Raw genomic sequence first — 212,500 nt, forward strand, 5'->3', positions numbered from 1 at the left:
CATACATCCCAGGGTCCCAGAATGGTAAGGCAGACGCCCTGTCCCGGCGGTATGACACAGAGGAGAGGTCCAATGAGCCTACTTCCATACTGCCGGAGTCTTGTTTGGTGGCTCCGGTGGTATGGGAGGTCGATGCGGAAATCGAGCGGGCACTGCGTACCGACCCTACTCCCCCCGAGTGTCCTGTGGGGCGGACGTACGTTCCGCTCGAGGTTCGTGATCGTCTTATTTATTGGGCTCATACATCACCCTCCTCTGGACATCCAGGTATTGGCCGGACAGTGCACTGCCTTAGCGTGAAATACTGGTGGCCAACGTTAGCTAGGGATGTGAGGGTTTATGTCTCCTCCTGCTCGGTGTGTGCCCAGTGTAAGGCGCCTAGACATTTGCCCAGGGGTAAGTTACATCCCCTGCCCGTTCCACAACGACCATGGTCCCACCTATCGGTGGATTTTGTAACCGATCTACCCCCCTCCCAGGGGAATACCACCATTTTGGTCGTTGTGGATCGGTTTTCCAAGGCCTGTCGTCTCCTCCCAATGCCGGGTCTCCCTACTGCCCTACAGACCGCTGAGGCCCTATTTACCCATGTGTTCCGGCACTATGGGGTCCCCGAGGATATTGTGTCTGACCGAGGTCCCCAGTTCACCTCTAGAGTTTGGGGGGCGTTCATGGAACGCTTGGGGGTCTCGGTAAGCCTTACCTCAGGGTACCACCCAGAGAGCAATGGGCAGGTGGAACGTGTCAACCAGGATGTGGGTAGGTTTTTGAGGTCCTATTGCCGGGACCGGCCTGAGGAGTGGTCTAGGTTCATCCCCTGGGCAGAGATGGCCCAGAACTCTCTCCGCCACTCCTCCACCAATTTAACACCTTTCCAGTGTGTTTTAGGTTATCAGCCGGTCCTGGCACCATGGCACGAGAGCCAGATCGAGGCCCCTGCGGTGGACGAGTGGATTCGGCGCTCGGAGGAGACGTGGGACGCTGCCCATGTCCATCTGCAGCGTGCCATCCGTCAACAAAAGGCGAGCGCCGATCGCCACCGCAGTGAGGGACCGGTGTACGCACCGGGAGATCGAGTCTGGCTCTCGACTCGAAACCTGCCCCTCCGCCTGCCCTGCCGGAAGCTGGGTCGGCGGTTTGTGGGGCCCTTCAAAGTCCTGAGAAGATTGAACGAGGTGTGTTACAGGTTACAACTGCCTATAGAGTACAAAAATATTAACCCCTCGTTCCATGTGTCTCTTCTCAGGCCGGTGGTAGCTGGCCCACTCCAAGAAGATGAGATAGGAGAGACCCCTCCGCCCCCTTTGGACATCGAGGGGCCCCGGCGTACAGGGTCCGGACCATCTTGGACTCGAGGCGCCGGATGAGTGGTCTCCAGTATCTCGTGGAGTGGGAGGGGTACGGTCCGGAGGAACGGTGCTGGGTGCCCAGGAGGGACATCCTCGATCCATCCCTCCTGACTGAGTTCCACCGTGGGCATCCCACGCGCCCGGGTCCGCGTCCTCCTGGCCGTCCCCGAGGCCGGGGTCGGCGCACGGCTGGGGCCGCGCGTCAAGGGGGGGGTACTGTCACGGATTCTGCCGAGACTGCTCCTCCTCCTGGTTCGGGCAGGCTTCGGCGTTCGCCGTCCCCGGAGTACTAGCTACCACCGCTCTATGTTTCGTGGTGTGATTACTTTCGTCTGTCTTTTACACCTGTGTCCATTTGTGTGTTGATTACTTGTCTTATAAGTTCCTTGTTTTGCATTAGTCTGATTGTGTGTTGTTATTTTCTGCCTGTCGTGCAGAGCTGCGTGTTTGCACTCTGTCTATGTTTGGGATTATTGTTTACGCGTGTTTGCGTAATTGCCTCGCCTCCGTCTGTTTTCGAGGTCGTGTATTGTTTGTTGCACTTTGGACTATTAAAGTATTTTGGACGTATCCTCTGTGTCCTGCGCCTGACTCCTCCACCACATCCACATCGGAACTACTGACACTCTTTAAGAAAACTGCGTAGGAAAATAATAAATGAATCATCCTCTAGCGACAGATTATTAATCTCAATACTGAATGAAGATATTTATTTTAAGGAAATTTTAGACTTCTTCTATTCATATACACTATGTATAGATGGTCACTCCATCACATACAGCTACATTCTAAACCCCATACCCATTAACATCCCTGTTACCTGATACGTTAGCATGTCCTCCACATTGAACAACATGAAATAATAGGTTGATTGTTTGTGTCATAATCCCAGATCGCACGCTATGTGGTGAATGAAGCATGTTGTGTTTACATGTCAAGTCCGCCCCGCGGGCATTTCTGACAACCTATTCTGGTCTCGTTGTCATTCTGAACATTTGTATAACTCATTTCATGCAATTCTATTCATTTTTCCATGGGACAGAAAGAAAAATTAGCAGTTTCACAGCTAATTTCCTGCAATTCTACATATTTTCCCATAGAGTGGAAGCAAATGTTTGCAGTTTTTAATGTAATAACTGATGATCAAAGGCCCCACCCCGGTCGGTAGTTCGACCATGCTTACTACAAGTTTAAATAGCTGGCCGCTAGACTAATTTACCAATCTATGCTGACATGGGCAAACTGAGTGACTGCTAATGCACAACCAAATTTCAAAATTGCACCTTGTGTATTCTGTTATTCTAACTCTCAACAGTAAGTTGAGACACCAACTGAAAATTATTATACATTTTTTTTGGGTGAAATTGGCCATCTATATGATCTGTGGGGAGTGACTGATTACAGTAATCTGATTACAAAAAAAACTGTAATCAGTTATGTTACCAGCAAAAATATTGCAATTAGATTATAGATACTTTTGAATAACTAGATAATTACTTCTTAGATGAATTTTTTAATTCAGAAATCATGTTTGTGAAAAATACATTATGACACCTTTCTGTTTTCTAAATGACATTTAATTCAGCAGGGCGTTTTTGTCTTCTAATGCCTCTTAAGGGGAAAGTAATCCAAAAGTATCTGAAAGTAATCAGATTACATTATTGAGTTTGGGTAATCCAATAGTTACGTTACTGATTACAATTTTGGACAGGTAACTATTACATTTAGAAAGTAATCTACCTGATCCTGTCTGGGAGTAGTGTATTTAAAGGGCAGTGGCTGTGCAGTTAGTGTAACACTGGGATATAAGCATTGTCCTTTTGGATATTATGTGTGTTTTATCCTCATCTAAGTCATTATCTGTCTATATTTTGATTGTATCATTAATATTTCCTCTGGGGGTACTATACAGATGTAGGATCTTAATTTGATCATACTTTTGTTACAGAGAATTATCCTGCACAGCAGGAAATGCAAACTTGTAGTGTATTCGAGGTTTAAAAAGGCTTCTAACGTTTGTAATTTCTACAAAAAAATGTCAGACTTGATTTGCCCTGACAAAAAATGTATCAACTCCTACAAAAAGTTTGATTGTTTATAATCCACATAATAATTCACATTTCCTGTTGTTGCAGGATTATATTCCTGCTATAGCAAACTGGCTCAAATTAAGATCCTACATATGTAGCTAAAAGAGTGGGCAGTGGCAGTGTCGTTGGTGTAACACAGGGATATGCGTGTTGCCATCTTGCGGTTGGCTGGGTTGGCGTGGTGATGACCCTATGGGCTACTAGTGAACTCTTGACACTGCATCGCTCCCTGGGTAATTTCTTCCCTGTAGGCAGACAACATTAGGGTGAATTATGCATAGCAACAATTGATTGAATGATCGAACCCATGGGAGTTTTACATTAGTAACGGTTCAATTTCTTGTTTCTGTAGAATGGTGTGATCACAGTTGGGGCCAAATGGTGACCCTGTTTTCTCGATAACGACAAACACAATATAGCCTTGGATAAAGTTTTTGAGTTTATATGTTTTGGTTGACATCTCTTCTTCCATCATTCATTCTTTCCTTATTTTCTGGCATAATATTTGTGTTACATCATGTTTCATGTTTGACTGAATACTCATTTCGTGCATTTAGGTACATCTGCAGATTTCAGAAGGGTTAGTCTTTGTGCAGCTACAGATGTTGGATATTAATTTGATCACCCTGTTGCAGGATAACTTTCTTGCCATGCAGGAAATGTAAAACGTGTCGTATATTTGAGGTTTAAAAAGGCTTCTGAAGTTTGTAATTTCCACTTTGAAATTTCAGACTTTATTTTTCCAAACAAAAATGTATCAACCCCTACAAAAATGTCCATTAATTATAATCCATATAATAATTCACATTTCCTGTTGCTCCAGTATTATTTCTCTGCTTTAGCAAACTGGCTCAAATTAAGATCCTACATCTGTATGAGAACAGTAAGACAGCTGTGGTCATTTTGAATACAGGCAGCCACTTGAAAATAAGATATTTTACTTCACTGACTCGCCCGGTTAAATAAAGATTAGATAAAAATCAAGTAAATATTTGATAGTCCTTTCAAGATTGTTTGAGTAGGCTAGTACACTGACTATAGAGGTCTTAGGTCCTGAGAGTATGTGGGCGAATTAAGAAGAATACAATTAACATCAAAGAGGAGATCGCTACGGACGGCTGAATAAAATATGTCGTCTAATGCGACTTCTCACAACGCATTATATTTGAATCCCCCCCTCTCGCCACACACACACGCACGCACACACACACACACACACACACACACACACTTAACATGTTCTCTGAAGAAGTACTTGGCTAAAGATGAGTCATGTCCTTAGTTCTTGATGTATGTTTTTCTGGAATAATGCTGGACCTTCCAGTCCTATGGTATGTTCTGTGGTATGTTCTGATGAGTGAATCATGAGGGGAAAAGTTTGTCAATTGTAAACCAGAGTGTTTAATGTTCTAGTCTGGGTCAAGTCACGTCGTCATATCCAATGCACTGCACAGAACAGCACAGAACGGAATGTCAAAGTTTGTCTATATCTGTAGATGTCATTATTGAAAATGTTTATTTCCTGGTACGCGTAGATACATATTTCTTTTTTTTATCATCATCATGACTGGCCACCACAGCCAAAAAGCATGGTGGAATCAAAACTCCTACCACTTCGTATAAGTCAGTTGTTTACCTTAATCCTTAATGTACTTACTCTGACTCGCAATACACTCCATTCTTCCAACCAGACTCTCTCTCCAATATCTCTCCCAAACTAGCCACCCTGTGGCTCTTAATAGCAGACAATCAAACCACCTTCCAGACAGACAACAACTCGGCACAGGGCTGAATATTGGGTTTTTAGTGTGGAGGAAAATATTTTCCTGGTCTTTCCTCCTCTGCACACACACACACATACACACACTCACACCATGCTCACCTCCCTAACATCCAGCCAGACCATTCCAGTCAAGATGGCTAGGCTCAGCATTGATGACTCGATGGAGGGATAGCGCTCCCTCTCTCCCCTCCAAATTGCCTGTTCTGTTTGGATCCATACATGGGGCTAACTGTGTCTGCCTACAGTCCTCCTATGGGAGGTCCGCATGGGCGCTGGCTAGAGGGCTATTCGGCGCTGGTGTGAACCATTTGGTTTGTGCTACTACAGTACGAGCCTCCCTTTGGCAGCTTGTGAGTAAATCATTAATGACTGCAAAGTTCCTGGAATTAGCATACCCCAAGAGTGCTAAAGATGTCATAAAACTGTGCATGAAAGGGATGTGTGAGGGTGTGTGTGTGTGTGTGTGTGTGTGTATGTGTGTGTGTGTGTGTGTTACCCACAACCACAGTCTTTTGTCCTTGTTGCAGGGTACGCTACATGATAATTACAGTGAGTTCTGTTGTGATTACGGCTGTGCCGGACAGAGAGATCGGTGTTGTTTTCAACAGACATATCTGTTGTGTTATGGCTTTATCTATACATTTGTTTATTTTGTAATTATACCATTCTCTTGCTGACAGTATTTTGAAAGCATATACAAAATATTATTGTATTGCCTTATGTCAAATACAATACAATGTACACTGATTGACAAAGGTATGTGGACAACCCTTCAAATTAGTGGATTCAGCTTTTTCAGCCACACCCGTTGCTGACAGGTGTATAAAATTGAGCACACAGCCATGCAATCTCCATAGACAAACATTGGCAGTACAATGGCCCATACTGAAGAGCTCAGTGACTTTCAACATGGCATCGTCATAGGATGCCACCTTTCCAACAAGTCAGTTTGTCAAATTTCTGCCCTGTTAGGGATGCCCCGGAAACGTCTAGGAGCAACAACGGCTCAGACGCGAAGTGGTAGGCCACACAAGCTCACAGAACGGGACCGCCGAGTGCTGAAGCAACGTCCGCACAAGAACTGTTCGTCGGGAACTTCATGAAATGGGTTTCCATGGCCGAGCAGCCGCACACAAGCCTAAGACCACCATGCGCAATACCAAGCATCAACTGGAGTGGTGTAAAGCTCGCCGCCATTGGACTCTGGAGCAGTTGAAACGTGTTCTCTGGAGTGATGAATCACGCTTCACCATCTGGCAGTCCGATGGACTAATCTGGGTTTGGCAGATGCCAGGAGAACGCTACCTGCCCAAATTCATGGTGCCAAATGTAAAGATTGGGGGAGGAGGAATAATGGTCTGGGGCTGTTTTTCATGGTTTGGGCTAGGCCCCTTAGTTCCAGTGAAGGGAAATCTTAACACTACAGCATACAATTACATTCTAGACGATTCTGCACTTCCAACTTTGTGGCAACAGTTTGGGGAAGGCCCTTTCCTGTTTCAGCATGGCAATGTCCCCGTGCACAAAACGAGGTCCATACAGAAATGGTTTGTCCAGATCGCTGTGGAAGAACTTGACTGGCCTGCACAGAGCCCTGACCTCAAGTCCATCGAACCCCTTTGGGATGAATTGGAACGCCGACTGTGAGCCAGGCCTAATCACCCAACATCAGTGCCCGACCTCACTAATGCTCTTGTGGCTGAATGGAAGCAAGTCAGTGGACCAACATCTAGAGGAAAGGCTTCCCAGAAGAGTGGAGGCTTTTTTATAGAAGCAAAGGGGGACCAACTCCATATTAATGCCCATCAATTTGGAATGAGATGTTCAATGAGCAGGTGTCCATATACTTTTGCCCATGTAGTGCATATCTGTGCTATAGACAACATATGCAAATGTAGGATCTTAATTTAAGTCAGTTAGCTACAGCAGGAAAATAATCCTGCAGCAACAGGAAATGTGAATTATTATGTGGATTATAATTAATTGACATTTTTTGTAGGGGTTGATACATTTTTCAATAGGGCAAATCAAGGCTGATATTTTAAAGTGGAAATTACAAACTTTCAAAGCCTTTTGAAATACATTACAAGTTTGTATTTCCTGCTGTGCTGTAAAATTCACAGCAACAAAAGAGTGATCAAATTAAGATCATATATCTGTATGTACAATGACATCATCATGTTATTCATATTCCATTGTCTATCATGTCAATAAACACAGAAGACATTGTAGCATTGACTTGAATGGCTCTATAGGAATAAAGACAACACTAATAATAATAATAATTCATCATTTATTAGTCACTCCACATGCTTTGGATTCCAGACCCGCTGAACTACAAGCATGCACCACCGACACCTCCAATATAAACCCCTCCGTAATACTCTGCCACAGCACACTTAGAGGAGATTTATAACGGCTCGCCACAAAACCATAATTGAGCAATTTATATTTCCCACCGCTAAAATGCAGCAGCCATGATCTCTGTCATATGGAGCCACTCCAGTATGTCATGCTTGGTTTTCATCCTGTAGATTAAGAAATATGTATAATAATACGATCAGCTGCTTGCCTGTTAACTCTGAGGCTGAGATATACAGTGTATTCTGTTTAATGATGGATGTGAATGGGGGAAGTTGTTTGGCTGCCTGTGTTGTAGAATATCGTTCATCACCTGCGTAACAACCTCTAGTCATGTTGATGGGAGTGTTTGTTTATCCATGCACATGCATATCGTCTTAGCAACGTGGCCGGACTCAACATAATGAGGTATAATCCACTGGATTAATCCTATTGGTTAAACAAATGGATGCCTGAGAGATGACAGTAGGTTAATATGCACGATCAAAGATATGGACGCTGCTCCGTAAAAAGGATTTCTGTTGATAAACTTGACCGGATAGTTTCACAGTAACATTCTATTCAAAATGATGTGTTCATCTGCACTTAAAAAGGTAGATTTAAAGACTTCCTGTGATTTCCCTATTTCCAGTCTTGTGGGTCTCCAGCAATGAAAGCTGTGCTGTGATGGTTCGAGTCCACACTCCACTCTGACCACACTCTTCAATCATCATCCAGGGCTGACAGACTATCACTCTCACCTCTCTAGTCCCTCTAGTGTCCCTGATGTACTGGCCACTTAGGTCTGATAGGTCCTCCATATCCTGGCTCTCCTAAATAACATTTTACCAGCAAGGCAATAACATTTGTCCAAACTGATACGACACTTTGTATAAAGATTTATGAGTCCCAGGCTCTATTCCTAAATCCACACCAAATTTAAAAAATGCACTCTTTATGTCATGCATTATAGTGTGAATATGGGAACATAGTCCCTGATATCAAATGAGTATGGATAATACAAGCCATTAGATACCAGACCACCCCCTCCCTGTCTCTCATCCTCTCAACCTATCCACAGTATCCACAACATCCCATCCATCTCACCCCCTCTCTCTCACCTTCTTCATCTGTCATGCCCTCCCACCCATCCACCCACGCAAACTTTCAAACTTCTCACCCCCTCACCCTCTCTCTCTCTCTCACCCCAAGTTCTGAGCCTGACTGAGAACGTTGACAGTGGCAGACATGGCCTGGCGATGAACTTGGCATCCATAAGAGCTCGCTCTTTCTCTTTCTCTCTGTGCGTCAGAAGAACATTTGCAGACACCGGCGCCGACTATGCACTCAATAGGGTATTTTGTAATTAGACTGTAAACTTCCAACCAGGGGGCGTTTTGAGTTCTGAAACTGTGTGACATATGCCAGTTTGAGTCACCAGGCACTCTAGGGAGACAAGTGGTTAAAGGGAACGTCGCAAACTGTGAAACTGAGTTTATTGGGGAAAAACAAATCAGCTCTCTCCACAGAGGAGCTTATCGTTTTCTCTTAAAGATGCACTCCGGGATCTTAAGAATAACAAATCCGTAACAGATTGCGAGAATTGGATTTGTAACATATCACACGAATTGCATAATTCTGACGATATCATACGAATTGTAAAATTCGGAACATATCACACGAAATGGATGACGTAGTACACAAATAAAGGGGACCCGTTTTGGCTCGTGAGCACCACTTTCAAAACTACTGGCTGAAATTGTACAAAAGTTTGAGAATGCATCCTTCACAGGATAGAAAGAACTGTCAGGAGAGCAATGCCAGTGTTTTAGCGCTAGCTGGCATACAGAAATCAATTCGGGAGCCAGCTAGGAGAAGTTGCATGTCATGTGTCACTTTTTTATACATGTTTATAAGAAATGAGCTGCCTGACAGTCGACATCCTTTTTTCAAGTATGCCTTTGTTATTTTACTACACTGTTAAAATGAAGTGCTTTGTAACACCAAAACTAGTGGCAACTGAGCTGCCACCAACGTGAAGGAGATGAAACCTTAACTTTGCTGGAGTATTGAAACATCATCCTGAGATGTTTTGCAACATGACATGGTGTGTTGTAACACCACTTAATCAAGTATTGTGCAACATCTTACCAGGGACTGAGAGCACTACCGGAAAAGGTAGAAAACACTATTATGGTGTTTGTAGATCTGTTTAGTGCAGAACCTTAGTACCTTCTCTGCCATTTCCTCTCTATAGCTTCTAAACACTATTATGGTGTTTTGAAACCTGTCTATTGCAGAATTAGATACCTTCTGGAGTATTTTAATGTTAACATTGGTTTATGTACAGTTGAAGTCGGAAGTTTACATACACCTTAGCCAATACATGTAAACTCTGTTTTTCACAATTCCTGACATTTAATCCTAGTAAAAATTCCCTGTCTTAGGTCAGTTAGGATCACCACTTTATTTTAAGAATGTGAAATGTCAGAATAATAGTAGAGAGAATTATTTATTTCAGCTTTTATTTCTTTCATCACATTCCCAGTGGGTCAGAAGTTTACATACACTCAATTAGTATTTGGTAGTTTTGCCTTCAAATTGTTTAACTTGGGTCAAATGTTTCAGGTAGCCTTCCACAAGCTTCCCACAATAAGTTGGGTGAATTTTGGCCCATTCCGCCTGACAGAGCTGGTGTAACTGAGTTAGATTTGTAGGTCTCCTTGCTCGAACACACATTTTTTCAGTTCTGCCCACACATTTTCTATAGGATTGAGGTCAGGGCTTTGTGATGGCCACTCCAATACCTTAACTTTGTTGTCCTTAAGCCATTTTGCTACAACTTTGGAAGTATGCTTGGGGTCATTGTTCATTTAATTTGGAAGACCCATTTGCGACCAAGCTTTAACTTCCTGACTGATGTCTTGAGATGTTGCTTCAATATATCCACATAATTTTCCTTCCTCATGATACCATCTATTTTGTGAAGTGCACCAGTCCCTCCTGCAGCAAAGCACCCCCACAGCATGATGCTGCCACCCCCGTTCTTCACGGTTGGGATGGTGTTCTTCGGCTTACAAGCAACCCCCTTTTTCCTCCAAATATAACGATGGTCATTATGGCCAAACAGTTCTATTTTTGGACATTTCTCCAAAAAGTACTATCTTTATCCCCATGTGCAGTTGCAAACCGTAGTCTGGCTTTTTTATGGTGTTTTGGAGAAGTGGCTTCTTCCTTGCTGAGCGGCCTTTCAGGTCATGTCGATATAGGACTCGTTTTACTATGGCTATAGATACTTTTGTACCGGTTTCCTCCAGCATCTTCACAAGGTCCTTTGCTGTTGTCCTTTGCTGTTGATTTGCACTTTTCGCACCAAAGTACGTTCATCTCTAGGAGACAGAACGCATCTCCTTCCTGAGTGGTATGATGGCTGTGTGGTCCCATTGTGTTTATACTTGCGTACTATTGTTTGTACAGATGAACGTGGTACCTTCAGGCGTTTGGAAATTACTCCCAAGGATGAACCAGACTTGTGGAGGTCTACAATTTTTTTCTGAGGTCTTGGCTGATTTCTTTTCATTTTCCCATGATGTCAAGCAAAGAGGCACTGAGTTTAAAGTTAGGCCTTGAAATACATCCACAGGTACACCTCCAATAGACTCAAATGATGTCAATTAGCCTATCAGAACCTTCTAAAGCAATGACATCATTTTCTGGAATTTTCCAAGCTGTTTAAAGGCACAGTCAACTTAGTGTATGTAAACTTGTGATACAGTGAATTATATATGAAATTATCTGTCTGTAAACAATTGTTGGAAGAATTACTTGTGTCATGCAGAAAGTAGATGTCCTAACTGACTTGCCAAAACTATAGTTTGTTAACAAGAAATTTGTGGAGTGGTTGAAAAACTAGTTTTAATGACTCAAACCTAAGTGTATGTAAACTTCAGACTTCAACTGTATCTGATCATTTGCCAGTTTAACCCATTTTGGCAGGCATTGTTGAGCACAGTGCTCAAACCACCTGCAGTGACTAGAGGTTTTACAGTAAGCGTTGCACAATACTGTATTTTCCTCTGCTATTAAAAGTTGGAAATGTGGGAATGGGTCATCTCATCATTGAACGTCATTTTGCCTGACGTTTTGATGTCCGTTCATCATGATGCATCAGGCTACACCTCATGGCAGAACAAGCTGCCTAATAGTAATATAATATAATTTAATATAATAAGTCATTTAGCAGATGCTTTTATCCAAAGCGACTTACAGTAATTCGTGCATACATAATTTTTTTTTGTGTATGGGTGGTCCCGGGGATCGAACCCACTACCCTGGCGTTACAAGCGACTTGCTCCACCAGCTGAGCTACAGAGGACCAAAAATATTGATTATACTTTTCTTTCTTCAAACATGCATACAATATTGTGTAAAATAATAATTAAGTCTAAAATGTTTGAATTACCCACAGTCCTCTGAAAACAGAGCCACGTGTCTAGATAAGAAGTGCAAGGAGATTAAAACCAGACTTCCAATGAGTTCAATCACTCAATTTTTTCCATCTTTTGTTATCCTCATAAAATATACTTACATTTTGAGCAACATATTAAGTTTATTTTTACATTTGTGGGTAAAATTAAATTTACAAATCATTGAAACAACTTGCATTCATTTGTTATTAAGTGTATGTTCTTGTTTTTTTTTAATCCATTTCAATTCACCACATTTTTTTTTTTTTTACAGCGTGGCTTTGTGGTTGAGTGTGTACAATTCCAATTAAATTCCAATTAAATATACCATCTTACTGCCACAGAAGTCGGGGGTTCAATTCCCGCTTCCGCCTGTCCCACTTTCACTCCTGTTTCTAATCTGTCTAAATAAAGCATTGAAAAAATGAAGGTGGAATTTGCCATTTTTTAAAATCCATATGCCCTTATCATCAATCAATATTTAGGCAATAAACCATTTGCTTTTCTTAACCATTTGATTGTATGAGTCTGAAAAAAAATTGTTGCGTTTTGATGCTGCCTTTTACATGCACTGAAACCCTAAAAAGTGTTTTCACAACACTCAAAAACACCAATATTCAGATTGAAGAACCACTTTGGGTGTTTCAGAGTACTTCTATTCTGTTTTAAAACACTTTCTATGTATCAGAACACTTACATAGAGATCTACATTCAAACCCCCTCCAAACACAGTATCTCAGTCTAGGTGCACTACCCTTCATGGTTTCATTACACAATCATAGTGTTTTGAGTATATTTATTACAGTGTATGATTTAACAGGACAATCCTCCTTTCTCTTTCTCTCTTAAAGACACACACACACACACCTCTCACACCATCATCCACGGTGCCACTGGAGAGGGCTGTGCTCCTCACACCTTCAGCAAGCTATCACTAGTAGCCCAAAGGCATTACAGACTTCTCCTGACCTGTGGTGTAGTCGTCACAGCTGTTGAGGAACCAGCACCAGACCACACTACACTTCAACACCGTCACCCCCATCACCTTGGTTACGTCAATAAATCATGACAGACCATTCTATGGACATCAGGGTTCAACCAACATGCACTATACATTTAAACCTTAAATACATTTTCTCTCTCTCTCTCACACACAAAACAGCAATTTTCACATGTGCAGTGACTGGATTTTTGATAGCATCAGTAGTGCATATCAAACTGACAGGGACAAATATTCTGACTGCATGAGCGCTCTTTTTGGCAGGCTAAACTTGGAGTGCATGCCTCCTGCCTCATGCATGCTTATCATCTGATTCCAGATCCGTTTGACAAAAACATGACACTAGATTTGAGTGTGTGTGTGTGTGTATCTACAGCACAGTACACACAGATGCAACCACCTCCACCCAGCTGTGCTGAACACACTGCCCATGGCACCACACTGCCATTCTCCATCAGCCTGGCATCATACACCCCCTTTTTACCCACAGTGGGACTCCTCATCCCGTGTGTGTGCGACCTGACCTTATACATAATATCATATGCATACTGATCTTCTCAACATTTTATACATGAAGGGAAATATTACTCATATGAAGATAAGCTTTGGTTGAAACGTCATATTCCCTAGCTGTAATCCTAAACTAAATGTCAATGTTCTAAGATCCATGAATGGACTTATTCGTGGAGGCTATTTATTTATTTATTAAGCTTTTCTGACTGCTTGGCTCATGGTCATGGCGGTAGAAAACTATCGTAGAGTTACTTGAAAGCAATCATGAATAACATTCAATGTTGTTGTTTTGTAATATTCTGTGTAAAACAGTAAATAGTCCGTTGTTTTATGGCTGCTATAACTTACCAATGAGGCTGATCTGGATAGCAACTCGACAAGTACCATCTAATAAACGACAACAAATTGCATAAATATTACAGGATTATGCTAACAATCAGAGCGAGATATGTCAATGAAACAGAGCGAGAGAGAGAGAGATGGGGAGATGCTCATGCAGAAATGATGTTCCACATCAGTGCTTGTCTAATTTAAGCTATAGAGTCGCTCTGCTAGAACATATATAGGAGCGAGTGGAATAATGCGCTGTCAGTCACCGGTCCGCGCGCGTCTGGGGCGGGCTCTCTCTCTGCCCGCGCTCTCCAAGACCGCTGAGATGTCTGTGAATATATCAAGAATCTCTCCAGCTGCCGCCCGCTATCCCAAATTACCGGTATTCCTACTTTAGAGTCGTATTTCAGAATTTACATTGCTCTCTTGTTGGTGTCGTTGCTAGGTGGGTTAAACCTGTCCAGTTATGAGTAGCGAAGTCGATTAGTATTATGTGGGATTCCGAAACTGTTATGCATTTGCATTTACCTTGCGCCACGAGCCTGCCGCGTATTGGATTGTGGCGACATCAGTTGGAGCACTGTCCAGGGTGCTGAAAGTCAAGACTCTTTCCCTAAAGCGCCCAACAGAGGCAGCTGAGGCGTTCCCGGGTATATGTCTATGCAACTCAAGTCTTGAGATGACGCGGAAAAGGCTGCATTCTGTAGCTGTATGGGGATTCTTCGTGTGGGAAATAGCGGTGTTGCTAAGGTAAGGAAGATGGGCAGCAGCCAAAATTACGCGGCTTGCTTTACTCACACTGATTATTGAAGTTCCCGAACTGTTTGATTAATGTAAAGTGCTTTGAAGGCTCTAAGGATTTGAGTGGTTCGCAAATAGGCTATATGACCCTAAAACTCTATAAGCGTTCAATAATGAGTGGATTTGCCTCTCAAATTTGGGGATTAGGCTACAGGCACAAAGATATAAGAATCATATCAAGTACAAAAGCCTCTAAGAGAGTCATCTATGCATGATGTGTTATCTCGACAAATGTATATGTGGTGATATATTTGATCCTTCCGCGAGGGTTTTTGGCTGTTGCCCAACAAATCAGTCAGAAACGGTATGATCATGATGCACGCGCCCTTTAGATTCGTGATAACTGATCTGTCTGTATTAAATTTAGACCCCGGAAGCTGCCTGCGTATTTCTCAAATCCCCGTCTCCCTGGAATTCGATCTGCATGCTCTCTGTGCTGATCTGATCCTGACTAGGATTTCTCTTTTCAGTCTTTCAAGTAACAGGTGCCATTATCGAGAAATCTCATGGAATAGAATTCTGGGCTGAGATCAAAGAAAAAGCCGTTTGAAATACCCAAATAAATTGAACATTTGCATGCAATCCGAATGAGCAGAAATATACATATATATCACCTTATAGGATTGATGGTCATTAACGATAATGGCTATTGGATGTGAAAGTGAACGTTTTTGCAGACCAAGTTGTAATGTAAGCTTTCTCACATAGAAGCAATCTGTAAAGTGCAATTATGGTCCCAGCCAGCCATTCTCATCTGTTATGTAATATAACATGCTGGAGTGGCAGTGTGTTGGATTTGGTAAAATAGTAAGGCTTTAATATTAAATCTCTCTCTCTCTCTCTCGCTCTCTCTCTGGCTCTCTCTCTCTCTCTCTCTCTCAGATACATACACACTTGTCCAATAAACATGATATGAAACATTGATAGATACAACAAAAGCCTTTTTCCTGTTGGTACAACTCAAGCACATACCCAAGTATACTTACTGTCTAGATAACAGGTTACACATGATCACCTGCACATGTCTGCTCCACATGTGTTTGCTCAAGCCAAGTGCACTGTTCACATGTGAGTTTGGTTCAGGTGTAACAAGTTTGACAGTCTACCCACATCATAGGGCCATGTCAATTGACATTATGTCAGGCTTGACAAACAGGTATGCTACAGAGTAAACAGTCGGGGCCACTCATCTCTACAAAACACACGGCATGTTGCAATATCTTATTCATTGTAAGCGGGCTGGACTCCCCTTTCAATAGCTACTGTCTCTCTCTAAGGCTATCTCTCACCAACTTCAATACTCTCTTCCCACTTTAATACTCTCTTCGGCTGTCATTCCTTCCCTGAGTCCCTCTCAGCTAAGCACAATACAACTCCACAGAGGTAATGCAATTGCTGCAAAGTCTAATCCCACTCAAGCTGTGCATCACCGCCACCAACACAAGTTATCTCATTCAAAGGCCCCATACATACACCATCGATCATCCTCCATTATTTAAACGACGAGATGCATTATTCATATCTGATGTGTCTGTGGTAGTAATGGTCGTCCACTGACATCCCCCTGTACTGAATTATTGATATCATGGCTGCGTCCCGAATGGCTCCCTAATCGGTCAAAAGTGGTGCACTATTTAGGCTATCGGGTACCATTTGGGACGCAGGCCATGTCTGTTGCCGTGTCCCTGGCTGTCACACACTGCAATGTGCATTGGTTTAGTGTCAGTTCAGAGTCCAATGAGACCGGAGAGTGTTTTATAGGGTTTATCAATGGTCTGAGTCCCAAATGGCACCCTATTCCCTATACTGTGCACTACTTTTGACCAAGGCCCATAGTGCTCCGGTCAAAAGTAGCATACTATGTAGGGAATAGGGTGCCATTTGGGACTCAGATTATATGTGTAATTAGAATTCCGAGGGTATATTGGTCAGATGCTTATTCTTGGTTGAGGGGTCTTGGCTTTAATCACTGTTCTTCCTCATCCTTATTACTCTGGGCAGCAGCATGGCAGCCAGTCCATGTTGGAGCACTTTACTTTCCCTTGTGGGTTTGGCACTTCACTTGAATGGTGAAGTGCACACTGTGTAGGGCAAGCTATGTACCTGCAAATGAAACATTTATGGGAAAGTCTGTCTATGTTTCGCTGGTCAGATAGATCTTCATCAAGGGAGACATTTCACTTGGGTACCTAGCCTACTGTTTTGCAAAGCTTGCACTGTGACGGGCATTGTGGTCCACAAGGGGTGCTAGCTACAGCATACTCTAGAGCCGTCCCTTATCCTGTACTATGGCATTGTGGAGCAATATGAGCAAACGGTCAGAAACCATTGAAGCGACATCAAACAGGGTTGTAGAGTTGGTGGAAGGGGAAAGGTGAAGAGGGCAGCGGTAAGCCCTGGTAGGCACCCTTTAGTGGTAGTATTCCACTATAAAGCTGTCTGTCATACCAGGGCTGGGAGAGGAGAGAGAGGTGGCCTGGCGGGCAGCACTGGCAGGAGAAGTAGTGGTTTACATTTTTAGCACTCAAATCAAATCAAATCAAATTGTATTTGTCACACGCGCCGAATACAACAGGTGTAGACCTTACCGTGAAATGCTTTCTTATAAGCCCTTAACCAACAATGCAGTTTTAAGAAAATAGAGTTAAGAAAATATCTCCCGAGTGGCGCAGTGGTCTAAGGCACTGTATTGCAGTGCTAGCTGTGCCACTAAGGATCCTGGTTCAAATCCAGGCTCTGTCGTAGCCGGCCGCGACCGGGAGACCCATGGGGTGGCGCACAATTGGCCCAGCGTCGTCCAGGATAGGGGAGGGAATGGCCATCAGGGATGTAGCTCAGTTGGTTGAGCATGGCATTTGCAATGCCAGTGTTGTGGGTTCAATTCCCATGGGGGGCCAGTAAAAAATATATATATATATAAAAAAGAATAATGTATGCACTCACTAACTGTAAGTCGCTCTGGATAAGAGCGTCTGCTAAATGACGTAAATGTAAAATATTTACTAAGTAAACTACAGTACAAAATGTAAAAATAAAGATAACAACAAGGCTATATACACTCTTGTACTTTTGCGGGTTTCCTGACAACTCGACAAGACTTGACAAGAAAGGGATGTTTGAATAGCATGTCTCACATATCTCTCTGCTCTGCTGGAAGTTCGCCATGTCTGGTAAGACTTGTCTATTTTTTCCTGCTTCTCAAAGTTTAATGACCTCCATTTGGGCTCTTTAGGATCTGTTTTTTTTTATCCATGTCATTGCTGGACTGCTTACAAAATGGCAGTCTGAGGGAGATGATGTTACACAGCAGACTGGAGTTTTGGAAGGGGGATTTTTAGAAAGTAGAGCTTTTAATATTTCACTGTAGATTTCATGCTTGGACTCATTCGTGTCCCCCTGTGGACGTTTAGGTGTGCAGTCACTATATTTTGGGGATTAACTCCATTCATGTACACCAGTGTTTCCCAAACCTCTCCTGGAGTCAGCTTTCTCTCAGCCACTTCCACTTATTTAATTTATTCCACAACTGGAACCTGATTCAACTAATCAAAGGCTACTAGTACTGAAACACATCAAATACGTATAGCTACATGGCTCTGTGTACCCGAGGAGAGGTTTGGGAAACTGATAAACACAAACATAGGCTTCTTCAGCCCAGCCTAGTGAGTCATTAACTTAGAACAAAGAGTTCAAATCTCCAAATCCTGTGTCGGACAATCTGACATGAATGTCACCAGAACCCATGTGGTGTATGCATCTATTGTGTGTCTATCCGCCCTCACTGGGACACACACACACACACACACACACACACACACACACACACACACACACACACACACACACACACACACACACACACACACACACACACACACACACACACACACACACACACACATATACGTTGTTTTACATGCACTGCTGTTCTGTACGTGCCTGCCCTGTGGGGATTACTAAATGATCTTCGAGGTAAACAGCGAGCGTTCCCACGCCCCACCGGGCATTACCGTGCCAACCAGCGGGCGGCACACGCAGGCGGGCTACAGCACGCAGAGAGAGCACACTGGAGGAAACCTATTTAAACTGTAATATATGGTAATGATAATATGCTTATTCATCCAAAGCGATTTATAGTTCAACACGTAGTTATATTTATACATGTGTCCAATGCAGGAATCAAACCTCATAGGGAGAGCACACTGGTGGGAGCCTGTTAAAACTATAATATGATAATATCATATAATCTGGTCGTTTAGCAGACGTTTTTACGCAAATGTGATTAGCAGTTTAACATGTAATTATGTTTAGTGTCCCATGCAGGAAATCAAACCAAATCACAACTTTGGTTTTGCAAACGAACACCATGCTCAGCCAAATATACTGAGGTCATTAAGAAACACCTTCTTGACTGCTGTCACTCAACTTAATCTCTCTCCTTTTACTAGTTAGCACAGACAGTTAAGGCCCTGTGTTGGGAGTGAGATGTGCTGTTGTTAGTGGTGGGGGTGTTTTGAGAGGTCAGGTATCTATTGTGCTGTAGTGCGCAACTCTCTCTCTCTCTCTCTCTCTCTCTCTCTCTCTCTCTCTCTCTCTCTCTCTCTCTCTCTCTCTCTCTCTCTCTCTCTCTCTCTCTCTCTCTCTCTCTCTCTCTCTCTCTCTCTCTCTCTCTCTCTCTCTCTCTCTCTCTCTCTCTCTCTCTCTCTCTCTCTCTCTCTCTCTCTCTCTCTCTCTCTCTCTCTCTCTCTCTCTCTCTCTCTCTCTCTCTCTCTCTCTCTCTCGCTCTTTCTCTCTCTCCCCCCCTCTCTCTCTCTCTCTCTCCCTCCCCCTCTCTCTCTCTCTCTTGCTCTCTTGCTGTCTCTAGCTCTTCAGTGAATCTCAGCATTCAGGGCATTATAGTGATCTTCCTTCCGATGAATTTAGAGTTTTTTAATTAATCAGATCTGCTAGGTTGATGCTATTGAACGTGTAGATGGATGGATGGTTGGACGGATGAACTGACTGACTGTGGTGTTATTTATTTTATAGGATGGTTATTGTTTATATGACGTCTTCATGGATTGAGGACTCAAGACAAACACGGACTATTGATTCAAGCAACAAAAACAGTATAATCATAATAATATATCAATCCCTCCCACTCCTCTGTGTCTCATTGTTTGTTTGAGAGTACATTTCCCATGCTCTAGCTGATAAGAACATCATGTATTGGAGGATCTCTTCTAACAAAGCTTTGACCAATGGTATTATTGTACAGTAATGTGTTGTTGGCTGGAGGATACCTTTAACCATTTAACCCCTATTTGGTGTAAAATTCTAAGAGTGTAAATGTCAGAGCAACCCTTGGGAACTCTGGAATTGGAGTCAATTATCTGGAATCTCTTTGGCTACGTTTACAAAGGCAGCCCAATTCCGGTCTGTAATACCGACATGTTTCAAGCAAAATACTATAGTCATTGTGCCCAAGAACACCAAGGTAACCTATCTAAATAACAATCGCCCCATAGCACTCACATCTGTAGCCATGAAATGCTTTAATCGGCTGGTCATGGCTCACATTAACACCATCATCCCAGACACCCTGGATCCACTCCAATTTGCATACCGCCCCAACAGAACCACAGATGACGCAATCTCTATTGCACTCCACACTGCCCTCTCCCATCTGGACAAAAGGACCCTATGTGAGAATGCTGTTCATTGACTACAGCTCACCATTCAATCACTAACACCTCCCTCTGCAACTGGATCCTGGACTTCCTGACGGGCCTCAACAACACATCCGCCAAGCTGACCCTCAACACGGGGGCCCCTCAGGGGTGCATGCTTAGTCCCCTCCTGTACTCCCTGTTCACCCACGATTGCGTGGCCGCACACGACTCCAACACCATCATTGTGTTTGCTGACGAAACGACAGTGGTAGGCCTGATCACCAACAATGATAAAACAGCCTATAGGGAGGAGGTCAGTGACCTGGCAGTGTGGTGTCGGGTCAACAACGTCTCCCTCAATGTCAGCAAGACAAAGGAGCTGATCGTGGACTACAGAAAACGGAGGGCCGAGCACGCCACCATCCACATCGACGGGGCTTTATTGGAGCGGGTTAAGAGCTTCAAGTTCCTCGTTGTCCACATAACTAAGGAATTAACATGGTCTACACACACCAACACAGTCGTGAAGAAGGCACGACAACACCTTTTCCCCCTCAGGAAGATGAAAAGATTTTGGTGTGGGCCCTCAGATCCTCAAAAAGTTCTAAAGAGCATCTTGACTGGCTGCATCACCACTTGGTATGGTAACCGCTTGGCATCCGACCGCAAGGCGCTACAGAAGGTAGTGCATACAACCCAGTACATCACTGGGGCCGAGCTCCCTGCCATCGAGGAGCTCTATACCAGGCGGTGTCAGAAGGCCCTAAAAATTGTCAAAGACTCCAGGCAAGTCATAGACTGTTCTCTCTGCTACCACACGGCAAGCGGTAGTGTTGTACCAAGTCTGGAACCAACAGGACCCTGAACAGCTCCTACCCCCGTGCCATAAGACTGCTAAATTGTTAACCAAATAGCTACCCGGACAAACTTTTTTGACTCATCACATACGCTGCAGCTACTGCTACGCTGATGCTATTATCTATCCTGTTGCCTAGTCACTTTACCACTACCTACAGTATACAGTACCTTCAGAAAGTATTCAGACCCCTTGACTTTTTCCACATTTTGTTACCTTACAGCCTTATTCTAAAATGTATTCAATTGTTTTTTTCCCTCATTAATCTACGTCTTTAGAAATGCTAACTAATTTATTAAGTATTCAGACCCTTTACTCAATAATTTGTTGAAGCACCTTTGGCAGTGATTACAGCCTTGAGTCTTCTTGGGTATAACGCTACATACCTGTATTGGCATACCTGTATTTGGGGAGTTTCTCCCATTCTTCTCTGCAGATCCTCTCAAGCTCTGTCAGGTTAGATGGGGAACATTGCTGCACAGCTATTTTCAGGTCTCTCCAGAGATGTTCGATCGGGTTCAAGTCCGGGCTCTGGCTGGGCCACTCAAGGACATTCAGAGACTTGTCCCGAAGCCACTCCTGCGTTGTCTTGGCTGTGTGCTTAGGGTCGTTGTCCTGTTGGAAGGTGAACCTTCATCCCAGTCTGAGGTCCTGAGTGCTCTGGAGCAGGTTTTCATCAAGGATCTCCCTGTACTTTGCTCCATTCATCTTTCCCTCGATCCTGACTAGTCTCCCAGTCCCTGCCGCTGAAAAACATCCACACAACATGATGCTGCCAACACCATGCTTCACCGTAGGGATGGTGCCAAGTTTCCTCCAGACATGACCCTTGGCATTCATGCCAAAGGGTTCAATCTTGGTTTCATCAGACCAGAGAATCTTGTTTCTCATGGTCTGAGAGTCTTTAGGTGCCTTTTGGCAAACTCCAAGCAGGCTGTCATGTGCCTTTTACTGAGGAGTGGCTTCCGTCTGGCCACTCTACCCTAAAGGCCTGATTGATGGAGTGCTGCAGAGGAAGTTATCCTTCTGGAAGGTTCTCCCATCTCCACAGAGGAACTCTAGAGCTCTGTCAGAATTACCATCAGGTTCTTGGTCACCTCCCTGAGTTTGGCCAGGCGGCCAGCTAGGATGAGTCTTGGTTGTTTCAAACTTCTTCCATTTAAGAATGATGGAGGCCACTGTGTTCTTGGGGACCTTCAATGGAAACAGGATGCACCTAAACTCAATTTCGAGTCTCATAGCAAAGGGTCTGAATACTTATGTAAATAAGGTATTTCCGTTTTTTTGTTTTAATACATTTGCAAAAAAAATAACTGTTTTCACTTTGTCATTAAGGGGTATTGTGTGTAGATTGCTGGTTAAAAAAAAAATCAAATTAAGAATAAGGCTGTAATTTAACAAAATGTGGAAAAAGTCAAGGGGTCTGAATACTTTCCGAAGGCGCTGTATGTACATATATACCTCAATTACCTCGTACCCCTGCACATTGACTCAGTACTGATACCTCGTGTATATAGCCAAGTTATCGTTACTCATTGTGTATTTATTTGTTCTTTTATTTTTAAATGTTTCTCTCTGCGTTGTTAGGATGGGCCTGTTAGTAAGCATTTTACTGTTAGTCCACACCTGTTGTTTGCAAAGCATGTGACAAAGAAAATGTGATTTGATTTAATTTTGTATTTTTGACCAATCTGATCTGCTGTGTAAAAGATCTGAAGTGAAAAGATCAAAAGACCAATTAGTGGAAAAAATATCAGAATTGGGCTGCCTGTCTAAACGCAGCCTTAGTGTAGGCTACATCCCAAATGGCACCCTGTTCACCATATTGCACTACTTTTGACCAGAGCCTTATGGTCAAAAGTTGTGCACTATATAGCAAATAGGGTGCCATTTGGGACGCAGACTTTTCCTCTAGTGTATTTACAGGCGTATATCAATCCAATGTGGAAGAATACAAGATGTGACAGCAAAAGCTGGATATTGTGATAGGCAATCTGTGTTTTGGGGAAAAGTGGTAAGCACTAGGGATTGAAATAGGTTTTGAATGGCAATGGTGTGTGTGCGCTCATGTGCATTTGTGTGTGTCTGTGTTGGTCATGTGGGTGCCTGCGGTCTCTCTGGCCCCTGCACTTTATTGGTTGTCTTGAATGTGGCCACACTGGCTTGCTGACTCATATGACCCTGGCTGTGTCTTACACACACAAACACATACACACATACACTGACTCAGCCCTCCGTATCAGGGCGATTGAGTGAGTGGCCTGTGACGAGGGGCTGGATAGGCCTGACAGGGTCTCCAGTAAGCAATAAGGCATGAGAACTCAGGGATTATCGTGTGATAACTCCCGAGGCGAAGCCCTTAGGAGGAAGTTACAGCCCTTAGGAGGGAGTTTTCACACGATGATTCCCGGGTTCGAGGGCCTTATTGCTTTTATAAACCGGTTGCCAACATATGAAAAAAAGATGAACGACATGTTTTCATAAATGTTTTTATTATATTGAGTAAATTAGTTTTATTGAATCCTTCCACCATGAAAAATAGTCGTGGCAAAAGCCAGTCGTTAGTTCTGAGATTCTGAAGTTGCTAGCCAAATGGGCTGGTCGTTCATTCTATCCATTCTATTTGCAGTGGTTGCTATGCTAAACAAATCATTGGCATGCAGCTATAGATGGGTTAGCTGACAATGTCACAAAAATGATGCGTGCTTCAATGGGGCAGAAGGCCGTGTGTTGTTGTGATTCTGGCCAGATAGCTAGCAACAATGACTAGAAGCTGCGATGTGGGGAATCGTAGGTGGCTCGTTTCAGCTAGTTTTATATTTTTCTTGTTACCATGACTTGTTTTGAGGTGTTTTGACTGATGTCACATCTATGCTAATATGCCAAAAAATTGCTGGCTAGCTAACCAACAACTGTAATGATGTATTTGAGAGACAACAAGTTCTCATTGTGCAAATGTATTGTGTAAGGGTTGGTGTGAGGTGTGACCCAGGTGTGGTGCAGGATTTACAGAAACACACAAAATACGAAATACTACCTACGACTGAAACAAATAACGAAACAGGAAGAACACTTCTCAAGTACCTGTACATAGGTCTCCGATCAGACACTGAGTAGTCCTGCTGAAACTAACAGAGAAAACTGAGCAAGGGAGCACAGGGAATTGAGGGCATAAATACACAGGTGAACAGGTAGACACAGGTGACACCAATAGGATACTGATTAGTCTAGACTGTGAGGGAGGAGGTGCCTAAGGTTGTCGGAGGATGACACCAAGTGGGTCGCTCCGGAACTGCGACCCCCTCCTGTAACAGTATTTATGTTTTCAATAAACATTGGAGACAAAATATAGTTGACATGTTTCAAGTTTTAATGTCACGTGCACAAGTACAGTGAAATGCCTTTCTTGCAAGCTCCAAACCCAACAATGCAGTAATCAATATCAATGTACCACTACAAATAACATGAGGACAAAAACACAATAAATTCAAATATGAAATAAGAACAAGAGAAAGTAAGAAGCTATATACAGGGTCAGTTCCAATACCATATTTACAATGTGCAGGGATACTGGAGTGATAGAGGTAGATATGTATAGCGGTAAGGTAACTAGACATCCGGATATGTGATAAATAGAGTAGCAGCAGCATAAATGATGATTGTATGTGAGTGTGTGTGCATGTGTGTAGAGTCAGTATAAATGTGTGTGCATGTTATGTGTGTGTTGGAGTGTCAGTGTGCATGAGTGTGTAGAGTCCTGTGAGTGTGCATAGAGACAGTGCAAAAAATAAATAAATAAAATAAAATGTTGTCAACAATCTAAGCCAACCCTGTCTGTTTTGCCCCATAGTTGTGCACGCGTCAGTTTTGTTGCTAAACAACCAACTTGTCTATGCAGGCTAGCTACTTCTCCTTTACTAGCTAGCTAGTCAACTAAAGCTAACACACAATCACATCAAGCAGCTGAAATGACAGCAAACTGTGCACTTTCGTTTGTTTGACCTTTTTTCTATTGCCATTTCTTTAGATATATACATTAATGATCCTGATAAATGAATTGGCCTGGATCAAATAAGCTGTCAGTCTCGTCATGTACAGTGGGGGAAAAAAGTATTTAGTCAGCCACCAATTGTGCAAGTTCTCCCACTTAAAAAGATGAGAGAGGCCTGTAATTTTCATCATAGGTACACGTCAACTATGACAGACAAAATTAGAAGAAAAAAATCCAGAAAATCACATTGTAGGATTTTTTATGAATTTATTTGCAAATTATGGTGGAAAATAAGTATTTGGTCAATAAGAAAAGTTTCTCAATACTTTGTTATATACCCTTTGTTGGCAATGACACAGGTCAAACGTTTTCTGTAAGTCTTCACAAGGTTTTCACACACTGTTGCTGGTATTTTGGCCCATTCCTCCATGCAGATCTCCTCTAGAGCAGTGATGTTTTGGGGCTGTCGCTGGGCAACACAGACTTTCAACTCCCTCCAAAGATTTTCTATGGGGTTGAGATCTGGAAACTGGCTAGGCCACTCCAGGACCTTGAAATGCTTCTTACGAAGCCAGTCCTTCGTTGCCCGGGCGGTGTGTTTGGGATCATTGTCATGCTGAAAGACCCAGCCACGTTTCATCTTCAATGCCTTTGCTGATGGAAGGAGGTTTTCACTCAAAATCTCACGATACATGGCCCCATTCATTCTTTCCTTTACACGGATCAGTCGTCCTGGTCCCTTTGCAGAAAAACAGCCCCAAAGCATGATGTTTCCACCCCCATGCTTCACAGTAGGTATGGTGTTCTTTGGATGCAACTCAGCATTCTTTGTCCTCCAAACACGACGAGTTGAGTTTTTACCAAAAAGTTCCATTTTGGTTTCATCTGATCATATGACATTCTCCCAATCCTCTTCTGGATCATCCAAATTCACTCTAGCAAACTTCAGACGGGCCTGGACATGTACTGGCTTAAGCAGGGGGACACGTCTAGCACTGCAGGATTTGAGTCCCTGGCGGCGTTGTGTGTTACTGATGGTAGGCTTTGTTACTTTGGTCCCAGCTCTCTGCAGGTCATTCACTAGGTCCCCCTGTGTGGTTCTGGGATTTTTGCTCACCGTTCTTGTGATCATTTTGACCCCACGGGGTGAGATCTTGCATGGAGCCCCAGATCGAGGGAGATTATCAGTGGTCTTGTATGTCTTCCATTTCCTAATAATTGCTCCCACAGTTGATTTCTTCAAACCAAGCTGCTTACCTATTGCAGATTCAGTCTTCCCAGCCTGGTGCAGGTCTACAATTTTGTTTCTGGTGTCCTTTAACAGCTCTTTGGTCTTGGCCATAGTGGAGTTTGGAGTGTGACTGTTTGAGGTTGTGGACAGGTGTCTTTTACACTGATAACAAGTTCAAACAAGTGCCATTAATATAGGTAACGAGTGGAGGACATAGGAGCCTCTTAAAGAAGAAGTTACAGGTCTGTGAGAGACAGAAATCCTGCTTGTTTGTAGGTGACCAAATACTTATTTTCCACCATAATTTGCAAATAAATTCATTAAAAATCCTACAATGTGATGTTCTGGATTTTTTTTCCTCAATTTGTCTGTCATGGTTGACGTGTACCTATTATGAAAATTACAGGCCTCTCATCTTTTTAAGTGGGAGAACTTGCACAATTGGTGGCTGACTAAATACTTTTTTTCCCCACTGTACATATGCATGGCACGGTGGAGATCACAAAAAACGGCAACATTGTTCCAGAGGTTAGAGAGACAGACAGTAAGGTTTAGACAAACCCCAATGGTTGCACACCAAATGCTAGCCTATGTCGTGACATGACTTATTTATTGAATCAACTAACTATGTTTAAATGTCACTCGATTAATTTAATCATGTAACAATTAACTCATTAGGAATTTGGGGCATCACGGGAGAAGTTGTTTAACGAGTTACCATCTCCTGAATTAAACTCTTAGAAGATATATATGTTATATATCAATAACAGTCACTTATTAATCATTACCTCAACAGTCTCATTCTGAACGTTGCATATTCCTTGATATCTGCAAGAACCCTAACCTTACTTATGAGTCAGCAATACACAAATTGGCTTAATTAATTATTTACTAGCTAACTAAATAATAACACAGAATACATACATACTCAATACATGAGAAAAGTCCCTAGCGGACTAACAACAGCATGACAGCTTGGTTATCAAAAAGAGAGGGGTCAATAGAAGGAGTGTGAAAGGGAGAGACAAAGAGATTCAACTTATCGTTGTTACATTTGGAAACCACCGCTCTTTCGGATAAGAAATGCAATGCATATTTACGCGTAGCTGTCCTTGATTGTCATCTCTCTGTTGAACCACTTTCTCAAAAAGGGTTTGAGTGTCCTGGTTCCACTTTGGTGAGACTTGTCTTGTCTTCGAGTGGAGTGTTCGTTAGATAGATACTTCAGATGTACCAATGGTTGTCTGAGATGGGATTGTCCTTTCCAACTCGTGTCTTTAGTGAAAGTTCTAGACTACTTTACATGCCAGCTGCAGACTGGTAATGTACGGTCTAGTGAGTTTCTTCTTCTTGTGTAGAGATTGAGAGTTTCAGAGTTTCTCTCCATTACAAACGTGTGGACTAACGTCTCACGTTTCCTGGTCTTAAAGTGTCAACCATTTGTAACGTGAGTTCGCGCTTCACGTCGGCTGGTCTTTCTGGTCTAAACATTTTAAGCCATGTAGCCAAAGCTCCACACTTCTTGGTCTTTCTCATTCAAAGTTCAAACCATTCTGAACGTGCAGTCGCCACTCTCACGTTATCTGGTCTAAATGTACATTTCGTTACTAAGGCTTTTATCAGGTAAAAAGGGGGCGTTCCATCACGCCGACCCAATGTCTGTGCTCACTGGGGCTTGGTTACTGACTGGGCGGCAAAAGTTTATATAGAACAATTGTCTCATTAGAATATTAAAATCACATTGCTATCTTCACAAAAGTACTCTCATACTTCATCATATATTTTATACAACATTTAGATGTAAACTTGATAAATAGAACGTGTACACTTTCAGAGTTACAGTTATTCCGTTAAACCATCCTTAATGACATCACAAACTAATAAACAATATGACATTATTATTCTTTAGGTCCCTACTGACCATTTCAAACATTTGGAGGTCAGGAATAATGTTCCAATTTCCACTTTTATTGACATAAGAGATTTTAGTCAGCAAAGAGTCTCTGGAACAAAGAAAATCTCAGTCTTCCCATACTAGACACCAAAAGGAGTTATTTTCTGCAAACTATTTATGTTAAGTCATAAAACCGGCCCAACTCCCCCTTCTCCTCTCCTGTGGGAGAAAGGGGGGGTCTGGCTATCTGTCAGCCATTTGCCAAGCTGGTCTGGCACCTTTGATCCTCACCAAGAAGAGAGTCATGACAGCTAGTAGCATGGTGAAATATTGTCTACATGCTTTTTTTCCAGGGGAAATTAAGCTTATAAATTGACTGGCGGGGCTGTGGGACAATGGATGCACATTGATCAATCTAATGGAACTGTTAACAGGCATTACCCGGATAATGTGGGGATTGTGGTGCTATAACTACCTGCTATCAACCAATCAGCATCTAGGATCCAAAAAACCTGTTTTATAATGTGTCATGCAGCTCACATGGTCACTGTGCTCTGACATGGAGGTCCCAGGAGATAAGCTCTGGAAGATAGATATCTGCCTGCTAGAACTACCAACCATGTCCCAGGAGATAAGCTCTGGAAGATAGATATCTGCCTGCTAGAACTACCAACCATGTCCCAGGAGATAAGCTCTGGAAGATAGATATCTGCCTGCTAGAACTACCAACCATGTCCCAGGAGAAAAGCTCTGGAAGATAGATATCTGCCTGCTAGAACTACCAACCATGTCCCAGGAGATAAGCTCTGGAAGATAGATATCTGCCTGCTAGAACTACCAACCATGTCCCAGGAGATAAGCTCTGGAAGATAGATATCTGCCTGCTAGAACTACCAACACTCACAAAGTAGCCTAATAGTGGCTCTTCTAAAGCACTGTTATAAAGCTTTAAGGAGGTTTGAAGATGTGGCTGTGATCTAAGCTCTGGTAGATATATGCCTGCTGCCATAGCACAAACAACACTTTTAACACAGTCTAGCTTGTGTCCCAGTGAATGTTGTAATCTAAAGCACTGGTATGAAGCTGGATGGTTTTCTTTAAGATACATGTGACTGTGATGTACTGTATGGTTCTTTAATAATGGAACACTAGTCACTATAATAACGTTTACATATTTTGCAATACTCATCTCATATGTATATACTGTATTCTATTCTATTCTACTGTATTTAAGTCTATGCTGCTCCGACATTGCTCATCCAAATATTTATATATTCTTAATTCCATTCCTTTACTTTAGATTTGTGTGTATTGTGTGTATTGTTGTGAAATTGTTAGATATTACTTGTTAGATATTACTGCACTGTTGGAGCTAGAAACACAAGCATTTTGCTACACCCGCAATAACATCTGCTAAACACGTGTATGTGACCAATACAATTTGATTTGATTTGATTTGATTTGGAAATGAGAGAAAAGGAGCAACTGTCTGCTTGATGGCTCGTTTCACTGACTTGGCCTGTATTAACATGTGATCATTTACAAGAGGCACTATGCCTTACAGATCTACACCAGCTAGCTACTGTACATTCCCTTGAGCGTGTCTGTCTGAGTCTGAGTCAACTGGACATTTCCTTCTTGAATCCTCATTCAAGACTCCTACTTGAGCTTTAACTCTGTAGCTCAATTGGTAGAGCATGGCGCTTGTAACACCAGGGTAGTGGGTTCGATCCCCGGGACCACCCATACGTAAAAATGTATGCACACATGACTGTAAGTCGCTTTGGATAAAAGCGTCTGCTAAATGGCATATTATTATTATTATTATTATAGATACACAGATAGCTAAGTAACTATACATTTGCATGGTACTTGATGTATGAGTGGATATGACAATATAAACATCTTGTCATCCCCCCTACATAATGCCAGGGCAAATGTGAAACCACATCTGTGCCCTCTCTCTCCAGATAGGGCCACTCACTGGCCGCTCACTGGAGTGGAATGTTCTGAGCGCAGGGCAAGGGGCATGAGGTGGGCATCTACCCTACCCGCCGGGGCACTGCTAACAGCTAACTTATAGTCTTGGGCTATTCCCTATATGGTGCACTTATTTTGACCAGGGCCCAGACATAGTTCCTCTGCTCCATTATACTGTAACTCCAGGTGTGCTTTGGGACAATTCCATAACACATTTTTATGTCTCCGCTAACTCATAGTTTCTTTGCTCCAGCAGCAGCTCTGCCATTCTAACTCTACTTGAATGTGTGCTTTGGGACAATTCCATTATATGTTTTTCAGTGTCTGATTTGCCCTGCTTAGGGACATATCCATTATGTTTTACCATTGACTACATTAGCACATAAAAGCCTTACGCTTGACGCCGCTGGCTCTCAGTAATAACTCGCTCTGCGAAGAGAGAGAGGAGAATCTGGGGGTCTTTAGCTTGATCCACTCCTTTCTTCCCCCCTCCGTTGGCCCTGTGTCACTGGCTTGTACAGTAACAGATAGATTGAGGAGGGGAAGTGTTGAGTTATTGATGACGTTTGTTGGATGCGTCGCTAGTCGCCCCAACACTCTTTTCTTTCTTGAAGTTATTCTACCCCAGTTTTTTTCTCTCTCTTTCTCTCCCCTCTCTCTGTGTGGGCAGTCTGTCCCTCTCTCTCTCCTTCTCTCTCTCTCTAACAGTTTCTCTCTTCCCTCTCTCTCCCTGTCTCTCCCTCTACCTCTCTCTGTCTTTTCGCTGGGTGAATATCTTCAGAGCTGCCTTCGGAATTCAAAGGCAAAGCAGAAGCAGCTAGCTGGCCTAGTAAGCTGCTTAAAACATGTTTATTTAAATTGATCTCAGAGCTATAGAGGATCTGGAGCAGAAACATTCAGGCATGATTTCACTGCATGAGAGCGCTAGCTTAATGCTAATGCTATGCACATACAGTGCATTCGGAAAGTATTCAGACCCCTTGACACATTTCCACATTTTGTTAGGTTACAGCCTTATTCTAAAATGGATAAAAAAATCATTAAAACATCTCATCAATCTACACACAATACCCCATAATGACAAAGCAAAAACAGCTTTTTAGACATTTTTGCTAATTTATTAAAAATAAAAAACTGTAATATTACATTTACATAAGTATTCAGACCCTTTACTCAGTACTTTGTTGAAGCACCTTTGGCAGCGATTACAGCATTGAGTTTTATTGGGTATGACGCTACAAGCTTGGCACACCTGTATTTGGGGAGTTTCTCCTATTCTTCTCTGCAGATCCTCTCAAGCTCTGTCAGGTTGAATGGGGAGCGTTGCTGCACATCATTTTCAGGTCTCTCCAGAGATGTTTGATTGGGTTCAAGTCTGGGCTCTGGCTGGGCCACTCAAGGACATTCAGAGACTTGTCCTGAAGCCACTCCTGCGTTGTCTTGGCTGTGTGCTTAGGGTCGTTGTCCTATTGGAAGGTGAACCTTCGCCCCAGTCTGAGGTCCTTAGCGCTCTGGAGCGGGTTTTCATCAAGGAGCTCTCAGTACTTTGCTCCGTTCATATTTGCCTCGATCCTGACTAGTCTCCCAGTCCCTGCCGCTGAAAAACATCCCCACAGCATGATGCTGCCAACACCATGCTTCACTGTAGGGATGGTGCCAGGTTTCCTCCAGACTTGACGATTGGCATTCAGGCCAACAAGTTCAATCTTGGTTTCATCAGACCAGAGAATCTTGTTTCTCATGGTCTGAGAGTCTTTAGGTGCCTTTTGGCAAGCTCCAAGCAGGCTGTCATGTGCCTTTTACTGAGGAGTGGCTTCCATCTGGCCACTCTACCATAAAGGCCTGATTGGTGGAGTGCTGCAGAGATGGTTGTCCTTTTGGAAGGTTCTCCCATCTCCACAGAGGAACTCTGGAGCTCTGTCAGAGTGGCCATCGGGTTCTTGGTCACCTCCCTGATCAAGGCCCTTCTCCCCCAATTGCTTAATTTGGCTGGGCGGCCAACTCTAGGAAGAGTCTTGGTGGTTCCAAACTTCTTCCATTTAAGAATGATGGAGGCCACTGTGTTCTTGGGGACCTTCAGTGCTGCATAAATGTTTTAGTACCCTTTCCCAGATCTGTGCCTCGACACTATCCTGTCTCGGAGCTCTACGGACAATTCCTTCGACCTCATGGCTTGGTTTTTGCTCTGACATGCACTGTCAACTGTGTGACCTTTATATAGACAGGTGTGTGCATTTCCAAATCATGTCCCATCAATTGAATTTACCACAGGTGGACTCCAATCACGTTGTAGACACATCTCAAGGATGATCAATGGAAACAGGATGCACCTGACCTCAATTTCGAGTCTCATAGCAAAGGGTCTGAATACTTATGTGAATAAGGTATTTAAGTAAATTTTTTTATATACATTTGCAAATGTTTCTAAAAACCTGTTTTCGCTTTGTCATTATGGGGTACTGTGTGTAGAATGCTGAGTTTTCTTTTTTTTGTATCCATTTTAGAATAAGGCTGTAACGTAACAAAATGTGGAAAAAGTAAAGGGGTCTGAATACTTTCCAAAGGCACTGTATATATATATATATATATATATATATATATATATATATATATATATATATATATATATATATATATATATATATATATATATATATATATATATATATATATATATATATATATATATATATATATATATAACAATTGACCGTAACTTATGTGTTATGGCTTTACATTCCCTGCTATATTGTGGATAAAAAGTTACCTGTCTAACAGAACACAGAGGGTGTTCTTTAATGGAAGCCTCTCCAACATAATCCAGGTAGAATCAGGAATTCCCCAGTGCAGCTGTCTAGGTCCCTTACTTTTTTCAATCTTTATTAACGATATGCCACTGGCTTTGAGTAAAGCGACTGAAATGACTGCAACACTTAACAAAGAGCTGCAGTTAGTTTCAGAATGGGTGGCAAGGAATAAGTTAGTCCTAAATATTTAAAAAACTAAAAGCATTGTATAACTGCCTTAATTTTGCCGGACCCCAGGAAGAGTAACTGCTGCCTTGGTAGAATTTGGAGACAAATACAGGAGCAATATTAATATTTAGTCAATGAAAGCCTGTCTTTTGACAGAGGATATGTTTAAGTGTTGACAGTGATTAAAACCCTCTGTGTTCTGTAGAGAACCAAGTGGTAGAGTGTATTGGCCCAGTGTTCAGTGGCCTACTGATTGAGTTGACTGAGTGAGCACATCCAGGGTGAGTCAGGGTCAGGCATGGCTGCACTGAACACATACACACCCACACACACACACACACATACACACCCACACACACCCACCCACACACACACACACACACCCAACCACCCACCCACCCACCCACCCACACACACCCACCCGTGCACGCATGCCCGCACGCACGCACACACACACACACACACACACACACACACACACACACACACACACACACACACACACACACACACACACACACACTTACTGGGCTTTGTCATATGGCACACTGCCAAAACATTCCCATGCAGGCTTTCATCTCACCCTTTAGCCTTTAGAAATAGCATGAACTGGACAGATACACCGAAGCAGTTATCCTGACACCTTGTTATGTGAATCCCACAAAGATGCTAGAAAACAATGGAAACTAACCTGGGTAGTTTTTCTTCTCCACTTTCTTCCATACAACTGCATGACCTGAGGAGGTAGGGTCAGTGAGCGAATGAGCGAGCAAGCGAAAGGGCCAGACGGTTAGCCCAAAACAATAATGTCGTGCCACTCCACAGCCATCTCTTTACCCGTGACTGTGCCCGTGACTCTGCCATTTGAGCGAATCCCAAACAGCTGGGCTGCAGCCTGTCACGGTCCCTTGTGAGGCAGGCCAGTCCGGTGTCACCCCCGTCACCCCCGTCACCCCCCTTGAGTTGACACAGGGGGCAAGGGAGAATGATGCAAGGTCAAGACGTCATCAGGCACCGCTGGCCATGCTGCCACACCAAGATGAAGAGACCGCTGTTGCAAATCAAATACAATTCTATTGGTCACATACACATATTTAGCAGATGTTATTACTTACGGGTGTAGCGAAATGCTAAGATGCTAGCAGTACCAGTGGGCAAGATTGGCATCCGTTATGTGGGAGAGATTCTGGGAAGTGTTAACTTTAAAGTTCAAAGATTATCAAGGGGGATACCTTCTCCCATTTTTGTTATCAAAGGCTATGGCGTTCCCCTTATCCTCCGTTGATTTGAGGCCTGCTTGAGGGGTTGGCGGGTCGACCCAGTGTCAGCCTAGTGTCGACTCAGCGTGTGTATCTTATTGTATGAGTGTCTGTGTGTGACAGGTACGACCCTCATGGTAATGTCCTTGTGGGAACAAGAGTAACAAGCTGACACTCTGGAGAGGAGAACATGTCACAGAAGATGAGAAATGCCAGAGAAGGCTGTTTTGTCACTAGTCATTGTAATCAGACAAGGGAGAGGCATGGCTTGAGCTAAGGGAAAGAGAAGGCAGTATTTTAAGACCACAATACGACATCAAATACTATTTATCTCAGACTGGATATCTCTTTGGCTTGCTGAATGATATAAACAACCAGCTTTTTTCTGCACATAAGAAGTCTTAGATATATAGAAACAATTATCACATAATTCCGATCTTTTTCCCACCATAATATGTATTATTCCCCACTGGAGCATATCTGAAGGGCTTCTTCTTCGGTGGTTGAGGCAGCAGTCAAACTGCCGTTATATCGTAATGGTGAATCACGCTGTGCATTTGACAGGCACTGAAAACAAAAGGCGGGTAAAGCCCATGAGGAGTTTAGCATGAGCCTGCTTCATATGCAGGCGGGTGAGAAGAAAGCAAGGATCGCGAGGGAGGCTTTAAATATACCTGGTAACAATTAGACTTCTCAAGGAATATTTTTTCACTTGTATCACTAGGCTAGAGAGACTAGAGCATCGCTATGGCAATAAGACCAGGGGGTGGTTTGTATTATTGTGGCTTTAAGTTTATTAAAGGCATGAATCAATAGCTGTGAGTCATTTCTGAGACAAGGTACTCATCATGTGGGTTGACTCTGAAAATAAATAAACTCACAGAGAGAATTATTGACACGAAAGTCTTCCATGCACAAAATGAAGTTGACTCTAGTCATTAGTGTGAGTTTTTGTCAACATAAATGTAATATCCTCTGCAGTTGTTGTGCTTTGGGGTCCTCGGGCTACGCAGTGATGTTTTTCATTTTTCATTATGAACTTAATGTTACTGTAGAGAATGGTAGGAATGAAAAATAACAACTTCTTCTGGTTTGTGATACATATATTTTCGTAAATATTTTTGCAGCTCATTTGGCATAGGCTACACAAAAAGTAATGCTAGCCCTAATATATCTATTGTAACTACACTATTATAAGTAATAATAGTCTAGCACTTGTTGTAATACACTCAGATCCCCTCAAAAGCACATAGCTGAAGTAATTTCTCCCCTATATGGTGTGAACAAAGACAGAGATGAAAGACCCTAAATCGCTACAAGCCCACATGGAAAAAATACTATACTATACTATGGTATAAATACTATAGTATTCACTTTAGTGTTTTTGCCGACTTTACAGTAGTATTCACGGTAGTGTTTTTGTAGACTTTACTGTAGTATACTGTATTATTTACAGTTTACTGTAGTTTAAATAGTGTAGGAAAGAAACTGTAGTATATACCATAGTAATTACTGTAGTGTTTTTGCTGACTGTAGTATACTGGAGTATTTACTGTAGTGTTTTTGCTGACTGTAGTATTTACTATAGTGTTTTTGTTTTATTATCTTTGACATAGAAGTGGGGGCTTTTTCCTTGAGGAAACCTACTGGACAAATACTAAAAGAGCACATTTTCCATAATATGGAGGTAGGTAGGACTGGGGTCTGAACCATAGACATTAAATCCAGTAGATAGTAACAGCACTGATGTCATCCACGTATTCCTAAGAAGATATCCCAATGGCTCATGAAGTATTTACATTTGAAGCGTGCCATGTTGTTGAATGGGGCTGAATGTCACCAAAGTGTCTGTAACTAGCAAAGGATCATGGTCGATGTAGTCGTTTTCATCCTGCCTGAGAGACACGTGCAAAGAGCGTGCATGAGTAGCCTGCAGGCCCGTGATTGGTCTGTGTCAGCACGTGGTCCTGTTTGACAACAAATGTAGTAGTTAGAATGGATCACTATTTAATTAAATATCTCGATTTGTAGCGAACTTAAAAATAATTCGCAAACTTCAAAAGAATCGAACTTGATCAAAATAAGCAGATTTTAGAGCACAAAACAGCCGTCTAAAAAAGATTGTTTGGCCGTTCTGACGATCGTAATTTACACAGGCTTTCTAGGACAGACCCGGGCTTTTGGCCCTGCTAGGTTGCTACGCAGTAGCCGACCAGCAGAGCTCGTGACTTCACACTCCAGACCGGACACTGGGGGCCTGGTCTGAATGGATAGTTCAGAGCTTCTGCTCTTTTCTATAACCTGTAGGGAACATAATATATGTAAGTTTCTCACTCATGTGTGGCACACATTGGGATATGGGGGGAGGGGATGGGTAGGGTATATGCAAGTTTAATACTGTAGTATTTACTATAGTTAAAAAAGAAACTGTCATGTTTTTGCAGACATAACTGTAGTATTTACTACAGTGTTTTTTGTGTGGATAATACTAGAACATTCTATAGTAAGTACTACACATGATCGAGGGATACTACAGTGTGCAGTATAGTATTCTACAGTGTACTAGAAGTACTGTAGTATTCTATAGTAAACTGTAGTATTTTTTCATGTTGGAGGTTAGACATACTCTGCCTTTTATTACCTGCCATCTTTTATTACCTGCTGTGTTCTGAAGAGGACAGATCAGAGACAACCCATCTACTAAGAGAGGTATTACAGAAGAGACATCATGTAACAAATGTCCCCCTCACTCTTTCTCTCTCACTATGAAAGATCTTTCTGGCATCAGACATCATGGACATTTCATTCGAATTCACTCAAAGAGCCTCTCTGTCTCTCTCTCTCTCACCACCAAACAGCCTAACAGAAGACTTGTCACAGTACCAAGGCATTGGACTCTAGTCTATATTTGTCTTCAGCCCTGGTACGATTAGATCTGTGTTTTCTGCCTCAGATGGTTGATGTGAGGCTAACATGCTGTAAAAGAGGATATTAAATTGTCATAGATATGATGGCAGTGAGTCGTGCTGTATATCGATGTCCCAGGGAGCCCATCACTCCTGGCTGGTGGATTGATCGCTAGACTGGCTGATGTTGGTATTGATGTTGTGGAGCCCCAGTCAGACACACACACACACACACACACACACACACACTCTCACACACACACACACACACACACACACACACACACACACACACACACACACACACACACACACAATCAGTCTATTGTGCAGACAGATATATTTCAGACAGCTATGGAAGCATTAAGTAAATTGATGAAATGGAGTGTGTGTGAGTGTTTGTGATAGGTTGGGAGGGCTTGCGTGGCTGTGTGTGAGTGATTTGTGATAGGTTGGGAGGGCTTGCGTGGCTGTGTGTGATTGTTTGTGATAGGTTGGGAGGGCTTGCGTGGCTGTGTGTGATTGTTTGTGATAGGTTGGGAGGGCTTGCGTGGCTGTGTGTGAGTGTGTGCCCGACTGGTTTTGAAGCCGGGTTGTCTGTGAGCCACACTGTGTGATCCTGTTGAGCTAAAGTCAGGGAATTCAATAGGGAAGCTAACACACGTTTTCAGGTCTCAGGCAAGGCTGCATGACTCAAGGGAATCACTTCTGTTACGTGTGCATTTTTGAAGGAATATTGCAGAGTTGGAGACTCTCAGGGTGTGTGAAGATGTATTGCAGAGTTGGAGGATCTCAGGGTGTGTGAAGATGTATTGCAGAGTTGGAGGATCTCAGGGTGTGATGATGTATTGCAGAGTTGGAGGATCTCAGGGTGTGTGAAGATGTATTGCAGAGTTGGAGACTCTCGGGTGTGTGAAGATGTATTGCAGAGTTGGAGACTCTCAGGGTGTGTGAAGATGTATTGCAGAGTTGGAGGATCTCAGGGTGTGTGAAGATGTATTGCAGAGTTGGAGACTCTCAGGGTGTGTGAAGATGTATTGCAGAGTTGGAGGCTCTCAGGGTGTGTGAAGATGTATTGCAGAGTTGGAGACTCTCAGGGTGTGTGAAGATGTATTGCAGAGTTGGAGGCTCTCAGGGTGTGTGAAGATGCATTGCAGAGTTGGAGACTCTCCAGGTGTGATGATGTATTGCAGAGTTGGAGGCTCTCAGGGTGTGATGATGTATTACAGAGTTGGAGGCTCTCAGGGTGTGTGAAGATGTATTGCAGAGTTGGAGGCTCTCAGGGTGTGTGAAGATGTATTGCAGAGTTGGAGGCTCTCAGGGTGTGATGATGTATTGCAGAGTTGGAGGCTCTCAGGGTGTGTGAAGATGTATTGCTGAGTTGGAGGCTGTCAGGGTGTGTGTGTATTACGTGTGTGCGTGTGTGACCCTTCACAAAAAAAACAAATATTGATTTCCTTAAAACAATTTAAGCTTGGCCCTGCCCTCCCAATGTACAGTACTACCATCCAATAACTCCCCTAAGCAACCTGATCAGTGACTAATGCTGTCAGGGGTCAAAATGAGATGGGTCAAAACGACAGGGGTCAAAACGGCATGGGTCAAAACGACATGGGCAGTTTGGATTCAAGAAGTAACCAAGCCTCAAGGGGATCAAAAAAAGGGTTTACACAAAGGTCTCGTTAGGTCCATCAATCCCAAGTCATCGCCATATGCATGTCAGCTTTACAGCAATACATCAAACATCTGGCCAGGAAGTAAGTGTGTGTGTGTGTGTGTGTGTGTGTGTGTGTGTGTGTGTGTGTGTAATTCACGCAGACAGAACATGCAATTGTCCAGTAGTGGGGGGTTTAATCATCATATTTAACCTGTACTTAAGGTGACTAACAGCCCTTTGTTTTGGAATCAACACTGAATTAAAGACGTTGAGCTGAGAGATTTAAAAGCAAGAGCAGTCTTGTGTGTGAAAGAAAGCAACCAAGAGAAGTAGGGGGATGGATTGCATCAGGATTTGACCTATAGGCAATGTCAATATCAGGATCAGAAGTCAATTCAAATTTAATTTAAAATTCAAATTAAATTAATGAATTCACTCATGAAGTCGAGAATTTATGTTGAATTCAATTTGAATTTAAACTCTTTAAATTATGATATTGGAATTGAATTGTTACTACACAGTTTGGACTGTTTGAATTGGAATTGAAAAAACTGTCACGGTTTACTAAGCCAGAACCCAGAAGCAGACCAGGACAAGGTGAGTTGAAACGAAGGTGAGTATTTATTTAACAGATACAAAAAAACGATGTAGAATAATCCAGGGGACAGAGCGGACGGCGGAGATGAGTTGGTGGAGGTGTAGTGGTAGATCCGAGAATGGCTCGGCAGCCGCCGACAACCAGGCAGGGGTTGGGTGAAGGTTCCGGGAGATTGACTGCAGATAGAAACAAAACGGAGGTAAGTACACGGCAAGCCAACAAGATGCAAAACAACAAAACTAACGCTAGAAACTCCAAGGCTGATACACTGACAAACATACTGTTCATGGCTAACGATCCGGCAGGGAATGGATGTCAGGTCAGGGCTTAAGAAGGGTGATGATCAGGACCAGGTGTGCAGACCGCTGATGAGATGCAGGTGCGGTTAATCGGGAGATCTCCCGCCTAGCAACGTCGCCCGGCAACCAGGCCGGGAGCGTTCACGAACCCTCAGGAAACTGGAGATTCCGGGCAGAAAAATGGCAACACAGGCAGGAACCGACTCAGGATGCAGGGTTCATGACAAAAACATTAACGTTACATCTTTGGAATTTAATCGAATTGGAATTTAATATTTGTACATTTCCCAGTTAGTGGAATTAATTCATTGGAATTGGAATTTGTGGAATTGTTGGGGAAAATATATTAAATTGGGAATTTAATTCTTGGAATTTAGCTAACATTGGAATTGAGAGGAATTTAATTATCTGAATTCAAAGACTGGCCTGGAATATGAATTAAATTAAACGGAATTTACAGGGAGAGGGAATTTAATTAGAATTGAATTTGTGGTATTAACCCTTGCCAATATACCCTTGGTATGAGAAATACAACCTATTTAGTGCCTTCCAGACGATATAAGATATTGAACATTGTTAGTGCTTCTCTCGTGTGTGAATGTAATATACAGCTATTGACACATTCCATCAGACACAGACAAAGACCCAGACAATGAACAGGAAATGGGAGAACGTCTTGCTGTATTAAGCCCATATAGCACATTACTTTTGCACGCTATACAACCTCACAGTTATAACCTATTTGTGTAGAGTGAATGGCTTTTCTATTTGGTGTTAACAATGTGTGTGTTTGTGTGTGTGTGTGTGTGTGTGTGTGTGTGTGTGTGTGTGTGTGTGTGTGTGTGTGCCTGACGCTGACAGCCCACTTACCTTCAACAGTGACAGGTGATTTAAAAGGTCTTGAGTTAGCTAGCCCAGCAGGCTATCACTACGTGTATTTTGTTGTTGTGAGCAATTTATTGTCCCCCATTAGCAAGCTGTCAGCTTAGTGAATTCTGCTCCGTTCTCTAGGTGAAATAAGATCTGTCACTGAAGACATGATGTCAGTGGTCGAAGTAGACGCTGAGGAGAGAACAGAGAGTTGTTGCTGAGGGTTGATGCTTTGCTTTTCGCAGGTCCATATTTCTGAAACTCTCTACCATTGTTTTTTGGTTACACAATGGTTTCACTCATAGCCATGGCATCCTGTACTTTTCTTGTAGCATGTGTACTTGAGAGTGATATGTCTTTCTAAATGACATCCTGCAGTGTGTGGATACTGTATATTAAGTCACTAATGGTAGGTACACAGCCAAAGACCAACAATGTCATTAGATAGACAGATCAGATGTTGACTGAGAAATGACTCGTAACGGGGACTGTCTCTCACCTTTGACCTGGAAGCTGCTTTATGGACACTGGACAGTAGACATGGGTGGTGTATTTGGGCATACTCAATGTACTTGGCATTACACACCACCTACAGTGCCTTCAGAAAGAATTCAACACCCTTTTACTTTTTCCACATTTTGTTGTGTTACAGCCTGAATTTAAAATTGATTAAATTGAGATGTTTTGTCACTGGCCTACACACGATACCCCATAATGTCAAAGTGAAATGATACTTTTAATTTTTTTACAAATTAATTAGGAATGAAAAGCTGAAATGTCTTGAGTCAATAAGTAATCAACCCCATTATGGCAAGCCTAAATACGTTTAGGAGTCAAAATTAGCTTAACAAGTCAAATAATAAGTTGCATCGACTCACTCTGTGTGCAATAGTAGTGTTTAACATAATTTTTTGAATGACGACCTCATCTCTGTACCCCACACATACAATTATCTGTAAGATCCCTCAATCGAGAAGTGCATTTCAAACACAGATTCAACCACAAAGACCAGGGCAGTTTTCCAATGCCTCGCAAAGAAGGGCACATATTGGTAGATGGGTAAAAATTAGTTATTCATAACTTTTCAGATGGTGTATCAATACACCCAGTCACTACAAAGATACAGTCCTTCCTAACTCATTTGCCGGAGAGGAAGGAAACCGCTCAGGGATTTCACCATGAGGCCAATTGTGACTTTAAAACAGTTACAGAGTTTAATGGTTGTGATAGGAGAAAACTGAAGATGGATCAACAACATTGTATTTACTCCACAGTACTAACCTAATTGACAGAGTGAAAATAAGGAAGCCTGTACAGAATAAAAAATATTCCAAAACATGCATCTTGTTTGCAACAAGGCACTAAAGTAATACTGCAAAGAAATGTGGCAAAGCAATTAACTTTTTGTCCTAAATACAAAGTGTTATGTTTGGGGCAAATCCAATACAACACATTACTGAGTACCATTCTCCATATTGTCAAGCATAGTGGTGGCTGCATCATGTTATGGGTATGCTTGTAAACATTAAGGACTGGGGAGTTTTTCAGGATAAAATATAAACGGAATGGAGCTAAGCACAAGCAAAATCCTAGAGGAAAACCTGGTTCAGTCTGCTTTCCACCAGACACTGGGAAATGAATTCAACTTTCAGCAGGACTATAACCTAAAACACAATGCCAAATCTACGCTTGAGTTGCTTACCAAGAAGACAGTGAATGTTCCTGAGTGGCCTAGTTACAGTTTTGTCTTAAATCTGCTTGAAAATCTATTGGAAGACCTGAAATGGTTGTCTAGCAATGATCAACAACCAATTTGAGAGAGCTTGAAGAATTTTGAAAATAATAATGGGCAAATGTTGTACAATCCAGGAGTGGAAATCTCTTAGAGACTCACCCAGAAAGACTCACAACTGTAATTGCTGCCAAAGGTGCTTCTACAAAGTATTGACTCAGGGTTGTGAATACTTATGTAAAAACATTTCTGTATTTCATTTTTAATCAATTAGCAAAAACATCTAAAAACATGTTTTCACTTTGTCATTATGGGGTATTGTGTGTAGATGGGTGAGAAAAAAAACACAATTTAATTCATTTTGAATTCAGACTGTAACACAACAAAATGTGGATTAAGTCAAGGGGTATGAATACTCTCTGAAGGCACTGTAAATCTAGACCAAGCATCTACATTTGGAGAATTTATGATTTTGACGCATTCTCCTGTGACAAACTGACCCAGACCCCCTGCTTGGTGCTCAGACGGAGAGAGCGGTTTGGTTTGAGCTTCATTTGACAGTTCACATTAAACGACACAGCATGGGCTTCGAAAGTCCTACTGTAAACCAAAACAGAGCTCATCCAATGGGAGGTGATTATTTATTCATTGTTATGTATTTTTCATGTCTGTCCTCTATTATTTTGCCTTCAAATGTTCCATATAGTGCTGAGCTGTGCTGCTCCTTCCTATTTACTAGTGTCATAGGGAATCATACTGCATACTATATGAGAGAAGAGAAGAGAAAGTTGTGATCAAATCAAATCAAATTGTATTTGAATACAAAGTGAAATGCTTACATACAAACCCTTAACCAACAATGCAGTTTTAAGAAAAATAGAGTTATGAAAATATTTACTAAATAAACGAAAGGTATTCAAACGCCTTGAGTTTTTCCACATTACAGCCTTAATCTAAAATTGATTTAATTTTTTTTATGTAATCATCAATCTACACACAATACCCCATAATGACAAAGCGAAAAACTGGTTTTTCTAAGTTTTTGCAAATGTATTACAAATTGAAAAACAGAAATATCTTATTTACATAAGTATTCAAACCCTTTGCTATGAGACTCGAAATTGAGCTCAGGTCCATTGATCATCCTTGATATGTTTTTACAACTTGATTGGAGTCCACCTATGGTAAATTCAATTGATTGGACATGATTTGGAAAGGCACACACCTGTCTATATAAGGTTCCACAGTTGACAGTGCATGTCAGAGCAAAAACCAAGCCATGAGGTCGAAATAATTGTCCGTAGAGCTCCGAGACATGATTGTGTCGAGGCACAGATCTGGGGAAGGGTACCAAAAAATATCTGCAGCATTGAAGGTCCACAAGAACACAGTGGCCTCCATAATTCTTAAATGGAAGAAGTTTGGAACCAACAAGACTCTTCCTAGAGCTGGCCACCCTGCCAAACTGAGCAAACGGGGGAGAAGGGCCTTGGTCAGGGAGGTGACCAAGAACCCGATGGCCACTCTGACAGAGCTCCAGAGTTGCTCTGTGGAGATGGGAGAACCTTCCAAAAGGACAACCATCTCTGCAGCACTCCACCAATCAGGCCTTTATGGTAGAGTGGCCAGACGGAAGCCACTCCTCAGTAAAAGGCACATGACAGCCCACTTGGAGTTTGCCAAAAGGCACCAAAAGGACTCTCAGATCATGAGAAACAAGATTCTCTGGTCTGATGAAACCGAGACTGAACTCTTTGGCCTGAATGCCAAGCTTCACATCTGGAGGAAGCCTGGCACCATCCCTACGGTGAAGCATGGTGGTGGCAGCATCATGCTGTGGGGATGTTTTTCAGCGGCAGGGACTGGAAGACTAGTCAGGATTGAGGGAAAGATGAACGGAGCAAAGTACAGAGAGATCATTGATGAAAACCTGCTCCAGAGCGCTCAGGACCTCAGACTAGGGCGAAGGTTCACCTTCCAACAGGACAATGACCCTAAGCACACAGCCAAGACAACGCAGGAGTGGCTTTGGGAAAAGTCTCTGAATGTCCTTGAGTGGCCCAGCCAGAGTCAGGACTTGAACCCGAAATAACATCTCTGGAGAGACCTGAAAATAGCTGTGCAGTGACGCTCCCCATCCAACCTGACAGAGCTTGAGAGGATCTGCAGAGAAGAATGGGAGAAACTCCCCAAACACAGGTTTGCCATGCTTGCAGCGTCATACCCAAGAAAACTCAATGCTGTAATCGCTGCCACAGGCGCTTCAACAAAGTACTGAGTAAAGGGTCTGAATACTTATGTCAATGTGATATTTCCGTTTTGTATTTTTTTTATAAATTAGCAAAACATTCTAAAACCTATTTTTGCTTTGTCATTATAGGGTATTGTGGGTAGATTGATGATGGGGAAAAAACAATTGAATCCATTTTAGAATAAGGCTGTAACATAACAAATGTGGAAAAGGTCAAGGGGTCTGAATACTTTCCGAATGCACTGTGTTTACGTTTGTATGCATTTTGCCTGATTCTACGGTGCTAGCAAAGAAAACAAATCAAGTTACACAACCGTGTGTGATGCGACTTCTGTTTTTCCCACATCTTACGGGCAATAATATGAACAGTAGATTCATGAAAACAGAGCAACAAAAAGGAGCTATTGTTCATGTTAATTGCAGAAGAAGCAGGCTGGGCTGTTGGATATTCAGTCAGACTTTTGCATCTGCTCTAATTACTCCAGGGACCCCTGAGGGCACACACACACACACACACACTGTACACACACCCATGGCTGGATGTCGGATTCCTTGTGTTTTAATCTCCCAGCTTGGCTCTGTCTTTATTTATCTGTTCACTATACTGTAGCCAAGACTGCTGCTATGCTGCTACTGCTCCAGCCCTATCTTCATCATGTAGCCAAGACTGCTGCTACTGCTCCAGCCCTATCTTCATCATGTAGCCAAGACTGCTGCTACTGCTCCAGCCCTATCTTCATTATGTAGCCAAGACTGCTGATACTGCTCCAGCCCTATCTTCATTATGTAGCCAAGACTGCTGCTACTGCTCCAGCCCTATCTTCATTATGTAGCCAAGACTGCTGATACTGCTCCAGCCCTATCTTCATCATGTAGCCAAGACTGCTGCTACTGCTCCAGCCCTATCTTCATTATGTAGCCAAGACTGCTGCTACTGCTCCAGCTCTATCTTCATTATGTAGTCAAGACTGCTGCTGCTGCTCCAGCCCTATCTTCATTATGTAGCCAAGACTGCTGCTACTGCTCCAGCCCTATCTTCATTATGTAGCCAAGACTGCTGCTACTGCTCCATCTTCATTATGTAGCCAAGACTGCTGCTACTGCTCCAGCCCTAACTTCATTATGTAGCCAAGACTGCTGCTACTGCTCCAGCTCTATCTTCATTATGTAGCCAAGACTGCTGCTGCTGCTCCAGCCCTATCTTCATTATGTAGCCAAGACTGCTGCTACTGCTCCAGCTCTATCTTCATTATGTAGTCAAGACTGCTGCTACTGCTCCAGCTCTATCTTCATTATGTAGTCAAGACTGCTGCTACTGCTCCAGCTCTATCTTCATTATGTAGCCAAGACTGCTGCTACTGCTCCAGCTCTATCTTCATTATGTAGCCAAGACTGCTGCTACTGCTCCAGCTCTATCTTCATTATGTAGTCAAGACTGCTGCTACTGCTCCAGCTCTATCTTCATTATGTAGTCAAGACTGCTGCTACTGCTCCAGCTCTATCTTCATTATGTAGTCAAGACTGCTGCTACTGCTGCTACTGCTCCAGGTCTATCTTCATTATGTAGCCAAGACTGCTGCTACTGCTCCAGCTCTATCTCCATTATGTAGTCAAGACTGCTGCTACTGCTGCTACTGCTTCAGGTCTATCTTCATTATGTAGCCAAGACTGCTGCTACTGCTCCAGGTCTATCTTCATTATGTAGCCAAGACTGCTGCTACTGCTCCAGGTCTATCTTCATTATGTAGCCAAGACTGCTGCTACTGCTCCAGGTCTATCTTCATTATGTAGTCAAGACTGCTGCTACTGCTCCAGGTCTATCTTCATTATGTAGTCAAGACTGCTGCTACTGCTCCAGCTCTATCTTCATTATGTAGTCAAGACTGCTGCTACTGCTGCTACTGCTCCAGGTCTATCTTCATTATGTAGTCAAGACTGCTGCTACTGCTCCTATCATTACTAAGCTTAGCACTCAAGCGTACAATGTAATATTGTATGAGAATCTGCGAGTAAGGGTTATAGATGGAGCACATTTCCTCTGGGCATAGTTTCCCCAAACCATATCTACATTTAAAACTGATCCTTTAACAAACATACATATGAATAAGGTTGTCCATAATGTGAATTTGATGGAATGTAAATTGCTCTGGACTTCACGTTCCCTCAATCCAAAATGGCCGCCGCTGTTACTTCCAGTATTGTCACGTCCTGCAAAGAGAAGCTTGGAGAATGATAGCTCTTGTTATTGTCTTCCACCTACGCTTGCATATGGCACATGTTTTATCTAACCAACCTGCCTGGTGAATGCCTTGCTCCTGATTCAAGGTGATTGTGTTTCTACCCTCCTTCATCCCTCCTTTCTCCCCTATGCATGCGCAGTTAGCCCTTTAAATGACTTGGCTAATGACAACTGACTGGACATGTGTCTGACTGCAACCAAGTGACCTGTAATGTAAAGATAGGATACACACCCCCTCTCTCTCTCTCTCTCTCTCTCTCTCTCTCTCTCTCTCTCTCTCTCTCTCTCTCTCTCTCTCTCTCTCTCTCTCTCTCTCTCTCTCTCTCTCTCTCTCTCTCTCTCTCTCTCTCTCTCTCTCTCTCTCTCTCTCTCTCTCTCTCTCTCTCTCTCTCTCTCTCTCTCTCTCTCTCTCTCTCTCTATATATATATATATATATATTATATATATCTCTATCTCTCTCTCTCTCTCTCTCTCTATCTCTCTCTCTCTCTCTCTCTCTCTCTCTCTCTCTCTCTCTCTCTCTCTCTCTCTCTCTCTCTCTCTCTCTCTCTCTCTCTCTCTCTCTCTCTCTCTCTCTCTCTCTCTCTCTTATATATATATATATATATATATCTCTATCTCTCTCTCCTCTCTCTCTCTCTCTCTCTCTCTCTCTCTCTCTCTCTCTCTCTCTCTCTCTCTGGCTGCGTAGGAGTGAAGCCGGGGAACTGAATGTGACTGTTTGGTTCTGGGTTCCCAGCCTGGGACATTGACAAAGTGGAGGCTCCTGGCTTCCCATTATGGGTCACCAGGCGGTCACACAGTCGCATGGCATTTTGGCAGAGAGGTGTCATTAAGGGAAAACGTCCCCATTGGGACAGAGAGACCCCATCCTGAAGCCTTATTCTTTCAGTTTTTCCCCCTATTTTTTTTCAACCCATCAGACATTCTTGTGTTATAGTGCCTTAGTGATGAAATGTAATTTCAGCTGTTCTGTGCAAGGCATTTCTGACATGGCTCACATTTACAACTTGCGCCGTGCGGAGAGATGAAATGCTGAGTGTGTGTGTGTTAGGGCTGGGTGATATGTCCTAAAAATGATATCTAAATTTGTTCAAACTTGTGGACGATTCCCGATATATATCTCAATTTGTTTAGTTCTGTAAATAAGCTTTGATGTACAATAAAAGGTCAATGAACACACCCTTCTGTCCGTCTCCAACTGTTTGAACAACATGCTAGCCTGCCCACTTTGTTCAGGTGTTGAAATCAAGTGTCCTACCTTATTTCTCAGAATAAAAATGAGTTGCCAATTCCTTATATAATTGGGTTTTATGCTTACTGCACATTTATCAAACACAGACTAGACAGCTAGTATAACAGTCTTTGGCTAAAATGCTGCGACAAACTGAGCATTAATTTTCCAGAATCAATGTTCATTGATATTCCTGTTTTAAAAGTATTTGCTCTGCATGCAATTTGAGTAGTTGAGACATAAAAAGGGTATCGTTGTAAAATAATGTCTCAATGTGTTTTGGTGTCCATATGACCAATTCTGTTGGACCAAATGCAAATAATGAGTTGAAACCACTTGTCAGAGAGGAAGAAGTGATCTCTCATCCTTGTTGTTGTGAGTGGCAGGTGGAGGGGCTTGGTGAGTGTGTGTGTAAACAGAGAAGAAGAGGCGAAACGAGAGGTTTCACTCTCGCCAAAATTTGTCCAAAAATAAGCCCAATGTGTTTCTATGGGCTTAGTTTGGACCTAAGCTTGTCACCTGCCTTCCCACCTGACTCCCATTGTTACAGTGGTGACATGAGCATCTCGTCATTATATACAGATCTCTGGTGTAAATGGGAAAGTGCACAGCACAGAAGGAGCGAACGAGACCAAAAAGACAACATGAGAACAAGCGGACATAAACGCTCATAAAAACAAAAAATAAATAAATAACATTTGAATTAATCAAATTAATTATATATATCGCCCAGCCCTAGTGTGCACGTGTGTGTGTGTGTGTGTGTTTTAACACTGCTTAGGAGTACTATCACATACATGGTGGTGACGCAACCTTTTCAGTCAAGCAGACAATATGACAGTTCCATACAGTGACTCCAAAACACATATGGATGGATTGATTATACTGTATACAGTATACTATATGTATGTGCAGGGTTCCGTGATTGCAATCCATTTTATGGTACTTTAGACACGTCTTAAAAGAAAGATATGGCTTATAGGCCAATATGTACTTGTGAAATGATGTTTTTTTCAACACATAACCAATCAACATCATCATCATCACCATCTCCGTTATGAGTACAGTAAGTATAATGGTACTGACACTGACAGCATGTTTCGGGAATGACATTCTCGCCACGCATACAAAGGAATGGAATGCAAGTTCAGTTGAGCGCATGGGCATGGAATATAAAGGCAAAAAATAAAAGGATTGTCTTTTTCTTACGCTTGTCTCAACCAAAAAAAGAGAAGGTTACAAAGAAATGCTACATTGCATTCTGGCTGCATCGTCTCTCGCTTTGGGCTAAGACAAAAAAAAGAATGGGTAAAAATAAAGAGGCAGGGCGCCAGAGCATGGCTTTGACAAGTTATTTTGCCAATATTATCTACCGTGCTTTCAATAGCTTGGCTTCTCATCTAGCTGTGTCCTTTTCCTTCATGCTCCATGCTTCATGTATTGGAATGGGCGATCTAGAGCACATTGTTCTATATGGTAGGTCTTACCCCTTCTTTTCTACAACAATCCTTTGTTCACATCGTGAACATTTACATACAAAAATAAGAAAAAAAATTGTAGAGAGACATGGGTGGCTCAGGATTTAAAAACACTTCCTCTCTCCACTGTCCTCCAGTCATTTCTCAGCTGTTGTTTAATTGAAGACATATCTTGTTTTTGGAGCTGATTCATTAAAAACACCCCTATCGTTTCATTCAGAAGGCTTGGCAAACATCAGTGGATGGATGGTGGTTACCGTGGTATCACTCTACAGGTGAAGGGGACAGGGTTTGGTTACTAAGCAACTGTCACTGATTGCAAAGATGCTGCTGGTGTTTCTGAAGCCTCACGAGTCACGACACAGATAGGATGGATATGTATCGGATTGTGTAGTGTTCAAACAAACTGGTTTGTTCTCTCTCTCTCTCTCTCTCTCTCTCTCTCTCTCTCTCTCTCTCTCTCTCTTCTCTCTCTCTCTCTCTCTCTCTCTCTCTCTCGCTCTCTATCTCTCGGTCAGAGTGAGCTGTGACTCTTTAACACCCCCTCTCACAGGTGGGAATTTATACATCACAGCTGTGCTTAAAAGACACACGCGTACACACCCAGTCTGTTACCAACTGTCACCCTGTGTTTGCATTTACACCTTCAAACAAGTTTCCCTCTCACAGATCACAACGGAAACATATAGCAACTATGAAGCCGTAGTTCCATAAATGTCAGTTACTGTACATGTTAGGCCTAAAGTCTAATGGTAAAGCACAGCCCATATAATTCATGATACGGTACATCCTGTTTTCAGTATGTGAGCTATAGCTTGTAATCATCCCCTTTAATGGAACAGGACATCATATCAGCCTATGGGTGATGTGAAACCAGCTATAGTGCCCCTGTAGTCCCCTTGGGAGGCTGTCAGAGAGGGTGGAAGGAGGCACTCACCAGAGTATATATACTCTGACAGGCTATACAATATTGCCTTCTCTTAAGCACGCATACAGGCCCCAATGAACAAGACAGAGAATGGAACCCGGATTGTATGCTAGCAATACTCACCACGGGGGAGACAGGAATGAGTTTGTACAGAGCAATTGACTGTGGGTGGTGGTGGTCGTAGGCTACTTCCCTTGGCAATGACAACACAATGAGACTACGGCCTGGAAGGGTTCCCGGCTCTCTCTGTCTTGTCTATTGTCATGCCACTGGCTTATGGGGATATTTCACTACTATAGTGTTCTAGGCTTTTGTATAGTGGCTTGATGGTTCATTGTACTCAAGTATGACACTGGCGCCTCCTGCTGAGAGGTACTTCTGTTTTCCTAGAATATAGTATTGTCCATAGGGTCACATAAAGTTTAAGTGCTGCTTATTCTCCACTGAATTTGATGCTGTGCGTTTGTTTGAGATGGAGGAACGTTGCGTTTGAATGATAGAAACAACAGACAATGGGTGTATTGTCTGGGTAAACACAACTGAAATGAATACAAGGGTTTGTGGTTTTAAAGTTTTAGAGGGGATGCTTTGATGTCTGGGACAACAAGAGGCGCCACTGGTACATACATACAGTGGGGGAAAAAAGTATTTAGTCAGCCACCAATTGTGCAAGTTCTCCCACTTAAAAAGATGAGAGAGGCCTGTAATTTTCATCATAGGTACACATCAACTATGACAGACAAATTGAGAAAAAAAAATCTAGAAAATCACATTGTAGGATTTTTAATTTATTAGCAAATTATGGTGGAAAATAAGTATTTGGTCAATAACAAACAAGCAAGATTTCTGGCTCTCACAGACCTGTAACTTCTCCTTTAAGAGGCTCCTCTGTCCTCCACTCGTTACCTGTATTAATGGCACCTGTTTGAACTTGTTATCAGTATAAAAGACACCTGTCCACAACCTCAAACAGTCACACTCCAAACTCCACTATGGCCAAGACCAAAGAGCTGTCAAAGGACACCAGAAACAAAATTGTAGACCTGCACCAGGCTGGGAAGACTGAATCTGTAATAGGTAAGCAGCTTGGTTTGAAGAAATCAACTGTGGGAGCAATTATTAGGAAAAGACATACAAGACCACTGATAATCTCCCTCGATCTGGGGCTCCACGCAAGATCTCACCCCGTGGGGTCAAAATGATCACAAGAACGGTGAGTAAACATCCCAGAACCACACGGGGGGACCTAGTGAATGACCTGCAGAGAGCTGGGACCAAAGTAACAAAGCCTACCATCAGTAACACACTACGCCGCCAGGGACTCAAATCCTACAGTGCCAGACGTGTCCCCCTGCTTTAGCCAGTACATGTCCAGGCCCATCTGAAGTTTGCTAGAGTGCATTTGGATGATCCAGAAGAGGATTGGGAGAATGTCATATGGTCAGATGAAACCAAAATAGAACTTTTTGGTAAAAACTCAACTCGTCGTGTTTGGAGGACAAAGAATGCTGAGTTGCATCCAAAGAACACCATACCTACTGTGAAGCATGGGGGTGGAAACATCATGCTTTGGGGCTGTTTTTCTGCAAAGGGACCAGGACGACTGATCCGTGTAAAGGAAAGAATGAATGGGGCCCATGTATCGTGAGATTTTGAGTGAAAACCTCCTTCCATCAGCAAGGGCATTGAAGATGAAACGTGGCTAGGTCTTTCAGCATGACAATGATCCCAAACACACCGCCCGGGCAACGAAGGAGTGGCTTCGTAAGAAGCATTTCAAGGTCCTGGAATGGCCTAGCCAGTCTCCAGATCTGAACCCCATAGAAAATCTTTGGAGGGAGTTGAAAGTCTGTGTTGCCCAGCGACAGCCCCAAAACATCACTGCTCTAGAGGAGATCTGCATGGAGGAATGGGCCAAAATACCAGCAACAGTGTGTGAAAACCTTGTGAAGACTTACAGAAAACGTTTGACCTGTGTCATTGCCAACAAAGTGTCACGATCATTGAAAGGAGTGGACCAATGCGCAGCGTGGAATGCGAACATACTTTTATTAAATATTCACCACACGAACAAAAACAACAAAACGATACGCGAAGTCCTTGGGTACATACACAAACCATACACGGAACAAGATCCTACAAAACACAAGTGCCAAACGGCTGCCTAAGTATGGTTCCCAATCAGAGACAACAAGCAACAGCTGATTCACGTTGCCTCTGATTGAGAACCACCCCAGCCAACATAGAAACACATGAACTAGATACTGAACAAAGAAACACAAAACATAGACTTTACACACCCTGGCTCAACATAACAGAGTCCCCAGAGCCAGGGCGTGACAGCCAAACATAAACCGAACAGGGGAGGGCCGGGTGGGCATTCCTCCTCGGAGGCGGATCCGGCTCCGGGCGTGACCACCACCCTCTAATAACCCCCCCGTAGTGCCCCTGGTCTGGTCTGGCCCCGCTGGCTGGAGCTGGACTGGACATCGGTGGAGCGGATTGCTTAGGCTCCGGTGTGGAGCAGCTGACCGGTACCTGACCAGGCACCGGTGAACCGGGCACGGGCTGACGATGCGCACCACAGGCTTGGTGCGGGGAGCAGGAACGGGCCGGACCGGGCTGACGACGCGCACCACAGGCTTGGTGCGGGGAGCAGGCATGGGCCGGACCGGGCTGACGACGCGCACCCCTGGCTTGGTGCGGGGAACAGGAACGGGCCGGACCAGGCTGACGATGCGCACCACAGGCTTGGTGCGGGGAGCAGGAATGGGCCGGACCGGGCTGACGACACGCACCCCTGGCTTGGTGCGGGGAGCAGGAACGGGCCGGACCGGGCTGACGATGCGCACCACAGGCTTGGTGCGGGGAGCAGGAATGGGCCGGACCGGGCTGACGACGCGCACCCCTGGCTTGGTGCGGGGAGCAGGAACGGGCCGGACCGGGCTGACGACGCGCACCATTGGCTTGGTGCGGGGAGCAGGGACAGGCCGGACCGGGCTGGCGACGCGCACCCCTGGCTTGGTGCGGGGAGCAGGAACGGGCCGGACCGGGCTGACGACGCGCACCACAGGCTTGGTGCGGGGAGCAGGCATGGGCCGGACCGGGCTGACGACGCGCACCCCTGGCTTGGTGCGGGAAACAGGAACGGGCCGGACCAGGCTGACGATGCGCACCACAGGCTTGGTGCGGGGAGCAGGAATGGGCCGGACCGGGCTGACGACACGCACCCCTGGCTTGGTGCGGGGAGCAGGGACGGGCCGGACCGGGCTGACGATGCGCACCACAGGCTTGGTGCGGAGAGCAAGAATGGGCCGGACCGGGCTGACGACGCGCACCCCTGGCTTGGTGCGGGGAGCAGGAACGGGCCGGACCGGGCTGACGACGCGCACCCCTGGCTTGGTGCGGGGAGCAGGAACGGGCCGGACCGGGCTGACGATGCGCACCACAGGCTTAGTGCGGGGAGCAGGAATGGGCCGGACCGGGCTGACGACGCGCACCCCTGGCTTGGTGCGGGGAGCAGGAACGGGCCGGACCGGGCTGGCGACGCGCACCCCTGGCTTGGTGCGGGGAGCAGGAACGGGCCGGACCGGGCTGACGATGCGCACCACAGGCTTAGTGCGGGGAGCAGGAATGGGCCGGACCGGGCTGACGACGCGCACCATTGGCTTGGTGCGGGGAGCAGGGACAAGCTGGACCGGGCTGGCGACGTGCACCACTGGCTTGGTGCGGAGAGCAGGAACTGGCCGGACCGGGCTGACGATGCGCACCACAGGCTTGGTGCGGGGAGCAGGAATGGGCCGGACCGGGCTGACGATGCGCACCACTGGCTTGGTGCGGGGAGCAGGAACGGGCCGGGCCGGGCTGGCGACGCGCACCCCAGGCTTGGTGCGGGGAGCAGGAAAAGGCCAGGCCGGGCTGGCGACGCGCACCATTGTCTTGGTGCGGGGAGCAGGAACAGGCCGGGCCGGGCTGGCGACGCGCACCATTGGCTTGGTGCGGGGAGCAGGAACAGGCCTGACCGGGCTGGCGACGCGCATCACAGGCTTGGTGCGAGGGACAGGAACAGGCCGGACCGCACTGGGAACACACACCACTGGCCTTACACGGGGATCAGGAACGGGCCGGACCGGACTGACAACACACCTCAGTACCTCTCACCGTGCCTCTACACTTTCCTTCCCTCTACTCACCAATGGCTCCCGTAACCCGGTGGCCTTCTCTCCTTGTCCACTAACTCGCCCTTTTTCTGCCTCCAGCAGCCCCGTCGCCCATGCCATGTGCCCCCCCTAAAAATGTATTGGGGGTGCCTCTCGTCTGTCTGACGATGACACTGTTGGCGCCGTACCTCCTCTCTCGCCAGGGCTTTAACCCTTGCCCATGGTCCTCTGCCCTCGAACATGTCCTCCCATGACCACCATTGGCCCACCTGGGCCATCGCCAACTTCTCCAGCTCCCTACCCGGCGTTTGCTCCGACAAACGCTGCTTGGTCCAGTTTAGGTGGGATCTTCTGTCACGATCGTTGAAAGGAGTGGACCAATGCGCAGCGTGGAATGCGAACATACTTTTATTAAATATTCACCACACGAACAAAAACAACAAAACGATACGCGAAGTCCTTGGGTACATACACAAACCATACACGGAACAAGATCCCACAAAACACAAGTGCCAAACGGCTGCCTAAGTATGGTTCCCAATCAGAGACAACAAGCAACAGCTGATTCCCGTTGCCTCTGATTGAGAACCACCCCGGCCAACATAGAAACACATGAACTAGATACTGAACAAAGAAACACAAAACATAGACTCTACACACCCTGGCTCAACATAACAGAGTCCCCAGAGCCAGGGCGTGACACAAAGGGTATATAACAAAGTATTGAGAAACCTTTATTATTGACCAAATACTTATTTTCCACCATAATTTGCAAATAAATTTATAAAAAATCCTACAATGTGATTTTCTGGATTTTCTTCTTCTCATTTTGTCTGTCATAGTTGATGAAAATTACAGGCCTCTCTCATCTTTTTTAAGTGGGAGAACTTGCACAATTGGTGGCTGACTAAATACTTTTTTCCCCCACTGTATGTACACACACACGCAAACACACACTCAGAGCGCATACACACACATGAATGATGATAAAATTATCAAGAGCTGAGAAAATTGACGACAACGTTCGTCAGACGTTTCATCAATGTTTACAACCTTCAGAACAACAGCAGCAATCAATGTCAATTGTTTACCGTCGCCGTGGCAAAGCTGAAGGGGAGTGTCATGATGAATAATTGAACAGAAATGAAACATCAAATGTGGCATTTGTATTTCAAGCGGTAGACATCAGCCTTTTGTAGATTTATAAGGTGTGTGTGTGTGTGTGTGTGTGTGGTCTTGGTTCAAATACATGTTATATGGATAGACGTGTTTTCTGTGTATTTGAGTATTTTCAAATAATGTGGTCCGAATCAACTACTTCTAAATACTTATTTCCAAAAACATTATTTTAAATACCAAACAGACCTGGTTCAACTGCATGGGAGTATTTAAATATTTGTATAAATACTCTGTATTTGAACGTTTTCAAATGCATGCCATTACTTGATGTGTGTGTGTGGGAGAGGGGGGACATGATAGGATTGCAATATGTATCGTGCATGCCTCTGTCATTGGGTGAGGTTGTTTGTGTGACTGTTGCCATGTGTGTCACGTGTGACTTGGCATAAGTGTGTGTGTGTGTGTGGTGTGTGTCTGTGTCGCCTCTGTCTCTATGTGTGTGTTTGTTTGTGCGTGTGTGCATGCGTTTGTGGTGCAAGATGCTACATTATTCAATATCTGATTGTAAGTGCGCATCTGTCTTGCTTATTTGTCTCTGTGGGGATGCAGGGTGTATAGCTATATGTCAGTTAAACCCTCATCCTCTCACTTTCTTCCCTCTCCCATCCTCTCTTCCCTCTCCCATCCTCTCTTCCCTCTCCCATCCTCTCCCATCCTCTCTTCCCTCTCACATCCTCTCCCATCCTCTCCCATGCTCTCCCATCCTCTCTTCCCTCTCCCATCCTCTCTTCCCTCTCCCATCCTCTCCCATCCACTCTTCCCTCTCCCATCCTCTCCCATGCTCTCCCATCCTCTCTTCCCTCTCCCATCCTCTCTTCCCTCTCCCATCCTCTCTTTCTCTCCCATCCTCTCTTCCCTTTCCCATCCTCTCCCATCCTCTCCCATCCTCTCCCATCCTCTCCCATCCTCTCTTCCCTCTCCCATCCTCTCCCATCCTCTCTTCCCTCTCCCATCCTCTCCCATCATCTCTTCCCTCTCCCATCCTCTCCCATCATCTCTTCCCTCTCCCATCCTCTCCCATGCTCTCCCATGCTGTCCCATCCTCTCCCATCCTCTCCCATCCTCTCCCATCCTCTCTTCCCTCTCCCATCCTCTCTTCCCTCTCCCATCCTCTATTCCCTCTCCCATCCTCTCCCATGCTCTCCCATCCTCTCTTCCCTCTCCCATCCTCTCTTCCCTCTCCCATCCTCTCCCATCCTCTCTTCCCTTTCCCATCCTCTCCCATCCTCTCCCATCCTCTCTTCCCTCTCCCATCCTCTCTTCCCACTCCCACCCTCTCGCATCCTCTCCCTCTCTCTCTCTCTCTCTCTCTCTCTCTCTCTCTCTCTCTCTCTCTCTCTCTCTCTCTCTCTCTCTCTCTCTCTCTCTCTCATAGTTGGGCTGCACACTGTTGCTATCGGTTAATCTCACTTAGCTGTCCGCTCGCCCATTCCTCCACGTCCCTCCCCCATCTCCCCCATCTCCCCCATCTCCCCACTCCTGAACGCTTCAGCTCGTCTGACTCACATCCCCATCAGCCAGCCTCTCTGCCATGCCTCCAAGCAGCTGGGGAGGAGAGAGGGAGGGAGGAACTGGAAGGGGAGAACAAAGAGATGAAGAGGGAGAGAAAGAGGAGAGGGAGGGAGGAAGGAGGGAGGGGGGCAGTGAAGGAAAGAGGGATGTGGAAAGAGGGATGGAGGGAGGGAGGGAGAGAGGTAGAGAGAGGGAGGGAGGAAGCGAAATAATGTGAAAAGAGGGGAGGAAAGAGATAGGGAGTGAGAAAGGCAGGGAAGCATTCTCAATCCCCCATCCTGCACCTCCTCTCTTTCCCTCCCTCTCTCTCTGTCAGTGTGAGACACTCTGGATGTAACCTTGACTCCCGGGGAGAGGAGCTGACATAGCAGGGGGTAGAGAGAGAGAGAGGGGGAGAGGGGTGGAGACAACGACATGGAGAGAGAGAAGGGTGTGTTCATAACAATTCAACTGTTTTGCCTTGTTAACTAGGTGTTATGGTTGTGGAAGGCTTATATTTAGCCTTGGTATAATTTTGCAGGCCATGAATGTATTAGCTTATTGTTGACTGTTTGAAATACAGTGTATTTGACCTTTCATTGTACAAGTTCTCATTTACAACTGCGACCTGGCCAAGATAAAGCAAAGAAGTGCGATAAAAACAACAACACAGAGTTACATATGGGGTAAACAAAACAAAGTCAAAAATACAAACAGAAAATATATATACAGTATATATACCGTGTGTGCGAATGTAGTAAGTTATGGAGGTAAGGCGATAAATAGGCCATAGTGCAAAATAGTTACAATTTCGTATTAACACTGGAATGATAGATGTGCAAAAGATGATGTGCAAATAGAGATACTGGGGTGCAAATTAGCAAAATAAATAACAATATGGGGATTAGGTAGTTGGGTGGGCTAATTTCAGAATGGCTGTGTACAGGTGCAGTGATCGGTAAGCTGCTCTGACAACTGATGCTTAAAGTTAGTGAGGAGATAAGAGTCTCCAGCTTCAGAGATTCTTGCAGTTCGTTCCAGTCATTGGCAGCAGAGAACTGGAAGGACTGGCGGCCAAAGGAGGTGTTGGTTTTGGGGATGACCAGTGAGATATATCTGCTGGAGCGCAGACTACGGTGGGTGTTGCTATGGTGACCAGTGAGCTAAGGTAAGACGGGGATTTGCCTAGTTGTGATTTATAGATGACCTGGAGCAGTGGGTTTGGCGACTAATATGTAGTGAGGGCCAGCCAACAAGAGCGTACAGGTCACAATGGTGGGTAGTATATGGGGCTTTGGTGACAAAACGGATGGCACTGTGATAGACTACATCCAATTTGCTGAGTAGAGTGTTGGAGGCTATTTTGTAAATTACATCGCCGAAGTCAAGGATCGGTAGGATAGTCAATTTTATGAGGGCATGTTTGGCAGCATGAGTGAAGGAGGCTTTGTTGCGAAATAGGAAGCCGATTCTAGATCTAACTTTTGATTGGAGATGCTTAATGTGAGACTGGAAGGAGAGTTTACAGTCTAACCAGACACCTAGGTATTTGTAGTTGTCCACATACTCTAGGTCAGACCCGCCGAGAGTAGTTATTCTAGTCGGGTGGGCGGGTGCAAGCAGCGTTCGGTTGAAGAGCATGCATTTAGTTTTACTAGTGTTTAAGAGCAGTTGGAGGCTACAGAAGGAGTGTTGTATGGCGTTGAAGCTCGTTTGGAGGTTTGTTAACACAGTGTCCAATGAAGGGCCAGATGTATACAAAATGGTGTCGTCCGCATAGAGGTGGATCCGAGCTTCACCAGCAGCAAGAGCAACATCATTGATATACACAGAGAATAGAATTTACAGAACTAAACAATTCGAGATACAGTGGGGAGAACAAGTATTTGATACACTGCCGATTTTGCAGGTTTTCCTACTTACAAAGCATGTAGAGGTCTGTAAGTTTTATCATAGGTACACTTCAACTGTGAGAGATGGAATCTAAAACAAAAATCCAGAAAATCACATTGTATGATTTTTAAGTAATAAATTTGCATTTTATTGCATGACATAAGTATTTGATACATCAGAAAAGCAGAACTTAATATTTGGTACAGAAACCTTTGTTTGCAATTACAGAGATCATACGTTTCCTGTAGGTCTTGACCAGGTTTGCACACACTGCAGCAGGGATTTTGGCCCACTCCTCCATACAGACCTTCTCCAGATCCTTCAGGTTTCGGGGCTGTCGCTGGGCAATACTGACTTTCAGCTCCCTCCAAAGATTTTCTATTGGGTTCAGGTCTGGAGACTGGCTAGGCCACTCCAGGACCTTGAGATGCTTCTTACGGAGCCACTCCTTAGTTGCCCTGGCTGTGTGTTTCGGGTCGTTATCATGCTGGAAGACCCAGCCACGACCCATCGTCAATGCTCTTACTGAGGGAAGGAGGTTGTTGGCCAAGATCTCACGATAGATGGCCCCATCCATCCTCCCCTCAATACGGTGCAGTCGTCCTGTCCCCTTTGCAGAAAGGCATCCCCAAAGAATTATGTTTCCACCTCCATGCTTCATGGTTGGGATGGTGTTCTTGGGGTTGTATCATCCTTCTTCTTCCTCCAAACACGGCGAGTGGAGTTTAGACCAAAAAACTATATTTTTGTCTCATCAGACCACATGACCTTCTCCCATTCCTCCTCTGGATCATCCAGATGGTCATTGGCAAACTTCAGACGGGCCTGGACATGCGCTGGCTTGAGCAGGGGGACCTTGCGTGCGCTGCAGGATTTTTATCCATGACGGCGTAGTGTGTTACTAATGGTTTACTTTGAGACTGTGGTCCCAGCTCTCTTCAGGTCATTGACCAGGTCCTGCCGTGTAGTTCTGGGCTGATCCCTCACCTTCCTCATGATCATTGATGCCCCACGAGGTGAGATCTTGCATGGAGCACCAGACCGAGGGTGATTGACCGTCATCTTGAACTTCTTCCATTTTCTAATAAATGCGCCAACAGTTGTTGCCTTCTCACCAAGCTGCTTGCCTATTGTCCTGTAGCCCATCCCAGCATTGTGCAGGTCTACAATTTTATCCCTGATGTCCTTACACAGCTCTCTGGTCTTGGCCATTGTGGAGAGGTTGGAGTCTGTTTGTTTGAGTGTGTGGACAGGTGTCTTTTATACAGGTAACGAGTTCAAACAGGTGCAGTTAATACAGGTAATGAGTGGAGAACATGAGGGCTTCTTAAAGAAAAACGAACAGGTCTGTGAGAGCCGGAATTCTTACTGGTTGGTAGGTGATCAAATACTTATGTCATGCAATAAAATGCAAATTAATTACTTAAAAATCATACAATGTGATTTTCTGGATTTTTGTTTTAGATTCCGTCTCTCACAGTTGAAGTGTACCTATGATAAAAAGTACAGACCTCTACATGCTTTGTAAGTAGGAAAACCTGCAAAATCGGCAGTGTATCAAATACTTGTTCTCCTCACTGTATATATCGGGAATCGTCCACAAGTTTGAACAAATGTAGATATGATTTTTAGGACATATCACCCAGCCCTAACACACACACACAGCGTTACATCTCTCCGCACGGCACTAGTTGTAAATGTGAGCCATGTCAGAAATGCCTTGCAGAGAACAGCTGAAATGACATTTCATCACTAAGGCACTATAACACAAGAATGTCTGATGGGTTGAAAAAAAATATGGGGAAAAAACTGAAAGAATAAGGCTCTGTCCCAACGGGGACGTTTTCCCTTAATGACACCTCTCTGCCGAAATGCCATGCGACTGTGTGACCGCCTGGTGACCCATAATGGGAAGCCAGGAGCACTCCACTTTGTCAATGTCCCAGGCTTGCAACCCAGAACCAAACAGTCACATTCACTTCACCGGCTTCACTCCTACGCAGCCAGAGAGAGAGAGAGAGAGAGAGAGAGAGAGAGAGAGAGAGAGAGAGAGAGAGAGAGAGAGAGATGGCGGCAGATGCCATGAACCAAAATGTGTGTCCAGTCAGTATTTGAGGTCTCTAAAGTAGCCTAAGAAAATCCCAATACATCCATGAGAATATTGGCCTGTGTATTATTTTGCCTTGTTTACCACGCTTCCGCTGATGTGTAGTAGACCGCAAGCTTCAGATAAACCAGGACTTTGAACTGAATATTATTTCCAATTATGGAGCTCCTTTGAGCCAGAAGGGTTCATTTAAATCCAATCTGTGACTGTTCTATATTATGAGCCATTTTCTCTACCAAACTGAGGAGAATCTCATGTGGATTGCTGTGTTTTTAACAGTTCTCTTACTAGGTCTGTTCGATCGGTTGGTTTGGTTCACAAAAGCATAGCCGACACCGGCGACCTACCGCTCCGCTCCGCTGACCACCACGGTTGCAGCTGGACGCTCCAGCGGCCAGGATAGGGTTGCCATGACGACTGTCTCTCTTATCTCCATGGCTCGCCTCGTCTGCCTGCTGTTGGAAGGGGTTTTTCCCAGGTTGCTCCTTGTTAGTTTGGGAGATGGCGGACGGACAGAAACGTTGGCTCTAGACTACTCTGTGGAGAGATGGAGGGATGGATGGAAGGATACAGGGACACTGGCCTGACAATTCTCTCCCTGGAGGATTATGAATCACAGCAGAGCTTTTCTTTGGGTGAGACACTATGGGACCCTGAGGAGAGGCTTGAGCCTTGTCATGGAGCTCCGTGAGGGACCCTGTGTCCCTGACACAGAGCTCCTCAAAATACCCCTGTCTGTCACTCTGTCATGGAGCTCCACGAGTGAGACCCCAGTCAAGGAGGTTACTTGCTGCCTCAGGAGGCCTTGTCAGTAGCCTCTCTAGCTAGAGCATCAGGGGGGTCAGATGCATTCAGCCCAAACCCCCATGTCAGACATATTGTAGCTCTCTCAGCATTTTCTCTAGTATACATTTTCCCTCAGTATCTTCTGCCACAAGGGTTAAAAATACAAATTGCCCATATCCTCATAGGTAACACTGGTGCTGAGTAATGTGAAAGTATTTAGGAATTTCTCCTGTATTCAGCGTAAAGACAGTCTCCTATCGCTAGGTTATTCAGAGAGCAGAGATCTTATCTGTCAAACCTGAAGGAGATTCACCATGTAGTGCTGAAGTGGAGTTGTACAGTATGCGGACACATCAATGTTTACATGTTCAATTTCATTGATGTTAGTTTGTACCCTCCAGGACTATTTTTCTTGTGTACTCTTGTTAAGTATTTCTGTGTAGAAGGATAGGTTCTGGCAGATGTCATGTCGCTGTCTTCCTACAAGAGTCTTCCAAAGTCTTTCAGCTTTCCCCCTGCAGCCACTAACTAAGCAATAAATCAAGTTGTGACAAGTTGGACTTTCAATGGCTCATTGTGGGGCTGGTTTGAGATAGGGCTGGAATAAAGATATTGGAATGGGATCAAACATAGGGAAATCTCATAGCTGGAGGTTAAAGGGATAGTTCAGGCAAAATCTATATTTGGGGGAAATTACCCTTACCTTGAGTAGTGTCTGAAGGCCCATAGTGAGAGAATCTACAATAATCTATTGTTTACTTCTGCCACTCGGTAATATCTGAATATTCCAATGCTCCACCAAGCCACAGGTGAGTTTGTTCACAGCTGGTAATCAATCCGCATCTGAGTGACCAATGGAATACAATACAGTGCAGTACAGCTTTATTGTCCATGTTACAGCAAACAGAAACAGATGCGGCTGTGAGACTACATAAGGAAATAGTTCCAGTTTTGAGTGACAACATTCCAGAGACTATTTCAGCAGTTTGAACGATAAAAAATCCCTGCGAATTTCACCAACTACCAAACTTAGTTTAAAGTGTTTTTGAGGAAGTTTCGGCTTGCAATGAAGCTTTGCTAACATCGGTACCGCTGTTTACATTCATGAATTTTCACAATGCTAATAATGCTAGCTCCTGGCTGTGGCAGAAGTAAACAATGGATTATTGTGGATTCTATCACTATAGGTAAGGGTAATTCCACCCCAGGCTATATGTAATCAGTAGAACTGGAACTGACAGAAAGTGTGAAGTAAGAGAATGTGGATGAGGTTCTATAAATCCATCCGTCACTCAGCCGATCCTTGCTGAGGTAAGCGGGTTGGGGGCTCTCGGGGCTCGGCTAGGGCACAGCTCTGGACATTCGGAATGGAGTAATGCTATAATACTGGAACATTGCTTTCTCCCCCTCCCCCCACACACACAGCCAGGTCTCTCACACACACACACAACCAGGTCTCACACACAGACACACACACACATGCGTGCAAAAAGACACACAAACGTATCCACACACACAAACACACACACACCAGGGCTCTTCTCATACTGTGTAAGGCTTAATCCTAATCGCTTACAGTGACCTTTGACCTGTCGTTGTTAGCAGAGGCTGAGCAGTGATGTCACAGCTGGTCCATGGGAGTCTCGTTATAACTGTAAGCTACTGTAAACACTATGTATAGGAACTATATCTCTGTATGCATGTCTGTATCTTCTACTTAATTGTTATTTTCTTAACTTGACTTTTGATTATTTTCATTATTGACATTTGTACTGCACTGTTGAGGGAGCTTGCAAGTAAGCATTTCACTGTACCGTTTACACCTGCTGTAAACTGTGTACGTGATTAATCAACTTTTCTTTGATTTATATCAGTATTGAATGTGGAATATGAAAACCATAGCGTTTTGGGAATGTTTTCAGTGGCTTATTATTAGATCTGTAAATGTGTATCCCTACTTAGTGCCCTAATTTTTTGCCTGACCACGTGACCGGACCTGGGAAACTCATGAAGACATTTAATTTGGACAATTAAATAAAAAACTATTTTTTATTTCATGGCATATAAATGCTAATGTACGCTATATCTGGTAACTGAGCACAAATTATATTTGAGAATTGAGGCTTTGTGAAATTGACCAATCATGTTCCGTTCCGTAATGTTCCGTATATGTGGTTCTATTGAGTTAATTAAGCCTGGCAACGTTTTGTTTATTCCAAATGTTCCCACTTTTCATATTGCATATTCAGCCGGGGGCAAATGTTGTTCTTCTTGACCTAAATCCCCTTTGGTAATTATTGTTTTCTCTTGTCTTCTGTTTTTTCAAACAGCTTGTTTTTGCTTTGGCCATGGCATGCAGACGGCATGGCTTATGCCTACTGCTGGTTTCTGACACTGAAATTAGTCAATCTAGATGTCTCTGTGAAGTTGGACTGTGTATGATTTCACACCACTCACACCCTACTTAGTAGTAAGGAAGCTATGTTATGTGGTCATTTAATAAATAAATAAAATAATGTTTGATATTTTCAAACTAATCACTGTAACGTTCATTATCTGTATTTGTATCAGATGAGAAGGTCTGTGTACACAGGCAGCTCAATTCTGATAATTTTCCACTAATTGGTCTTTTGACCAATCACGTCAGAGCTTTTTCAGAGCTGATCTGATTGGTCAAAAGACCAATTAGTGAAAAAAATATCAAAATCAGGCTGTCTGTGTAGACACAGCCCTAGTGCAGGGCAGGAACTAAACCTGTACACCCTGTGGGTCTCCAAGAACCAGGTTTAAAGCACAACTGATTTCTACCACTCTCCAGGAAAGAACTGCTTGCCTTGTCCTGGGTGTAAGGGCTTAAAGAGAGCACCATCTAACATGTAATCCACTGGGGGAGCGAGATGCAATACGTGCACTGAGCTGTGTCTGCTTAAAGCAAAGGGGATGGAGTCACAGCAGGATGCATGTAGCTACTGGTACTGCTGGGGACTATCGATCCAACACAGCAAAAAAGGGACAAAATAAGAAACAGAGACTATCTATATTGTGGCTCACATTATTTAATCATTCCTACATGACCCAGCTCATTTCAGACAATACTTTATATTCTTCCACTACCTGTAATTTTCCTGAAAAGAAAGCAAGAGAGCCAAGGCTTTGATGTTTAAATTAGTCATTGGGCTAACGGGGCTATACCATAATGACTTGCAGTCTCGCACTCCCTCGCTCTCTCCCTCTAGCAGGTTTTAGCTTTTACTGCCAACGTGGGTTGACAGCTGTGAATAAATACTGGAGAGAGGATCTTTGTGCTGGCATTGTGATGTGCTAGGGAGGGAGGGAATCTTGGAGTTGAATCACTGTTTATGTTTTGGTGATTGTCCTCTCGCTGTCAACAGTTTTTTTGTTGCAAAGCTATCTTGTCTCATTATTATTTTTATTTTGTTTGTTTGTTTTCAAACCCCCATGCCAAAACTCTGTCTAAAAAGACAAGATGAGGGCTGTGTATGCTGTTTGCTCCGGGCTAGAGCACAAAGGACTTGAGCATATTTGATCAGGTACCCAGGTATTCTCTCAGGGACTGGGGTTTAGCAATAGAGGGCACAGCATTAGACAACGGGTCCCAATCCAATGCATGGTAAATAAGCGTGTCATCCCCTGAGCTTCCCTCTGGATAATGAATAAGGCTTTTAGTGGATGGGATGTCTAGGATGCCGTATCAAATTGATTTTTAACCCTTTCGTTTTTTGCCTTTAGGAAATTCATATTTGACAGCAATTTATATTTCAGCCATGTTCAAATATTTAGTATGGAGCGTTATTGGTGCCATGAAAGACCCCTGTTATATTCAGCTGTTGTATCTAAAGGTTTGCTATAATGATACCCCAACATATGGAGCCTTTTATTGTATTGATACAGTGGAAGTCCAGCAAGAGGAACTACTATTAACAAACACATTAAATATTAGATGGTTCCTATAGCTGTCTGGTCAGCCACTCTGTCTTTCTCTCTCCATCTGTCCCTCACTATCTCACTATCGCCCTCCCTCCCTCCCTCCCTCCCACTACCCCTCTCTTTCTCTCTCTGTGAATCTAAACACATTTCTTAAGCCACAAAAGAGAAGTCCTGAATATGCATTATGACTTCAGAAGACATTAGTGGTAGTGTTTACATTAATGGCCTGGGTTACCTCTGCTGCACATTTCAATAAAGTCTGTCTTGTCTCTGTGCGTCTCTCTCTCTCTCTCTCTCTCTCTCTCTCTCTCTCTCTCTCTCTCTCTCTCTCTCTCTCTCTCTCTCTCTCTCTCTCTCTCTCTCTCTCTCTCTCCCCTTTTAGTCTGGTGGCATCTAAAGAGCCAGAGAGTCCTCGGGGGAGAGCAGTTCATCCTCCGTCACCCTCCGACTTCTTGGACAAACTCATGGGGAGAACCTCAGGCTACGATGCCAGAATTAGGCCCAACTTTAAAGGTACAGTATAGGCCTACAGTTTGTTTCTGGCCAAAAGTAGAACTGGCAGTTACAAGTCAAATTCAGGCCAAACATTAAATGTAACTTCCCTCTTCACCCAATGAGCAAGTCAGTTCATCCTTGGTTCATCAACTGATGTGACATATTTACATAAAGACCCACAATAATCATTTCCAGAAGAAAGTCCCCATAACACCCCCAAAATCCTTTAATGATGTACTGTTTTACAAGTAATGTCAGGTGGCTGTTGGCTGTTGACTGAGGCTGAAGTGAATAGTTCCTAAAATGGAGTCAGAACAGACGGTGTTTACGCTCTCGTTTAGCCAAGAGGTCCCATTGGTGCTAGTGTTTACCATACAGGGACCGATTGCCTCCAGCCATGTCCGCCCTGGCAGAGGCCTGCCACTGGGCTGGGAGGTAACAGAATGGGCCTGTCTGGAGGTAAAAGACACGTTCTGTTTCTGTTTGTCACTTTTTATCTTGGCAAACACAGGAATACGAGTCAGATTTGAGTTGCCGTGACTACCCAAACAGAAGTAGGAGTAGAAGGCCATCCACGAATGCTTGCCATCACACTGTTCTGAGCTGTCCTGATTGACATTATGTTGGCCATATTCAATACAATGAGTAAAGGAAGTGTTCATGATAGGATGTGTTTGATGAGGCTATGGTCTAGGGTTTGTTAGCCAATCAAAGTGTGATTCAGCTGAAAGAATAGGACCATCCACAGGGTATGTGATAGATCAGTTGTAGTTGTCACATGTGGCCACATCCATCCACACATTTGAGGAGGAAAGGGAAATGGGGTGGAGTGGTCAGTGGAGCGTTCAGTTGGACCGGCAGAGAGAAACACACACACACACACACACACAAAATAGACAGCAAAGTGAAAAGCCCACACTCTCCCTCATCTCTCCATTTGTCATCATTGTGAATGACAGAGTCACGGAACGCAGAAAGCCACAGGAACATGGATCACCCGGCTCTGCTTGACAGCTAGACTCCTAGGAAAAAAAATACCTGTCATATCTTATTTTACACGTACTAACCACTTACTGACATCACTGGACATGCTGCTCCAAGTGTATTGCTGTTTCTGTTGTCGGACATGACCAGTGTAGAAAGCATGGTTACAGTTTCTATGCTGGTCATGTACAGTAATACAACAGTGAAAGGACTTGAGAATTTGTCCTTTCAGACATGCCAATCATCTTGAATGGAAAAATGTGAAATGTTGAAACGAAATGACAGCTAATGTCTTAATAGCACATTATGGTGTCAGTTGTCAATGATACAGATGTAGGATCTTAATTTGAGCCAGTTTGCTACAGCAGGAAAATAATCCTGCAGCAACAGGAAATGTGAATTGCTATGTGGATTATAATTCATGGACATTATAATGTGGTCATAACACTGTCATGACACATATATTTAGACCTGTTGTGACATATATTGCATTATTTTATGGCTGGTTATGACACCTACATAAGAGTGTCAAAACCCACAAAACCTACCACACAAGGCAAAATATTCCATTACACCATAGCCTGTTTGTAAACAGTATGTTATATAACATTATGTTATACTCCATTCCGAGTGTCCAGAGCTGTGCCCTAGCCGAGCCCTGAGAGCCCCCAACCCGCTTACCTCAGCAAGGATCGGCTGAGTGACGTATGGATTTATACGGATTCATCCACATTCTCTTACTTCACACTTTGTGTCAGTTCCAGTTCTACTGATTACATATAGCCTGGGTCCTTGTTTCTAATTGGCAAGAGAGCAGAAACAGACTGGCACCCAGGCTAGATTACATAATGTTTATCAAGGAAACAACCGTTAAAGGGATAGTTCAGGCAAAATCTATATTTTGGTGGAATTACCCTTACCTATAAAATAGAATCCACAATAATCCATTGTTTACTTCTGCCACAGCCAGGAGCTAGCATTATTAGCGTTGTGAAAATTCATGAATGTAAACAGCGGCACCAATGTTAGCAAAGCTTCATTGCAAGCCGAAACGTCCTCAAAAACACTTTAAACTAAGTTTGGTAGTTGGTGAAATTCGTAGGGATTATTTATCGTTCAAACTGCTGAAATAGTCTCTGGAATGTTGTCACTCAAAACTGGAACTATTTCCTTGTGTAGTCTCACAGCCGCATCTGTTTCTGTTTGCTGTAACATGGACAATAAAGCTGTATTGTACTGTATTGTATTCCATATTGAATTATCATTGTAATTGCGCACAAATTGATGTCGGACATGCACTTACCCCAATGCTCTGTTGCTTATGACTGGGATGAATGCAGGAGCAGATTTCAGGAGCAGGACAAGACACCCTCTTTTTGAGGGTAAATTGACACAAGTTCAGTTCTGCAAGTTATAAAAACATTACTGTAAATAATTTATTACAACAACAACAAAGGACTTAAGAAACATACTGTTGACAAACAGGCTATGGTGTAATGGAATGTTTTGCCTTGACACTTTTATGTAGGTGTCATAACCAGCCATAAAATAACGCAATATATGTCACAACAGATATAAATATATGGGTCATGACAGTGTTATGACATATTATGACAAGGTTATGACCGTGTCATAACTTGTTATGATGCTCGCTGTCAAGTAAAGTGTTACTGACATTTCTAAGAGGAAATTACAGACTTCAAAAGCCTTTTTAAACCTAAAATACAGTATACGTTTAAAATGTCCTGCATTGTGGGAAAGTTCTCCTGCAACAGGTGATCAAATTAAGATCCCACATCTGTAGGTTGGCATGTATTTTGTTTTGAGGGAAAAAACAGATCATTTATCAAGAATGGGAAGTAGATTAAGATATATGAATGCCTCCAGGGCTACAAGGCTATGCAGGATCTATTCGATTACATCATGTATAAGGCCATCATGGCGTGGATTGATGGAACCACAGTTTTAAATATTCATTGAGGCGTTTAAGTGAAGAACCATGTTTCTCAAAGACATTGAATAATGCCTGTATATCTATTTCTATCCCTACCTGTCTTAACCTACTTTGAAGCTATATCATATTTCCTAATGCTATTTTCCTCTCTCTAGGTCCTCCTGTGAACGTATCATGCAACATATTCATCAACAGCTTTGGCTCCATAGCTGAGACTACAATGGTACGTATATATTCACATATATACATTTACTGGCTTCATTCCAGTCAATGTCAATCAAATGCATTTGAAAGTCAATTAAATCCACAGGGTAGCATTGCCAAACGATGATAAACAATGTGACAACGGGATATTTAGTTGTCGATGGGGTCAGTGAGCGTCAGGGACATACAGCAGTGTAGCCTAAGCCATGCCTGGAAGGTACTGTATGATTCATCTTATACCCCTGTCTTCATTTCCCATGCATCGCATGTGTGGTGTGTGTAGCATGGGGGTAGTGTGTGTAATGTGGTGTGTGTAGTGCAGGGGTAGTGTGTGTAACGCGGTGTGTGTAGCGTGGGGGTAGTGTGTGTAATGTGGTGTGTGTAGCGCAGGGGTAGTGTGTGTAACGCGGTGTGTGTAGCGTGGGGGTAGTGTGTGTGTAACGTGGTATGTGTAGCGTGGGGGTACTGTGTGTAACGTGGTGTGTGTAGCATGGGGGTAGTGTGTGTGTAACGTGGTTTGTGTAGCGTGGGGGTAGTGTGTGTAACGTGGTGTGTGTAGCATGGGGGTAGTGTGTGTAACGTGGTGTGTGTAGCGCAGGGGTAGTGTGTGTAACGTGGTGTGTGTAGCGCAGGGGTAGTGTGTGTGTAACCTGCCGGCCTGCTACCACCCCAGGCCCAGGATTAGGGCCTGCATGTGCCTCCCGGTGTAGTGTCAGTGAGCAGGCTACAGGACGGAGTACACACTCACAGTCTCTGTGTCTCACACACTAACACGCACACTCACTCACTCTCTCACACACACACACGCACACACACACACACACTGATAATGTCGACAAGGAAACATCATAACGCAGAGTGTTTCTCGGGCCTAACATCTCTCAGACCTCCTCTCCACTCTCTCCTGGGGAGAATCTCTTACGTAAGAAGCCATTTCCCTTCTCTCTCCTCTCCCACCGAACAGATGAATTAATTAAGCACCATTAAGCTATTAGTGAGGGTACTTTACTGAAACAGTACAATATACATCCCCCTGAATAAGATATCATTTTATAAGAGGGTGTTTACTATTTTAATATGATAATGAATGTCCCTGCTGGAAAGGTTGTTTCTTAAAGATAAAGGTTGTATTTTGTTGTGCGTCTGTGATGTGGATCAGAGATTAAGTTGATGGGTTTGGATGGGGAATGGAATTAAAGGACTAGACAATGGTTTCCCTGGAGCAAGGCTTTGAATGAATACTGAAAGGCACAGACACAATGGCATAGGCACGCATGCACACACTCTCACATACTTGCACACATGCGCGCACACAAACCACCAGATGTGAAGACTTTGCGCTAACTTTGCAGTGACGCGTCCTCTTGTCACTCTCTCTCCCTTTCTTTCTCTCTTCTCTCTCTCTCTCTTTCTCTCTATTTCTCTCTCTCTCTCTCTCTCTCTCTCTCTCTCTCTCTCTCTCTCTCTCTCTCTCTCTCTCTCTCTCTCTCTCTCTCTCTCTCTCTCTCTCTCTCTCTCTCTCTCTCTCTCTCTCTCTCTCTCTGTCACACACACACTCAAAGCCCTGTCACCTGCCTCCCCGTCCCCGGTCTGGTCTGAATAAGTCATTGGCTCAGGAAGCGGACACACAGGCTCTCAAGTCATTACCACTGACGAGACAAGGAGGACACACACACACACACACTCACACTCACACACACACACCACTGCGAGGCTTCCTGCTTTATAGATACCCAACCAGCAGGCACCTCACAGATCATTCAGCAATTACAGAACTACTTTAGGAACCACAGACCCAGTGGTGGTTGTAGAAGTACAGGTCTCTCTCTATCTTTCCCTCTGGATTAAATAATCAATACACCCAAATGGAATCTGGTCAGTGAAGCTAGACATAAAGATGGGGGATGATTTAAAAGACAAGTGGGCTTGAAGTGGTTCTTGTGCTTTGGGTAGTTTCTTATGAGTCGATGTCGATGGAAATGCTTTTACCACGACCCATAAAGGATTAGAATTGGCTCATTGGCTTTGACTCTGGTTGAAGTTTTGCAAGTCTATATTGAAAAGTGACATGCATTTGAGTGATATAGTTTTGATAATGTGGTGTTTTTATGATTACCCCTTTATGGATGTACAAAGGTGACAAATGATGATGAAGTCATCTGAAGCTAAGTGAGAAAACAGAAGTGAATACAAATCCATTTGGGATTGATGGAGTGATGTGATAAGTCTGATGGTGAAAGAGGACAAAATGGAGGGAGAGTAGCCTCCAATATATTTGAAGAGGGATGGCATGGAAAGAGTGAGAAAATGGAGGGATTTCACAGTTCAGTGTGTCTGGGGGTGGGGGAGAGGGGTGTGAGAGGATGTGCAGTGAATGACAGAGGAGTCTTGTGCAGTGAATGACAGAGGAGTCATGTGCAGTGAATGACAGAGGAGTCTTGTGCAGTGAATGACAGAGGAGTCATGTGCAGTGAATGACAGAGGAGTCATGTGCAGTGAATGACAGAGGAGTCTTGTGCAGTGAATGACAGAGGAGTCATGTGCAGTGAATGACAGAGGAGTCATGTGCAGTGAATGACAGAGGAGTCATGTGCAGTGAATGACAGAGGAGTCATGTGCAGTGAATGACAGAGGAGTCTTGTGCAGTGAATGACAGAGGAGCCATGCTAGAGATAAGGGAGAAAAATAGAGAGAGCAAAAGATAGGAGAGGGGGATCATTCTATTTGCCGGCCTCCTCCGTAGCAGCAGCCCTGCTCCCACCAGCACCATCTGTCCTCCTCCACAACCACAACCACAACCACACACAAAGGGAGATGATGTAACATTGGCCAGGAGCAGAGAGAAAGACAGAGAGAGAGGGGGGGGAGGGGGGATACAGAGACACATTACTGAAGAGCACTAAGGCCTGACCCACAAGGCGTAGCTCATGGCCCATCACAGGGACAACGTTTAATTCAGAGACAGACCGAGAGTAGGTGGGTTAAGTCTGTTTGAACTACAGGGAGAGAGTGGATTGGAGCATTCTGTTTACAAGGGAGACATAGAAAGATTTGATGTATTTCTGTGGGGATTTTTTCTGGGTCTGATTTGATTAGATTAGACTTGAAAAGGACTCTGACCCTGTGTAGCTCTGATTCCTTCCCAGCAGCAGCAGACCTTTCTGACTGTCACATTCCTTCTGTTAGCACAGTGCTGCTTTGACATGGGGATTGAACTGCTGTCAGTGATGGATGGAAACATTGTGTCATAGAGTACAAAGGGGGAGGCTACCAATTCTTATTTACTATAGCGTGTGTGTATGTGTGTGTGAGTGTGTGTGTGTGTGTGTGTGTGTGTGTCTGTGTGTGTGTGTGTGTGTGTGTGTGTGTGTGTGTGTGTGTGTGTGTGTGTGTGTGTGTGTGTGTGTGTGTGTGTGTGTGTGTGTGTGTGTGTGTGTGTGTGTGTGTGTGTGTGTGTGTCCATCCTCCCCCCTCATCTCATCCATCGAGGGTTGATATGACAGGTCAGATCTGAGAATAAAGCTCAGTGGTCAATCCTATAGTACCAGAGGATTTAAAGCTATAGCGACCACATTAAAGATGGCAGCTGTGTTGGTCTTAGGACCAGTGCGTCAATCTAAGTAACATCATTCAAAATCTGTCAGTTCAAGCTAGAGATATCAGTTTTGCACGGACTGCGTCTCAATCAACCGCATGCGATTATGTCGGCCTTCCGTATCTGCAGTGGAAGGTGACCGAGTTATATCAGTGTTTGTCAGACCATGAGACAAAAACGTCTGTTGCGTCCGAACTGTTTGGGCTACAAACTAATATGACCGCTCTATGGAAAGATGAGACTCTTCTGAAGGTAACCCGGTACCAGTTTTAAATAAGTATGGAGGGAGTTTTGTGGCAACAAAAAAGGGGTTAAATATGTGTCCATGTAGAGCTGGAGGAGGCAAGCCCTCTTGCCGCGCCTTTCCGGCACCTTCCCTGTTGGGAGGCTAATGGAGCCCAGCTGAGGGTAATAAGTCAATCAAGTGTGTGATTGGCTGGACAATCAGCCCCAACAGTTGATTAGGCTGCTGCTGCTCCCGTTCGGGGGAGAGGACTGGAGACCGAAGCAGACAGGTTGGGGCTGAAAGACTCTCAGTTTAAGATAGCCTTTGATATTTGTCAGCATTTCTGTTCGTCAATTATAAAATAAAACCTAAGTTTACTCTGCCTCACTGAGCCTCTCCCCAGGCTCTGTCACAGTCCAAAAAAAATAATATTTCCTGAGCTTTCTTATCTTCTAGATGCACTGTAGGACAGACACTTCAATTCCTTATGATGTATTTTTGGACTTTCTGTTTTGCCATTTCTGAATGTGTTTCTCAATGTGTTTCTATGGGCTATAGTAATAAAGTAGAACCCCCCCCAAAAGGCTTTGACTTTTAGAGGTTATTAAGAGCATATACCAAGCAGCAACCACGTGGACACAACACATACACTGAGTGTCCAGACATTAAGGACACCTACTCTTTCCATGAAGTAGACTGACCAGGTGAATCCAGGTGAAAGCTATGATCCTTTATTGATATCACTTAATCAGTGTAGATGAAGGGGAGGAGACGGTTTAAAGAAGGATTTTTTTGCCTTGAGACAATTGAGACATGGATTGTGTATGTGTGCCATTCAGAGGGTGAATGGGCAAGACAAAATATTTAAGTGGCTTTGAAAGTAGTAGGTGCCAGGCAGTTTCCTGTGTGCATCAAGAATGGTCCACCACCCAAAGGACATCCAGCCAACTTGACACAACCGTGGGAAGCATTGGAGTCAACATGGGCCAGCATCCCTGTGGAACGCTTTCAACGCCTTGTAGAGTCCATGCCCCGACAATTTGAGGTTGTTCTGAGGGCAAAAGGGAATATTATGAAGGTGTTCCTAATTTGTACACTCAGTGTATATGATGTCATGCTACATAAGTTGAGGTTTGCATCATCGGTTGAATTCTGGAATCTACCACTTCTAGAACATGTGCTCTAGCTTACAACCGTGAAGGTATGGTGGCTTGTTTGTTTGTTATGATAGGGCACACATTTTCCCTGACCTGGAAAAACTCCTGGCCCTAGTTAGAATGTATTTGCTCTTTGACTTCTTTCCTTAAGTTAAGTGTTGTTAGTTCAGGTCAGCGGGTCAGCAGTTCAATCTGTGAGTGCTGTGCCTTCCAGTCAGTCAGTGATGCAGTAACATAGGAGGCTTCCCAGGAGAGTGTTCCACTATGTCCGGTGGTTCTTCCTGCTTATACCACAGATTACCCGTGCTCAACTAAACACGTTTGTGCCGCTGTGCCCACACACATGGAAAGGTGCTCACAACGACAGCAGATGTATGTCGGGAGTTGTGGTTGAGTGGGTATTGGGTATCATGTTGAGATCGAAGTGTGTGTGCCCTCGGAGATCCGCCTGACCTGTGAGTAACATTTAGGGCTGTGGGTTACGTAAGCAACGTTCTTGACAGGAGGATGACACTAATTATCTAGAGTGGTTGACGGTTTGTTTTTTTCTTCTAGTTTTGCCCTTGTTTATTAAAGAGGCGAGAGTGGTATGGTACATGGTCACATGGTAGACTAGAGTGACATGGTAGACTAGAGTTACATAGTCACATGGTAGATCAGAGTGACATGGTAGACTAGAGTGACATGGTGACATGGTAGACTAGAGTGACATGGTCACATGGTAGACTAGAGTCACATGGTAGACTAGAGTTACATGGTAGACTAGAGTTACATGGTAGACTAGAGTTACATGGTAGACTAGAGTTACATGGTGACATGGTAGACTAGAGTGACATGGTCACATGGTAGACTAGAGTTACATGGTGACATGGTAGACTAGAGTGACATGGTCACATGGTAGACTAGAGTTACATGGTAGACTAGAGTTACATGGTAGACTAGAGTTACATGGTATTTCTGGAAGAACATCTTAAACAAAAGTAGAGACTGTGTCAGTCTCATGTCAGACAAGTGTACCATAGGACCTCAAAGGGGCCCTTATAGACTACAGTATGTTTGTGTGTTTCTATAAGAAGGACTAGCGATGGACTGAGTATTGCAGAAAACATTTGGGACGATCACTACTGCTAGATATCTTCCAGATGGGTGGGAGGCCCTGTCCGCCATCACAGAATAGAGAAAAAAGGATGTTTGAATAAGCGACGAAATCCCACAGCTTTTCGCAAGCACCAGTGACAGTTTAATGAAAAGTGAACTCCCAAATGTGAGGTGTGTTGCCTTATTCAGTGTGTGTCAGAGAGCGGGAGAGAGCATTATTCATGATCAGCTGCTGAACGAAAACATTCTGGAACTCCCATTAGCAGCTGATTTGGGATCAGCTCTCCCTAGCCGAGTCCTAACGTTAACCATTATGAATACTAACAACTACACAGGCCCTGGACCATAACCATGAACAAAACAAACACTGTCATGCCTAATCAAACATATCCCAATATTACCACCTGTCTTTTAGATATTGTCATTCCATTTTAAGTTAGGAGTTCTAATGGTAATAGTACACCATCTGTTTGATAGCAGGAGAGCTGCTGTACTGACGTTGTCTCTCCAAACAGCAGATGCCTTCAGAAGGGATATGCCAGTCCTTTTCTCTCCACTGCACTTTATGTAACATCTACTCTAAATGTTAATGGAAAATCGAATAAAAACAATTTTAAAAATGTATTACGTTTTCGCCCGGCTAAAGTAGACAAGATATGTAATTACAGCTGGGTATTTGCTCAGCAACACTGGTAAGAAGGCAATTTATATTGTTGTATCCCCTAAAATTAAGTATGATTTATTTATATATAAATACAGTGAGGGAAAAAAGTATTTGATCCCCTGCTGATTTTGTACGTTTGCCAACTGACAAAGACATGATCAGTCTATAGTTTTAATGGTAGGTTTATTTGAACAGTGAGAGACAGAATAACAACAAAAAAATCCAGAAAAAACGCATGTCAAAGATGTTATAAATTGATTTGCATTTTAATGAGGGAAATAAGTATTTGACCCCTCTGCAAAACATGACTTAGTACTTGGTGGCAAAACCCTTGTTGGCAATCACAGAGGTCAGACGTTTCTTGTAGTTGGCCACCAAGTTTTCACACATCTCAGGAGGGATTTTGTCCCACTCCTCTTTGCAGATCTTCTCCAAGTCATTAAGGTTTTGAGGCTGACGTTTGGCAACACGAACCTTCAGCTCCGTCCACAGATTTTGGGATTAAGGTCTGGAGACTGGCTAGGCCACTCCAGGACCTTAATGTGCTTCTTCTTGAGCCACTCCTTTGTTTCCTTGGCCGTGTGTTTTGGGTCATTGTCATGCTGGAATACCCAACCACAACCCAATTTCAATGCCCTGGCTGAGGGAAGGAGGTTCTCACCCAAGATTTGACGGCCCCGTCCATCGTCCCTTTGATGCAGTGAAGTTGTCCTGTCCCCTTAGCAGAAAAACACCCCCAAAGCATAATGTTTCCACCTCCATGTTTGACGGTGGGGATGGTGTTCTTGGGGTCATAGGCAGCATTCCTCCTCCTCCAAACACGGTGAGTTGAGTTGATGCCAAAGAGCTCGATTTTGGTCTCATCTGACCACAACACTTTCACCCAGTTCTCCTCTGAATCATTCAGATGTTAATTGGCAAACTTCAGACGGGCCTGTATATGTGCTTTCTTGAGCAGGGGGACCTTGCGGGCACTGCAGGATTTCAGTCCTTCACGGCGTAGTGTGTTACCAATTGTTTTCTTGGTGACTATGGTCCCAGCTGCCTTGAGATCATTGACAAGATCCTCCCGTGTAGTTCTGGGCTGATTCCTCACTGTTCTCATGATCATTGCAACTCCACGAGGTGAGATCTATTATATATTATTATAGATCTTGCATGGAGCCCCAGGCCGAGGGAGATTGACAGGTCTTTTGTGTTTCTTCCATTTGCGAATAATCGCACCAACTGTTGTCACCTTCTCACCAAGCTGCTTGGCGATGGTCTTGTAGCTCATTCCAGCCTTGGGTAGGTCTACAATCTTGTCCCTGACATCCTTGGAGAGCTCTTTGGTCTTGGCCATGGTGGAGAGTTTGGAATCAGATTGATTGATTGCATCTGTGGACAGGTGTCTTTTATACAGGTAACAAGCTGAGATGTTAGAGTGTGCTCCTAATATCAGCTCGTTACCTGTATAAAAGACACCTGGGAGCCAGAAATCTTTCTGATTGAGAGGGGGTTAAATACTTATTTCCCTCATTAAAATGCAAATCAATTTATAACATTTTTGACATGCATTTTTCTGGATTTTGTTGTTGTTATTCTGTCTCTCACTTTTCAAACAAACCTACCATTAAAATTATAGACTGATAATTTCTTTGTCAGTGGGCAAACGTACAAAATCAGCAGGGGATCAAATACTTTTTTCCCTCACTGTATATCATCTACTTGAAGGTAAACAAAGGCTGAAACAGATGTTTATTGTCACGATCGTTGACACATGATGAAGCGGACCAAGGCGCAGCGTAATAAGCGTACATACTTTATTTGTACTGAACACGACACAAAAACAATAAACAACGATGCGTGACGTCCTGAAGTTATACACAACACAAACCTTAACGGAACAAAATCCCACAAACCCGAATGAAAAACAGACAGTTTAAATATGGCTCCCAATCAGAGACAACCAACGAACAGCTGACACTCGTTGCCTCTGATTGGGAGTCACTAAGGCAAACATAGAAAACAACAAACCAGAACCCCCAACATAGAAACACACCACATAGAACAAACACACCCTGGCTCAACAACTAGAGTCCCATTGCCAGGGTGTGACATTTATTGTTGGAACATTAATTTAAAAAAGTTATTCCTGAAGTGCCTTTAGGCCAAGTGAATTTTGACAGGGCTTTTTCCCCTATGGAACATAAAGTCTGTGCAGTACTATACATGGATTCAACTGGACAGGGCATGGGCCGTACACGATTGGTGATATAAGGGACATTATTAATATGCAAATCCCTATAAAATATGAATCAGCTTATTAGAAAGCCACCGTGGCGTGTGGCTAAGTGACAGTGACATGAGCACAGCGAACAGGGAAACGAATTGATAGAACAGGGGAGTTGATCCCGGAAGCACCAGAGGCACCCGACGCATCCGGGTCCCCACCCTATTGGGACTCCATGGTCCTTTCTGCCTTGGTTCATTGGTGTCAGCTCTCTGAACATCAGCAGGGACCACCAGGATCTTAGAGGGGGGGATACAGTACTGACTTCGGGTCCCCACCATATGGGAACTTCGCGCCCCTGTAGGTGCCCCTCTGCCTGGTTCATTGGTGTCCGCTCCATGAGCATCAGCTGGGACCACCAGGACCCTAAACTCAGACCTCTGGGGGAATGTGATGAATGCAGAGCGGGAGGACACAGTACTGTAGCTCAGTGTACCATGTTAAAACCCTGCAGTCAACTGCAAATGACAGCCTGTCACTAATTCCCTACACCTCTCTCTCCCCCTCCCTCTCCCTCTCCCTCTCCCTCTCCCTCTCCCTCTCCCTCTCCCTCTCCCTCTCCCTCTCCCTCCCTCCATCTACCAGGACTACAGAGTGAACATCTTCCTCCGTCAAAAGTGGAACGACCCCAGGTTAGCGTACACAGAGTACCCCGACGGTTCTCTGGACCTGGACCCCTCTATGTTGGACTCTATCTGGAAACCTGACTTGTTCTTCGCCAATGAGAAAGGGGCCCATTTCCACGAAGTCACCACAGACAACAAGCTGTTAAGAATATTCAAGAACGGCAACGTCCTCTATTCTATACGGTGAGTGTGTACAATATGGAGCACACTAACACCCTTTTCACATTATACTAACTTAACCAAACTGTCCTGGCGCTGATATTTCCATCAACTGTTGTGGATTCATTACCAGGCTAGCTCAGTACAGTTTGGTTTAGCTCGGCTCGGTTTGGATCAGTAGTGTGAAAAACCCTCAAGAGATGTGGGCCTAACCATCATCAAATGACCATCTTACATTGATACATCAAACAAGCTCCCACCCACTCAAATGTTTTATCACATAATCAGCCTATAGGCCCTTCTAATGGCCCAACGCTAAACATCAATCCACTACACTCTTTAGAAAAAAAGGTACTATCTAGAATCTGATAGGGTTCTTCCGCTGTCCACATAGGAGAACCCTTAGAAAAAGCATTTTTGGTTCCAGGTAAAACCCTTTTGGTTCCAGGTAGAACCCTATTGGGTTATTTGTGGAACCCTTTGCCCAGAGGGTTCTACATGGAACCCAAAAGAGTTCTACCTGGAACCTGGAACTAAAAAAGGTTCTCGTATGGGGACAGCCGAATAACCCTTTTGGAACCCTTTTTTCTAAGAGAGTACTGACAAAAATGCTCTGCCACACCATCAATCAAGCTCGGACACTTCTCATCTTCTGTCGTTAAACATAAAGCCATAGTGGGGGGTGTCACAATGATGTGTAAATCTCAAGGCGGAGCGGTGAATTGCTGGCAGCTTTGAGTCGATGGTACCAGTCGGGTTGAGTTATGGAGTTGTGTAGTGGCGGGGCTGTAGAAATGCCGCAATGGAAGGCTGAGAGGATATGACATGACGGAGCGGAGGGATCCCCTCGGAGGGATCCCCCTCTCTCTCTCTCTCTCTCTCTCGCTCTCTCTCTCTCTCTCTCTCTCTCTCTCTCTCTCTCTCTCTCTCTCTCTCTCTCTCTCTCTCTCTCTCTCTCTCTCTCTCTCTCTCTCTCTCTCTCTCTCTCTCTCTCTCTCTCTCTCTCTCTCTCTCTCTCTCTCTCTCTCTTCTCTCTATCTCTTTCTCTGTCTCCTGACTGCTCATCCCAACACAGAGCCCACAGTCTCTGAGGAAGGCATTGGCCTGTCTTGTTGTTTCTATCCTCTTTGGTTTTTCACCAGCGGTTTACAGCACTGCTGGTTTACAGCACTACTGATTCACAGCATTACTGATTCAACACTGAGCCAAGTTCACTTGGTACTTGACAGTATTTGTCCAGGCATGATACATGTGAATGTACTCTCTTAGAAAAAAGGGTTCCAAAGCGGTTCTTCGGCTGCCCCCATAAGAAAGCCTTTTTCGTTCCAGGTAGAACTCTTTTGGGTTCCATGTTGAACCCTCTGTGTAAAGAGTTCTACATGTAACTCAAAAGGGTTCTACTTGGAACCAAAACGGTTCTACCTGGAACCAAAAAGGTTTCTTCGAAGGGTTCTCCAATGGGGACAGCTGAAGAACCCTTTAAGATAGCACCTTTTTTTCTAAGAGTGTAGGTTAGCAGAAATCCTGCTAACACTTAATGTGATGGGTATCTTCATAAAGGACTTCAAAACACATTCATAACCAATACTTAACACATTCATAAGGCACGTGATAATGGTGATGAATATGCAAAGGCGTTATGAATGCCTAATGTTTAGCCCCTTTCAAGTCAAACGATACCTATGCCTTATAGTTGTGATATATACTCAAATGTTTTTATTTTCTATTGTCTATCTGTTTTTACAGATTGACATTAACCCTTTCCTGTCCGATGGACCTGAAGAACTTCCCCATGGACGTACAGACGTGTATCATGCAGCTAGAGAGCTGTGAGTGAAGCACTATAGTATTACTGTAGTAATACTGCAGTATTTAGTATATTATCCACCCATTATAGCCCTGTGACTGCAGTATCCATCTGTGAGTACAGAACAGTACCATACAGTTCATTCAAAGTATTCAGACCCCTTCACTTTTTCCACATTTTGTTACGTTACAGCCTTATCATAAAATGGATGAAATCATTTATTTTCCTCATCAATCTACACACAATACCCATAATGACAAAGCAAAAACAGTTTTTTTTAATGTTTGCAAACTTATACAAAATAAAAAACAGAAATACCTTATTTACGTAAGTATTCAGACTCTTTGCTATGAGAATCGAAATTGAGCTCAGGTGCATCCTGTTTCCATTGATCATCCTTGAGATGTTTCTACAACTTGATTGGAGTCCACCTGTGGTAAATTAAATTGATTTAACATGATTTAGAAAGGCATATACCTGTCTATATAAGGTCCCACAGTTGACAGTGCATGTCCGAGCAAAAACCAAGCCATGACGTCAAAATAATTGTCCGTAGAGCTCCGAGACAGGGTTGTGTCGAGGCACAGATCTGGGGAAGGGTACCAAAAAATGTCTGCAGCATTGAAGGTCCCCAAGAACACAGTGGCCTCCATCATTCTTAAATTGAAGAAGTTTGGAACCACCAAGACTCTTCCTAGAGCTGACCGTCTGGCCAAACTGAGCAATCAGGGGAGAAGGGCCTTGGTCAGGAAGGTGACAAAGATCCCGATGGTCACTCTGACAGAGCTCCAGAGTTCCTTTGTGGAGATGGGAGAACCTTCCAGAAGGACAACCATCTCTGCAGTACTCCACCAATCAGGCCTTTATGGTAGGGTGGCCAGACGGAAGTCACTCCTCAGTAAAAGGCACATGACAGCCGCTTGGAGTTTGCCAAAAGTCAACTAAAGGACTCTCAGCCCATGAGAGACAATATTCTCTGGTCTGATGAAACCAAGATTGAACTCTTTGGCCTGAATGCCAAGCGTCACGTCTGGAGGAAACCTGGCACCATCCTACAGTGAAGCATGGTGGTGGCAGCATCATGCTGTTGGATGTTTTTCAGCGGTAGGGACTGGGAGACTAGTCAGGATCGAGGGAAAGATGAACGGAGCAAAGTACATCCTTGATGAAAACCTGCTCCAGAGCGCTCAGGACCTCAGACTGGGGCGAAGGTTCACCTTCCAACAGGACAATGACCCTAAGCACACAGCCAAGATAACGCAGGAGTGGCTTCGGGACAAATCTCTGAATGTCCTTGAGTGGCCCAGCCAGAGCCCGGACCTGAACCCCATCTAACATCTCTGGAGAGACCTGAAAATGGCTGTGCAGCGACACTCCTCATCCAACCTGACAGAGCTTGAGGATCTGCAGAGAATAATGTGAGAAACTCCCCAAATACAGGTGTAATAAGCTTGTAGCGTCATACCCAAAAAGACTCGAGGCTGTAATCGCTGCCAAAGGTGCTTCAACAAAGTACTGAGTAAAGGGTCTAAATACTTTTGTAAATGTGATATTTCAGAGTTTTTTTATTTAAAAAACAGTTTTTGCTTTGTCATTATGGAGTATTGTGTGTAGATTGATGAGGGGGAAAAATCGATTTAATCCATTTTAGAATAAGGCTGTACCGTAAAAAAATGTGGAAAAAGTGAAGGGGTCTGAATACTTTCAGAATGCACTGTATATTATCCACCCATTATAGCCCCGTGACTGCAATATCCATCTGTGAACATTTGGAATAAAATGATGTAAGATGTTCAGATTGACCAAAATAAGCTGTTCATCTTTTTGTATCTTTTTCATCTGACAGGAGGGCCCTTTTTCTAGTTCCAGCAATAATGAGGTCACTGGTAAAATAATCTGATGATAAGATGTGTGGTAGAGAGAGCGTGGGCATGGGTTTACCTGGGTAGGATAATAATACCTTGTCATGCAAGTGTGGGTGGTATGTCCTCTTGTGACCACACAGATGCACCAATGTAGGCTCTCGCTTACACACACACACACACACACACACACACACACACACACACACTGCTGACCTAATACTCCAGGCTCTCTTCCTGCCTGGACTGTCTCTATGGCTGTCACGATCGTCTAAGGAGGAGGACCAATGCGCAGCGTTGAAGGTGAACATATTTATTAATGAATGATCACACGATCAAAACAACAGACGATAACGTGATGTCTACGGTTTAACACAAAACCCAAATAAGAACAAGAAACCACAAACAATGAATGCCTAACGGCTACCTAAGTATGACTCCCAATCAGAGACAACGAGCTACAGCCCTCTCTGATTGGGAGCCACCCTGGCCAACATAGAAATACAACGACTAGAACATAAACAAATGAACACCCTGGCTCAACATACGAGAGTCCCCAGAGCCAGGGCGTGACAATGGCCTTGTGGAATGGACTCATTCAGGCCAGTAGGCCAGTGGTTATTGACTATGAAGGCTACCAAAGCTGTTAGCGGAGGGTTATTAGCAAATATTTAGATTTGCAAAAGACTGCACTTCTAATAAGGGAGGACATGTATAAGCAAATCAAGTGCCAGCTGAATATTTGCATATAAGGAGCATAATTATTGGAAAATGTTTATGGGGTAATCTTCAGATTGTCCTTGAGTAAAACATCAATATCTAGCTGCATATATATATTATATATAAAACATCAAAAAAAAATACTGCGCAGATACACACTGCATACTACTCACAGACACATAAGGCAAAGATTATTGTGATCATTGCATCCACTTCGCTTTGGATAAATGCGTCTGCTAAATGGCAAATATTATATACACTTCTTTCGCATAGTATTACTACATAATCGTACCCATATTTTGACCCGTAGCACTTGTCCATTTACTGCAAGTGAATTTAAAGTCCCAATCACTCCGTCCATCAAGATGAGCTTCAATTTGTGAGTGGGATTCCTACACCAGAAGTAAATCCCTGTGGACCATCAATTGCTATGCATTCCCCATCTCTCTACAGTGCACCCCCCTGTTAGCTTTAACCACATGGAGTAAAGGAAGTGCTCCGGTACCTTGTTAAAGATTTGTGGACTTGAGGAGACACAGCACTGGATGTGTCCACTAAAAGTTGTAGCAAATTGGCAAATACTTACATTTGCACAGGGGCCCAAGTGTGTCTCAAAAGATGATAATAATTCATGCCGATTGCTGCTGTGTCGCAGCTGCAGAGGCTTTTAGCTGGGACATCTCTGTCTCTGTCCCCCCTCGCTCTCTCGCTCTCTCTCGCTCTCACTAGTCAAAACATGACTGTGATAACGCCAGTCACAAGATAACACTTTACTCCCACAGAGCTAGCAGCAGTGGACACACTGTACCCACTAAACTAAAGCCTGCTCTGCTCAGCCAGCCGCTGAATGGCTTGGATCAGACATGCCAAGCACGTTAACCCACAGAAAATAATGTAGACACACTCCAATCAGGAGGAATTGGAGTCAATGACTATATATATTGAAGAAATACAGAGGGAGCACATATGATATAATATAAATAATTTATTGAGTAGTTAATGTATTAACATTCTGTATTATGTGATATAACTTGGTCTGAACTTGAATTGACTCTGAATTGACTGTATTTTTAATAGGCAAGGGACTGTGTTGAGGAAAGCATATAATTAGAAAATGAAATTTAATTTCACTTGGGTATAGGCACAGGTTAGCATACATGGCCAGATGTGGGAGATATAGTGGAAGAGACTGCAGTGAGTGGGAAGAGAATCAATGTCCACCAGCAAGTAGGAAACCCTCCTTTATGTCTCCCTTCATTACCTACAAATTAAATATGTTCAGAGGGGCGGCGGAGGGTGGATTAATTGATATTAATAGTAATGACCATGCTAAATGTCCCTCGTCCTCCCCTCCGTTCCTCCCACCCCATCTCCTCCCCCCTTTACTCCTCTGTCTCCCTCTGTCTCCTCTAACTCTCCCATCTCCTCCCACTCCTCCCTCTCCTCCTCCTCTCACCCTTTCTTAACCCCGTCTACCCTCTCCCCTGGACGCCTCTCTAACATGTAGAAAGAAGTACAAAATGGACATAGAGAAGAGAAGCTATAATTACATGGCGCACCATCATTAATTTATTTATACATTTTTACACACCCTGTCCTTTCCAGTGCAGTTGCGGCCCGGGGGATAGTTACCATGGCGCTGTACTGTTTAATGCTTGGGGAGATAATTTGTCTTCATTTGTACGGCCTCGCATTATTTCGTTATTTTATGTACCACAGTTGGTGAGGCCCTTCTGGCTGGCTTGAGTTCAAAGTGAAAGGGGAATGATGTTGATAGGTCGATGCCCAGTGTCTGGAATGGAGGGAAATATAATAGATAGATACTTTATGATGGGTTATGTAATGTCATTATGAAATCATAGCAATTATAATGAATGGTTATGATGGTCGGTCTGTTGGGGTACTGTAGCATCATTTAGAACTTATGCATGGCCAGTATTTAGCCCAATAATTTAATAAATTATTGGATTTATATAGCGCTTTTCCAGATGCTCAAAGTGCTTTACATAGAGAAAACGCTCATAGGGGAAACTCACCTCGTCCACCACCTAAGACGTAAACTGGCATTAGAAAATAAGCCATTAGTGCTAACCAATACTAATGTAGGAGTAGAGGAAGTTCTGAGTCGTGTTGCGACTACAGTACAGTGACTCATACTGCAGAGGCTACTTTGACTCATCTCATCTCCCAATATTAACCAAAATGTCTGCGCTGCCTAGTCTCCTGGGCTGGTGTACTGCATCATGGGATACTTCGGGTTAAAGATAAATAGCCTACATGCAGGGTTAAGATATATTCAAGATGCTTCTATATCCAGCTGCAGATATTTCTTATTTCTCTTGATTATTCAACTCTTGTTGGTATCTTTTAGTGTCCTTACATTCAAAGATATTTATTTTCCTACTGGAGACAGGATAGCTTTTCATCTTGCACAATAGTGTATACCTGTTAGAATGGCTGTTCCCTATAGCGGGCTGATGGACACAATAGGGGATGTTAATGCTTCAAATGGAAAGAGGTCATTAGGATGACTAGTACTCAGTTAACTGAGACCTTATTCAAAGGAATAAACTAATTGTTCCTTTTGACCCCATTTCAAGGTCACAGTTTACATTTATTTCCTGAGATATTAGCGTAAAGTCAACATTACATTTTAGTCATTTAGCAGACGCTCTTATCCAGAGCGACTTACAGGAGCAATTAGAGTTAAGTGCCTTGCTCAAGGGCACATCGACAGATTTTTCACCTAGTCGGCTCGGGGATTAGAACCAGCAACCTTTCGTTTACTGGCAAAACGCTCTTAACCACTAAGCTACCTGCCGCCCCCTAACATGGCTTTAGAATCAGACCCGTTTTGTTCATCTGATGAGATTAGAATAATTTCCATCCCTCCTCCTTTCATGTCAATCACTCCATTATCTGTAAGGCATCAGTCATACATTCAATCCTGAGAAACCAATCATCATTGCCTGAATGGATAAATCCAAGGTTTGGATTGGCATACTAAATAGCGGATTGGCCCATGAAGTCTGTTAGTGCTTATTCCTTTAGCACAAAAGACGGTGTGAAATTAACAACATTGATTCCTGGTTGATCTATTGAAATGAACAATTGATCCTTGATGCAGTGTAATCTATTGATATTTCATATATGATACAGTATATAACACAAAGGGTATCTGTGATATTTTGATCTTCCCATAAATAGGATCTTTCCCCAGGTGGAAATATGAAATGTATAAATCGTCAGTCGAATATGTATTTATAAAGGCTTTTTTACATCAGCAGTTGACACACAGTGTTTTTACTGTACAGTAACCCGGGCTATAGGCTATAGGCTATATTGTCTGATTGCATGTCCCGCCTCTCTTCTCTTCCAGTTGGCTACACAATGAACGACCTGATCTTTGAGTGGCAGGAGAACGGACCAGTCCAGATAGCTGATGGGTTGACCCTCCCACAGTTCATAATGAAAGATGAGACGGATCTGAGATACTGCACCAAGCACTATAACACAGGTAAGAGACAATGGGAGTGTTTGAGATCGAGTCCATTGCAGTCAGACTGTGCAGAATCACTAATCTACAAATCATCTTCCATCCCAAATTAGGCTACTATTTATTACGTTTAGTGAATATGCACAGAGCCTTCCTCAGGCTGTTCTACACATGCGCTGAATACCACTGGGACAGTGTCAAAAACAGTCACAGTTAGAGTTGAAAGATGGGACATTCATTGTGAAATCTAATGATGTTTTCATATGCCATCATCAATGCCAAAACAGTAAGGCCCTTTCACTCAATTCAAGATGGTTTCATATTCACAGACTGCATCTCATAACACAATTGCTGCAGGCTTTCACAGCTAACTGCAGTGCTAGATTAATCCTAGGCCTAAGTGAGGCCCTATTCAGCTTCTTTGGCTGTGTTTAGACAGGCAGCCCAATTCTGATATTTTTTCCACTAATTGGTCTTTTGACCAATCACATCAGATATTATTCAGAACTGAGCTGATTGGTCAAAAGACCAATTAGTGGAAAAAAGATCAGAACTGGGCTGCCTGTCTAAACGCAACCATAGACTTGTTTGCAGCCAGCCAGCCAGCCAGCCAGCCAGCCAGCCAGCCAGTGAAGTGCCCAGCGAAGTGAGACTCCAGTCTACCACAGCACTAGCCAGATTGAGGGTGTGTCCGAAATGGCGCGCATATTCCCTATATAGTGCACTACTTTTGACCAGGCCCTATTTCAGATGCAGCCTAAGTGTGACCTTATTCAGCCAGTGAAGTAAAGTGCACAGTGAAGTAGCAGGCATTGCAGGTTGAATAATGTAATTTCTTCTACCTGCATCTTTCATGGGCCTGTCATGTTCTTATTGCCAGCGCTAAGTCAGCCTTAGCACGCCCGCTTCCTCACTCCTGGCTAATCAGGATTATGTTGTGCTTCAATTAACCAGAGGGAGAAAGGAAACGAAGAAGTATTTTTAGATGACTGAGAGAGCAGCAGATAGAATGGAAGAGGCTTGGATGGATGGATGGATGGATGGATGGATGGATGGATGGATGGATGGATGGATGGAGGGATGGAGGGAGGCAGGGAGAGAGAGGGGAGAGAGAGGGAGGGGGGAGAGAGAGGGGAGGATAGACAGAGAGGGGGGGGGACAGAGAGGGGGGCATAGAGAGGAGGAGAGGAGGAGAGGGGGGACAGAGAGAGAGGGAGGGGGGAGAAGAGGAGAGGGGGGACAGAGAGAGAGGGAGGGGGAGAAAGATGTAGGAGAAGGAATACTCCTTATCGTCTGATAATTGAAAAAGCTTGTTTTTCCCTCCTTTGGCAACGTTAATTATATATGGAAAGCTCCTTGGTGCATGTTTAGGCTTCCATGGTTGTCACGTCAACAGTGTTTGGAGTGAGGCTGAAGCATTCCCATATCAATGAATGGTCTTTTGGCTGCTGACTACTTGAAAAGAGATTCCGTTTTAGTACCAGTATTGCTTTTTCTTTGGCAATTATAGTCCCCCAAAAAAAGTAAAAGCAGAAATTAATACATTTTGGATATCGCTATGGAATTGTTATTCCACTTGCTTTTCCCTCCATGGTAACAGTTTAATGTGCAGCCTTGGTGAACTGGTATACCACCAAACAGTCCCTAAACTAAAGCCCTCCTGAGAACTGTCAGGACCTCATTTTAAGTTCTTAGAAAAGCTTCATCGTTTAGCTTTGTTATATGCAGGAAAAAGCCAAAGTGTAGGCTTATTCTATGAATAGAGAGGGACAGAATATGCCTCTACACAGGCTGCTATTTTTAGAAGCTGTCAGCTCTCTGTCCTGTCTCCTCGCGTGGGGAAAGAGAGATGAGAGAGAGGGAGAGAAGTCAGGCAGGAAAGAAAGAGAGCACTCTGTGCTGGAGGAGACGGGAGGAGGAGGAGGTGGAGGAGGACAGGAGGAGGCATGTACCACTCCAGAATTTCTCTGTGTTTTCAAGACATGATCTGGAGGAATAAACAGTGGGAGAGTTATGTGTACCTATAGGTCGAGGGCAAGTCGAGTCACCAACATTCACTCACTTGCCAGGCGCGCAGGCACACAGTGAGAGAGTTAGAGAGCGACCGAGAGAGCGACCGAGAGAGAGCGACCAAAAGAGAGCGAGAGAGCGAAATCCATCCATCCGGTCACAACAGCCCAGCCTTATTGACTGAATTTGATTGACAGGAGGTCCCAGGATGTTCATGCTGAGGTCCCATGGGGGCAACCAACCGTCTGTCAAACACATTCCTGTGTGTGCCCCTCCACAACCCTCTATAATTGAATCAGGGCTTGCAAAACACCTATTGAATGGACCGGTCGATGGCGATGCACAGAGCACTGCATAACTGATTAAGGAAAATACCACATACCAGATAACTGATGTTCTGGTTGGGTTTAGAATGAAGGAGGAAAAGTGTTGTTTAGGAGAAGGACTATGTTAAATACCATTATCTGAGTGTTAGATCGAACTAAATGCACTTAGATCTGTCTGGTAGAGTAACAGTAGTGACCTTGGCAAAAACCTACACTACCTACCTTCACTTTTTCCGTTGCAAACCATTTAAAAATGTTTTGCTATGGCGTGCCCTAGTGAACACAACCCAGACGTCATTCTCCAGAGGCGTTCTTTCCCCCTCACCCATTGACATCTAAAGTGCCCCTGGTGAGATCAAACCCAGGCAGGATTTTACCAATCTCCCTCAGCGAGAGATATAATGCTTCAATATTACATTCTGTGGGGCCAGGCTTCACAAAAGGGTTGGACACACTCCCATAGGGTGCCATGGCCCGTAGCCAGTGTGCATTGCTGTGGAACTCTATTTATTTATACGATTTGAAGGTTTCAGTCCATCGAGCTCCAGCTGCACTGAGTGCCATTCCAACTGATAGACTGTACCTCCATCTTCTTTGAGCACCTGGTCTACACGGTGGTGATTCAGCTACCTGGTGTTGGATCCTATGGTCAGTCTCCTTTCCTTGTCTACATGGTGGTGATTCAGCTACCTGGTGTTGGATCCTATGGTCTCCTTTCCTTGTCTACATGGTGGTGATTCAGCTACCTGGTGTTGGATCCTATGGTCAGTCTCCTTTCCTTGTCTACACGGTGGTGATTCAGCTACCTGGTGTTGGATCCTATGGTCAGTCTCCTTTCCTTGTCTACATGGTGGTGATTCAGCTATCTGGTGTTGGATCCTATGGTCAGTCTCCTTTCCTGGTCTACATGGTGGTGATTCAGCTACCTGGTGTTGGATCCTATGGTCAGTCTCCTTTCCTTGTCTACATGGTGGTGATTCAGCTACCTGGTGTTGGATCCTATGGTCTCCTTTCCTGGTCTACATGGTGGTGATTCAGCTACCTGGTGTTGGATCCTATGGTCAGTCTCCTTTCCTTGTCTACATGGTGGTGATTCAGCTACCTGGTGTTGGATCCTATGGTCAGTCTCCTTTCCTTGTCTACATGGTGGTGATTCAGCTACCTGGTGTTGGATCCTATGGTCAGTCTCCTTTCCTTGTCAAGTTCCTAATAAAAGAGGATTTCATCCACAAGGGATTAACAATCTTCTTGGTTAAATAACGGTTAGATAGGTGGATTTAAATCTCTCTCTTTCTATTGCTTACACATCGGCATATAATGCTTATACAGTCAGCTAATCCGACTCAAGATATAATGCTTGTGTCACATCATACAGCCTGTTCTCCTCTGAAACAGTCAGCCAGCTGGTCCTACAGTACAGGTATAGGATCTTAATTTGATAACTTTTGTTGCTGCGAAATGAAGATGATCTTCATGATTTATATAAATTCACTGAAAACGCTCACTAACACATCGTTATATTAACAGTATTTCAGTTTTCATGTGCCTAATTTTGGCCAGCTAATAGCCTAACCACCGATCAAGCAACATTTTGGACTAAGCGATTAAATCCTGCTGCTGCAGGATAATTTTTGCTGCGACAATACTGGTCAAATTAAGATCCGACATCTGTATCTGGAGTAGCATAGGCCCTGAGCTCCCTATGAACCCTGGGTAAAACTCACTGGGGTGACTAATAAGGAAGTAAAGAGAGAGATGTATAGCAGCTATTTTGAAGAACTTGCAGTGATTGTGATAGCCTATGTGGTTGTTCATCTAGTTGAATGTACTGATTTATTAGTGGCTCTGAATAAGAGTGTCTGCTAAATGATTAGATTATGTAAATGTATAGTATAGATATTATGGTGTTTATATATTATTTTCCTCTATGGTTGCAAATGCAGCATACGAAAAGGATTAAACATACTGTAATTCAATCTAAGGGAATGTTATCTTCTTTAATGGTATAATGGAGGTTGTGTGTCATTCTGTGATGACGAATCACGACAACCAATGTCAAAAATCCCTCAATGTCTGTTTTGGTTTTGGTTTTATTCATAGTAGGTTTGTTTTGCTTGTTGTTTTTTCCCTCTGTGCTATGGGAGTGGAGCACTTGGATCCTGTCATCCCACCCCCAGCATCTGTTATTGTTGTAAATTATAACCAGGGAAGAATCATCTCCCTCTCTGTGTCTCATAATCCTTTTAAAAGGAAATCTGGCAAATAAATAGACGCAACTGATGCTAGTGGGGTGATATCCTAGATCTCTGCTGAGGCCCTGGAATGCAGTCAGTGACGATTCCCTATTGTTTTCAGAGGTTTTGCGGGTTCTAGTTCTATAAATATTATTACTAGAACTGATATTCCCATTCATGTTGATGTTCTGTGATAGGTGATAATTATCTTTCTATGGAGCTCAACTCACTTTGTTGGTTTAACAATATCCGATGCAGATGGTTGATAATCGGCATTGGAAATGTGTCAGTCTAATCAACAGAAACAAAATGTTTTCTTTTTACCAAGCGAGAGGAGGGGGTGCCGAGGTAGTGCTGCAGAAGCCATATGTGGTGGTTGTGTTTTGGTGCCAAGCATTGGAGCCCTGCCATGTTTGTTTGGTTACACTGTGAATGGCTGTACAAAACATTAAGAACACCTGCTCTTTCCATGACAGACTGACCAGGTGAATCCAGGTGAAAGCTATGATCCCTTATTGATGTCACTTGTTAAATCCATTTCAATCAGTGTAGATGAAGGGGAGGAGACAGGTAAAAAAAATGATTTTTAAGCCTTGAGACAATTGAGACCTGGATTGTGTATATTTATTGTGCCAAGTATGAGAGTCAAAAGTTTGGACACCAACTCATTCAAGGGTTTTTCTTTATTTTTACCATTTTCTACATTGTACAATAATAGTGAAGACATCAAAACTATGAAATAACACATATGGAATCATGTAGTTACCAAAAAAAGTAAATATCCAAAAATAAACAAATCAAAATATATTTTATATTTGAGAATCTTCAAAGTAGCCACCCTTTGCCAAGAGTTTAAAAACAACGTGCCTTTTGTTTTGCCTGTATTAAGCACACGTTTTAATCAGCAAGGGAGTCCTGCATAGCTATAAAACATGTTTTTTACAGATTGACCAATGGTGTTTACAGTTGAAGTCGGAAGTTTACATACTCTTAGGTTGGAGTCATTAAAACTCGTTTTTCAACCACTCCACAAATGTCTTGTTAAAAAACTACAGTTTTGGCAAGTCAGTTAGGACATCTACTTTCTGCATGACACAAGTAATTTTTCCAACAATTGTTTACAGACAGATTATTTCACTTATAATTCACTGTATCACAATTCCAGTGGGTCAGAAGTTTACATACACTAAGTTGACTGTGCCTTCAAACAGCTTGGAAAATTCCAGAAAATGACGTCATGGCTTTAGAAGCTTCTGATAGGCTAATTGACATCATTTGAGTCAATTGGAGGTGTACCTGTGGATGTATTTCAAGGCTTAAAGATTAAATGCATCAGTGATGGCATATTTTACCATAATGAGTCCAGTGTCTGAATAATTTGCTGTGGCAGAGAGGAGGAAGTAGATCTCTTCAGGGATTTGACAGTTTTACAGAATTTAGCCTGGTTCCCATTACAATCTGAAAGAGCGGTTTCATAATAATCAGATTTTCAGAATTTTATGTGTGCCATTCAGAGGGTGAATGGTCAAGACAAAATACTTAAGTGCCTTTGAACAGGGTATGGTAGTAAGTGCCAGGCACACCGGTTTGAATGTGTCAAGAACTGCAACGCTGATGGGTTTTTCACACGTAACAATTTCCTGTGTGTATCAAGAATGGTCCACCACCCAAAGGACATCCAGGCAACTTGACACAACTGTGTGACGCATTGGAGTCACCATGGGCTAGCATCCCTGTGGAACGCTTTCGACACCTTGTAGAGTCCATGCCCCAACGAATTAAGGCTGTTCTGTAAATTCAGTGTTTTTGTTTCATTGCATAGAATATGTATAGTTCTTAAGTTTACTGTAGATAATTCAACTCCACAGCCGTTTCTGAAGCCGTTGTGCTCAACTTACATTCACATTCACAGACATGAAAGTAATTGAATATCAAAGTCCAATCATCCAACAGGGTCTCTCCAAACATACCCTAGTCTCCGTCTGTCCATCTGTGACCCTCAATGAGGTCGAGGCTTTTCTTTCTGCTTGATTGAGATCCATACTGTGTGTGTGTGTGTGTGTGTGTGTGTGTGTGTGTGTGTGCGAGCGCTCTTTCTGCTTGATTGCCATCGACTTAGTGTCCAGGAGGTGTGCAGCATTTATCCCACAGGGGATCAATACTTCAATGGGATGGCGTCTGGGTCACTGTGGAGAGATAGACACTCTATCAATCAGCTCAGAGGAGATGGCACGGCTGGGGTCACACACTCACAGACGCGCGCACACACAGAGGCATGGATGGAGGCACTCACACAGGCACACACACACGATAGAGTTGAGCGCACTGCAGGCAGCGTTCGAGCGCTGACATACATACACACACTGATTTGATTTGGCCGATTGATCTGTGATGGCCTTGTCTGCCATGGAAATGGCCTCATTTACTGTAATAGTGCAGTTACTGAAAGAGCTTCTGAAGTGCTTTGGATCTGATTGATGGAAAGATGAGACACAGTCATGCATTAGCCTTAATGAGATGAATAACATTGGCTATATGTCATTTTACTCTGTGTGAAGTTAAATGAAGTTAACTTCCATATTAGTTTCATTCAGTTAACCTATTCTCCGAGCATCAGAATGCAGACTTGCTCTCCAGTATACAGCTCTTCTTTATATTCTTCTTCAACACCTCTGTGTCAATGTTCTTCTGTTTGCCTGAACCACTCTCCCAAGCCAAACAGCTTCCATTTAAACTCCAAGGCCAACTTCCTCCATTTTCTCCAGTCACAAAGGATGCTGACTGAGGCAACAGCGGTGCTCTGTCTTGCTCTGGTGAATGCCAGTGTGACATGTGTTTATGAAAAACGAGACAGAGCAGAGAAAACGTACTCTACTCTTCCATGCTTATAGACCTCTCTCCCTGGGCTAGCATAGCATGCCAGTCAGCCTTGTCAATCAAACTGACTGTCCACAGGGTCTCCACGCTGGTATCACAGGGGCATTGACCCACGCAATTGGAGGTTAGGCGTCAAACCCGGCCAAGCCGAGCCAATCAGGATGCAGAATCAGCAGCACTTCCTGTTTATTATTTGGTTTCTTCCTGTGTGTCCTGTTTATGTGTGTGTGAGCAGGCAGTGGGGCTACTTCAGCTTGGTGACTACAGTACAGTATGTGGGTGTTATCCTCTATGGGGCTTACACGCTAGCTCCAAGCTGCCTGCCTGCACCCCTTGGCCTGTTGCGATTGCAAACATACATACACACATGCACAGACTATACATTAAGTGTACAAAACATTAAGGACACCTTCCTAGTATTGAGTTGCTACTGAATGGCATACATACACAATCTATGTCTCAATTGTCTCAAGGCTTAAAATTCCTTCTTTAACCTGTCTCCTCCCCTTCATCTACACTGATTGAAGTGGATTTAACAAGTGACATCAATAAGGGATCATAGCTTTCACCTGGATTCACCTGGTCAGTCTATGTCATGGAAAGAGCAGGTGTTCTTATTGTTTTGTGTACTCTGTGTACTTGTTAGGACTTTTTGGGGACCAACAATTGATTCCCATTCAAAATCATATTTTCCCTAACCCTAAACCTAAACCTAAATCACCCCTAACCCTAATTCTAACCCTAATTCTAAACCTAACCCTAAAATAGCATTTTTACAAGTGAGGACCGACAAAATGTCCTCACTTCTCTGAATTTTAGTTGGTTTACTATTCTTGTGATTACTTCTGGTACACACGCACACGCACACGCACACATATACATTTACATTTATATTTTAGTCATTTAGCAGACGCTCTTATCCAGAGCGACTTACAGTTAGTGAATGCATACATGTTTTTTGTTTTGTTTATTTTTTTGTCATACTGGCCCCCCGTGGGAAACGAACCCACATCCCTGCCGGCCAAACCCTCCCCTACCTTGGACGACGCTGGACCAATTGTGCGCCGCCCATGGGATCCATACTGTGTGTGTATACACACACACACACACACACACACACACACACACACACACACACACACACACACACACACATCAGTACACTGAGGTTGTGTCTACATTTGACACGTACATGCAATTTCTGCTATCAGAATACGAAGATCGCATTGAAAAGACGGGTCTAGATGCACAAAAGTCGCTTTGTGGTCGGATTGTGTTCAGATCTGGCTGACTACTTCAGGAAGTGGTCAGGGATGCATTGTGTGCAGATTTCTCCTCAGTCTGGACGCAATCAGGCTACTGAAGCGCATACAGTGGGCGACTTCATCAGCACTCCTCCCACAAGTCTCCAGAAAACTTGTGTTTTGGGACCGAGCGACACCTTTTCATTATAACGTTGGAGGAAATACGTTCCTAGCGTGTGAGGAACGTGTTTGTTGGCCTCATAAATGCTAGCCAGCTAGCTAATATTTAGAAAAACAATTTTTTGTTTGGCTAGAGTTATGCTAACCCGTTTGCAATGCCTTTAGCATTGCTTGCTAGCTTGATGGCTAGCTACAGTAGTTAGCTACTGCCATCAGTTGTTGTTGTGTTATTATCATATTTAGCCTATTCCACCATTTGTAGAATGCATTCTGTAATTTGAATCCGGACACAATAGACACATTCAAATGTAGGTGTATATGCATGACGCGTTTGGAATTCCATGATCAGAATACTAAAGCTGCATGAACTGTCAAGTCTAGACACGACCTGACACACACACACACACACACACACACACACACACACACATCTCTACTGCATGCCTCCTCTCCGTCAGAGACCTAGACAGGAAAGAGAATGAACGATGGAGCAGAAAGAGTCAGAGAAGAGGATGAAAGGAAAGGAAGCCATTTGATATTATCAGGACCCAGCAGAGAGTGATTGAGAGCATAAGGAGTTGTTTGTGGGTGTTTTGCTGTAGGGCGGTGTCATGTGGTGTAGAGGTTATGGCAGTGACTCATTGGACTAGAGAAGTGCATTAAGGGCCATGTGGTGTTTGGCCCTGAAAAACCAGCTGGCCATGGAATTCATTCATAGAATTATTGCAGTGTATTCCTCAAGAGACTACGGAGACCTAGTGCGAGAAATGAATAGCGGTATCTATACGGTACAGATATCAGTGAGGCAGGCTGTGTCCCAAAAAGCACCCTATTCCCTATATGGTGCACTACTTCTGACCAGGGCTTGGGTCAAAAATACTACACTATGAAATGGATAGGGTGCCATTTGGGACACAGTCATAGTTCACCTAATGGGCAATGACATTTTATGTAATAAAATAAAATGGGCAATTTTCTCGCTCGTCCGATTCAAAGGGTCACGTATCCCTGAAATTAGCCGAAATCCAAAGACAAAAAATTTGAATGTGGAATTAAATAATGATGTACAGAAGTTTATTTCTGTCCGTTCGGTCCATGTACAATGATGTTTGTTTTACAAAACTGGTTTAAATAAACTATTCCTCCATTGTCCACCCCAAGGCCTGCACTGACAGCTTGTCACAATGAATGCCCTGTGAGTGGCAAGGTGCTGTCAAGGTCCAGAACACATACACACAGATGGACACACACACACACAGACGGGCACACACCAACCTGTTCTCAGAGCATTTTGTATTATTCTGTAAGTAAATCCGGGACACTCCATTTAGTACGAAAACGCTAAACGTACAATTTGTTACGAATTTGCAAAACCTGTTATATGTTGCGAATTCTGACAAGGTGGCTAACATTAGCTAGCTGGCTAACATTAGCTAGGCTAGGGGTTAGAGTTAAGGTTAGGGTTAAGTTTAGGAGTTAGGTTAATGTTAGGGTTAGGGGAAGGGTTAGCTAACATGCTAAGTAGTTGCAAAGTAACAAAAAAGTAGTAAGTAGTTGAAAAGTTGCTAATTAGCTCAAATGCTAAAGTTGTCCGTGATGAGATTTGAACTCGCAACCTTTGGGTTGCTAGACGTTTGCATTATACACCCACTCATCCACCCCGACCAACCACCTGACTTTCATTTTTGCCTTAAGTAACCATCTGTTTTATGTAACCATACCAAACGTAACATAGCATACTAATTTGAGTGTTCCAGATTTACTTTACTATGTTACGTCTAGTCTATGAGACCAGGCTGCACACACAGACAGACACACACACACTTCCCCGTCCTCCTCTTCAGTGAGTCTCTAGAGGTGCTGGAGCCTCTGGTCAGGTCACTGCCTCTATACTGACAGCTCTGTCAGCCTGCAGGGCTCAGGAAAGTGTGTGTGTGTGTGTGTTAGAGGAGGCTGGTGGGAGGAGCTATAGGAGGACGGGCTCATTGTAATGGCTGGAATGGAATAAATGGAACGGTCTCCAACCTGTAGAAACCACATATTTGACCCTGTTCCATTTATCCCATTCCAGCCATTACAATGAGCCCGTCCTCCTATAGCTCCTCCCACCAGCCTGCCTCTGCCTCTCAGGGTGTGTGGGTGTGGGTGTGTATGCCTGCCTCTGTGTGTTTGCTGATTGTGGATTCTAACTCTGCGCTGCTCTCCCGGGGCCGGTGCACAAACAGACAGAGACTCAGAGAGCGCTCCCTCTCTGTCTTTCAGGAGAGACAGCCACTGTTCATAATTGTTTTGAAGCGTCAGCTGCAGCAGAGGCCTCACACACCTCCTCTCCTCCTCTCTCTTTCAAATCCCTCTGCTTTGAGACTCTCTCTTTTCAAAGAGAGCAGAGTGACTTTGTTCAAAGAGCTTCAAGTACATTGCTGTGTGACTGTTAGCAGAGGCATCATGCCCATAGGGGGCACAGGGGCCCCCTCAGATTTGTCCTGTTTAAATAAATAAAAAATATACACAAATAATGTTTGTAAAAAAATTTTTGTTGTTGTTTCTCTGTAATACTACTAGCCACCTAGCAATTTTATGAAGTTGGCTTTAGCTAGCCCAGATAGGTTCCCAATCTCCCAACCTCATAAATAGCTACCAAGAAGCTATTTCAGGCTGTCAATCAAGTTAGAGTAGCTAGCTTGTCTAGCTATCTTAGCTGTCCTGCCTGCTGGCAAGGCTGGTAGACTTTAGAATAGCAAGCAATTACTAAATGTACTGAATAAGACTTACATTCCTTTCAATATTTTACCCACATTTTAGCAGAGATTTAGAGAAGCATATTTAGTTTCTTTAAAAAAAAGAACCACCAGTCAGGAGGATACAGACAGCTCAAGAGGTATGCTTAGATATCTTTATCTACTTCCCCAGTCAGATAAACTCGTAGATACCATTTTTGTGTCTTTTCGTGCAGTTTGATGGAAGTTGCTAACTAGCGTTAGCGCAATTGCTAACTAGTGTTAGCGCAATGATGAAGTCGATGGTAACTGCTATCATACTAGTAGATACCATAGACTTCCAGTCATTGTGCTAATGCTAGTTAGCATTGGCTCGCAAAACTATCTCTAACTTCCTTCATACTGGAAACAGAGACATAAAAATGGTATCCATGAGTTCATCTGACTCTAGGGAAGTAGATAAAGATATCTAAGCATACATCTTGAGCTGACTTATTGCCAAAAAAAAACAAGTATCCCTTTAAGCATAATGATTATGGCTCTAAATTGCAGGAAAACGCTGTTTTCAGGATGTTTTTCTTTGCGAAATTCACCAACTCACAGACTGGGGGGCCTCGTCCACCTCCAGACCACCCACCAGCCATCCAATGTACTTTGTGCCCCCTCAGATTTTTGGGGTGCATGACGCCCTTGTCTGTTAGGGTACAGTAAACAAATACTACAGTAGGGAAGGCATTTCTTCAAAGTTGTGTGGGTCGTTGCATTGTATTGTGTGGGTCGTTGCATTGCTTCCTAATTGACCTGGCCCAGGTATCCTGGATGGATATAGATCTCATTCCGTCAGTAGAGGATGCCTGGTTGTTCTTTAAAAGTAATTTCCTCTCAATCTTAAATAAACATGCCCCATTCAAAAAATACAGAACTAAGAACAGATATAGCCCCTGGTTCTCCTCAGACTTGACTGCCCTTGACCAGCACAAAAACATCCTGTGGCGTACTGCATTAGCATCAAAAAGCCCCCGCGATATGCAACTTTTCAGGGAAGTTAGGAACCAATATACACAAGCAGTCAGGAAAGCAAAGGCTAACTTTTTAAAACAGAAATTCGCATCCTGTAGCACTAACTTCAAAAAGTTCTGGGACACTGTAAAGTCCATGGAGAATAAGAGCACTTCCTCCCAGCTGCCCACTGCACTGAGGCTAGGAAACACTATCACCACCGATAAATCTACAATAATCGAGAATTTCAACAAGCATTTTGCTACGGCTGGCCATGCTTTCCACCTGGCTACCACTACCCCGGCCACCAACTCTGCACCCTCTGCTGCAACTTGCCCATGCCCCCCCCCCGCTTCTCCTTCACACAAATTCAGACAGCTGATGTTCTGAAAGAGCTGCAAAATCTGGACCCCTACAAATCAGCTGGGCTAGACAATCTGGACCCTTTCTTTCTAAAACTAGCCGCAGAAATTGTCGCAACCCCTATTACTAGCCTGTTCAACCTCTCTTTCGTAACGTCTGAGATCCCCAGAGATTGGAAAGCTGCCGCGGTCATCCCCCTCTTCAAAGGGGGTGACACTCTAGATCCAAACTGTTACACACCTATATCCATCCTGCCCTGCCTTTTGAAAGTATTTGAAAGCCAAGTTAACAAACAGATCACCAACCATTTCGAATCCCACCGTACCTTCTCCGCTATGCAATCCGGTTTCCGAGCTGGTCATGGGTGCACTTCAGCCACGCTCAAGGTCCTAAACGATATTATAACCGCGATCGATAATAGACAGTACTGTGCAGCCGTCTTCATCGACCTGGCCAAGGCTTTCGACTCTGTCAACCACCGCATTCTTATTGGCAGACTAAATAGCCTTGGTTTCTCAAATGACTGCCTCGCCTGGTTCACCAACTAGTTCTCAGATAGAGTTCAATGTGTGAAATCGGAGGGCCTGTTGTCTGGACCTATGGCAGTCTCTATGGGGGTGCCACAGGGTTCAATTCTTGGGCCGACTCTTTTCTCCGTGTATATCAATGATGTTGCTCTTGCTGCTGGTGACTCTCAGATCCACCTCTACGCAGATGACACCATTTTGTATACATCTGGCCCTTCATTGGACACTGTGTTAACAAACCTCCAAACGAGCTTCAATGCCATACAACACTCCTTCAGTAGCCTCCAACTGCTCTTAAACACTAGTAAAACTAAATGCATGCTCTTCAATCGAACGCTGCTGGCACCCGCCCACCCGACTAGAATCACCACTCTCGACGGGTCTGACCTAGAGTATGTGGACAACTACAAATACCTAGGTGTCTGGTTAGACTGTAAACTCTCCTTCCAGACTCACATTAAGAATCTCCAATCCAAAGTTAAATCTAGAATCGGCTTCCTATTTCGCAACAAAGCCTCCTTCACTCATGCTGCCAAACATGCCCTCGTAAAACTGACTATCCTACCGATCCTTGACTTCGGCGATGTCATTTACAAAATAGCCTCCAACACTCTACTCAGCAAATTGTGTAATAGGATTCCACCTTCCTCCTATATTGTCCTTTTGCATGTTTGATGTCTTGTCAGAGGTCATAGTGGGTTTTCTTGTATGTGGCCGTGTCCTGTTCCTTGTAAGCGGTAGCTCTAGCCTTTAGCCCAGCGTGGATATTGCTGGTAATCCATGGTTTTTGGTTTGGATACATTCTTATAGTCACTGTGGGGACAACATTGTCTATGCACGTGACGGATGTGGTAATCTCCTCAATGCTATCGGATGAATACCGGAACATATCCCAGTCTGTATGCTAGAAAAACAGTCTTGTATCCTTGCGTCTGCTTCATCGGACCACTTCCGTATTGAGTGCGGCACTGGTAACCTATGAACTGAGGCTATGATGTGTGTGCGTGCCTGTGTGTGTGTGTGTGTGTGTGTGTGTGTGTGTGTGCGTGCCTGCGTGTGTGGGTGATGTTGGGGAGATCTGACAAACGTCAAAGCATCAAAGGCAGAGAGAATGACTTGCATTTTCACCTGAGGCCCATACACTGGGCTTTGATGACCAAGATAACCACAGCTGCATGGACCAACTACATGGAGAGTGATTTAAACTCCTCCACAGCACAGGCATATGCATATTATATATTTTGCTAGAATTGAGATTTTCTGAGAAGCCACATGTACAGTTTGTGTTTCCATGTATGTGGTATGTAAGGGGAGGAATGCTGATGCTTGTAAAATATGGTCTACAGAGAAACGTAATAGTCCCTAAAGGAGTATCGTTCATCTTTCCTATACATATTTTTCACTGTTAATTTCCAAGTATTGTATTCATGCAGACTTTCAGACAAAACAAAGAAAACATAGGCACGTGTCTCAATCTCTCTCCGCTCTTCTCCTTCTCCCTCCTCCCACAGGGAAGTTCACATGCATCGAGGTGCGTTTCCACCTGGAGAGACAGATGGGTTACTATCTGATCCAGATGTACATCCCCTCTCTCCTCATCGTCATACTCTCCTGGGTCTCCTTCTGGATCAATATGGACGCCGCGCCCGCTAGGGTGGCACTGGGCATCACCACTGTGCTCACCATGACCACCCAGAGCTCCGGTTCTAGAACGTCTCTACCTAAGGTGAGTCGGGTGCAGGGTGTGTGAGTGTGTGAGTGGGGGTGTTGGTGTGTGTGGGTTGGCAAGAGAGTGTGTTGAGTGCATCACCACTGTGCTTACCCAAAAAGGCGTCCCTTCATCAGGACTGACTGTCCGTTGTTGATTTATGGTCTAGATACAGGGTGACTGTTTCTGTTTGCTTAACGGAGCCTTGCGGTGGGCCTGTGTATATGTTACAAGATTGAATGTGGTGCATAGTTTATTCACCTAAATTATCTCAAATAGACCGTATCAAATCAAATCAAATCAAATTTTATTGGTCACATGCGCCGAATACAACAGGTGCAGACATTACAGTGAAATGGTTACTTACAGCCCTTAACCAACAGTGCATTTATTTTAAACAAAAAAAATAAAAATAAGTAAGAATAAAACAACAACAAAAAAAGTGTTGAGAAAAAAAGAGCAGAAGTAAAATAAAGTGACAGTAGGGAGGCTATATATACAGTAAAATAAAGTGACAGTAGGGAGGCTATATATACAGGGGGGTACCGTTGCAGAGTCAATGTGCGGGGGAACCGGCTAGTTGAGGTAGTTGAGGTAATATGTACATGTGGGTAGAGTTAACGTGACTATGCATAAATACTTAACAGAGTAGCAGCAGCGTAAAAAGGATGGGGTGGGGGGGCAGTGCAAATAGTCCGGGTAGCCATGATTAGCTGTTCAGGAGTCTTATGGCTTGGGGGTAGAAGCTGTTGAGAAGTCTTTTGGACCTAGACTTGGCACTCCGGTACCGCTTGCCGTGCGGTAGCAGAGAGAACAGTCTATGACTAGGGTGGCTGGAGTCTTTGACAATTTTGAGGGCCTTCCTCTGACACCGCCTGGTATAGAGGTCCTGGATGGCAGGGAGCTTTGCCCCAGTGATGCACTGGGCCGTACGCACTACCCTCTGTAGTGCCTTGCGGTCAGAGGCCAAGCAGTTGCCATACCAGGCGGTGATGCAACCAGTCAGGATGCTCTCGATGGTGCAGCTGTAGAATTTTTTGAGGATCTGAGGACCCATGCCAAATCTTTTTAGTCTCCTGAGGGGGAATAGGCTTTGTCGTGCCCTCTTCACGACTGTCTTGGTGTGTTTGGACCATGATAGTTCGTTGGTGATGTGGACACCAAGGAACTTGAAGCTCTCAACCTGTTCCACTACAGCCCCGTCGATGAGAATGGGGGCGTGCTCAGTCCTCTTTTTTTTCCTGTAGTCCACAATCATCTCCTTTGTCTTGGTCACGTTGAGGGAGAGGTTGTTGTCCTGGCACCACACGGCCTGATCTCTGACCTCCTCCCTATAGGCTGTCTCATCGTTGTCGGTGATCAGGCCTACCACTGTTGTGTCGTCGGCAAACTTAATGATGGTGTTGGAGTCGTGCCTGGCCATGCAGTCATGGGTGAACAGAGAGTACAGGAGGGGACTGAGCACGCACCCCTGAAGGGCCCCCGTGTTGAGGATCAGTGTGGCAGATGTGTTGTTACCTACCCTTACCACCTGGGGGCGGCCCGTCAGGAAGTCCAGGATCCAGTTGCAGAGGGAGGTGTTTAGTCCCAGGATCCTTAGCTTAGTGATGAGCTTAGAGGGCACTATGGTGTTGAATGCTGAGCTGTAGTCAATGAATAGCATTCTCACGTAGGTGTTCCTCTTGTCCAGGTGGGAAAGGGCAGTGTGGAGTGCGATAGAGATTGCATCATCTGTGGATCTGTTGGGGCGGTATGCAAATTGGAGTGGGTCTAGGGTTTCTGGGATTATGCTGTTGATGTGAGCCATGACCAGTCTTTCAAAGCACTTCATGGCTACAGACGTCAGTGCTACGGGTCGGTAGTCATTTAGGCAGGTTATCTTAGAGTTCTTGGGCACGGGGACTATGGTGGTCTGCTTGAAACATGTTGGTATTACAGACTCAGTCAGGGACATGTTGAAAATGTCAGTGAAGACACTTGCCAGTTGGTCAGCACATGCTCGGAGTACACGTCCTGGTAATCCGTCTGGCCCTGCGGCCTTGTGAATGTTGACCTGCTTCAAAGTCTTACTCACATCGGCTACGGAGAGCGTGATCATATAGTCGTCCGGAACAGCTGGTGCTCTCATGCATGCATAAAGAGATACCTAAGAGAGATATCCATTAACAGACATTATATATAAGTGATGTTCTGAGATATGTAAATGCGCCTGCTAGTATTCAGAGAATTCCTGTCTATATGGAGCATTTCAGTACTGTTTAATGGACAGCAAATCTCATTCCAAAGGGCCTGTGTATATATGTTTGGGATTCACACCTGTAGAAGAACAAAATACTGGCACTTACTTGTTAAAGGACAAGTTCAGTATTTTTAGACTTACTGTAAAACCGAGGATTACAGATTCTCCTGGGCCATAGACTACTTTCAAGGTAAAATTTTAAATCAATCTAAATAGAAAAATACCTAACTTGTCCTTTTACCCTTAGGTATTTAGTGTCTTGTATGCATTAAAGAATAATGCAGTACATGGAATGTTCTCTTATGTAACTTAATTAAGCATTAAGCATTCAGCAAGAATATGTTTTTACAAGTGATTGCATGTACATTTTCTTAAAAAATAAAACAGTAACATCAGACAGACTAAATATTAAAGGTCCAATGCAGCCGTTTTTACCTCAATATCAAATAATTTCTGGGTAACAATTAAAAGAAAAGCTTCTTAGCAAAGAGTAATTTCTAGAGCAAGAATTTAGCTAGGACTATCTGGGAGTGGTCTGAGTGGGGAGGGTACAACTGAAAACTAGCTGTTATTGGCAGAGAGGCATTGAAATCTCTTTCTTATTGGTCTATTAACTAATTTACCGCCTGATGATGTCACCAGGGAGGTCAAAACTCAATCCAACCAAAACAGGCTTAAATTTCAGGTGTTTTTTTCAAACAGCTCTTACACTAAAAGGGCATTATCATCATTTTCACAATTTCACACTATTATTCCAACCTCATAGTGTGGAATTATATATAAAAAACCGAAAAATATAGTTTTGTGCCTTTAAAACCTTACATATACAGTGGCAAAAAGTATAGGCGGTATCAAGACAAAAGTGACTAAGTACTCCATGACACATATAATGGATATATACACGTAATATGTGTTCTCATACACTCCCAACATACTCCAGATTATGTAACAGCATCAAAGAATCTCTATGAAATTAAAACATAAAACAAGCTGTAAACTTGGCCAGACAGTTGAAATTCTATGAACAACCTTGGCCTGTCTGCCAGACTATGTCAGACTATTCATTCTCTCAACTCCTTTTTTCTCCATTTGTCTGTCTGTCGGTCTGTCTCTGCTCTCTGACTGTGTGACTCTGCCTTTGTCGCTCTGGTGTTGTAGGTATCCTATGTGAAGGCCATCGACATCTGGATGGCGGTGTGTCTGCTCTTCGTATTCTCCGCTCTTCTCGAGTACGCCGCTGTCAACTTTGTCTCCAGGCAACACAAGGAACTCTTAAGACTCCGCCCGCGGAGAACGAAGAAGAAGGTAACGTGTACAGAACAATCTAGAACACATTCGTCGAATCAGAGCATGAACAAACAACTGCATATGACAATGACTGCATATTGACGTTATGGTGTTGTTCCTTTAGGAGCTCTGAGGCAGAAGTAAGTGGTTACCTAGTACTAATGAATAACTCATATCTCAATGCTTTAGCACCTAACAAATAATGAAACAAGCAATTATATGCTTCACAGATGTATCCTTCTCAGACATACACTGAGTATACCAAACATTAGGAACACCTTCCCCTTTTGCCCTCAGAACAGCCTTAATTCGTCGTGACTCTACAAGGTGCCGTAAGCGTTCCACAGGGATTCTGGCCCATGTTGACTCCAATGCTTCCCACAATTGTGTCAAGTTGGCTGGATGTCCTTTGGGTGGTGGACCATTCTTGATATGCACAGGAAACTGTTGAGTGTGAAAAACCCAGCAGTGTTGCATGTCTTGACACAAACTGGTGCGCCTGGCACCTACTATTTTATTTTAATTATTGTTTGGGGGGAGGGGGTAGATCAGCTTTAATATTGCAGATAGATTGTAGCTTCCATCAATGTAATTGCCTGCATAATTTCCAATCCCCCATATATATATTTTTTATATACAGTACCAGTCAAAAGTTTGGACACACCTACCCAGGGTTTTTCTCTTACTTTTACTATATTCTACATTGTAGAATAATAGTGAAGACATCTAAACTATTAAATAACACATATGGAATCATGTAGTAACCAAAAAAGTGTTAAACAAATCAAAATATATTTTATATTTGAGATTCTTCAAAGTAGCTAACCTTTGCCTTGATGACAGCTTTGCACACTCTTGGCATTCTCTCAACCAGCTTCATGAGGTAGTCACCTGGAATGCATTTCAATTAACAGGTGTGCCTTGTTAAAAGTTAATTTGTGGAATTTCTTTCCTTCTTAATGCGTTTGAGCCAATCAGTTGTGTTGTGACAAGGTAGGGGTGGTATACAGAAGATAGCCCTATTTGGTAAAAGACCAAGTCCATATTATGGCAAGAACAGCTGAAAATCAAAGAGAAATGACAGTCCATCATTACTTTAGGACATGAAGGTCAGTCAATCAGGAAAATCTGAAGAACTTTGAAAGTTTCTTCAAGTGCAGTCTCAAAAACCATCAAGCGCTATGATAAAACTGGCTCTCATGAGGACCGCCACAGGAAAGGAAGACCCAGAGTTACATCTGCTGCAGAGGATAAATTCATTAGAGTTAACTGCACCTCAGATTGCAGCCCAAATAAATGCTTCACAGAGTTCAAGTAACAGACACATCTCAACATCAACTGTTCAGAGGAGACCGCATGAATCAGGCCTTCATCTTCGAATTGCTGCAAAGAAACCACTACTAAAGGACACCAATAAGAAGAAGAGACCTGCTTGGGCCAATAAACATGACTAATGGACATTAGACCAGTGGAAATCTGTCCTTTGGTCTGATGAGTCCAAATTTGAGATTTTTGGTTCCAACCGCCGTGTCTTTGTGAGACGCAGAGTAGGTGAACGGATGATCTCCACATGTGTGGTTCCCACCGTGAAGCATGGAGGAGGAGGTGTGATGGTGTGGGGGTGCTTTGCTGGTGACACTGTCAGTGATTTATTTAGAATTCAAGGCACATTTAACCAGCATGGCTACCACAGCATTCTGCAGCGATACGCCATCCCATCTGGTTTGCGCTTAGTGGGACTATCATTTGTTTTTCAATAGGACAGTGACCCAACACAACTACAGGCTGTGTAAGGGCTATTTGACCAAGAGGGAGAGTGATGGTGCTGCATCAGATGACCTGGCCTGCACAGTCACCCGACCTCAACCCAATTGAGATGGTTTGGGATGAGATGGACCGCAGAGTGAAGTAAAAGCAGCCAACAAGTGCTCAGCATATGTGAGAACTCCTTCAAGACTGTTGGAAAAGCATTCCTCATGAAGCTGATTGAGAGAATGCCAAGAGTGTGCAAAGCGGTCAATAAGGCAAAGGGTGGGGAGGGGGGGGGTGCGTGTGTGTGTGTATGAAAAACCCTGCAGCATTGCAGTTCTTGACACAAACCGGTGCACCTGGCACCTACTACCATACCCCGTTCAAAGGCACTTTTGTCTTTTGTCTTGCCCATTCACCCTCTGAATGGCACATACACAATCCATGTCTCAGTTGTCTCAAAGCTTAAAAATCCTTCTTTAACCTGTCTCCTCCCCTTCATCTACACAGATTGAAGTGGATTTAACAAGTGACATCAATAAGGGATCATAGCTTTCACCTAGATTCACCTGGTCAGTCTATGTCATGGGAAGAGCGGTCCTTAATGTTTTGTACACGTAGTGTAGATGTTGAGGGTTTATACCACAGATTGTTCTATATTTGGTTGCACATGTAAAGAGCTTGTAGCACTGTAGCGAACCACAACTAGTTGTCCATGAAACAAGCAGTGTAACATGAAATGTTGTCTGAAGATTGTCTGAGGATGTTGAGAAGTACCGAAAGATGAGGTTAACAGAGCAGCTCTGGGAATTAGTCGGTCAAAAATCTGACTTGACGGATGTAGAGGCGGCTTAGTGGCCTTGATTCTGTGATTAATTGGGTTTCTGGCCTTTTGGACTTCGGAAAAGATTAAGACGGAAAGGTCCAATTATACACTGTCTGTCACTAAATCGGGCCCTAGCCTGGACTCCTCTGGGCCATTGATGGAGACTGGGTCAGATAAATCATGTCTCTTTGGTCAAAAGGCCTGCTTATTTAGGTTATTTCGGTTATTGAACCTATTTATCTAGGCAATTCAGTTGCGAACAAATTCTTACTCATGAAAGTAGACTTTAGAAAGTTAGCATAATCTTTGTATTCGGACTAGGCAAAACAACATGGCCTTGTTTGACACAAATAAAAAGTTGAGGCACAACAACAAAGCAACTTCCCCAACAGGTGCGATGTTCTACCATCCACCTTTGAGTCAACTCTGCCCTCCTGTGTCCATATACTGTTACTACATCAACCTGTCACACACCGAGGATTACATTTCCAATGTTCACTTAGACATGTTTACTTCAAAGCTTCCTGAAGGACAGAAACGGTCAGTGTCTGAACATTTAGCTGATGTCTGTGTTCCCTCCTATCCCTCATCCATTAATATAAGATGTAGACATACAGAAACAAGACTGCCTCTCTCTGTACCAGGGGGAAGAGTCCATTTGATTTATACCGTGTGGATTTGTCTAAGAGAATACTCAGGCCAATACAATCAAAGAGATGGAGGGAAGTAGAGATAGAACACGATGAGATAAAGATGAATGAACACTGCTTGTAACCAAGAGGAGGAAAAAGTCACTCTGAAGTTTAGAAAGTTGATAGGGGTCATTGTCAATTCATACATGCAGGGCTCAGCATTTTCTAACTAACTTGAGGTAACCAACTTGTCTAGAAGTCAAATACCAACACTCACACAAAAATAATGTTATGTTCAATTTCACCTCGCACAGTTTCTTAAAGCATGGCACAACTTTCGTTGTGATTCACCTTCTTGTTTGATGTTCTTGTCATGATTGCATGATTCTCATCGTCATTTTAGTACTTTGTTTGCTTATCTTTTCCGTTTGCATGCTTCTTCTGTGATGAAAGAATGGTGGTGAGGATCACTCCATTGATCCCAAAGAGCTGGCTGAGTCATTGAGACGTATTAATGGTTTGAGAAACGACGATACGCCCATATATGGATCTATGGGCCACATCTACAATTCCTCTGACAGGGTAAAGAACATTAGAACCCAGCTATAAGAACCCCACACTCCATCTGGTCAGAAGTTTGTGTGTTTGTGTTTCTTGTAGTTGTGTTCTGTTCCCCTGCTGTTTGTCGGTGTCGGTGTACCCTCCATATTCATATTGATTTTCACACCTAAGTATGAGAACTAGGGGACAGCATAGAAACAGATGAAGACATCATAGAAATATATACAGTTGAAGTCGGAAGTTCACATACACCTTAGCCTAATACATTTAAACTCAGTTTTTCACAATTCCTGACATTTTATCCTAGTAGAAATTCCCTGTCTTAGGTCAGTTAGGATCACCACTTTATTTTAAGAATGTGAAATATGTCTTTCATCACATTCCCAGTGGGTCAGAAGTTTACATACACTCAATTAGTATTTGGTAGTATTGCCTTTAAATTGTTTAACTTGAGTCAAACGTTTCAGGTAGCCTTCCACAAGCTTCCCACAATAAGTTGGGTGAATTTTGGCCCATTCCTCCTGACAGAGCTGGTGTAACTGAGTCAGGTTTGTAGGCCTCCTTGCTTGCACACGCTTTTTCAGTTCTGCCCACACATTTTCTATAGGATTGAGGTCAGGGCTTTGTGATGGCCACTCGAATACCTTGACTTTGTTGTCCTTAAGCCATTTTGCCACAACTTTGGAAGTATGCTTGGGGTCATTGTCCATTTGGAAGACCCATTTGCAACCAGGCTTTAACTTCCTGACTAATGTCTTGAGATGTTGCTTCAATATATCCACATAATTTTCCTTCCTCATGATTCCATCTATTTTGTGAAGTGCACCAGTCCCTCCTGCAGCAAAACACCCCCACAGCATGATGCTGCCACCCCCGTGCTTCACGGTTGGGATGGTGTTCTTCGGCTTGCAAGCCCCCGCTTTTTCCTCCAAACATAACGATGGTCATTATGGCCAAACAGTTCTATTTTTGTTTAATCAGACCAAAGGACATTTCTCCAAAAAGTACAATCTTTGTCCCCATGTGCAGTTGCAAACGTAAGTCTGGCTTTTTTATGGCAGTTTTGGAGCAGTGGCTTCTTCCTTGCTGAGCGGCCTTTCAGGTTATGTTGATATAGGACTCATTTTACTGTGGACATAGATACTTTTGTACTTGTTTCTTCCAGCATCTTCACAAGGTCCTTTGCTGTTGTTCTGGGATTCATTTGCACTTTTCATACCAAAGTACTTTCATCTCTAGGAGACAGAACGCATCTCCTTCTTGAGCAGTATGACAACTGCGTGGTCCCATGGTGTTTATACTTGCGTACTATTGTTTGTACAGATGAACGTGGTACCTTCAGGCGTTTGGAAATTGCTCCCAAGGATGAACCAGACTTGTTGAGGTCTACAATTTTTTGGCTGATTTCTTTTGATTTTCCCATTATGTCAAGCAAAGAGGCATTGAGTTTGAAGGTAGGCCTTGAAATACATCCACAGGTACACCTACAATTGACTCAAATGATGTCAATTAGCCTATCAGAAGCTTCTAAAGCCATGACGTCATTTTCTGGAATTTTCCAAGCTGTTTGAAGGCACAGTCAACTTAGTGTATGTAAACTTCTGACCCACTGGAATTGTGATACAGTGAATTATAAGTGAAATAATCTGTCTGTAAACAATTGTTGGAAAAATGACTTGTGTCATTCACAAAGTAGATGTCCTAACCGACTTGCCAAAACTATAGTTTGTTAACAAGAAATTTGTGGAGTGGTTGAAAAATTAGTTTTAATTACTCCAACCTAAATATATGTAAACTTCCGACTTCAACTGTATATATATATATATATATATATATATATATATATATATATATATATATATATATATATATATATTTTTTTTTTTTTTTTTTACAGTATTTCATCAAAGAGAATGTGTTGTAAAAAAGTACTATTTTTTGGCAATTCAATATTCCCAGGAGTCAGACAAACTTGTGGATACCATTTTTATATCTCTGCGTCCAGTATGAAGGAAGTCAAGATAAAGGGCTTCATTGCCGAATTCCCGAAGTATCCCTTTAAGCATAATGTGACTCATAATGCTGGTGTAGTGACTCATTGACTCTGTGACTTTCTTCATTACACCAATGGCATTTCATTATTCTTCATAATTTATTTAACGTCATAATGGCCTGTTGTCATCTTGTCACACACACACACTCCCTGTTTTCACTCCCTGTTTTCACTCCCGGTTTTCACTCTCTGTTCCTTGTTCCTTTCAGTTGGTGTTGCTGTTTGCTTTTATTTCCCTATCCATTTCTGTAGAAATTGCATTTCAGCCTGGAAACAAGGAAAATATCAAAACATTTCCTGATTTCCTATTCCTCCCTCTCATGTCAACATATAATTTGTTGTTCATTGTGAATTCGCTCATGGAAAAATTATTGCTCAAGTTTCACCTCGTATTGATTCTGTTTTCATTCCATTTAAATAATTTCCATATTGGCATGTCAAACAAAACTCTCACATGCAGGGCTTTGTTTGTGCGTATACCAAATGTAATACCCCTTCATTCATATGTCAATTGCTTTTTAAAGAGAATTTCCCGTTCTGATCCCTTTTTTCGACCCTAGTTTTGACATTTGAAGGAAAAGGCCAGGGGGACTCTTGAGTGGTGACAACTTGAAAGGGTAAAGGGTACAGGAATGAGTAGATTTAAAAGAGAGGGAGAAAGGAGTGTGTCCTAGGATAACACCAGAGGCATTATGGGTTATAAAAACAATAGACTAGAGGTTTTAAACAAGGTCTCATGTTGCACAAATCACTCCATGTTCATGTTGCACTTTGATAGATTTATTGAGTTAGGGAGAATAGGCATTGACTCAACATGAAGTCAAAGGCTGAAGTCAAGTTAAGTTGAAGTCAAGTTTAGTTGAAGTCAAGTTTATTTGGAGTGTTAGCAGGAGGGTCACTGAAGTGTACTTGGCTGGGAGACCTAGTCAGCCTGTCATATTGCTGCTGCTGCTATGGCAACCGATCCCCCATGGTTAAGAGAGGAAGAGGGAGAGGAAGAGGGAGAGCAAGATGGATGGAGGGAGAGGGAGGACATTTCAGTAACAGCTCATTTTACTGTGGACATAGATACTTTTGTACTTGTTTCTTCCAGCATCTTCACAAGGTCCTTTGCTGTTGTTCTGGGATTCATTTGCACTTTTCATACCAAAGTACTTTCATCTCTAGGAGACAGAACGCATCTCCTTCTTGAGCAGTATGACAACTGCGTGGTCCCATGGTGTTTATACTTGCGTACTATTGTTTGTACAGATGAACGTGGTACCTTCAGGCGTTTGGAAATTGCTCCCAAGGATGAACCAGACTTGTTGAGGTCTACAATTTTTTGGCTGATTTCTTTTGATTTTCCCATTATGTCAAGCAAAGAGGCATTGAGTTTGAAGGTAGGCCTTGAAATACATCCACAGGTACACCTACAATTGACTCAAATGATGTCAATTAGCCTATCAGAAGCTTCTAAAGCCATGACGTCATTTTCTGGAATTTTCCAAGCTGTTTGAAGGCACAGTCAACTTAGTGTATGTAAACTTCTGACCCACTGGAATTGTGATACAGTGAATTATAAGTGAAATAATCTGTCTGTAAACAATTGTTGGAAAAATGACTTGTGTCATTCACAAAGTAGATGTCCTAACCGACTTGCCAAAACTATAGTTTGTTAACAAGAAATTTGTGGAGTGGTTGAAAAATGAGTTTTAATTACTCCAACCTAAATATATGTAAACTTCCGACTTCAACTGTATATATATATATATATATATATATTTTTTTTTTTTTTACAGTATTTCATCAAAGAGAATGTGTTGTAAAAAAGTACTATTTTTTGGCAATTCAATATTCCCAGGAGTCAGACAAACTTGTGGATACCATTTTTATATCTCTGCGTCCAGTATGAAGGAAGTCAAGATAAAGGGCTTCATTGCCGAATTCCCGAAGTATCCCTTTAAGCATAATGTGACTCATAATGCTGGTGTAGTGACTCATTGACTCTGTGACTTTCTTCATTACACCAATGGCATTTCATTATTCTTCATTATTTATTTAACGTCATAATGGCCTGTTGTCATCTTGTCACACACACACACTCCCTGTTTTCACTCCCTGTTTTCACTCCCGGTTTTCACTCTCTGTTCCTTGTTCCTTTCAGTTGGTGTTGCTGTTTGCTTTTATTTCCCTATCCATTTCTGTAGAAATTGCATTTCAGCCTGGAAACAAGGAAAATATCAAAACATTTCCTGATTTCCTATTCCTCCCTCTCATGTCAACATATAATTTGTTGTTCATTGTGAATTCGCTCATGGAAAAATTATTGCTCAAGTTTCACCTCGTATTGATTCTGTTTTCATTCCATTTAAATAATTTCCATATTGGGCATGTCAAACAAAACTCTCACATGCAGGGCTTTGTTTGTGCGTATACCAAATGTAATACCCCTTCATTCATATGTCAATTGCTTTTTAAAGAGAATTTCCCGTTCTGATCCCTTTTTTCGACCCTAGTTTTGACATTTGAAGGAAAAGGCCAGGGGGACTCTTGAGTGGTGACAACTTGAAAGGGTAAAGGGTACAGGAATGAGTAGATTTAAAAGAGAGGGAGAAAGGAGTGTGTCCTAGGATAACACCAGAGGCATTATGGGTTATAAAAACAATAGACTAGAGGTTTTAAACAAGGTCTCATGTTGCACAAATCACTCCATGTTCATGTTGCACTTTGATAGATTTACTGAGTTAGGGAGAATAGGCATTGACTCAACATGAAGTCAAAGGCTGAAGTCAAGTTAAGTTGAAGTCAAGTTTAGTTGAAGTCAAGTTTATTTGGAGTGTTAGCAGGAGGGTCACTGAAGTGTACTTGGCTGGGAGACCTAGTCAGCCTGTCATATTGCTGCTGCTGCTATGGCAACCGATCCCCCATGGTTAAGAGAGGAAGAGGGAGAGGAAGAGGGAGAGCAAGATGGATGGAGGGAGAGGGAGGACATTTCAGTAACAGCATATTAAACTGTGTCCCTTTCTGGAGCACCTCAAGGCCATCCATCGGGGGAGCGTCCGTTCCCATTTGGTGAGATCATTCATCCTTGACCTCTGACCCCTATCTATCTAACGCCTGCCTTTCCTGTTCGTAGGACGACGACGTGAGGGAGAGCCGCCTCAGCTTCACCGCCACGGCCGGCGGTGGCAGCACGGCGGTCAAGGACGGCACCATCCCCAAGGCCACCAACAACGCCGCCACCACCCCGGGCGCCGCAGGGCCGCAGACCGCCCAGCAGCCCAAGAAGGACCCGGCCGTCAAGAGCCACGAGGAGATGAGAAAGCTGTTCATCGACCGCGCCAAGAAGATCGACACGGTGTCGCGGGCGGGTTTCCCCCTGGCCTTCCTGTTTTTTAACATTTTCTACTGGGTCCTGTACAAGATTCTCCGGGCCGAGGACGTGCACAAGGACTAGTACAGAACACTACAGTACAGTAGGGTACATTACAGCACAGTACAATGACACAAGGGGAAAGAAGACCCCGGTCCTTCCTTACAATGTGGGAACTGTTTGACATGAACATTTGGCAGTTCACCAACCACCTGGGGTTCCAAAACAAAGTCCTGCCAAGATTTCTTAAAAGAGGATTAAAGAGATGACTTACACTCGAGGGGATGAACTGAGGAGTTACATGTACAGAGCAGAGTGATATCCATATCACCCACCAACACCAAGAGAGGACAGACACGCTGCTCACTATGCAACTGGAGACCAGTTTGGAGTATCGGACGAGTCCCACTTCCCCACCCCACACAATGTGCAGTCAAAACAGGAGCATTGCTTTTATTCACCTCTGCAAACCATCTGTCACGAATACACACACACACACACACACACACACACACATACAGGACCTCCCAAACACTGTACCCACACTTGTGTCTTACAGCTTTACTGCCAATGTTCTAAGTACTGTTTCATACAACACTGGTAAACAAGGAAAAACCTCCAGTACACTCAAGTCCTTTGTAGATTTTCCACCAGACCTTGATTATAGTATATCTTTATTATAATTATCAGATATTTGTTATAATTCTCAGATATAAAAAGCTGCCACTTTGACACATTTCCAAGCTCACTAGTGTGGGTTAAATGTCCCGTTCCCTACTGCTACGTAATTAACCTCTTTGTGACTTTGATGAGTGATTCAACTCCCCATGTCCACACTCAGCACAAACTCAACTATGGTGTTGACATTTTTTTTCTCACCTTCATTTCCTTCATTTCCTTATCTCCGCAAAATGATGATTCACTATTCACTGTTCCGTTCACTCGGTCAAACAAACCACTGCCGAAACACTCAAGTCAAACAGGGGGCCAAAAATGTGAAAGCATCAACCTTAAATTCCCTAGAATCTCAACACAAGCTAACAAAGGCTTGAGCAAAGAGGTAACCTACTGAACGAACAACATGAAAATATAATATAAAAAGAGATATTTGATACTGATGTAGTCGCCATGAGTCCCCACTGTGAATTTGGAAGGCTGAGGATATCATTAAAGTAATTGCTGAGTGTTTTCAGATTTCTATTAAATATGACCTATAATTACTTACAATATGAGTGAAATAGTTTTCTTTCCAAAATGTTTTAATTAAGTATGTTAAAAAAGCAGGTTTTCTGTGTTGGAATGGTGTGGGTGCACCCCAACAACAGAATGGTGTGGGTGTATACCGGTCATTAAAAATATTAACGCAAATAGACCACTGATTGGCCAGCTCATCCTCCTCTAGACTGCTGATTAGCCAGCTCATCCTCCTCAGGGAGATGACATGTTCAATGAGGAAATGGCAAGCATTTTTTAAACGGTCTGTTTGAGATACAAGTTTGAGGTGGGTTTTTTGAAGTGTTTTTTCTCCAATTCATGCTTTGGCCACAAATACGAGTATAGGACGAGTCAACAACATTATTTGGAAATTAGTTAACAGAATATGAACTTTTAAAAGGGAGATTTGCACTGTGCAGTTACTTTAACTGTATATAGCCATAATACTATACACAGCCTGAATCAGGCCTTTCACTTCTTGGTTTACAACTTGCCTTTCAATATAATCTTTCTTTTATCATGCTATCTATCAAACACTCACAAATTACCATTGCTCTGGTGTCACTGAGCATATCACTCAGAAACTATGTTGGTAGTAGTACACAACCCTGGGGAGCACCATCACAATTAAGTTATAACTGATCTAGGTTCAGTATCCAGAGTACCTATATTTGAATAGTTACATGTATGGGATATAAGTCTTTTAAATGAAAGGAATTCGCACTCTCCATAAATTGGGGGCTAAAAGTGCATGTATAGCAATGAAGAAAGAATTTAGAATAGATTGTAATTGTTATGATGAAGTAAAAAAAAAAAATATATATATATATATATATATATATATATTTTAAAATAATTATAGAAATGAGGGGTGGTTTACTTTGTACGGTATGTTGATATACTAAAATTATTATCAACAACAGAGCTGTATGAACAGACAAATTATCGGAATATCGGACAAATGGGCAATGATTCAGTCGTATCATGTTCAGAGACAGAGACAACCTGACAATGGAGAGGACAAAAACATAAATATATTTATGGCTAAATTTATGAAACGTGCAATATATCAATCTCCTCTCCTTTTTCTAGATGGTTGAAGGGTTCTTGTACTCCAAGACTGTTGTGATGTTTTTTGAAAGATATGAATAAATATCTGGTAAGGCATTTCCAGAATTTTACACAGTTTAAAAACGACCACTGATTAAATCTATGAAGAAATACTGTGCCATATACTTTTGGTAAAAACATATCTATACTCCCACATTCCTTAATAAAGTGACAAAGCTTTCATATAGTTCTTCAGATTTTAATACCACTTCTACATATTAGTATTTGACAGTTATACACAATGTGAAGGATGAATTAATATATATGTTTAATGTACATTTTCATTGCAAGTGTATTTAAATACTTTATTTTGTTCAAAAATGACAGTATTATTAAATGTTAGATGCATGAACCGAATTCAATGTCAATGTATTTATTTTTGAACTTGTGTTCGACCAGTAGGTCAGTGTTTTATTTGCTGCTGGGAGGATGAGAAGAACACATGTGCTTTCTTCCATTATAATGTACATCTGTAAATACTTTTCATAAATCTAATAAAAGTCCTTTGGAGAGAAAAAAAGATTGTGAGAAAAAAAACGGTTACATTTCTAAATGAAGATTTGGTCATTGTCTTTGTTACTGTAACGATTCAGAGGATCATACAGAGTGGGTGTAGAACCTGTGACCCTGCTGTGCCATAAAGTTCAAATCAAATTCAATTGTATTGCTCACATACACATATTTAGCAGATGTTATTGCGGGTGTAGCGAAATGCTTGTGTTCCTAGCGCCAACAGTGCAGTAATATCTAACAATTCACAACAATACACACAAATCTAAAAAGTAAAAGAATGGAATTAAGAAATATATAAATATTAGGACGAGCAATGTCAGAGTGGCATTGACCAAAATACAGTAAAATACAGTATACAGCGCATTCAGAAAGTATTCAGACCCCTTAACTTTTTCCACATTTTGTTACGTTACAGCCTTATTCTAAAATTAATTAAATTATTATTTTCCCTCATCAATCTACACACAATACCCCATAATGACACAGTGAAAACAGGTGTTTTGAATTTTTAGCAAATGTATTAAAAATAAAAAATACCTTATTTACATAAGTATTCAGACCCTTTGCTATGAGACTCGAAATTGAGCTCAGGTGCATCCTGTTCCCATTGATCATCCTTGAGATGTTTCTACAACTTGATTGGAGTCCACCTGTGGTAAATTCAATTGATTGGACATGATTTGGAAAGGCACACACATGTCTAAATAAGGTCCCACAGTTGACAGTGCATGTCAGAGCAAAAACCAAGCCGTGAGGTCGAATGAATTGTCTGTAGAGCTCCGAGACAGGATTGTGTCGAGGCACAGATCTGGGGAAGGGTACCAAAAAATGTCTGCAGCATTGAAGGTCCCCAAGAACACAGTGGCTTCCATCATTCTTAAATGGAAGAAGTTTGGAACCACCAAGACTCTTCCTAGAGCTGGCCACCCGGCAAAATTGAGCAATCGGGTGAGAAGGGCCTTAGTTAGGGAGGTGACCAAGAACCCGATGGTCACTGACAGAACTCCAGAGTTCCTCTGTGTAGATGGGAGAACCTTCCAGAAGGACAACCATCTCTGCAGCACTTCACCAATCAGGCCTTTATGGTAGAGTGGCCAGACGGAAGCCACTCCTCAGTAAAAGGCACATGACAGCCAGCTTGGAGTTTGCCAAAAGGCACCTAAAGGACTCTCAGACCATGATAAACAATATTTTCTGGTCTGATGAAACCAAGATTTAACTCTTTGGCCTGAATGCCAAGTGTCATGTCTGAAGGAAACCTGCCACCATCTCTACGGTGAAGCATGGTGGTGGCAGCATCATGCTGTGGGGATGTTTTTCAGATGAACGGAGCAAAGTACAGAGAGATCCTTGATGAATACCTTCTCCAGAGCACTCAGGACCTCAGACTGGGGTGAAGGTTCACCTTCCAACAGGACAACAACCCTAAGCACACAGCCAAGACAACGCAGGAGTGTCTTCGGGACAAGTCTCTGAATGGCCTTGAGTGGCCCAGCCAGAGCCCGGACTTGAACCCGATCGAACATCTCTGGAGAGACCTGAAAATAGCTGTGCAGCGATGCTCCCCATCCAACCTGACAGAGTATGAGAGGATCTGCAGAGAAGAACGGGAGAAACTCCCAAAATACAGGTATGACAAGCTTGTAACGTCATCCCCAAGTTCTTTCTAAAATCCTGTTTTTGCTTTGTCATTATGTGGTATTGTGTGTGTGGGGGGGGGGGGGGGCGACGACAATTTAATCAATTTTAGAATAAGGTTGTAAAGTAATAAAATGTGGTAAAAGTCAAGGGGTCTGAATACTTTCTGAATGCACTGTATACATATGAAAGTAGTAAAACAGTATGTCAACATTATTAAAGTGACCAGTGATTCCACCACTATGTACAACCTCTAAGGTGCAGGGTTGAGTAACCTGGGTGGTAGCTAGGGATAGCTATTTAACAGTCTGATGGCCTTGAGATAGAAGCTGTTTTTCAGTCTCTCGGTCCCAGCTTTGATGCGACTGTACTGACCTCGCCTTCTGGATGATAGCGTGGTGAACAGGCCGGGTGGTTGAAGTCCTTGATGATGTTTCAGACCCCGTGGCAGATGCAAATGGTCACATTTTATATATAGGCCTATATCTTAACGTCATGAAATCCATTCCCAATCTAACATAAAGCTATTGCCTTTTAAAACAGACTGTAGGCCTACCAATAGTGAGCTTTATGACTTCACTGCATGGTTGCGCTATATGAACAGTATAGCAGTAGATATTCTCTCATGCTGTCGCCAGTCACAGAGATCACATTAAATTGAGCAATATGTAATTCTATGATGCCAGTAGTGAGCTTCTACTGTAGGCCTATCTCAGTAGGAGGTCGGTTTGGAATATGAAATAAGTGAAAGACGAGACGCCGTAATTATCCGCGGTGTGTTTATTAACGCTACATACACCGCACGCCCCTTTTCTGACAACTAATGTAGCAGATGATTTAGGAGCCTACATAAAGCAGCGCGGCGTGTCGCAGCCAGATGAAGTGTCAATGATGACTCTGCGAGGTAAAGTGGCTCTAGTTACGGGCGGAGCGCAAGGTATCGGTAGAGCCGTAGCAGAAAGCCTACTGAAGAATGAAGGAAAGGTTGGTGTTTATATATAAAGTTATTAGCCTATTGTCGCCCGTAAATGCACTGTGGTTTTGGTTACTTTACGCATTTTACGCGCGGCGCTTGTACCAACCTCTCGTGCTTGTATGGAGCCAAAACCAACCCTGCAACGGTGTTGCACAAGAACCGTTTAAAATATTTGGACATAGTTTTGTAGATGTTCTGATTTTTATATCTGCAGGTTGCACTTGTTGACTTGAATCAAAGTGTCGGAGAGGAATGCAAGAAGATTTTAGATGGAGAGTTTGGAGATGGGAACTGCATTTTCATTCAATGTGATGTGACGGACAGATTGAAACTTAAAGGTAATGGTTGCCTGACAATAAAACTATGATACTTCTGGTTCATAGTCTGAGATTATTGGCATTCCGTTTGGAACATTTCCTCTCACAAACTCTACAAGCCTGAATGTTTAATGCAATTTTATTTCAGTTTAGGCTACTCTGCCAGTCGTCTGTGCTGTTTGTGGTTTTGTGGGTAGGAATTTGAGAAAAAATATCCACAGGAAAGTTTTCAAACGCTGGTACTGCTTTCTATCACCTGGCACATGCACAAAACAATGTAAACACGTGCACGAGCTCGGAAAGTATGCATGCATCGCTTGCATGTATTTACATCGTGTGAGTATGCTTCTAGTGATAGACATCTGAACCCACTACCAGCGCTTTGAAAAGTTGGTTTAATTATACTTGCCTGTGGACATTTTATCTCCACTTCCTACGGTCAAAAGGACCAACAGCATGGACAACCGGTCAAGTTTACATATAATTGTATTCAACATTCTGGCTTGTAAATAAGAGACTCTTGTGTCCATGGGGTAACCATGGTAACAGTCTGACTTTCGGCAAAGGTAATTGCACCTTTACTAGGGTACTGCTATCTTTTCTTTAGAGGTTATTAGCCTAACCTACCTAAAACTAACTATATGCATAATAATCTAATTTATCTCATGCTGCACAGTGGGTTAGAATTCAGAATATTCTCCTTTTCGATCACCTTTAGGCCTACCTATTTTAAGACATCATTCACCTCTGAAACAGACTTTCATTGTGTGGAAATGAATTAGATACTTTTGACATGATTTCAAAAACGCCCCAGGCAAAACACATTGGAATGTTCTTGGATGTAGCCTTACCTAAATATCTGCGCTTATAAGAGTCCATTCAACCAACACTGAACACTGTCAATGCATGACTGAAACTTAAACGTCGACACGGTTTATTTAGTCTTGTAAAACAGGACATTTGTTAGACATTTGTTGTTAAAGTAAAGCAACGTACGTGACTTGTTGCTCCTGCCTTGGTTAAGGTGATTAATTTTTTATTTAATTGAAGGTTTTGTTGTGGAATGTTTTCAGCTGAAAGGCAGGTGCTGGTAAATACCTGTTTTACTGCACTTTTTGTGGCTTAGATAATTGTTTAGATGTACTTGTTTACTTAGATAGACAAAGATGCAATGTTCTTGTAGTAAACATAACCTGTATAATTAATCTAAGAGCTAGATGTTCTTCTTTGATATAGCATCTAAATTATAGTTTAGATGTAAATAAACAAAGAGGCAATGTTCTTGACAAATGTCCATCTTGTATGGACTGATAGTGTTCTTCTTGTAGGGGTTAATCTATAGTTAATCAATCTAAGTGTTGGACTCTTCTTTCATATTGCAGATGCTTTTCAAAGTACAGTCGACCGGTTTGGAAGATTGGATATTGTCGTCAACAATGCTGGCATCAACAATGAGAAGGACTGGGAGAAGACCATTGAAGTGAATCTGGTAAGAGGTGTGTGTGTGTGTGTGTGTGTGTGTGTGTGTGTGTGTGTGTGTGTGTGTGTGTGTGTGTGACTAACACCAGTAAATGTAAGATTGAATGTATTTTTGTCATTGAATGTCTTTTCATTGAGATAGTTTGTTTTGGAAAAATTGACTTTCACAATCTGTTACTTGACTATCTGTGCAAAATCAATCTGCTGTTGGCCAGAAATAGGCTAACGTTGGAGGAAAGGCCAAGCTATCCCTTAAAGATAAGGAAAGTCTTGTCGACCTGGACTTGTCTAGGATTCTAACTTATGACAATGATTAAACCTTATGACAATGATTAAACCTTACTTTACCTGTTAATGTAGATCATGACAGATTAGGTATTTTGCTGGCCTACTCATGATTAAGAATCATGCATAAATGCTGTAGTTTAGCCTAGTTTACATTACATGATATAGTTTAGCCTAGTTTACATTACATTTCATAATGCTGTAGTTTAGCCTAGTTTACATTATATTACATGATGCTGTAGTTTAGCCTAGTTTACATTATATTACATGATGCTGTAGTTTAGCCTAGTTTACATTATATTACATGATGCTGTAGTTTAGCCTAGTTTACATTACATGATATAGTTTAGCCTAGTTTACATTACATTTCATAATGCTGTAGTTTAGCCTAGTTTACATTATATTACATGATGCTGTAGTTTAGCCTAGTTTACATTATATTACATGATGCTGTAGTTTAGCCTAGTTTACATTATATTACATGATGCTGTAGTTTAGCCTAGTTTACATTACATGATGCTGTAGTTTAGCCTAGTTTACATTACACGATGCTGTAGTTTGGCCTAGTTTACATTACATGATGCTGTAGTTTAGCCTAGTTTACATTACATGATGCCGTAGTTTAGCCTAGTTTACATTACATTACATCAGCAAAGAGTTCTACCACAATCATCACTCCATTTTGTCTGAATAAGAGCAAAACAGTTAAATAAGTGTGACTGTTGTATGTGTTGGTTATTGAAACTCAAGCCCTCTTGTTTCTCTCCATAGACATCAGTCATCAAGGGAACTTACCTGGCCCTGGATCATATGAGCAAAGAGTATGGAAAAGAAGGAGGAGTTATCATCAATGTCTCATCAATGGCAGGTAAGGCTGCTCCATACATGCATCAATACTTTATGTACTGCATGCTGCACACCAATACATTGAAGCCTTCTCAAGCTGTTGCTTTGTACTGTACACTGCACATCAGTACATTGATGCCTTCTCAAGCTGTTGCTTTGTACTGTACACTACACATCAGTACATTGAAGCCTTTGCAAACATAAAGAAAAGGGATACAGTGTTGTATGTGGATGTGGGAATGACTAGCTACCTCTTTGATCATGTGGTTGCTTTCAGCTGATGTGAGTAACCCATATGTAATGCAATAGGTCACAGGTCATCAGCTATAAAGAACCACATTGACGTCATTCACTGTTATTGTTGGAAGTCCCAGGTATGTGTTATGGTACAGTATGGTTACACAGTGTACCATAACACAACACAGTCAGGTGTAAGGCAAACATTACCGCTTAATAGATTAGAGTTTGATGTTGTTTTCACAGTGGACAACAAGCATTGCTGTGTGCGTCTACTATTTGCTTAGTGGGGTAGGTTAAAGCTGTTCTTCGCCTCAGTCAGCAAACTAACAACTACTTCTCATTTTTCAATCTTTCTCCACAGCAGCATGTGGAGATTGAGAAAGCATGTTATTAGTGCAATCCATGTCAGCTAGCGCAGCCACTATGTGCAAGAATTGTCTCAATGTCTGTCTGTGGTTCAATGGCTTACATCTTGATCCGGCAGCAAAATCATTAAACTGACAAGAAGAGGTGGGGGAAGTTCAATTTGGTGTGTGGTGGGCTGTGTTGGATTGGGAGAGATTTGTTGGAATGGAGACAGTAATGCCACAACAGACAGCCCACTGACTGTGAGACTCAGTCAAGTGTCACTAACTCTGTTTTCATATAAGCAGCACACCTGGGTTCACATACTATTCGAAATCTTTCAGATGGTTTTGGCATTTGCTCAAGTCTACCTTGAGTGCCAGCTGGGTGGGGTTTGGACTTTTACATTTACATTTTACATTTTAGTCATTTAGCAGACGCTCTTATCCAGAGCGACTTACAGGAGCAATTAGGGTTAAGTGCCTTGCTCAAGGGCACATTTACGTCATTTAGCAAACGCTCTTATCCAGAGCGACTACAAATTGGTGCATTCACCCTATAGCCAGTGGGATAACCACTTTACAATTATACTTTTTTTTTGGGGGGGGGGGGGGGGGTAGAAGGATTACTTTATCCTATCCCAGGTGTTCCTTAAAGAGGTGGGGTTTCAAATGTCTCCGGAAGGTGGTGAGTGACTCCGCTGTCCTGGCGTCGTGAGGGAGCTTGTTCCACCATTGGGGTGCCAGAGCAGCGAACAGCTTTGACTGGGCTGAGCGGGAACTATGCTTCCGCAGAGGAAGGGGAGCCAGCAGGCCAGAGGTGGATGAACGCAATGCCCTCGCCTGGGTGTAGGGACTGATCAGAGCCTGAAGGTACGGAGGTGCCGTTCCCCTCACTGCTCTCCATAGGCAAGCACCATGGTCTTGTAACGGATGCGAGCTTCAACTGGAAGCCAGTGGAGTGTGCAGAGGAGGGGGGTGACGTGAGAGAACTTGGGAAGGTTGAACACCAGACGGGCTGCGGCATTCTGGATGAGTTGTAGGGGTTTAATGGCACAGGCAGGGAGCCCAGCCAACAGCGAGTTGCAGTAATCCAGACGGGAGATGACAAGTGCCTGGATTAGGACCTGTGCCGCTTCCTGTGTAAGGCAGGGTCGTACTCTCCGAATGTTGTAGAGCATGAACCTGCAGGATCGGGTCACCGCCTTGATGTTGGCGGAGAACGACAGGGTGTTGTCCAGGGTCACGCCAAGGCTCTTCGCACTCTGGGAGGAGGACACAACGGAGTTGTCAACCGTGATGGCGAGATCATGGAACGGGCAGTCCTTCCCCGGGAGGAAGAGCAGCTCCGTCTTGCCAGGGTTCAGCTTGAGGTGGTGATCCGTCATCCATACTGATATGTCGGCCAGACATGCAGAGATGCGATTCGCCACCTGGTTATCAGAAGGGGGAAAGGAGAAGATTAGTTGTGTATCGTCAGCGTAGCAATGATAGGAGAGGCCATGTGAGGATATGACAGAGCCAAGTGACTTGGTGTATAGGGAGAAAAGGAGAGGGCCTAGAACTGAGCCCTGGGGGACACCAGTGGTGAGAGCACGTGGTGCGGAGACAGCTTCTCGCCACGCCACTTGGTAGGAGCGACCGGTCAGGTAGGACGCAATCCAGGAGTGAGCCGCGCCGGAGATGCCCAGCTCGGAGAGGGTGGAGGAAGGATCTGATGGTTCACTGTATCAAAGGCAGCAGACAGGTCTAGAAGGACAAGAGCAGAGGAGAGAGAGTTAGCTTTAGCAGTGCGGAGAGCCTCCGTGACACAGAGAAGAGCAGTCTCAGTTGAATGACCAGTCCTGAAACCTGACTGGTTTGGATCAAGAAGGTCATTCTGAGAGAGATAGCAAGAGAGTTGGCTAAAGACGGCACGCTCAATAGTTTTGGAAAGAAAAGAAAGAAGGGATACTGGTCTGTAGTTGTTGACATCAGTGGGATCGAGTGTTGGTTTTTTGAGAAGGGGTGCAACTCTCGCTCTCTTGAAGACGGAAGGGACATGGCCAGCGGTCAAGGATGAGTTGATCAGCGAGGTGAGGTAGGGGAGAAGGTCACCGGAGATGGTCTGGAGAAGAGAGGAGGGGATGGGGTCAAGCGGGCAGGTTGTTGGGCGGCCTGCAGTCACTAGTCGCAAGATTCAGCAGTGAGGAGAATGTGGCAAAGAGCTTCCTAGGGTTAGAGGCAGATGCTTGGAATTTAGAGTGGTAGAAAGTGGCCTTAGCAGCAGAAACAGATGAAGAAAATGTAGAGAGGAGGGAGTGAAAAGATGCCAGGTCGGCAGGGAGTTTAGTTTTCTTCCATTTCCGCTCAGCTGCCCGGAGCTCTGTTCTGTGAGCTCGCAATGAGTCATCAAGCCACAGAGCTGGAGGGGAGGACCGAGCCGGCCGGGAGGATAGGGGACACAGGGAGTCAAAGGATGCAGAAAGGGAGGAGAGGAGGGTTGAGGAGGCAGAATCAGGAGATTGGAGGGAGAAGGATTGAGCAGAGGGAAGAGATGATAGGATGGAAGAGGAGAGAGTAGTGGGAGAGAGAGAGCGAAGGTTGCGGCGGCGCGTTACCATCTGTGTAGGGGCAGAGTGAGTAGTGTTGGAGGAGAGCGAGAGAGAAAAGGATACAAAGTAGTGCTCGGAGACATGGAGGGGAGTTGCAGTGAGATTAGTAGAAGAGCAACATCTAGTAAAGATGAAGTCAAGCGTATTGCCTGCCTTGTGAGTGGGGGGGGATGGTGAGAGGGTGAGGTCAAAAGAGGAGAGGAGTGGAAAGAAGGAGGCAGAGAGAAATGAGTCAAATGTAGACGTGGGGAGGTTGAAATCCCCCAAGACTGTGAAGGGTGAGCCATCCTCAGGAAAGGAACTTATCAAGGCGTCAAGCTCATTGATGAACTCTCCAAGGGAACCTGGAGGGCGATAGATGACAAGGATATTAAGCTTAAATGGGCTAGTGACTGTGACAGCGTGGAATTCAAATGAGGAGATAGACAGATGGGTTAGGGGAAAAATTGAGAATGACCACTTGGGAGAGATGAGGATTCCTGTGCCACCACCCCTCTGACCAGATGCTCTCGGGGTATGCGAGAACACATGGTCAGACGAGGAGAGAGCAGTAGGAGTAGCAGTGTTTTCAGTGGTAATCCATGTTTCCGTCAGTGCCAGGAAGTCGAGGGACTGGAAGGTGGCATAGGCTGGGATGAAGTCAGCCTTGTTGGCGGCAGAACGGCAGTTCCAGAGGCTGCCTGAGACCTGGAACTCCAGGTGTGTGGTGCGTGCAGGGACCACCAGGTTAGAGAGGCAGCAGCCACGCGGTGTGAGGCGTTTGTGTAGCCTGTGCGGAGAGGAGAGAACAGGGATAGGCAGAGGCATAGTTGACAGGCTGCAGCAGATGGCTACAATAATGCAGAGGAGATCGGGATGAAATGAACTAAACATCAGGGAAAGGAGAGAGCAGGCCTCCCTCACCAAAAAATATATATATATATATAACTCTCCCAACTTCCACCTCAGAAACTATAATTGTTTCACTGAACCACCCGAGTAAAACTCTCCCAACTTCCACTTTAGAAATTAGAATTGTTGTAAACTACAGCAGACTGTTATCAGTAGCTGTAATTAAGTACAGCAGCTACCAACCACCTAACGTTAATGCCCCGGATGAGGTTAGAAAAACAGCTGAATGGTAGCAGCTAGCTGGCTCAATCACAGGTACTCTTAAGCATGAAATAACATTGGAAACAATTAACCATAGTTGCAAAAAGTTACCAGTAGCTACCCGCTAGCTAGCTAGCTTTGTTGGTCCAAGTAGTGGGTAGGCTAGCCTCGTGCTTCGCCGGAGTCCGCCGAATACAGTCCTTACCTACAATAATTACCTACAATAACCTTCAATAACTACCTGAGTAAGCTACCTATAATACCAAACTACAATACCTACCTACAATCTAAATACATGGTTTAAGCTTAACTCAACACCATATAAGAAGCCAAGCTTACCTTTCATAACGCAGCAACGATTAAACGTTGGGTAGCTAGCACAAAGATATTGTATTTAGCTACCACAGCCTGCTGGTAGTGTTGGCTGGCTAGCAATGGCTACTGTGTTGACTTTGTTTGAAAAACGGCGTCGCTGCGAACGAATGTAGCTGGCTAAAAGGATATTGTTTTTAGTTGCAACCGTTGCTAATAGCAACTCGCCAGCTAATCCAGGAGGTGAGTTAGCTAGCTAGCTTCATGCTACATCCGGCACCGCCGAATACAAAAGTAACCTACAATAACTACACAACAGCTACCCACAACAGCCCACGATGCCTACCTATACTACTTAATAATATACAGCCCACGATGCCTACCTATAGTACAATCTAAATACATAGTTTAAGCCTTACTCGACAAAGCCCAAGCTATGTATAAAGCCAAACTGGCAGACTGCAATCAGTAGCCGAAATTAAGTACAGCAGCTACCAACCACCTAACGTTAATGATAATGAGGTTAGAAAAACAGCTGAAGGTGGCAGCTAGCTGGCTCAATTACAGGTACTCTTAAGCGTGAAATAACATTGGAAACAGCTAACCACAGTTGCTAAAAGTTACCGGTAGCTACCCTTTTGAGACTGTTGTATTGGTTCCATTGCAACGGGCAAGCTCAATCAAGCACCCGCTAAAGTATTTGAAATGATTTCAGACAGTATTTGAACCCCGGGGCCTCATTTATCAATATTGCGTAGAAACTATTCTAAAATACTACTTACGAACGGAATTTAGAATGGTCGTACGCATAGAAAAAAGTGTGATTTATCAAACAATCCTACAAGCGTCATACCCACAGATAACCATTGATAAATAATGTTTGTTTTGCTGATGATTGCATCGAAAACATTGGCTCATCGAGGGCTGTGAGATTCCAATCAGCAAGCTCCCACTGAAAAGTGTCCGTTGCCAAAAACTCGAGGGTGGATAGCACTTGGATGTGCACCGGAATTGTAGGCTATGCGTTTGCCTTTTTTAAAGTAGGTCTTAAATCCTCGCAAAAATCCTATAGGAGATTGTTTTTTGGCTCTGTCGTAGCTGGCCGCGACCGGGAGACCCATGGGGCGGCGCACAATTGGCCCAGGGTAGGGGAGGGAATGGCCGGCAGGGATGTAGCTCAGCTGGTAGAGCATGGCGTTTGCAACACCAAGGTTGTGGGTTCGATTCCCATGGGGGGCCAGTATAAAAAATAATAATGTATGCACTCACTAACTGTAAGTCGCTCTGGATAAGACTGTCTGCTAAATGACTAAAAATGTAAGTGTAAAATGTAAATGAGCCAATCTGTACTTAATGCAGAAAAAGTCCCACCTGTGCCAAATCTTCCAACAGAGCAAGGTCACAATCTCTCATGCGATTTCCCATTATCTCAGTCTTATAATATGTCAACAATGGTTTCACTTCCTCTCATTTAACAAATTACTGTACTTTATATGGATTATTATTGTAACAAATTTACTGATGTGGTCAAATTATATAGCATGTCAAGCTACAGTTGAAGTCGGAAGTTTACATACACTTAGGTTGGAGTCATTAAAACTCATTTTTCAACCACTCCACAAATTTCTTGTTAACAAACTATAGTTTTGGCAAGTCGGTTAGGACATCTCCTTTGTGCATGACACAAGTAATTTTTCCAACAATTGTTTACAGACAGATTATTTCACTTATAATTCACTGTATCACAATTCCAGTGGGTCAGAAGTTTACATACACTAAGTTGACTGTGCCTTTAAACAGCTTGGAAAATTCCAGAAAATGACGTCATAGCTTTAGAAGCTTCTGATAGGCTAATTGACATCATTTGAGTCAATTGGAGGTGTATCTGTGGATGTATTTCAAGGCCTACCTTCAAACTCAATGCCTCTTTGCTTGACATCATGGGAAAATCAAAAGAAATCAGCCAAGACCTCAGAAAAAAAATTTGTAGACCTCCACAAGTCTGGTTCATCCTTGGGAGCAATTTCCAAACGCCTAAAGGTACCACGTTCATCTGTACAAACAATAGTACGCAAGTATAAACACCATGGGACCACGCAGTTGTCATACCGCTCAGGAAGGAGATGCGTACTGTCTCCTAGAGATGAACGTACTTTGGTGCGAAAAGTGCAAATCAATCCCAGAACAACAGCAAAGGACCTTGTGAAGATGCTGGAGGAAACAAGTACAAAATTATCTATATCCACAGTAAAATTAGTCCTATATCAACATAACCTGAAAGGCCGCTCAGCAAGGAAGAAGCCACTTCTCCAAAACCGCCATAAAAAAGCCAGACTTACGTTTGCAACTGTACATGGGGACAAAGATTGTACTTTTTGGAGAAATGTCCTCTGGTCTGATGAAACAAAAATATAACTATTTGGCCATAATGTTTGGAGTAAAAAGGGGGGGGCTTGCAAGCCGAAGAACACCATCCCAACCGTGAAGCACGGGGGTGGCAGCATCATGCTGTGGGGGTGTTTTGCTGCAGGAGGGACTGGTGCACTTCACAAAATAGATGGCATCATGAGGAAGGAAAATTATGTGGATATATTGAAGCAACATCTCAAGACATCAGTCAGGAAGTTAAAGCCTGGTCGCAAATGGGTCTTCCAAATGGACAATGACCCCAAGCATACTTCCAAAGTTGTGGCAAAATGGCTTAAGGACAACAAAGTCAAGGTATTGGAGTGGCCATCACAAAGCCCTGACCTCAATTCTATAGACAATTTGTGGGCAGAACTGAAAAAGCGTGTGCGAGCAAGGAGGCCTACAAACCTGACTCAGTTACACCAGCTCTGTCAGGAGGAATGGGCCAAAATTCACCCAACTTATTGTGGGAAGCTTGTGGAAGGCTACCTGAAACGTTTGACCCAAGTTAAACAATTTAAAGGCAATGCTAACAAATACTAATATAGTGTATGTAAACTTCTGACCCCACTGGGAATGTGATGAAAGAAGTAAAAGCTGAAATAAATCATTCTCTCTACTATTATTCTGACATTTCACATTCTTAAAATAAAGTGGTGATCCTAACTGACCTAAGACAGGGAATTTTTACTAGGATAAAATGTCAGGAATTGTGAAAAACTGAGTTTAAATGTATTTGGCTAAGGTGTATGTAAACTTCCGACGTCAACTGTATGTTTCATGAATTCACAAAGGAAATGCAAGAAAACCAAAAAATGATTTAATTAATACTCTCCCAATTTCACACATTTTCAACATATATGTTCCCCATTTTACGCTTAACAAGCAGTTCCCTTAATCCACCACTTGGTCCTGTGCGTACGCATGGTCATGGCTGTGCGTAAATGTACGCACACTCTCAAGCAAACTTTCATATTGATCAATTTCACACTTTGCACACAGATTTGTGCCTATGCATGGTTGATAAATGAGGCCCCTGGTCTGGTAAGCAGCAGAGATTTGCCTTCCCGTGACCCCTTTGGGTTCTTGAACACGCGGATACAGGGAACTAACATGTATGCTGACAGAGTGCAGAGTCCGGACTGGTGGATAAACCTAACACTGGGCTGTGGTGGTCATGTGGTGTTGTGACTTCTGTGCCAAGATCCACAGTTTGTGCAATAGTACTAGTGGACTTGAGTTAAATGCTCTTGCCTAATGTCAACATTATTTTATCTAATATCATTGGTCTGTGCAGGCACAGCTCCAGGCATAAGCGACATAAGCTAATGCTCCCCCCAAAATAATTATCTATGTTTTTTTTGTTTTTTTGGAACTCAGTCGGGGTCTCAACTTACTGTTAAGAGTTAGAATAGTAGAATATACAAGGTGCAAGTTCGAAATGTGATTATGCATCAGCAATTTGTCTCTTGTTATGTCCGTCACTGACAGTCACTGAATTAGCCATGTCAGCAAAAAATTAAAAAAGTTTGGTAAATTAGTCGAGCCAGCTATCTAAACTTGTAGTAATCATGGCCGAATACCAACCAGGCATGCTGGGTACGTGCCCAGGGCCCCTGACCTCCAGATGGCCCCCATTGATTTTGTTAGTCACTCTCACTCAGATATCATTTACATGGCATAAGTCATGGCAAAATGTGTAGAATTGCAGGAAATTAACTTTAAAATGTACATTTTTCTATCCGCCGTTGAAAGGGGGGCCACTAAAGTGGTTTGCCCGAGGGTGGCCCAACTAAATCTCACTTATGCCCCCAAAAGGCTAGAGCCAGCCATGGGTGTGCTTGTTGAAATGCTACTTGACAATGACAAAGGTAATACATTAAGTTAAATTACGTTTCTGTAATGAAACACTTGTAAATGCAACTGGAGAATGTTGTGCTTGAAATTTCCAGTGCGAAATTTCATTTGATCAGAAAACAGACTGTATTGTTGGGAGGCTGTTCTCAGTAGATAACCTGGAGGATGGTGACTTCTCTCTCTCTTTTCACTCTCTCTCTCTCTCTCTCTCTCTCTCTCTCTCTCTCTCTGTCTCTCTCGCTCTCGCTCTCTCTGTCTCTGTCTCTCTCTCTCTCTCTCTCTCTCTCTCTCTCTCTCTCTCTCTCTCTCTCTCTCTCTCTCTCTCTCTCTCTCTCTCTCTCTCTCTCTCTCTCTCTCTATATATATATATATATATATATATATATATATATATATATATATATATATATATACAGTGGGGAAAAAAAGTATTTAGTCAGCCACCAATTGTGCAAGTTCTCCCACTTAAAAAGATGAGAGAGGCCTGTAAATTTCATCATAGGTACACGTCAACTATGACAGACAAAATGAGAAAAAAAAATCCAGAAAATCACATTGTAGGATTTTTTATGAATTTATTTGCAAATTATGGTGGAAAATAAGTATTTGGTCAATAACAAAAGTTTCTCAATACTTTGTTATATACCCTTTGTTGGCAATGACACAGGTCAAACGTTTTCTGTAAGACTTCACAAGGTTTTCACACACTGTTGCTGGTATTTTGGCCCATTCCTCCATGCAGATCTCCTCTAGAGCAGTGATGTTTTGGGGCTGTCGCTGGGCAACACGGACTTTCAACTCCCTCCAAAGATTTTCTATGGGGTTGAGATCTGGAGACTGGCTAGGCCACTCCAGGACCTTGAAATGCTTCTTACGAAGCCACTCCTTCGTTGCCCGGGCGGTGTGTTTGGGATCATTGTCATGCTGAAAGACCCAGCCACGTTTCATCTTCAATGCCCTTGCTGATGGAAGGAGGTTTTCACAAAAAATCTCACGATACATGGCCCCATTCATTCTTTCCTTTACACGAATCAGTCGTCCTGGTCCCTTTGCAGAAAAACAGCCCCAAAGCATGATGTTTCCACCCCCATGCTTCACAGTAGGTATGGTGTTCTTTGGATGCAACTCAGCATTCTTTGTCCTCCAAACACGACGAGTTGAGTTTTTACCAAAAAGTTCTATTTTGGTTTCATATGACATTCTCCCAATCCTCTTCTGGATCATCCAAATGCACTCTAGCAAACTTCAGACGGGCCTGGACATGTACTGGCTTAAGCAGGGGGACACGTCTGGCACTGCATGATTTGAGTCCCTGGTGGCGTAGTGTGTTACTGATGGTAGGCTTTGTTACTTTGGTCCCAGCTCTCTGCAGGTCATTCACTAGGTCCCCCCGTGTGGTTCTGGGATTTTTGCTCACCGTTCTTGTGATCATTTTGACCCCACGGGGTGAGATCTTGCGTGGAGCCCCAGATCGAGGGAGATTATCAGTGGTCTTCTATGTCTTCCATTTCCTAATAATTGCTCCCACAGTTGATTTCTTCAAACCAAGCTGCTTACCTATTGCAGATTCAGTCTTCCCAGCCTGGTGCAGGTCTACAATTTTGTTTCTGGTGTCCTTTGACAGCTCTTTGGTCTTGGCCATAGTGGAGTTTGGAGTGTGACTGTTTGAGGTTGTGGACAGGTGTCTTTTATACTGATAACAAGTTCAAACAGGTGCCATTAATACAGGTAACGAGTGGAAGACAGAAGAGCCTCTTAAAGAAGAAGTTACAGGTCTGTGAGAGCCAGAAATCTTGCTTGTTTGTAGGTGACCAAATACTTATTTTCCACCATAATTTGCAAATAAATTCATTAAAAATCCTACAATGTGATTTTCTGGAATTTGTTTTCTCAATTTGTCTGTCATAGTTGACGTGTACCTATGATGAAAATTACAGGCCTCTCTCATCTTTTTAAGTGGGAGAACTTGCACAATTGGTGGCTGACTAAAAACTTTTTTTCCCCACTGTATATATATATCTCTCTCTCTCTCTCTCTCTCTCTCATGTTTACATTGCCAAAGCAAGTGAAATAAATAATATAAAATGAACAGTAAACATTACACTCACAAAAGTTCCAAAGGAATAGAGACATTTTAAATGTCATATTATGTCTATATACAGTGTTGTAACGATGTGCAAATAGTTAAAGTACAAAAGGGAAAATATATAAATATGGGTTGTATTTACAATGGTGTTTGTTCTTCACTGGTTGCCCTTTTCTTGTGGCAACAGGTCACAAATCTTGCTGCTGTGATGACACACTGTGGTATTTCACCCAGTAGATATGTTAGTTTATCAAAATTGGATTTTTTTTGGAATTCTTTGTGGGTCTGTGTAATCTGAGGGAAAATGTGTCTCTAATATGGTCATACATTTGGCAGGAGGTTAGGAAGTGCAGCTCAGTTTCCACCTCATTTTGGGGGTGGTGTGCACATAGCCTGTCTACGGCGGCCTCTCTCAATGTCAAGGCTATGCTCACTGAGTCTGTACATAGTCAAAGCTTTCCTTAATTTTGGGTCAGTCACAGTGGTCAGGTATTCTGCCACTGTGTACTCTCTGTTTAGGGCCAAATAGCGTTCTAGTTTGGTGTTTTTTTGTTAATTCTTTCAAATGTGTCAAGTAATTATTTTTTTGTTTTCTCATGATTTGGATGGGTCTAATTGTGTTGCTGTCCTGGGGCTCTGTGGGGTCTGTTTGTGTTTGTGAAAAGAGCCCCAGGACCAACTTGATTAGGGGACTCTTCTCCAGGTTCATCTCTCTGTAGGTGATGACTTCCTTTTAGGTGGTTGTATAATTGTCTGTAGCTCTCTCTCTCTCTCTCTCTCTCTCTCTCTCTCTCTCTCTCTCTCTCTCTCTCTCTCTCTCTCTCTCTCTCAGTATGCACTTTGACACAGATATACCTGAACTCCATTCTCCCTCAGCCAATTCACAAACCGTATAGTATCAAGATGATTCTCCGCTAAATATTCCATGGGACTTTATTCAGTCACACTTTACATTGACACTGTGTATCTATCCCTGCATGGAAAACAATAGCCCAGTCAACTCCAAGTTAGTTTCCCTAAGGTTGGTCTGCAGAGAGAAGGAAGAAATATCACCGGCTCAGTTCACAACCATGGGCCAAGAATCTCCCAGATGTCATAAATCTAAATGTAATCTAGACTATATGGTTATCACAAGCGAGACATATGAGTCTGTCATTGGGCTCATTCATACGCATTGTCTATGTGTTGATATCAATTGGGTTCTGGTGAAATATTGTTCTCTGGATGATAGATGATGTTAGATGACAGGATTTTGTGGTTGTTTGGTACACTGGACCTAATCCCCAAACTGACACACTGAGCAACTAGAGAGAGCATTGTGAAAGAGTTCCATGTAGGTTGATAAGATCCTGGGCTGGAATTCAAACTCCAACTGAACTTTGGACTGACATGACTGTCCTAACACCTGGGTGGAGACTGGAGGTTGATCACTCTCCTGCTGAGGTTTACCTTTATTTCTTCCTGTGATGTTTTTTTAAGTTATTTTTTCTGTCTCAGCAGCTTCTTTCTCTTTTTTGTTTCTTTCTCTCTCGTTCCTCGTTCATTACTCATCGCTTAATAGTTTCGAGAGGGAGAGAGAGAAGCTTCCAATTCAAGTTGTCCCAGCACAACAGGCAAGGCTGGTTTAAATTACGTAATTTAAACTAGTTTACAACCAAATGTGGTTGTACTGACCTCATTTCAACAAGTTGCGCCTGCTGGGGTATCTCTGTGCAGTTGTAATGACACTGTCCATGTCCAAGATCATCCAAATATTGTACAGATGCGTAAACACATCCCTGTGCAGCTGGTAACATCATATTCCATCATTAAGCTGCTTGTAGATGCTATTCCTCAGTGCTGTCGCTAGCAGATAAGTGAAAGTTATGCTACTAACCAAAACAAGACATTCCCCAACCATGCCTGTGGGTGATTCCGATACAGTGCCTTCAGAAAGTGTTCACACCCCTTGACTTTTTCAACATTTTGTTGTTACAAAGTGGGATTAAAATGTATTTAATTGTCATTTTTGGTCAACGATCTACGCAAAATACTCTAATGTCAAAGTGGTAGAAATTCTAACATTTATTACGAATTAATGAACAATGAAACACTAGCTTGGTTAGATAAGTATTCACACCCCTGAGTCAATACATGTTAGAAACACCTTTGGTAGCGATTACAGCTGTGAGTCTTTCTGGGTAAGTCTCTAAGAGCTTTGCACACCTGGATTGCGCATAATGTGCCCATTATTCTTTTTAACATTCTTCAAGCTCTCTCAAGTTGGTTGTTGATCTTTGCTAGACAGCCATTTCAAGTTTTGCCATAGATTTTCAAGCAGATTTAAGTCAAAACTGTAGCTAGGCCACTCAGGAACATTCAATGTCGTCTTGGTAAGCAACACCAGTGTAGATTTGGGGGAGAGAATACAGTCAGTCACAAAAGTGAACCAACAACCTAAAACGTGAGAACAGGATCCGGAATGGACCAGACATAGAAGTGCGACCGTATAATTCACCTACGGTGAACAGGCCCGCACTCTGACACCACCAAAAACAGAGGTACCAACCGTACCAAACAAACAAACAAACGAACACTCCACACAGCCTCTACCCACGAGAGGTTATGCCTTTCTTGTCCAAAATAACCACCCTGCTACACACTATGCACACAGTAGCACTGTATCCTAGCTAGCAGTATGTAAAGGAGACCAGGGGTTGATAATCCCTGGTCCCAGAGGGCTCTCCCAATTGTGTGGTATTTAAAACCGAGTGGCCGATGCCACTTGAGGTTTTAAGTTGTTTATTATCGATATTCACAGAGCACTCATGTACTCGGAACCCCACCCGGGTCAAACCAGGCACACCCTTCCCGAATTCAGTGTTTTGCAGCACACAAACCACACATGCAGCTGACTGGAGGAGCAAGCTTTACCCACAGACCACACTGTCATACGACTCCAGAAGTTTCTTATACCTACATCACCTTTAACCAAGTAAATTACAACAAAAGCAAGATCACTAAACGAACATGGCTGAAAACCTTAGTATCCCATCCTCATAGGAATGTCCAGGCGGACTAAAGAAAAGAGAATTGAAAAACAATCTGGTTTATTACAAGTTGCAACAGGGAGACACCTCCAGCACAGAAGCAGAGAACATTTCAAACTGGCCTCTTGGAGACAGGCCCTTTATATTCTAATCAGACAAAACCAAATGTTCTGTAAACACCAGCCTGAGAGGCTCGCAGTTCAAAACAAAGGCAGTGGCTTTGTCAGCTGCTACATAATCCGTGTCCACAGAAGGCCATCAATACAACAGTGAATAATCAGTGTGTCCTTGTGCCTCCAGTCTGGCGTCAATCACTATCAACAGATATGAGAGTAATCCATAACATTCAGTCTAAAGTCTAGTGACCATCAACCTGCACCGTGAGTGTCATAAATAGAACACTGGAAATGTATTACAGAAAGGGAAAATATATAAATATGCTAAATATTGTTTTAATCGCTCTAAACCTGATTATGTTACAGTGATAGAACGCTCTCACCCGTAGATAGGCTAGCTACAAGGGACAACAACATCACACATTATCTCTACCCCCAAAGCCAAAACACTGCTGACATGACATCAGTTTGTTTTCTTTAACATTGAAAAGAAACGGTTGGCAAGATGATGCTTGATGTACAACCGCAACAAAAAGCTGCAGGCGCTCACAGGCCACACTTTAAATGGCAGCTGCCTCTAATGGGACAAGGAACTTTGGAATGTAGGTGGACCCGCTGAAGTGTTCGGTACAGGCTTCTTCCTTCACTGGCAGTTATGCAATGACTGGCTAACTGACTAACTGACTGACTGACAGACGGCTCCTACAGCGGGGAGAACAAGTATTTGATACACTGCCGATTTTGCAGGTTTTCCTACTTACAAAGGATGTAGAGGTCTGTAATTTTTATCATAGGTACACTTCAACTGTGAGAGGCGGAATCTAAGACAAAAATCCAGAAAATCAAATTGTATGATTTTTAAGTAATTAATTAGCATTTTATTGCATGACATAAGTATTTGATACATCAGAAAAGCAGAACTTAATATCTGGTACAGAAACCTTTGTTTGAAATTACAGAGATCATACGTTTCCTGTAGGTCTTGACCAGGTTTGCACACACTGCAGCAGGGATTTTGGCCCACTCCTCCATATAGACCTTCTCCAGATCCTTCAGGTTTCGGGGCTGTCGCTGGGCAATACATACTTTCAGCTCCCTCCAAAGATGTTCTATTGGGTTCAGGTCTGGAGACTGGCTAGGCCACTCCAGGACCTTGAGATGCTTCTTACGGAGCCACTCCTTAGTTGCCCTGGCTGTGTGTTTCGGGTCATTGTCATGCTGGAAGACCCAGCCACGACCCATCTTCAATGCTCTTACTGAGGGAAGGAGGTTGTTGGCCAAGATCTCGCAATACTTGGCCCCATCCATCCTCCCCTCAATACGCTGCAGTCGTCCTGTCCCCTTTGCAGAAAAGCATCCCCAAAGAATGATGTTTCCACCTCCATGCTTCACGGTTGGGATGGTGTTCTTGGGGTTGTACTCATCCTTCTTCTTCCTCCAAACACGGCGAGTGGAGTTTAGACCAAAAAGCTCTATTTTTGTCTCATCAGACCACATGACCTTCTCCCATTCCTCCTCTGGATCATCCAGATGGTCATTGGCAAACTTCAGACGGGCCTGGACATGCGCTGGCTTGAGCAGGGGGACCTTGCGTGCGCTGCAGGATTTTAATCCATGACGGCGTAGTGTGTTACTAATGGTTTTCTTTGAGACTGTGGTCCCAGCTCTCTTCAGGTCATTGACCAGGTCCTGCCGTGTAGTTCTGTGCTGATCCCTCACCTTCCTCATGATCATTGATGCCCCACGAGGTGAGATCTTGCATGGAGCCCCAGACCGAGGGTGATTGACCGTCATCTTGAACTTCTTCCATTTTCTAATAATTGCGCCAACAGTTGTTGCCTTCTCACCAAGCTGCTTGCCTATTGTCCTGTAGCCCATCCCAGCCTTGTGCAGGTCTACAATTTTATCCCTGATGTCCTTACACAGCTCTCTGGTCTTGGCCATTGTGGAGAGGTTGGAGTCTGTTTGATTGAGTGTGTGGACAGGTGTCTTTTATACAGGTAACGAGTTCAAACAGGTGCAGTTAATACAGGTAATGAGTGGAGAACAGGAGGGCTTCTTAAAGAAAAACTAACAGGTCTGTGAGAGCCGGAATTCTTACTGGTTGGTAGGTGATCAAATACGTATGTCATGCAATAAAATGCAAATTAATTACTTAAAAATCATACAATGTGATTTTCTGGATTTTTGTTTTAGATTCTGTCTCTCACAGTTGAAGTGTACCTATGATACAAATTACAGACCTCTACATGCTTTGTAAGTAGGAAAACCTGCAAAATCGGCAGTGTATCAAATACTTGTTCTCCCCACTGTATATTGGATTGCAGCATGTTTGACGTAAATCATTGTTTTGGTTCACCCTGTTCTTCATGATGTGTGGTAAGAGGAGAATAACCTGAAATGTACACAGGGTTTCAGTTGACAATAATCTTGGAGCATTTTGGGGGAAGGAAAACACACACATACATTTTAGAAGGATTCAAACATTTTTAAAGGTCTTGGATACAAGAGCACTTTAAGGATACCAAAAGCACCTTCTCCACACAATTAGGCTGCCCATAACTGCTGAAACCGAGCAGTACTGTCACGACTTCCTCCGAAGCTGCCTCCCCTCCTTGTTCGGGCAGGCTTCGGCGTTCGTCGTCACCGGCCTTCTAGCCACTGCCGCTCCATATCTCATCATTCCATTTGTCTTGTCTTGTCAATTACACACACCTGGTTCGTATTCCCCTCATTAGTATGTGTTTAAGTGTTCCCTCTGCCCCCTTGTCCTTGTGGGTGATTGTTTCATGTGAGATGAGTGGAGCTCAGTGGAGCTACCTGTACTTTGTATTGCCAGGGTATATTTTCCCTGTGTGCCTGTATTTGTTCCAGTGCGCCTGTGTTGCGCACTGGAACACCCACACTCGTTCAGAGCCCTCTGCTGTGCACTGTACCCTACCCATCTACTTTCCTGATCACATGGTAGTTCCCCAGTGTAAGGGCTAGTCGATCAGGCGCAGCTGGGAACTTTATGGACAGGGCATTCTCACACAGTTTAGGCATTTCATTGGTTCCCCTATCCATTCCACTCCCCATCAGAGCACTTGATAGTCGACCATTAGGGTCCGGGTTTGTTAGGGAAGTTACAGCACCAGTCACCATGATTACCCACGAGACTCATTGTGAGCAAGTCACTTTTTTTTATTATTGAGTCTCCTGCTTTCCCTGTGGGATTAGGAATCCCTTGGTTAGCACTCCACAACCCCACCTTCTCATGGCCGCAGAGGGTTCTCACGGGGTGGTCGCGAGAGTGTCAGGGTAGGTGTCTAGGTAATTCCATTGGTGCAACCACGGTGGAATGTCCAGACAGTACCTCCACCGTGCGTATTCCCCCCTAATACCTCGATTTGGCGCACACGTTTTCTAAAACGCAGGCAACCAAGTTACCACCTCATCGGGCGGGGGATTGTGCGATAAACCTTCGGGTAGGCGCTGTGCCTCCCAGGAGTCATGTGTATCCCCTGTCACAGGCTGAAACGGAGGCTATGGAAACATACGTCACCGAGTCTCTGTGCCAGGGGTATATACGTCCCTCCACTTCACCCGCCTCCTCGAGTTTCTTTTTTGTGAAGAAGAAAGACGGCGGTCTGCGCCCTTGCATTGATTATCGACCACTGAACAAGGAGACGATACGATTTAGTTATCCTCTCCCCCTCATTCCTTCAGTGATCGAACTAATGCATGGAGCGCGCTTCTTCACCAAATTAGATCTCAGGAGTGCGTACAACCTGGTGCGTGTTCGAAAGGGGGATGAGTGAAAGGGGGATGACTGGCATTATTAATACCTGGTGATGCCCTACGGTTTGATGAATGCTCCATCCGTCTTCCAGTCCTTTGTGAACGAGGTGTTTCGGGACATGCTTGGTCGTGGTGTAGTGGTCTACATTGATGACATTCTGGTGTATTCCGTTACGCGCGCCGAGCATGTGTGCCTGGTTTGCAAAGTGCTGACCCGGCTGTTGGAAAATGACCTTTATGCCAAGGCAGAAAAGTGTCTGTTTTTCCAGCAGTCGGTCTCCTTCCTCGGATACCGCATTACCACCTCAGGTGTGGAGATGGAGGGAGATCGCATTTCAGCCGTGTGTAATTGGCCGACTCCAACCACGGTTAAGGAGTTGGTGCGCTTTCTTGGTTTCGCCATCTACTATCGGAGGTTTATCCGGGGCTTTGGCAAGGTCGCAGCTCCCATTACATCTCTGTTGAAGGATGGGCCGTCCCGGCTCTGCTGGTCTGCTGAGGCTGACAGGGCTTTCAGTAACCTGAGGGGTCTGTTCACCTCAGCCCCAGTACTGGCCCACCCCGATCCATCACTACCATTCGTAGTGGAGGATGTTTGTATGTGTGCTTTAACTCCGGGTGTAAAACACAGAAGAGATCATGGTTTGCAGGATACCTGAGGGCTAGGTTGTATTTCGTGGGTAGAACTTGCAGCCTCGCCTTAACAGTAAAGGTGAGAATGTCCTCGCCAATAGCAGTACTCAGGTACATCGTACACACACACAGGCTGTCTTTTCAAATCAAATCAACTTTATTTGTCACATGCGCCGAATAGAACAGGTGTAGACCTTACAGTGAACTGCTTACTTACAAGCCCTTAACCAACATTGCAGTTTTAAGAAAGATAAGCGTTAAGAAAATATTTACTAAATGAAGTAAAATAACAATAACGAGGCTATATACTGGGGGTACCGGTACCGAGTCAATGTGCGGAGTACAGGTTAGTCGAGGTAATTGAGGTAATATGTACATGTAAGTGAAAGGGAAAGGGGGATACCTAGTCAGTTGTACAACTGAATGCATTCAACTGAAATGTGTCTTCCGCATTTAACCCAACCCCTCTGAATCAGAGAGGTGCAGGGGACTGCTTTAATCGACATCCGGGGAACATTGGTAGGTAGGGGTAAATTGACTATGCATAGATAATAAACAGTGAGTAGCAGCAGCGTAAAAAAAGAGGAGGTCAATGCAAATAGTCTGGTTAGCCATTTGATTAGCTGTTCAGCAGTCTTATGGCTTGGGGGTAGAAGCTGTTAAGGAGCCTTTTGGACCTAGACTTGGCAGTCCGGTACCGCTTGCCATGTGGTAGCAGAGAGAACAGTCTATGACTAGGGTGGCTGGAGTCTTTGGCAATTTGTAGGGACTTCCTCTGACACTGCCTGGTATAGAGGTCCTGGATGGCAGGAAGCTTGGCACCAGTGATGTACTGGGCCGCACGCATCACCCTCTGTAGCGCCTTGCGGTCGGATGCCGAGCAGTTGCCATACCAGACGGCGATGCAACCAGTCAGGATGCTCTCAATGGTGCAGCTGTAGAATCCCTTGAGGATCTGAGGACCCATGTCAAATAGGCATTGTCGTGCCCCCCTCACGACTGTCCTGGTGTGTCTGGACCATGACAGTTTGTTGGTGATGTGGACACCAAGGAACTTGAAGCTCTCGACCCGCTCCACCACAGCCCCATCGATGAGAATGGGGGCGTGCTCGGCCCTCCTCTTCCTGCAGTACACAATCATCTCCCCTGTCTTGATAACGTTGAGGGAGAGGTTGTTGTCCTGGCACCACACCGCCAGGTCTCCGACCTCCTCCCTATAGGCTGTCACATCATTGTCGGTGCTCAGGCCCACCACCGTTGTGTCGCCGGCAAACTTAATGATGGTGTTGGAGTCGTGCTTGGCCACGCAGTCGTGGGTGAACAGGGAGTACAGGAGGGGACCAAGCACACATCCCAGAGGGGCTCCCGTGTTGAGGATCAGTGTGGCAGACACACTGCCGCCCACCTGGGGGCGGCCCATCAGGAAGTCCAGGACCCAGCCGCAGAGGGAGGTGTTTAGTCCAAGAGTCCCTAGCTTAGCTTTTTGTATGTGGTGTGGGATTATTCATCATGTTGTGTTCTTGTAGACTCTAGAACTCCCAAAAAGCCGTACAGTGAAATTATAGACTGTCATTAATAATACTAGATGTGATTTGTTATGCATCAATCAAGACTCTGGAGGTAAAAGTACCCAACAATTATACAACGTCATTGCTGAGAATAAAACGCTGCAGGCGAGAGGATGTATACATTTAAAAAGGACAACAACAGCAACACAGTACCAAGTCAAAGCTACAATAGAGAGAACTGCACATTATACATCAAGCAGAGTGAGTTGGGAAAGTCAGGAAAAGTCAGTTAAAAAGTTTGTAAAATATATTTTAAATCATGTAGCCCTTTACACTCGTACCTGTATATGAGTTGAAAATGGCAGATTTGGGCACTAATAAGTGCCTAAATTGGAATGTAGTGGCTATACAGTAAGGGTTCTGGCTCTGCGCTTCACAGCGCTGTATGGGTTTTGACTGACAGCCATTCTGAACTTGAGCACCGCTCGCAACAAGAAGTTGCCTCCATACCTTTCAGTAATTGTGCAACTTTTGCAAATTTTTTGTTGTCTGGGTGAGGGGAACTGCTGTACATTAAGAGGACTGGATGTATTTTGAAAGATGAGACATGGAAGATTATAGTAAATACCGCTTTGATGTCATACAAGCAAGCCAAACACCTGTGAGTCCATATACAGTGTCAACGTTTATGATCACTATGTTTGATGTACAGTTGCAAGATGACATGGCGTTATATCCTGGGTTCTTCTGAACAGAATGAGCCTATGTTTGTTTACTGGGAAGAAAATTCACTGCATCACACGCACCTGAATGCACGCATGAGTCTTGACTCCTTTCTGTGCGCACCAAAATTACGATCTGTTTCCTTGTGAAAGCTTAACACTCTAAGATCGTATTTTATAACTTAGCTAGTTATGTTGGCAATAGAACAAGCTTTCAAATCATGCCCACCTGACCCTGATTGTGATTTATAATGGACTGTTTTTGGATTGCGTAAACAACAACAGTAATTGTGTGATGGCGGGATGGAGGGCTGTGTTCCAAACAAAACAGCTACAAGTGTGCTAGTTCCTCAGCGGCACAGCTAGGACAGCTCACAAATGTACCTTTATAGTTTAAGACTTTTCTTTGAGTCATAAAAGTGCATTGAAATTGCTTAGGAACTGTGCACACTTTGGAGAGGTGTGTGGCCACTTGGAGACACCAGTTAATCTTCTCACTCAAACCCTTGTCATTTTTGTCTTATGTTGCACCTACTCCACATTTTCCAGGAATATTCTATCATGTTACTGAATGTATCCAGAGTATTTTCAGATTTCGTTATCAACAAATGCAGCGAAAAGTACACTAAATGTAAAATGCAGATCAAATCAACAGTTTGGATTCAGTCTTGTGTCAAGTGAACTGTTTTTCCATTATCTCCAAACTGTTCCCTTTCAATTGCTACAATGGTTATGCATTTTCATATTTCTTCTGTAAGAAACATCTCAATATAGCCCTATCCATATAGGCCAATTCCCACGAGGGTAAAAGGTGAAAGTGTCTAAAAGTTGGACTTTAGCAGGCTTTTTACATTTAACCCCTTTGCTTCAGTGTTGTACTGTAATAACCTATTAAGACACAGTTCATCAAAAATACTGTAGTCAAACTAGTATTTTCTTCCAGTTCAGCCAAAGATCAGTGCCTTGCAAAAGTATTCATCCCCCTTGGCGTTTTTCCTATTTTGTTGCATTACAACCTGTAATTTAAATGGATTTCTATTTGGATTTCATGTAATGGACATACACATTATAGTCCAAATTGGTGAAGTGGAATGAAAAAAATAACTTGTTTCAAAAAATGCTAAAAAAAAAAAAAAAAAGTGGTGCGTGCATATGTATTCACCCCCTTTGCTATGAAGCCCCTAAATAAGATCTGGTGCAACCAATTACCTTCAGAAGTCACATAATTAGTTAAATAAAGTCCACCTGTGTGTCACATGATCTCAGTATTTATACACCTGTTCTGAAAGGCCCCAGAGTCTGCAACACCACTAAGCAAGCGGCACCACCAAGCAAGCGGCACCATGAAGACCAAGGAGCTCTCCAAACAGGTCAGGGACAAAGTTGTGGAGAAGTACAGATCAGGGTTGGGTTATAAAAAAATATCTGAAACTTTGAACATCCCACGGAGCACCATTAATTCCATTATTAAGAAATGTAAAGAATATGGCACCACAACAAACCTGCCAAGAGAGGGCAGCCCACCAAAACTCACGGACCAGGCAAGGAGGGCATTAATCAGAGAGGCAACAAAGAGACCAAAGATAACCCTGAAGGAGCTACAAAGCTCCACAGCAGAGATTGGAGTATCTGTCCATAGGACCACTTTAAGCCGTACACTCCACAGAGCTGGGCTTTACGGAAGAGTGGCCAGAAAAAAGCCATTGCTTAAAGGAAAAACAAGCAAACACGTTTGGTGTTCGCCAAAAGACATGTGGGAGACTCCCCAAACATATGGAAGAAGGTACTCTGGTCAGATGAGACAAAAATTGAGCTTTTTGGCCATCAAGGAAACGCTATGTCTGACGCAAACCCAACACCTCTCATCACCCCGAGAGCACCATCCCAACAGTGAATTATAATGGTGGCAGCATCATGCTGTGGGGATGTTTTTCATCGGCAGGGATTGGGAAACTGGTCAGAATTGAAGGAATGATGGATGGTGCTAAATACAGGGACATTCTTGAGGGAAACCTGTTTCAGTCTTCCAGAGATTTGAGACTGGGATGGAGGTTCACCTTCCAGCAGGACAATGACCCTAAGCATACTGCTAAAGCAACACTTGAGTGGTTTAAGGGGAAGCATTTAAATGTCTTGGAATGGCCTAGTCAAAGCCCAGACCTCAATCCAATTGAGAATTTGTGGTATGACTTAAAGATTGCTGTACACCAGCGGAACCCATCCAACTTGAAGGAGCTGGAGCAGTTTTGCCTTGAAGAATGGGCAAAAATCCCAGTGGCTAGATGTGCCAAGCTTATAGAGACATACCCCAAGAGACTTGCAGCTGTAATTGCTGCAAAAGGTGGCTCTACAAAGTATTGACTTTGGGGGGATGAATAGTTATGCATGCTCAAGTTTTCTGTTTTTTTGTCTTATTTCTTGTTTGTTTGACAATAAAAAATATTTGTCATCTTCAAAGTGGTAGGTATGTTGTGTAAATCAAATGATACAAACACCCAAAAAATCAATTTTAATTCCAGGTTGTAAGGCAAAAAATAGGACAAATGCCAAGGGGGGTGAATACTTTCGCAAGCCACTCTATAGTTCACTGTAGTTCCAAATAAGGGAAGAGCTTTCTGACGTTTGTAATGTCTTCAGCACTCCATTCGAGCTGGTTAGGCATAAGGGGAAGTACAAGTATGCCTGAAACTGAAAGATAATGGTTGGTTGTGTTTTATGATAAATTACCACACATTGTCGTGTTATTGCGCATACTTTCCTTCCTGTGTGTCCCAGCAGTAAACCTGTGGCTCCTATAGATCCATTTTCTCCTTGTCACTTTAGTGTCTGTTTTTAGCTGAAGTGACAATAAGATTTGAAGTTAAGACTGTATACAATGTTTCCTATACAATTCCAGCTGCCATATGCCCTCTCCTACAGGACTGAAATTCAGCGGGAACACATGGGTGCTTTGGGAGTTCTCATAGTGAAACTCATTTTAACACACTCTTAGAAAAAAGGGTTCCGAAAGGTTTTTTTGTGGTGTGATCTGGTTCTACCAAGATGCGTTTTGATTGGAAGAACCCTTTTTGGAAGAAAGGGTTTTTTGATGATTCTTTGGAAGGCCAAAAGGGTTCTTTGGAAGGCAAGAAGGGTTCTACATACAACCATATATCATATTTCCAAGCATGCTCTATTACAGGGTGATTTTCAGAATTGTTTGTTTTAATGTGTTTTTACATGAACATTGATTGGTTTAATAATTTTATGCTACACAAAGATAAATAACATATTTATTTTTAAACTAAAACAATCAGTTAGTAGTTGGACTTATTGCACCTGTTACTGAGATGGTTGTTCCGGTTTAGATCATTGAGGTAGTCTCAGTATTCAAACTTCCCTACCCTGGCAATGTTTCTGAATGCAGGTTGCGGTTGATTAAAAACATTTCGTAACTCTGGCAGGATTCCAATAGGAATTACACATCACTTTGCAAGCCAGCATGATGTGACTTGCAGGCCTGACGTGGCCTATAAACCAGGGGTTTCCTAACACCACTAGGGTTAGGGTTTAACTAGGCCGTCAACGAAACGCCTTATGATAGATAGATCTCTTCATAAATAATTTGATTTTAAAGGCTGGTGGAACCATTCATAGTGGGTTCTAAGAATAACCTTTAGATGATAAAATGGTTATTGGTAGAACCATATACAAGGGGTTCTACGAAGAACCCTACATGGTAGACCCTCTGCAAAGGGTTCTACCTAGCACCAAAAAGGGTTCACCTACGCTGACAAACCGAAGAACACTATATGGTTCTACTTAGCATGTAAACATTCTCTTTGAGCTCAATTCCCTTTGATTTGACTGTGTTCCCAGAGGGATTTTTCCATCTTATTCCACCTCCGTTATCTTATACAAAGGTGTTGAGAAGTTTCAGAAACAGGTTTCTCTTATGGCTTGCCCTGGCTCTATCCCTTTTAAAGGGGAAAATGAATGATTGATTTTCACAAGATGAAGGTTTTATGTGTCCATAAAAGGAAGTTGAGCCCTTTATTTGGAGGGGGAAGCGAGGTTCTGGAGATTGTTCTAGTTTAAACAGAACTTGACAGCCGGCCCAACACACACACACAATGCTTTTTCATGTTTGAATTAAGCGAAATAGGGATAAATACTTTGCCTTGGAGGATCCTGTGTTTTTCCATGACGGGAAAGGCATAGAGAATAAGTTACAGTACTCATTATTTTCTAGCAAGCGATATAGGATCTCAGTAAAAACTGGTAGAATCCACTAAGACGCACACACACACACACACACACACACACACACACACACACACAGAGGACAAGTAACCTCTGTAACAATGACTTTAGAAACACTACTAACAAATGCATGTGGTAGTGATTAAATCGGAGTAATTGCATTGTTGATAAGCGCCGTCAATGAAAAGTGCCTGAGATTGAAATGGGTAGCATGTGGAGTATGTTGGTGAGTTATAATGACTGTATGCTTGGTTTATTCTTTCTTTCTTTCTTTTTCAGCTTTCCTTCATTCCCCCCATCAGCCAGTGTATACAGCCACAAAGCACGGGGTGATAGGCTTTTCCAGAGCAATAGCGGTGAGTTCTAACACACACACCCAAACCTCTCCTCAAGTACCCCTAGCCGTTCCACATACAGTGTATTCGGAAAGTATTCAGACCCCTTCCCTTTTTCCACATTTTGTTACGTTATAGCCTTATTCTAAAATATATATATTTTTACATTTCCTCATCAATCTACACACAATACCTCCATAATGACGAAGTGAAAAAAGGTTTTTAGAAATGTTTGCAAATGTATTACAAATAAAAAACAGAAATACCTTATTTACATAAGTATTCAGACCCTTTGCTATGAGACTCGAAATTGAGCTCAGGTGCTTCCTGTTTCCAATGATCATCCGTGAGATGTTTCTACAACTTGATTGCAGTTCACCTGTGGTAAATTAAATTGAATGGACATGATTTGGAAAGGCACACACCTGTCTATAGAAGGTTCCACAGTTGACAGTGCATGTCAGAGCAAAAACCAAGCCATGAGGTCTAAGGAATTCTCCGTAGAGCTCCGAGACAGGATTGTTTCGAGGCACAGACCTGGGGAAGGGTACCAAAAAATGTCTGCAGCGTTGAAGGTCCCCAAGAACACAGTGGCCTCCATCATTCTTAAATGGAATAAGTTTGGAACCACCAAGACTCTTCCTAGAGCTGGCTGCCCGGACAGGGGAGAAGGGCCTTGGTCAGGGAAGTGACCAAGAACCCGATGGTCACTCTGACAGAGCTCCAGAGTTCCTGTGTGGAGATGGGAGAACCTTCCAGAAGGACAACCATCTCTGCAGCACTAGACCAATCAGGCTTTATGGTAGAGTGGCCAGACGGAAGCCACTCCTCAGTAAAAGGCACATGACAGCCCGCTTGGAGTTTGCCAAAAGGCACCTAAAGGACTCTCAGACCATGAGAAACAAGATTCTCTGGTCTGATGAAACCAAGATTGAACTCTTTGGTCCAAATGCCAAGTGTCAGGTCTGGAGGAAACCTGGCACCATCCCTACGGTGAAGCAGGGGATGTTTTCAGTGGCAGGGACTGGGAGACTAGTCAGGATCGAGGGAAAGATAATTGGAGCAAAGTACAGAGAGATCCTTGATGAAAACCTGCTCCAGAGCGCTAAGGACCTCAGACTGGGGCAAAGGTTCACCTTCCAACAGGACAATGACCCTAAGTACACAGCCAAGACAACACAGGAGTAGCTCTGGACAAGTCTCTGAATGTCCTTGAGTGGCCCAGCCAGAGCCCGGACTTGAACCTGATCGAACATCTCTGGAGAGACCTGAAAATAGCTGTGCAGCAACGCTCCCCATCCAACCTGACAGAGCTTGAGAGGATCTGCAGAGAAGAATGAGAGAAACTCTCCAAATACAGGTGTACCAAGCTTGTAGCGTCATGCCAAAGAAGACAATTTGCAAACATAAAAAAAAACTGTTTTTGCTTTGTCATTATGGGGTAATCCATTTTAGAATAAGGCTGTAACGTAACAAAATGTGGAAAAAGTCAAGGGGTTTGAGTACTTTCCAAATGTAATTATTGGGACAGTGAAGCTTTTTTTTCTAGTGCTTGGGACAAATTCACTTATGTGTATTAAAGTAGTAAAAAGTTTAGTAGTTGGTCCCATGTTCCTAGCACGCAATGACTACATTTTATTTTTTGCTGTTTTGTTTTGGTTGTGTTTCAGATTATTTTGTGCCCAATAGAAATTAATGGTAAATAATGTATTGTATCATTTTGGAGTCACTTTTATTGTAAGTAAGAATAGAATATGTTTCTAAACACTTCTACATTAATCTGGCTGCTACCATGATTACCATGATTACAGATAATCCTGAATGAATCGTTGATTTAGTCATTGTGAGCGATTTAATATGGGAACAAATACTAAACTTTGGACTATTTTAATACACGTATAAGTGAATTTGTCCCAATACTTGGGGGATAAAATGGGGGACTATGAACAAAGAGTGCTGTAATTTCAAAACGGTTCACCCGATATGGATGAAAATACCTTCAAATTAAAGGTGACAATCTGCACTTTAACCTCATAGTAATTGTTTTAGTTCAAATCCAAACTTTTGGAGTACAGAGCCAAAATAAGAAAATATTATTCACTGTCCCAATACTTACGGAGGTCACTGTATGTAATCCAAAACCAGTGCACCTGATTTAAGTAATGAAGGGCTTGATGATTAGTTGACCAGTTGAATCAGGTGTTGTACTAGAATACATGATATGTGGAATGGCTGGGGGTACTCCAGGAAAGGCTTGGAAAACAGTGGCCTAGACACATTCCTTTGCCCTGGGTGATTACGCTTGACCGTGTTCAGACATGTTTGTGCTCCTCTCCCTCTTTCACTCACACACACACACACACACACACACACACACACACGCACACGCACACGCACACACGCACACACACACACACACACTGGCATGTTGCTCCTTTCACAACCACACACACACACCCTGACACGTCTGTGTTCCTTTCCTCTCCCCGTTCAGGATGCAGCAGAGGTGGAGAACTATGGTGTGAGGATCAACACCCTGTGCCCTGCCTTCGTGGACACCCCTCTCCTGCGGTCCGTGGAACACGAGGACAACATGGGCAAGTTCGTCAAGTTCAAGGATGACTTCAAAAGGAGCATGCACAAGTTTGGAGTGCTTCAGTGAGTTCATATACATGTTGTGTAGAAGTCGCCTCATTTCTCTCTCAATATCTAGCACATTCTTTATAACTCAGATTTACAGAAAGCCTATGTGGTGTATTTAGGATACTGCTTCAGATTCATGTATACAAGTGTTGTTTATACCTAAACAAGTCAGCACAGATCTAGAATCAGCTTACATGGCCCTGTGAGACTACCCAAATACTAACTCCATTCTAGGGCATGCAGTATTACTTTATCTGGAGTAGCAAGGCTTCCCTAATCAGTGTCGATTTCCTCCTTAAATCCTCCCTCCACATAGTATGTGTGGGAGGCCATGGAGGTTGTTATCCCTCAATTTCTCTGTCTTATTTGGAGAGAGCAGAGAGGGGGCCTTGGAGAGAGCAGAGAGGGGGCCTTGGAGAGAGTAGAGAGGGGGCCTTGGAGAGAGCAGAGAGGGGGCCTTGGAGAGAGCAGAGAGGGGGCCTTGGAGAGAGCAGAGAGGGGCCTTGGAGAGAGCAGAGAGGGGGCCTTAGAGAGAGCAGAGAGGGGGCCTTGGAGAGAGCAGAGAGGGGGACTTGGAGAGAGCAGAGAGGGGGCCTTGGAGAGAGCAGAGAGGGGGCCTTGGAGAGAGCAGAGAGGGGGCCTTGGAGAGAGCAGAGAGGGGCCTTGGAGAGAGCAGAGAGGGGGCCTTGGAGAGAGCAAAGAGGGGGCCTTGGAGAGAGCAAAGAGGGGGCCTTGGAGAGAGCAGAGAGGGGGCCTTGGAGAGAGCAGAGAGGGGGCCTTGGAAAGAGCAGAGAGGGGGCCTTGGAGAGAGCAGAGAGGGGGCCTTGGAGAGAGCAGAGAGGGGGCCTTGGAGGCTTCCTGGTGTGTTTGTTGGTGTGTGTCTTGTCCCCTCTCTATGGCATTGACCTCCTGTGTTTTGAGTGTTTTGGAGGACATCAGAAATGGCTAAGGTGTTCTACTTCAAAAGCAAACGGCGGTAGGGATATACAGGTACAAACGTTGAGGGGTATTCTGAGGAAAGACTACCTTTCTTTATCAACATTATTTGAAATGATTAAGTTTGCTACAGTATGCATCCTAAACATGCAAAGCCAAATATTAAGAAATACAGTGTGGTTGAGGTAAGATGCACTTGAAATGATATGCAGGGCAAGTTTTATTTATTTATATCTGAATGCACTTCAGTCTTGAATGCTTACATTTACGCAGCTCAGCTGCTTTAAAGTACAGTATTTCGCAATACCCTGTCCAAGCTGTTTGGCCTGGGGCAAGGTGATTTGATAAATCTGTTGGCTAGAGCGTCAAAAAGAGGCCTTTTTAAATGTTGATCTTGTATCTGTTTCAGCCAGGAAATTGTTGTATTTAGTTACATCATATTTCAGGAATTTTCCTGATATAATCATGAGGGCATTTTCCAACCTAAATTGTTAGCTAGTCCAATTCAATCCCCCAAATCTTCAGGAATTGAAAGAGAATGTATGGTCATGGCTCTCTCTCTTTCCTGGGTCGTGTTTATTAAACACCAAGCGGAAGAAAACCGAACGAACCAGGGAGGGACGATCTGGACTCGTCCAAAATGAAACACATTTTCCCACTGTGTTCCCTCCCTAACACGACCCTGTTATCTCTCTATCTTGTGATCTCTATCCCCAGGCCGTCACTGATCGCAGAGGGAGTGTTGCGTCTGATAACTGATACCAGTCTAAACGGCGCCGTGATGAAGATCACCTGCTCCAAAGGGATCCACTTCCACACCTACGAGCCCCTGTCTGCCTGAGAGGAACAACACTGAATACCGTCGGATTTCTGTCACCCACCCAGACAAAGGAACTTAAAGTTGTCGGAGTGGTATGGAGTCATTCAGAAAGTAGGCCCATGTGTCTATGGATCCTATAGGGGGAATTGGTAGAAATGTAGGCCCATAGAATTAGGAATTAGAATAGTCATTTAATGGGATCTCTATGTGTATGCCTAAATTGGATGTAACCAATATTCCAGTAGTCTCACTTAATGGGTGTGAACAGCGGTAGACAAAGAGGGCTTAGTATTCGGGTTTCCCTCATCATAAAATCCTCCAGTTGATTTGACTAGTATGAGAGAGACTTATTCTTGCAGGTACACATTGACTGCTATAATGACACCTTTTATCTTTAAATGTACAGTGTACATTTCTGTGTTTTAAGATTTTTTTGATTACCGTATTTTCCACACTATAAGGCGCACCAGAGTATAAGCCGCAGCAGCTAAATTGAATGATATTGAATGATGTGTACATATATAAGCCGCACTGGACCATAAACCGCAGGTGTTTTAATGTTTAATTACCATATGTAAGGGTTCGTGCACAGAGGGGATTGTCGGGAAAGAGACAAACTGTCTCGCTCTCGTAATGTTTGTCTGTCTTGCTCTCGTTCTGTCTCTCGTTCTGTCTCTCGTACCACTCTCGGTTCCACTTTTACTTTTGCGCGCTACCTGTCTCACTCTTTTCCAGCCTCCAGCTGCTCCTGCTGGAGCCCGCCGCTTAAAGGTGGGGGGCGCGGACCGGTCATAGAGCCCATAGAGTTAAAGTTGGTGGACTGTAACCTGTCAAATCCATAGATTTAGGAGGTCTTCTAGGGGCCGTTAGCTGTAAAAATCCATAGATTAGCCGCACCGTTATATAAGCCGCAGGGTCGAAAAATTGGAAAAAAGGCGCGGCTTATAGTCCGAAAATTACGGTAAATGCTTTTATATTAATCTACAGTGAGGGAAAAAAGTATTTGATCCCCTGCTGATTTTGTATGTTTGCCCACTGACAAAGAAATGATCAGTCTATAATTTTAATGGTAGGTTTATTTGAACAGTGAGAGACAGAATAACAACAAAAAAATCCAGAAAAACGCATGTCACAAATGTTATAAATTGATTTGCATTTTAATTAGGGAAATAAGTATTTGACCCCCTCTCAATCAGAAAGATTTCTGGCTCCCATGTGTCTTTTATACAGGTAACGACCTGAGATTAGGAGCACACTCTTAAAGGGAGTGCTCCTAATCTCAGCTTGTTACCTGTATAAAAGACACCTGTCCACAGAAGCAATCAATCAATCAGATTCCAAACTCTCCACCATGGCCAAGACCAAAGAGCTCTCCAAGGATGTCAGGGACAAGATTGTAGACCTACACAAGGCTGGAATGGACTACAAGACCATCGCCAAGCAGCTTGGTGAGAAGGTGACAACAGTTGGTGCGATTATTCGCAAATGGAAGAAACACAAAAGAACTGTCAATCTCCCTCGGCCTGGGGCTCCATGCAAGATCTCACCTCGTGGAGTTGCAATGATCATGAGAACGGTGAGGAATCAGCCCAGAACTACACGGGAGGATCTTGTCAATGATCTCAAGGCAGCTGGGACCATAGTGACCAAGAAAACAATTGGTAACACACTACGCCGTGAAGGACTGAACTCTTGCAGCGCCCGCAAGGTCTCCTGAGTGGCGCAGTGGTCTAAGGCACTGCATCGCAGTGCTAACTGTGCCACTAGAGATCCTGGTTCGAATCCAGGCTCTGTCGCAGCCGGCCGCGACCGGGAGACTCATGGGCGGCGCACAATTGGCCCAGCGTCGTCCAGGGTAGGGGAGGGAATGGCCGGCAGGGATGTAGCTCAGTTGATAGAGCATGGCGTTTGCAACGCCAGGGTTGTGGGTTCAATTCCCACGGGGGGCCAGTATAAAAAAATATATGTATTCACTAACTGTAAGTTGCTCTGGATAAGAGCGTCTGCTAAATGACGTAAATGTAAAATGTAATGTAAATGTCCCCCTGCTAAAGAATGCACATATACATGCCCGTCTGAAGTTTGCCAATGAACATCTGAATGATTAAGAGGAGAACTGGGTGAAAGTGGTGTGGTCAGATGAGACCAAAATGGAGCTCTTTGGCATCAACTCAACTCGCCGTGTTTGGAGGAGGAGGAATGCTGCCTATGACCCCAAGAACACCATCCCCACCGTCAAACATGGAGGTGGAAACATTATGCTTTGGGGGTGTTTTTCTGCAATGGGGACAGGACAACTTCACCTCATCAAAGGGACGATGGACGGGGCAATGTACCGTCAAATCTAGTGTGAGAACCTCCTTCCCTAAGCCAGGGCATTGAAAATGGATGGGGATTCCAGCATGACAATGACCCAAAACACACGGCCAAGGCAACAAAGGAGTGGCTCAAGAAGAAGCACATTAAGGTTGTGGAGTGGCCTAGCCAGTCTCCAGACCTTAATCCCATAGAAAATCTGTGGAGGGAGCTGAAGGTTTGAGTTGCCAAATGTCAGCCTCGAAGATCTGCAAAGAGGAGTGGGACAAAATCCCTCCTGAGATGTGTGCAAACCTGGTGGCCAACTACAAGAAACGTCTGACCTCTGTGATTGCCAACAAGGGTTTTGCCACCAAGTACTAAGTCATGTTTTGCAGAGGGGTCAAATACTTATTTCCCTCATTAAAATTCAAATCAATTTTATAATAACATTTTTGACATGCGTTTTTCTGGATTTTTCTGTTGTTATTCTGTCTCTCACTGTTCAAATAAACCTACCATTAAAATTATAGACTGATCATGTCTTTGTCAGTGGGCAAATGTACAAAATCAGCAGGGGATCAAAAACTTTTTTCCCTCACTGTATGAATATGCATATTATTTTCTTGATATTTATTGCTCAGATTCCTTCCCTTGGGACCAGAAATGGCAAAGTGACGTACTGTACCTCATTACCCAATGATGAAATGGAAATGTTATCAGAAAGCACAATAATATCAACATATCTTTACAATTCAACCAAAATAACTGTAGTTTATTTATGATACAATAGCATACTTTATTATCATAGAATATGTGTACATTATATTTTTGTTGTCTGTCAGACAATAAACTTTGACTTGATTACAAGCTCCTTTCCTCTTTTCATTATTTTGTTACATGACTGTTACATTTCTACATTTTAGTAATTTAGCAGACGCTCTTATCCAGAGCGACTTACAGTTAGTGAGTGCATAAATTTTCATACTGGCCCCCCTTGGGAAACAAACCCACAACCCTGGCGTTGCAAGCGCCATGCTCTACCAACTGAGCTACAGGGGACTAAGACAGTATCTGTAACACAGTAATGCAGGTTTATCAGGCAGAAAGAAGACTCCTGAGGGCTGGGGAGTTGTCAGCACGTTACCTAGCTGAGTATGTTGCCGTTGGGCTAAGTATGTTGCCGTTGGGAGTGTCCGCCTCACCTCCACTACCATGCAGTAAAACAGGCTTTGACGAGAGGAGAAACTGTAGCGGAACTACGTCAGTCATGCATGTAGACAGACAGACAGACAGACAGACAGTTTTTTTCTTTTTCAATCCTTTGCTGTTTTTTGTTGTTCCACGATGTATGCGTGACAGGAATTCACATCTGGATATCCCCCCCCCCCCCTCCCGCTATCACCTGCAGTCTGTGTTAACTTGTTTACCAAACAGGCTTTCCGAGAGATTCTACGACCAGGAAAAGAGGGGGATGGAGAGCGAGAGCGGCACACATTTGATATGGGTCACAGCAGGTGAAGGATGCCTGATACAAACCTCATCAAATGAGAAGAGCGAGTTAGAGATAAGAGCTATATAAAGATGATATATATATATAATGTATATTATGGTGAATATGTGTATAAACAGTATATTATGGTGGTACCAATCCTTCCACTGTGCTGAGTATACTGACAGTCTCCAAATAGCAGATCTACAGCATAGTGCATAGTAATGGTACTTCAGGGTATGACCAGTGGTTTTAACACAACATTGCAAAATGAAAGGATCTTGAAATTAACTTCCTGAATGACTTGTCTGACAGCAATCATTTCACAATGTGGAAAGACGCATCATGTGAAGAAGTGTGATACATTTGTCACATATAACCCTCAGAACAGCCTCAATTCATCAGGGCATGGAGTCTACAAGATCGGAAGCGTTCCACAGGGATGCTGGCCCATGTTGACTCCAATGCTTCCCACAGTTGTGTCAAGTTGGCTGGATGTCCTTTGGGTGGTGGACCATTCTTGATACACATGGGAAACTGAACGGGGTATGGTAGTAGGTGCCAGGCACTCTAATTTGTGTCAAGAACTGTAACGCTGCTGGGTTATTCACGCTCAACAAAGGCACTTAAATCTTTTGTCTTGCCCTTTCACCTTCTGAATGGTACACATACACAATCCATGTCTCAATTGTCTCAAGGCTTAAAACGTATTCTTTAACCTGTCTCCTCTCCTTCATCTACACTGATTGAAGTGGATTTAGATGACATCAATCATGGATCATAGCTTTCACCTGGATTCACCTATGTCATTGAAAGAGCATGTTTTGTATACTCAATATAAATGTTCCTCAAAACATGCAAATCTCAGATCTGACCTGTCAAACCTGGATAGGTGAAATGCTCCGAACTGTGTTTAAACTCCTCCTTATAACCCCCCCAGCTGATGATGCAAATTCAGACATGCATTATAAGGCTGTCCCCTATTCCCAATGGGCCCTGGTCAAAAGTACTGCACTATATAGGGAATATGGTGTGCCATTTGGGACGGAGCCCGTATGATCAAGGAAGGAACATTGACCGCTAACTTTACCTACCCAAGCTCATATGCATAATTCAGACAGGTTTTACCTACTTAGGAAAAATTCTGACACTGTCCCACTGCCACTACAACTTTACCAGAAGGAAGACCTCTCCAACTAACCAGGTTAGAAGTTTAAATTAAGATTGACATTTCCACTGTAGCTCGGCCACCTTCCACCCGCAGATGCGGAAGGCCGCCATAGACGGATAATATGGATTGAGACACAGCCCATGCAAAAAAAAGATATCTCAAGCTTATTAAACTGACAGACTTTGATGGGCATTTTTTAAATTATGTTACTTAGATTGATGCAGCAGTGTCAATAGAATCTAGGGGGTTGTGTCTGTTCTTTATTATAATCTGTCTTTTACATAGGTTTTACATATGTCGGTACCAGAGGAGGCTGGTGAGGGGAGGACGGCGTATAAAGTACATTTGTAATGTCTGACCGTATGTCCAATAAGCTGTAGCCTCTCGATGTATTGTTACAGTATCACTCCAAGAGGGAACGTCAGACAGACAGAGAAAAGATGAATAGCTCCCTAGACGGCAACTCTACTCTACTCTCCAACTTCACCGAACACCCTGATTATGTCAAGTATCTACTATACACTGCTGCTGACTCAATCAACCTCATCCTGAGTCTCCCCATCAATGTCTACGTCCTGTGGCTGATAGTGAGCGGAGCGGGGGGGACGATAGCCTCAGACTTTTTCTCTCTCAACCTGGCCGTGTCTGATATCCTCAGCTGCCTGTCCAGTCTGATGTTTATTCTCCATAATCACATCATTGATTACGTTCAAGAGGATGGTGCTTTATGGAGCGTTGCGATTTTCTTTAAGGGTTTCATCCTTACTGGTCGTCCCCTGTTCCAGTGCTGTATCTGTGTGGAGCGCTACCTGGCGGTGGTCCACCCAGTAACCTTCCTGAAGTACAAACCCCTGAGGTACCGGGTTGGGTGTTGTGTTGTCGTCTGGATGATAGTGCTTGGATCCTGCTTAGCCTATATGCTTGGTGAATCTAAATTTACAATGAATTACTTTACTTTGGGTTTCACCCTGGTTATGTGTTCTGTGATGTTGTTCTGCTGCCTGGCTGTTCTCAGGGCCCTGAAACGTCCTGGCCCGGGGGAAGGGGAGGGGGAAGGGATGAAGAACATGAAGCTGACGGCCTTCAGGATCATTTCAATTATCATGGTGTCTATGGGTGTCATGTACCTCCCACTGGTTATTATCTTGATAATGTATGATCTTATAAAACAAGTGGAGCATGCATTTAGTTCGTCCATTTGTTTTTCTATCATAGTGGTCTTTGGGTTTGTGCACCCCCTCCTCTACCTCCACAGAGCTGAGAAGCTGCCCTGTATCAGGGGTCCCTGAGGAGATCTTCCTTAAAGGAGCTACATGTAGCATTTCAACCTATTAGCTCTAAATGGCAATGATACATCTCTAGTATAATAATATAATATGCCATTTAGCAGACGCTTTTATCCAAAGCGACTAACAGTCATGCGTGCATAATTTGTTTTGTGTATGGGTGGTCCCGGGGATCGAACCCACTACCTTGGCGTTACAAGCGCCGTGCTCTACCAGCTGAGCTACAGAGGACCACGTAGTAGTAATGGAATAAAATTCCATAAGATAAATATATAATTATTTGAACGTTATTCCAGAAATTCCAGTTGGAAGATTCCCCGAATCAGAAGGAAATGAGCCATAAATCTGGAATCCTCCAACCAAGATTTCTGGAAAACCTACATGTGATACAGACAAATTTAGTAGCCTTGTGGTTAGAGTGTCTGCCCTGAGATTGGAAGATTGGGCGTTTGATCCCCAGCTAAGTCATACCAAAGACCATATAAAAGGGACCAGATGCATCTCTGCTTGGTACTCAGCATTAAAGGTACTATTTACAGAAATCGCTCTGCCATTTCCTAGTTTCTAAAAGTTCGCATAATTTCAGTTTAAGTGACAAAACAAGCACTGTAGAGAATCATTGTATCATCTAAACCGCTGTGAAATATATTTTCCATAACCAAAAGTATTGTATTTTCAGCTGTTTGAAGCTGGTGTACAAAACTGAAAGTAAAACACGCAAAACATAGAAATAACGCACATAGACTTGCTTTCAATGAGAATGAGATCTATAACTCACATTTCTATGTGAATTTGGTCGGGTCGCCCAAAAAGTTGCATATTGCAGGTTTAAGGAGATAGATTGGCAGTAAGGCCCTGCGCAAGAGATAGACTCCTGCTCCTATGAGCCGTTCTGGCTTGCACAAGCCAAGGCTCATGCAAGACTACTTATACAATGTGATACAATACAACACACCCATGCTAAGTATGATAATGTGTCAGCCTAATTATGTCCTAGGTCCTTATTAAATGGAGAGATGGGTGGAATGGTATTGTGATGGAGTGTGTGAGTGTGTGAATGTTCTCTCTGCTGTTGTTGGGCTTCTAGGCCATATGTAATGATAGGGTGGCTACATTGGCTGGGAGCTGGGTGTGAACTTTATTGTTTAAATCATATCATTAAGTTAACACCACCGGTCATAACCGTATATTAACATCTCCCTCCCAACCCATGTGAATTAGACTGGATGTACTCTCTCCTGCTCAAAACTCACGTTGTGCTCAAATGACGCACATAGCTGTTTACTCAGAATGGGAGGTACGCATGATGTATTCATCACACTGTTGAATGCAAATTACAGAATGACTAAAGTGCATGTGACAGTATGGTATTTCTGTGTATCAGGGTGTTGAAGAATGATTATGACAGTAATTTGTACAAGAAGGTTACATATCCTGATATGGTCGCTGATGTTTCCTTTTGTGATGGTGTGCAATGTCACTCACAGCCACAACCAAGCCTTAAAGGGGCAGTTCAGTTAAAAACATATTTTCCTGTTTTTGTATGATATTTCCACACTATGAGGTAAAAACAATACTCTGGAATTGTGAAAATGATGATAATGCCCCTTTTATGTAAGAGCTGTTTGAAAAAAAATGCCTGGAATTTCAACCTGTTCAGGTGGGATGGAACATTTGGCCCACATCATGATTATAATAGACCAATGACTGTTCATCTGGTTAAGGGGGTGGGTTCTAGACCATCCTATCAGCCAATCAGGGCTGTGTATGTAAATATATTTGAATTTGTTTCCCAATGCCCACACGATCAGACTGATTATTTCAGGGGTCAAAGGAGGCTCAGGGAAATAAATGATTCAAAATATATTTTCATTAAATAAACACACACAGTGATTTATTAGACATACAGTGATTATTAAAAACTAAAATTACAAAGACTGCATGGAGGCTTTAAACAAATGGCATTAAATGTTGGCTCAGAGTCAAAGGTGTCAAAGCTGAATTCCCCAACCTGCTTTGAGAAATGCAACACCTCCAGGTGTTTAAAGAATGCTCCTGCTGAAAGGTTTGTTCAAATACCATTGCCTCGCTCTGTCCCCAAAAAGTGAAAGGAACTTGATGCATATCTTTAGCCTCGTTTATACCTGGTATAAACATGTGTCCTTTGTCCTGATCTTATCCACATTCTGATAAAAGACAAATGTGTCTTTCATCTGTCTACTGTGTCCGCATTGTGACCAGATTTCCTGGTTTCTCCCTGTATGCACATTATTTGACAGATATTCTTTCAAAATAATATTTAATGATCTATTTTAATAAACATATCAATGCCATAAGTCAATGGTGCCACCTGTCAATGATTTTAGAGGCCGACATTATGATGATTTCACTGCCAGATCCGTCTACACAATGGGTACCTGACTACCTCTGGAGGTGGTCGGAAGATCTGATCACAATCTTTTAATCGTCTACAACTGTGGGCACAGTCAGAATGTGGACAAGATCAGGACAAAGATTAGAAACAGGTATAAACAGGGTTTTTGAGAAGTATGGCTCAATGATTGATTAGATATTTAGAGAGAGGTTTCTTTCCACAGAGCAGCCATTGATGGGAATAAGGCCCTTTCAACATGCACCTGTGGGAATTGATCTCACAACCCTGTTGTTGGTGGTGGTAGCTCCACACTCTTACCCACTGAGCCACACAGGACCTTTTTTAAGGTTGGCAACACAATTGGACAGGCGAAAGCAAAAGCTCTACCTCATAGTTTACACCGATACACTGATTGGAAAAGACTTGACAGGTGTAAATAAAATGGTGGAAGCCCATCATTAGGCTGGCTTTCACCACAGGGGTATGTTATAAAGCAGCATCAATGAGTTAGCCAGCTAGCTAACTTGCCTAAATCTTCTGAAATATTATTTTAAAGCTTTAAATTGGCATGGTCTAATTGACTCGACAACCAAAAACACATATCCAAGTTCAGCTTTCTTAATGAACCAGAAAATAAATAGTTATTTCTGGTTGTTTATCAAGGTTAGCTGGCTAACTCATTGATCCAGCTTTGTAGTATACCCCTCTGGTCAGTTCTTTCAGATCAGTGAAAGGAATGAGAGGTGAGGAGAGGCCTCACAGTGATACTGGTCGCGTTCCCCTGCTCAGACGTTGAGCGCATCATCCGATGGCCGAGTGCCATGTCATCAACTGCGCAGTCGGGCACCAGATTGCTATAACACATGATGTGGTTAGCTGATACATAAAATACCTATCCAGGCGTTGTACGATCTGCCATGCATCGACAACGCCTGGGCAGAGGAACGTGCCCATTGTAGGAAGTAGGAGACAGAGCCATCTAGTGATCTTCACTAAGCTGTACACCTACACCTGCATGGATCCACAGCGAATACTTTTCATCAAATTAAGAACCAAGCCTCTTTACCTGAGTCAAAGGTGAGTTTTAAGTTCTTGGTTACCCGTAGACTCTTTGTTATTCTTACAGTGATTCATGTTGACTTGTTATACTCTGGAAATGCTTGTATTAGATCTGGTTCATCTAGACAAATATTGAGCAACAAGATGACTACTGTCTATGAAGACACTTATGGGAAGGGTAAACCCATAGAGATAGATAGAGGACTCATCTTTTTATCTGTGCCATTGTAGCATCTGTGACTGCATGGGCAGCGCCATTGAGGCTACAACCCATAGAAATCCTCACCCAGTTGACTACTTTGACTTCTTTAAAAAAAAAAAAGCATGATGGAAGCCTCCATGCTAAACTGGCCTTTTGGCCACTAGAGGCCTCTATCATTCTCTATAGGTAAACCCCATGAGGATCAGACATCTAGTTTCATCTAGAGGGAATCCTGGTGAAAACCAGTGACACAATGTCTGCCATCTTGTAGGGCAACCCCACGACATTCCAGAGAATACAGTAATCGATACATTTGATAACAGGCAGTAAGAAAGACCAGAAACCTTTCAACCACACTTCAAATATTTAGCCATAGTGTTTCTTTGAATATTGCGTTACGCAACACAATGTCAACATAAACAAAATGTCAACAGATGTTTATGCATAACGTTTATGTCAACTTTAGCATTATGTTAGTCTTGTGTAAGCATTATGATGTTAACTTTACAGTGGTGTCACTGGCAGTTCAACACGTGATTTATAAAAACATTTAGTCTGCACAGCATTTTGAGATTTGATCTTTGAATGGCTGGGCTTTGTAATGCAGTGTGTGGCATGTGTGTTTGCTGTATTATTGTGAAATAGGTGCATCAGCTTGACCTTATGTAAAGTACTGTAACTAGCTTTAATGTGTGTTGCAGTGGAAAGAGGAGACAGATGGGTAGAACACACTAGGAAAAGCAGTGTTGTAAATTACTTAAGTAAAAATACTTTAAAATACTACTTAAGTCGTTTTTGGGGTATCTGTACTTTACTATTTATATTTGACAACTTTTACATTTACTTCACTACATTCCTAAAGAAAATAATGTACTTTTTACTCCATACATTTTCCCTGACACCCAAAAGTATTTGTTACATTTTGAATGCTTAGCATGACAGGAAAATTGTCAAATTCACGCACTTATTAAGAGAACATCCCTGGTCATCCCTACTGCCTGTGATCTGGCGGACCCACTAAACACACATGCTTTGTTTGTAAATGATGTCTGAGTGTTGGAGTGTGCCCCTGCCCTGGCTAAAATGGTGCCGTCTGGTTTGCTTAATACAAGGAATTTGGAAAAATTTATGCTTTTACTTTTGTACTTAAGTATATTTAAAACCAAATACTTTTAGACTTTTACTCAACTAGGATTTTACTGGGTGACTTTCACTTTTACTTGAGTAATTTTCTATGAAGGTATTTTTACTTTTACTCAAGTATGACAATTGGGTACTTTTTCCACCATTGAGGAAAAGCGGTATCCGACTGAGCACAGATGTCAATTCAACGTCTATTCCACATTGGTTCAATGTAATTTAATTTAAATGACGTAGAAACAACATTGATTCAACCAGTGTGTGCCCAGTGGGATCCCGCTCTTCTGGACACATAGAACTATCACACAACAACCTGGGGACTTTCTCTCCTGTAAGGTTCTCGTGAACTCCTGTGACTCATTGCTTATGTTGTCTGAGGACTAAATGGCACAGTGGAAATAACTTCTAGTCATTTAGCTGAGTCACTACTGACTAAATTGATCTCCCTTTTCTATTTTTGACAATGATGATTCTCTTCATTTCAACCAACTACTGTTACTGTTAGGTCAAAGCAGCATGTTCTGGCAGCATGTGTTCGAAAATAACACGTATCTGTAGCTAAAGTGATTTACACATAAGTTATCGATATCAGCAGGACCACACCAAACTCATGAAGCAAACTGTTGCTTTGTGCTGTGGAAGATTGGCTGAAATGGGTGGTGGAGGGATGCTGCCTGTGTGAGAAGGTTGGGCTGCAAACACAGACAATAACTACAAGACTAGAACTGAATCAAGGTCACTGACTGGCTGCCATTTAATCTGAATGGCAAACGTCAACAGAACCAGTCAGTCAACAAACTCCCTTCACGGTCTGAATAGAAAGCCCTTTTAACCCAGATAAGATGAGCCAACACAATCTTTTGTAGCCCTTTTAACCCAGTTAACCCAACACAATGTTTTGTCAGTATTCCTATGGAGTGTGTAAAGCAGAAAATTATAAAATTCCTGTTGCATAGTAATTAAGTTGACTCCGAGGATGGTGTGGTATTAGTGCCTCTGCTTTAGAGAACTGAAAAGCAACCAAAAGGTCAAAGGTCGTAGAGAAACAGTATGGGTATTTCTGTATGTCTGGAAGTCGAGCCGTCAACTTTCCCAGCATTGTTGCTTTCGCAGAATGATGTGACATCATGCAGCACATGTAGCAACGATGATTGACAGCCAGGGGTAAAATGAGGCACCCAAAAATAACATCCCAATTTAAAAGAACACACATCCATTGAAAATACCCTTAGGCTCTAATGTTTGCCTACCACTTAGAAAAAGAGAGATAGACATTCTCATTCCTTCTTGGAAGTTTACTCCATTACCCTGTGTTTATCATTTAAACTTCATTACATGACGCCTTGCTTCAGAAATGTCTAGATGTTTACGGAAACGTGTGTGACCTTGTCCTATCCTCTGCCGTGGTTGGTTGGTTATCGACCACAGGATGTAGTTATTGTTTTGGAGGGGTTCGGAACCGATTTAAGATAAGAACTACAAGAGGTTAGTTAATATGTTCTTTACAAACTATGGTGGGAACGAAAGAGAGAGTACAACTCCCTGCCAACTCCCAGTGTTGCTCGGGGTTGAGATATCTTCAATGTAAACAGAGGTAGAAGGGCTTCCATTGGTTCAGCATCCTATAAACTCTGCAAACCTTCTGCCCGGCGAGATAGTCTTGTGTTATTTATTCTCTAAACAGCCTTTATCCCAGCATGGGTTCAACCCTGACCCTCAGAGATGGATGGCCTTACAGTGAACAGCCATGTTTTTCAACCATGATGACTGGCCTGTTGCCACAAGGTCCGGCTGGCCTTTGCAGCAGATGCTGTTTCTGATTCACAACGGTCATGATATAACAGATATATTTGATTCGTTTTTCTGGACAAATATGTTTTCACAACTGATTTGTGGTGTCTCCACCCGAGTGGGTAGGGAGCCAATGTCTCTTTCCTTTCTAAAGCCTTCTTTACCCAGGCTCTGATGCAGGTACTGCCGACAGTCAACTGTCGTTTGAAGCGTCTGCTCGGGCAGTGACCTCATCAGCACAGTCACAGTGTGAGATAGAGTCCAAGTGTTTATTTTTCAACTCCATGTCCGAGTGACCTCCACAGCTCGCCTAGTGTGCTCACTCACAATGATAAGATGTTATTGTAGGACTTCCCATAGCCCTGTGGAAACTGTTTTGATTGGCAACCCAATAGGCTTTTGGCCCAGGTCCAACGATAACAACTTGGCTTCAATTGGCCAAGGGAGTGAGAAATAAGGGTAAGGGGGGGGGGGCTGATTGAGTAAATTTGCAATCATGAGATCGAGTGGAGGAAATTCATTTCGGAACAAAACAATGAAGCGAAATAGTGGAGTTAAATCGGAGTGTTAGAAAAACAATCCTCAGGGTGAAGTAGGTAAATTGTCCGCAGGATGACCGGCTTGGAACAGAGACAAATGTTAGGCAAGATAATAACGGAATCTTAATGTGAATCAAATCAACAATGACTGGATGTTCTTATACAAGGGCCCTGAGCGAGATATGGTTCAGCCATGAAGGTTTAGAAAGCTGGCTAGACTAACTTACCTAGAAATCGTATAAAATGTCAGCTGACATGCGTGACTTTCAGTGACTGACATAATGAGAAATACTGCTGATGCACTAGCTACCAAATTCTGGAATTGCACGTGGTGTATTCTTCTATGCTGTCTTTCAACAGTAAGTTGAGAACCCCCGACTGAGCCCCCCTCCCCCCCAAAAGGTCCCCCTAGCGACCGCGGGGACCTACATGCAGCACATAGTCTGTTCCTAGATAACAAAAACATCAAAGTCTGTTTACTCATGAGCTGAGGAAAGAGCTGACAAAGAATAACTACCACTTACTATGGACAGTCATGGGGGGAATCCGCCATAAGCTAAGTGCCACATTTGATCGCAGGGGTGTGTCTAAAGGCACTTCACTGCCCGGTTTGGGCCTATACATTTCAATCTTCACTGCTCAGCTTGGGCCCGTACATTTCAGTCTTCACTGCTCAGCTTGGGCCCGTACATTTCAAACTTCACTGCTCAGCTTGGGCCCGTACATTTCAGTCTTCACTGCTCAGCTTGGGCCTGTACATTTCAGTCTTCACTGCTCAGCTTGGGCCTGTACATTTCAGTCATCTATACCCGCAGCGGTCATTACAATGACTGATTTCTCCAATTAGCTTAGCGCGGCTCAAGCAGTGGTGGTGCCTGCCAGGTCTGTCTGCTATGGGGCTAACCAATCAGAAAGGCAAAGAGTTCATGGGCACGCTTGAGGTCCAGCTAATTAGGGGTGAAAATGAACTTGAATGTGGACTGGTGTGAGAGGAGGCAGGAGTGGCGGGGCTCACACAGAGGCATGTAGCACCCTCACACACACACACACACACACACACACACTGAGGACCCTGAAGGAATGTGCAGAGTGCCAGCTCCCTCTCAGATTATCCCTCCTTCTTCCCTGTCTCTTTCTTTCTCTCGTTCTGTCTGTTTTCTCAGTGCTGCTGTGATTGATGAAGGCTGGAGTGGAGGTGCAGATGAAGGTGGATGTGGGGAGCGACAGACAGAGCCATGTGTTCCAGCGAAGGATAATCAACGAAAGATAATGACACATTCACTCCGAACTTGGCTCCTCTCTCTCCCTCTCTCTCATCATTATTGCTCACCGTCTTAATATCAGCCTCTGGGGCTCTTAGTCTTGAGACACATTGTAATTACATCATGAATCATAGCGCTGGCTAGCGTATTCATTTTAGAGCAGAGTGAATTGGAACTCTGTTGGTATCTTGCTTTCAGTTAGAAACTGTAGCTCAATTGGTAAAGCATGGTGCTTACAAAGCCAGGATAGTGGGTTTGATTCCCGGGACCACCCATATATAAAATGTATACACGCATGACTGTAAGTTGCTTTGGATAAAAGTGTCTGCTAATGGCATATATACTGAACAAGAATATAAACGCAACATGTAAAGTGTTGGTCCCATGTTTCATGAGCTGAAATCAAAGATCCAAGAAATCTTCCATACATACAAAAAGCTTATTTCTCTCAAAATTGTTTACATCCCTGTTAGTGAGCATTTATCCTTTGTCAAGATAATCCATCCACCTGACAGGTGTGGCATATCAAGAAGCTGATTAAACAGCATGATCATTACACAGGTGCACCTTGTGTTGGGGACAATAAAAGGGCACTCTAAAATGTGCAGTTGTGTCACACAACACAATGTCACAGATGTCTCAAGCTTTGAGTGAGCGTGCAATAGGCATGCTGACTACAGGAATGTCCACCAGAGCTGTTGCCAGAGCTGATGACACTGTGGGTTTGCACAACTGAAGAAGCTACGGACAATGAACACATTAGCATTTTATTGATGGCAATTTGAATGCGCAGAGATACTGTGACGAGATCCTGAGGCCCATTGTCGTGCCATTCATCCCCTGCCATCACCTCATGTTTCAGCATGATAATGCACGGCCCCATGTCTCAAGGATCTGTACACAATTCCTGGAAGCTGAAAATGTCCCAGTTCTTCCATGGCCTGCATACTCACTAGACACATCACCCATTTAGCATGTTTGGGATGCTCTGGATCGACGTGTACGACAGCGTGTTCATGCCAATATCCAGCAACTTCGCACAGCCATTGAAGAGGAGTGGGACAACATTCCACAGGCCACAATCAGCAGCCTGATCAACTCTATGCGAAGGAGATGGGTCACGCTGAATGAGGCAAATGGTTATCACACCAGATACTGACTGGTTTTCTGATCCACGCCCCTACCTTTATTTTTTTAAGGTACAGTGTCTGTGACCAACAGATGCATATCTGTATACCCAGTCATGTGAAATCCATAGGTTAGGGCCTAATTTATTTATTTCAATTGACTGATTTCCTTATATGAACTGTAACTCTGAAATTGTTGCATGTTGCGTTTATATCTTTGTTTTTACATATTTGTATATATGGAGGGAAGGCATTTGCTATTGAAACAGCTACTTGAGCAGATGGTGTTTGACTTACAGTACAGTAAGCATGTTGTAGCAATACGACAACACAGACATAATATTAGAGCCTTTTATCAGAAATACACTTTGGAGTGACTTTAAACAAATTAAATAACAGATGGCATAGTTTGTTTATTCCTTGCTGGACAGTAGTAGGCCTTTCTGGTGTAAAATACAAATTCCTTTAGGGTTGAAGAAGCATATCGGTTCACAGTCAAGTCCATAAAACAAGAAAACATTCAAATTATGACGGTGAATAAAAAAAAAAAAAAAATTATCCAACCTAATGCCTTGGAGGATTGACCGTTTTATTGCAATTCACATTGAACTAAACTGATGACTGAGAAGACAATTGCAAAGAAAAAGATTGATGGAATCAATGGGCTTTATTCAACATGCATTAGCCTTGGAGCGCTTCCCTTTATTCAATAATATATCGACATTAGGGAGGGATGGTGTATGTTTCTAGTGAATACACTACCTCCCCCAAATACCCTACAGCTCCGGGTAATTACTTTAAACTGAAACGGAGCGGCTCTCTTCAACTCTACACAATGCAAGAGATGTGTTTGTTCAGGCAGGTGATCAAAACAGTGCTTCATTGTACTCTTTAGTCATGTGTTGTATTCAATTCCTAGAACATTATTTTTCTTGTGAGAGACATTTCTCTTGATAGGCTACATACAGCAAGACACAACCAGGATCAACACATAATCCCAATAACAGTCAACACACACAGAAACCACAGGATGCACGGTACAGAACATACAGTTAAAACCCACACACACAGCCAGTAAAAACAAGCAGGGTTTAGGGAACAATCTTGAGGAAACATACCAGTGGAGAAGAAGTGATTAAGGACTTTTCCCCCGGCTTAGCCACATCTGGGTAGGGCAGGTCTCAGTCAGGCAGCAGCAGTTCTGTAGTAAACCCGACTGGGTGTTTCAGTATGGGGAGGGTTGGGGGTGGTCCAGGGTCTCCTGTTGAATTTGGGGGAGGAAAGGAGGGACGAGGGGGTGCTTTTGAGGGAGTTACATGCTGTTTGTTGAGTCTAAAGGAGGAATGTGTGTATCTGCTACTTTTGGTTCTCCCTGTGTAGGTCTATGAACAGACTCTACTACAGAGACTCTGTGGTCTCACTCTGCCAGCTGGCACCCCCTGCTGAGCGCCCCGCATTACGGCAAGCTGCTCTACACACACACACACATATAAACAAGCAAAGACACACACACACACACACACACACACAGAGGGAAACATGCACACACTCACAAACAACTAGAGAGAGAGACACACACACACCACCTCCACTGTCAGGGCTCACCTCTGATCTACCCATGTTTCTGCTGAGCTGCGTCACACACTTGCTCTTGACTCACACTGAAAGTCAATAACAATGTTCAGGAACAGTGCCTTCGATTTGTCATAGAAGGCTCTGTTCTAAAATACTAATGTGTACATCCTTCCAGACAGGTCCCCACAAGACCTGGCTGTTTCACCTCTCCAACACCTTCAGCCAGCTAGAGGCCTGGGAGCTGGGCTAAACAACAGGTAAACAGGAAGGAGAAAGGTCAGAGAGGTTAGGATGGCTCTGTTCCAACTTGCTCTCTAGAACAAGGGGTCAATGAATGGACCCTCTAGGAATGATCATTCAGATTCAGAGTGGCAATTTGCTCTGAAAACATTCCATCTCACAGAGCACTTTGCAAATATTCAAAGTAGCAGTGAAGCATAAAACAGACTTATTGTTATCTTATACATAGAATGACCACTAGAGGGAAACAATGAAGCATGAATGAATAATGTGAGCTGGAATATACTATATAGCTGTCTGTTAGTGACCTCTAGTGGTCAAGTCCATACGTCACACCGTGGTCAGGGAAATAATGCAACAGCAAAAGAACAGTCGGCAATATCAAAGCATTTTTGTATGGGCTTAATGTGTGAAATATAAAGACGTTGTATGTGAAATCTACAAACATGAAAATCAGAAGGCATTTGAACACGTTTGTTTTTTGACTCCGTTAATAAATTCGGTAATGCAACATTTATTGGATGCCAACCGCCGTTAAAACGTCATGGAAGAAGATGCATTGGGGGTTTGCCACATGGAAAAAGCAGCAGGAGCTGCTGAAGACTGTCCAAGCTCCATGGACCTTTGTTTGAAGGAAGGTTTTTGGTTCAGTTTGATTGAGTAAGTTATGCTCTGACAGAGCTAGGCCTTTTGATTTAGAGTTTGATCATGTACTTCTAAGGTTGTCATTAAAAGTCTATATTTTCTCATGACTGTGGCCAATAAAAGTCTATATAGTCCTTGTGACTGTGGCCAATCCTTGATTACACCACAGTTTATGTGGCCCTTATTGGAATCAAAGCCAAATCCCTGGTGTTGCAAACACCATGCTCCAGCACACTGGGTTGTCCATTTCTTTGGAGCCTCAACTCTCCTTGGTCATTGTTTTTTTACTAGGCATTTTTATGATATTAAGTCCAGGATTCAATTCAAGAGCACTTTTTCAGCAAAGGCCACATTCACAGTACAATGCTGCATATGTCGGCTCATTTGGAAATAAGCATATCAAGAAGCTGATTAAACAGCATGATCATTACACAGGTGCACCGTGTGCTGGGGACAATAAAAGGCCACTCTAAAATGTGCAGTTCTCAAGTTGAGGGAGCATGCAATTGGTATGCTGACTGCAGGAATGTCCACGAGCTGTTGCCAGAGAATTGAATGTTAATTTCTCTACCATAAGCCGCCTCCGTCTGGCGTAGCAGTGCGGTCGTGTTCTTTGTTGTGTGTCCGTGTAAATATCCTGTTTTTTGTATTTTTTTGTATTTTTCGTACATATTTCCCTATCACACATTTAAAAGTGCTTTCCTCTCAATCTTAAATAAGCATGCCCCATTCAAAAAATTCAGAACTAAGAACAGATATATATATATAATATATATATATATATATATGTTCTCCTCAGACTTGACTGCCCTTGACCAGCACAAAAACATCCTGTGGCGTACTGCATTAGCATCGAATAGCCCCCGCGATATGCAACTTTTCAGGGAAGTTAGGAACCAATATACACAAGCAGTTAGGAAAGCGAAGGCTAGCTTTTTCAAACAGAAATGTGAATCCTGTAGCACTATTTCCAAAAAGTTTTGGGACACTGTAAAGTCCATGGAGAATAAGAGCACCTCCTCCCAGCTGCCCACTGCACTGAGGCTAGGAAACACTATCACCACCGATAAATCTACAATAATTGAGAATTTCAACAAGCATTTTGCTACGGCTGGCATGCTTTCCACCTGGCTACCACTACCCCGGCCACCAGCTCTGCACCCTCCGCTGCAACTTGCCCCGCTTCTCCTTCACACAAATTCAGACAGCTGATGTTCTGAAAGAGCTGCAAAATCTGGACCCCTACAAATCATCTGGGCTAGACAATCTGGACCCTTTCTTTCTAAAATTAGCTGCCGAAATTGTCGCAACCCCTATTACTAGCCTGTTCAACCTCTCTTTCGTAACATCTGAGAACCCCAGAGATTGGAAAGCTGCCGCGGTCATCCCCCTCTTCAAAGGGGGTGACACTCTAGATCAAAACTGTTACAGACCTATATCCATCCTGCCCTGCCTTTTGAAAGTTTTTGAAAGCCAAGTTAACAAACAGATCACCGACCATTTCGAATCCCACCTTACCTTCTCCACTATGCAATCTGGTTTCCGAGCTGGTCATGAGTGCACCTCAGCCACGCTCAAGGTCCTAAACGATATTATAACCTCGATCGATAATAGACAGTACTGTGCAGCCGTCTTCATCGACCTGGCCAAGGCTTTCGACTCTGTCAACCACTGCATTCTTGTTGGCAGACTAAATAGCCTTGGTTTCTCAAATGACTGCCTCGCCTGGTTCACCAACTACTTCTCAGATAGAGTTCATTGTGTCAAATCGGAGGGCCTGTTGTCTGGACCTATGGCAGTCTCTATGGTGGTGCCACAGGGTTTAATTCTTGGGCCGACTCTTTTCTCCGTGTATATCAATGATGTTGCTCTTGCTGCTGGTGACTCTCAGATCCACCTCTACGCAGACGACACCATTTTGTATACATCTGGCCCTTCATTGGACACTGTGTTAACAAACCTCCAAACAAGCTTCAATGCCATACAACACTCCTTCCGTAGCCTCCAACTGCTCTTAAACACTAGTAAAACTAAATGCATGCTCTTCAATCGAACGCTGCTGGCACCCGCCCGCCCGACTAGAATCACTACTCTCAGCGGGTCTGACCTAGAGTATGTGGACAACTACAAATACCTAGGTGTCTGGTTAGACTGTAAACTCTCCTTCCAGACTCACATTAAGCATCTCCAATCCAAAGTTACAACTAGAATCGGCTTCCTATTTCGCAACAAAGCCTCCACTCATGCTGCCAAACATGCCCTCGTAAAACTGACTATCCTACCGATCCTTGACTTTGGCGATGTCATTTACAAAATAGCCTCCAGCCCAGCAAATTGGATGTAGTCCATCACAGTGCCATCCGTTTTGTCACCAAAGCCCCATATACTACCCACCACTGTGACCTGTACGCTCTTGTTGGCTGGTCCTCACTACATATTCGTCGCCAAACCCACTGGCTCCAGGCCATCTATAAATCACTGCTAGGCAAATCTCTGCCTTATCTTAGCTCATTGGTCACCATAGCAACACCCACCCGTAGCATGCGCTCCAGCAGGTATATCTCACTGGTCATCCCCAAAGCCAACACCTCCTTTGGCCGCCATTCCTTCCAGTTCTCTGCTGCCAATGACTGGAACGAACTGCAAAAATCTCTGAAGCTGGAGACTCTTATTTCCCTCACTAACTTTAAGCATCAGTTGTCAGAGCACCTTACCAATCACTGCACCTGTACACAGCCCTTCTGAAATTAGCCCATTCAACTACCTCATCCCCATATTGTTATTTATTTTGCTCATTTGCACCCCAGTATCTCTATTTGCACATCATCTCTTGCACATCTATCATTCCAGTGTTAATACTAATTGTAATTATTTTGCACTATGGTCTATTTATTGCCTTACCTCCATAACTTGCTACATTTGCACACACTGTATATATATTTTCTGTGGTATTTTTGACTTTATGTTTTGTTTTACCCCATATGTAACTCTGTGTTGTTGTTTTTATCGCACTGCCTTGCTTTATCTTGGCCAGGTCGCAGTTGTAAATGAGAACTTGTTCTCAACTGGCTTACCTGGTTAAATAAAGGTGAAATAAATAAATAAAATGTAATCTCGGCCGGAATGAGGAAAACTATGAGCAGAATTACAAACTCTCTTAATTATTAATGTATTGTCCTCTATCCTAGCCTTCTTTTCAAAACGCAATGGATCTTCTCATCCATTGCAGTTCATACAGGGCTTAGGAAAGCTCTACTGTGAGGAGGAAGGATGATTGAATGGGAGCTGGAGTCTAGCCAGAGAAGACGTCTCAGAGAGAGAGGTCTGTTAGTGACCTCTACTGGTCAGGTCCATATTTCACAGTGGCCAGGGAAATACAAGCAAGCGGATGTCAGCTAAGGCGCAACTGCAGAGTAGACATCAACACACCCTCAGGCACTATTCAATTTGCATCGCTGAAGCATTACCGATTGCGTGATAGAAATGTAAAGGTCATTTCCGATTGAGCTGTAATGCAGCGTTTACCATGAATGCAGTCTCCGCTTACGGGGGAACATTGCTTTTAAATTTCACATGTTTTAATGATGAACTTCCGCGATACGGATTGAATAGAGCCCTCAGTGGACGGATACTCTGACACGACACCCTGATTGAAAGTAAGGTTGCACAAGTTACACAAGACCGGACATTGTACGTAAATGGTTAGTGCAAATAATATACAGAACATAGATGTGAACATAAATCGATATTTATCCATGATACCTTTATTCATCACTCACATACTAATCCAGAGATCAATTACAACAACACATATTTTTTTTTAAGTCTGAATTTACATTGAGGGTTCTATACTTCTTAGAAGGCTGGAAGTGTCTTTCATCCTAAAGCAACATAGGAGAAGAAAGAACAAAACGTAATGAAGTCAATCATAAAGAGCACGGCGCTTGTAACGCCAAGGTAGTGGGTTCGATCCCCGGGACCACCCATACACAAAAATGTATGCACGCATGACTGTAAGTCGCTTTGGATAAAAGCGTCTGCTAAATGGCATATTATTATTATTATTATTATTATTATAAATGCAGTATCATTTTATATACAATAGATGGTATATTAGCCTTGGTTAACCTCAGAGGGAATACAACATAGATCTACAGTACTTACATGTTGGCTATCCTTTCCAATCTCTCTTTCATATTCTCCTATAGAAAATGGGACAATAATTATTAAAAACTAAGGGCTGGATTCATTCCATATCGTGGAAGACCCGCGTAACAATTCTAAGGTAATTTCCGATTGAGTAGACATTTGCAGAGTTTACTATGAATGCAGTCTCCTCGAACATTGCCTTTACATTTAAAATCGAGCTATAACGCGGATCTTCCGCGATACGGATTTAATCCATCCCAAATAGTTTGCTTCCATTACATATATATTTACTTGTAATATCTGCCATTACCTCTGGGGGTGCTGTTGTCACACAGGGGCTGATGGGATAGCTAGCGGAATGGGTAGAGGACTGAGGACACTCACAGCCAGAGGGGTGTAGGAGGCTCTCTGGAGGACTGTGTCTTGACTCTGTAGGGGTATGTGAGCATCAGTTGAACTCATATCACATTGGGAATTTTATCTTTCGATTACTGTATTTCAGTTGTTGTATATAATGGCCTCATCAATATAGCATATCAATACTCTACTAAAATACTTTTATTGTCAAAATCAGTTCCAACCCGTGACTTCTGTTGCATTATCCGCCATGTGATGACTCCAACCTCCACTGACAAGTGACGACGACTCCTAGAGGAGGGAAAAAACAACCTTGAAATGTGCAAATTTTTCCATCTTTAACCAGCAAACAGAGATACAGTAGACATTCTGGAATGGACTGACATCATGACATCATTAGTTCAACATCTGCTTCTACTTGTCATTGGATGGAAGTACGGAGAGTTCTTTAGAAGAGTCTCCAGATTGGACAGATCGTGTGGAGAGATCCCTTCCTACCTGGGCTGTGGCTGTGGAGAGGGTCAGTCTGGTTTCCAGCAGTAGCACTCTGCTCTCCAGGTTCTCCCACTGGTGCTTGTCTATAGTGATCCTCCCGGCCGAGGTCTTTTCTAGGAGCTCCAGCCTCTGCTCCAGGGCCGAGAGCCTCTCCAGCCTGGTCTGGACCTGCAGCAGCTGGGCCTCCAGCGCTGCCAGCCTCCCCTCCACCACCGGGTCCTGGAGAAGGACACAATCCAATCAGTGTGTATGTGTGTCACTTTGGTGCTGTGTGTTACAGAGAGAAATAGGCCGTGTGTGTCTGTGCGTATATTGTGGAGAAGTATGCTGGTACTCACTGTCTGAGGGACTGTAGGTGCTTGGTTCTGGAACTCCTCCAGTCCCAGACCCTCCTCCTCTTCCTCCTGAGACTCTTCGTCATCAGAGGCTCTACTAGAGGAGACCCAGGAGCCACCACCAATGTGTCTCTCCACTAGTGGCCTGCTTAGGGACAACTGTGGGAAAGAACCATCTCAGCTAGTCATGTTACAGAAGGGCCATGTACTCATGCATTACAATGGACTAGCTCAGGCCTCTTTGATAAAGTGTGTAGAGTTAAACAGATCTGTCGGTCTACACTTTCATGTCCTTGGCAAAGACTTACTGTGATGGCCGAGGGTTTCATTGTGTCACCCTGAAATGGGAGAGCCTCACTTTTGGAGTCTGAACTCGAGGCCGGAAAACGAGGTCTCGGCTTTGGCTGCAACACACACAGATGCAATAAATGTACCTTTTCTTTAACCAGGTAGGCTATTGAGAACACATTCTCTATTACAATACAGACATGATCTGACCAAGACGGTGCAATAATTAATTGAACCATGAATACCGTGTCATCTTTATCATGTCAAACCACACATTGATGATGATGATGATACTCTTTGCTCATCAAAGCTGAGGGAGACAGACTGACCTTGTTGCCTTTGCTGAGCTCTTTGTGTTTCTGCAGGGCGAAGGCGATGACATCACAGAGGATGCAGGTCTTTCTTTCTGCAAAGCCAAACTGGAGGAACTGCTGCTTGGTCAGGACGGGTTTGTAGTGGAAGAGATCCCGCAGTACCTAGATGTGGTGAACAATACAGTGTGACACACACACACAAGGCTGAATTCTCCCTGCTGCAACAAATTGTTTCAAATCAAAATACACCATGTTGTTTTTTCATTCATGCAGTGAAAAAAATGCAAAGATCAAAACAATATTCATTGAATTGTCATTCAATTTTCGATGCTCCCCGACTATCTAGCTTTAATTTCAGTGTTTATTAGCGAGCTGGACACAGTCAAGAAACTGTATAAATGTAGGTCCATTATAATTTCTGCACAGTTTCAATTTGGTTGCCAGTTGGACCACCGGTTGCCAGTTGGAAGGAAACACCACCAGAGAGTGGAGCATGTGTGTGTGTGTGTGTTGCTAAAATACAGATGCTGCAGATCAGGGACCGCTTAGTGAAAACCCTTCTGGTTCTGATAGCAGGGTTAACAGAGGCTAAAGTACAGCCTTAACAAAAAGACTGAAAAACCCCTGATCCATTTACACAAGTCATTCCTTCCAAGTCCTTGGTTGCTTGTGATGAGGGAGGAGCTTTAATCTTAGATCTTGCAATGAAGGAAATGGCTTTGCCTTGACCTGTCCAAGCACAATGACAAAAATTAATTTAGACAGGAGGCCTATACTATGGCCCATGGATAAGAATGAATGGAATTCCTCAACTACAGTAAGACTCCATTCATGTAATTTGAACACCACAGGAATGAAAAGGAATCCCACATGTAGCCTACTCTTTCCTTCTACAGGGGAAATCCTGCACTGTTTCAAAAGGACTTTATTGGTAGTGAGTGATGCAATACCAATGTCTTCCATCTGTGTGTGTGTGTGTCTATTAGGGGAAAATCATGCGGTTCAGCTCAAGCTTGAAGGGGTTAAACCACAGCAGAGCGTCGGGGTAGGCGGATGTTGGCCTCAGGAGACCCCAAGGAATAAACTGAAGTCACTGTGTGCGAGTGTGAAGTCACTGTGTGCGAGTGTGTGTCTGTTGCCTGTGAGGAAACAACTGGGAACACTTTGCCATTTTGAACCATTACGATGATAACGGCTATGTATGAGAGAGGGGATCTAGAGGGGAGTCCCTGCTATTGGGAGAAACTGCTTAGTGTTAGGGAGACGACACTGCATGGGGCCACATGGGGAGAGCGGTGGTGGGGAGCCTGCTGGAACAGCAGGGCCCAGGAAATCCCACCACGCAGTGAATGAACAGAGCATTAATCATAGGGAGTGCATGAAGGAACGAGGCTGGCAGATATACAGTCAACTGGGGAGTGATGCCATTGTGTTTCTCAATGGGTAGGTCTAGGACTGGATGTGGGATTGCTGCAGGGGGGGATACATTCAAAAACGTGATTTCATCATGAAAGACATTAGTAATTAAAACAGAGTGTTGTGCTAGTATTAAGCTCTGCACCTTCTTCCTACCATACTAAAAGGGAGACCTATGGCGTAAAAACCCTTGACTGTGCATGATGATACTTAAATACTAAGGCTACGTCACGGAAACATTTTAATCTACAGTATTACCCTTAATAGAGTAAAAAAAAAGAATACAATAGAATCAATGTGGGATTTACCTTGTAGATGCATTCGATAAAACGTAGGTCGTTCTTCCCAGTGAGTTCCACTCCAAAGCCCACCAGGTGTTCAGCAAGGTGTGGTGAATAGGAGACGAATGCATAACTTACTATGGGGAGAACGGCAGAAGGATCTCCTTTGGCCAAGCTGTAGAGATAAAGCATATATTGTGTTTTACAATGTGTACTACTGTTTTCATATGTATTGGTATCATTTAGGCCTAAAAATCTATGGACAACAATACAGTTTTTTCACCAATTGGTATTTTGACCAATCAGATCAGCTCTGAAAAAGATCTGATGTGAAAATATCTTAAATTTTGTCACACGACACAATGCCAAAGATGTCTCAAGTTGAGGGAGCGTGCAATTGGCATACTGACTGCAGGAATGCCCACCAGAACTGTTTCCTAGAGAATTGAATGTTAATTTCTCTACCATAAGCTGCCTCCAACGTCATTTTTGAGAATGAAAATGTAGGCTAGAATTACTATTATCAACAGTCTGTATGATGTTCTTGCGTGCTATATGCAAACATGCTCTGTAGTGTAGGATAAAGTCACGAGACTGGATGTGTCCCATATGGGATCCTATTCCCCATATAGTGCACTATTTTTGACCAGGGGCCCATAGGGCTCTGTTAAAAAAAATAGTACACTATATAGGGTGCTATTTGCGACAAAGCTTAAATTCTTTGGCTGGAAGACAGACTAAACATCTGTAGTCATATAAACATCCAGATTGGGGCTGTAGCCACGGTGACAGTTCACAGTCTGGGTTTGTTTTGAAGTCCCCGGCAGGCGGCAGAGGGGATTGTACGGAGCCCTGCCCGACTATAACTGGGTTTGTAAACATGCTTTACATTAACCAGCCGTGGGTCCCCCTCTCTGACGAGGACCCCAGTCTGCACATCTGATGAGCAGGGAAGCAGGGATTCCTTTTTGAAGTGAAGAGCATCAAACACAATATGTTTGTGGAGAATTTTAAAAAAGGATTTGGCTCAAATACAATTTTCTGTGGATGACAGACAATTTAAAATCAGGAGACAAAGGTTGGCCACTTTTTTCAATTGTAGCTTTTGTCTAGTTTTTAATCAAACTCGTTTGGGTTCCATTGATGTCAAAATGTGTGTTGGGCTTCGTTTAGACAGGCAGCCCAATTCTTATATTTTTTCCACTAATTGGTATTTTGACCAATCACATCAGATCACATCTTAGAGTGACCTTTTATTGTCCCCAGCATAAGGTGCACCTGTGTAATGATCATGCTGTTTAATCAGCTTCTTGACATGCCACACCTGTCAGGTGGATGGATTATCTTGGCAAAGGAGAAATACTCACTAACAGGGATGTTAACAAATGTGTGCACTACATTTGAGAGAAATAAGCTTTTTGTGTGTATGGAACATTTCTGGGATCTTTTATTTCAGCTCATGAAACCAACACTTTACATGTTGCTTTATATTTTTGTTCAGTGTAGATAGCTACAGTAGTTGCCGTGGTAAACCAAACGTGTGTAACCACGCCAGCCCAGGACCTCCACATCCGGCTTCTTTACCTCCGGGATCGTCTGAGAACAGCTGATGAAACTGTGGCGTATTTCTGTCTGTAATAAAGCCCTTTTGTGGGGAAAAAACTAATTCTGATTGGCTGGGCCTGGCTCCCCAGTGGGTGGGCCTATGCCCTCCCAGGCCCACCCATGGCTGCGCCCCTGCCCAGTCATGTGAAATTAATATATTAGGGCCTAATTTATTTATTTCAATTGACTGATATATATACACACATACATACACACCGGCCAGTTTATTAGGTACACCACCCCGTTCACAAAATCAGATCTCACCTACAGACAGTGAGTCACGTGGCCATGGCTTGCTTTATAAAACACGCAGACAGGCATTGAGGCATTCGGTTACTGTTCGATTGAACATTAGAATGGGCAAAACAAGTGACCTAAGCGACTTTGAGCGTGTTATGATCGTCGGTGCCAGGCGCGCCGGATCCAGTATCTCAGAAAAGGCTGTCCTCCTGGGCTTTTCACACATGACAGTCTCTAGGGTTTCCCCGAGAATGGCGCGACAAACAAATCATCCAGTCAGCGGTAGTCCTTTGGGCTAAAACAGCTTGTTGACGAGAGAGGTGGAAAGAGAATGGCATGAATGGTGCAAGCTAACAGGTGGGCCACTAACAGCGCAGTATAACAGTGGTGTGCAAAACTGCATCTCAGAACGCACAACTCGTCAGTCCTTGTCATGGAAGGGCTATTGCAGCAGATGATCACACCAGGTTCCACTCCTATCAGCTAAAAACATGAAGAAGCCGCTCCAGTGGGCACGCGATCGCCAACACTGGACAATTGAGGAGTGGAAAACATTGCCTGGTCCGACGAATCCTGGTTGCTGTTGCATCATGCTGATGGCAGAGTCCATGGACTACCTGGTGTCAACAGTACAGGCTGGTTGCAGTGGTGTACCGCCGTCCAATCTGCAGCAACTGCATAACGCCATCGCGTCAGCATGGACCAACATACTGTGGAACGTTTCCGACTTGTAGAATCCATGCCCCGAAGAATTCAGGCTGTTCTGGAGGCAAAGGGGATCTGACCCAGTACTAGACGGGTGTAGCTAATAAACTGTGAGGGGTTTGGTAGTAGGTGCCAGGTGCACCAGTTTTTGTCAAGGGATGCAACGCTCCTGGGTTTTTCACACTCAACAGTTTCCTGTGTGTATCCAGAATGGTCCACCACCCAAAGGACATCAAGCCAACTTGAAACAACTGTGGGAAGCATTGGAGTCAACATGGGCCAGCATCCCTGTGGAACGCTTTCGACACCTTGTAGAGACAAATTTAGGCTGTTCTGAGGGTAAAAGGGGGGGACGAAACTCATTATTAGGAAGGTGTTCTTAATGTTTGGTATACTCCATGTATATTGTATACAGTGAGCTCCAAAAGTATTGGGAAAGTGACACATTTGTTGTTTTGGTTCTGTACTCCAGCACTTAGGATTTGACTATGAAGTTAAAGAGCAGACTGTCAGCTTTAATTTGAGGGTATTTTCATCTTTTTTTGTACATAGACCCCCCATTTTAGGGGACCAAAAGTATTGAGACAAATTAACTTATGTTTATTAAAGTAGTCAAAAGTTTAGTATTTGGTCCCATACTCCTAGCATGCAATGATTACATCAAGCTTGTGACTCTACAAACTTGTTGGATGCATTTGCTGTTTGTTTTGGTTGTGTTTGAGATTATTTTGTGCCCAATACAAATGAATGGTAAATAATGCATTGTGTCATTTTGGAGTCACTTTTATTGTAAGTAAGAATATAATGTTTCTAAACACTTCTACATTCATGTGGATGCTACCATGATTACAGATAGTCCTGAATGAATCGTGAATAATGATGAGTGATAAAGTTACAGACTCACAAATATCATACCCCCAAGACATGCTAACCTCTCACTATTACAATAACAGGGGAGATTAGCATTTTTGGGGAGGTATGATATTTGTGCATCTAACTTTCTCACTCATCATTATTCACGATTCATTCAGGACTATCTAATCATGGTAGCAAAAATGGGGGGACTATGTACAAAAAGTGCTGTAATATCTAAACGGTTCATACCCTCAAATTAAAGCTGACAGTCTGCACTTTAACCTCATAATCATTGTATTATTTCAAATCCAAAGTGACGACCCACTGTTCGCCCATCTTGGAATACATGATGGTCAAATCAGGTGCTGGAGTACAGAGCCAAAACAACACAAAAATGGTCACTGACGCAATATGTTTGGAGCTCACTATATATCAGAATGGATGAATATATGGGGGATTTCTTTCTCCAATGTAAGCAAGTAAAAATGACACAAATGTTCATACATCTCCTGCACTGCAACTAAGAGACTGAATAGTGGCGCCATTATGTGGCCATCAACTGAACAACCACAACACAGGTGCCGACAGATTGTAGCAAGCTGGCTCCTTCCCTCAAACAGTTTGGGAACGTGGCACAATTGTTCAGTTGGCAGTGGCACCAGCGCTACTTTTATCCATGACTTACTAGCTAGCTAACATACCCATTATAGTCGACCTCTCTTGGGTACTTCAATGCCCGTAGTTGAGCATCCAGTTTCCGAAGACATCCTTTCAAATCACCGGCTGACATCATTGTGGACCTTGAGAACATGCAAACGACAGACAGGTAACATTACAACAACAATTCTTCCATGAATTATTTTTCAACGAATGGATAAAAACACCAACTAACTAGCTAGCATAAACATTATAGCTAGGTACATTTTGGCTAGCTACCAAACACAGTTTGCCAGAAAGTTACTGGCTATGTTATAGTCCAACGTAGATTTTGTTGAGGTGACACGTTGTTGCAGCTACTGAAACATGCCATAACAAAAAATGTAATAAATTACCTTATATTTGAGTACAAGTGCTGGCAAAGTTAGCTAGCTGGACATGTCTTCAGTTTGTTTTGCCCGGGTAAATAACATAATTGCCGCGATTGGTTGCCATGATAACTGAATCAGAAAAACTAGAAGGAAGATTCATAAGAGCACATTCATAGCTAGATGGCGCTAAAAGTTTGTAGACTGCTGGTTTTAATGTCGATGGTAAACTGACGACGATTTATGAAACAAGCTGAACTAGCTAAATACATGTAAAACTTCGTCTTTACTGTCTGTAGTTGGAAGGACAATTTAATAATTTTTTAAAGGTCTAGCTACCTTTTTAATTTATTAGAAGAAACAAGGCAATGCACTGCAGTTTCTTTGTAAAAGTCCAATGGATTTCATTAAAATCGTTAGACTACTCTGTGTAGGCCGACAATTTTACTATATATTTTTTATTTTCTAACCAAAAAATATAAATATTGTATATATCATTATCATAGGTAAGTACCATTCACAATCGTTAAATGGATTTACTCAGTTACAGCACGTCATTTCCACCAATAACAAGCGAAACGTCAAACGGGACAACAGTGCGTGTGAAACGAGGAGGGTGAAAGGAGGAGTTGAAGAAGCACTATGTTGAGTGATAGGGGCAGATTAGGCCTGTTGTCACTTTGTGAGCAGTTTTTCTCTACAACAGCGACGAGAGTGGGTCTTTTTGGCCAGCATTTAACGGAGATGAGAGCCTCTGGTTACCGGTAGAAGACCCAAAACTATTCCCACCGACGTTGTTTACGATCTGGACTGTGTATACGTCGCGGCGGCGGTAAAATCTTGCATATAGTTCAGGTAGGTGGCGCTGGTTACAATTGACAAGAGCCTCCCCCAATGGCTGGTTGGCTTGTATAATTATATTGACGAATGCGAGGGCTTTAGGTCAATCTAGCTTGATAGTGAAATTATTCTCGATCAGCTGCTGAACATAACTTCAATTTTGATGTTGTTTACAGCAAGACACTAAACGTGTTTCCAGCCCACTGCTGTCTGACTTCGTGTGGCAGTTTATCCAATTACTGAATTAGGCAAACGTCATTAACTCTAGCGCTTAACAGAGTATGGTCCCTCTTTGTTTACCAAGATACAGTTCTTATTAAATGATTACAGGTATGTATGAATGACCTTGTCCCTAGCATATCGTTTGCGTTAGTTTGTTAAAGATGGTACATTCAGTAGGCAGCTGATCGAAATTATTTCTCAGACTCTGTATGCTGCTTCACTTTATTGACTGTACACAGACCCTTGGGTACAACATTCTCTGTACACACATGTAAGCTATCACCTGTTTTTCCATCACAAACAAGTCAAAAACCACTGTAGATAGTTGCTCCTTTTAAACTCAAATGATATGGCTACAACCACCAGATTCAGTTCCAACACCCCCATACCCAACTCATTTGAATGCCCCCACCCCATGAACCATGGGGGGGGGGTAATCATTATGCCTGTCCTGTGCATTCGCAATACATTAGTTCAGCCAATGTGATCACACCATGCTCCTTTTAAATGAGTGCAAGTTTGCTTTTTCTACTGAATTATTTGTTCAGAAAATGCTTAAAATAATTGACTAACAAGCTAGGCCATCATAAGTATGAAAGCAAGACATCAATCCACATTTTAACAAATACACCCTTAGATCAGTAGGCCTAATCCAAACAGTTCTAGTCTAGGCCTACATGTCTAGAAACATCTATGACCTACAGTAACCCTCTCACCATATAACCAGTAGACTCATCTATAACAACTTTAAAGATGCAATATGCAGAAATAGCTCTGCCATTTCCTAGTTGCTAAAATTCTAATAGTTTGACTAATTTCAGTTTATGTGACAAAAGTCAGTCAGTGTAGAGAATCATTGTACCAGCTAAACTGCTGTGAAATATGTTTTCCATAACCAAAAATCTTGTATTTTCAGCTGTTTGAAGCTGGTGTACAAAAGTAAAAGATGCAAAAACTCAACTTAACGAGAAGCATAGAAATAGCTTACATAGAACATAACTACCGCTTTTTAGACTTGCTTTCAATGAGAATGACATCTAAAACACACATTTCTGTAAATTTGGTCAGGTTGCCCAAAAAGTTACATATTGTAGCTTTAAGACACATTCCACAGCGTGTTTTCTGAGCAACCTACAGTCTTTATGCTCCAGCAGCAAGCAGGGAATGCTGAATAACAAGTGTAATGGCATTGCAGCAATGTAGAGGCAAGCAGCCTAGGACCATGCTCACATCACATGGGAAACAGAGAATTGAGAACGTGAGGAATTCTGAGGAGTGGGTAGGCTAAATAGGCTGGAATTGAGATTAATCTGTAGTGACAGAGACAGAAGATTCTAGCCTGGTCCCAGATGTGTTTGTGCCGTCTTTTCAATCACCACGGGAGTTGGCAAGACGGCACAAACAGATCTGGGACCAGGCTATGATTCAGCTCTGAACCATTCTAAATGTAAACTGTCTGACACTTTATTTGTCATGTGCCGAATACAACAGGTAACCTTACAGTTAAATGCTTACTTACAAGCTCTTTCCCAACGATGCAACAAAAAAAATTAACACAAGAATTAGGAATGAAGCTACAAACCCACTCACTAAGACAGACTGACAGGGGAGTCGGAGAGAGTTGAATGCGTGTCACCTAGCGGGTTAACTGAGGCTACTTCTGGTTTAAAAAAGAATACCACTTCAATCTGTGAGGGTTTTTTTCATGGAGGAACAACGGGGCCATAGCTGGCATGATGGAGGGTAAATGATAGCAGGCTAAATGGTTTAGGCCTTGCCTCAGTTGCACTCCTCAGCATCTCCTGTCTGATGGGGTAACGGTTTAGATGGCTATAAATGGAAGGGGTAAGATACAGTCATTCAAGGCCAAAGGATTATAATGGTAAAGATCGAGATGGCAGGCTTGATGCATATTAGTAACTATACTGAACAAAAATATAAACGCAACATGTAAATTGTTGGTCCCATGTTTCATGAGCTGAAATAAAATATCCCAGAAATGTTCCATACGCACAAAAAGCTTATTTTGAGGGAGAGTGCAATTGGCATGCTGACTGCAGGAATGTCCATGAGCTGTTGTCAGATAATTTAATATTAATTTCTCTACCATAAGCTGACTCCAACGTCGTTTTAGAGAATTTGGCAGTACGTCCATCCGGCCTCACAACCGCAGACCACGTTTAACAACGCCAGCCCAGGACCTCCACATCTGGCTTCTTCACCTGCGGGATCGTCTGATACGAGCCACCCAGACAGCTTATGAAACTGAGGAGTATTTCTGCCTGTAATAAAGCCCTTTTGTGGGGAAAAACTCATTCTGATTGGCTGGGCCTGGCTCCCCAGTGGCTGAGCCTGCCTCCCAAGTGGGTGGGCCTATGCCCTCCCAAGCCCACCCATTGCTGTGCCCCTGCCCAATCGTGAAATCCATAGATTAGGGCCTAATGAATTCATTTAAATTGACTGATTTCCTTATGAACTGCAACTCAGTAAAATCTTTGAAATTGTTCCATGTTGCGTTTCTTTTTGTTCAGTATATTTCGAAATGGCTTGTTGTGCAAAGTCACATTAGAATCTGCCTCGAAACCTTACAGAGACTGTTCCAGAGTGCACTTTCAGGAAGCAATTGCTTTGATTTGATTAGGCTAATGTGTGTGAGATGACACATGAAAGCACAATCATTGAAATGTTTCTGTGGACAAACAGCTAGGGTCTGAATCCAGATTAAATTTACCCGTCACGGATGTTTCTCTATTTTGTGACAACTGCTGAGCCCTTCAGTGACTCAGCATAGCAGGGTAACTCCAAGATAGATAGGCCTACCATCAGCTGTTGCCATGCCAGTGACTAAAGTAACCAGGAAGTAGTCCAGTTGCCCAAACATTTAAACAAGGTAGCACGATGGCCTCCGTTTTTTATATTGGGTTGTTCAAATAGGACTTTGGATGGCCAGGAAATTCCCTATTAAAGTCTAGTAACTAGACCACTGAGCTACTTCTGTTTGATATTCCTCCTGAGAGAACCTATTCCCTATGTGACGCATGCAGACTGTGCTGCCTGTGTTGTCTGTACTCCAGATTCTGCAGATGGGTCAGGGGCTGTGGAGGGTGGCCAGGAACCAGCAGCTGCAGCAGGAGTACGGAGAGCAGTGGGACGCTGGACCTGGCCTTGACGGAGATCCCCAGGATTTGGGGATGGAGATGGGGGCTAACCCAGGCCAGGCTCCCCCATCCCCCTCCCCCGGGATGGGCGACCTGGGTGGAGGTCCCCTGCCGCCTCACCCCCACCCGCGGCGCCACCCCCAGCACTGCCAAGGGGCCGACATCTACCAGCTGCTGCGTGCCCGCCGGGGGAAGGCGCAGCAGGGCTTCATAGACCTGGAGATGCTGCCTCCAGAGCTCAGCATCACCATCCTGTCCTACCTGAACGCTACAGACCTCTGTCTGGCCTCCTGCGTGTGGCAGGACCTGGGCCACGACGAGTACCTCTGGCAGGGGTGAGTAGTAGACTGACAGGGTCTGTGGAAGGGAGGCAGGGGTGAGTAGTAGACTGACAGGGTCTGTGGAAGGGAGGCAGGGGTGAGTAGTAGACTGACAGGGTCTGTGGAAGGGAGCCAGGGGTGAGTAGTAGACTGACAGGGTCTGTGGAAGGGAGGCAGGGGTGAGTAGTAGACTGACAGGGTCTGTGGAAGGGAGGCAGGGGTGAGTAGTAGACTGACAGGGTCTGTGGAAGGGAGGCAGGGGTGAGTACAGTGAATAGAGGGCTGCCCAATTCTGATTCCATTTTTTTCTCACTAATTGGTATTTTGACCAATAAGATCAGCTTTAAAAAATATCTCATGTGAAAAGATCTGATGTGATTGGTCAAAAGACCAATTATTGGACAATAGATTAGAATTGGGCCCCCTGTGTAAACGCAGCCAATGAGAAGTGTGCTGCAGGATAGGATCTGACCTGATATACCATTAGAGTCATCTATATTTTTTAAATTGTCCACAAATCATTGAAATGGTGCTTGCCACAAGTAGGTATAACATTTGCCATGTTCTATGTGACAATGTGCTTTTTTAATGGTTCAAAGAGTTGATCGGGTGATCATGTTTCTAATTGCAGTCTTCCCTTTCTCTCTCGCTGTCTCTCTGTCTGTCTGTGCCCTAGTTTGTGTAAATCCACTTGGGGTCACTGTTCCATCTATAACAGAAGGCTTCCCTATGGCTTCTCATATAGAAGCCTCTACATGATGCTAGATGAAGGCAGCCTGACGTTCAACGCTAACCATCAGGAGGTAAAGCACCTCTGTTTCCTCTTCATCCTCATGCCTCTGTCTCCTTTTTAAAGCACTCCGGTTTAAAGCACTCCGGTTTCCCGGACATAGATAAAGCCGGCTTAGTCTGTTTTCCGGGAAACTGTTCCCTTATATATAAGATATAGCTAGATATATACGGGCCAATTAGCTGTTTTCACTATATGTTATTGATTCTGTCTAGATCAGCCTTCCTCACTATGAAATCCCCAAGAAATAGTGATTTAGAAATAGTAAGTACACATCGAACCCCCCACACGTCAGCCCACCTTGAAGACAAAGTATTTTAAATGACTACCAGCTAAATGACTTGTTTACCACTGATGCATACATTCTGAAAGACATCACAGCCTTGGAGGTCACTGCAGGTCAAAGCCTGGTTCCATAGAATCTGTGGAACATTCTAATGGGGTTATTTGGTCCGTCTGTATCGCTACGTGGATTAGGCTCGCTTTGGCCAGCCACTTAAAGGACATGTGATAGCCCCACTGTGGGATAGACTGTCATGGTGCTGTCTGTGTCTGGGCCTCCATCTCTCTCTCTCTCTCTCTCTCGCTCTCTCTCTCTCTCTATCCCTCTTTCACCCTCTGCCTCCCCCCTCCTCCTCTTTTTACCTCACTATCCCCCCACCCCCTCTCTCCCTCTCCTTCTCTCCCTCCCTCTCTCTTCCACTAATCCCGCCCTCCTCCTCTCTCTCTACTCTCCCCCACTAATCCCTCTCTCTCTGTGTGTGTTTTATGTTGATCCACACTCTCTCTCCAATAGGGTATCAGTTACTTCATGTCCAAAGGCATACTGGTGGACCACCCCAAGGAGCTGGCCAAGTTCATCTTCTGCACGCGGACGCTCAACTGGAAGATGCTGAGGGTGTACCTAGATGAGAGGTGGCTTTTCTTCATTGAATTCTCACTGGGTTTCTTGAATTCTCACTGGGTTTCTTGAATTCTCACTGGGTTTCTTGAAATGTCACTGGGTTTCTTGAATTCTCACTGGGTTTCTTGAATTCTCACTGGGTTTCTTGAATTCTCACTGGGTTTTCTTGAATTCTCATTGGATTGTCTCTAATTGCAGGAGAGATGTGTTGGACGAGCTGGTCACGCTGCACAACTTCAGTAACCAGTTCCTGCCCAACGCACTGAGGGACTTCTTCAGACACATCCACGCCCCAGAGGAGAGGGGCGAATACCTGGAGACGCTCATCACCAAGTTCTCCCACCGCTTCTGCGCCTGCAACCCCGTCCTGGTCCGGGAGGTGTGCCTCAGCCCAGGTCAGTGCACTGCAGGGAATTGTAGTTCTAATCTGCAGGGTGTTGAGGGAAGTCCGATGAGTGGAGAGGATTGTAACCACCTGCCAGTTTCTGCCACAGTTGAACGACTCCTAACTCGGGGTCCACGCTCAACAAATCCCACAGGCTTTAGGTCTTCTCGGATGTTGATCGGTTTCAAGCCCCTCAACTAGCCTGTCCTGGCCTAACCGCAATCTCCCCACAATACCTCTGTAATTTACTAAGGGCTCTGGTGTTACACTTGACCCAAGTTGTGTCCTGTCCTTGTTGCATGAATCAAATGTGTGAGAAATCTTTGTACCAACGCTGTCATTGGTCCCTAAAGCCACAATAATCCCACGGGCTTAGGGTTAGGAGAGTGAGGGCAGCGCTCCAGCCAATCACAGGCTGGCGTTGTAATAACATCTGGCGCGGTTCTCGGCCGTTCCTGCGTCGTCCTGGAGGAGAAGTGGGCTGATTTATGATCTACTTACTGGCGATAGAATTGGCAGAGCGGTAAAGGAGGAGAGGAGATGTACACTCTTACTCTCTCGCTCTCTCCCGCTCGAGAGAGACCCCCTGTTCAACCCCTCTTAGTCCACCCAGGACCAGGGCTGATCCTCGCACTGTAAGGTCTGAGACTACGAGTCGACACGTCTCTTTCCTTCCCTGTTTATGTGTCCTGTCTTCAAGGACTATTATTCACACTTCAGAATGGGAATGTTTTTGTAAACGCGTCATTATGAAACCCTCTCTTTTCCTTTATCGACCCTTCTCTTGCTCCGATGCTCTTTTCTGGTCATCCCTTCCCTTCACTCTGTCTCCCTGTCGTTTATTCTTCAACTCCCACCCACCCTCTTAGCCAAGCCACACAATGAACAGAGAAAGTATTGCTGGACTGAGAAAGGCGTCAACCAAAACGTCGGGGCTGGCTAATATATTGAATTGAATAAATGTATGTTACTAAGCAAGATAAAACATGTATTTTGTTGGCGTGTGTGCCCTATCTCCACAAGTGATCTTCAGTCTAAAATACCACCATCACATTTTTTATTTTTGTATAGATTTTTAGTCATTTAGCAGACGCTATTATCCAGAGCGACTTACAGGCGCAATTAGGGCTAAGTGCCTTGCTCAAGGGCATATCGGCAGATTTTCCACCTTGTCGGCTCAGGATTCGAACCAGCTACCTTTCAGTTATTGGCCCAACGCTCTTAACCTCTAGGCTACCTGCCGCCCCACGGCTCATATACAACTTTATCTTCATTGTATGCGTAGTGCAGGGACTTGTTTGACCACTCTCCCAGTTCTCTCGCTCTCTTACATTCTGTCCATCCCTCCTCTCCTCCTCTCCTCCCCAGATGCAGTGTATGTGCTGTGCTACTCGCTCATCCTCCTGTCTATAGACCTGACCAGCCCGCACGTCAAGAACAAGATGTCCAAACGCGAGTTCATCCGCAACACGCGCCGCGCCGCCCAGAACATCAGCGAGGACTTTGTCGGCCATCTTTACGACAACATTTATCTCATCGGCCATGTGGCGGCCTAACCAGGAAGTGACGAGGAGTGGAAGTTGGTGAATACACGAACCAGTGATTGCACTGTTGCAGTATACTACTTTGGACAAAAGTTGTTGCTGTTCATTCTAAATCTAGGGTTCTGTACTGCTAGCAATGGTGCTTGCTTCCATACTGGGTGTGAGGCGATCTGCTCTCTGGCTGTAGAGCCAATGGAGAGCAGGGAGTGTATAGATTGGGCCCGCCCAACTGAAGTGACATCATAAGGGGCGAGGCCTCAGACAGACTAGACATATATCCTGCACACAAGTAGCATACAACAATATAACCAACTACTTCCAGGTTAACCACGCAGAAGTGTAGCTACAGTATGCTAACAAAGTCAAGAAGAAGTCAAACATACGCTATGAACTCACCTAGGACTGAATATTATTACAGCAACCATTATCAGTTGTGGTTCACATTATACTTAGTTTTTTTGTTCTGTGAATTACTTTAACTATGAGTTTTGAGTTTAATATTCTGGTTTTCTTTTTTAAATGAATGTTGTTTTTGTTGGAATGTGTTTTTTTTTACGATTTGAAGAACTTAAAAGAATGACTAGAGGGCTGGTAGAAACTCTACAGCGTTTTTGTCTTTAACTTTGTGAGCTGGATTAAATTGGATGGAATTGAAATGAATTCCCAAAAGGCACAACGATAATTAATCCAACCACATTTACTACATGAAATCCTTTTCCTTTTAGCAGAGAACGGCAAACGATTATTTGTGTCCATTCCAAAGTATTTTATGAGTTGTAAAGTAATCGCCATGGGTCACACTCTAAATTGATGTGTATGTGGATGACTCTAATGTCCATGGGAATCTCAGAGCGTCCAATTTTGAGTTTGTAATGTGAACTCTCATCTTCATGCATCTCAGCTGGGTCGTATTCATTAGTGTGCGAAATTGAAAATGTTTTTTTTGCATACGGAAGACGAAAATAAATGTTTCTTATTGGACAAGTCCAATTAGTTTCTCCATGTTGCAATCCATTTTCTTCTATTTGGCGCCTAATGAACACGACACTGATAATACAGCTCTTGATTGTTGATGGATAAATAAGATTGTCAGAGTTAAGGACAATTGTTCAGTGTGAGTTTTTACCTTTGCCAAAGCTGGGATAGGTGATGTTGGTAAATGAAGGTGTATGTTAGTGTATCTACGTTACTTTATCCTTTTGTGTTGACAAGCGTTCTACCCCTTCGAAATGGGCTGCATCCCAAATGGCATCCTATTCACTATGTGTTGCACTACATTTAAACAGGACCCATAGGGCTCTGGTCATAAGTAGTGCACTATATAGGGAATAGGGTGCTATTTGGGACACATTCCGGCACTGACTCTAGCACCGATGCCTGCGTTTACACAGGCAGCCCAATTCTGACATTTTTTCCACTCGTTGGTCTTTTGACCAATCACATCAGATCTTTTCACATCAGATCTGATTGGTCAAAAGACCAATTAGTGAGAAGAAAAAAAGATCAGAATTGGGCTGCCTGTGTAAACAGCCTAAGTGACACCACAGATATGAATGTTAATCTTTCCCACCATCCTTTGCGGACTACATTTATCTTGTGATTGTTTTATGTGTGTGACTCTGTTGGACTGATACCTCTATCACGCTTAAATCTTCCTGTCAATCTCTAGTGTATTCTATGACTGCAACCTCTCGCTTTCTCTCCCTCACTTTCTCTCCCTCTCCCCACCTGTCCCCAGCAAATCTATAAGGGCTTGATTCTATTTGCTACAAATGTCCAGAAATATGTCATCTAGATCAGACATACCTCTCTGACATGTAGAATAAGGAATCATGTCTTCTCTATTCATGACATTTCTATCTGCAGTGTTCAGTAGGTTGCACATAACCCAGGACTACAAGAGACTGTTTCTTTTAATGATTACTAACTAGTGAGCACTTTAACCAGGGGTTGCTTTTCTCTCCACACTGTGGTCTTCTGAAGCCGCTATATATATCACACTGTTTAGTTCTCCTATATCTAAAGGACTGCTAGTTTTCTATCCGTTGTCTTAGCCATGCTGTCTTTATTATTAGTTATAGTGCCAATAGACAATGTTGAAACTGACAACCAAACTGACGTGTGAACATGAGCAGAATAACTACTGTGGTAAATGTTTGCATACAATTTGATTAAAACCCTGATTTTATTTTATTTGCACATGTATATATTTAAGTATAGGTTTATTCAAAAAAAAAAAGTTATTTTGAAGTATTTTAACAAAGGTTTTTTTCCCTCGTAAGTAGACCTTTTTGCACTGACATTTGTATGAGCACTGGACTGCATGCAGAGAACGGAGTCTTTGCTCAGTTAATGTTCTCCACTACCATGATCAATTTAAGTGATTGAGATTATTATTGTAATATTTATGAAATGTTAATAATTACATTTAGTTTAACAGCAGCAAATGACAGTACAGAGTTTTATTTTGTTTTCTTCAATTCCATGTACATTTTAGTTTCTTGTGTGGATTTATGGATTGAGATTTTTATAGAGAATTTCATTTCAACAGCCTAACAACCAAACCATTTACATCTGAGATAGGTTGCTGAATGACATCACTGGAAATAAAACAAGTCTAGATTGTATACAAATAAAACTCTGGGAACACTCCCCTTGTCTTGAGCCGTGACTTTCTACAGTGATCGTAATGTTTTTAAATTCCAAAGTTTTGATATTCAAGATCGTGACCATTACTGATTCACCCTTTGAATTTTTACACTATATTTACGAATTAAGTCACCTATATACACCTCTCAAACCCTGCTCTGAAAACTACCAAACCCCATTTCAAAGCCTTGAAAGCATCGCCCCTGGTCCATAGTATATGTTAACCATATAGTTCCTCTGAGCATGTCAGCGTATAGATAGATGGGAGTAAATCTACTCCAGACACAACATGACCCTTGACCTCTAGCAGTGTGTGTTTTATGTGCTGTAAATGAAAAGAGAGGGCATCACAGGGGCCGTCAGCAGAGAGATACCGAGCCTTTAGAGCTGCATGGGAGAGGGGTCTATCTGAGAAAAAGGTTAGAGAGCGATGATGCAATGTGTACCCTGACCCTTTTGAGCTCTCCATTGTGCAGGGAGACACAAGGGACCATGTCAATGAAGGTCAAGGATGGAGAATATATAACTCAACTTTATCCCTCTTCCTCAAAGACTCATTGCAGGGCCTACAAAAAAACATAGCAATGCCAAATATTAGGCTATACTGGATGGAGAACTGAAATGGATCATGATTGAGTGGTTGGTCACCTACTTTATATGATAGGATCCATTGGCTTGATGATGCATTTACTACCAGCTTTTTCAGTCAAACACATGTTCTTACTAATTAAGGTAATGATTAATAGCCTACGTATCATTGTTGCAACAACCATGGGGTTACTCTACATTGAGGGCCTATATCTACAACTGTGCCAAAAGGAGCTTCGAGTGCCTTTCATTACTATTATTATATAAAATCAATACTATTTCAGTAATCGTCGTGTTTGAATGCATAAATAGCTTTCTGATAAGGGAGATTCTTAATTTGAGAAAGGAGATTACGCACGAGTGGACCCTGTAAATCAGTCGATGAAGATTTGCGCCAAACAATCGATTTATGCGCATAGGGAGGAAGGATTACAGTTAGTTCACCATACTGACCATAAAATTGTACAGGCAACATTAATCTAGTTACATGTTTGGTGACTTAATATTATTCTTTATGCACTTTGGAGAGACGAAATAGTCATTTGCAACATTAAATGGAAATGGTAATTGTTTATTATTCTGCACTATTTTCTAAATTTTCTCCACATTATAACTTATTAGCCTATCTGATACCTGTTCATTGAATGGGCCGTACCGATAATTTAATTTAGTCTAGGTGTATCATTAATTTAATTTAGTCTAGGTGTACCCTTAATTTAATTTAGTGTAGGTGTATCTGAAACTGAAATGTATCATCAAATTAGATCTTTTTTTCTACCTTCCAATTAATAGGCTATAGTTGTGTCTGCTCTGTTCCCATAAACTAATCAGGGATTCCGACAGTTGATGCTGTTTATACAGGGAACATTTCTTTCGGCATGGCTGACACCGAGGTTACCTTTAATTTGGCATGATTGATGAAGCCCTTAAGGTTCTCCATATTCTGCAGTTTGTCAACACAACTACCTGCTGAGGGAGCGCGACGCCACGCTGACGCCGCTGAGGCACGCGGTCTCTGGATGAAAGCAGGGGAAATCTGGGTAGTCTTTGAACCCATAGCCTAGCCTATATTATAAAACTATACGCTGTACTTTTACTAATAATAACAATGATAATAATAACAACAATAACTGTATTATAACATTTACCAACAATCATTTTGTTTATTATTGGGGAACAGTAGGCCTATGCTAAAATTAACCCTCAAAATAGGCCTAATACAAAATACAGTTTGAGAGTCCAGATACTCTACCTAAGTTTACGAATTTGGTAGCAAACGTATAAAATCTTTCAGTGATAATGCCCGAGAAGCCGGTGTTTGGAGGATATATTGGCACGGGTCTTGTTAAGCCCGAGACGAAGACGAGTGCCGGCAAACCGTGCCAATATATCCTCCAAACACCGGCTTCGAGGGCATTATCACTTTTATACAAAGGGTTACCAACATATTCAAATACTGATTAACATACTTTCATTAAAAACGTTATTTTGATGAATTTATTCATACTATTTCATCCTTCCACAAGGCCTATACTGCACAGGTATAATAAAAGTCATACAAATATCATTGTCATTATTATAGGCTAATAGCTTTAAAAAAAAAAATGAGAACAAGAAGAAGATGTATAAGTACATTTCGATTCTTTCGGTTCTGGAAACAGGCCTATCTACTATTTCGTTTAGTTGACGCAAGCATGATAGGCCTACTTTCACTGGTCTCGTACAATGTGGCGAACTGACCATCAAGCTCTAAACGTTATCATGGTGGACTAATTATGTTCATCCGAAACACAGCAACCGGAATTATTGCAATACTGTCCATGACATCACAGTTTGAAAAGAGGCAAGAAGGGGGAAATGGCACCGCATGCATCTCCTTTCATTATTTTGGTATGGAACCACCAATAATGTTTTCTGCCCAAGGTTTTAAATGTGCTTTGGCATCTTTATTGGTGTTACTCTCACGCAAGGCTTCCTCGGGTCCAAATGTCAAGCAGATGCCTAAAATGGGGATGTTCTAAAAAATCTGAAACCGCACCTCCCAACCTCCCAATTCAAAGCCAAAACCCAACCGGTTCTTCAAAGGTAATTGGAAATTCGGTTGGTTCCATAGACTTTATTCGTTTTTTTTGTGTAATATTACAATTTATGGTTTAGGATTATTGCGTTTTTAATGACTATCTGCTCTTTTATAAGTCCTAAAATAGATCTCAATCAATGTGACACTGAAATGTTGTCGATGTCAGCAGACAGCAGTTATAGAAAGGCAGGAGCTTTGACTGTTGTTTTGTTTACCGATTTGATCCATGAGTATAGGCCTATATTGTCTGCAGTTTGTTTCCAAACGCTGAATCTGATTGCAAACGTGCACTGATTACGTTTCGGGAAGTTTTGGCTGGATCCATTAGGCCCCATAACACCTCTGCGCACATGGGGATTGGTCAATAAGGTCTTAAAAGCGTATTTGTAAAACTGAAAATGATGGTGAACATAATTTGAAGAAAACACGTTAACTAGGGATAGTCCTTTGAAAGAAATGAATTACCCATCGGCAGTCCCGCAATGATAGTGCCTGTAGCTGCCCTCTCTGTCTCCGGGTCTTCTTTTTTTTCCTAACGAAAAAGCATCGACTTGCGATTATTTTCGAGAGTTACATGGCCTATTAATAATATAATTATTTGCAATAGCATCGTTATAAGATGTATCTAATAACTAAGACATGGGTGTATGACAATTCAGCAGCTTCTGAATACGTATACAAGGTATATTGGTTGTATGGAACAAAGCAATTTAGATTATATATTTTAACGAGATGTCCTTGTGGTCATTCTTTCAACATTATTTTCTATGATGAAAATATTTCAGAAATGCATTATTCTATTATCCTTATGAAATACAACAGTTCACCGAAATTAAAAGCAGAAAATTATCACAAACAATATATCTCCTAACACTTATCAAGTCGCCTTATCAGCCATATCATAAATAATCATGATACAATATTATGCTGATATGATTACCTGATATAATTGCGTGTTAGTCCGCTGAAATGTCACATTTGATTTGATCAAGAAACTGTACAAGAGATAACGGACTTTCGTTTTTTCAGAGGTTTAAAAGAACTGTAATCTCCAGATGGCCCTCCCATTGAAAATGACCTGCCTTATTTTGTACTTAAGGTAACAAATGAACGAGGCAAGAGGACTTGATTTTTATGGCCGTTATGTCATGCATGGGGAAGTCCTTTCAAGGAAGATGGAGGAGTGTTGTCGTTGACTGAATGTTTATTTATATCAACGAATGTATGCTACTTTAGCTATAGGGTTACATGGATACATATTGTTGTTGGGTGGGGAAGATTAAAACTATAGCCTACCCTTTTTCTGACCTGACAAAGCAGCAGCAAGTTGGGGGGTAATTGATCATGATGTCACAGTCCATCCTAAAAACAAAATGTTAGCAAAAGTTAGCAAAAATCGGAAATCTTCTAATGATAATGTAAATGTATGTTTTCATAATGAATTACAATATGTCCAGGTATAGCCTCCATACACTATACTGGCTATGAAGCCAAGCCAGTGAAGCAACTAATTGTATAATATAAGTATATACCATAAGTATATACACCTAAACATAGCCCCATCTGGAAACATGGTCATTTTCTCCATATCCCCATAATGAGGTCATTCTTATAAAGACTAGCTTCCCAAAGCTTTATCACACACACACACACACACACACACACACACACACACACACACACACACACACACACACACACACACACAATCTTATACAGCTAACCTTGTGGGGGGACACAATTCAGTCCCATTCAAAATCCTATTTTCCCTAACCCTAACCCTAACCCTAACCCTAACCTTAACCCAAAAACCTAACCTTAACCCTAACCCTAAACCTAACCCTAGCTCCTAACCCTATTTTTTGACCTTGTGGGGACTAACAAAATGTCCCCAGTTGGTCAAATTTTTGTTTGTTTACTATTCTTGTGGGGACTTCTGCTCCCCACAAGAATAGCTAAACATGTCCACACAAACACACACACTCTGCCTCCTGTCCTGCAGCCTAAAGTGCCCCTTCTTTTCTGGAGTGGACAGAGTGAGTCTTCTGGACATCCAACAGCTCTGGCCAGCTGTTGTCCAGCTGTTGGGAGCGGTCAGTGACCAAGTCTCTATACCCATCATAGACATCCCATCACAGACACGGCCCATAGGCTGATTCTCTATACCTGTCCTGTCATGGCTGTGCTCTGATGAAAGGAAGTTAGGGAACAGTTGTCTTCTGTTTCATACAGGGAAGAAGGAAGGAGACTTCATATCCTATTGGAAAGGGGACTTTTCAAAACCTCGGTCTGGCACTCAACGGTACGGTATACTATTTCCTATTTGATTTATTTTGAATTCAGATTGGGCAGGCATATGGCTGGGAATATGACATGGCAATCATTTTCAGCACCAGGACAGTACTGTCATAGTCATGTGCAGAACCTGGTTGACTTTTGCAGTCTGGTTGACTGTTGCAGACCGTTCTCTCTCCCTTTGGTTCTCGTTCCTGAGTCGAATTCTCAAAGGTGAGTTCGTGATTCTAAGGCGAGTTCTGAATAAGCCGTTCGGTGATGTAAGTGGTGGGGATATGTTTTATGGGATGTTTTCTCATGAGACCATATCTCTCTGACAACTTACATTACTGCCTCCCCTCCCCCGAACCACATAAAGATATGCAAGGGAGTGCCGCCCCGCCTAGACGTGACAGTCTGGGGTGTCTGACACTTGTCGGATTACAAGGAGGGGAGATCAGTGATCACTCTATAGGCTGTTGGGCTGTTGGATGGAACTACTGCTTTAATCTATCTGCTTATACATCACCATCATATCACATCGCTGCGCTGCTACTGTTAATAGATTGGCCCTGAGAGATGGGTAATAGAATAGAATGGGATGGAATGGGATGGAATGGAATAGAATGGGATGGAATGGAATAGAATGGAATGGAATGGAATGGGATGGAATGGAATAGAATGGGATGGAATGGGATAGAAAATAAAACAATTCACCAAGATATTCACCTATTTGTCAAACATAGCCTACACATTATAACACACTGGAGTACATTTCCATCATTTGGAAATGAACTCTGCTGTAAGTTTGGCAAGAAGCTTTTATGGAAGGAGGCAGTTCCTTTCCGGATGGCGAGGGTCAACTTATTCAAATGCTCTCTTCTGACATACTGCTGTACACCACCGGGCCATTCAGCCGCACTATGACAGTGTTATTAGATCCTAAGTACATCTCAGGAAGTGTGGCCCAGGCTTTACTGGCTATGCTATTGAATGTTAAAAGCCCACAAGGCGTAGGAGCGTAATCTATATAATATCCCATAAAGGTTTCATTTACAGAATGTCTGCTCGTTTCTCACCTCAGTGTCTACATCCTAAAAGGCATCCTATCCCCTACATGACGCACTACTTTTGACCAGGCCCCATAGTGCTCTGGTCAGAAGTAGCACACTATGTAGGGAATAGGGTGACATTTGGGACGCAAACCAGTGAATTCCATAAGAGTTACATTGTATCAAGCGTCAAATCTAAACAGGATCTGTTGGGCTGGTTTCCAGCTAGGAGTTCCTAAAGGATCCGTCAGGAAATTTGATGGAAACCACTGAAACCCAATCTTCAGTTAAAGCTGTTTTCTGGCCCTGCGAGGGGCTAGTTTCTGTACTAAATGAAGAGCCAATAGGTGGGGGGAAAAGGGGGGATATGACTTTCAGTGAATCGCCCACAGTTTGCAATACAAAGACAGAGTTCCCTGACATTCCAAGGATGGGAAAGCTACCGTAAGGCGTGTACATTAAATACACAGATTGGGCTGGCACAGACAAACACAGACCAACAGAGTGGTCAACCACATGTTGTGAGAGTTGTTATGAATGGGGTTAGTTACAATAGGGTGGGTGGGTGGGTGCCAATGTCCCCACTCTCCACAAGAGCTCATCATATCAACTCCAAAGCACCAGGAGGGAGACCCAGAGACCCAACGAGACCCCAGTTGGGAGCAGCCCTCTGTGGGGATGGAGGGCACCAGAGCCAGGGTACAGGGCCTTCCTGGGGCCTCGGAGGTCCAGCCCTCAGCCAGTTCCTGTGGCCCTCTTGCTAAAATAATATCCAGTGGCTCCAGTCACTGAGCCTGGTTAATGCATCTGTCCAAGGCCTGCAATTACCTGGTCATAACATTACCCCAGCCCGCAGCCAGCCAACCAATCAGGGCCGGGCTTCTATAGGCTTCTAAACAGCGCACATTTCGCCAATGTCAAGCTGTTTGATCTCTGAGGGTAGTATTGCTGAGAGAAATATATCAGGAGAGAGGTGAGAGGCCGAAGAGATGTATTTTTGTCTTCTACCTAGCTCCTATTGTTTGGAGGTATCCACCTTCATCACACACTGGAACATGCGGGGCATACTACAAACGCATCGGTGCACGCTTACACACACACACACACACACACACACACACAGATAAGCATGCATGCAGCATTGCGCATGCAATATGTTTATACACTTTTAGTAAGATGGGCATGTGTTACAAATGTGTTGCTTGTAAATCAATCTGACAATTTGTTTTTAATATGTCAAATAATTAATCAGCTCGAGTTTTTAGATGTAAGCTATCCGTTATTTACGTGGGGTTTTAAAATCATGAAAATGATCTAATTTCTGTAGGCCTATAGCTGCACTGTGTTGTACCTGCATACTGCCTCTTTATTTTATAGCTTAATGAAGCATGGACGTTTTGCTTGTTTGATAGTCCAGCGTCGTCTACGTGCCATGTTTTGCTGCTGTGCCTATGAACACTGGTGGTATATAGTGCCTCGGTGTCTGGCTACTGAAATACATAAAAAGGCGCGTGATTAATCGTGCCATTACCAGGGTAATTTTCCCTCTTATCGGCGCGGGACTGCAGAGTGATTTGCTTTTCATATAATTGACTGGCCAGTCCTTGTTTTCACACATTACTACATTGTAAAAAGTCAAGGTGCGATAATAAAAGGCAGAAGTGAGCGCTGTGTAATTATAAAACACACACATTTGTAATCCCGAGCCATCAAAGCAGTGAGGCATAATTATAATTAGTATGACAACCGATTGTGTTTGTTTTCCAGACTGATTTTTAACGGGTTTTGATTTGTAATCGATTCGTTTAATCATAATTATCTTAATCAGAGGTAAATAATCAAATTGAGGGGATGAATTAGTGCTTTAAGAAAGCCTAGAGGAACATTTTACCGGCTGGTTTATCATTATGTCCATTACATAGAAATGAAAATATCCTTGATTTTGACCCACTTAACATGCAAGAAAAATAAAGCAAACACTACTTAAGTAGGCCTAGCCTAGGTAAATTAATGTTTGCTTGGAAATGCAATGCAATAAGGCTATATTGATATTGTTGATTACATTGTAACTAAATCTAGGCCTGAAAAAAATTAAAACAAGGTGACATTTATCCAGTTATTCCTACATTTTTTATTATTTTTATTATGAAAAAATCCCTCGTAATAATTTATACAATATTAATATAGCCTTATTGCGTTGCATTTCAAATCAAACATATTAATTTACCTGGGCTAAGCCTACTTAAGTAGATTTTGCTATATTTTTCTTGCATGTTGAGTGGGTCAAAAAAGGATGTTCTATATTTGGGTCGACTGTTAGAAAAAAAGATCATGGGTGATGGGTGATCTGTATTTTCGTTTAAAAAAAAGTGGGTAACAAACGTTGGAATGAAGACATTAACGTTTTTCTTTTTTAGATACAGCCTATTTGAGATAGCCAATGAATCTCTATGAATTAATGTATCAGTTTCCGTGTGTGTGTGTGTGTGTGTGTGTGTGTGTGTGTGTGTGTGTGTGTGTGTGTGTGTGTGTGTGTGTGTGTAATGTATATGCTGTACTTTTCCTATATTAGAAAATCTATAGGCCTATAGAAGATTGTGGTTCCCCTTCGCAATCATCGGCGCAATGCAGACTCTTCCCCCCGTTGTTGCAAGAGGAGTAATCGGCTATATAGGCCAGTCCAGCATCCTCTTTACACAGCCAGACAAAGCTAATGATCGGATTCAAAGTGACCATGAGGCCTATGGATTACATCGCGATGAAACCAACGAATAAACTATTAAAATGAATATTAAACGAGTCATAATAATTGGATAGTGGATAGGTCCATTAAAGAATTGAAAGTGTAAAAATCACGCGTTCAAAATAACCACGTTGAAGAATCAATTCAGATAGTCAACAATTAGATTAACGTTTATTCCAGTTGCATTCAGGGTTAGTGAGCGAATTTTATGGAGTTTAAGCTATTTCCATTCCCTTATTTAAATTGCCAATACGGCATATAGGCAGGCACTACATAAGCTTAGAATACATCATATGCAATAACATTCCTATAACTATATGAATTGCTTCGACTTGTGACCTTATAAGATGATGTATGCAACCCACATCGCTGTTTAAATTATGTTATAGGCCTAAGCATGAATCATGTTATAATTTTTAATAAATGAACGGCACATTTTTCACTAGGGTAAAATAAAAAAGAACGGTAGGCTATGATTCATTTATAAAATAATGGATTGTAGTATGTTGTGTACTCTATATATCTCATATTTGCATGCGAAGGGAAATCCTACAAGGCATTTTGACACAAAACAGGCAGGAACGATAACATAATTAATTCCTGATCACATTTGGTATTGCATAAAAGGCCTTTCTTCAATTAGAGCATGGATTTCTCTCCAAGAGTTTTTGTGTTTCGTTTTCAGATGTTTTCATTATACAGTTGCCTGACATATGAATTCAATTAATGAACGGCAAATCTTCACACAATATTTATGCCCTATGTTCTATCCTTCGATGCGTCAGGGACACATTGCAAGACCTGGTCACAACGATTTAGACCAAATAATAAGTAAAAAAAGAAATCCATTCAAGTAAAATTAGCCTACACTCTTAGAAAAAAAGGTTCTGGATAGAACCAAAAATAGTTCTATTGCTTGCTTCATATATGACACCCCTTAAGGGTTCTATATGGTGCCATGTATGAAGCAAGCAATAGAACCCTTTTTGGTTCTATCCGGAACCTTTTTTTCTAAGAGTGTATATGCTTCGTTTATGCGAAAAATATACAATCACTACTGGGACTTTTTTCTTCTGAAGTCGACAATCTTCTCATCGAATGTGGAAAAACTAACATTGCTACCCGTTAAGGTAGACCACACTCTCTCTGCACCAAGAAGGCATAGTCCAGTATCACTAGGTGGCGATAGAAACCCCCACTAAAACACACCATGGTTTCAGAGAAACCTGCCAACCTTTCGCCTCAGTTGAAACAACCAAAACCAAAACATGTTTCAGAGAAACCTGCCAGCAGCATTCAGGAAGAACACAACCTCCCTAATGAACAACATCAATTACTGTTTTCCTCTAGAACATGAGTTCCTGCTCTGTAGTTAACTTGCTTACCATTCAGGCCCATTCCAGCTGCTCCTCCAATCAGATCCCACTGGGCACACACTGGTTGAAACAACGTTGTTTCCATGTCATTTCAATGAAATCACGTTGAACCAACGTGGAATAGATGTTGAATAGATGTCTGTGCCCAGTGAGATATCAACCATCCATCAATCCCATCAACACCTGGGGCGAGTGACTAGGAAGGATACAGTTTATGTCAAAGTTTACTTTTCGTAGCAGGTTAGAAGAACTTAAGCAGCAGGTTAGGATAATTTATGTAGCAGGTTAGGATAATTAGGTTAGGGTTAGCTAAAATAAAAAATACATCTACTTTTGACATCAATTTGACATAAACTGTATCCCTTCTAGACATGGCCACGTCTAGCTGGACAGTGAGGGAGAGAGTTCTAATCCCCACTGTTGTGCTCTTGAGTCTCTCTCTCTCTATGCCTCCCTTGGTTGCTCTACCAGTCACTCATCTGTCTCTCACTCTCCCCATCTCTCTACACCTCTTTTCTCTAGAATGGTGATTACAGCCAGCCTCCCCATGGGGCCCGAGGTGACCCAGGGTGCCCCTCTCACCCGCTCTGACCGCCTGCGTGGCCCTGTGGGCGGCCGCGGGTCGTAAGAGGCTGGCCTGGACCGCCACAGGAATGCCCCCGGCTCCAGGCCTTACTCACAGCTGTTGGCATACACTCAGCCCTCTGGCTCAGACCGTCCAGACACACTGTGCACTTCCCCCACATTCCTCCACACGTTGTTCCTCCTCAACCCCAAACTGACTGACATCTAGTCAAACCCAAAGCCAGCCTGGACAACCTAGTCCGTGCCAGACAGAGACTGGTGGATATTTGTGGCCCGACTGACTGACAAGGGAGATGCACTCCGCACACAGCATGGAAAACACTGTCTATTGAATACTACAGATGGTGTAGTCAAAGTAACATTATATACACAAAACAATGGAGAATTTTATAAAACCATTAACTTTGATGCCACTGATAATTATGGTGGAATCATATCATTAGGAATTAGAATATAATTTAATGGGATCTCGAGGGATGGAATATACTGTATTGCATAAACATTTATTAAATTATGAGCCAACGGAAGAGTAGTACAACATGACGCACATTTTGATTACACTCCATGAAGTCATCTATTAGCTAGATATTTTCCTCATTAAAGATCTCTATTTTTTATCATTAAATTATATTGATACAGTCAGCTAGAGAACTAGAACCCCCCATTCTAATCAAGCTCTGTATAAAATCAATCATCCTCCGGTTTCAGTGGCCACAGTTTTACGGCTGCTGCAGACGTGCGGGGCTGGAGAAGCTAAAAGTGGAGGGCCTGTACCTGGATTATGTAGCCGTTTGAAGTTTCTCCCTCTCAGATGGGCCCTTCAGTGAAAAGACACAATCAAACTGGGCCCCCTTCCCAGTTTAAAGGGACAAGAGTAGGACCACCAACAGCCAGGGAGAGCCAGGGCTGGGGCCTGCTTTTATGGCCTCGGTTGGGGCTGAGGGGGTTGAGGGGCCAAGGCAGGCCAGTAGCTAGCTGGGAATCCATTTCAGCACTGGAAGTGAAGAGTTAGATAATGGCCTTCTTCCCACAGGGGTGGCTCGATGCGTTGTAAATCCTAGGAGTCCCGACTCCCATACTCCTTTTTTACTAGGTGCTTACCTTGCCTACTGATGTGAATGGATGGGTGAGTATCCAGTTTCAATTTAAATTAGAAAGAATAGAAATGAGACTGAAAAAGGGAACTTGTTTAGGGCACTTAAAAGGCAGAAGTCTTTTGTTTTTCTTTCTTTCCCTGTAAAGACAAAGGCTTCAAAGCGACATAGAAGGGGATATCTTAATCCACTTTTCCTTTGTTCATTTGTTTTTTTCGGAGACAATCGGCTTGGGTTGAGCTATCTGTACCAGAGAGAGAGAAAGAAAGAGCTAGAGAGAGACGTTGAAAGAGAGAGAGAGAGAGAGAGAGAGAGAGAGAGAGGGAGAGAGAGAGAGAGTGTGAGAGAGAGAGAGAGAGAGAAAGAGAGAGATGTTGAAGTAAAACAGAGAGCCTAAAGAACCCTCTATCTCCACCCATCCTGATCAGTTAGTCTCTCCAAAATGGCCGCCCATGTACCACTACCACACACTCCTTCCTCCTTCGAGCTGGCTACCACAGAAACAGGTCGTTACCATAGATACAGGGGTCAGACCCGGTATGACCTCAGAGCAACAGGATGCCAGCGGCCAATCACGGCCTCCCTCACGTCCCTCTGGGTTAGCGGTGGCATAGCGTGAGATGTAACAGATGCTTGCCCTCCTTCACCAGTCAGCCACAGCGAGGGAGAGGCTTGCATTTCATCATCCTTCTTCACAGCTCCAATGGCAAAATGCAATAGAAGCATAAGCCACAACACTCTTGAGTGTAGGGGAGTCTTGTATTTAAAAACAAACAAATGTTGGCCACAAAACATGTATTGTTTGACCATATGGACCACACATATACTAATATTTGCGGAATTGAATCAACTAAGGAAAATTGAATTGACAACAAATCAACCCAGATTGCGTTTCCTATTACACAACATGATGAAACTACACCTCCCATGATCCTCTGTAAGGGCTTCATCATAAACCTTGGTGGTCAGAGTAGCCTAACAACATTGTTGAAAGCTGTGGAGGAGCGGCCAATACTAAACAGAGCCGGTCCCATGGTGTTAGCACCTGGGTGGGCAGGCAACTTTCCCATGTCACAGCGGCCCTCGCCATTCCTGTCACACCGATTACACGCCCTGTAAAATACTTGAAATAGTGTCGCATTAGTGAGAATATGTGAATAAGATTGACCGCTCTGCGATAGCCGGGGTTTGCGTTCATGTCAGTGTGTCGTGGCGTGACGCCTACGTGACAGGGACAAGTAGGTGGTGCCACTTCATAACAACAACACTACTTTACCCAACGGCCTGCGGAAAGGATGTTTTCCCAGGCGTTTAAACATTATCTTGGTGCCCTGTTTGGACGATTTGAAATCATGAAAATCAGTCACACACATCAGTATTCAACCCTCTAACCCACTTTCTAAACCCTTTCGAATGAACCTGAAGTACACTAAATGACCAAAAGTATGTGGACACCTGCTCGTCGAACTTGGGCATTATAATGGAGTTGGTCGCCACTTTGCTGCTATAACAGCTTCTACTCTTCTGGGAAGGCTTTCCACTTGATGTTGGAACATTGCTGCGGGGACTTGCTTCCATTCAGCCACAAGAGCATTGGTGTGGTCGGGCACTGATGTTAGCCGATTAGGCCTGGCTCACAGTCGGCGTTCTAATCCATCCAAAGGTGTTCGATGGGTTGAGGTCAGGGCTTTGTGCAGGCCAGTCAAGTTCTTCCACAGCGATCTCGATAAACCATTTCTGTATGGACCTTGCTTTGTGCACGGGGGCATTGTCATGTTGAAACAGGAAAGGGCCTTCCCCAAACTGTTACCACAAAGTTGGAAGCACAGAATAATCTAGAATGTCATTGGATGCTGTAGCGTTAAGATTTCCCTTCACTGGAACTAAGGGGCCTAGCCCGAACCATGAAAAACAGCCCCAGACCATTATTCCTCCTCCACCAAACTTTATGGTTGGCACTATGCATTCGGGCAGGTATTGTTCTCCTTGCATCTGCTAAACCCAGATTCTTCCGTCGGACTGCCAGATGGTGAAGCGTGATTCATCACTCTAGAGAATGTGTTTCCACTGCTCCAGAGTCCAATGGCGGTGAGCTTTACACCACTCCAGTCGACGCTTGGCATTGCACATGGTGATCTATGTGTGGCTGCTCGGCCATGGAAACCCATTTCATGAAGCTCCCGACTAACAGTTATTGTGCTAACGTTGCTTCCAGAGGCAGTTTGGAACTCGGTAGTGAGTGTTGCAACCGAGGACAGACGATTTCTACGTGTTACGCGCTTCAGCACTCATTCTGTGAGCTTGTGTGGCCTACCAATTAGCGGCTGAGCCGTTGTTGCTCCTAGATGTTTCCACTTCGCAATAACAGCACTTACAGTTGACCTGGGCAGCTCTAGCAGGGCAGAAATTTGAGGAGCTGACTTGTTGGAAAGGTGGCAACCTATGATGGTGTCCACATACGTTTGTATATATAGTGTATATACTTGTTTTGAGAATCAAAGGAAAGGCAGATACCTAGTCAGTTGTACAACTGAATGCATTCAACTAAAATGTGTCTTCTGCATTTAACCCAACCCCTCTGAATCAGAGAGGTGCTGGGGGCTGCCTTAATTGACATCTGCGGCGCCCGAGGAACAGTGGGTTAACTGCCTTGCTCAGGGGCAGCACAACATATTTTTAACTTGTCATTCAGGGATTCAATCCAGCAACCTTTCGGTTACTGGCCCAACACTCCTACCCACCAGGCTACCAATCAGTGTCATTACTGAAGACAGACAGAGACACCCATTCATAAGGTGTTGTGTTGTGATTTGTGAGCAATGCTGGGGTAGACTTTATGGTGTAAACCCCCTGTGGTAATGACTTACAACTAATGACCACAGAACACCACACACTGCTACAGGGGCCCCATGTCTGAGACACAAGTCAGAACAACAAATCACCTATTGCTGAAAGTAGGGACAGTGGCAGTGCCTCTTAGACTAGAGGATAGCACCTGCTAATTGTTGTGAGGCATAAGGGTCTCTTACTGTTGAGGCACAGGGACTGTTGTGGCTGGCTATTCCAAGATGGCTGCTCACTGTTGTGGCTGGTTATACCAAAATGGCTGCTCACTGTTGTGGCTGGCTATTCCAAAATGGCTGCTTAACCAAAGGAGAAACATCACCTAAAGTAACCTCAGAGCAAAGGAAGAAAAAAATACAAAACATTAAAATGAAAAAAAATCTCTGTTGAGTGAAGAAAAGCATAAGCATTGCTTTATGTTCTGGCTACATAAAGACTATTAGTCAATTTGAAAATGACTAATTATGATGAGGGTAGGACGAAAGGGTAGGTCCAAAACAACAAAAATGAAGACGGAGAAATTCAAAATAAGGTTAAAACTAGTCCTGTAGTAGCCTGGTAGAGGTAGTTGTTATTGCAGAGACCAGCTAAAGTCCTGTGCTTTACCTGCGACAGAGAGAACATGTCGTTTCTCACCTCAAGTTCAAGGGCCAACATCACACACACACACACACAGCACAACACAGCACACAGCACACAGCACAACACACACACACACACACACACACACACACACACACACACACACACACACACACACACACACACACACACACACACACACACACACACACACACACACACACACACACACACACACACACACACACAACAAACACATGCTCATAGTTCACACTTCATTCATTAGCTTAACTAAAATCCATCCAATGGTTTGACTGTTTGTGGCCTGTGTATCTTTAAGGCACCTTGTTTTGGGGGTCGGAGGCCAAGAAACACTGTTTTCCTTTTTCTCTTAATTTGGTCTCCAGGCAGCCCTGCCATTATGGCTCTTCATTTAAATGAATCTCCCTCACGCATCGGAAATCATCCAGAGGTATGTCTGTAAACCAATGTTTATATTGTTTCTATATATACAGTATATATTGTTTCTATATATAGAGAGAGGGCCTTGTGTTTTGGTGGTACAGTATCCCTTCATTGAAACATTAATTAAGATGAGGTTAACTTATACTACTGTATGTTATATAGGAGTTGGTATACGATGCAATTCAGACTTTACTGTGGTTCTTTGTTGAGTAGCTATGTGACAGAGCTGTCTTATAAAGAGAACTTCATGACAGATTGAGTGTACTTTGCGGGTTAACCTACCCTGTTAGTCGAAAGACAACTTTTACAGGCCTATTAAAATGGCAAAATATACGTTTTTTTTTTGTCGTTTTTTACCTCACCTCTGCATGCGTGTAAACTAAGAGTTTGTAATTTCCTGTGAACGTCTCTGCCTCCAATCCTCCTGTGTTTAATTTTTACTATCTTTTTTAACCATTTAAAGTAGAATATTCTTTCACTCTTCAGCATGTCTTCCTGCTGTAGGGCTGATTCCAACTTCTCCAATGTGTGTGTCTGAGGTCTGGTGCCTCTAGTACTACATTTATATCAGCAGGCTATAGATATTTTCTACCATGAAACCTATTTTTATGTCGCGAGCAACACATTTTTTTTCTTCACTCTCAAAATTACAATTGTTTATAGAGAAATAACGAAATTTCATGTTCTGAGTCCATGTCAATGGTTAAATCACATCAGAATATTTTCTTTTAGGTCTGCAAGAAAACGAACACATTTATTTTTGTGTGTAATTCCCAATTAATTGCGCATCTGGACCTTTAATTGCGCATCTAGCGAGTGAGGTACAGACGGTTCTGTACTGCTGCTGCTCATTTCTTGGCAAAGTTAGCAAATAACAAATAATAGATACAAATTATGTACTTAATCATGATATACTTCTGCCAGGTAAGCCTACTTTGCAGTTAACATTTAATTGAGAAGTATTTTCTGTCAACCCACAAGATGGCTATCACATCAACTGGCTACACATGGAGTGATAGACAAATGCCTGCACCACACAGACAGACAGGGACAATACTGCTGGAAATTAATTGGCAGATATTGTGTTAGGTTTGGCTTTTTAAGCCAATGGTGGCTAGCAAGGGGTGGGATAATGTCAATGTTGGGTTCATTAGATAGTAGCTGGGAGCTTGCTGTGTCTGATACTTGTGAGATTTGTTTATGACAGTTTGTGATGGAACACGTGAAAAATTGCACATACCTTAGGAATTGTTTGGTAGCTAGCGATCGACCTGTTGGAGACCCCTGATATAGACAGGCAGACAGGCATGCAGACAGGCAGGCAGGCAGGCAAACAGACAAGCAGACAGACAAGCAGACAGGCAGACAGACAGACAGGCAGACAGGCAGACAGACAGGCAGACTAGGCAGGCAGGCAGGCAGAGGGGTTGAAGCTGAGCACAGTATAGAAATATAACTACTAGAACAGGAGAGAAGGCCCTCATCACAGGAATATTGACTTGAATGGGAATATCCGTTCTAGTAATTGTATTTGTATGTAGAACACCATCTCTACCGAAGGAGAGGAAGCAGCCATGTCTGTCTGACAGGCTTTTAATTCAACCTAGAACAGAGCAACTTCCAGGGAAAGCCAGGAAACAGACATCTAACCTGAGATTATTTTCCCCCATTGCTCCCATATTATCATAACATTGATATTTAAAGGGATCTACGATGGAATTCGATGTCGCCCTGTCTATTATAATGTCAAAGGTCAGTGTGTGTGTGTGTGTGCGTGTGCGAGTGCATGCACAAGACCAGGAGAGTGTGCGCATGTGTACCAGGTGAATGCGTGTGTGTGTGTGTGTGTGTGTGTGTGTGTGTGTGTGTGTGTGTGTGTGTGTGTGTGTGTGTGTGTGATGCTATAATCTGCAGTGGCGGTTTTCCCCACGGAGATATGGAAGGGAAGGCCTTTTACCTTCTCTGACCCTCCTTCTCTGACCCTGTCTCTCTCAGAGTGAGGTGAGTTAAGAGTTTATATAATGAATGTATTTATTATACTCTCAAGGGTTTATAATATGGCTGCGTTGACATGTGTAAGGTATACACAGAGCCATTATGTTGATTGTGTTATAATCTTTTGTGATGGAACAATTCCTTAATAACTCAATACATTTACTGTCAGGGGTTTGTACATACAGGATGTGAAGCCTA

General features: G+C 43.3%; 4 protein-coding genes across 5 annotated transcripts; 3 read left to right on the forward strand and 1 right to left on the reverse strand.

Moving 5' to 3' along the window:
* Positions 1 to 14,550: 14,550 nt before the first annotated feature.
* Positions 14,551 to 115,556, forward strand: glra3 (glycine receptor, alpha 3; the record flags this gene model as incomplete). The annotated part of the gene is made up of 9 exons (XM_084188450.1): positions 14,551 to 14,621; positions 66,649 to 66,779; positions 69,855 to 69,922; positions 79,501 to 79,724; positions 81,447 to 81,529; positions 87,469 to 87,606; positions 102,574 to 102,788; positions 106,168 to 106,314; positions 115,236 to 115,556. The coding sequence occupies 9 exons, from the start codon at positions 14,551 to 14,553 to the stop codon at positions 115,554 to 115,556; spliced, it is 1,398 nt and encodes a 465-aa protein (XP_084044576.1).
* A 5,210-nt stretch (positions 115,557 to 120,766) lies between these two features.
* hpgd (15-hydroxyprostaglandin dehydrogenase) lies at positions 120,767 to 156,714 on the forward strand. Its single transcript, XM_084188494.1, has 7 exons — positions 120,767 to 120,932; positions 121,139 to 121,262; positions 122,624 to 122,730; positions 123,777 to 123,873; positions 149,095 to 149,171; positions 151,645 to 151,808; positions 153,447 to 156,714. Exons 1-7 carry the CDS (start codon positions 120,837 to 120,839, stop codon positions 153,568 to 153,570), a joined length of 789 nt encoding a protein of 262 aa, XP_084044620.1. The 5' UTR covers positions 120,767 to 120,836; the 3' UTR covers positions 153,571 to 156,714.
* Positions 156,715 to 175,490: 18,776 nt separating this feature from the next.
* cep44 (centrosomal protein 44) lies at positions 175,491 to 183,930 on the reverse strand. The gene is made up of 11 exons (XM_084188501.1): positions 183,840 to 183,930; positions 183,489 to 183,587; positions 179,410 to 179,557; positions 177,701 to 177,847; positions 177,392 to 177,487; positions 177,087 to 177,242; positions 176,752 to 176,967; positions 176,478 to 176,544; positions 176,207 to 176,325; positions 175,912 to 175,949; positions 175,491 to 175,628 (listed from the first exon to the last, which is right to left on the reverse strand). Exons 2-11 carry the CDS (start codon positions 183,578 to 183,580, stop codon positions 175,580 to 175,582), a joined length of 1,128 nt encoding a protein of 375 aa, XP_084044627.1. The 5' UTR covers positions 183,581 to 183,587; positions 183,840 to 183,930; the 3' UTR covers positions 175,491 to 175,579.
* Positions 183,931 to 184,404: 474 nt separating this feature from the next.
* fbxo8 (F-box protein 8) lies at positions 184,405 to 194,627 on the forward strand. 2 transcript variants are annotated; one of them, XM_084188451.1, is made up of 6 exons: positions 184,405 to 184,667; positions 187,949 to 188,367; positions 189,029 to 189,155; positions 189,939 to 190,057; positions 190,245 to 190,441; positions 191,800 to 194,627. In XM_084188451.1, the coding sequence occupies exons 2-6, from the start codon at positions 187,958 to 187,960 to the stop codon at positions 191,985 to 191,987; spliced, it is 1,041 nt and encodes a 346-aa protein (XP_084044577.1). In that variant the 5' UTR covers positions 184,405 to 184,667; positions 187,949 to 187,957; the 3' UTR covers positions 191,988 to 194,627. The 2 variants fall into 2 exon arrangements, with proteins under 2 accessions (XP_084044577.1, XP_084044578.1); XM_084188452.1 differs by having other exon boundaries at positions 187,958 to 188,367.
* The last annotated feature ends 17,873 nt before the right edge of the window (positions 194,628 to 212,500 follow it).

The sequence above is a fragment of the Coregonus lavaretus genome (genome assembly GCF_964263955.1).
Source record: "Coregonus lavaretus genome assembly, contig: SUPER_35_unloc_1, whole genome shotgun sequence".
Lineage (NCBI taxonomy): Eukaryota > Metazoa > Chordata > Actinopteri > Salmoniformes > Salmonidae > Coregonus > Coregonus lavaretus.

Bases quoted from the DNA above. Each gene is read 5' to 3' on its own strand.
- hpgd (XM_084188494.1), top strand. From the start codon at position 120,837: ATGATGACTCTGCGAGGTAAAGTGGCTCTAGTTACGGGCGGAGCGCAA. The intron at 149,172-151,644 runs GTGAGTTCTAAC...CTCCCCGTTCAG, and splicing joins GCTTTTCCAGAGCAATAGCG to GATGCAGCAGAGGTGGAGAA. The intron at 151,809-153,446 runs GTGAGTTCATAT...CTCTATCCCCAG, and splicing joins CACAAGTTTGGAGTGCTTCA to GCCGTCACTGATCGCAGAGG.
- cep44 (XM_084188501.1), bottom strand. From the start codon at position 183,580: ATGATGTCAGCCGGTGATTTGAAAGGATGTCTTCGGAAACTGGATGCT. The intron at 175,950-176,206 runs GTAATGGCAGAT...CATTTTCTATAG, and splicing joins TGACAACAGCACCCCCAGAG to GAGAATATGAAAGAGAGATT. The intron at 175,629-175,911 runs GTAAGTACTGTA...ATGTTGCTTTAG, and splicing joins TTGGAAAGGATAGCCAACAT to GATGAAAGACACTTCCAGCC.
- fbxo8 (XM_084188451.1), top strand. From the start codon at position 187,958: ATGGGTCAGGGGCTGTGGAGGGTGGCCAGGAACCAGCAGCTGCAGCAG. The intron at 189,156-189,938 runs GTAAAGCACCTC...TCTCTCCAATAG, and splicing joins TCAACGCTAACCATCAGGAG to GGTATCAGTTACTTCATGTC. The intron at 190,058-190,244 runs GTGGCTTTTCTT...CTCTAATTGCAG, and splicing joins AGGGTGTACCTAGATGAGAG to GAGAGATGTGTTGGACGAGC.